The sequence below is a fragment of the Cydia fagiglandana genome, chromosome 17 (assembly GCF_963556715.1).
Source record: "Cydia fagiglandana chromosome 17, ilCydFagi1.1, whole genome shotgun sequence".
In the NCBI taxonomy this organism is placed as follows: Eukaryota; Metazoa; Arthropoda; class Insecta; order Lepidoptera; family Tortricidae; genus Cydia; species Cydia fagiglandana.
Window position 1 is genome coordinate 16,413,442 of NC_085948.1, and position 288,358 is coordinate 16,701,799.

Consider the following 288,358-nt stretch of genomic DNA (forward strand, 5'->3'; position numbering starts at 1 on the left):
GTGCACTGCGTGGGCTATCAAATCCGCTGCAGACTTTTCTTGGTCTGACTCTATTACCCCGCTTCCGAAGGTAACTCAAATTCGAAGTTACACAAGAAGGCACAAGGGTGAGTTAAAAAAAAATACAAAAATATTGTTGGTACTGGTTTATTTAAACATTTTCATGCAAGAAAAAAACGTGGTCAATCTTGTAATGGGGCATCTGAATAATGTTAATTTTAAGTCAGATTGAATTTAATTGTTTAATTTAATTTAATTTGTACTTGACAAATAATTGTTTTCTTTTTTAATTTACAAATCAATTTTGCGAGTTCATTTTCAAAATATGCAGTAGCTAAACCAAATCACATAGTGGCAACGCCGCACCCAAAAAGGCGTTTATGAGTGAGAGTGAATGACACAATTTTATTTAGGTAATTGTAACTCATGTCATGATTGCATAATTCAAAGGTAATTTTAAAAGCATCTAGGCGCAAATTAATTCGAAAGCACTTTAGTACTCAATAAGATAGAGTTAGTTGGCCACTTTCGTCCAGTGTCTCTATATATAAAGTAATTTGGCACACAACAGTATTTTGAGCATGTAAATGATTTTCTAGATAAACATTTATTTTTTAATTAAATTCAATCTGACAAAACGACGAAAACGGTAACATTAGAAAAATATACTAGATCCTATGAAAATTACAATCGTTAGTAAACACCAATATTACTAACCAATGATTGGGGACATTCCACAAAAAGTTTTACTTTTTCAGGGACGTGACGCGTATGGCAGCTACCTTAATAACCTGCAAAAATCTTATTAGGGCGACCGCTAGGTGGCGCGGGTGCACGGAGCGGGCGCACGCACGCGGGTGCTATTATATAGGCCCCGTGCATGAACTATAGGGGGCAGCATAGGAGCCGTCAGATTTTCGGCGCGAGGCATAAATGTGTCCTTTATGCTTCCGATGTAGCCCACAACATGGCAGAACCTACTGTGCACAAGGAAACGCACCTACGAGAACAGTAGACGGTAGCACTTGCTTTGGCAATGTCCATGTGCACATATGTTTCCGATTCAGGCCACAAGATGGCAGACCCTCCAACGCGCACGGTGCCTATTGTAGGTAATAAATATCCGTTGCACGCAATGCACGCGTCCGCACCAGTTAGCGTCGCTCATACTATTTTTTATTAACCCGCTTGCCCGTGCCGTGCAACCGCATCAGATAGCGAATGCCCTTAATATATACTGATGAATTTAAAGCTAAAGTTATTAAACATTATCATGTCAAAAAGCAGCTTCTTAGCTTTATCAGAGCAGTTACAAAATAGCGTCACGTGCGCAACACCTTTCTGGAATTCCCCATTGGAGCATCATCGTATAATTATTATTCTATAATTTAGGAATATTAAAGATTAAGGCTGGTGTACACTAGAGCTGTATAGCGTTGATGCTATAAATATTGTAGACTTATTTCTATTAGTACAATTTATAGAATAAAAACCGTCTACACGTATTAGCTGGTAGCGTAGCCTTTATTACACGTCTCAGGGATTAGTTGTAAATATTTTATTCAAAGCGTTTTTGTCCTCAAAAGTAAGAGCAAATAAATAGGTATCTTTGTAATACCATTCAATGATATTTTACCATATGATATTATTTAGCACACGTCATAAAGCTCTAGGGTAAACGCAGCGTAAAGAACAGCCATCTCCGGGCCCGAGCCCTCTACCCTAACAACCTACTTACATAATTACATCGCTTGGCACATTCGTGTGAACCTTACATTTACCCTCTTCGACTTAGGCGTAACATAGACGATCGATTTTAATTCTCCATATAATGATTGGTCTATAATTTTGAATTAACTGCGCACACGCGAGTTTACAAAGTATATAGTCCTCCTCATCGATTTCGATGACGGTGACCTCAGCAATTACGGATGGGCCTGAATGTGGCTGGCCAGGCCGAACTTGGCCTTTAAGACTCTTCTGCTGTTGTTACAATAGAGTTGGCCAGACTCGTTATACGTATACGCGTAAGAGGGCTTCGGTCTCTTTTTACGTTGTTGGCGTTTGGCATCTAAGATGTTGAGGCGGTTTTCCTCAAACAATTTGATGCGGCGAAAGATGGTCTTTTTCTTAGAAATTTTACTGTTTTAGTGTGATGTGAAAAGTTGGTTACCAAAATTGGTTACTTTTACAGTCGTTCTCACAACTATTCTAAAATACAAGTTCGGTCTAATTCGAACTTTAACTAAAACGTTAAATATTAGGTCCAGATACGATACGGATCGGATATGTGCCTATGTCAGTGTCAATAGTGACATTTTGTTTGAAAAACACGTCACTTTTGACACTCACGTATCCGATCCATATCGTGTCTAGACCAAATATTTGACGTATATTAAAGTTCGAATGAATCAGGCCGGTAGTTGTTGAAATACTTCAAGTGTAGTTTTATTTTCACCTCATGTTCATGGATATACCGACACCGTTTACTTGCCTTTTATGCTTTACGAATTAGAAAAAGATCTTTTATTTGTAGAGCACAAGATATTCTCATTTTAGCAAAAAGGAAAATTGCTTAGGTAATTGTTATTTTAATCACTATTCTAAAAAAAAGTTCGATCATTATAGGATATATTAAAACCGAACCTCTACGTCAACCTTTGAAACAATACCATAATTGTAGTACGAGTAAGATTGAATAAGTAAGTACATATTAACAATTTGTACAATCACGGGGTAAAACTCATGAAACTTCATTTTCCATCTATATTTGGCACAAAAAACGGGAAAATAATAAAAGTTCGCTTTTGATCTTGAACTCTTACAAAGAAAACTTCTAAGAAAGAAAATAATTGTTCTTCGACAAAAATAACATTTCATGAGCTATACCTACTCATTATTTTAATACTTCTGAAACAACTTAATGACATCTACTGATTTTTAGAACACTCCTATTTACATTTATTTTATTGGAATAAAAAGCCATTCCTTTTATTTAAGAAAGTATACATAATTATGTAACATGTAACAATGACAAAGGTAAAAAAAAACAATCTTTATTTCAATAAAGGCAGGGATTGCCTCAAACTATGCAACTATTTGTAAAGTATACAATTTGTAGAGATTAGACACTGAAAAGGTTAGGTTTTATGGATTTATACCTAAACTTATTAGGTACCTATTAAAAAGGCCAAGCGGTCCCAGGGGAAGCAATTATTAAACAGATTTATAATAGAAAATATTTGGCAAGAGTCAAAGTCAAGATTACAAGCAATCACTGTATCGTCTTTCATTTACAAAATATACAAATATTGGTTACAAATAATATGCATCACCAAAACGACATACGTTTGTATCATCATTTTAGACAGCTATAGAAAAGTGTCTGTTTTCATAAATAAAGATAAAAATGCAAATTTACGTTAAAATAAATATTTTACTAGAATATTTTTGTTGAAATTGTACAATGCACAACTATGTTCATATTTTAAAAGACTGATCTACAAATATAGGTTTTGGTAACACAAACTATATGTAAACCAACATATAACTACATGGACTTGGTCGAGATACTTTCAAGATTTCCAACTTTAACTTTACAATTTTAATAAGAGAATTAATTTGAAAAACCTACATTATTTCTAATGGGAGACTTTAAAAACTTGGGGTTTTAATTTTAGTACATTTACCACCGATCTATAAACTATAATCGTATCAATAAGAATTGTTATTAGGACTATCATCATTTGAACTGCTCACTACACTAGTTTCAATAGTTTTGGCATCAATTACATTTGAGTTAATTTCATCTTTGCTATAAGAATTATCAGTAACATCACTAACATCATTATCTAATGTATAATTTTCACAATCTACTTTAACGCTATCCTGTGTACTATCTAAATTTTTACATTCATCTTTAGAGGAACTGTCTGGGGTTGATTCTTTGGTTTCTCTGTCGGGTGGTCGAACAGTGGACAACGTGCTGGTGAGAAATGAAGATTGCAGGTTGTAGCCTGGTAGTAGTTTTGGTTGCAATGGTAGCATGAGGTCTAGGGCTCCCGTGGTTGCGGGTCGCGGTTGCAGGGGTGGGGCCGTCATCAGGGGTGGTTGCAGTGATGCAAGGGATATGGCGCCGGCTTGTGTGTTCACGATTGGACTCTCAACTGTAAGAGAAATTCGTTGAGCGTTTTTTTTATTGTATTCAACATTTCTTACTATAATATTCTTAACTTTATTCAAGCAGTAAAATTAGATCATATCTTATTTCATCTAAAGAATTAAATACGTTTATAATTAGTGTTATTTCAATATAGTAACATAATGAGTAAAATCTTTGATATTGGAAAATTTATCAGGGAGAGTGCCAGGATCATTCTTTTAGGGAAAGATTTGTCGAATATGGATGCTTGAGTGGATAAGTAAACGTCAAAATTTGACTATATCTAATAGTACTTTAAAATGCTATCAAAATTTAGTTTTCCTCCTGTATCTTTACAAAATGAACTGAATTTCTAATTTGCACACTTTTACGAATTATGTATTCTGTTGGCGTCTGTTGTAACTTTTATAAACAAAGTCAACATAATTAAAAGCATGCTTGTTTTTCGTCAAAATCTTGTCAAATAACAAATGAATTGGAAACACTTCAGGAAATAACCCTCAAAAATTTTGCATTCTGCTCTATCTTTGCTACATAGGTATACCGCTGGCCCAATATTACTAGATACAGGGTTAGTTCTATGTTTCACATTTATCGAACTGAAATTTGAACATTGTCATAGTGACATTACGTCGAATTTCAACTATCTTGAAAGTGTAACATAGAACCCTGTAATTGGGCCAGCGATACGTTATGGAGGTTTACACTAAAGGAGCACTATAGTAGGACGACTCTGCCTTTTATCAAGAGTGGGGGGTGGTTCAATGATCAGGACGGTCGGTTTACCAATAGGAGCTCGGGCTTGCAGCGGCTGCGCCGACGCTGTTGATGGTCGCGTCAGGATGTTCGGCGGGCCCTGCAGCGCCAGGCTGATCATGTTCATCCCATTCACTCCTGGGAATGAAGGGCATGTTAACGATGTTTTATCTCTCTCAAGTTATGTAGACAATTTTACACTGTGTTATAATGTGCTAACTAGGGAGTGCTCCCCGCACTGGTCTTCTAATACAAATACAGTACCGGAACCGGGGATTCCCGGTTCTCGCCATACAAATTCAGCACCGGGAGCATTCCCTAGTGCTAACTCATACAAAACTATAGGTGTATTTTTGATATGACAACACGATATTCTAAGGCCTTACAGTAACAACCTTTACATAAAAACTTAAAAATGCGCCTTTTCCCGGAGATAAGACCTAGGTATCTATCGATTTTCGCCCCCGAAAACCCCATATAGCAAATTTCATCGAAATCTTTAGAGCCGTTTTTGAGATCCTCGAAATATTCATATAAATAAACAAGAATTGCTCGATTAATGGTATTACATAGATTCAGCACAGTTATACTTTGTTTTTATTCAAAAAGTCGCACTTACAAGGGATGACTAATTATGTACCTAGGTACGCAATTATTGCCGCTCGAAAATTTAATAGCGCCCTGTTCATCATCATCATCATTTCAGCCTATTTCCGTCCCACTGCTGAGCACAGGCCTCCTCTCATGCGCGAGAGGGCTTGGGCTATAGTCCCCACGCTAGCCCAATGCGGATTGGGGACTACACATACACCTATGAATTTCTTCGCAGATGTATGCAGGTTTCCTCACGATGTTTTCCTTCACCGAAAAGCTAGTGGTAAATATCAAATGATATTTCATACATAAGTTCCGAAAAACTCATTGGTACGAGCCAGGATTTGAACCCGCGACCTCCGGATTGAAAGTCAGACGTCATATCCACTCGGCCACCACTGCTTCTTCGCCCTGTTAGTTAGCGCTATATTCCGAATTCCTTATTAATTTGCTTCATACCACTGAAACCAACGCCGAGTTTCAATTTGCGTTTATATTAAAATACATGCTGTATTAACTCGTCATCAGTATGTAGGTAATATACTTCGGCGAATATAACTAAAACTTGTAGTCACGTACGAACGTATTCTTCTATCGTAAAACCTCACATTACGCAATTTTATTGCAAGTACCACCATCTTTCCAGCAAATAAAAGCGATCGCTCACAAATTATACGGCATGCGAGCATTGAATTCATGAATAATGCTTTCAGTTGATTAACCTACGACTAGCGCCCTCTATTTCCTTACACGTGTAACACTGATACGCTAACTTGACTAAAATATTAAGCGCCATCTGTTCAAACACTTAAGTAACTACTAATCACTTGGCTATCTCAAACTTCCCTACCTTTACGAAACAGTATTTTTCTCATCATCATCACCAAATAATTTAAAATTTTCTTAGACGAGATGTCGTTCAAATAATTTAGTTAATATTCACCAAGTAAGTATAATAATCATAATCATAAGGCGCAACGTTTAATTCCACTTCATTGACTCTTGCTAGGTGCTAGGTTTTAAGTTGAACCCTTAACAACTCACGTATTTTTACGATAATATTTGATTATGAAAGTTAACGAAACATCATATTTTTTAACTTTGACGACGTACGTATATACACGTCGATTCGTCAGTGGTTAAGAATTAAAAATCTGAATAACTACCGCCATCTATCGTCAACCGTACTCACCAAACTTGTTCCCGCCGGGAGATAATTCCTTCAACACGACGGGGTGTTTCACCGCGTTCACCCGCCGGTTCGACGCCGTGACGTCGCGTTTCCTCCTTGGCTGCTCCACAGGTAGCACTCGACGCCGCTTCTTGGGAAGTTTTGATCGCGCCTGCGGACAGATGGCGTTGTTATCAAATTTAAGTTTTGTGAAGGTTGCGGGGTCAAGGATTATTTTGCAGATGTGGAGTTCAAGGACTTCTTCATTTAATAGAGAAGATAAGTGCTTTGTTTCAGAATAAGAAGGAAATGGCTTTAGTTTACAATAAAAGTTTATTGTTTGAATAACTAAGTTGTATAAAATAGAATAACTAAGTTGTATATATTAAATTCGCGCTTTGGCCTTCTTTAAGGGAGCGCTATGTCCAGCAGTGTACTAATATAGCCTGATGATGATGATGATATATTAAATTATATCAAGCGGTCAAATTTATAAAAATTGTTATGGCTTGTTGTTATACTTTGACGATCATCTGGGTGATTGGCGCGCATCAGAGGGCCTACCGCGAACTACGTTCGACGTGTTGCCTCCCTGTCACACTTGCGTACTAATTTATAAGTACAATAGAGAGGCAACATGTCGAACTTCACGGTAGGCCCTCAGAATCTCACGCACGACTTCATTTCGCATGCGCCAATCAGCGTGAGCGATTTTCAAAGTTCTATCAAACGAATATCAAAACCGTAACAAGTTGATAATCTGAATCAGCCTCCTCACATTTGTCCATTTTCATAATTATAATTGACGCGCAGCCATTTTCCAGCAAATTCCATTACTCATGCCCGCGGGCCTAAAAAAACAGTTATTTTCACCATATAAAATTGAACATCACGTACCAGTAATCAAGCGTTATGAATCAAGCTCGGCAGAAAAGGTCAACGAAAAAAAAACCAAAAAAAAACTTCGACGAAAAAAACTGCGCGGAAATTTGGGAGAATCTCTCTACGGCAATAAAAATTCTAGTGCACACGTTTGGTCGTGCCATACCCGCCGGGTACACACCTACTTAATGTGTCGTAATTTCATAAATGTTAGCCCAAAATATATCACATTAAAAACAAAAAAACGGGCAAGTGTGAGTTAGATTCGCCCACCGAGGGTTCCGTACTTTTTAGTATTTGTTATAGCGGCATCAGAAATACATATGTGTGTAGATAAAACAGTAGGTATATTTAAATGTACAACTTAAGTATTAAAACACTCTTGTGATGTTTTATAAACCCATAGGTAGGTAATCGTATTTTAATGCCTTTTATTATGTTGTTTACATAAATTACTAATAATTTTATTTTAACGCAAAAGAGTCACTTTTAAAACGCACAGCCGTTTACATTCAACTGCAACAGAAATGATACGTCTACCCATCTCGCTCTTACGTATTCATAAGTTTTGAGACTGAGGGAGAACGTAACACGACCCTAAAAGCACCATTTTAACCCAAATACCTCATAAAGCGCGCCCATTAAAACCGAAACAAGAATTTTGTAGCATTTTGATTATTTTCTAAGGGCGTTAAAGAATTGATGTTTAAGAGTCCAAGTGATGGGTATTTCACTTTTATTCATCACAACATTCACAAGAGCTTAAAAAGTTTAGACATCGTTTTGAGTAGCATGATTAGGTATATTATACACTTGGTTGGTTCTTTTTAGGGTTCCGTACCCAAAAGGTAAAACGGGACCCTATCCGTCCGTCCGTCCGTCCGTCTGTCTGTCACCAGGCTGTATCTCACGAACCGTGATAGCTAGACAGTTGAAATTTTCACAGATGATGTATTTCTGTTGCCGCTATAACAACAAATACTAAAAACAGAATAAAATAAAGATTTAAATGGAGCTCCCATACAACAAACGTGATTTTTGACCAAAGTTAAGCAACGTCGGGCGTGGTCAGTACTTGGATGGGTGACCGTTTTTTTTTGCATTTTTTTTCCGTTTTTTTTCATTATGGTATGGAACCCTTCGTGCGCGAGTCCGACTCGCACTTGCCCGGTTTTTTTTATTGATTTCAAAACCCGTACAAAACTATAAATAGTAGGTAATTTAATTATGACGTCATGCTAGTGTTTCAAATAAATTCTATAGTAGAAAAATCGTTTTGACAGTTCGATAAAAGAAACCGATTTGACTAGTAGTCAAATACCCTGTATGACATCTATTTCAGTTTATAAGCATGCTGTTCGTACAGTTAACCAATAGTAATTTGTGTTACAGGGGATCAAAATTATTTTCCACCAAGGGCGTACATTGAATCCCGAATGAAGCGATGGAATTTATCATCAGAATGACGACCGTAGTCAGTGATTTTAAAGAAGAATCTTGAGCGTAATGAGGGACTCAAGTGTTAACGCCCAAGAATTTGATACCGTGTGACACATACTGCTTTTCACATCAACTATGAGGAAATTGTTATGTTCCAAAATATGTATTATTTGACCAAAATAAAATAGTAAGCAAGAAAGAAAAATCGTGTCCTAAAACAGAAAAGTACAACTTTGATCGCTCCTAGTAGGGAAGAAAAGTGCCACTTTGATCTCTCCTAGCGGGGATAAAAAAGCTCTTTTACGAATAGGTGACGATAACGTGAAAAAGTGCATTGCAGTAGTAGGTGTGGACCCTCATGGTCGACGATGGATTTATATATTTTCCACCTTTTAGCCAGAACTGAATTTAGAACGGCAACAACTCTACGCTCCACCGTTTTGAATCCTGATGGGGGCTGCATATTTTTAACTCTTTTTCTAAATTCTGTTGCACAGATTAAAAAATATCGTGAGTTTATCCGCTTATCCAATTTTATTCTCACCACCTGACTTCAGCTACCTAGTTTTTTCCCCTTCCCATACTACGGAATAGATTTATAGATGACGGGTACACATATACACATATACAATACAATACAATACAATACTCTTTATTGCACACCTCACATACACGTAGTATATATTTATATTAATAGAATGTAGAAAAGCTTTTAATTAATGTAAGTTTATAAAATATGACAGCTTTTTATCATCTGAACGTGCCTTTCACTTTTCGCAGTTTTCTTTCGTCTGCAGTCTAGTAACGTAGTGATTAAGTATATTGTCTATGGTCTATATACTCTAGTCTATATCCATACCTACAAAGTGTAGTATAAACAAATCACTAAAATTGTCACCCTGCGAGTACTTACACTCAATATCGATAAAACTTATCACAAGGACGTGTTTTCCTCGCATGGTAAATAGACCGTGACAAACACTTTTATTAGGTGACAAAACGGATGAGAAGTGACAGCGTGCCAAGATAAATATTTAATACGGAAACGTAGGTCACCTTGGGGGCGGAAAATACTTATTTAAGGGTGTATTGTTTTAACGTTTCAGGAAATTATGATGTGCATGATATGGGTAATTTGTTATTCGAACAAGGAAAATGGGTAAAGCTGGGCTAAAGAAAGGCACGGATTTTTTTTTGGTTTCTATATTTTAAAACAATCTATACTACTGATAACCACGTAGATTACAACGAAAAAAACATTTTAGAACTTGAATCAAGTCCTATAACTAATCAATTTACAAATATAAAAGCTTTAAATTTACTTTTATCACATTTTGTCACATAAACAGGTTTCTGCATCAGTTATTTCTGTTACATACGAGCACTGCAAATATTTAATTAAATATACCTACGAATATTATTTGTGGAAAATAACTAGCTATTTTCAAAGCCTGCACTGCGGTACGGTTTAGTAATTATTTAAAAATAAATCACAACCTTCCTTTCAAATCGAGCAATTGAAAACAAAAAGCAATCTCAAAACCAAACCACTCAAATATGTATCTTGACACTTCGTCGTTAAAGTTTCAAAGAAAAGTGATCCTTATTGACTCCAAGTTTGCTCCGTAACGTCTCCAATTTCCCATAAAATAATTTTACAGCCATTTTACAAATTCACAGCGTAAAACCTCCGCATTTTCATCGTTAGCAAAAGGCTGATTCTGTTTTAATAATTTAATATGAAGCTTCATTCAGATTTAACAATTTGTTACGGTTTTGATTTTATTTGGACACTTCAACATTGAAATACAAGCAAAAATAATAACAATAAGTAAAACTAACTGCAACTAAAAACTAGCAATTCAAACTACTGTTTTTTTACAATTACTTGTATTACAATTTACAAGCTTTTGAGAAACGGGAATACAAGTGGAAGTCACTTTCTAACAAAAGCTATCAAAAAGGGATTTCCACTTGTATTCCAAGTTACAAGCTTTTGAGAAACGGGCCCCAGATATGATTGGCACCAATGAGTGTGAGGACATATCAAAGGTCATATCAAAATAATATGAAAACCATATAAAATTAATCAGACAGAATTGACTTCCATGCTCAAGATGGTATAAGTTAACTTCATACATAATTTTCGACATAACGAGTGCCTACGAAATTTGAAGAATTCTGGACGTCTTGGAAAACATGTTAGTTACCTATCTTGGGGAATATGAGCGGTATTTTTCTGGAATTTTAAAGCTGTTTGCCGGGAGGAAATTGGTCTTGCTTCGCGTCTCGAGGGTCATTAAACACATACAAAGCGTTGATGTAACGTTTTGTGTGTGTTTAATGTAGCTATTTGTATTGGTAATATTACGGTGTCACATAAGGTAAGGTGGGGTGAAACTAACATAGTTTATTTTGCTCGGGGCAACACAAACAGTATGAGGATTCCATACAAGTGATAGTCTTATCCCGGTGATAGTCTTACCCCACCTTACCTACCTTATTAATGACTAATGAGTAATGACCTATGTACTTACTTATATACCTACTTATCAATTACTCGTATAAGATCAAATTTATTAGATTTTAAAACCAAGCATATTGAAACTCTAATGAAATCACTTTTTAAATATTGATCAATCCCGTCCGCCCCGTCAACGTATCAAGAATAAATTAATTAAATAACCCAACCACAAACAATTAATCCTAATTAATTAGTGAGACGAAGAAGCAATTGTATTTTATACAAAAGATCTCTAAAATAAAAACGCTTTAAAATATTAAACAAATTTAAGAAGATACGACCTTAAAGATATACACAATGTCTTAAACGGCGTAAGTCTAGTTAATTTTAGTATGAAGTTCGACTGTTTTAATATTGTTTGGACTCCGTTCGTAATTTACTGACGTTAACACGAAGGAAATTGAAATATTATTGGGGTAACTTAAATTAATTTTAACTGTTTTAAGAGATGTTGCTTAATTATTTGCGAGTCATATTTTGTTGTTGAATAATTTCAGGAATTTTCTGACAAGACAGGAAAGGAGTTATGAGCTTGAAATAGGAAGGGTTTTATTAAATATTATTATAAGCACCTACAGCCTTAGAAAACGCAACCATAAATTTTATTTTATATTATGGTGCACCGGATAAAATTTCAATTAGTCGCTAAAAGTGTACTTATTGGCTTTATAATTATTTTAATTTTAATAAAATATTTAATGAAAAGTTATAACGAGAAATGGGGCTGAAGAAATTTTGATGTTTAAGCACGATAGTTATAAACACTACAACTGAAAAATGCGGAAAAACAAATGTTAAATTTAATATATATTTTTTAATTTTCGTTATAAAATGTACTTTTTCACGTATATTGCAGCAATTCACTACTGCTGGACCAGTAATGCTGGCGTAGTCTAAATCCGAACTGTACCTTAAGTGTACTTACTACTCAAGGGTAGTAGTAGCTATACATAACGGGCACAAAATAATTTCCATATTTATTTCAAAGAAATATGTTATTTTTGATTATTTTTCACATTTCATTCTAATCATCTTCGTCTAAAGGCAACTTGTACAATTTGTCACAAGGTAAGCGCTTCAATTTTGGAACACCTATAGGTACAGTCATCAGCAATAGTATCTTACACAACTAGGGCCGCAAAAATATATGACGCGCTCATATTGCGCTCCAAATAAGAACGTGTCACATAATTTTGCGGCCCTAGTTGTGTAAGATACTATTGCTGATGACTGTACATATCTTGAGTTATAATAAGCAATTGTTTAACAGCATTACTAATGCTGATGTGGGGCAAATGATATTGCGTATAATTTTTCAATAAATAAATATTTTTCGTTACAAATGTTCCTCTTTCAACAGTAATTAACCTTCAATACCTCAAAACCATCCAATTACTTTAAACAATATTCGGAAATATCAAAACAAAGCTCTTTCCTTATTTCTGAAGGCAGGGGAATCAAGTCACTGATTTAAACTTTAACATTATGAAACTACACAACGCCATTTCTACAGTAGAAAAGTGCGAGAAGCGATTGAAATCAAAAAAGCATTGCAATTTTAATCGGGACGAGGGTTTTAAGATCTCATCCACATGGAATCCAGTCATTAGTAAATGTAAGCGGAAAAGAATATCGACAGTCGATAAATCAAATATCGTTAGTGTTGTGTGTCGACAGAGTGACATCCCTAATAGTGCGCAAAACGTTCAAACTGATAAACAAGACCAAGTGCGGGTAGTTCGAAAAACTCGCGCGGCTAGAAGATGTTGATGTCAACTTAAGCCAGTCTTCTCCGAGACCACGGGGACAACGCCGTCCTCGAAACGTCGGAGGTAAATCTTAAAACTTAAATACGCGATTAAGTCCCGTTGTGTAGTTTCATAGGGGAATCAAGTATTAAACAAAGTTATACCAAGATGAAATTAATCGGCAGATTGTTTTTGTTTTGACTTCAGCCCAATCGATTTGATTTACTTTTTTATACATACACAATGTATTTGATGAATGTAATAGTAATTGACGATACAAGTACGAAAACTAGGAATTACCTTTTCGCACGTGTATTGTAGTACAACTTTTTACAGTAAATTAGCACGTACTGTAAAGATTCATAAATATTCACAAGAGGCGCTGCTATTATTTTTACAGTATTAGTCAAAACAACATTAATAGGTAAATACTTTTTAGTAGAGAAATGTCTTTTACAAAATGGTTTGAAAAATTAAACCAACAATCAATACAAAAACTTTTATGAAAATTATCAACGATATGGTTCATATAGTATTCCATATCGTACGTGCTATATATTTTGTTAACGTGTATTTGGCCACCCTGTATTAAAAAAAATATTTTTTTACAATCTGAAAAGTGAAAAATAAAGCCAAGCTAAAATAACCTGACTATTGATTCGACAAAAGTTATTTTCCGCCATTTTTTGTAATTAATCTACTTACGTCCATTACAGACGATTTCATTGTACCTAAGTAAAACCTTACAAATGAAACTGACAACCGGACAATGAATGAAAAACTGCTTTATCACCGGCGTCCTGGGACTTACTCATTGTAAGAAAAAGGCCAAGAAATGAGAAGGAAATCATTAGTTAAAGACATCAGGTCAAAGTGATGGGTGGTAGCGGGAAAATAGTCTTAGGACCAGTTGCACCATCCTAATAACCCGGGGCACAGAATAAATAATAGTACTAGGTACAGAAGACTCACTCTCTAACAAAACGCGTCTGTCACGATCAGCACAGATATGGCCGCTAGGTGGCGACAGCGCTACGCGCGGCTATGGCAAACCCCAAAATTTGCTTTGCCAGCAACATGCTGAGTTGTGACCCTTTTATGGCATTTTTCACTAAATGTTATACATTGTATATTTGTCAACATGTTTTTGTCATCTGTGTTTGTTTGTCATAAATAAATGTATTTCTATTCTATTCTATTCTGTTCAAAATTGGGGTCGAACGGATGGACTTTTAGCTACCTGTAGCAAAGCGACGAAATCGCGGAGTGAGCCACGCCTGCCCGGGGTTAACCCGTTAAACCATTAACCAGGTAAACCCGTTTAACCGGTTAGCCCCGGGTTAGCGAGATGGTGCAAGAGGCGCTTAGTCACGCACATTACAAAACGTTGGCAATCGTTACAAAACTGACGGTCAATGTCAAATCCCATACATTTTGTCAGAAATGTAACTGTTCTTTAGACGTTACTGAAACACGGCTTAAGTCACGCTTTAAAGTACAAGTTAAAATGAAAATGCCCAGGTACACGTTGCAGGGGGTTAATTTATTTTTCACCACACCAGCTGTGAAAGGCTTACTTTGCACAAAAACTGATAGCAAAGTTGCATTTTATTCACATCTACGTCATCGGCGTCTATATTTCCGTGTTCTTATAACCCAGCAACCTTCAAATCAAGAGTGAACAGGGCCGCTAGCCAAGGTTACAATCGCTATCGCTTCGACAACGAAAAGCTTAATGTCTCTCTGTCACTCTTCTGTATAAGTGCGACAGTGACAGTTGCGTTTCGATCGCTACGGAGCGTTAGCGATTGGCAGGTTGGCTACGCGGTCAGGCACCTTCTGGGCGAGCTCGCTACATCGTAGGCCACGTCGACGCCTCGGCTAGTCTGTGGCCATGAGTAAGCCCATTCATAAAAAAAAAAAAAAAAAACATATGAGGCAAAGTAATCAAATGCAAATTTTGAGTTGTTTTCTTATCTTTGCTGGTAGAATTGACTTTTAAATGATGATTTTGGATGATAAATATTTAATAACATTCATTTGGATTTGATTTGGTTTGATTTGGTTTGATATTTTACATTTAATAATTGCTTCGGGTTGGTGTGGTGAAAAATTTTGGGTTTCACTCGGGGGCAAATTTTGTTTAACCTTCGTGCTTTGAAACCCTCGCAACGCTCAAGATTCCATTTTTCGAACCACTCGCTACGCTCGTGGTTCAATTTTGAAATCTTTCGCTTGCTCGGGTATCAATATTAGCACGAGCGGTTAAACGACAACTTTATCCCCTTGTATAACAAATAACCATTTCTTTGGTTATTCTCATTGCAAAATAGTTATTTGTACTAGAGGGCAAAGTTGTTGTTTAATCCCTAATGCTAAAATTGATACCCAAGCAAGCGAAAAATTTCAAAATTCAATACGTTTGTAGTTCGAATTGTGGAATCTTGAGGTATGCGAGGGTTTGCAGTCACGTCAAAATATTCTCCACTGGCTTTGTATTATGTCGGCGGCCGATCGTAAGATCAGGCAGATCGTAATGTTCTTGTGTAATGTTTTGACAATAGTCACGTTAATCCAATATAGGTTCGTTTAGGTTGCTTCAGATGACCGAAGAGCAAACTGCCCAGAAATAGGCGCTCCGTCGGCTCAGGGAACGAGTCAAAGATTTTCACGTTTCACGATATGCCTAGGAATTTCACGATATGCCTGATCTTACGATCGGCCGCCGACAGATATACAAACACAAACGTTTGTTAAAATCATCAACAATACGATTAAGCCACAGTAAGAATCTTTACCTGCCCGTGATGACATACGGAGCCGAAACGTGGACACTCACGGTAGGACTGGTTCATAAATTCAAAGTCGCTCAGCGAGCTATGGAAAGGGCTATGCTCGGAGTCTCTCTGAGGGATCGTATTCGAAATGAAGTCATCCGTCAGAGAACTAAAGTCGTCGACATAGCCCACCGGATTAGCAAGCTGAAGTGGCAGTGGGCCGGTCATATTAGCCGTAGAACCGATAACCGTTGGGGTAGACGAGTTCTCGAGTGGAGACCGCGCATCGGCAAGCGTAGCGTAGGACGCCCTCAGACTAGATGGAGCGATGACCTTCGCAAGGCGGCTGGCAAGAGCTGGATCAGAGTTGCCGCAAATCGTGCTCAATGGCGTGCAATAGGAGAGGCCTATGTCCAGCAGTGGACGAGAGTAGGCTGATGATGATGATGATGATGATGATGAAGAATCTTTATAACATATTTGAAACAAAAATGATTGAATTTCAAACAAAAGTGACTTGAGTCAGACCAAGAAAAGTCTGCAGAGATTTTGACAGCACACGCAGTGCAGGTGTTATTTTAAACGTCAAACTTCTATTAAATTATGACGTATAAATAACACTTGTACTGCGCGTGTGTGTTTTCTTTGTCTAACTCTACATCCGCAAACTCTTGTAACTTGTAAACTGTGTCACGCGTACGTGACAAGGAGGGGACTTTTTTGTCACGACAAGAAAGTGACGTGCCTGTTAAGTGACGTCTAGTAATGACAAACTGCCAGCGCAATTTGGTCCTTACGGCGTTTTACATAAACGCGAAGAGAATAAGTAGAACCAATCATGGTGATTTGTTTGCTCTGAATTTGCAAGTTTAGCGAAAGTGTTGATAAATATTGGTTTTACTAAATTGCGATTTATATTTTGCAAATGCTGACGTCAAGAATTTTAGAAAGTTGTAGTTAAGTAGAGTTCTGTTATCGAATGGTTGTTTACGTAATTATAAGAAGTGGTAGCCAAAAATCATCATCATTCGCTTGCCCTTTTCCCATCCACTTGGGGTCGGCGGAGTATTTTTTCTTCTATCTAAGACCCGTCATCATTCACTTGCGTTTGTTTCATATCATCTCTCACATTCCATCCACCTTTTCCTCAATTTTCCTTTCCTCTTACCATATTCATTATCTCCTCCTCCTCTTTTCTCCACATTCATTCGTAATACCTTTCTCGTCACATCACATGCCACCACCACCACCACCACGCTAGGCGATTCTCCCTCACTTTTTCTCTTTTTCTTTTTTAGGGTTCCGTACCCAAAGGGTAAAACGGGACCCTATTACTAAGACTTCGCTGTCCGTCCGTCCGTCCGTCCGTCCGTCCGTCTGTCACCAGGCTGTATCTCATGAACCGTGATAGCTAGACAGTTGAAATTTTCACAGATGATGTATTTCTGTTGCCGCTATAACAACAAATACTAAAAACAGAATAAAATAAAGATTTAAATGGGGCTCCCATACAACAAACGTGATTTTTGACCAAAGTTAAGCAACGTCGGGAGGGGTCAGTACTTGGATGGGTGACCGTTTTTTTTTTGCTTTTTTTTGGTTTTTTTTTTTTGCATTATGGTACGGAACCCTTCGTGCGCGAGTCCGACTCGCACTTGCCCGGTTTTTTTTTCTCTTTTCTAAGAACTTCTCAAGATATATCGTCCAGTATTTCGTTTCTCATGACTGAAGCTAGGTCCACACTAGATCCTTAGTCACCTTACGTCACATATTGCCCCATTGTAAGCTGAATGAGCCTCACAAATCACTGTAAGCAGGTGACTTCAATCTCGGCGACAGATTGCCGCTTAATTTATCGCCTGATGTATGAAGGAACGGACCTGCCACTTGCTAGACATCGGACTTTTGGGGGCCAATTCACATGTCAGGTAAGGAGTTCCTATATCGATAAATATAACTATCATTGCTACTTTCATATATTATACAGTATATATCAGAACGAAAGGCAAAGCTTTCAACACACTCAAAGCAGAATAAAGATACACTTCTACTCAATTATTGAGAAAAAATACTTAACGGCGAATCAATTCCCGGAGCCCCATTCAGATTTAATAAAACGGTTACGGTTCGATCTTATTTTTGATACGATCTTAAGATGACTCACGCTGATTGCATGCGAAATGAAGTGAAAGTCGTAAACTTACTTACATAAAAGTGGAGTCTGCCCTTATTTACTTAGACATCTACTGTAATTTACATTTATCACACGCTCCAATCACCAAGTCCGTCGTCAAGTGTGGCTACCACCGAGTTTGGCAATGACATAAACGCTATCACAAAATAAATAATAGTTGTACGGTCCGTACAAAGGTTAACATTTCGCCCGTCAGCACTTTCCGTCACATAGCATATACTTATTACCTATTTTAAGACAGTACATGCCCGACCGCCGCGGAGTGTATTCATTAAGCCGCTTATTGTATCAATTTATCATATTATCAATAAATCGTTATTTCGGTGGAAACTGCAGTGTTATCATTATCAACTGTCATCTCAAGACTGTACGAGGCGCATCCCGTACATCTTTTTGGTCCAATATAACACTTTAAACTCTCGCGTTTTGTACACATATTCAATTACACAAACGGGTCTACGGGAATTAAAGGTAAAAACAATGAAATTATATCGCGGTAGACCCGTTTGTGTAATTGAATATGTCTTTTTGGTCCTTCGAAAATTTGGATCAGTGCACAACCCTATACCTGGACCACGCCACGTGTCTACCGCATATCGTACAGAAATGACACTTCCTACAAAACCGAAGTTTGACAGCGATTCAGGGCCGAATCATGTTAAGTGGTGCCAACCCTAATAGGTAAATGCTTGGAGCAATGCTGCGCCGAATGGAGCCAAGTTTGCCCGAAAAGAGGAGTGTTTCCCCACTGACGCTATCGAGAACGTAACTTATCTCCTTTCTATGCATCTAAATATACCGTAAATATATCTGTAAATATACCGTAGTTTATTTTTGTATACGTGTTAGTAGTTAGCGGCAACTTCACTGGTTCATATGTTGAATAATATTAATATCTGTAAGCATTATTGTACCGTTTGTGCCCAAATGAACATTAAAACATCTCGCTCGTGCTCGCATATTAGTGCGAGCGAGATATATAGAAAGTAAATTACGTAGACGTTAGCGTACATGTTAGTTTTAACACTGTAAGAGACTCAATAGTACGAAAAAAAAAGTCGCATCAAAACCGTAACAAGTTGTTAAATCAGGATCGTTCCTTAGCCGCGCGTGAATTTGAGTGTGATAAATGTAAAGGAAGTGAGACACATATACCATTTCTTCTATTTCGCGTAGGGCTGTCATTCTTACTGAGCACGGGAGAGTTCAAAGCCATACCTATACCAGTATACCATGATTTTGATACTGACATATTCGCTAACGTCTGCGTAACTTACTTTCCACCAGTACGAGTGAAATGCATAGAAAGAAAGTTACGCACACGCTAGCGAATTTGTCAGTGTAAAACTCGTGGTAGGGCTACTAATACTTACTTAACTTAGTCGATTTATTAGATGAGCGAGAAGACGTGACGCATGCGAGATAGTTGCAAAAAGATAATTTTACGATAGCCAATGTCATTGTCAATTGTCTTTGACAAAATAAGTAGGTAATGTACGCGTGGATTTTTGTTTGAACTTCAAAATGGCGAAGTCGATAACGGGGTATTGATTATAACAAGATGAAAACTTTACTGCCTCCCTGTCACACTTATGTACGAATTTACAAGCGCGACAGAGAGGCAACACATCGAAGTGGTTCGCGGTAGACCCTTAGAACACCGCAGAATGTTTATACTTGCCGCAATACCAACTGGCGACTGAGAACATAATGTTATCTCCTTTAACCTTGTTAAGACCCACCAAGAGTGAAAGAGATGGCATTATGACCTGACATGCCACTTAGTTTGTGGCAAGTATAGTCGGTAGCAGCCCTAACCTGTTTGCTCGGCAAACACCGTGTAACAGGAGATGTGTAAATTTGCTCCAACCGTGTTATACGGACTTTATTTAACTTACGGCGCGATTCGGGAAATGTATTAGAGATTAACTAGCTACGATATAGTAAAGATATATGACGTCCCACGAAAAAAGGTACCTTATGGAGGTTGGCGCTTACGCTATTATTAACGCCGCTCCAAAATTATTGCGGCACTATGCGACGTATACGCCGGCCGCCATAAGGTACCTTTTTTCGTGGCACGTCACATATCTTCACTATTTCATATCTAGTGATTTTCTAATTCATTTCCCGAATCGCGGCGCCAGCCGCCATAAGGTACCTTTTGCAGTGGAACGTCACATATCTTTACTATTTCATATCTAGTGAGTCTCTAATTCATTTCCCGAATCGAGCTGTTGGTGGCAAGTATAGTCGGTAGCAGCCCTAACCTGTTTGCTCGGCAAACACCGTGTAACAGAAGATGTGTAAATTTGCTCCACCCGTGTTATACGGACTTTATTTAACTTACACCGTACTTGAGCAGCGCTGGTTATTTATAATACAGTAAATATGTATTTTACATGAAGGAAACAATAGAAATTTATAGGAGTCTCATCTGTCAACACAACCTATGTGTTTTTGGTTTGGTAGAAGAATTAATGTATAATTGAGCAGTAAGCACGATTCGTGAACAAACGTTTTATTTTAAAATGATTTTTTTATTTACATAATAGATATATACATAGGTATTACTGCAACTGTACAAATAATAAAGTAATAACTAGATTAAATCTAAAATAGGTCCTTAAGGCATTGTACAGTCAGCGTCATATAAGTAGGTAGCATCCAAATTATTCAAATAGTTCGGTGCTACTCAAATTATTCAAATAGTTCGGTAGTACACTATACCTATATGTGATTTGTACGAACTATTTGAATACTTTGGATGCTACGTAGGTACTATACACGGTGTAACATGAGGAAACCGAATAATTTTAACCACGCATTTCTGAGGTCAAAAGAAGTAAAAAATGTAATATGAGTTTAGGTCAACTTCGCCAAAAAAAAAAATTTTTTTTGTTTTGTTTTTTAAATTTTTTGGATGTATTTGTACATAAAAAATAAATGTTATTGGTAAACTTGTCAATTAAAATTGATTTTTACAGTATTTTTTTCGTAGAACCAACTTTTTGCAAAATCTTATTTGTTACTTTTTGACATCTATCAATAAGGATATTTAGACTACGTCCCATAGCAGCAACATCACCATCAAAAAGGCCTTTTACACTATGTAACAATAAAAACTTGTTTTTTTTTTAATTAATAATATCTCTGAAACTAGGCGTATTTCAAAAAAGTTTATAGGACATTTTTGTCTCTAAATATGATCAGGAATACGCTGTTAAAATTATTCGGTTTACTCATGTTACACCTTGATGACGCTGACTGTACCAAGGATGCTGGCGGTATTTTCTCGTTGCACCGCACAGTGTTTCGTCTAGAACAAGCTAGGTGGACAAAATTATTTTTTTGTGTTTTTGGGTAGTATTATGGTTAGTATTGCTTAATTAAATATAATTTACTAAAAATTTTAAAATACCATGAAAAAAAGTAAAAAAATTAAAATAAAATATATATTTAAATTAATTATATATTTTTTTGCAAATAAATTATTAACACAATAATAAACAAAATTTTACAGTTCATTAGATACATTATTTTCATAGTATTTACTTTAAAATATACAAAAAAAATAAAAATGTAATATAGAAAATTAATTAAAACTTAACTTATTATTAATAATTAATCTGTTAATTATTAATAACTTATAATCTGTTCTTACTCATGTATTATATCAGAATAATAATTGTTTTCCTTGTTTTGCGTAAGTTTTTTAAAGTTCTTCTGAAGGATATAACACGCTTGTACCTTTTGCATTGGGCAAATAATGATATAATGAATATTTATGATAATCACCCTTCATTGACCACATTTTAGTCTGCTTGTAAGTTTGTATTTGTCGATTTTGACTCAATATAATATGCTAATGCCTCATTAACACTTAGCTGCCTAGAATTCATTGAAGTACCTACTGCTGTCGTAAGAACAAGACTACGTTGGCTTAAGTGGACTTTCTCTAATATTTTTTAACATTTTTGCCGTGTTCTATTTTCTGTCGATCACGAATCAATCGGGATTTCGGCAGCAGTTAAAATATAGGTACATAATTGTACCAGATCTTTAACTCAGCGTTTTTTCCGTTTCAAAAGGGGAACTTTTGAAGTTTAATTTGGGTCTTCCTGCAGGATTAACATTTTCAGACGACGTTGATGCACTTGGTCTAGTTATGTACACTCGTAATTCTATATTTTGGCCATCCATACCACTTTTAAACTTTTCCACAAATTGCTTCTTTAAATCTTGACGCACTATTCCACTTGGTATTCAGTTTTGATGAATAACTGGTTAAAATATTTTTTAACCGTCTCTCAGACTCTTCTTTGAAATCTCGTAACTCATATTTTACCAATATAAACTGATAAAGGTGGAAATTTTCGTCGTTTTTCCCCTTATTTGTCCATTCTTCAAAAACCCCTTCCTTAAAATAGAGAAAACGTGTTCTGCAAAAAAAATGAAAAAAAAATGTTATGCAAATTTCTGCAAAATGAAATATACACCATCATAAAATAGAATTATGCAAGTAAATAATATCAAAAATCTAGACCGGTGTCAAGCGGTGTCAAGTATTTGCTAGTCTATCAAAGTTATAAAATGAAGAAAAAATCATCACGTTTTTAAGTGCATATTTATTGCTCTATACGAGCATTATTACAACTGATATGAACATGTTTTTATGAAAAATATAAAGTGCTTACCTTCAGTTATAAGATCTATTACCAAACCTTTTCATAAAATAACGTTTTACTTGTAAGAGATGTCGTTGAACGCATCACAAAATTGCAACTGATTAAATTGTGCAATTGCACTTACCTCATTAGCTGACTTCTGCACCCTATGGCTCATAAAATTAGAAAGTTAGACATAATCTATTAATGGGTTTGGGGGTTTCAACATGTTGTTTATCATATCTAATGACTCATTAGAGATAATTTGATAACGACTTTTGTCCACCTAGCTTGTTCTAGACGAAACACTGTGCACCGCTATCAAACGCTGATACGTTGTGCGAAGAAGCCGCCATCTTTAATGAAACTCATTTTAACAAGATAAGTTGTAGCGCAAACGCTCATTTCGTTAAAATCTTAATCCTTTATTGAAAAACCTGATCATAAAGGCTTACTAATGAAACCGTTATTTCCGGGCGATCTCATCAATTAGGCGCCAGCACCACAAATTGTTACGTTCTTATTCCTAGGAAAATGTTTAGTACGAATATTCCTTCGTTTTCCATTAATAACAACGAACTATCGTATAACGAAATAAAAAATGTATTGACAGCTGCGACTATACATCATACATCACTGGCTCAGTGACCCAAAGAGGATCTTGGCCTCTGACACAAGAGAGCGCCATTCTGCCCTATTCTGCGCCACTTCACGCCAGTTGGGTATTCCGAGGGCGGACAGGTCTTTTTGGGCTTCGTCACTCCAGCGGTATCTGGGACGCCCAGACGGACGTTTTCCGCCCGGGTGCCCCACATACGCTCTTCTCACAGCACGATCCTCCCCCATCCTCTCCAGGTGACCAAGCCAGCGGAGTCGTGTTGCTTTGATCTCGCCAATTATATTAGGCATCGCAACCAGCTCCTCTAACTGACTATTTTTTCTACGCCTCCAAGTTCCATCCTCCTCTCTGATAGGCCCCAGAATCTACGACAGAAAGCCAGAAGCTGCGGCTATAGGTACAATATATTACCTATGCCGTAGCCTTTCTTGACAATGACCAATTTGCCAAAACATATCATTTTAACAAGATAAATTGCAGCACAAATGCTCATTTAGAGGGCCTAACGGCGCGATTCGGGAAATGAATTAGAGATTCACTAGATATGAAATAGTAAAAATATGTGACTTTCCACGGCAAAAGGTTATGGGGGTGCGCCAAAGTTCATATAAAATTGCAAATTCGATTATTGAAACTCCGAAAATGTATCTCATATAATTTTACATCCTAATGATCATTGTACATTTTCATTTTAAACAATACTCATTGGAACTTCGAATTTATTATATTCATAATGTCATTCTACATAAATATCTCTATTACTAAAATTTATGCATATATTATTACTCGACATGTCGATTTTGACATATTTGATTTTATTTATAACAGAATGCACCTGTAGGTCAAGTCAGGTTAAAATCCTGCCAGAAAGGTGGGTTAGGTTAGAACTGCGACCCTCACAGAACCGAAATGCTCCCAGAAAGGTGGGTTAGGTTAGGTTAGAACTGCGACCCTCACAGAATCGAAATGCTGCCAGAAAGGTGGGTTAGGTTAGGTTAGAACTGCGACCCTCACAGAACCGAAATGCTGCCAGAAGGGTGGGTTAGGTTAGGTTAGAACTGTAACCCTCACAGAACCGAAATGCTGCCAGACAGGTGGGTTAGGTTAGGTTAGAACTGCGACCCTCACAGAACCGAAATGCTGCCAGAAAGGTGGGTTAGGTTAGGTTAGAACTGTGACCCCCACAGAACCGAAATGCTGCCAGACAGGTGGGTTAGGTTAGAACTGCGACCCTCACAGAACCGAAATGCTGCCAGAATGGTGGGTTAGGTTAGGTTAGAACTGCGACCCCCACAGAACCGAAATGCTGCCAGAAAGGTGGGTTAGGTTAAGTTAGAACTGCGACCCTCACAGAACCGAAATGCTGCCAGAATGGTGGGTTAGGTTAGGTTAGAACTGCGACCCTCACAGAACCGAAATGCTGCCGGAAAGGTGGGTTAGGTTAGGTTAGAACTGCGACCCTCACAGAACCGAAATGCTGTCAGAATGGTGGGTTAGGTTAGGTAAGAACCTCACAGAACCGAAATCCTGTGACCCTCACAGTGAGCGAGCGTAGCGAGAGCAAATGCTCGCCTTAGTCTTCGAGAAATTCTTACAAATAACGTTATGGGCACAGATACATTCTCAGTGACAATATTATGAGTAAAAAAAACGTATTATTTAATCGTTATGAATAATGTAGGTAGTAGCACAAAAAACTATTAAAAAAATATATGAGTAACAAGTTTCGGAGAAACGATGATTATGACTACAAAGCGGTATTATTAGAAATATTCGAATAATGAATTGTATATGAGCCAATATGGATCCGGTTATGGCGGCTGGCGCTTACGCCGCTCCAATATTATTGCGGCGCTATGCGACGTAAGCGCCAGCCACCATAAGGTACCTTTTGACGTGGAACGTCACGTATCTTTACTATTTCATATCTAGTGAATCTCTAATATTTCCCGAATCGCGCCGTTAATACTTTATTGAAAAACCTAGCAATAAAGGCTTACTAATGAAACCAGTATTTTCCGGCGATCTCATCAATTAGGCGCCACAATATGTTACGTCGTTAGGCGGTTACGTTCTCACTTATTATATTAAGCTTTGTTGAAAAGGGATGTATGAGCAATAAGGGTGGTATTGATTTGTAGCCAATGAGAGAAAGGATCAATCCTTGCTGGGAAGCATTTAATTTCGCAAAACTGAAGTTGTCACATGAAGAATTAACGGCTCGATTCTGAAAATGTATTAGATCTCTACTAGACCTCAACAAGTTACGATATGGAAAATTTAAAGATATTTGTAAGATAGATATGTCAAATTTGACGTTTCCGCGATTCTTGAACGATTTCGACAAGTTATGACTTAGATATCCAAGTCACATCTAGTCGATATCTAATGTAAATCTAGTTGATCTCTATATCGTTTCTAGATCTTGTGATTATCTCGTTTCCCGAATACGCGTGTAAGTGTACACATTTGGTTTTCTAAATTTCACACATGTATGCTATAGCATTGCGTTTGGAACAGCGATTCTGAGTGGAAAGGACACCAAAACAATGAAAAAAATTATCAGTTTTTAGGGTTCTGTAGTCAAACCCTTACAATTTTGCAATGTGCGTCCGTCCGTCCGCGGATTTGCTAAAAATGTGCAATTTGGGTTAATGCTAAAAAGCTGAATTCGGCATGGATATTTTTTTATAAGATCTCACTTAGCCAAATGAATTAAGTTACGATTCCTCGTCTTCCGCATACTCTGACTACTTCTCTCTCTTTAAGATACGTCTAGATACGATAGGAATTAGTTGTGTCAGTGTCAAAAGTGCCGTTTTTGTTTGTAGAGACGTCACTTTTAACACTGACATAACTAATCGTAATATTTGACCTAAAGTCAATGTGCCTAATTCCGTCATAGGGGCTATTCCGTCCACTAGCATTTTTCTCGAACAACGAAAAACATCGATAGTTTCGTCGACAAACCAGCGATTGATTTTAGTTTCAGCCATCAAAAGCAAATAATTTTGTCCTACGATTGAAAATAAAAGAAATATACGCTCGTGAACGGAATTAATACTATGACTGAATTAGGCACTTTGACCTTATCTTAATGCTTGTATCGGATCGTAAGTCGGGTCTTAAAAGCATTATTTTGTAGTTTTGTATCCCTTAACTTGAAGTAAATACTTTAGGGACCGCGACCCAATTTGCTGGGTCGTTAGGCGTTTACGATCTCTTAACCGACTGACGATTAATCAGGCACTATTGATTAGTTGCTACTGACGCAATATTCCGTCGGATGGTTAATAGGAGACGGCAAATGTGTCTGAGGTTCGCAAAAAAACCGGCCAAGTGCGAGTCGGACTAGCGCACGAAGCATTCCGACTATGGAGTACGTAGTATGTAGCTAATTATTAGTAATATGTGCCTTATTGCCAATTTAAAATAAATAAATATGTGCTGCTGACAGCAAAGCAGTGTAAGCCTTTTTACGGCAAATTTATAATTTTTGACGTGATACATAACGTCTTATAAATCGATGAACACCGGTAGCATGCACGAAAAAGTGTCACGTTGTGGACAAATCTCCATGTAACGTTTTCTCTTGACGTTATCACGCAAAATTATCGTCCGTAAACCAACTTTACAGACAACCATTTTTTTTAAGCAGAACAAATAGAAAAATACAATAAGTATCAAGTACAAACACGCAGTTCAGCTATACTACGGGCTTGAAACAACATAACATAACAAATGTTCGTCATCCGTCACCACCGATGTGCGGTGCTTGACAAGCGAAAACATTGCCGCGTTTTGTTTATGTTTCCGTTAAAATTTTCGTTTTGGATACTCTTGAACGGGTTTGGAAATTGTTTATTGTTTTTGTATAACTTTGTGAAACTCTAAGTTTTATGTGTGTTGCGATGTGGTAAGAGTATCGTTATGCACGTCTCCAAATAACGTTAGAGCGTGTTCACATTGTCCGATCGGATATCGGCTGTCGGAGGGAAGTAATTGTAACATACATGTGTTTATCTGTATTTATTTTAGCTTTTAATAAACCATTATTACTAAAAAACGATAAATAACGCAAAAAATGCGCACTTAATGCTAATGGCACTCTCCTACAGCTGTTTTTGTCATAGGCGCCTTCCGACATCCGATTTCCGATCGTACAATATGAAAACGCTCTTAATCTTACTAATACTGGTACGAAACAATACTTAATCGTTTACTTCATGTTGACCCGGCTTACGTGTCGTCACCCTACAGCCCTCCAGAGACCAAGATCCAAGATCACAATCGTATATTGACAAACGCCATATGTAACGGGATGGCATACGACGAAATGTGACGAGATCATTTCCATATATTACATGTCCCCAGGTGCGCATAACGCTGCGTCTTACGTAAGCGAACAACTCGCGAACGCGGCGCGGCGGGCCCAAGGCGTTCGCGTTCGCAACGAGATCGCCCACATAGGACACTTCTATAGGTATCAAAGGATTGATTCACCCCGTGCCGCATCGCTTCGCGTTCGCGTGTTGTTCGCCTACGTACTGCGTAAGAGTCCCAGCAACCTCGGCCGAATTTCACTTTCCCATACAAACGGAGTTTCGTTCTCACTTTGAAACTTCATATTAGGTTGTAATGAAACTATGCACATATAACGACATGAGGTACAGTTAGCAATGTACAAATTGCAGAACATTCCCAAAAAGCGGAAACGTTCTCGAGAATGTTCTCAGAACATTCCTGCAACATGGAAATTATTGTTTAAACAAGAGAATATACTCGAAATAAAGTTTAAATAGGCATAACTTAAAACTAAATGTTATTATGCATATATTATTGTCTATTACAGTTAGCTATTTTGTTGATGTGATAAATTTACCAATAAGTTGCTTAAATTCTCACTGTATATCAGAGAACATTTCGACTTTCGACAATTTTTTCCAAAGCTTTTTTTTTTGTTTCATTAGAATCTAGAGGCCTCTATCTCCCGCCATGCCAAATCTCAGCGCGCTCGGACCAACTTGAAAAAATTAAAAAAAAAAGTCGGCCATTTTGATTTTTTTTAATGCAGTTTGTTTTGTCTCGGGGCCCTCTATGACATTTGGTCGAGCACCCCCCACCTATCACGCACCGTTTAAAAGTTGCCATACAAAATAAAAGTAGCCAGTTTTCCCGCAATTGTAGCATTTTTCAAAAAAAAAATATTCATAGGTATCTAGGGGACCCCGAGATTCCGTGACCAAAATTTCAGCGCGCTAGGACAAAATTAAAAAAGTTAAAAAAAAACGTCGGCAATATTGAAAAAAAATGGCGGCGTCAAAAACTGCCAGGGTCCCTCTATGACATTTGGTCGAGCACCCCCCACCTAAGTCTGACCGTTTGGCCGGGCCGTCATACATTTTTCTGACCGGAAGCGGACGACCAAAAGTCTGAATTTTCTGGGGGTAAGGACTACACCTAAACAATCGTGAATATTCATGGTATAAACTACGATAAATAAATAAATTCTCGTTCTCGAGAACATTCTCAGAAGTTACCGAGAATTTCTCATGTGGAAAGTTTCGCAACTTTGGAAACTTCTCGTGCGTGCATTGCTAGGTACAGTCCTGTAATTAGTTTATGTAGCTCCAGTTTATAAAACAAACGAAATAGAGCAAAAGCAGGTTTTGTATGAAAAACTTAAATTCGCTGTATTTTTTTAACTACGGTATCTGAAGCAATATAAACTAATTACATGAATAGATACGAGCATGCCCCATCTTATTGTACGTACAAAGTTTCAGAGCATTCTAGCTAGTTGTTTTAAAATGAGAGCGTTACTACGTTTGTATGGAGAACTGAGCTTAGTTGGGACTTTAACTTTTAAAATATGAAATGATATTTCTCGTTACACGTGCTATTTGTCTAGTTTCTCGTAACAACACGTTTGTTGTGTAACTTGTGTAACATGTGTAACTTATGTAACAAGACGGACTTCAGCCGACATCAAAGGGAAACTTCGCGCGAGATATCGTGACGTCATAATATACGCGCGTGTGAATTATAATTGTTGAAAAGTTCTAGGGGCCCATTCGACTGTGACAAGGAGAACAATTCAAACATACACATTCCATTGCATATCATATTTATATTACTACTTATTTTTGGCCCCAGAGTAAATGCTGAATTCGACACGATGGACCTAACCTTAGGTTAGGTTAGGTACCTAACTAAATAATAATGGAGTAAATAATATAGTGTCAAAATTTTGATAAATAACCTAATTATTAGTTTTCTTGGTTTGCGAGCAAAATTGGAACATAAATATTATTAAATATTATAAATTTCCGGTCATATATTATAAATATATGTCCGGTGTTCTATTAAGGGTTAAACACCTAACGGCTCGATACGGGAAATGAATTAGAGACTCACTAGATATGAAATAGTAAAGATATGTGACGTTCCACTGCAAAAGGTACCTTATGGCGGCTGGTGCCGCTATTCGGGAAATGAATTAGAGATTCACTAGATATGAAATAGTGAAGATATGTGACGTTCCACGGAAAAAGGTACCTTATCGTGGCTGGCGCTTACATCACATAGCGCCGCAATAATATTAGAGCGACCTTAATATGTAATAGCGTAAGCACCAACCGCCATAAGGTACCTTTACCCGTGGGACGTCACATATCTTTACTATATCGTATCTAGTTAATCTCTAATTCATTTCCCGAATCGCGCCGTAAGTTAAATTTTGAGTAATATTAACGACCTGTCTGGTCTAGTGGCTATGAAACCGGTGGTCACGGGTGTAATCCTGGTTCGAGTTTAAATTCACATTAATTCTTGTGATGAGCATGGATATTTGTTCCTGAGTCATGGGTGTTTTCTGTTTTTAAATATTTATTTATTATTACTTAAGCTGTTGTCTAAAGTACTTACTCACAACACAAGCCTTGCTGTGGATTTTTTTGTAAGAATATCTTGTAATATACTCGTAATATTAATTTATTTATTATTAAACTATAAAACCTTTTGAAAGCACCTCAAGCTATTTCAATATTAACGAATCTTGTAAACGAGTTGGCTAAAACGAGGTTTGTTTACCATTTCTGTATTCTCTTGGACACGTTCGAACAAGCTTTGAATATTCATCCCCGATTATAATAATCGACGTCCGCCCTCTAAAGGGGGTTGGTGGTGAAAATAGCCTTTTACGGCGCAGACTAGGTAAACAATATTTTTTATCACACTAAATAACAAGTCTGTAGGGTATGAGAAGCTGGTTGGTTTTTTCTCATCTGTCATTATCTCTGTCACGTTCTAACAAGTATGCAAGTACGAAAGTGACGTATGACATGACAAGTGATAAATATGCGAACATGATACCGCCGTTGCACGATTTTGTATAAAATGTGCCAAAAAAATAATTAACTATAGTTTGTCAAAGGAACTGTCTCATTTCAATCATTGACAGAGAGAATCATACTATCTTTGTCCTACACTAGTACTAGCACCCAAAAGAAAAGGATGAGTATAGTTTTCCTGGTTCTTACTGACTGAGAAATTGGTTTGCCCATCTCTAAGAAACACACCAAGTTCTAGCAATTTTGAGTGTCATTTCACAAAAGATTATCGTAAAAATTTTAAGTTCGAAAAACGGGTAATTAGGTATCTTAGTGGCTAGTTGGCTACCACGAAAACCGAAATTCGCTAATAGCGGGGATCTTTCTCTTTTTGAAATTGAATGAAGGCGTAATTAGAGTGACAGAGAAAAATGCCCGCAATTTGCGAACATCGATGTTCGCGGTTATAGGCCTTATCACAACATTGCTATCAACATTTTGACGTTACCATCGTAATTAAATCTATCAATCTATGACGTCACAAAATTCGAATTTACCTCTACATATTAATTTTCATTTTCCAATTTCCTTTAAAAAGCGGATACCAAACGACGGAAAATGTAACTATCACATATTTATTAGAATTACGTTGGTTTTACTTCAAAATTATAAATTAGAACGTGAATTTCATATCCAAAATACAGCAAAATCTTTTGCATATGAAATTTATATTTCTATCCAGGAAAACCTCGGTATTTCTACATTTTAAGCCTCAAACGAGCTCTACTAGTAGTTCTCAAATAACTTTCATATATTTGAGGCCAGGAATAGGAAACCGCGCTATGATGGTTGGTCAAGCAAACATTTACTTTGTGGAGCGCTCCGGGAAATTGTGGGATTAGCATGTCATTTACGGCTAACCTTAAACCGCAAATATTTAGCGTGAAGTGGTTAACTCCTGTTCTATAATATGTTAGTTAAATCAAAGAGTTAAATCAAAATATAGTAAGAACAGAATGCTCACTCCATACATCAGTTTTGCTACGATTATTATTTTCGCAGTTGACATCTAGCATCGAGTAGCGGAATCTGTTCTCCACATTGACATTACATAATTTAATTTTGGTAGTATAAACGCATTATCATTCAATCTTATTACTTGAAAACGTTCAAAGCTTCAGCTTAGTTTTAAATAACCCAGTTACCAACTTGGCAAAAGTAACGCCCTATCACAAACAAGGCCAACTACAACACTTTAATTCACAACTTCCAAGGAATGTTATTCTATTTAAGTACTAAAATAATACGCCTCTAAAAACCAGTGTCGCAGCAGCCGATTGAGATTAACGGTTTGTTACAGTTTTGATCTCGTTTTAACCGCTAGCCGCCCATACGTCGAACCTTGCCAAGCAAAATGAAACTTTGATGTAGTCAACACAAAGTTTAAATTAGAATGGAACAGGAGACCTTTTTATAGGTCTCTGGGCGGCTAGAGGTTAATACAAAATACAACATAGGCAATCGCTCACGTTGATTGGTTTCCTGCAGCGGTATCATAGTCGCGTTTTTATTACCTGTCACGTCATACGTCACTTTCGCACTTACATACTTGTTAGAGCGTGACAGGCATGGTGACAAATGATAAAAGCCGGCCATCTTAGGCCTTCTGCTGCGTAATTGGTGCGTAAACGTCTTTTATGTGACTGATCGTTAACTTATGTCCAATAGTTCTTAGCTACCGTAAAATGGGGTGAGTTGGGTGAAATTTGATTTTCAAGCCTCGATAAAATTTTATTCTTACACGTGAAAACTGAATGGTGTATATAATAAGTGGTTCGGACGTTTGTATTTTATTTTGGGTAGTTCTATTTCATAACTTTGACGATAAACAGGAAAACCCACCTCACCCCGTAGTGCCTCGTATTTGGGGTGAGAGGGTTTTTCATACAAAGGTGATTTTGAAAGATTGTTGGTTCGATTTTTTTTTATTATGCGTATTACTATAGCCCCATTTTAAATTGGAATACATTATTTTTGTAGCAGTAGCCTTAAAATCCCTTCTCACCCCCCTCTCAAACCTTCTCTCCCCATTCATAACCCAACTCTCCCCGCGAAACCTATTCACCCCGTTTTACGGTAACAATCTATTAGAAATGTAGATAAGGTTAAGTCTGTCTGTGAAATTTGTAATTTATATTATAAATAAACCGTGCAGGCAGGATTAGAACTGGTGTTTTCGGCTTATACAGCAGAGCTAACGGTCTGGACCTCTAGACTATCAAATATTTCGAGTAATAATTATGCAATCTTTTAAAGACTTGGCGTCTTTGACCAACTAATCGCTAGATGATTGGAATACCCACAGTTCCAACTAGCCTAAAAGATCGCCACCAGTTTCAACCGCTTCGAATATCAAGCAACTTTCGTAAGATCTTGCCAAATGTTATGCAAAATACAGTCTTGCTCAATTCAAAACAAAGTCGAAAGTGCAATGAGAAAAGTTGCAAGAGTGGTAGTCTCTAGATATTTACAAATAGGAAGGGAAGTAGCCAAGTTTTGTGAAGTTTTATAAGCAGTTTCGCGAAGTATGATGAGGTTGCTATAGAAGTGTAAATAAGATTTTGGGCCATATTCGAATTTTGAAATAGACATCTATTAGATATCTTTTAGAGATCACCAAGATACGATAACGATATGTTTAAGATCTAACCTGTCAAATTTAACATTTACGCGACTCTGGAGATACTTTTGAACGATTTCCACAGGATATGACTTAGAGATCCAAATCACATCTAATAGATATCTTACTCTATCTAACGTAAAAGTGACATTGGTTGCCCGAATTGCACTGCAAAAGAGAACTAGTTGATATCTAAACTATAACGTATCTAGAATGGATCTAGTACGTGTCGTCACTTGTGAATATCTTGAAGTTCGAATACGGCAGTTTATCTTCCTGCGTAGTCAGCGAGCTTAAACTAAACACGTAAAATCCAGAGGGTCTACCAAACCACGATCAATGTGTTGCCTCCCTATCACACTTATGTACAAATTTACAAGTGCGACAGAGAGGCAACACGTCGAATGTAGTTCTCGGTAGGCGCTCAGTACCATAGGTAACTATGGTCTACAAGTTGAATGCGTTCATTAAGGATAAGTACCAATCTTATTTCATTTATGAACATGTTTTAGTAGTCAGTAAATAGTAGTAATTTCTTTATTGTACAAAAATACATATTAAAAATAACATAAATTTAGTAAGAAGTGTTTTGCCTTAGAAATGCAACATTCAAATAACGATTAAAATACTTCTGAACGATTAAAATAAATAAATAAATATTTGGGGACAGTTTAGCACAGATCGACCTAGCCCCAAACTAACGCTACGTCTTACGTAGGCGAACAACGCGCGAACGCGGCGCGGCGCGGCGCGGCGAAAGCGGCCGCCGCCGCGCCGCGCCGCGCCGCGCCGCCTGACATTCGCGTGCAAATCGCGCCGCACCGCGTTCGCAACGAGATCGCTTACGTAGGACACTTCTATGGGCATCAAAGGATTGATTTCGCCGCGCCGCGCCGCGCCGCGTTCGCGCGTTGTTCGCCTACGTAAGACGTAGCGTTAGACAATCTTGTACTATGGGTATTAGGTGACGATATACATACGTATATAGATAAATGCATACATACTTATATACATAATATTATATAGAAATTACATTCTGTGCTTTGTGAATGCTGCCTTTAACCTGCGGCGGTAGCACGGTCGCATTTTTATCGTTTCTCACCATGCCCGTCACGTTCTAACACATATGTAAGTGCGAAAGTGACGGGCATAGTACCAGCGATAAAAATGGAAGCATGCTGCGCCAGCTGAAACAACTTGTGTTTTAGCTCCGAGCTGGAAAGTCTAACTTTTCCGCCTATCTTGCGGGACACGTAAATAATTTCATATCAGCAGCTTAAAATGCAAGTTTGCTGTATTTTATTAACCCACATAAGTTTTACCAGACACAAGGAAATAATAAAGACTGAAATTTTGTTACTTTGAATGAATGAATGAATGTTTATTTGCATCAAACAAGCGTTTATATACCGGGTGTTTCCTGTAACAGGAGCAATAAATTAAACAGTGAGTTGTACTCCTCAAACTGACCAACATTTGTTCAACGACTTTTAAAAATAACTTGTGGTTTGATTTTTAATACACTTTAAAGTTTATTCTAAGACGCAATGTATTGCGAATTTTGTTATCTTTAAGACGTGACAAGTAACGTCAATCACAATGATATGGCGTGGCGATAATATTTATTTTCTATGAAAAATAGGGTGTCTAAATACTTCATAATTTTTAAAACTTGTTGAACAAAAGTGTCACCATTTGAGGAGTACAATCTATGTTTTAATTATTTGCTCGTGTTACAGGCCACAACCTGTATATAAATGTGACATTTTTGTTTTTGAACGATCCTTGTTTGTGTGTTATTTTGTTGTTGTGTGTTGTGTTTGTCTGCTTTTTGTGAATTTTGTTTTGTTAAGAATGTTTGTTAATCTTTTGATAGCACCATCGTAGTCCTTAAGGGGCCTACAGATTACCAGTCCACCGGGCGATATTAGCCTGTCAGATGTTCGAAACTGTCAACTTTTGCGTTTAACTGACAGGCCGATATATCGTCCGGCGGACTGGTAATCAGTGGGCCCCCTTACAGGCCGATTCAAACGTATGTAAGTATACACTGTGATTAGAATAACATCTAACTGGTGTCATTCAGTTATCGTGCATTTCGCTCGTACTTGTGCTTATTCAAATATGATTCTAATGTCAGAGTGTACGTTTAAATTGGTCTGTTATTTTGACAGCGTCCGCGTCAAGTACCCGTACCATGTCACTAACAGTGCCAAAACTGATATTATACACTAACATCTACTTAATTTACTATACATCTCGCTTGCACTAATGCTGCTCGTTGCGAATACAAGCGAGATGCATAAAACATAAGGTACGTTTTCGATAGCGTATATGTCAGTGCTTAACTTGGATATTTATACAGTCTATAATTTACTCGTCTCTGGATTTGCTAAGAAGTAAAGTTTGTAAGTGAGTTCGGAGGCGGTAGTGTTATTTACACTTTACTTACTTACTTAGTAGCTGAGGGCCTACCGCGAAGCACATTCGACGTGTTGCCTCTCTGTCGCACTTGTAAATTAGTACGTAAGTGTGACAGGGAGGCAACACGTCGAACGTGTGCGTTAGAAAGTTCACTTGTGTGTGTGTATATCTTGCAAATACGTGTGACACAAATCTAGTAGTTTGATAGCGAAGTCTCGACCAACACCTAGAGACTCGCTGGGTGGTTGGATCAAAGGTCAGATGCAGAAGGCGGTAATTTTGGACACGGCGCGTATAGTACGTCGATTCCTCTCTCTGCGGCCCTGACCACCGACAGCTTGGGCCCTGCCTCGCTGCCGGCGGCACCCTAGATTAGGGTTTTAAATGTATTTATTTGTATTTTATATTGTTTTGTAAGTGTTTTTACATTACTTTTGTATTCATATTATAAATGACGAGTACCTAGGTACTACCTAGCCTAGGAAGAAGGAAAATAAATAAAGATGATTATTCAGCCTATATACGTCCCACTGCTGGGCACAACTCTCAAGGTCTCAACTCATGTGTGAAAGGGCTTCTTTCAAATATCCATTAAAAATAAGAAGCTGATTTATCGATGTACCTATTAAAAGCCGCCGTGCAAATAACCCATTCACTGACAAAAGCTCGAGTGCCAGTTACATAAGTCGTGAATTTAGCGCTTGGAAAAACACCTCCGGTTGGGAAATGAATTTGCGCCCTGAGACAGTAGACAATATGAAAACAGTATGAAAAAGTTTAAACCAGTAACCGCTGAGAACAGCTAAATGCGTGAAAGGTACTGGTAATTTGTCGGGAGAATAAGCGAATCGATAAACAGCATTGTTAAGGCAATATACCCAATATACCTGTGCGACCTGCTACTGTATGAGTAACTTTTAGGCTGTACTTATTTATTGCTTATTTGTTTTGATTATTTATTTAAGTAAAAAAATCCAACTACTTATTGATTCCACGCTCCATTTTGCCTTGTATCAATACCTATCGATTAAACATAAACAGCTAATTTATCAATAAATTTCATAACTTTGACTATTTTGTATAAATTAGGCAATCTTAGGTGATCTTTAGGCAATTTAAGTTTATGAGGAACGAATCTATCAAAAAAACAAAACTGACTTTTTTGTTCCCTTGTGCTCTATTTTTGGTTGTATCTTGGCTTAAACCTCTTCTGCCCTAATTTTGGCATGTATCAGAATTATGGGCAATGTTTCACTAATGGTCTTAACTGTAAGTATTTATTAAGTAATAATTGTATGGAATACTGTTTTTAAGGAGTTTACTGTGGCTTAGTGAGAATTAGGGTCGTGCCTCGTTAGTTATTCCAATTAGTGCTCAGTAAATTTTAATTGGGATTTTTATATTAAACATGAAAAATACGGAGTGGGAATATTTCATTCGTTAAAAATAGGGTTAAAAACTGCGAAAATAAAAAAACCCCTAAACCACTATATAATCATATGCCTTGAATGTAGGTTGAGACTTACTTACCTATTGCATAGTAATTTAAACATAATTATGTTCCAAAACACTATAAGTATTATAATTTTCTTTTGATTAACATTTCCAATACATACAACGCAATTGAATACGTTATTTTCTCCTAAACATATTACGTCTGCAAATACGAGAAATGATTTTCACTTGCGTAAGTCACAAGCGGCCGCGAATAACATTGGGATTATCCATTTGGTCTACAAACTGATGTTACTATAGGCCCTTATCTCACTGCTTCGAACTTCCGAACGACGTTTGTTGATCAGATTTTTAATTGTGTAATTACTATAGAATGTCGATTTGTATGCAAAAACTGCATGATATAACATATTGGCCCCGACTCTCAATACGAAGGTGCGAATCGCACGACGATTCGTGCTTTCGGACGGAGATACGGTGCGCGCCGCAGGGTATGCTACTACACCGAGCTCCATAATTATTATGGAGCTCGGTGTAGTAGCATACGAAATCCGTACCATACATAAAAATCCGTACGGTATTATACCGTACGGATTTTTGTATGTAGACGCGATTCGTCGTGCATCGCAAGATACAAGCTGTAAAACTGTGTTTCAGGGATCAGATACCGGTATTTTTTGTATGGGAACGAAAACGGTATTTTTTCTTTCTATGTTACCTAATTATTTCATTTCTAATTGGGCAATCTAATAATACGAAGTAGTTACCTAAAACACAACTGAGTCTTACATTTGGAGTGTAAAATAATTCGATAAATATGGTCATTTCTAAGTTTTTGCAAAAAACCGGTTCCGATCCCTGCTGTGTTAATTATTTTCAAGGTCACTTGACCGCTACCTCTTATGACTTGCTGTCAACACATTACGTATCGAAGACGCACAAATACATGAAACCCTTCCATTGCGGCGACCCACTCACTGAATTACATGGCGATGTTAGAGCCGTCACTTTAAATAAATAGGGTCGCTTGTTGATTATCTGTCAATAGGTACTCATGCGTACCGATGGGTTCTCTATTGTTTCCCAAATAGTTTTAAGTCATAATATATTGTTTGTTCGAATTTTCGTTAGTCATAATTGGTTTATCTCAGAAACGCGTAACTTTTTAGAATTGCCATAAACCTAACCTAACGGTTTCAGTTTTATGACTAACGATAATATGACAAACAATAAGTACTTACATTATGACTTAAAACTAGAGATGCCACGAATATTTGGCAACTATTCGGTATTCGGTCTATTCGGCCACTTTGTCGAATATTCGGTATTCGGCCGAATGTTGTCTACTATTCGGCCGAATACCGAATATCTGTTGCGCCTACTTAAAAAGAAAAATACACAAAAAATTACCAAAAACTAGGTATGTTTAATATTTAAAATGTATTTTTGGAAAGTAGTTAAATACCTACGAAGGCATATGTTTTAGAGCATTATTTGTTGTAAAATATTTTATTTTTATCATGGGTCTGATTTGATTGACTCTAAGTACATTCATTAATTCAGTTAAACATAAAAATATAATATATCTTAGCAAACGTTGTGCTTTGTTGGCGAACAGTTTTCATAATAATTGTGATTAAAAATGTTCGCAAGTCATGCCGAATATTCGGTATTCGGCCGAGAGGGGGGGGGGGGCGGAATATTCGGTATTCGGCCAAATGCACTATTCGGGGCATCTCTACTTAAAACTTTATGGGAAACAAAGGGACCCCGTACCTATGTCGTGAACAATTATTTTCCATCGTATTTTCACGGAAATTTACGAATGTGTCTTGCTATTTCAGTCATACAAAAAATACTGATATTGACTGAACTAGCGTGATAAATTCAAACACAAACGTTTCCGAGAAAATACAATGGAAAATAACTATGCACGACATCTGTACGCAAGAGTTATACTATTTATCGAGTTTACTTACTGCCGTATTCGAACTTCAATATATTCACAAGAGACGACCCGTACTAGATCCATTCTAGATACGTTATAGTTTAGATATCGACTAGTTCTCTTTTACAGTGCAATTCGAGCAACCAATGTCACTTTTACGTTAGATAGAGTAAGATATCTATTAGATGTGAATTGGATCTCTAAGTCATATTCTGTGGAAATCGTTCAGAGTATCTCCAGAATCGCGCAAATGTCAAATTTGACACGTTAGATCTTAAACATATCGTTATCGTATCTTGGTGATGTCTAAAAAATATCTAATAGATGTCTATTTCAAAATTCTAATCGGGCCCTCAGTAGGTAGGTGTCACTGTCAAATCAATCCAAGGTTGTTCGCCATATCAAATGTCCGGCAAACAATTCCCACTGTGATTGCAGCATAGCATAATTATATCATCCGTACTCATTCTGAAAAAGCCAATTCACGTAAAACAATTAAAACAGACACCTCTTTAATCGTGTGATAAATTGATTCCGATGTTCTATTTCCATCACACACACACTAATGAAATTATCCCGATCCATTAGGGCCGTCGCGTGTCAAGTTGCAACCAATCGAGCTCGCTCTTTGATCTCGTGTGTCAACCCTAGTTCGCTTTTTACGTTGTCAAGTTTACCTATATTAAAACGACGTAAGTGACGTAGACGTTGACTGGTATACGACGTTTTTCGCAGCATAAGAAGCCTTTAGTTCATTAGAGTTGACTGTGGGATCGCTTGTTGAGTACCGTAACGAGGATAGTTGCCAATTGCCTGATTGTCTTGCCTGAGAGTTTTTGTGTTTTGGAATTGGAAACTAGAGAGGTTTCGAATTAAACGGAAAACAAAATCGTTCTCCTGTTAGTTTTGAATTTGAGACCTCTCTCTGATTCCCTTGTGAAAACTTGTGTGTGAAAAGTATTCGATTTTTTGTTATATTTATTACTCGTAACTACATGTTATAAATTGTAGACCTGTTGATTTAAAATGATGAAGGTTCTATTTTCTCTGGGGTCTTTTTTTCTAAAAAAATAATTTAGAGACTAGAGTGAGATTTATTGATAAAATGTGTATTATTACTGATAGGCAATAATAGCATAAATCGTAATAATATCTACTCTATAGTTAAGTATTCCCTATGAAGACATAAAATGATAAACAAAACAAATACTTGGCGCAGTCCGGTAGGATAACATTCCAGAATTCTAAAATAAAATACACATTAAACACATGTTCTGGGTCCAGGGTGTAAAAAACTAATTCTTTCTCATAGGCGCGGAAGCGAACCTTTGTGGCCGTGGAATACTTTTTTGCCTTTTTGTGGGTTTGAGTACCGCTGGCCTATTTAGCGATGTCAGTGAAGTAAAATGCGAATACAAAATGCTAGTGTTTTTTTTAAACCAAATGGCAAAACTGGAATTTGGTTCACAAGAGACGACACGTACTAGATCCATTCTAGATACGTTATAGTTTAGATATCAACTAGTTCTCTTTTGCAGCGCAATTGGGGCAACCAATGCCACTTTTACGTTAGATAGAGTAAGATATCTATTAGATGTGAATTGGATCTCTAAGTCATATCCTGTGGAAATCGTTCAAGAGTATCTCCAGAATCGCGTAAATGTCAAATTTGACAGGTTAGATCTTAAACATATCGTTATCGTATCTTGGTGATGTCTAAAAGATATCTAATAGATGTCTATTTCAAAATCCGAATCGGGCCCAAAGATGACTGAAATTAGGGGCATTTCATATGAAGCGGACAGGAAAAAAAAAGTGAGGTTCCCGAATTTGTTTATATTTGGTTTAGTTCTTCTTCTAGTAGGTATAAAACCGGACGCCAAATATTTTTTTATATATGACGTTTATTTTTAAAGTTATGAGCTTTTCAAAAATTACCGTAATTGAAATTCCGATTTTTTTAAACTCGAATATCGAATCATTAAAATATATAACTTATTATTAAACCAAGCGTTTTGTATAGAATTTTTAATGATATTTTCAGCAAAGAAATCAATCGATGTAATAATCCGTTTCGTTTAGTAAATCATCGAAAGACCAAAAATTAAAAAAAAGTTTCTGTGCTTAGTGCAAAAGTGGGGCTGTCCACCAAATGTGTATGTGTGTGCATCTTGTAGGAAACGATTTTTAAATGAATCACCTCCAGTGCCTCTTTCGATGATAAACGAAACGGATTATTACATCGATATCCGTACGGAGCCATAATTAAATTGTTAAGTGTCGTAAAATGTGCACAATTCACAGCAAGGTCACAGTAAAAACTAAAACAATAACGGAAAATCAAAATGGCGTTGCGTCATACTGCCATCTCTTTCTTGCATACGTAACTAGTTCTTCTCACTGCTAAAAGATGGCAGACGAGACGTCTTAACTTCATATATCGCCTAACAGCTGCTATATACCAGTACGGTACGTCGCACTCAGGGTGACACGTATGTACATTTATTGACCTATTGTCTTAACCAATGGAGATCCCATTCTGCAACTTCTAGTGTATTTTGTACATACTTAGGGATATATTTTGAGATTAAAAAAAATAAAAAAAAACTGGTCAAAGTTTTCGAAAAATGGTTTCGAAAAGTTTACTTCCGGTTTTAACCAATATTTTTTTTCTATTATTCAAAATTGATTTCTTTGCTGAAAAGATCATTAAAAATTCTATACAAAACGCTTGGTTTAATAATAAGTTATATATTTTAATTATTCGATAGTTGAGTTTAAAAAAATCGGAATTTCAATTACGGTAATTTTTGAAAAGCTCATAATTTTAAAAATAAACGTCATATATAAAAAATATTTGGCGTCCGGTTTTATACCTACTAGAAGAAGAACTAAACCAAATATAAACAAATTCGGGAACCTCACTTTTTTTTTCCTGTCCGCTTCATATGAAATGCCCCATTATCTTATGAAATATTTGTGTATAGAACTAGTGCTTCCTTGTTAGCCTGCTTTAAACCAACATTTCCCCATAGCTAGTATTTTTATTCATAATCATATGATTATCTTTTAGACATCACCAAGATACGATAACGATATGTTTAAGATCTAACCTGTCAAATTTGACATTTACGCGATTCTGGAGATACTCTTGAACGATTTCCACAGGATATGACTTAGAGATCCAAATCACATCTAATAGATATCTTACTCTATCTAACGTAAAAGTGACATTGGTTGTCCGAATTGCGCTGCAAAAGAGAACTAGTTGATATCTAAACTATAACGTATCTAGAATGGATCTAGTACGTGTCGTCTCTTGTGAACCAAATTCCAGTTTTGCCATTTGGCAACACATTATTATATAATAATAATATACATAATTATACGATACTTAGGTAAGTGAGGCATATAAGGCCCACCTTAATTTAAAATGAAACATCCTTTAAAATAATCAGTAAGTATATTATGTACACGTACCACAAAAATAGACTTTAGACATTTACATACTCGTACCATAAACTCAGGATTTCAGGAATATCTTGTCCCCTCGACATCTAAACGTAAAGGTGGCCACTGACGTGCCTTCCAACAGTCCAAATAGCGTGGCTGCAATCCAAAATCTGTCCGTGAATGTCAAAAACGTACAATGTTTAATACTTATTAGGATGCCGTCCATTTGGATGAATCCATTGTAACGGCATCCATTTGGAAGGCTCGTCAGTGGCCTGCTTAACAACGAGCGACACTAAAAAGTTTATTCACCCCAGTAATGTCATAGCAAAAAAATCGATATACAATCAAATCTAATATACCCACACAAATGGGTATTGCCGTTAGGGAAATTTAATTTAATTAACTAAATCCGTAAATTCCGATATTTGCTCCGATATTTCAAAGGAAAGTGCATCACAAACACAAAGCCGAACGGACCGAGATGTAATTAAAAACTCCAAGATGAGATAAAACAGGTCAGGATCCTTTAATTTTGGACGAAATAATTGCCTGTTACAGTTTGAAATGAGTTTGTGCTTTTTATCTGTTGGAAAGTTTTATAAGGTGCGATTATATTCAGAAAATATCTGTAAGTATTATTGTACCGTTTTTGCCCAAATAAACATTGAAACAAAACAGATCTTACGATTTTAATTACTGTAAAAACCAAATTTTACAAACCGGGTTAACATAAAAAATAACTTAAATTATAATTCTGTGTTAGACCAGAAACCCAAATGAACAAGGATGTCAATTCGAACTTACATTTTAATGTCAAAATTATATAATTCTTCAATATTCAATTTTATTCAGTTTCAAGTATTTGGAACAACAAAATATGAAAGTATATCCACAGTCAGCTCACACCATTGCCTTGAAAACCTCTGCAAACACCTCAAAGACAAAACCTTTACATTGAATTACAATTTGCGAGGCTGAGACAGTTCATTGACCCTCAGGGTTGTCTTGTGGAACGCGGGAATGATCAAACAAATTACTCGTAAAAATACAACGCTGCCGTTCTCACAAATTCAGTAGTTTGGGTGAGTGTGGGTTACCAGTTGTAGCAGGAACAGCTTATCAGATTAAAACAATATTTATTTTGAATTTTTTAGATTTTATTGTTATTAATTAAACAAATGACACGCAAGCAGTAAATGACAAGCAGTAAACTTACTAAAGAGCTGAACTGCATAGAGGGCAGCACCGACACAATCGGCGTGATTCGGGAAATAAATTTGAGATTCACTAGATATGAAACAGTAAAGATATGTGACGTCCCACGGGTAAAAGTACCGTATGGCGGTTGGCGCTTACGCTATTATGAACGCCGCTCCAATATTATTGCGGCGCTATGCAACGTAATCGCCAGCCGCCATAAGGCACCTTTTGCCGTGGAAAGTCACATACCTTTACTATTTCATATCTAGTGTAGTGAATCTCTAATTCTCTTAAACTGAAATAACTCGCTAAAAGTGAAGTCCCGCCCTGGGCCTGAGGGGCTATCGCGAAAACCGAAATTCGCAAATTGCGGGGATCGTTCTCTTTTACTCCAATGAAGGCGTAATAAGAGTGACAGAGAAAGATGCCCGCAATTTGAGGACTTCGATTTTCGCTGTTATAGCCCTGTTGGCCGCCCACCAAAGCGTCCGCCATTATCGTTTGTACCCCGATAAATAAAAGCCGATAGTAACGTGCCTTAATGAGAGATATTAGGGACAATTATTATATTTATTTCTCCCTCAGGGATATGATGTGTGGTTTTCGACGCAAAAGTAATAATAGTAACACTGAACGATACTTCCCAAGCATGGAAAAAGCTTATAAAAATGAGAAAATTGTTATTAATTATTGCGGGGTCTTATTAGGGTCCCGTTTCGTATAAAAAATGTTCTTAGAATTAGGATTTGTATACGAACTAATACGGAGGGAGTCAGGATTTGGACTGGTAGGTACACGCAAACAGAATTTGAGATATAGTGTAGTAAACGAAGCAAGTTGTTGTATGGAGACCCATGCATTAATTCCTCAGTCGATGAAATTTTGCTTGGTTATTGTATAGTATGAACCGAAACTAACATTATAAATATCCAAAAAAAAACCGGCCAAGTGCGAGTCTGACTCGCGTTTCTAGGGTTCCGTACATAATTCTGACTCACGCTTGACTGCACATTTCTAATAGGTTTTTCTGTCATCTATAGGTAGAGAACTATTTTGTGTATTTATTTCAAAATTTTAGACCCAGTAGTTTCGGAGATACAGGGGGAATAATCATTTTTAGGCTATTTGTATTTTCTTAAATAACTTCGAACCTATGTGTTTTAAAATTATAAAAAAAATGTGTCCATCTTTGGGTTACTAATTTACATATGTGTACCAAATTTCAACTTAATTGGTCCAGTAGTTTCCGAGAAAATAGACTGTGACAAACAGGCAGACAGACGCACGAGTGATCCTATAAGGGTTCCGTTTTTTCGTTTTGAGGTACGGAACCCTAAACACACTCCTAAGTTAGGTATTTATACGTAAAAATACGAATCTGTTTATATATTTAACCGAGTAATTCCTCCGTCCAAATTTTTTTTACCAAATATGTTATAAATTATGAATATTTCCGGTGAAGACGAAAGTTTGAAAGGAGCATTATTTTGTAAAAAGATATTAACGATTTAAGACTTTAGGTATTTACTTTAATTCTATTATTATTATTCTTTGGATATTTATACAATACTTATTATTTATTGATACTTTATCATACTGTAAAGTTTTTTCTGACTGAGGAATTACTGCGGGGTCCACTACCTTTATTTACTACACTAATAGAGAGATTTTATCATGATAAATTTAATTATGTAGCTACAGTAAATTTACTGATGAATGCAGTTTTGTTTCTTTTTAAAAATAAAGGAATGTCTCCTTTAAGTAAAATAAGCCAGCTTAAAGATTTAAGGTACCGTAGAGTTTCGTATCTTTGCCTGCGCTACCTATTTTCGCCTAGTTTGACATAAGTTGCCATTAACAAAATGTTTCTAATGTAAGCCTTACATAAAACTGCTAAATACAAAGTATTTTTTACGGGTGTCAAGATTCTTCGAACATTCTGCGGCTAACTTCACACAGTTGACCTTTAGTGAGGTTTTTTCGCGACGCCGACCACACGTTTTTTTAAACCAGTGTTTTAACTTCAGTTTTAAACGGTGTTACGGACCCGGTAATGTTAAACTTTTTACATGTTTATATCCTATAACTATTTCTTTTTCATATGAAACTATTACTTAATGGCTATGCTTACGTTTAGAAGTCACAATTGGATAAAACATTGGTGAGGGTACTTTGCGTCCATTTTGTTGCCAAATTTCGCCTACCCCTAGGGTTGACAAATTTTTTGTACCACATTCATTGGTGGATGACATTACTTGTTCCCAAATTTAAATATTTTCTTATGTTTGGTTATTTTAGTTTACGCTATATGCAAATGTTTATTTCTACTCTTACCGATTTTGATTAGGTACCAAATAGATATTTTTAAGTCTCACTTTGTGCAAACAAGGTTGATTTGATGTCAATTACGATAATAACAACAATTTTGAGACAATGAAACAATTTTGTTAAAAGTAATTATTTTTTTAACTTATAAACCATTACTCCCCTTTATTTGGCATGTTGGTAAATTTTTGGCAGCCCTAGCTTCATTATAGAAAATGTATGAAAACAACATCAAACCGTTACCAAACTTCGCCTACTACCCCGTTTTTTAAATATATGCCTCATCTGGTGTAGTTAAGGTTCATAGTATATTAGCACATTCCAAGGACATACGACTTAACATGTGTAAGTCACAGAAAAGTAAGTATTAGCGGCAAGGCATGCCATAGGCGAAGATTGGGAAAAATACCCAAACATCGCCTATTGCCTTTGGGGCCATTTATTACCAACTTAACCAATGAAATTAAAAGTTTTAGTGGTATATACTGATAGTTAGGAACACTAAAAAACGTTTTTTTCGCCTTAACGGATTAAAATGCTTTCAAATTTGAGAGATTTTTTGGGAAAAGTGTCAAAACCCAGGTGAAGATACGAAACTCTACGGTAGTTTCCCTCCAGGGGGCCGATTTTTGAAATTCGATCGCTCGATTTCGTTACTCGAAAATTGGTGGAAAACGGCGAAATGCTAATTTTTGAAATACGAGCGATCAAAATTTGGAATCTAGTAGTTATTGACCACTCGATTTCAATTCTATTAGTAGCATTTAAAGGCCTAGTAGTGGAGATATCATTTAACGAAATACACAAAATCGAGTAGTGGAATTTCAAAAATCGGCCCCCAGGGCCCGACTTATTTTTCCACACTGTATAATAAAAGGATTCAGTCGCGTTTTCTTTAGTATATGACATTTATTTCAGTTTATATGTACACAAATTATAAACATATCAGTTTAAATGTCGTTCGTCTCTCGAAAAAACATAGCAAAAATAATCTGCGCAAAATTTCGTACTGTAGCAAAATTGAAAGCACGTTTAAAAAACTCCTAATAAAACTTCGCACGAGTAACTAACTTGATTTTCCTTAAGAATCACGACTTTTTCTCCATGTCTAAAACGTCGCTTTTACCGTAAATGTTCTACTTAAATACACTTTTAAGTTTAAGAATACGTTATGACGTTGTTAGGAACCATTTGTAGCGCTTCATGAGTTGACTTGTTTAATATGCTGTTATAAGGAGCTATATTAATATTATGTAAAAGTGAGGAAATTCTAAACGTTATTTCGTGTAAAAACTTTGTCTAGATAAAAATAATAATATACAAGTGGCCTGTAACACGATTAAATAATACTTATTGTGCTGTTCAAACGATATAACTTTTTGAAATTATGAAAACAATTTGGTAAAAGCTATAGATATTATTATCCGTATAAATTTGTCCGTCCAGCTTATTATGGATGGCTTTATCCATCTTCATCCACGTGATAAAATAACTGTCATTTTTTAACACCGTGAGATAGAAAGTGACGGACACCGTTTTATCACGCTGTCACTTAGACAAGAATGACCATCATATCCGTACAGATCTATTTAGCATATGGCGTCTGCTAAATAGAATTAAAATCGTATTATATTTTATCTGAAATCACGAACATTAATTTTATATCTTATCAAACGGAAGCTGTAAATCAAAACTTTGATAATAACTTATAATTAGAACATTATCCCTTGTAACAAGTTAACTTGATAATAATTAAAGCCCAACATCAAATGGTTTTGATTGAGTGAAATAATCTGCTTTCCCGTTAACCCTTATCTTGGCATCGTAACACCCGTGATACATGGAACTTAAAAAAAATTAGCAGATTCACTGTAGTACCTAACAAAATAATTCTGCCCTCAATAAGTCGAGGCACCCTCCTTACTTATAGAAAAAAATAATGGACACAAGTGTCATTGTAAATTAGTTAGTAATAATCAACATGGCGCCACAGAAACAACAGATTTCGGTTCGCACTGGATGTTTTGCATTTATTTCTTAGATTAGTATATATTTTTCCATAATCTACATTTTGATGCATTTACTATCATAACAGTGCATAAATATTTACAATGCTTTCGAATTTAAAAACATTTAATACACAGGACCTGACATAAAACTGTTATGTATTATATTTGATACATTGCCAAGAACTTAGAAATGTACATATCGAAAGAATTGTATTACATTTAATACATTGCCAAGTTGTCGTCAAAATAGTTTTACAGGTTTTTATTATTTTTTTATATTTGTGGGGATACAAAACATGTTTCAAGTATTTAATATTAGTTGTCGTATTATTTAGTCATTGAACTTTGATTTTTTTAAGTACTAGATGTTATTTAACTGTATATTCGTACGCTGTAGCATAATTGCTACGCCATAGCCCGTAGCACGGAAAAATCCGTGCATGGCAAAAATGCCCCAAATATGAAAAAAAAATTTTTTTTTTTACTTTTAAATTATTTGTTTACTTTTCATATTTTACTCAACTTTTTGCTGACGGATTTTTTGCAACTTTACGGGATCAAATTTTCCGCCCATGTGATCAGGTATTCGTAGATATAATTTATTTTTACAGGTGTAATAGTTATCTAATGCTTTGGATTGGGTTTAATTAGCAATAAATGATAATTTCTGTTGTATTACATGTTTTATTTTTATTAAAATCCGCATTTTTCTTCTAAAAAGTAGGTAACTATTTTGTCGACGGATTGGCACTGTATCAAATATGATACATATGATTTTCCGAAATTGGAATATCCTGGATTTTTTTCCTTATTTTTTAATAGTCTAGTATGCTCAATAGGTGACGAAAAACTAAAAAAATGTTTATATTTAAGATATTTTGAGCCTTGCCAAGATAAGGGTTAAGTTACTCCGTCAAAGGAGTTCGGATAACTGTTTCATTAAGTTAAGGAATTATGGAGAAGGTAATTAACTTTGTAATAGGTATATAAAGTTTTGACAGGTGTTGAAGAACGCCTTAAGAATAACGCCTGACAAAACCCTCATCGCAAATCCATCGCCCCTCCGGCGCGAATAATTATTAGACTAGGATATATTAGTTTTAAGCACTTACTCTTAAGCTTTTGTACCGACTGGTAATAAATTAGTCATGTAGTAAAATATATTACGCTAGTTTCCATTTTCCTCCTAAAGACCTAAACATGGTCCTTCGAACCGGATGGAAGACACCAGTGACTAAAAATAATACGGTCAAGAGGAATTGTGGAATTACTGGAGAGTTACCTATCAATTGGCATCGGGTGGCACCATCATCTCGAACAAAGAAGAGACAAAGGATCGTCGAAAGTGGTCGAGATTTGATATATTACAAGACTTTAGTAAAGAAAAGTTGTAATCCAGTGCTAATTGTGTGTATTAAATTTAATCCAGCACTCTACAGGTATTATTTAAGCGTAATTTAACTCTGTGACAAAGGTTAGTACACACGTGTCAAGCTTTGTTCTTTAACTTTAGATTTAATTTAAGTGTACCGGTCTGATTTAGTTACAACTTATTAATTTAATAAAAATACTAGTTTAAAAAATAAGTAATTTAATAAACATACAAAATCAGAACGCTTAATATTCACACTTAAACGCTTAAAGCTTACACTGCACTTGCCATCAAGATTAATTTTAATTAGTTATAAATCAAATGTACAATTAACATTATCCTTAAATTCATTTCAAGTGCTTTTACGTGAATATCGTACACCTATAATTGTAGACTGCTAAGATTATTTAACCTTAAAATTGTAACTTTAACTTTTGCTTGCTTATTGCTAGGGCACTTTCATTGATTGTTATTTCTCCTTCTCAAATTTGTAACATAAATATTCCAGGTTGACTACACTCGCTTCCCAAAAATGACTGAAGAAAAGGAGCTAATTGCCAGGCGGGCCAGCTATAAAGGCCGACTAACCATATTTGAGAAATATATGGATGATTTGGACGTTGCTTCACTGACATCGGCTGAGGTAAATGAATTGCAGTTGCGTATGGGCAAAATTGAGTCGTTGTATGGCCGTTATGATGAGATTCAATTGGAACTTGAGTGCAGTTCGAGTAACTCTGACACTCAGTTAGCTGAGCGAGCAGAGTTTGAAAGTAGGTATTTTAAATTACTTTCCAAGGCGCAAGACATATTGGCCAAACACGCCAAACAGCAAGAATCGAGTTTCAACTCAGCCGCAAGCGACCAATCATCGCGTAAAGGAAATAATAAGCTTGTTCGGTTACCGACTATTCAATTGCCAAAATACAATGGTTCCTATGAAAATTGGTTAGGCTTTCGCGACACCTTTACTAGCCTCATTCACTCCAACGACGGCATTGACGACATAAATAAATTTCACTACCTTAGGACTTCCCTGGAGGCATCCGCAGCAGTCGTCATACAGTCGGTGGAATTCTCGTCTGACAACTACGCGTTGGCTTGGAGACTTCTATGTGATCGCTTCAACAACAAGCGCCAGTTGCTGCATAATCATGTATCGGCCTTGTTCAATATTGAACCGATTGCACGAGAATCTTCCAGCCACATTAAAAGGGTCATAGATCAGGTTAACAAAAACCTTCGTTCGTTAGAAACACTAGGCGAGCCCGTCAAAGAATGGTCAACACTTCTCATTCACTTAATTTCACAGAAGTTAGACACAAAATCATTTCGTGAGTGGGAAGAGTTCAAAGGCGGTTTAGATAAAAACAAATCAGTTACTTTCGAGGAATTCTTAACTTTCTTACAAAACCGTGCTGATTTACTCGAAACACTCGAATTATCATCGAATCAGTCACTTCAACACACTAAAAGTGCCACTAAAATAAAAACTATGATAGCAGTGCATGATAAAATAGGTAATAATAACAACAAAACTCAGCCGCCGGCGACAAAGCCGTGCCCGAGATGTAAGGGCGATCATTGCTTATCAAACTGTGCGCAATTCCTTGCGTTAAGTAATGCGGCTCGGTTGCAATCATTACCTAATTATAAGGTTTGTTTTAACTGTTTTAGAGGTGGTCATTATTCCAATCACTGTAAAAAACCTGGTTGCAAGATATGCAAACGCAAACACCATACGCTAATTCACGTATCTGAGGGCATACCTAGACCGACATTAAACAGTGATAATAGCACGGGCGTTATCAGCGGTGTCGACCAGCAGACTGCGCCCGCGCTCCCGTCCCCCGCCGGCGTCGAGTCGGCCCAGGTTGCATTGTCAGCAAATGTCTTGCCGAGTACCTCGTCTTCATACTGACATAAGGAACAAGACGTACTGCTATCCACTGCACTTATAAAAATATACGATGCTAACAAACAGGAGCACATCGCTCGCTGCGTTTTAGACAATGGCAGTATGTCTTGTCTCATGTCTCAAAAAATGTATAATAGGCTAAACCTGGCAACTGATTTTGTTAATAAAAGCCTTATAGGTGTAAACAAAAAGTCGTCGCCTTTATCAGAAAGGTGTCGAGTCGAAATTAAATCGCTCAATGAGAAGTTCGCAACAGATTTAAACTGTTATATTTTGTCTTCAATTACAGACGCTATTCCTTCTCGTCGAGTTGACGTGTCCAAATTAAATATCCCCTCAAACATATGCTTAGCGGACCCGTATTTTTACAAACCGGCTGACGTCGATATGATAATAGGGGCCGAACTATTCTGGGATTTGTTAGGATGTCAAAAAATTAAACTGGGTCACGGTTTGCCGATCCTTTGGGAAACTCAACTCGGATGGTTGGTTTCTGGTCCTATTTTTAGACGCAACGAATCGAAAATGCCATCATCATCATCCATAAAGTGTAATTTCGTGACAGTTAATTCAGGCAACGCTCTCTCAACCGTTGATGACGATCTACAAAACCAATTAGCGCGTTTTTGGCAACTGGAGGAAGTTAGCCATCAGTCGTCTCAATATTCTCACGAAGAGAAATTATGTGAGGAGCATTTTCAGGCTAACACTGTCCGTTTGAAGGACGGAAGTTTTTGTGTTAGGTTGCCTTTAAAGCAGAGTCCTAAGTTGTTAGGCGAATCATTTCAAAGAGCTAAACACTGCTTCTTATCGTTAGAGCGTAAGTGGAAAAATAGACCATCATTTAGGAAGCTATACGTCGAGTTTATGTCGGAGTATCACGCTTTAGGTCACATGTCCGAGTATGTACCTACCGATTCGGGTACGGGTACCTATTTTATACCCCACCACGGGATTTTACGGGATAGCACAACTACCAAGTTAAGGACAGTTTTTAATGCTAGTAGCCCCACTTCTTCCGGTGTTTCGCTTAACGACTTGCAAATGGTAGGACCAACTGTCCAAGATGACCTGCTGTCCATACTCATACGTTTTCGACAGCATAAATACGTAATATCTGCAGATATTGAGAAAATGTATAGGACCGTATTTCTTCATCCTGACGATCGAAAGTTACAGCTGATCCTATGGCGCGAAAATGAGTCTGACGTTTTAAAGACCTATCAGCTAAATACCGTAAGTTATGGGACGGCTAGCGCAGCATTTTTAGCATGTCGATGTCTAAAACAAATAGGTTTAGATTGCCAAGATAAACCTTTATCTGACATAATAATTCACGATTTTTACGTCGATGATTTACTAACCGGAGGAGATGATTTCAACGAGGTAGTTAGATTTCGGCAAGGAGTCACTGATGCCTTAGCTGCCGCGCGCATGCATTTAAGAAAGTGGAAATCTAACGACCCACGCTTAATCAACTCGTTCTCTCGTGAATCAAAAAATCTAAACATAGGAACATCCGAGTCAAGCAAGACATTAGGTCTGGGTTGGCATCCAGACGCGGACCAGTTACATTTTCCAATCGGAATCTCGGCTCCTAAGGGAACCACTAAAAGGGATATATTATCAACCATTGCTCAGATTTTCGATCCCTTAGGACTTTTAAGTCCTTGTGTTATTAAAATGAAAATACTCATGCAAAGATTATGGTTGCACAAACTTTCTTGGAACCAGGAGCTTCCTCCTGAAGCTTTAAAACAATGGGCTGATATAGTCTCAAGCCTGCATCTTCTTAACAATATCCGCATTCCGCGACGAGTTTTGTGCGACTCCTACACGAGTCTGGAGCTGCACATTTTCACTGACTCCTCAGAGCGAGCCTACGGTGCTTGTGTTTACGCCCGTAGCATCAACGATGCAGGAGAGGTTCTCTTGCGACTGCTTATAGCCAAAAGTCGAGTTGCTCCTATAAAGCCTTTAACCATTCCCAGACTTGAACTCTGCGGCGCGCTAGTCGGTGCTCGGCTGTATCAAAAGGTCATTAATTCACTTCGAGCCCAAGTTAGCAGCGCAACGTTCTGGAGCGACTCAACCATAGTTCTCGCGTGGCTCAAAACATTACCAAGCAAATTGCAGCCATTTGTTCGCAACCGTACAGCCGAAATTCTCGAAATATCAGGCAATAGTTCCTGGCGACACGTTCCGACTGACGAGAATCCTGCTGATCACGTATCTCGCGGTGTTAGTTTCGAGGAATTAAATTCCCTTGATTTATGGTGGTCTGGTCCTAGTTTCCTTAAGCGTGATGCTTCGACGTGGCCACAAAACCCGTGTACAGAAGTCTCCAACTTACCAGAGGTTCGAACCGAAATAACCTTGTCCGCTTTCATTCAAGACGAGACTTTCATAGACTTTGAACGGTTTTCAAATTTCTTACGGTTAAAACGCTCTGTAGCGTACATTTTGCGTTTCATATCGATTTGTAAAGGCATGCCAGTAACTACTCAATATTTAAACGATTTAGAATTGAAAACCGCATTAAACCTACTGATCAAAATATCACAAGCTGAATCATTGCCAGAGTATAAGTTACTGTTAAACTCTCAAATTTTACCTAAGGGCAGTCCACTGTTAAAGTTAAATCCATTTCTGGACGAAAACTCAATAATGCGCGTTGGTGGTCGCCTTGCTAACTCGGAATTTCCATATGAGAAAAGGCATCCAATCATCTTACAGTCCACTCACAAATTCACTAAGTTGCTTTTTCATTTCGAGCACAAGCATTTATTGCACGCACCACCACAGCTTTTGCTAGCCACCATCAAAGAACGATACTGGCCGATAGGAGGACGCAATTTGGCTAAGTTATGTTACAGACAGTGCGTCAAATGCATTCGAATGAAGGGACGCCTACTTAGCCCTTTAATGGGTAATTTACCTAAAACTCGGTTGTCCCCCGAAGGCCACGTCTTCGTCAATGTAGGCGTAGATTACGCCGGTCCTATCAACTCGGCTAGTCGTCAGGGAAGAGGTTGTAGGATAGTAAAGGTGTACATCGCCATATTCATATGCTTTACAACGAAGGCCATACATTTAGAGTTGGTTGGTGACCTAACAAGCAATAATTACCTGATGGCTTTGAATAGATTTATGTCGCGCAGAGGAAAGCCCGCTAATATCTACTCAGATAACGGAACCTCATTTGTTGGCGCCTACAACGAATTGTCAAGGTTCCTCAAATCCAACTGCAATTCTATTGCCGAAAGTGCGTCCAATGAAGAAACGAACTTTCATTTTTTGCCAGCTTACGCGCCACACTTTGGCGGTCTCTGGGAAGCGGGTGTGAAGTCAACAAAGCATCACTTAACCAGAGTGCTGGGCAATTCCAATCTCACTTACGAACAACTTAATACTACACTAGTTAGGATCGAGGCAATTCTAAACTCTCGGCCACTCACCGCTCTGTCTACGGAACCCGACGACCTGATGCCACTAACTCCTGGACACTTCCTCATCGGCCGTCCGCTGACCGCGCTGCCAGCTCCTGATTACCGAAATCACTCCTTCAACTATTTATCGCGCTACCAGCGGGTAGAACAGCTGCGCCAGCACTTTTGGACCCGTTGGAGTAAAGAATATATCTCAGATCTGCAGCAAAGGGTCAAATGGCAAGCGGCCGGAGACTCTTTAGCCCAGAACACTCTGGTTCTTCTCAAAGAAGATAATCTTCCCCCTTTGAAGTGGAGGCTGGGCCGCATCATTTCAGTTTTCCCGGGACAAGATGGAATCAATCGCGTCGCCGATGTGCGCACTGCCAATGGAGTCGTCAGAAGGGCATTCTCCAAGATTTGTCCGTTGCTGAATGCTGATGTTACCCCGTAAACGGCCAGCTTTCAGCGCGCGGGGGCATGTTGAAGAACGCCTTAAGAATAACGCCTGACAAAACCCTCATCGCAAATCCATCGCCCCTCCGGCGCGAATAATTATTAGACTAGGATATATTAGTTTTAAGCACTTACTCTTAAGCTTTTGTACCGACTGGTAATAAATTAGTCATGTAGTAAAATATATTACGCTAGTTTCCATTTTCCTCCTAAAGACCTAAACTTTCACTTCTTCACTTCACTTTCACTTTCACTTTTGTTAAGAGCGGTTACAGACTAGCGTATTTTTATGCGCTTATATAAAGAATCACAAAAGAAGAAGTGTTAAAAAATTAATTAAATAATTAAAAACACGACTGCTGCATTTTAAATCGAACTGAAAAGCTAAAAATAATGTTAATATGTTAGTCACATAATTTTATGAATCTAAATTGGAATGTAAATATACACTCACGGTCATTCACAGTAAGTACAAAGGGCTATGTACATTAATGACCGTGACTGTAGGTATACGTGTACATTTAATTTCAATTGCAGTCGGGGGACCTTTTGATTGAGATGCACTTAGGTACATCAAGGTCCCCCGACTGTAATTGAAATTAAATGTACACGTACCTACAGTCACGGACATAAATGTGCATAGCTCTTTGTATTTACTGTGAATGACCGTGAGTGTATATTTACATTCCAATTTAGATTCATAAAATTATGTGACTAACATATTAACATTATTTTTAGCTTTTCAGTTCGATTTAAAATGCAGCAGTCGTGTTTTTAATTTTTTAATTAATTTTTTTTTTAAACATTTTAGTGAAAAAACTAAGTGAAACTACCATTTATAAGGATTTCCCCCGGCCATTTAGTTTGTCAACAAAGTTCTTTTTATGTGGATAGGTATTTAGCTCCTAGGACTGGGACCTTCTAAAGGCAGAGACACACTTATTACGGGCGTCTTTTCTGTGGATAATATGTGAATGTGTTCACAATTTGGGACATTTGATATTTGATATTAAATATAGCTTCTTAACTTCTTAAAAAGAAGTGGAATTTTGAATTATAATGGGCATGAGGGTTTGAAGGTCCACAATAAAGACTCATAATTTTAACTGTCACTAAAAAAGTTTTTGATCCAATTATCTTCGTCGCAACTTCAGCACGATGACGCACACATGGCCTTTGGCAAAATAGCACCAATTCAAAGATCAATAATGACAGACTGTATGTAAAAGGGCCTATTCGATAAATATCTTTAAGTGTTAGTACCTACCAGTGGCGGCGCGTCAAACATATCCATAGGCAAGCCGGGGCTAATTAGGCTTACATATTTCCTATACAACTCTGCTCAAACGTCCAAAAACAGGCAAGCTGGTGGGAATCGGCTTTTATGGACGCGCCGCCACTGGTACCTACCTCCATTCAAATGATGAACTTCCAAATAAAAGTAGGTAGCCCTGACAGACTAGATGGCTGAATGCCGAGCTCTGCGTAGGGCCGAACACCCAAAGCGTCCAAGAGAAGCGAGTTTCTACGCGAGGCTGAAGGCTAAGCTGCGGGACGTTAGCGGTGAAACACAAAACCACTGTAGGTACATGTGTTAAAATACATAAGCTGAAGACCGACCTCCGCGTAAGTTGAAGGGCTAGGGATTCTAGCAATTCCTGCAATTTCTTCAAATATCTGACCAAGTTCCGCGAGCACTAACCTCCCGCAGCTCGGTCTTCAGCCTTGCGTGGAATTGCGACTTCTCAATTATGATACTAGGAGAAATTGTAGAAAGCGCGTACCTGTCGGACGCTCCGGGCCTTCGGCTTTACGCGGAGTTCGATCTACGGGCTTCGCATTTAAACACTGGCAATGCCCGACTCTTTTTGTACGAGGGCGCCGTAGGCGCCCGACTTTGGAACGCGTGCATCGCGCCACATACGTCGGGCTAAGCCCCACGCTTTAAGTATGAGGGCGCCAAAGGCACCCGGATATGGTAAGCGTACAGCATGTCACGTACGTCGGGCTACGCCCCACTCTCTTAGTATGAGGGCGCCACGACTTTGGAATGCGTACAGCGCGCCATATACGTCGGGCTAAGCCCGACGCTTTGAGTACCTACAGCGTGTGACGTACGTCAGGCTACGCCCGACTCTTTCAGTATGAGGGCGCCGAAGGCGCCCGGTTTTGGAACGCATACAGCGCGCCACGTACGTCGGGCTGCTTTGAGTATGAGGACGCCGACGGCGCCCGGCTTTGGTAAGCGTAAAACGTGTCACAACGTCGGGCTACGCCCGACTCTTTTAGTATGAGAAGGTCGAAGGCGCCTGGTTTTGGACCACGTGCAGCGCGCCACGTATGTCGTGCTATGCCCGACTCATTTAGTATTATTCAAACCCTATCGCTTAAATCGAATTTCACACGTTTAGATTTCAATAGGGCGATTTAGTTCCTAAAATTACTTTATAAAAATATACCTATACAAGTCATATGGATGATTTGTATATATTTTTATGATCAGCGGTAAATACCCTTTTATTTGATAGCTCACTAAATAAGATAGAAGAATTTATTTTTCTTAGCACATTTTGTAAATCCTTATTTAACCAAAATAAGATTTAAGCGCGTATGTTGCATATATATTTTAAATCGCCTTTCAAAGCTCTTCATTTTGAGACCCCACTCGATAGGTTTGCAAAATTTTTTTTTCTAAACGTCACGCAATATTGTGTATTACGTCCGCCATATTGTTTTTATAATGACGTCATATAGCCTATGTCACCCGGGATGACGTAAGGATTCTAATGACATATCATACATCTAAATCGGTTAAGGCATTCAGAAGTTATGGTGGAATAAAGAAACTCACATACATACAAACATGAACGCTGAACACAATACACTCTTTTTGTTTGGGCAGTCGTGTAAAAAGAGTAGGAGAGAAAAGGCAACTGTTAAGGACAATAGAGAGTAGGAGAGGGAAAATGATTGGTCATCTTATACGACATGACGCTTTTATAAATAACATAATAGAAGGAAAGATTGCAGGCAAGAGAGGAAGAGGAAGGCCGAGGATAAGCTACATAACACAAATAAAAGAAAAAGTAGCTGTAATGTCGTATAAGGAAATCAAGGAGGCGGCCCTGGATAGAGTCAAATGGAGAGAGCTACACCGAAAAGAACTTTTAAATTTACGACGATATATTATCTCTTTTTACACCATTGCCAAAATTGCACGTAGAACCAAGCCTTTAGGGCGGAAAGGTTCTCGAATGGCGACCACGTACCGGAAGGCGCAGCAGTAGACCCCCTACAAGGTGGACTGATGACCTGGTAAAGGTCGCGGGAGTCCGCTGGATGCGGGTCGCGCAAGACCGGTCATCGTGGCACTCTTTGGGGGAGGCCTAAGTATGTCCAGCAGTGGACGTACTCTGGCTGATATGATGATGATAATATGTATCTCTTTTTAGAATTTTTACCCTTTAACCCTTTTCAAAGAAAATATTAGCATACAGCGAGTTGACTAGGACATAATCCGGACAAACAACGTTCTAGGCCGGATTACGGGATTATCCTTCCGTCCTCCGTCAGGATTTGTATGTAGTTACATGACGTGCCGAGTCAAGATCAGACGTCTCGCGTCTCAGCCGTACGGTACTACATAATAGACAAATTTTCATTTATGATATCAATCGATCAGGTTTGTTTTTAGGATCAAATGACTATACCTATACCCCTTTATCTATATGCCTTTGTACCTTTATTTCTGTAAATATTAATATTATGTAAACCTGTGTTGTGTGCAATAAAGTGATTACTACTACTACTACTACTATATGGGACCCATTGCATTAAAGCAATACAAAAGTCAGAAATGATTGTCAAAGTTCGACAGTCGTAAGTACTTTACTCGCGAAAGGCCTCTAACAAAACGATAAGTGAACGTGACGTCAAGGTCACTGAGAGTCCATCTTGAAGTGTGGGCAAAACAAGTAAATTGCCTTTTTGTCGGTGAAATATTGCGTTTATGTATATAGTTGCTATACAATATTTTTTTGGATAAAATGTAAGGAATTGAATGGTATCCTTATTACTTATAACACTTTAAACTCTCGCGTTTTGTACACATATTTAATTACACAAACGGGTCTACCGCACACACACACACACCATGCACAAGCACACACAGCACACACACTGAAACTCAACTCTGCAACTCAGCTGAAACGTCGGAATTAAAGGTAAAAACAATGAAATTATATCGCGGTAGACCCGTTTGTGTAATTAAATATCCTTATTACTTACTTCCTTTTTGGAAGTTAAGAAAAAAAAAATAGAACTTTCAGGTCCTGTATTTTTGTATTATTTCCATATATTATTTTAATATCCAAATTACTGTGATAAATTGCTTATTTGCTATTTATTTTACTAGATTTTGTTATAAAATTCAACATGTGTCATCATCCCTATTAGACAGGGGTGGGTACCTACCAGTGGAGGCGTGTCCATAAAACCCAATTCCCACCGGCTTGCCTGTTTTTGGACGTTTGACCAGAGTCGTAAAGGAAATATGTGACCCGAATGAGCCCCGGCTTGCCTATGGATTCGTTTGACGCGCCGCCACTGGTACCTACACTGGGTACTGGGTACTCAAATGTCTAGATTTGCTCAGCTATATTATTGTATAAGCTGAAATGATTAGGGTACCTAATAGGAACGTAATATTGTGTACGTATAAAATTAATGAGATTACATTTAATTCAAAAACCCAACTTCATTTGTTTTCTTCACATCTGCTACAGAATACTTGAATAAATTATTTAACTAAGTAACATAACGAATTACTTAGACTAATGCTTAGAGAGCTTTGGGTCTGGCAGTAGAGCGAATTAAAGCTTAAATAATTAAAATATCATCCAGCATTATGTAGTAAAATGTAAGGCTACGCCACGAAATAAGAAGAGAGATATAAATCAAAGATAATATTAGGTGGCTTGAGTTGTGGAGCGACACATCTTGAGTGCAGAGATTAAAAAAAACGGGTTGCACTCCGGGAGTGCCGGCAGAAGTGAAAACTCAACGACATTGTAACTCAAAATATTAATAACAGCGCCATCTAGTGCAAAATGTCTGCAGCACTATGTATAATTGAGGTTAACGCCATCTAGCGTTATTTCGTCGCATGACTTGAAACCCAAACCCATCATTACGTCATATTTAATTTAAAAAAAATGATTTAGGAGCCAAACGAACAGACGAATCGCCTTATGACTAGCGATCACTGTTACTCATAGACACCCGCAACACCAGAGGGATTGTAAGTGCATTTGCCGGCCTTTAAGATGAGAGTAGTAGAGAAGCTCTTTTCTGAAGGAAGAAGGAAGGAAGGATCTGAAGGTCGTATCGGTCCGGAAATACCGCGAATAAATTTCCGCTCTCTTCTGGCCACAACCTAACCTCAAGATGCATTCAGAGCATGCTACGCTTGGCCGCGCCCTTTGGCAAGGCATTCCACCCTATGTACCTACACATTCCGTACAATATGTATTATATGTATGTACAGTCGCTATCAATCTGATTCATATATATCGGAGCGGCTAAGGCGCTCACCATATCCGAACACGCCTCTATTATCAAGGCGTTAGAGTACTAATTCAGATATTGTGAACACCTTGGCCGCTTCGATATATCTGATACTGTATATGTTCTTTGTCATATCAGTTCTAATCACTGCTGTAATTATGCATATTGCTTCATATGATCTCCAATTTAGAGACAGCTTTGAGTTGGAGCTCGATTAGCTCGCATTACTTAACTTAATGAAAGTGTATTAGAGCGATTAAAATGGAACTTGAAATTGCAATTAGCATGACTTAGGGCTGAGTGGAATAAATTAATAGAAACGACCAAGCGTTATTAGATTACAAATAATTTGGGAATAGCGCTGGATCGTTTTGCTTTTTTTGACATTTTTGTTTTTTAAGGCGCTATAGCCCCTGAAATGGCCATCAAAAATGGCTTCAAAGATGGCCAAAATGGCTTAATTGACTACGCAATGAGAGGCGTAGTATTCAAAACTGATATCAATTAGCCAAAAAAGCAAAACGCTCCGACACAGATAATTTCATAAATAATCATTTAGATTAGTTTAGATTTCCAAGTTTGGTTAGGATTGGTTAAGTTTTGGAGGAGGAAACAGTCGAGTACGAAACCTCGATTTTTGAAATTTTTACGCAGGATTTTTTGCCTTATCCTTATCGCACTAGTTTTTGGAGCCGCTTCCGTTAGCGAGACGGGTATATTTACCTAAAATATTTAAAACTCAGCTCCTGTTTCGTCTTAAAGGGCCCACAGATTACCAGTTCGTCGGACGATATCTGCCTGTCAGTTGTTCGGAACTGTCACATTTTGCGTTCAACTGACAGGCCGCTAGAAGTCGTTATTCCTTCTTAAAGTAAGGTAAGATATTGTCATTTTAATAGCATATAATTATTGTGAAGCCTTGATTAATAGGCTTCATTCATGGGCTATAATTTTAGTACAGCGTAAATAAATACAAGAAAATAAATATTAATTTTCACGCAGCTAATCGAAATACTCAATACCTCCAAAGGAATTATCAACCGTATACTTATTAACTTAAGAATGAATTTGTATTACATGTCGCATTTAGTTACGTCGTTTTAAAACGAATGTGGCGAACACTCATTTGTATCTCTGTTTATCTTGAACCCAAGTGTAATCAACGTTTTTTGCGAAGCATCAATTATAAAGCAAAACCGCTGAATAATTATTTAAAAAGTGAGCCTAAATTCGCCGGCAATAAATAACGACGTCAATTCTATTAATCCTAGAGATGGGCACGTGCTAATGAGAATGAGTATGAATATCGACGCACTGTCGATAGGAAATTCTGAGAATAGGGTCCCATTTCTCGAACGATATTAGTCTAATATTATTCGTGTTGTCATGGCAACCCATACGATTTGACAGTTCGTGGACTAAAATATTAGTCTGAAGGCCCCTGTACATGGCATAATAATATACTCCGCCTGGTACTCTCTTCCCGTCTTTTCGTGGTCACGTGACTGACACAAGCCTACGTCGTCATGCGACAGCGCTATATGATAACATGCGATAGCGCTATATATAGCGGCCATGTTACTGTGACGTAGGCTTGTGTCACTCTGGGAAGAGAAGACCATGTTTTATTAAACTATGCCCCTGTACATATTAGGCCAACGCAGGCCAGCCCAAGGAACGCAACCATGCGGTAGAATGATATAGCAATATCACTTGCTCCCTCTAACGCATAAATGTGTTACAAAAACGCTATTAAGAAAAAGTAAACAAGTAAAAAAAAAATGCAATCGCATTCAGTTTCCTTAAATGTACCATCACGCTCCGTTATTATTGCACCATATAAGGTCCAAGGCTAAATTGGTTGTTCAATGCTTACGCTATAGAATTTCCAATTTAGCAAGAACCCTAAATGGCATAACAACCGTGTGGTGACTGTACTTACCCATACCCCGAAGTTAATGGAGTTTAAAAAAACACCGTGTATGTTAAGGCCTACTCTATGTCCAAGAGCTGTTTAAAATTTCCCTTTGGCCTGTTAATCTCATAAAAAATTCCATGTTTATAAATTATTCCATACTCATATAGTCCCATCACTAGTACCTAACCCCGTTCGTTCAGTTTACATTTTAATGTAAGGCATTAGCCTAATAGCACTGCTAACGACTGCTCTTTTTTTCTGTTTGTTCTTTTGTAAAAATAATGCCTAAAGATTATAATTTTGAGAGTTTTTAAGAATTAAAATGCAACTTTCATGCACAAAAACAATAATATTTTTTTTTACCTATTGAATATTGAATGATTGCCATCTTATTTACATTTCTAAATTCTAGGCCCAAGGCCCAATATTACAGGGTTCTATGTCACATTTTTAGATAGTTGAAATTTCACTTAATGTCACTGTCACTATGATAATGTTTAAATTTCAGTTCGACAAAGTGAAAGGCTCCTTAAAATTTCGACATAGGGACGTAAAGTGCTAATTACCGTGCCTAAGTAGCCCCGTATGTACTGTAATAACTCTAGGAGCACAATTACCCAGAAGGGAGCAAAGTAGGCACATTGGGCCCGATTCGGATTTTGAAATAGACATCTATTAGATATCTTTTAGACATCACCAAGATACGATAACGATATGTTTTACGATCTAATCTGTCAAATTTGACATTTACGCGATTCTGGAGATTTCCACAAGATATGACTTAGAGATCCAATGCACATCTAATAGATATCTTACTCTATCTAACGTAAAAGTGACATTGGTTGCCCGAATTGCGCTGCAAAAGAGAACTAGCTGATATCTAAAATAACGTATCTAGAATGGATCTAGTAGGGTAAGACCACCAGTGAATGAACACTTAAGCAATTATCCAAGTTTAAAAAATCATTGCTCAGCATTCATTAATAATTGGAATAATTATCTGCAATTTAATCAATCCACATTTAATAAATAAGAAAGTAATTTCTGCGATTTTTAATTACTTTCATAGTTTTTGAGTTATACCAGAATTTACCAAAAACTACCCTAAAACCTAATGAATGAACATAAAAACTAGTGAATGAACGCCGAAAAACCCAGTGAATGAACATTATTTAACTCTTTTTAATTAGCATAATAAAATCATTTTTATCACAAACACCGTTTCCGGCTCTATTTTAATAGGTATAGCGATAGCGTTTATATCTTTTTATCCCTCCATATTCACTTCGAATCGATTATAATGTAATAAAATGATGGTTATTCACCAATAACATACAAACCCGTTACATATTAAAAGGAAAAAATAAAATCAACCATTAAAACAAGAACCAACGTGCATATTTTGATGAAAAGGGGTCATGCTCACAAAATAATGCTTAAAATAATAAACTTGCCACTGCATTGTTCGTGGTTACACTGTTCATACATAGAATCAGTAGAAATCCAATAAATGAACAAGCCAAATTTTGTATTGTTCATACATAGGCATGACAAATCTAGTAAATGGACTATAGAAATTTGGTTTGTTCCAATACTGGCTAAATGAAGCAGAATCGTTTTCTATGCAGAATCACAAAAAACAAGCTCAATACGATTGCGTTTACATATACATTTGGGAAAAAAATGAAATCTACGCGACACCAGTAAATGAACACACTGTTCATTTACTGGTTTCAGAACATTTGATGAGCCAGTAATGGAACTATAAAAAATAAAGACTTAATCGCATAAAACGCCGACAAAGTGTACATAAATAGAAGGTTCAACTCTTAATCTACCAAATAACTAAACTTTGTACTGGTAAAGATTAAATAAGCACTTCATATGTTGCTCCAAACGTACACTGTTCTTATCTGGGATCTAATATTTCCATACAAAACTTCAAATCCAGAAATACGTAAACTTCAAACGCCAGTCACATCCTAACTGGTCGAAAATAAATTTATTATGGGTTGTCATTTCATAGGAAATAGAGTTGTTAATAAGAAAAAAAATAAGACAAGTGGAAGAAATTGCTATATTTCTTATTTTAGACAAAAAACGTGATTTTGTTCATTCACTGGGGGGTGTTCATTCACTGGAGGGTTTACCCTACGTGTCGTCACTTGTGAATATCTTGAAGTTCGAATACGGCAGATTTTATTGTAGCCAATACCAAAGAGAATAGATACTATAGAGGGCTATTGCCAAAGTAAATTTTGTAGTCACGGTACATTTACTGCCATCTATAGACACACGATTAAAACTTAAAATAAAATTGAAAATTTATAAATTAATCAAAATATGTTTACGGATAAATGATTTTTAATTTTTATTGTTCCATACTGACCCATGTTCTTTCACTGATATGTGTTAAAATTATTAAATATCAAACGGTGTCGTCAACGCCATCTAGCCGAGAATAGGCCAAAGGTGTGTGTGCCATCTATTCGAGAATGACTTTTTCTTGATTTCCAAGGCACGTTTTTTTCTTAGACTGCATACATCTTGTACATTTCGTCGTGTACATTTATCTTGTACGAAGTTACATATATCTTTGCCAATACCTAGCCTTGCACTTTATTCTTCTGCTAATCCCACACTTCTAAAACCCTACCTTTGCAGACATCTGTATCAATATGCAAAGCAATCATAGCGGGATCTTTGTAAAAGGAAAGAAGTAAGGTAAACACAGCCGAGACTTGAACCCTTCGGAGAGCCCTCATCTGGCTCGAGGGCCATTGTTTCCTCTGTTTGAGAAAAAGTAACCTTTTTTTTGTCTTTGTAATGTACTGGGACTTCGTTCTAATGAGAAGCGTTTTTGGAAAACTTGCGAAATGTTGTAAAAAATAGTTTCAAACATAAATACCGTAAAACGGGGTGAAAAGACACAATTTCCAACTTCAAGGACGATTTTCACCAATAATCCAAATGATAAAAGTAAAAATGTAGACATCATTTTATGAGTCTTGGTTAGTTCTTCAATTTTGCATTTGTGAAATCAATTTTGACCCACCCAATTCAGAGAATATCAAAGAAAACTGCCTGTTTTCTCCATATCCTTAAAACGGGGTCGATAGACACACGAAAGGGGTGAATATAAATATGAAGTTTTAGTTGTCATAGGCATCGAATTTGGTCATTATTATGTTGATACTCTATTGGCAAATAGTATATATATCTGTTAAACAATTATTTGATACAAAAATATTTTTTAGTGTCTTTTAACCCCCAAGGCGTGTTCTTTCACCCCTTTGTGGTATCTAATCACCCCCAATGACGTAACTATTCACCCCATATGCGTGTCCACTGACCCTTTTTTCGCGTAAAATTGCCTGTTGATAGTTTTTTGCAAAAACATGCTTCATTATAGAGAAATTAGGTAATATTATTTATTATTTAGGTACTACAGATACTATATTACCAGGTTAGCTAACTTTAACTACGTTAATGTGGCTATATTTAACGCTAGAACGAAGTTCAGACAGGCTTCATTTCTTCCGTCGGTGAGGCCTTCCTTTAGAGCTAAAAAAATCTAACTTTTAGGCAGTTTGATTAACTTCTTTTGGTATCAATGTAGAGAATAAATAGTCTACTATATACGTATTCCAAAAAATCTGATTTTAGAGATGTACGTTTTTAAATATAACAACTTGAAAGAAAAAGTTCAAAATTTCTCTATTCACCCCGCGATTTCTGTTGACCCCGTTTTACGGTACCGTATACTATTATATAACACCCAAAATATTTAGCGGCAACATTAATAGCATCAACTACCCTTATTTCTTTCTTTCTCGCACTAGGCCAATTTAAACATTTAACTTCTTCTTTACTCTTAACTTTTTCTTAATATATCCTCATGTTTTAGTTATGTTTTATGGCGGTAGGCCTCAACACATCTGTTATCTTTTAGTTTAGTTATATTTATTTTCTCCTGTATGTGTTGTCAATTTAATTTTCTCCTTATAAGTTTTAAGTTAGTGGTAAGTAAGTTAGGTCCCCACCGAAAATCAGCGCTGCGGCTTACCATCGTAGCATTACGCTGAGTGGGGGGTCCTATTTAACGTCTATGTGTCGATATAAAATTTGTTATTTAACTGGTTGGTTGGTATCGTCTTGGGTCGTACCATTCGTTTTTTGTCAAGTTCTTAAATTAGTTCTATTCTGCTTTCGTCACTCATTCTACATCGAAAGCCACCGACGATTGTGACGAATGTAGAATGAGTGACGAAAGCAGAATAGGACTAATTTTAGGTTGGTTGACGTAAATAAATGTATTTTCTTTCTTTCTTTCTTAAAATTATGAAAACTTTACTGTAATACTAGCGACCCGTCCCGGCTTCGCACTGGTTACACAAAACCTTAACAAATTATACACTTAACCTTAGTATCGTATCGCTGTGACGTCTTATAAGCATTTTTGGAATCGGGCCGTCTATAATGAGTATTTTCGCCTAATATAATCTTATCATTAATCACCGTTAATTATTGTGTAAGTATTAAATATTGCTTGTTAGCGGTCGCACCGCCTACTGGTTTAATTACTTTTAACTCGACGCTATTTCGTTATGATTTTCATTTTGGTTAACAAGTTAGATATCAACTTATCTTATCTTATTCCTTATTTACTGAATATTACTGTATTTTTTTTAAATGATATATTTATTCATTTTAAAACATAATAAAAACACTAAAATCTTATAAATAATAAATTTGACCTAAGCGTAGTTGTTCGGTAGGTAGGGTATAAGCTAATATTTGTACGTCCTTTTCTCCTTTCAGCTTTAAGTGGAAACTGTTTTGGCTTATGTTCTAACTATTTATTTCAACATATTGTAATATTATCTGATGTATGTTGCCCAAATAAATAAATAAATAAATAAATTATTGTTAGTTCCTTCCAACCAAAAGGGTACACTTGGTAATCCAAAAATGTATATTGGAAGCCTTATTCCTTCATCGCGTGGTACCTATAGTAGTACGAAGCCTGAAAATTCCGCTTCTGTGGCTCTTGAATATAAAGTAAACAAACAGCCTACATTACCCTGGTAACCTTCGTTCACAGACTACTAGTTGTGAAGAAGATTCACTTGTAACATTTAAAACTTTCGCGTTTTGTGGAATTTAACTTTTTCCATTTCAATTGTATGTAAGTCAACAATCGAACTTTTCTTTCTTCTTTTATTGTTTAAAAGTGCTAAACTTTACTTCACTTTAACCACCATCTAGTCCATTTCTTTATTTGTATAGATGTAAATAGCATGTGTTGCACCATCTTAAAATCAGTATTAGATAAAAAAATTAGAAAATTTGTCACTCTGGTTATCATTCATTATTTATTCACCAAAACTGAGGCAACTATCAAATAATAAGATAGGTAAGCCTTATGCAGAAACAAGTTTTCATTTTATTTTATTAAGCCTGAGATATTTGAAAAAAAAAAATTGCTAAAACATACGAGTAAGGCCCACCAGGATGATATTAAACTGAAAATATGTTATAATCCCATCAAAAACATTACATGTAAAAAGGTGCAAGTCTCGCAACACTTCTACTACAAAAAAGTTTTGGGATGTAATGTGAAACCAAGTCGGTTATTTTAATCAGTGCCAGGGGGTGTTAAAACATTATCAATAAGATATCTTTAATTTGTAATACATATAATGACCTGGCAATCGCACGGCTGCATAATGACATAAGGATCATCGTCACCTATTAAAAATAATTCTAATTGAACATAACGCTAGCGCTAATTGCAGTTTGAGCATTACACATATTTACGAATATTACGGTACGAGTAAAGCATTATGTGCGAATGCCAAGTCATTATATGTATTACAAATTAAAGATATCTTACTGATACTGTTTTAACACCCCCTGGCACTGATTAAAATAACCGACTTGGTTTCACATTACATCTCAAAACTTTTTTGTAGTAGAAGTGTTGCGAGACTTGCACCTTTTTACATGTAATGTTTTTGATGGGATTTCATCTCTTTTTGTAGGCAGTCCTTGTTTTCGGGTACTTACACCCATACTATGAATACATATATCATAACTAAACACATCTTCATTCATACTCACATCGTACATCGTAGTGTACCTTTACTTTACATACTATTTGTAGGAACTGCAACAGTAACTTTGTAATAGCATACATTTATATGGAATTACAATCTTACTCATGCAGTTCTTAGATCTTTAAAACGTGACTGATATTGCAATATTTTTAGGTTTTCTATGGCTTAATATGATGAAAACTACCTATGTTTAAAATTTGAAGCTTGTGGGTATGCTAGAAGTACCTTAGAATTATGATGATCGGTGAGTATGTCAGTGTCGAAATTAAGGAACTTTGACGTAAAATATTTTTTAAACTACAAGTTCAAATTGAATGTTTTTGAGATTATATGTAAAGCATGTTAAGCCCTATATGTCACTGAAAATTCAGGGTTCTAGAGCTTTAGCCAGCACAAAATTACAGGACGTCGAAAATGGCCTGAATCGCTTCGAGAAAAGGATGGTACGGCCGTGCCTCTTTGTTTTGATCGACTTGGCGGGGGCACTCCCGTGCCCCCAGATATGAAATACGCATTGAGATGTCGCCATTAAACGTAAGTTTGGCGAACCTAATAGGTATATCTAAATTTAAAATATACCTACCATACTATTCTAAAAAAAAGAAATTATTTATTAGGTACTATAGAGAAGCCAAACAATGAATTTGTCACAATCGCAACCTGTACCACGCAAACAAAACGTCGTAAGAGCCGTGAAATACATGGCGCTTACGCGTTTAGGTCGCGAGACTCACGCTCCGCTTCTATGGTTTGTTGTCAAAGCAACATCATGGCAGGTGTGTCTCACTCCGCGATTTCGTCGCTTTGCTACAGGTAGCTAAAAGTTTATCCGTTTGGCCCCAATTTTAGGGGTTTGCCATAAGCCGCGCGTGGCGCTGTCGTCACCGTCAGCGGCCATATCTGTGCTGACCGTAACAGACGCGTTTTGTTAGAGTCAGTCTTCTGTACTTAGTACGGTATCGTCTTGGGTCGTCCCATTCGTTTTTCGTCAAATTCTTAAATTAGTCCTATTCTGCTTTCGTCACCCATTCTACATTCGTCACAATCGTCGGTGGCTTTCAATGTAGAATGAGTGACGAAAGCAGAATAGGACTAATTTAAGAACTTGACGAAAAACTAATGGGATGACCCAAGAAACGAATGGGATACCCTTAATACTATTATTTATTCTGTGATCATGGCGCAAAATGGGTCTGTGTGCCTTTAAGTACGTTAGTTATAATAGTTCAATGGAAATATGTTATTTTATTACGTAATCGGATTCTCTATCCCAATTTAATCTGTTTCTATCCTGGCATACACAATACACGCAGCACAATGGGCTCAGAATATCGAGTCCTGAATTTTTCCGAGACTGTTGTTGTAATTTTCTAAAGCTTATTGTGCAAAACAAGGAACGGGAGCATATTCAAGTAATCTTTATTTTGAGGTCAATTTAACAGATGTAAGAGACAGAGGGGAATTTTTTTACTCATATCTAAAGCACAAAATATTGGTACAATAGATGTTTATTTGCAATCTGAAAAAACCGGGCCAGTGCGAGTCGGACTCGCGCACGAAGGGTTCCGTACCATAATGCAAAAAAAGGCAAAAAAAACGGTCACCCATCCAAGTACTGACCCGGCCCGACGTTGCTTAACTTCCGTCAAAAATCACGTTTGTTGTATGGGAGCCCCACTTAAATCTTTATTTTATTCTGTGTTTAGTATTTTTTGTTATTGCGGCAACAGAATTACATCATCTGTGAAAATTTAAACTGTCTAGCTATCACGGTTCGTGAGATACAGCCTGGTGACAGACGGATGGACGGACGGACGGACGGACGGACGGACGGACGGACAGCAGAGTCTTAGTAATAGGGTCCCCGTTTTACCCTTTGGGTACGGAACCTTAAAAATAATCTTCAAGATCACCGAAGACGGCAGGGCTTGCTTGCTCCTCGCCCAACGGATCGGCATAACCATTCAAAGGGGGAACGCAGCCAGTCTTATGGGAGACCTTCCACAGATTGGACCTGGGTAATCTAGAGTTCCGTACATTGCAAAATTTTTAACTTTTTTATGGTTTTATGTGGAACGTGAATGAAATGTCTTTAAAAAACCCGTAGAGGTCAAATCAAACACTAAGTAATTAAGTCCGACTCACGCTTGACTGCACATTTCTAATAGGTTGTCCTGTCATCTATAGGTAAAGATTAGATTGGAAAGTATTTTGTGTATTTTTTTTGTCCCAGTAGTTTCGGACATAAAGGGGGGTGGGGGGGTGATGCTCGGACAGACATACAGACAGACGTACGAGTGATCCTATAAGGCTTTCTTGTCCTCTTGGCTAGACCCCTTCGTCTGTCCTTGCGTTCGACTCTGCTACCTTCTGTTATGGCTCCTCTACACGATGGGCCAACGCCGGCCACCCCAAGGGAGGCATTTATGCGTTAGATGGAGCAAGTGATATTGCTATCTCATTCTACCGCATGGCTGCGTCCCTTGGAGTGGCCGGCGTTGGCCCATCGTGTATAGGAGCCATTAGCAGTAGAAACAACGCCACAGGACGGTGGTAGTTAGGAATTTACTTTGTTCAAGCGGCTGACAAAGGAAATATGGAATCTAGTAATGAACATCCCACCAAAAACATTCTGTAAAAAACTAGCCAAGTCTCGATGGAGCTGCTTGTTTATCTCTAAAAAGTAATGAAATCTAGACAAAGTCGTGCCAAGTCTAAGGTTCCTTACTGCGATTTCTTTATTATTATAGTTAATGTTGTGTGACTTGGCCGTTGAAGGGTACACAAGGGTACAAAACCAGGTGCTCCATGACACCATTGCACCAATCTGTCGCCAGAACCGCTACCCATTGACGATGGAAGATTGCCACTTGGAAGACGTTGATTCAATAACCAGTCAATTGTAGGCTTGATAAAGCTGCGTATTTCAATAATACTTATGTATGGGCGAGCCTGAAACAAACCCTTCTTTTTGGTGCAATGGCAGATTGGTGCAATGGTGTCATGGAGCACCTGGTTTTGTACCCTTGTGTACCCTTCAACGGCCAAGTCACACAACATTAACTATAATAATAAAGAAATCGCAGTAAGGAACCTTAGACTTGGCACGACTTTGTCTAGATTTCATTACTTTTTAGAGATAAACAAGCAGCTCCATCGAGACTTGGCTAGTTTTTTACAGAATGTTTTTGGTGGGATTTCACTTCTTTTTGTAGTGAAAGCGTTGCGAGACTTGCACCTTTTTACATGTAATGTTTTTGATGGGATCTCATCTCTTTTTGTAGGCAGTCCTTCTTTTCGGGTACTCATACCCATACTATGTATACACATATCATAACTAAACATATCTTCATTCATACTCACATCGTACATCGTAGTGTACCTTTACTTTACCTACTATTTGTAAGAACTGCAACAGTAACTTTGTAATATCATATATTTATATGGGATTACAAACTTACTTATGCAGTTCTTAGATCTTTAAAACGTGACTGATATTGCAATATTTTTAGGTTTTCCCTTTATGTGGCCATTAAACCCTAACTCTGTACCAAATTTCAGCTCTCTGAGTTTATGGGAAGTACTAGTTCTATTCTGATGATCATGAGTGAGTTTCATAAATGCGAAACTTTGCTTTCGCTTAACTTCGGAACTAAATGACCTACAGACTTGAAATTTTGGATTTTAAGTATGTGATTATAGCTTACTGGATGACCAAAATTTCTGCGTTCTGGTCTTATCCAGAGGTTCTCAAATAGGGGCCTGAAAATGCGGCGAAATGGTTCCAGTAAAGGATGGTACGGCAGTGCTTGCTTCGCGCTCGACTTGGCGGGGGCACTGCCGTGCCCCCCGATTTCCGCGCTTTAAGGGAATAAGCAAACGGAATAGAGTAACAGGTTCCTAACAATGTTTTTTGTATTTTCCATTTGATGGACTCGTAGCACAATGCGGCAAAGAGTCCTTTTGAGGGGCCCACAGATTACCCGCGCGCCGGACGATACCGCGTTTTCGGAACTGTCACCTTTCGCGTTTAACTGACTGGATGATATCGTCCTGAAATGCAAAGTGTGGTGTAGCGGCGCAATTCGGGAAATGAATTAGAGATGCATTCGATATGAAATAGTAAAGATATGAGACGTTCCACGGCAAAAGGTACCTTATGGCAGCTGGCGCTTACACTGTTATTAACGCCGCTCCAATATTCAGCCAGGGCAATGGTACCTTTTGCCGTGGAACGTCACATATCTTTACTATTTCATATCTAGTGCATCTCTAATTCATTTCCCGAATCGCGCCGTAGGTATCTGATACCTGTTCGAATAACTGTGTAGAAACTTAAGTTATTACCTTAATAGGTGGTATAAATTCATATTCTGTTCTGTTTCTTTACTCATTCGCCTAAGAGCGCCATCAATAACTCAGTTGAAATGATTGAATTTTAAACTGAAGAACTTTCAACGGAATCTATTTTTTATCGGGAGTAATTTGCGCTATGTATAACCCTAGGTGCAAAAAGAGGATGTTAAAAGTTTAACGGCTATGTGTGTGTCTGTCTGTGGCCCCTCTTAAACGGATAAACCGATTTGAATGCAGTTTTCACTTGAAAGCATAGTTATTAGATATTGTATGCCTAATAAAAATAGATTCCATGCGGGTTTTTTATAAACGGTAAGTTTTGCTTTATTTTAGAAGTACATATTATGTTTATGTACTTGGATAAAAACATAAGTAAATATTCAAAGCTTGTATGAAGACATAGGTAATCTCAAATATTAACTGAATTATACTGAGCAAAGTTAGCAAAATAAATTATCAAAGCCAACCATCATCCCTAAGGCGGAAAGAATGAACGCAGAGATATTTAAAGCGATATGTCCGTTCTGCGTGAGGAGAATATCTTGCTTTTATTAAAACGTAGGCTATATCATGTTGATTTATTTTTATCTAATCTAAAAATTGCTAAAAATACCGATAAACGTACTCATATTAATACAGAAAATGAACTAAACCGTCCATAATTGTTTATTTATTTAAACTTTATTGCATAATACATCAAAATAATGTACAAATGGCGGACTGAATGCCTCATAGCATTCTCTACCAGTCAACCATCAAAATGGTGCAAGGAGAACAGACGAATTCATTAAAACAATGGAAAACAACTGAACAACTAATCATTCTGATAAACTACAATAGAATACACAAATAAAAATACTAGAATATAATATAATTAATATACTAGTACAATATTAATGTATAGATATATTCAAAGTGTAACTTAATATCAATGTAAATTGATTCCTATGACTGATACCATTAAAATCGCTAGTAGATAATGTTATAAATGCAATAGTAACTCTGTCTGCCTGTCTGTCAGTCCGTTACATCTTCACGCTTAAACTGCTAATCTGGATATAGGATGATGGATAGTTTTTAAGGTTCCGTACCCAAAGGGTAAAAACGGGACCTGTTACTAAGACTCCACTGTCTATCTGTATGTATGTCACCTGGCTGTATTTCATGAACCGTGATAGCCTAACACGGCTCTCTTTTAAGTTCTCAGTACAAAATATCAATTGAAATAACTAGAGCATTACATGAAATTGTTTCTTTTATATAATTTTGCAAGAAACTAGTGCAGATGTTGAGTGGATGGGATGAGACGCTTAAGTTTTATATTGGCTTAGCTGGCTCAGAGGTCCACGGGTCAGATTTGCTAGATGTGGCATTTTCAGCTTCGGCAAAAATGTTTATTTTTTGGTAATATACAAGTGCGAGTCGGACTCGCCCACCGAGGTTGTTATAACGGCAACAGAAATACATCATCGGTGAAAATTTCAACTGCCTAGCTATCACGGTCCATGAGATACAGCCTGGTGCCAGACAGACGGACAGCGGATGAGTCTTAGCAATAGGGCCCCATTTTTACCCTTTGCGACGGAACCCTAAAATTTGGTTAACAAAATTCTGCTAAAGCGATAAAAGAAAACTCAGCCGATTTAATGAACCCTGTTGTTTAACGTTAACGGGGTAACCTGCTCGATTCCTCTGAATCAACATGTATTATAAACAATATTTCTTCGGGTGACAAGCAAAAGTCACTAAGCACTATCAAAAATTTATACTAACAATGCACTTTATTACACTTGTAACACGGTTTATTGTCCAATAATTTAAATGGTGTTAGTTAGTGACATTTGCTTGTCACCCGACGATTTGAAAGGGTAATTAACTTTGGCACTTCTAGAGCAAAGTATTGATATCTATGGTAAATGGATTTGGCAGGACGGCAATGGGCGGATTCCTTTATACAAAAGAGGAATACTGAGCACCTACTCAGCCGAGATTTTTAAAAGCTCTCATTCTCTGCGGGACCGCGAATTCAAAGAGTTTGGTATAATTATATGAAATATGGTATCTATGCTTGCTTGAATTCGAAACACGTTAATTTTAGGGTTAAACCGAAGTTTGGAGGTTTTTATTTTATGTATTTTATTAATAAATTTTGATATTATCCTACGAGTAAGGTTGACTGGTAGAGAATGCCTTATGGCATTAAGTCCGCCTTTTGTACTATAAGATTTTTCTTTTGTGCAATAAAGATTAAATAAATAAATAAATAAGTAGGTATTATTGTCCTGTTTTAGAGGCATTCCTCTTTAGAACTCTTTTTCCTATAAAGTTACAAGTTAAATACTAAAATGAGAGAGAGAGAGGGAAAAGCGATACAATATTATTTAGGAAATTTGACTGTATTATTAACAGACTACAATTACAAATAAATGTTTGACAAACCCGTTAAATATTCAAATACCCCCATCAGTCAATCAAGCATTTGACAGCCGCCACTAAAATAACATTTCAATCCCCCTAAATTCACAACAATAATTAATCTTCCAAAAACTTCCTGAACGTCCCTAATTGGTGAAGACAAATTGTCGGAATTCCTGGAAGGAATCCGGCAAAAATGTTCCAACTTTCATTGTTGTCGAGTTTCGAACCCTTTGAATAATGTGCTCAAAATACTTTGGAGGTCGTTTATACTTTTAAAGTTAGATAATAGGTATGGGCGGGGGAGTGACATTTTGATTTTTGGAGAGAATGTACTGTCCGATCCGAACTTTAAGATACGTCAAATATTACGTCTAGATACGATATGGATTAAATGTCAGTGTCAGTCTAGATACGATATAAATTAGATAATATGTCAGTCTCATAAGTGCCTTTTTTGTTTGTAGCAACGTCACTTTGACAATGACATATCTAATCTATATCGTATCTAGACGTAATATTTGACATATTTTACAATTCGAATCGCGTAGGACTGCAACAGTATTGAAGTGCGACATTGCCGCAGACTGCAAATGTACTGTCTTTTTAGGGTTCCGTAGCCAAATGGCAAAAAACGGAACCCTTATGGATTCCTCATGTCTGTCTGTCTGTCCGTCCGTATGTCACAGCCACTTTTATCCGAAACTAAAAGAACTATACTGTTGAAACCTGTGACCGTGAAATTCTGTGAACCGCATCAAGATTTTCACACAAAAATAGAAAAAAAAAACAATAATTTTGGGGGTCCCCCATACTTGCAACTGAAGCTCAAAATGTTTTTTTTTTTTCATCAAACCCATACCTATGGGGTATCTATGGATAGCTCTTTAAAAATGATATAGGGGTTTCTAATATCATTATAAACTGAATAGTTTGCGCAAGAGACACTTCCAAAGTGGTAAAATGTATGTCCCCCCCCCGTAACTTCTAAAATAAGAGAATGATAGTAAAAAAACTTAATGATGTACATTACCATGCAAACTTCCACCGAAAATTGGTTTGAACGAGATCTAGTACCTAAGTAGTTTTTTTAATACGTCATAAATAGTAAACCGCAATTTTATTATAAATTACATCTACGGAACCCTTCATGGGCGAGTCCGACTTGCACTTGGCCGCTTTTTTTTATTTAGGTAAGTACAAATTTTGTTTTAGCTCCATACTTTGCGACAAAATTGTATTATTTTGACATAATACAACATAACAGGGGGATTTAAGATGGTTTACGTGGTGGTGAGATAATAAAACGCACTATAAGGCTTCTGTTGCTTTTATGAGCTTTTTATGTTTCTTGTTAATGGTAGTTTGGGCTATTATGAAAATCTTAACGACATTACATTTTAGCGTGATTGTAAAAATAATATTGGTATATTATATCCACCAGTAGTGGAGGGTTTTCTTAGCAACATTTGTGAGTGTTGAGCAACGGGGTTTGTGATGCGAGAATGATTTTGTGACTTTGTTTATTGTAATATAGTTATCAATAATCAAACCATGAATTAAAAAATAGGAAGTAGGCTCCAAATGTGCTTAAAAATGTTCAAATAGTAAGGTAAATGTACGCTTCACCGAATGCTTAAGCCCTAGACTTACGTTTAATTTTTTTATTCGTTCTGATATTTTCTTACGAATATGTTCAATACTAAAATAGAAACATAGATAAATTTGTCCTCATTTAAACATACCTATAAATTACTGAATTGATTGGACGTGTATTAAAAACATTTTTAAAGTCATTTCTTCCAATTTCCTTGTTTGTACCGTTTACCGAACTAAGAAACGTGATTTGCACATTATACCGAATAGGGAGCCCGCATTACCGAACTAGGAAATAATTGTATGAAAATATGGTGTTGAGTGGTGCTCAAACTTCAGTAGTTCACTATTAAATCCCTACTATGCTTCGTTTTTTAGCATTATAAAGATGGTAAGCGATCTTGACGTGTCTTTTTTATTGAAATAATTCTTTTGAAGAATAAGTCAGTAAGTAAGGTACGCAACAATTATAAAACATGTACGCATATGTATAAAATAATTTGGCTGTTTCATAAATTTTGGCTGGTCCATTTTCTATGGAAGGGTAAATTTTTTTTCACGATTTCGGAGTTGGTCCCATAGTAAAAGTTGCTCAGTATAATCCCAAAACCTCCCTGGGAATGGGAATGTAGTTAATTTTTAGCCACCCTGTATGTGAACCCCGGAATTTCATAACAAAAGATAAAAGTTTAAAAAATCACAATCGCCCACGACGAGAGAAATCTAAAAAAATTTTTGAACATCATGCTTCATTATTTTTATTATCCTATTCAGTTTTTTTGTCCACGTTCCAAGACTATTATCAGGCGTCCAATAAGTATGTCTAAAGTTTGAAAAGCGCTGGCATTGAAATAATGGTCACAAAAAATAAACATATAAATATCGACCTAGCCGTTATCGTAATAAGGATGATATTCTCATGAACGTCGAATAGAAACATGGCCAACGCAAACATGAGTTCGGTAGCAGAGACCATGGGTACCATTCACCGAACGGCCGTTCGGTGAACGAAACATGGAAAATATGTGGAACCTATTTCGCGAACGGATTTTGAAAATAGTATTTTAATCGTAATCAATGTGGTATAACTACAAATCTATCATTAAATTTAATACTTGAATCCATTACAAAACCGTACATGTATAAAGTTCTTGTTAATACTGACGTAAAATATCTAAAATTATTGTTTGATAATAGTCTTGCCAAAAACCTTATTTTGATGCCAAAAAGTCGTAAAACATGAACATTTCAAACGCAGTTTTATAATAATCTATATAGGTTATTGTTGTTCGGCAATTGCTCATAAAATTACAAATACATTAAGTTATTTGTGAAATTAGGTAGTTAATCTAAATAGTTCGTAATCAACCATTAAAAAAATAATTTCAAAAGCATACGCTTTCCCTGATTTCGGACGCTGTTCGATAATACCTTCCAATCAAATTGTCAGTGTACTCATCACCGAACTCACATTAAGCTTAATTTCTCATAATATGACTGCACTAAATTAATTAAATTGACTAAAATACACAAACTAATTAAGTAGTCACACTGAAAAACCATACTTTGAAACACAGAAATAAATTTAAAAGGTTTTATGACCTTAAGAAATATACGCAACTTCTTACCGATTTCTTTAAGGTTGCCCATACAAAGTGGCAATCGGGAGCAACGATCCGTTTCGATCAGTTGCCACGTCCCAACTGCGGGACAAATTGGCCGACTCTGAGGCATAGTTGAAGGGATAGGTATTTAACTCGTGGAAAAAAAATACGCAAGTAAATATCAGCTGTAAATAATCGACTTATAGCCTAAAATAGAAGAAATTCGGTGATACGGACGGATATTGAGCGTTCGGTGGAGCGTACTTTTACCTTATTGGTTTTTACTTGTTTTTTGGCTAGTGTAACATTCCCGCACCAAAAACCCCAATTGTTATTTGTTACAAGGGGGCAAAGTTGTTGTTTAACCGCTCGTGCTAATATTGATACCCGAGCAGGCGAAAGATTCCATAATTAAACCACGAGCGTAGCGAGTGGTTCGAGAAATGGAATCTTAAGCGTTGCGAGGGTTTCAAAGCACGAGGGTTATACAAAATTTGCCCCCGAGTGAAACACAAAATATTTCACCACACCAACCCGAAGCAAATTTTAAATGTAAAATATGAAACACAATCAAACAAAATCAAATCCAAATGAATGTTATTAAATATTTATCATCCCAATTCATCATTTAAAAGTCAATTCAACCAGGAAACATAAGATAACAACTCAAAATTTGCATTTGATTACTTTGCCTCACACTTGAATAAAATGCAACTTTGCTATCAGTTTTTGAAGCGCAGAGTAAGCCTTTCCGAGCTGGTGTGGTGAAAAGTATGTTGATATATTCCCACCGTGTGGCCTGCGAGGGGCAAGCGACAGGATAAGTGAGGCGATCAATCGATCATCTATCACATCGATTAAACCCCTCTGTAAGGCATTCTATTTTATTTATTCCGTACATAACCGGGGAGATATTTACTTACACAAACGGGTCTACCGCGATATAACTAGCGCAACATAGCGCGATATAGCTGGTGCAACTCAGCTGAAACGTCGGAATTAAAGGTAAAAACAATGAAATTATATCGCGGGAGACCCGTTTGTGTAATTAAATATGTGTATAAAACGCGAGAGTTTAAAGTGTTATATAACAGGGGAGTGCATGCGTGGTAGGGTCTCCCTTATTTGACGATTTTCAGTAATAAATAACGCATACCCCTAAATCAGTTTCTTTTATCCCAAAACACTCTGTAAACATCTTCAGGTCATTCCTGTAACTGCAATCCGTGCTGACTTTCATGAGATTTTCCCATACAATGTACGAAAAACACATTTTTTTTTCATATCGACACATGCGAACACAAAACCAATGAAAAATTATCAAATTAGTGTATGGTCTAGCTCCATAGTAATTTGTATGGGAATTTCAGTTGTAAGTCGGCACGGGATTCTTGTTACTGGAATATCCTGAAAAAAAAATCAGGGTGTTTTGGAATAGTATAACGATACTATTTCAAAACACCCTGATTTATAGGGTATTGATATTTAGGGGGTATGCGTTGGTAATTTAAAAAATCGCAAAATAAGGGACACCCTAATGCTTGGTCAATCTTTCCTTGATATATTTCCCATCGTGTGGTCAGCTATCTTAGACAAACGTCAAAAATATGTTTACACTTTTGCACCTTACTCCTTTGTAATAAGGCGAAAAATGTAAACATATCTTTGACGTCGACTGGACAAGCGACAGGCTGAGCAATCACCAATCACATTGATTTCACGGCCCATTGTCTCCGTATTTGTTTTGGAAGAGCGCTGACCACAGTCACTGTGGTAGTAACAGTACGAACGTTTTTTTTTTTGCTGTGGCAAACAAGCATACACTCTGATGATAAGTGGTCACCGTAGACTATGAAAACCTGTAACTCTAGGGGTTTCTTTTAAAAACATGTGTACACTCCTTTTTTTTATGACTCGGTATTGTAGCCCTTCCCCGCCCTTACCCGCCTGCCAAGTGTGGCGATTACGGCATTCACCCCCCAAAAATGGGGGAGGCCTATGTTCAGCAGTGGACGTCTTATTATGGCTGAGATGATGATGATGATGATGATTGTAGCCCTTCAAGAAAACCGAGCGTATTTTTTTTAAATAAAATGACAATTAAAACATACAGATTGTTCTGATGTCTCATGGGTACCGAAAACTATTAACATGTGACATATTTATAAATGTACAGTGAAATTTTCAAGGAATTTCATTAAACTTAGAATAAATTAAAAAGTAGAAAAAATACTGTCTTGGGTGAGACTTGAACTCATGGCATCTGGATCGACACTCCAGCGCTCTGCCATCTGAGCCACCAAGACCTCATCCATATCCAGCAAATATTTTCACCATATGGGTCTAGGGGACCCTAGCGACATCTACCGTAAGAGCGTTACACTTCTTAACACCGTTAGCGTTTTTGAATTTAATTTACTTTTCATAGAAATCGTTGTTCTTATATCACATGAATGTTGTTGAGTTATGGATGTTTTCTATGCATATAAGTATTATATAGACCTATTTATTATATATATCGTCGTCTAGTACCCACAACACAAGCCTTATTGAGCTTACTGTGGGACTAGGTCGATCTGTGTAAAATTGTCCTGTAATATTTATATATTTATTTATTTTATTTATCATATTGTTCAGAATCGTCTGCTGTGGCCACCGGAAAGGCCCTTTAGTCTCCACCCCCTTCAAACATGTCCTGACGTGCTGCCCCGATACATACATTGTCTGTGAATGACAGCTGTCAGTGTTTCTGACAGACGAGGGTTTGTAGAAGCTCAAGTGAATTAGGGCTCTAAGACTTACAGACCCTAGGGCATATTAGGTAACCTTCAATATCCTGGTACTAGAGCCACGCCGTCATATTTAAAATGGTGATAATATATATTTATGCACCATAATATGTCTTATGTCTTTATTTATTTATTTTTACCTTTATTAATTATGTTTACACTCATATGTATCTTATAAGATCGTATACTTCCTTCAATATTGGGTATTATTCTTTTTTTTCTATTCAATTCTACTTACACCATAGGGACTAGCAATTATTCTGTCCCAATTCTAATACATGTAGTTTACGCTGATAGGTACATATTTAACATAACTCTAAGCCATATCGTTTACGATTAACAGCGAGCAAGGGATAATGTATCAAGGGTCTGCCTGAAAACCAGCGTTGTAGTTAATACAGTGCAACATTATGCTGAGGCAAGCTCCTACTTAACACTCATAAATATTTCTCCCTTAGATGTGCAACTCAATTTCTTAGTTTTTAAGTCTTAATTTAAGATTTATCTGTAAAAATGTGTTACACTATTTGTTAACTCTGTCATTTCATGTGATGTTTAATAAAATTGTTCTATGTAGATTCCATGTCTATGTCTATGTCAATATGGTTGGCAGCATTATTGTCAAGGGTTTGTCTATTCTCATATCCATAACAAATCCAGATCAAATTCAAAACCTGTAATCTTAATCAGAATACGCCGTCCAGCTTTTAATTACAGAACGTCTGCAACGATGCAATTAAGCTACTCCTTATAACAAGCGCCATGTTTCCGCCGAGATTCCTTTTAAAATATCTTTGTTATTTAGAAATTATATTTCCTGGGTACACTTCGCAAGTTTTTATTTAATTACTTTGGCTTTCAATTTGAGTTTTCAGCAACAACCTGCCCCTGAAAGTTATAACGCACAAGTATAACTTTGTATAAGTTATAACGTACAAGTATAATTTTGTATAAGTTGTAACGTACAAGTATAACTTTGTATAAGTTATAACGTACAAGTATAGCTTTGTATAAGTTGTAACGTACAAATATTTTACTCAAAAGCATTTATTACGAGAATCATAAGTAATACATAGGCAAAGGGTTAGGTTAAGACATATGTAGGTAGGGTAGAAAAGGGGTTTCAGTCGATGTGTGGAAGGGCGGCACCGTCGTCGAACCCAAGCCACCTGGCGGTGGACTTAAACCGGTGGCGTGTGCCTCGGATGCACATGCTGGTGGCGCGTATGACGGCGATACTGATCCTACATCTCAGCTAGCCCAGTATGGTGCTTAGAGAACGTTGAGATATGGTTTCTGCCATATGTTTTATAAAGGAGGACATTTGGGGTGCATAGACGCTGTCAACAGATGTTACAAGTGGTGTGAAAGTTGCATGTCGCATTTCAGTATAACTTTGTATAAGTTGTAACGTACAAGTATAACTTTGTAATTATTTGAGTACGTAATAAGCGAAGGAAAGAGCATATTGAGGAAACTCTAAAAATGCTATGTAATGGATGCGGTACCAATAATGGAAGACGTTTCATTAATTTCGCTCTCTACTAGAAGACGAAAACATACGAGAAAAATGAGTATGTACCTACATCCAATTTCGATCGCGGCCGAAATTTCATAGGTATAAAGGGGCCCATTGATTAACAGTCCGCCGGACGGTATCGGCCTGTTAGTTGTTCGGAACTGTCAAAATTTTGTTCTAACTGACAGGCCGATACATTTTCTATTAAACGTTTCATGATCGTCCGTCTGTCTGTCTGTCACCAGGCTGTATCTCATGAACCGTGATAGCCTAGACAGTTGTATTGTTACGGAACCCTCGTTGGGTGGTTTTTTTATGAAATAATATTGTGTGATCGTTTGCCTCCTATGTCATAAATTAATAAACATTGCAAGAGTGAAACTAACAACATACATAAAATTGTATTTCTCACCATTATGGAATCGTGTTTACATAAATTTCAACTATTAATCGAATTCACAAACAAACCGATATTTTAACGTGGTTTCCTTTGTTCTCCGCAATATCACGAACTTAAAACAAAGAGATATCGACGCTCGAATACAGATCGTATACAGAACAATAAAAACCTTTGTATGTTGAATAGTTTAAATACCGATCGCTACCAGAGGCATATTCGGGTATTGCTATTATTTTTATAATAAGTACATATATGTATAGATAAGGTTATTTATTTTATGAAAGAAAATTAATGAAAAGTAGTGGTGGACATCACAAACTAGCAAAAAAAACAACGGGTTGCACTCCGGGAGTGCCGGCAGAAGTGAAAACTTAATGACATTGTAACAGTTATTCGATCAGGTCACGTGTCCGTTTTACGAAGCGTCTTACGTCTGACGCTCTCGCGAGTTTAACATTTTTTCCCCATCACAAAAAGTACACAGCGCCGCTACAGAAGTTTTCACTTCAAAAAACTTTCCCATATGATATTTGGAAGATAATACATCCATAGAAATTAGCACAGGAGGAGCGACATTCATTTTAAAACATGCGCCTAAGTATGTACTCGTATATATTATGTATATTGAAAGTCCCTGATCCCAGTCGAAGAGTTTAAAAACGCGCGTCCACGAAGTAAGTAAATAGTGTGCCCTGTCAGCCGGACATTGGAAAAACAATATCGTAAATCCATTATATTTCGCTTTTGACAAATATTTTTCGATGGCAACTCGCACGGCAACCGTTATGAATTATTTAATGTCCAAATAGTTTGTTAAGGCAAAAAATGGCCGCCTAAAATGATAGATTGGCTAGTTTTTGTGGCTACTCATAAATCGTAGATTAGAAAAAAAATATATAGGTGAATTATTATTCAAATGATTTATTACTTTGTTTTTTGGTCGTTCCACTTGACTGATTGCTTACGGAAGATATTCCACTACTTTCAGTTTTTTAGGAAACCATGACTTTCTATCTTTGTAATGACTTTGTTACACAAATTAAATTGTTTTAATGAATATATTTTTTCCAAAATCACGATATTTCGATGCGCAGTCTGTTATGTCATAGCTAGCAGCTGCGCCAGAATGCACGCAAAACATGTTGGTATCGTCTTGGGTCGGTCGTCCCATTAGTTTTTCGTCAAGTTCTTAAATTAGTCCTATTCTGCTTTCGTCACTCATTCTACATTCGTCACAATCGTCGGTGGCTTTCAATGTAGAATGAGTGACGAAAGCAGAATAGGACTAATTTAAGAACTTGACTAAAAACGAATGGGACGACCCAAGACGATACCAACATGGGATATGATATGATTGTAAGTATATCATAACCCTCCTTTTGCGTTGCCGTAGTCGAGTAACAATAAGTAGGTATTAAATAAAAATAAACCTCTACGCTAGGTATTTGCCAAAAAAACAATTTTATGCCAAATAATCCATTACATTATTTTGGAAAAGAGCTGATGCTCTATAAATTAGTGGATCGATTACTATCATACACATCTAAGAACCTCCGCAAGAAAAATCGTTTTCACGTGAAAAAACCGCATCGTAATCGGTTCATCCGTTGGAGAGCTACAATGCCACAGACAGACAGAGATTCGCGTGAAACATAACACTCCACCTTTTACATCGGGGGTTAAAAACTTTACCTTTGTGCGTTAAAAAGAATAAGCCATAATTTGTGCCATTTGGCAATAATAGCTGTAAGGCGCAAATTCTAATTTACAAGAAAACTTAATAAACATGTTAATAATTATGTCATGTTCATAACAGTAACAAAACCGGTCAAGTGCGAGTCGGATTCGCTCACTGAGGGTTCCGTACTTTTTAGTAGTTATTTGTTGTTATACCGGCAACAGAAATAGATCATTCGTCAAAATTTCAACTGTGTAGCTATGACGGTTCGTGAGCCTAGCCTGGTGACACACAGACAAACAGTGAAGTCTAAGTAATAGTTTAGTTTAGATTAGTTTGGTTTATTGATCTCTCGATACAATTTTAATAGTTAATGTAAAAGAATACAGAAGCAATTACTTATCGTATAGCGATCGTCAATATACAATAGGGTCCCGTTTTTACCCTTAGGGCACGGAACCCTAAAAAGGGGACACCTGTAAAATAAGCCACTTACCGAACTAGTGACCTATTCGGGCGTCTGGTTTATAATGGGAAGCGGGTCAAACAGCCAAGACCTAATTTTTATCTAGGCTAGCTCTGAAGCGGGAATTAAGTTAAATGAAATACGGTTATATTCTGTAAGTCTTGGGTAAAATTTATAGCGAAAAAGGGATGTTTTAGAGTACGGATTTTTTATTTATTTATTTATTTAAACTTTATTGCACAAAGTATATACAAAAATGTACAAATGGCGGACTTAATGCCAAATGGCATTCTCTACCAGTCAACCATAGGGCCAAACAGACATCTACAATTGGTGCAGAGATTTTTTATTATTTTTTGACATTTACTTTTCCTGGTTAACCCTTATCTTGGCATCGTAACACCCGTGATACATGGAACTTAAAAAAATCTAGCAGGTTCACTGTATTACCTAACAAAATAATTCTGCCATCCATATGTCGAGCTACCCTCCTTACTTATAGAAAAAAATAATGGACACGAGTGTCATTGTAAATTAATTAGTAATAATCAACATGGCGCCGCGGAAACAATAGATTTCGGTTCGTACTGGAAGTTTTGCATTTATTTATTATGTTAGTATAATATTTTTCCATAATCTACATTTTGATGTCTTTACTGTCTCTTAGTGCATACATATTTACAATGCCTTTGAATTTCAAAACATTTAATACACAGAACCTTACATGAAACTGTTATGTATTATATTTGATACTATGCCAAGAACTAAGAAATGTTCATATCGAAAGGATTGTATTACATTTAATACATTGCCAAGTTATCGTCAAAATAGTTTTACATGATTTTTTTTTTTGCGGGGTTACAAAACATGCTTCAGTTATTTAATATTAGTTGTCGTATTATTTAGTTATTAAACTTTGATTTTTTTAAGAACTAGATGTTATTTAACTATATATTCGTACGCTGTAGCATTATTGCTACGCCGTAGCCCGTAGCACGGAAAAATATGTGTTTGGCAAAAAACGGTACTAAAGTTAAAAAAAAATATTTTATTTTACTTTTAATTATTTGTTTACTTTTCATATATTTACTCATCTTTTTGCCGACTACTTTTTTGAAACTTTTCGGGATCAAATTTTCCGCCCATGTGATCAGGTATTCGTAGATATAATTTATATTTACAGGTTTAATAGTCATCTGATGCTTTAGATTTCGTTTAATTAGCAGTAAATGCTAATTTCTGTAGCATTACATGTTTTATTTTTATTAAAATCTATATTTTTCTTCTAAAAAGTAGGTAACTATTTTGTCGAGTTATTGGCAATGTATCAAATATGATACATATGATTTTCCGAAACTGGAAAATCCTGGATTTTTTTCCTTATTTTTTAATAGTCTAGTATGCTCAATAGGTGACAAAACACTAAAAAAATGTTTATATTTAAGATATTTTGAGCCTTGCCAAGATAAGGGTTAAGAGCATTTGTCTGTTTATATTATATTAAGTATATGGATGTTTTTACGTATGTAGGTACGTAATATACAGGGTGATTTCTGGGTCGTGATCCAGAACCACTTTTTCTGACTCTGTAAATGATCCACATTATCATAGGTATGGTAGTATTTGATTCAAAGATAATTACTTTATTATAGTAGTAGTAGTAGTAAACTCTTTATTGTACAAAAAGACATATATATTCTTATTATTATATATTGATATTATTCTTATTTTTCAAGTAAAATTAATGTTATACTAAGTAATTATGGTCACCCTATGACTTTTGAGATACGCAGTATGGAAAGCGACAAGACGTCATATTGAGTAGGGTCACCAAATTGTATGCAAAAATGTTTTTTCCTACTTGTCATCTGGAAAATAATCATCATTATTCGTGATAAACAATAATTAACAACATCAATAGGCTCATCTTTGGATTCTGTATGATGTCTGGCTCTCTTGCTCCACGACCCCGAAATCATCCTGTATAATTATTTGTCTGTTATTTATGTGTATACTGCATTTGGTACCCACAACACACGTCATATTGACCTTACTGTTGGACTAGATCAGTTTGTATGTTTGTCCCATATTTATGTGTCCAAAAAATATATTATTCTATGTTTTAGTAATGAAGACAGATTAGCAACAAAAAACATAGACATGTCTATATTTTTTGTCGATTTCGTGGCGCTGTTTTATAAATCGCGCATCATTATGTATAAATAAGTTTTTGGCAAAAATTTCATTTTTGGCACAAGCTTTTATCGCTGACTGTACTTTTCTTTCCACAGGTAACTAATACTCATCGAGACAATTCTAAAAACCCCAAACACAATTAGGTTTCGTTGTTTTATCACCGAGTTCCTATGGCCACCTCCGGTCTCCATCATCAGATCGGCTCGATGATACCATAATATTGCATTGTCACCCGACTTACGTATGTATGCAAAATTTCAGTTCAATCGGAAACCGGGCAGTGGATCAAATTTAACTTGCAAGATTTGATTACAGACAGACAATGGTCAGGTGAAAGTAAATAAAAGCTTGTAATATAAAGTAGGGATTTTTTTTGTTGTTAGGTGTCCAAACTTATTTAAATAAAGTAAAAGGTCACGTAATATTGTATTTCAAATGTATTGGGTTTGAACTCCATCAAATTATTAAGGCACGCAATGCTATTTGAGTAATTAATCATCGTGACAGCAATACCATAAATAAATTATCACTCAAATATTAACTCATTAAAAACCATCAACGCATCATCAATACGGATGATTTCAAAATAAGCATGCATTAATATTGCGCCGCTAGTACCTCATTGATTAACAATATTGAATCAAGCGTCCAATAACACTAGTGATGTGACAATTATAATAGTTACCTCAGTTAGTAATAGTTAGTTAGTTAGTTACGCATAATACAGGGTGTTTGGTACATCGTTTGCCAAATTAAAACGGCAGATAGGTTGAGTCATTTGCTATCTTCTCATGCCTAGAAATTTTTAATTTGGTGCAAATGACAGACATACTATGACAGTTTTTCGTAAATTTCTAATTTTTACTTGCGTAGTAGTAAAAAAAACCATGGCCATTTTTGTTTTTCTAGGCATGAGAACATAGCAAATGACTGAAGCTATCTGCCGTTTTAATTTGGCAAACGATGTACCAAACATCCTGTATAATGCAGTCGCTGTGGCCGAAATCGGCCAGGAGAAGAGAGAGAGATACCTCATGTAAACTTTTCCCCCTTAATTCATAAAACATTACGGGCCTGGTTTAGTTAAATTATTTTTTTTCCCTTTCTTACAAATACATAATTCAAAATGACAGATAAAGACAAACGATATATAGCTAGTTCAGGCCGCGTTTATGAATAACGCCATTCATATCTTAAACTACAAATATGGAACTGTCGACAGCGTTGATTTAGAAGTCAAGAGGCACGCAAATAAAAAAGGAATTAAATAATATAACATCAACAATATTATGGCTATAACATATAGCAATCTGCACAAAGCAAAGTATTGTCGCAATCAGATATATCGGAGCGGTCATAGTGCTCAAAAATATATAAACACGCACTCAAACAACTTGACAATAGAGGTGTGTTCAAATATTTGTGATAGCTTTGGTCGCTCCTATATATTATTATATCAGGGAATAAACCACTTTCTACTAATATAGCATTTTTTTAGTCACCAAGCTGGGCCAATGCGGGTTCAGGGCTTTTCGCAAATATATGCAGGTTTCCTCACGATGTTTTCCTTCACCGAAAAGCTACTGGTAAGTTTCAATATATACTTCGTACATAAATTCCAAAGAAGAGCCAGAATTTAAGCCCGTGACCGCAAATTTGAAAGTTAGGATGTCAGATCCATTCGGTTACCACCGCTTCAAAGCTGACATAAAAGGCCTTTAACATAATTACCATCGCGTTAGCCGTTGAAAATTGTTTTTAATGACGTCTGCAAAAGAAATTACCCAAATGAGGTTAACCAACCTGAAATCCTTTTCCCATCCCTTACTTCTCCGGTCCGTATAAATTTGCCCGAAATCCAATAAAGTTCTTCGGAAATAAACCTGTCCCGACGCGTTAGCATTAAAATTATTTATAGTTTAGGTCGCCCGTAAACGAGACAGACATTTGGGGCATAACTGCAATGTTCTGCCGCCAGAGTGCAGCACTAATGCCTATCGTAAACCATAGATAGAGTAACTTACACAGGTAAGGTAGTACTAGGTACAGAAGACTCACTCTCTAACAAAACGCGTCTATCACGATCAGCACAGATATTATGGCCGCTAGGTGGCGACAGCGCGACGCGCGGCTTATGTCTTTCCCCTAAATTGGTGTGGAACGGATGTACTTTTAGCTACCTGTAGCAAAGCGATGAAATCGCGGAGTAAGCCACGCCTGACATAACTGTTTTGCCGTACGGCCCGATCCTAAGTTTAAGATACGTCAATTAATAGATCTAGAAACGATATGGATTAGATATGTCAGTCTGAAATGTGACGTTTCTTCAAACAAAAAACAAATTTTTTGTTGATACGTACTCGTACCTATCATAAAGTTCGAATCTCGCAGAGTTTCGCGTAATATGGATATTCCAATACCGTGAAACCACTACCCTCAAGTGGGATAACTGGAGACACGAGTCGAGGACATTAGTCAAAGGAAATATTTCCCAATTATATGAATGTGACTGACAGCAGTATATTTTTTACAATCTTTGAATCAGGATTTACCAGTCAGATTTATGGTCAATTTTTAACTTGCTAGGTTAATTCATAGTCCAAAAATACTGTTTAAAGTTACCCCATCTATACCATGTTACCCCACTACTAATATGGTCCACAAGTTTTATCCGTAATTAAGTAGGTATATATTATCGTATCGTAAAATCCGGCAGATCGTAAAGTTACTGTGTAATGTTTTGACGGTAGTCATATTGAACCAATAGATAGGTAGGATATACCTACTCGTAGTTTCGTTAAAGTGACATTCCATTTCCAACTGCAGCTGCAATACTGTTCATTTTACTATGGAAATTGACAATGACAGCGACGCGTTTCCATAGTAAAATGAACAGTATTGCAGCTGCAGTTGGAAATGGAATGTCACTCTTAGGCTGCTTCAGATGCCCGAAAGGCATTGACCAGAAATAGGAGCCCTAGCGCTCCGTCGGCTCAGGGAACGAGAAAATACTTTTCATGATTCACGATATGCCTAGGAATTTCATGATCTGCCTTATTATACGATTCTTTTTGGTTTTATGTTTTAAACAAATTTAAAACTTATTAATAAAACTTTTTACTATACCTCCCATACAAATTATTATTTATTAAGTAATAAAACTTATTGGAGTGATTACTCTAAGCTTAATTAACTATTTATCTATTCCAGAACTGACTCTAAATATTCAAACAATATTATTAAATGGAATAGTCTACGATAAATAAATAATAGTCTGCAGCAGAACTTTTAATACCCATATCCTCGCTGAATATACCCAATTGCTAATTTAAACCTAAAACAGTATTGAATTGACGCAATTCCATATCGTCATAGACTCATATCGTTAATGTTAACATTTGCTTTGTGAATTTGTAACTATCGGAGCTCGGTGAATAGATTATTCATAATGTTATCATAGGAATATGTCTGTTCGATATGCGTTGAAAGCCCTATGGCGATTATAGTATCATATTTGGTTGTCAAATGTGACTCCGGGTGTTAGGTAAAATGGATTTAGAGTACAGTCAGCAGCAGAAGTTGCTAAGCGGGTCAAGTTTTCAAAATTACCTTGACGCGACTTTATTGTTAAGAGAATAAGAGCGTGTCGAGGTATTTTTGAACACCTTGCCCGCTTAGCAACTTTTGCTGCTGACTGTACTAAAGCAACAAGAAGGTGTAGAAGGAAATGCTTGGAACTAAATTTTTGACTAATACTTACTTAATTGTATCTATCTATATCTATAATACTTAATTGTATCTATAAATATGTTACTTGAATGTTTTCTACTTTCATATTACTTATTTCACAACGTCATTTTAAAGAACGCGTAACTTCAATTGTACAGCGGCGGCTAAAAGATGACTTACGCTAGACCAGGCCGGGGCTACCGGCGCCTCGTTTTCTATGGAAAGTACCATGTGATCACCAGTCAGCCGTCATAGAAAATGACGTCGGACGCCTCGACCCGGACACGGCGCGGTCTAGCGTGTCATCCTTAAGTTTGCGTATCTCTAATGAATTTACTTTTTCTTGGAGTCGGTAAAGATATAATTAAAACTAAACATCACCTTGAAAAATTATTGCAAGAAAAAAACGTTAACAAAACTTTTTATCAGTATTTTCTATTAAACGCCGAGAATACAGCTATGTACTAAACGATATTTGGAACGGCGCCTCGGGTTTTAGAGTAAATGAAGCGAAAGAGCCGACGGAGCGGTAGATTCTACAGGCCGTGTACTATACCGTAATATGTGTACATTTATAGTCTAATATACACTTTAGACACAGAATAAATAATAGTACTACGTACAGAAGACTCACTCTCTAACAAAACGCGACGATCAGGACAGATATGGCCGCTAGGTGGCTATAGCGCCACGCGCGGCTTATGGCTAGCCACCAAAATTGGTGTGGAACGGATGTACTTTTAGCTATACCTGTAGGAAAGTGACAAAATCGCGGAGTGACGTCTGCTTTAGACCTAACTCGAACTCGACTGGAACTCTTAGCCGAACCTAATATAATGGGTGAGACCAAAGTACAGTCAACAACAGAGCTATGAATACAGGCAAAGTGTCAAAAATATGTATACAATACTTTATTGCCTGTACATTAAGGTCGTGTATACATATTTTTGGCACTTTGCCTGTATTCATAGCTCTGTTGTTAACTGTACATGTATCGTCTCCGTCGGCTGGGCCACCTCGAAAGAATGGGTGAAGATCGTGGTGTAAAGAGAGCATGCTTGGGTCGACCGACTAGACGCCGTCCTGTAGGTCGTCCTATTATACTCCTATTTATTTATTTATTTATTTATTTATTTATTAGTCAAATAAGTAACACAGCATTACAGTAAAACCAAGGCACTGTGAAACTACAAAATAAAATACAATAAGTACAAAGAAACTACAAATAAAAACCAAAGACAAATTAAACATTAGATTTATATATCGATCTATTATATATCGGTGGGCGGATCGAGTGGAGGCAGAGGGCCTACTGCGAACCACGTTCGATGTGTAGCCTCCCTGTCACACGTACGTACAAATCTACAAGTGCGACAGGGAGGCAACACGTTGAACGTGGTTCGCGGTAGGCGCTCAGATCTCCGGGAGCTCGGCGTCAGTGAAAACTGGCGTGAATCCGCGCAGGACCAAGTAAAATGGCGTGCTCTTGTGTTGGAGGACAAGACTCATTTTGGATCATCGCGCCAAACTAGTACTTATATAAGTAAATATAGGTACACTTTAGACGGAGACATAAGGCTAGATGATAATTTTTAGGTTTCCGTACCCAAAGGGTAAAACGGTACCCTATTACTAAGACTTCGCTGTCTGTCCGTCCGTCCGTCCGTCTGTCCGTCCGTCCGTCCGTCCGTCCGTCTGTCATCAGGCTGTATCTCACGAACCGTGATAGCTAGACAGTTGAAATTTTCACAGAGGATGTATTTCCGTTGCCGCTACAACAACAAATACTAAGAACAGAATAAAATAAAAAATTAAGTGGGGCTCCCATACAACAAACGTGATTTTTGACCAAAGTTAGCAACGTTGGGCAGGGTCAGTACTTGGATGGGTGATCGTTTTTTGCATTATGGTACGGAACCCTTCGTGCGCGAGTCCGACTCGCACTTACCCGGTTTTTTAGGTTTCCGTACCCAAAGGGTAAAGACGGGACGGTGTTCAAAACGCGAAAGTTCTAAATATTATATAACACATTTCTTGTCAATGAAAATAATTATGATTATTGCGTAATAATAACATCAAATACGATTTCACAATGAAAAAATAACCGAAAAACAAAAGATTTAAGAAAATTAGATTTGATCTCAATTTAAATTCAGTCGTCCTATCTTGACATCAAAAGGTCAAAGGGAAAAGTTTCGCAGATGGGAGTTGAAAGGTCAAATGCCAATTAATTTTAGACCAATTACATTAATTATTGTTTGGCTATAGTAACAGTAGCTTACTGTCACGGTCACACTAATATGGAAGAGTGATAGAGAGACACAAAGCGATTCGATGGCGAAGCGCAAGCGATTGTCACCTTGGCTAGGCCGCCTTGCGGCGTCGTTATCGTTGTCGCTGTATGTCATTTTCCAAACACACTCTTTAGGAAAATAGATAAGTAACAGGTAAGTAATACGCAGGTAGTAATAGGTAAGTAATAGGTAAGTAATAGGTAAGTAATAGGTAAGTAAGTAGTAAGTAACTGCCAAGGAATGGAATTCCTTGCCGGCGTCTATATTTCCGTGTTCTTATAACCCGGCTACCTTCAAATCAAGAGTGAACAGGCACCTTCTGGGCGAGCACGCTCCATCGTAGGCCACGTCTACGCCTCGGCTAGTCTGTGGCCATGAGTAAGCCCAATCATAATAAAAAAAAAGCACCTATGTCTCAAGAACAATAATATTTAACTGTTGCATGTATGTTTCAATGCATACTGTTGAGATTTTTCATTGTTACATACGCTGCCATTGATTCCAACTGTACATACCTATCTAACTATAGTGCTACATCCTAAAATTGGAGGCCAAAAGTCCATTGTGTTGTTATTGTTTCGGACACGCAATTTCACACCAGATTCTCTCCTAACTTCAATTCAAAACTTTTTAGGTAGGTACATATTCAGGACGGCATTCAAGCTTTACATATTGATTTTATTTAGACAAAAATCGCAGTGTTTTCACTTGTACAGTCGACGTCAAAGATATGTTTACACTTTTGCACCTTAATCCTTTGTAATATGGCGAAATATGACATATGTTTGACGTCGACTGTAGATACATTGGTGCAAGCGAGATGCTTTACAAGCAAAGTCTAAATTTGATCATATTGAAAAATTTTTTTTGTTCGAATGCCGCTCCCGAACTCTTATATCCTTACTTAAGTTTCTCACTTCTTTACGCTTCACAGTTTTGAAGAAAAAAGTTTAAATTGACCGAGAAACGGGCGCCTGCAGCGAAATGTTAATACATTCTACCAACTTACACATGCGTTTCGTATCGGCGCTTTAGTTGAGGTGTTACTTATACTTTGAACGTGGAAATCTCAGTGACATATTTTGCCGAGTGCAGCAGTAAGTTTGTGTTTCTAAATTGCTTGCTAGGCTGGGTTTTGACAGGTGATGGAGACAAACATTTGGCTCAAGTTACGTTTAAATAAGTTCTTTTGTAGCACGTTGATAAAAACACTGGTGGTGTTGACGTAAATAGGTACATACTTTGAAAAACCATAATTTACGGCTACGGAAACTGTTATCCATGTTTGTTTATCATATATAGTTTAGCAAGGCATTTCCGTCAGTAGAAAAAGGCGGCAAATTTTATAGAAACTTTGAATTTCGCGCCTTTTCCATCGCGCCAGATCCACGGATGTACAGTTAACAATGTGGGCGATGTTACGAAGACGTATAGTTCGTTTTTTTTAGCATTAAAAATAAGGTAAACAATCTTGATGTGTCTTTCAATTGAAAAACACATTTTAAAAATAAGATACGACAGATATGTAACAATTATGAACCTAATACGATCATTTATATTCTTCTGCTTTCATAAGTAATACTTAGTTTTTGTCTTTTAAAAAGCGTTTTTCAATTAAAATACATGTCAAGATCGCTTACCTTCTTGCAAGTTCTTTCTAATGCTAAAAAAAAACGAACTATAATATGATGCCTCAAAAATATTCGACCATGATTTAAACAGAACACACGCCCATAATTTCGCACAGCTGTGTTTAAAGTCCATATAGCTCTCATGATAGCCGACCTCCGATACGAGATGGAACTGGAAAAAGGGTTTAGAAGTAAAAAAAATAGATCAAGACCGATCGGACGTCCCAGGTATCGCTGGGGCGATGCGGTTGAAGCGGACTTGCGCGATCTCCATGCCGATAACGGGCGGGAGATGGCACAGGATCAAGGCAACTGGCGTGTACTCGTGTCGGAGGCCAAGCCTCATTTTGGGTCGCTGCGCCATTAAAAAGGAGAGAGAGAGAGAGTAAATAGTATTCAGCAAGCTTCGTTGCCTAAACACGGTACAAGACTGGAAAGCTCTGTATTATATCACTATTGTATGCAATTTTCTACAAGTCAACAAAAATAACACTTTAAACTAGTAGAATCATACATACAAACCAAATTAAAAATATACAGTGAACTGTGAAGATACGCGACCAGCCGCGATACCTTCGTACTGGTACGCGACCCGGCCGCCGTGCCCCGGGCCCCACGGCGGGTTGGTCAACGACACCTTCTCGTAACTCATGAGGCCCTGGTACTTGCTCCGCGCTAAATTCAATTTTTAAACAGTTTTTTTCTCGATTTTAGCCACCGTAGCCTTTGGAGACTAACAAGTAACGTTAAGCTGTTTTCGTAGTCTATGGGTGTTCCTATATTAAGGGTGCCACATGTGCGTTTCTGACTTATGAAGCAATTGTTCCTACAATACAACCTAAAATAAATAATTGATTTGAGCTATGGTTTTGTTTCGTCCTTTTGACTGCGGCGAGCTGTGATTGGTCAATTTCATTATAGTTGACTAAACTGTATCGAAATGAATATTATAGTTGAGTTGAGAGCCCATACATTAAAAGTACCCAAAGAAGTTTGGTACATACGAAATCTTAATTCAAGTATTAAAGTCGACGAGTAGAAAAAGTAACTTATAACTAAACTGACCTGCGTATGCGAGTAAAACATGGAGAAATTGGAGACTATCACAGGAACTGGGAGCGCGATGGTCAGCACACCAGCTAACGCGCACAGCGCCCCAACAAACATGCCCAGGTAGGTCTTTGGGGCCATGTCTCCGTAGCCCACCGTCGTCATGGTAACGATGGCCCACCAGAGGCCCAGGGGGATGGACTTGAACTGGTTCTCCGGATTATCCTGGAACATGGTGTACTGATTTAACAATTAGAATTAATTTGGTGTGAGTATATGTGTTAGAATTAGCTAATCATGGTAAACATGGTGTAAAGCAGGCCACTGACGAGCCTTCCAAATGGATGCCGTTACCATGGATTCATCCAAATGGACGGCATCCTAATATTAAACATTGTACGTTTTTGATATTCACGGACCGATTTTGGATTGCGGCCACGCAATTTGGACTGTTGGAAGGCTCGTCAGTGGCCACCTTAAGATTTATTATTTTCAGCTTGCCATTTTAAAATAAAAGGGGTTAAGGGGGAAGTTTAATCTTCGGATATGTGTACAGGAGATATAAGAAACCATGTTCCTGACCTATATTTTTTATCTTTAGATATTTCAATAAAAGTAAACAAACAATTTTTATATGTTCGGGTAGTTATAACATTTATTGGTTAACTAACCAAAAACAAAACCTACTGGATCTGTCACTGAACGACCTGACTTTAACCTACATTATTTGATCGTGTAATGTTTTCATCTACCCTCAACCACAGAATAAATAATAGTACTAAGTACAGAAGACTCACTCTCTAACAAAACGCGTCTGTTACGGTCAGCACAGATATGGCCGCTAGGTGGCGACAGCGCCACGCGCGGCTTATGGTAAACCCCAAAATTGTGGTCGAACCGATGTATTTTTAGCTACCTGTAGCAAAGCGACGAAATCGCGGAGTGAGACACGCCTGCCTCAACTAGCTTTAGGAGCCATTTGAGGGTAGATTTTGTTTACTTTTATTTAAATACCTAAAGATATATTATATATATGGTATAAATGCCTACAAAGGACATACATACTACTTATTTATTTATTTATTTAAACTTTATTGCACAAAATATATACAGCAATGTACAAATGGCGGACTTAATGCCAAATGGCATTCTCTACCAGTCAACCATAGGGCCAAACAAAGATATCTACAATTGGTGCAGAGAGAGAAATATAACTCTTCTTCCTGGCGTTATCCCGGCATTTTGCCACGGCTCATGGGAGCCTGGGGTCCGCTTGACAACTAATCCCATGATTTGACGTAGGCACTAGTTTTTACGAAAGCGACTGCCATCTGACCTTCCAACCCAGAGGGGAAACTAGGCCTTATTGGGATTAGTCCGGTTTCCTCACGATGTTTTCCTTCACCTTCCTTCAGAGAAATATAACTATTGAGTAAATTAAAAAAAGCAGACCATATAAGAAGCAGGTTATATTGTTGCAGATTGTAAATAAGTAGTATGTATTTGAATAATCTTGTTTGATTACTTCGTGTACCTAACAACTTAAGGTTTTACGTTAAATTCAAGAAACGCCTCAATAAAAAAATATCAATTTTAATTAGGTATTTACAAACAAAACACTGTGCGACTTGAAATGCCCATAAACCCGAAAAGATTAATATTAAGATTTAATTAATCTTTTACAACTAGATAAGCAACTATTATTTCTCCGAATTACATTTTCATTAATACTTATTACACTCTAATCCTAAAGGATTAAATCTCATAATGGATTGTACTGGAGCACAATGCTTGCTTATGAGAAGCGACAACGCCTCCGACGAAGTTTCTAGAAGTTTCTTCAAGGCCGATTCTATTTTTATATAAAAGAGTTTGTTATAGTTTAGAGCTTGTTATGATACGACCGTAATATTAGCCACCGGACTAAAATACACCTGGTCCGCACCCTTGTCTTCTCCATTGCTCTATACAGTACAGAGACGTGGACATTCAAAGCCGCTGATAGACAGAGAATCGACGCTTTTGAGATGTGGTGCTGGCGACGTATGCTAAGAATACTATGGACGGCCCGCCAACATATCTATTCTAAAACAATTAAAAATAGAAAAGACTCAACGTCTATCCACAGCCTGTTTGCAACGAATATTGCGGTACTTTGGCCATGTTGCACGCAGGGATACCAGCAATTTGGAACGCCTTATCGTGACCGGTAAAATAGAGGGAAAAAAGGCCTAGGGGTAGAAGTCCCAAACGATGGTCGGACCAAATAGCGGAGGAACTAAAAATAGGTACCTGTCAGCGACGCACTCCACCAAGCTACAGAACGGGACCGATGGAGACAACTAGTTGAAGGAATCAAACGGAGTCACGATCCTCAGCAATGAGGGACCGATTGAAGAGAGAGATGATACGACCGGGTCGCAGGACTATAAGCAAGCGTCGAGTGGCAAATCATGGCCGTTCAAATACTTGGTCGATGCAATATCCGTACACAGCGGGAAGAAGTTGACTCCAGATATTTTATTGAAGAAATTTGAACTTAAAATAAAATTACATAAAGTTCAAATTTCTTCAATTTTTTCCCGCCGTGTACGGATATATGAATGGGTTTGCTGCTCACCGCTTGAGAGTCAAATCCGTGACCTAATGTACGATTTCCACCAAACGGACGGACCCATATTCAATGTGCCAAAAAAACTGTTTATTTAAAAAAAAGAATTAAAATTCCATTAATAGCTTAGAACTAATCTTACATTTTTAAGATTATTTGAACTAAGGGACATGGGGAGCAACCCCTATCATATACGTTATGTATGGCAGAAGCGATGGAATCCGTCCAGAGCCGACCACGTCTACGAGCAACCGACCGGTTTGCGGCCATACAAATGTGAAAATGCGCTCCGACTCCGCCCGTTCTCGTACATAAGGGCGAGCAAAATGCATAATGACTAATGACACGACTATACTATAGGGTCTGTCATCTTGTGGCCTGAAACAGAAACATAATATGTGCACATGTAGATACATTACCAAAGCAAGTGCTACCATCTACCGTTCTTGTCGGTATGTTTCTTCATAGTACGTTCTGCCATCTTGTGGGCTACATCGGAAGTATACACGACACACTTACGCCTCGCGCCAAAAACCTGACGGCTCCTATGCTGCCCCCTATAGTTCATGCACGGGGCCTGATGCGCGCGGGAACCAATACGTAAGGGATTCCCAAGGTCGCATCAAAACAAGATCAAAACCTGTACAAATTGTTAAGTTGGAATCAGCGTCCCGAAGTTGCCCTAACGTATTATTCCGAAGTTTTGTGACAACACGAGGAAGTTGTATTAAGCCGGCAACGCGGACCAATATAAAAGTTGCATTTTTCTTGAGTTTCTTGTAGTGTATTGCAGTCTGGGAAGTTGATAGCTTTGACATCTTCAATTACTTATTAACTAAAGCTATAAATAGGGGGCAGCTAGGAGCCGTCAGATTTTTGTCGCAAGGCGTAAATGTGTCATTTATGCTTCCGATGTAGCCCCCAAGTTGGCAGAACCTACTATGCACAAGAAAACGTACTGACGAGAATGGTAACACTTGCTTGGCAATGTTTTCGATTCAGGCCACAATATGGCAGACCCTCCAACGCGCACGGTCCCTATACGCTTATGATATCAGACTTTTAAATTTTAAGAACCACTATTTATATTTGTAGCTATTTTCTGTCCCACTGCTGGGAAAAGGCCACTCTTTTATTCCGCCACTTATTACGATTTGGTGCAAGCTCCCGCCAGTCGTTGCAAAATGCGTCCAGGCCGTCCCGCCACCTCTTTTTGGTCTGCCTCTACTGGCTAACTTGCGGTGTCTATTTGGCAGACGTATCCTGCCTAATCTCTCCTGCCAGCGTGTTATGAATAGCTTTATCCATCTTTATCCACGTGATAAAATAACTGTCACTGTTTAAGACTGCATCGAGCAAAATCAGCGAAAAAGGCAGTCACCGTTTAGTAGCTAGCGTTCACATCTCTTGATAAAAAAAATTATAATAAATGTCATTATTATCCCAAAGAGTGTGTTTACAACGAATCACCCTTGAAAATCTGAAATATTTTACAATATAATAAATACACTTATGCAAAGTTGTACCTAAAACGAGATGAATGAGTGTCAGCGTTTAGTAAAATTTGTATAAAAAAATCGATGCTCATGCTATAAAATCGAGTGATTTCGAAAGCCAGATAACTAGACTACAACGAATCAGGCTTTTCCTATTTTTCCTCTTAAAGGCTACAGAGAAATTCAATCGTAAACGTAAACTTTCGTAAAATTTCCATACATCCGCCATATCTGTCAAATTCTCCTTTCAATCAGATGCCCGCTGGGCTTGGTTCGAAGCGGACGCGTACCAGGATCTCCCAGTTTGACATTTCGTTTTAGAATATATATTGACAGAAATTCATATCCGTATACGAATGATGATACCAGTGAAAAACTGTGTTCAAAATAAATAGGGTAAATAAATAACGTCACACGGAGATCTAGAGTCATTAAAATTTCGATTTCTTTTTATTCACAAGTCATAATACTTAAAAAATATAACAAATTATTTTATAAAATATATGAATACAACCAAATCAGTGTAATTAGCTTCTTCCTAATTCACTTAAAATGAAAAAAGTTTGAAGATTTGTTATTTCTTATTGGAATAAATTTTCATTGCGCTGGTATTCATGTTACGTCATTTCAAAACATATATGACATAATGTCAATATACTAGATAAAGAATTTGTCAACAAAATTCTTCACATTTTAGCCTAAGCAATATAAATTATTAAAATTTTATTTATGAAGACGGAGCAATGTTGTTCACATAATTTTAGCAATAAAATTCTTAGTTTCAACTAGTTCTGTTGCTATTCTAAGAGCTATCACGAGCTCTGAAGCAATGCTCACGGGCAATGATATATCATCAAGAAATTGAAATCAAGACTCGACCTGCAGTCTCAGCGAGTTTTTGTGGCTATATTATCAGTTGAAAGAACGATATTTAAAGCCAATACCAGCAGTTTTCTGGTTTACGAGTACCTATATTGGTTTCATGTGACGATGTTTATATAAATGTATCTATCAAACAACAACGTGCTTTTATTTCATTGATATTCGGTGCAAAACGATAACTCAGTAACGAAATAAAATTATGAGAAATGCCTTTGTTTTTTTTCAGTGAACGTTTATATTTATGAGGTCGTTTATAAGGTCTTATGTCTTATCAGCGTGGCTTTGGCCTTTGGACATTTTTGTAATGCTTTGTAATAAGATAGGTGAGGTATCTTCTTATATCCCTAATTGTTATAACCTTTTTTGAAATGAATTACAATTTAATTATTTAAATAAAAAAGTGGTCCACAAAAATATACATCCGCTCGGTCCGCTAAAATAATATAAGTGCCCTTCATAATATTAAGTAGGTATATTTAAGATTAACAATCAGTAAACATCATTAATTACGCTCAAATGCTTATGTTTCAGTACAAATTGGGTGAGATATTTGGGTCAAACAGATCACTGTGTTACGTTCTTTCCTGTGGACATACACAAAGTTAAGGGCTATAAAGGTTAATTTTCTTATTTAACCCTTATCCACGTAAAAAGGTCCTCCTTTTATTTACAGAACTATGATAAAATCATTACTTACATGCCCACAAGCTGTTAACTATTGCCCACAGGAGAGAAAACTAGCGTGTTCGCGCGAACTGTACATTTTTCTCCCCTGTGGGCAATAGTTAACAGCTTGTGGGCATGTAAGTAATGATTTTATCATAGTTCTGTAAATAAAAGGAGGACCTTTTTACGTGGGTTAGGGTTAAATAAGAAAATTAACCTTTATAGCCCTTAACTTTGTGTGTGTCCACAGGAAAGAACGTAACACAGTGATCTGTTTGACCCATTTCCGACATAAAACCTAAAGGTAAAAGTACAATTTGCTAAGTAAACTGTCAATCTACATTAATTATTATAATAGATAGACTCTTAGAGGTCAGCTTACTGAAGATTATGAACAACATATAGGTACTTTCTAAATAAAATACAATTTTTTTTCCATGACTCATGTAGGCCTTACTTTACTAGACCATTTAAATTGAAGATGAAATTAATTCATGATAAAAGGTAATAAGGCCCGGTAATATTCTCTGTTATTCTTGAACTTGTACTATGACTAAGAAGGGCCACTGACAGTGCAAGTAACAAGGCCCGGTTCCGAACCAACATGGTATGGTTTTTTTATAAAACGTTTATTTTTCAAAAGCGCCGGAATATTTTTATAACTATTTTGTTATATGAAGAAACATGAACAAATGAGAAATCTATATTGAATTGAATTGGTAATAATATCCTGATTATTTATAAAACTATTTCAGTTAAAATAAAGGTGGGCCTTATATGCCTCACCTAATCCTATTCGTTCACATTTAGATCCTATAGCTATATTTGGTCACTTTGGCCGTCACTATCTATTTGATACCGATTGTGCTAACAATTAAAAGTACAGCTCATATGTACTTTTTCCTGTACTGAAACTTATAAGGTATGCCCGCCAAATACGCTCATAAGAACGATATATTCTATAGATATAGGCTATGAACTATCTAATGATATACAGGGTGTAATCGTTAAGTGTAGCCAGGCTATAATTCCGTAAATATAACAGATATCAGAAAACTTCAAATTGATATCGAAAGTGCGTTACCCAATGAGTAAAATTACATTAATAACTTTTTTTTAAATAAAAACAGAAATATCCCAGACATTAACTCTACTCTAAGACATTAACTTACAAACCCTCCCATACATTTAGTACGACGACTCACCCTTCAAAGAACGTTGGTGTCGTAAGAGATAAAACTGCTTGAGATTCATTATTTGCGATGATAAACTGTAATAAAATAATAAAACTACCGTTATTACAGTTAGTTTTATTATTTTATTACAGTGAGGGGTGAGTCGTCGTACTAAATGTATGGGAGGGTTTGAAGTTAATGTTTGGTATATTTCTGCTTTTATTTAAAAAAGTTATTAGGAATCATCCATTAATTACGTCACATGAATTTCTAGGTTTTTTGACCCCTCCCCCCTCCTTGTCACACTTGGTCACATTTTGCAACTCCCTCCCCACCTGGTGTGACGTCACATTTTAGGTAATTTTGTTTTCAACGAAATCGGCAGTACTAACTCGGCATTATTTAAAAAAAAATATTTTTGCTAAAATAAATATATATAATTATATAACACAAAACCAATTAGGAACGAAAATTACCTATAAACTTCCAAAACCCCATTATTTAAATGTACTGCGAATAAAAAAATATAAATTAATTTTCGGTTACTGAGGAATAGTGATGAAGTTAAAGTGACGTCACAGTGTTTGTGACTCCCCCTCCCCATGTCACAACATGTCACATTTTCTTGACCCCCTCCCCCCCCAAACGTGTGACGTAATTAATGGATGACCCCTTAATGTAATTTTACTCATTGGGTAACGCACTTTCGATAACAATTTGAAGTTTTCTGATATCTGTTATATTTACGAAATTATAGCCTGGCTACACTTAACGATTACGCCCTGTATAAGTTACTTCGGGACGCGTCATGGTCATGGCCCAGAACCCATACTATCCGGGACACAGTTCTTTAATATTATGTGGGGCTAAAAAGGCCCTCTGTCAGTGCAGGTGACAAGGCCCGGTCCCGGGCCTTATTGAACGTATGAGATGGAATAGTAAATTTAAATATTTTAATATAGGTAATTATGAGTTTTTGATTTCCCGATAAGTTTTAAGTAAGCATCACTTACTGACTTACAAAAGTATAAGCGTAGTACCTGATTTCTATTAGATGTTTTTAAAGCCTTATTATCAATAGAGCTTTAAAAATTAAGTTATAAGTAAAATATAATAAGCGTGTTTAGTTGTAAAAAATATGTAACAAGACCTATATATAAGTAATGAAGGGATAATTATAGATATAAGTAGTTCACTTCGAGTAGGTAAAATAGACGATTTCTTATATCTTTAATAATAAAACTCCTAGTTTTAATTTGGTCCATGTCTAAAAACCGCATACCTACCATCGCACACCACCACACTGTTAACTGACAGTTCGTAAACCTTATTACAAAAGGCATAAGGTCTACCGATGGACAGTTAAGAGCGTCGCCGTTTGTACCTATCTTAATACAAAAGTCAACAACGAAAATAAATAATTACCTAATACGTCACATACCTATGACATGACATGAACAAACAAGGAAAGCTATATATAAAAAAGTGTTTTTTCTCTGTCTTCTCACAAAGGAAAGTTTGACAGTTTTAATTCCTCAAAGGAGGTCAGTAGTTTACACAAAACTCGAAACAGCACCTTTAAAAAAACATTAGGGGTCACTGACCTGTCCCAGTAAATTGAGGTAGTGTGCGTGAGCTGCGTTTGTGCGTGAAATGGGGTAATTTGACAGAATCTGAAAATTTACCCTCCTCTACGCCCTCTTAACACCGTGGGATAGAAAGTGACGGACACCGTTATATCACGCTGTCACGTAGACAAGAGCGACCATCATATCCGTACTGAGTTACTATAAATGTACAATTATGAAACCCCGACCAAATTAAAAGGACACCATCTAGTGAGTTAGAACTTTATTCCTGTCATAAATCAATTACAAAAAATCGCATCTAAGTAGGTCGATCCTTTCTGAAGATAAATATTAACATGCATTTGTCCGCACAACAGTGCTCCAGTCAAGGGTAAAAAGAGAATAACAATAATAACATGGAGTTTATTAAAATAGAAGTAAAATAAATGTTGACATTTTATATATGAAAGCTGCTCTTTCAGTAAATAAGAGGAAAAAGAAACTAAGCCCGTATTATCAATCCTACAGATGGTTACAATAAGGCATTGTAGAGATTACGTATCCATTACACCAAATATTTATTAGAATATAACATTTATGGCGTTATTAATAAACGCGTTATATAACTGAATTAGCTATGAATCGTTTGTCTTTATCTGTCATTTTGACTTATGTATTTGTAAGATAGGGATAAAACGCAATTTAACTAAATCAGGCCTTTGGTTTATTTTTTTGTAATTTTTCCGACTCAGTCAAAACATACCTAGTACAAACGAATTTTCACAACTAAGCAAATCTCTTAAATCTTTTAAGTCTATTGAAGCTACGAGTAAGATATCAGTTTTACATGTTGAAACGGTTTTTACCGTGACATATTGCCCGATTCGAACTTTAAGATACGTCAAATATTGCGACAAGATACGATATGGATTACTACTACTACTGTAGAAATTCTTTATTGATAGAAACAAAGAAATAAATTAACAAACATAATAAAACTTACAAAAACTATAGATAAAAAATTTGCCCCAGATCGCCGTCAACGGGCAAGGTGCCCAGAAGGCTGGCCGTATTTCCCCGCTGTATAGCGATGCTAATACGCTGGGCGAAATAGTGGCCAGCCCTCTGGTCACCAGAAGCCCCTATTAAGCGCGCCGACAAGTCTTTGTACAGTGGACGCGCACTTGGCCCCCACGGCCCCAAAGTTTCGACACCAAACGCCGCAAATATGTAGCTGCTTCCCAGAGCGGCATATTTGCGGCGCTTGAGGCTTTCGGCTGAGGAAGCCGCAGCGCCAGCAGAATCCTTGGTGCTTGGGAACTGTAACTGTTACTTACTGTAGTAAGTAGTACGATATGGATTAGATAACTATGTCACTGTCAAAAGTGACGTTTCTTCAAACAAAAACGCCAGTTTTGACAGTGACATTCGATATCGTATCTTGTAAAATTTGACGTACCTACTCGTATCTTAAATAAAAGTAAGAATCGGGCGGATAGTGGAAACGTGTCAGATATAAACTGCCTCAGCTGCCTCCAGACGCCCAAGAGACCTTTATAATGTCACGTAGTGTATTACACCGAGTGTTAAAGTAAACTAGCGTGCCTTTTTTCGTGGCCGTATGTAGTTATGTACATATGCATTCTTATATCAATAGCATTAAAGTCCATTTTTGAAAGATTTAACTGGAACTGGTATAAATATTTTTGTATAAGTTATTGGCTTGAAATATTTATTGGAACCTTCGGGCTTTCTTTTGCCCTTTTTTGGGACATACGTTTTTATTTTTGTTGGAAACATCGAAAAGTATGGAAATTAGAGAACAGTTTATATTCAATTTTTATTGCTACGTTTTTCTATATTTAATAAAATATTTTATTCTAACAAATTACTTATTCAAAATGATTGAACGTAATACCAAAGATCAAAGAGAACAACAAGATCTCAACTCAAACGATAACTTATTGCTGCTGACGTTCCCTTTGTACAAGCATACATTATCTGCAATACTTCATGCAATTATAAACCCTATTCTAGAAGTTCAAGGTGTAATATCGGATGTAGCTAAGAATTGTAGTTACTCCACTTTGATATTAAAAGACTTTATTATCCGTATTCACAAGCAGTGGCCTGAAACAGCTTTTCAATCATTTCCCCGACTCATATCTCATTAAAATGCAATTTAAACCGTAATACCTTTGCATACAGTTTAATTTGGAAAAGCGCTAGGGAAATAGAGTTTAATTTTGATTTTCAGAATAGTACAGTCGAAGCAGAATTGACAGGCAATTATGTGCAGTCGAAAAACGTGTTACTACTCGTATAACGAGAAGTATTGGAAGCAATAAACGTTGTAAGAATAACAACAAGACAGAAGGAAATGACACCAATTATTTTAGAACAATTTGATAAACCCGGTTTTGGGGTTATCCGCAGATGGTCTAGAACGCAAAATGACTAGTATGTTGTTTTGCCTAAATCGCAATTAGTCTACATCGCAAACGGTCTACAACGCAAAATGCCCACTTTTTATACCACCACATTTTACATAGGTAGGTTAGGTTCGTTAGATATCTTCAAACGGCCGAATGCCAAACAGCACGGAAGCGGTGCTCCGTCGACATCGCTATAAAAATAAAGATAAAACGGAAAAAATAATTCGGGCATTTTGCGTTGTAGACCGTTTGCGATGTAGACTAATTGCGACTTAGGCAAAACAACATACTAGTCATTTTGCGTTCTAGACCATCTGCGGATAACCCGGGTTTTGATGTTATTGTAATACGACCTTGACTCATGTCACAACTCGAATAGTCTGTGCGGAAAGAGAAGATTAGAATGTATGGGCTCCCTTACATTCCACGACCCTCTCTCTTTCCCCACAGACTCCACCAACAAGTGTGAGCAAGATGCCTTATGAGACGAATCTTTGTAGCATTTCGTGAGAACCAATAGTGTTATGCGCTCACTACAATCAACCGTAAAATCTTAAATCCGAAAAAAATAGTTATATGTAGTAGGTTACATTCCACATTATTTTTTATTTTATTTATTCAGAACACATACAGTCATACAAGATACATAAGTCATAAGTTTGTTATATCATTTAGGTAATTATTTCGCCACTAAACATTAATTACGTCCAAAATACAGTATTACACGATATAAAGTTAAAAAAGTCAGAGGTGCGTATATAATACGCACATAAATCTTTTTACTGAAAAAATCTTAGACTGCTGATAATAAGCGAGTAAATAAATTACACATTTACCTACGGACAGCAGAAGTAAAGTTTTCCTAAATTACTCTGGTTGTTCCAAAAGGGAGTACATACATATTGGGGTCAACTTTATGTGTCCCTGGCCACTCGGGGGTCATAAGGCGAACGATCATAACATGGCTGGTATTCCTAACGCAAAACGATGATAACACGGCTCTTATTCCTAAAGCAAACCTCCGCAAACAAAACAACGGCAAGTACCTGTAAAAGTGACATTCCATTTCCAACTGCAGCTGCAATACTGTTCATTTTACTATGGAAACGCGTCGCTGTCACTGTCAATTTCCATAGTAAAATGAACAGTATTGCAGCTGCAGTTGGAAATGGAATGTCACTCTAACCTTACTTTAATAGGACTTGCTAAAAGTACTTGAAAACAGTAATGTACTTAACATTTAGTATTTATATCTCTCGAAATGATTTTCGTTGCTAGAGTCGGACTAAGAAAAGTCTGCAGCGGATTTGATAGCCCACGCAGTGCTCGTGTTATTTATACGTCGTAATGTCATTGAAGTCTGACGTTTAAAATGACACTTGCACTGCGTGGGCTATCAAATCTGCTGCAGACTTTTCTTGGTCTGACTCTAAAAATTATTATGCAAAGAAAACAGAGCAAGTGAAACTTTAATAATACGTAAAACTTGAATGTGCGTATAAAATTGAAGGATTGTTTGCAAAAACAACATAACTAACTACACTGGTTGACATCTGAAACGATTAACAAATGTTCTTAAAAAAGTGTCAACCGCTCTAAGCAGTTATGTTGTTTTTGTAAACATGCCTTCAATTGCTTGTTATGTCAGGATATCGTTTTGAAATAGAGTGTAAACTTGTTTGAATGGCGGCGGTTAAGTTCGTGTGTAATTTTAGTACCCACTGATGCTTATTTTGTGACCAGAAATAAATGGGCCCGATAAAGATATTCACAAGAGACGACACGTACTAGATCCATTACATATACGTTATAGTTTAGATATCAACTAGTTCTCTTTTGCAGCGCAATTCGGGCAACCAATGTCACATTTACGTTAGATATAGTAAGATATCTATTAGATGTGAATTGGATCTCTACGTCATATCCTGTGGAAATCGTTCAAGAGTATCTCCAGAATCGCGCAAATGTCAAATTTGACAGGTTAAATCTTTAACATATCGTTATCGTATCTTGGTGATGTCTAAAAGATATCTAATAGATATCTATTTCAAAATCCGTATCGGGCCCAAAGAGTCGGCTAGTTACTACAGGGCCTAGGGCGGCCAACATCGCAAATCCGCCACTGTCTGACGCGGTTGCATGGAGCGGGTGAACGGGTTAATGAAAAATTGTATATGCAACGCTAACTGGCGCGGTCGCATGCGACGGATTTTGCCTCCGATGGCACCCGAATGCGTGTGCCCGCTAAGGCCCACTTGCACCATCCCACTAACCCGGGGTTAAGCGGTTAAACCTTAACCTAGAGTCAAATTGTACTGGTAACCATGCCAACTCCAGGTTTAACCGGTTAACCCCGGGTTAGTGGAATGGTGCCTTAGTGCAGCTAGTGGATGCCTTTAATGTATTATTAATAATTTTAAAGTCCAACTTATGCTAGCTTGCTTGAAACAAAGCTTTGCAAATACACATAAGTGAATGGACTACAAGACCAGTTTGACCCAGTTTTGGGCCGTTATCTTTGCGAACTTTACGTATTCGGACCTGCGTTACGACTGCAGACAAAAGATAGGCGGGAAAAGGGCTCAAGAGGTCATAATCGGCTTACATATGGAAAACTGGGAGATTGCTCAACATATAATGGATTGAGACACCAAACCATGACCCGCCAGGATATAAACCAAGTCAGGTTTGCGTAATAAAACATTTTATAAAAACTACTATAACAAAATGTAAACAAAAAATAACACTCCTTACCAATACTTTCAAATGAAAACACCGGGTTAAGGTGACAGTCCATTTCTAACGACAGCAGCACTATCATTCATTTTACTATGGAAATTGACAATAACCCCGGGTCTATATTAATTCGCATAACGTAGTTCTCCTAATTCAATTTGGCATAACGTATGTTACGCATAATTTCTAAATCGCATAACGTTATTCCGCATAACTGAGTACGCATAATGTTAATGCGCATAACATACATTGTCATAACGATGACTTGGGATAAATATAATAAGCATTAAGCTATTTTCCATAATTATTGAATAGTATAAATATAAAAGGCAAATAAATAAAAATATAGACAGAGCGGCTCGAATTAATGTTCAGTAGGTTTAGAGAACGAAGTTTTAATTAAATGTAGCGCTTTTTTAGATCTCCATGCCAAAAATTTAATCAGCAACCTTGCGGTCTTTCTCTAGGGACTTCAGCGATTCAAATCCTGAGTTTATGACTTTTGCTCGATAAAAAAAAAACTAAAATAGGCCTAAATTGCACTTTAAAAAAATCCCAAAAAATCAAAATATGATAATTATTTCTAAAACCTAAAAAGAAAACAAAAATTACTAAAAAAAACACGAACTTACTACAGTTACTACGCCTTAATAATTTTTTACAGCAAAAAGATTATTATTTGTTAGAAAAGCTTCGCTTTGTTTCGCTCGATCCTGCCTTAGCCTTGTGAACCTGACCTAACCGAGTTGGTTTTGCCCTGATCCATTTAATTCTCTTGCTTTATTAAATTAGGCTAATTCAGTTTGTGCCAAATAATGTTATAGTTAATAATGTTATGCATATTTAAATTATGCGGATTCATTATTATGCGCAATAAGTGTTATGCTTTTTTAATATTATGCCTGTTCAATGTTATGCACAATTATGTTATGCCAAAACTGTTATACGAATTCATATTATGCCAATTAATATTAGGCGTACGAGTATTAAGGGGCACCCAATAACACCGACGCGTTAGTACTAGTAGCTGCGGTCAGAAATGGAATGTTACCCTTATGCAAAACCTACTATACGTGCCGTGCACCACATACATTGCAAGAAGCCAGAAGGCTGTCACAAGCGCTCTCCGCGTGCGTCCCACAGACGGATTTTTTTTAATGAACAATTTTATTTTAATTTTATTTTATTTATTTTTTTAATTTTATGCAGGTCATGTTGAAACAATATGAAGCTGGGATGAACTTAAGTTGAGGAGTGTCTTGTTATATTGAACTTGTACTTGTATTTGTAACTTATACTAGCATCTAAAAATAGTTTAAATAACTAAATTAAGTAAATTAGCCTAAAAACAGTATGTAAAGAGAGGAGCCTATTTCTGCCAACAAACTGTTATACAGTTTGGCGGAGGTTGTACCTAGGATGTAAAAATATGCTGTTCCGTGAATAAATGGTTGTTTTAAATAGTGTCATTTCATGCAAAACATAAATTTTTAGTTATCGGTTTCCGTTAACGAATATATTTTGTACACATAATTAAGGTCATCAACGGGTCCAACCCGATTAAATTTAATTATTTTACCCAGACTCGTTAATGTCATTAATTCTCAACGAATGTTACACTTTTGGTAGGATGTAACAAAAATAAGTGTTCCGTGAACAAAGTTTGTACGGAACACTAATAAACTACTAACCTGAGACTTCTCCGCATAGTAGACGAGACTGGCGAAGATGACGATGCCCAGCACGAGGAAGAACACCAGAAGGGTCAGCTCCTTGGCTGACGCTTTGAAGGTGTGCACCAGAATCTTGAGCCCAGGGCTGTGCCTGGTTAACTTGAAGAGCCTGGTGACAATGAAACAAAATATGAAAGAAATAAGTTTTTGGCAAAAATTTCATTTTTGGTACAAGCTTTTATTGCTGACTGTACTTTTCTTTCCATAGGCAATTTGACGGCAATCCACAGGTTTTATCACATAGTTCCTATGGCCACCTCTGGTCTCCATCATCAGATCAGCTCGATGACACCATAATATTGTATTGTCACCCGAGTTACGTATGTATGAATCTGCTCAATCGGAAACCGGGGAGTGGATCAAATTTAACTTGCAAGATTTGATTACACACAGACAGACAGACAGAAAACGGTCAGGTGAAACTAAATAAAAGCTTGTAAAAAGGAAGATGTATTTACTGCCACAACAGCGAATACAGAACACACAATATTAAAAATATATATGTATGCAAGTATTATCCTCGTAAGCCCTAACCTCTAGCCGCCCATACGTCAAACCTTGCCAAGCAAAATTAAATTTTATTTTGTCAACACAAAGTTCAAATTAGAATGGAACAGGAGACCTTTTTATAGGTCTCTGGGCGGCTACAGGATATGCCAAGTTTTGCTCTTTTAAACTTGGAACTTTCTTTTGTTTCTTTAAGAGTGCATAACTCGAATTTATTTTATACAAGTATGCGGGGAATTACGATACGGAACGATTTGTAGTTTTTGTATTGACTTTTTACAGACTTTAATCAAATCAAATCAAAAATCACAGAACAGATGAGAAAAAGGAAGCACACGGAAACTTGAACGGACGAAACGGGAATTCCCGGTTCCAGAACTGAGTTTGTATGTTTGTTTTCTTTTAAATTAAGAAATTATGGTGTTTCAAATGAATTTGAAGATGACATTCAAATGTCATCTGCAACTCATTTTATTTTTATTTTTATTACATACATGGAAAACCAACAGCTATAAACATTTCCAAAAACTAAAATAGATTCACAGAGCCAATTACAGGTTCTCACTTATAAAAATTAAGTAGGTAAATAAAGAACAAATATAATCACAAATCAGTTACACACACAAGATAAGCAACAGCACAAGCCAAGGTTCCTGTGTACAACTAGCTGCAAAACTGCATAGGCACATTAGGAATGGAAAACATTCATAAAGTGGCCATGCACTTCCACCGCCGACTGCACAAAACTTCAAGAAAAAACCGAAATACAGAAAATACAAATATATATATACGGGTTGGGTTGGAGGCCTGCTCGTGGCGCCTCAAGCGTTTTTTTTTTAAAGACGTAAACCAGGCATAGTCGTGCTTGGATTGGCCACTGGCCATCATGATCAACACGTTTCAAACTACAATAATCTTTCAGTCATAACATAAGATAGTTTTAAAACAATAATTGTCACTCATGGTGAACAGATTTAATTTCAATAATGTTACCTAATCATATGAATGATAATTAAAAATGTAAATTGGCTTTATGAATAAATGAGTATGAGTATGAGAGTATGAGTATAATTATGAAAATGTCGCTTCCGAAATGTCATTCTCCTGGAACTAATGAGAAAGCAAACTAAAAACTAGAATATTTCATGATTTTACTGATTGGCAGTTCATTCGCGAATTTGATTGAGGTAGCTGCTATACATAAGCACCATTATCAAGCGTAAAAGCGACATTCTCGTGTAAGGCACTATTGCACTAGGTATGAATTGATTTTAGATTATTATATAAAGAAACAGAGGTTTCTGAATATACTCAATGGCCGTCACGTGTGGCACACGCGCCAGTTGTGTGTGAAGAGAAAATTGCAACTGCAACTAGTTATGTGCTAAGTGGCCAGTTGTGATTGGTTCTTGATTATACTACCAATAATAACTGGAGTGATACTTGGGAAGTCGAACTAATTCAAGGCAAAAGAGTCTAATATGGGAAACAAAATAAAATGTGTTAGTAACTAGGTACCTAATAGACTACAAATAAAGAAATTTAATCTAGTTTTTAATGTAAGTATAATACACTAGTGGCTCTGTGAGCTGTAGACCTCGCAAGCAGAGCTTAAAACTGAGTAAATTAAATAAAAAATAAAATAAAAACAACAATTGATATGAAATTTAAGTGTAAAAAAATACAAAAAGTAATATCCCAGCATATAATTACTGGGGATCGAACCCAGATCTTCCGTGCAAACAAAAAAGCGAACGTTTGCAAAATACACCATGATAGTTCTTACATGAGATGACGAAATTTAGCTACTCATTCTCAAGTAAAAACTAAATATATTATTACCTCCAAAACCAGCGAAATAAAATTTCTGAATTTTTGGCCATTTAATCTGTAAACATGTCTTAAAAAGAATACACTTTTATGATGCCCATACGACTATTTGTTTAAGCGCGAGCTATCACAACTCTTCTATTTTGAAAAATTTCCAAAAACCGTCTCGACAAAAAAAAATTATTGAGTCATAGAATTCGGTTACAAATTTTCACGAGAATCGGTTAAGAATTGCGACCTGTAGAGGAGAACATCCGGACATACAAAACTAAATATCTTAATACCTCCAAAACCAGCGAAATAAATTTTCTGAATTTTTTGACATTTAATCTGTAAACATGTTTCAAAAATAATACTTTCTTATGATACCGATACGACTATTTGTATAAGCGCGAGCTATCACAACTTTTCGATTTTGAAAAATTTTCAAAAAATGGCTCGACAAAAAAAAAATATTGGATCATAGAATTCGGTTACAAAATTTCAAGAGAATCGGTTAAGAATTGCGCCCTGTAGAGGAGAACATCCGGACATACAACAGCAAAACGCCCGAGTCAAAACGTAGACCTTCGCTTCGCTTCGGTCAATTACAAATTTTAATTTTTAACAAGGAGAAACATCTGCGTACCATGCTATTAAGCTGAGAATAAATTTCAAAGTAGAAAATTACTGTCTTGGGTGAGACTTGAACTCACGGCTTCTGGATCGATACTCCAGCGCCACCTGAGAAATCAAAACCTCATCCATAGCCAGCATTTACACCATATGATGGCTCAGATGGCAGAGCGCTAGAGTATCGATCCAGAGGCCATGGTTCAAGTCTTACCAAAGACAGTAATTTTTCCACTTTTAAATTTATTCTAAGCTTAATAATACATTAGGTTGCATTGTGCCTGTGACCATGGCCTGTAAGTGACGTTTTTGTTTATGAAATAAAGCGTCCAAAGGGTTAAACTTACCTAAGAATTTTAATAATAGATATGAACTCCAATATATCGGCCCGGTCCACGTTTTTCCTAATAACTGCTAGTTCCACCACCACGTCCATGTAGAAACTCAACGTGGCCAGGAAATCCACCAGGTTTACTGGGGATTTGATGAACTCGATTATGTTTGGGGCTACCTGTAACAATAGAAATAAGTTTTAACACATTCATTGCCACTAAGTACTACGGGTTACGCTCGTAGCGCGTAGCCACGTAAGATCATTCCTATAAAATCTCATTCCCCTGGCCAAACTTATTTACTAGAAGATTTCGCTTTATTAGCATCTCGTTTTTGGTGACTGTCGGCCCGATTCGAACTTTAACATACGTCAAATATTACGGCTAGATACGATATGGATTAGATGTGTCAGTGTCAAGAGTGACTTTTCTTAAAACAAAAACGTCACTTTTGACATTGACATATCTAATCTATATCGTATCTTGCGTAATATTTGACGTATCTAGTTCGAATTGGGCCGTGTGTAACCCGAGCCAAGTTCCATCTACAGCCAAAACTGCTTACAGTCCGACCGCTTAAATGAGTCCTCGCCTGCGCGGTACGGGGGCGACGGGGTAGGACGACTAAGGATCGGTTGCACCAAACCGTCCGTCACCGTTAAAGCGTTCGCTAAATTTATTTGTATGGGAAATTTCATACTTCACTGCTGTTTGATGTTAATCAGTCTGTTAAATGTGGTTGGTGCAACTGGGCCTAAGGGTGGCGGGGAAGGTAAGGGCGGCAGGCGTACGGTGCCCGCGAGGACTCATTTAAGCGGTCGGTCTATAGTGGAATCTCCTGGGGATTCGCGAATAGGTAAAGCCAGGGGAATGATATTGTTGAGGAATGATCCTTTAATGAACATGTTTTTTTTTTATATCACGTCAATTTTTACACGGTTCCAAATAAGCATCAGCTTCATGGTAAGCGGTCACCGTAGCCTATGAACGCCTGCAACTCCAGGGGTGCTACATGCGCGTTACCGACCCTTTAAAAACCTTAGAACAGGTATCTTCTGGTGTCTATTAAATATGTATTTTTTTTAGCTTATTGATTTAATTTAAATATTTGAATTTTTAAAATTGTAATGTTTAATAGTTTGTTATTTTATGTATTAGTGGTACTTTATTTTTTATTTTTTTTGATCTGTATACTTTTGAATTATATTGCATTAGTATTTGCTCAGCTGATATGTAATTTTTGGAACAAATGAAGAACGAATTTTACTTCCGTCACTATGATTTGTTAATTTTCATTTTCATCTATTTTAAAATGCATTATTTCTTAAAGTTATCAGTCAGCTGCAGAGAAAATTGACCCCCCGCATGAAAGTTTGTATGAGATAACTATTTCTGTAACTATAGTTCGTTTTTTTAGCATTAGGAATAAGGTAAACAAATAAGTTACGGCAAATATGTAACAAGTATGAACTAATACGATCATTTATGTTCTTCTGCTTTCATAAGTAATAGTTTTTGATTTTTAAAAAAGCGTTTTTCAATTAAAAGACATGTCAAGATCGCGTACCTTCTTGCAAGTTCTTTCTAATGCTAAAAAAAACGAACTATACATTTACATACAGAATCTAAATACATAGTAAACTTTAAATAAAGACTGACAGTAAACTAAGAGCGGGTTAACTGCTGTATTATGCAGGCCGCCATACGGGGATATTGTGACATTTAATAATGTAAACTGTATAGTGAAGATCCAGAATTAGCATTTGCGACCGCTGTTGACTGCTTTCAATTAGAATCTGGTAAATGATTATTGCTAGCTCAACTAAACTCGGCTGGAAAGAGCTGGAAGTAGCCGCCAGGGGTCGGAAACCGGTATTTTCTCCATACAAAAATACCGGTATTATTACGTTCCCTTTCGTTCTTTGGTTTATTATTTATGTTAAATGGGACAATTAAATAATACGAAGCTGTTACCTAAATAATAATTCAATCCTACGTAAAGAAGGTGAAATAATTCAAAATATTGGGCTGTTTCGGGGTTTTAAAAAAATACCGGTTCCGAGCCCTGGTAGCCACTCAGGATCGCGACAAATAGAGGATTCTTCTGCGAGCCCTATGTTCCTAATGAGGGATAACAGGATTGAGGGGCATCAATCAATCAAATTATTATTGAGTTCAGATAACACTTAAAATGTTTGAAATGGTGGCTGATTACCAGTCCGCCGGACGATATCAGCCTGTCAGTTAAGCAAAAGGCGACAGATCCGAACTAATGACAGGCTGATATTGTTCGGCGGACTGGTAATTAGTGGGCCCCTTAATGGTTATAGTTGCAATTATCTGAGGTATTTTTTCGACTCAAACCCTAATCTCACATAAGGCATTGTTTCTTTTATGCAGCGCGGTTAGCTACTGAATCTCTCACAGTGAAAAGAATGAGCCAGTTTAAATAGCAACGTTAAGTACTTTTTTTTCTAGCCTACTTTGGTGTCCCACTGCTATCCTACTTATATGATTCAAAATCATGTAACAGCTCATTCGGTGATATCTCCGATTTTTTACCTGAATGTGGGCGATCAATTGTACCTACCACATTACTTAAATTACCATCTTAAAATACAATAACACTTTGCAAACTAAGAACTTTTGAATTAAAATCTAAATATATAGGTATATCTAGTTTTATTTCACATATACCTAAATATATTAATAACAGTGTTGCATCGAAATATAAATACATTAATTTTATACTAATAAAATAAACCATCTTCATTTTGTGTGGACTTTTTCAACCACGAAATTTAGTTTACATACATATTTGCATGCTTTGCTCACTATAGTAAGGTGGTCTATATAAGCAACAATTCCATAAAATAAAAGCCTATATATTTCTGTAACAAAATTTCAGATACCAGGTTCTGATCCACCGCTAAGCTGACCCGGTCGCAGCATGAATATTTATCCGGAAACCGAATTAAATTAACCGGCGAATTTTTAATGGGTTTGTCCGTAAAATTGTTGATAGCTTCATATGGAAATGTGGACGGAAGCGACAAAAATGAAGAAGGAACATATATACGTAATAAAAATTAAAAAGATGTGAACATCCTTTTATTATTTTTCAGCAAAATGCGTTTAAAAACGATTTATCCTTATTTGACGATGAGTGATATATGGATATAAAATTTTTGTTAAATCGGAAATCGGAAATAAAAATGAAATGGTAGGAAATACAATTTCACCCACACTGACATACTCACTTACTAGAGATAGACAAAGAAAAGTCTGCAGTGACTTTGATAGCCTACGTAAAAGTGTTATTTTAAACGTCAAACCTCTATGAAATTATGACGTATAAACAATAGGTGAACTGCGTGCGCTATCAAAATCGCTGCAGACTTTTTTGGTCTAACTCTAACAGGGTAAATTAAATAAAAGCGTGTAAACAAATAATTGGTGGATTAAACATTCTAACCATGACACTAAATTAATGAGACAACGTCATGACTCATGAGTCAAACAGGACACTACACTCATTCGCACTAAACTAAATCATATTTCACTTGAACCTCATTCACTAAGAACTCATTAATAACCGAGCGGTCTTTTCATTCGAGTGCTAATCGAGTTTCAGCTCAGTCCAATTGCTCCCATTCACACAAATCATTCGAACTGAAGACCGATTCCGAACAAACAAATCAGAATTAGGTTTTAATTTTGTTTACTGGTACTTAAGTTAACTCGATTAATTGGGTATTTTTAAAATCGCTATTTTTAATTTTTAGAAGCCTATGCAAAACCTCAATTGTAATACGTTTGTATGAAATGTAGTTTGCTATGAATAAATGAAATTATTCTTATTCTTATTCAATTACGGTAACCGTTTGCGGTCCCTGCTGCCAATCAACTAAGCGGTGAAGATGGAAATCATCATCATCAAATAAAGAAAATGGAAATATTATGCAAGTACAGCGATGGCAAATAAAAAGCGGTAGAAATGAACCCGAACAAATCCTCAGAATGTACCTGTTATATTTACATGTGACAGAAAATGCAGAAATGTAATAAAAAGTCATGTCTTTAGACATCTCGCTCGCACTTTTTGGTATACATGAGACAACTATTAAAATAACTTAGGGTCGTATCAAAATAAACTAAAAACTATATCAAATTACCAAAACAGGATCGGGCTCCAGAATTTTAAAGGAAATTATTCGACCTTTGGCCAATCCAAATTGGTTTTGATGTAATTTAACTCGGTAATTTGTTTTGAATTTTGTATAATATGAAAGTCAATGGTATGGAAAATGAGCTGGAAAGAAAATTAGACACTTTTCACCAGGATTAAACTAATTGTTCTTAAGGTAGGTACCGGTAAAATACCTACTATGAAACGCAGGGAAATATTAATCATCAAAAAACTATAAGGAATTGGTATCTGAACGCTTTCGCATCATGTATTAAGTTGCCAACCACATCGTACAATTTTCAGAAATCAACTCCTTAGTCTCAAAAAGCACTCTAAGGTTTGAACGCTTTGAACCCACAATTTTGACCACCACACACCAATAGAGTCTGTTCGGAAAGAGAAGAGTCGTGGAATGTACTGGCCGCCATACATTTCACGTCTCTTCTCTATCCACACAGACTCTACATATGAAATGTAAAGTGAGTAAAGTGACATACTGCCTTTTTGGAACATCAATATATTCACCCTGGACCCATTCATCAATATATGGACCCGGGCATGTCCTTAAACTACGTCCAGGACCCGGGTATGTCCTTAAACCACGTCCAAGACTACCGGTGGACGGGCAGCAGCGTCCTTCAAATTCGGTGTACTCGACTGCGATCGCCAACCCGCCTGCCAAGCATGGCGATTATGGCATTCACCCCCCAAAAAAGGGGGAGCCCTATGTTCAGCAGTGGACGTCTTATGGCTGGGATGATGAATATATTCACAAGAGACCACACGTACTATATCCATTCTAGATACGTTATAGTTTAGATATCAACTATACTGCAAAAAGTAATTCAAGACCAAAAAAAGTAAGAAATGTTGCCACTTTTTTACTATCGCGACTTGTATTTATGTACAAATAATTAAATAAAAGTACTTTTTTAAATAGTAGGAGTAAAATTATAGCGTGATTATTTATCAAAAGGAATTTATAATTTTAAAAACAAATTATTGCAGTGGCAACATTGTCTTACTTTTTTTGGTCTTGAATTACGTTTTGCAGTTTAGTTCTCTTCTGCAGCGCAATTCGGGCAACCAATGTCACTTTTACGTTAGATAGAGTAAGATATCTATTAAATGTGAATTGGATCTCTAAGTCATATCCTGTGGAAATCGTTCAAGAGTATCTCCAGAATCGCGCAAATGTCAAATTTGACAGGTTAGATAAACATATCGTTATCGTATCTTGGTGATGTCTAAAAGATATCTAATAGATGTCTATTTCAAAATCCGAGTCGGGCCCTATGCGCCGAAACTCAAACATCATCGCAAATCGCCACGACCCGCATACGCCACGCAAACCCAGTGGTCGCTCAAAATGACTAACGGGCTGACAGATTGAAAAACAAAACCGAGCAGCCCAGAGGCTTGCCAAAATGCCTGCTTCATTGAATTTCGAACCCAGCCGGGCCTTTTGGCTCTGGTCCAAGTGAAGCCTACTTTCAATCTTTTAGATTGAACTTTGACTAACGTTCCATTTATTTTATATACTTACATAAATAAAATAAATTTTATGCAACCGTTGTTTACGTAGGTCAAAAAAGGCGAGTGGCGTGAGTAACAATTTCAGGCGAAGCCGAAAGTAATTAATGAAGACGCCATCGCCACGAGTATTTTTTGACTCAGTTAAACAACGTTGCATACAATAGTTTTTCTACGACAAATTTTGTCGTTTTCTACACTTACTTTGAAATAAAATTATAAATGTTACGAATATTTTTCATTCAAGAAATAGCAAAGAAGTTAGGGAAAAGAATGAATGAAATAAAAAAAACATATCTATGGTTCACTGATCTGTCAAAATGACAATTAAAATTAGGTTGGCAACAATGTATTTCATACAATATTTTTTAAGTGGTGATTTCACGAAGTATCGTAAAAGTGCCAAAAAGATACTGCGTGTATGCACAAATACTTTTTTTGGGAATACACTAAAGACTGTCTTGACAACTATTTATAAGATAGGGGTTTAAAGGTGTGTGCACAACCCTTTAAATGACAAATAAAAGTACGGGAGTAGAAAAGGCTCATTTTTATTCTATCGCTACGAAAATTCACGTGACTAGTTCTATCATCACTACACCTTACAAAACAAAGTCCCACGCCGCGTGTCTGTTTGTGTGTATGTTATATGTTCGCGATGAACTCGAAAAGTACTGAAAGGATTTTTACGCGGTTTTCATTTATCAATAAAGTGATTCTTGAGGAAGGTTTAGGTGTATAATTTGTTAAGATTCTGTGTAACCCGTGCGAAGCCGGGGCAGGGGGGGCGGGTTGCTAGTATATCTTTAAAGTTTAAATTGCCGTTATTTTTTAGATTAATATGGTAGGGTTTGTATTTTATTTTAAATCAAATAGGTACTTATTGTGCTTTGCGTGTAATTTATTGGGGCATGAATTATATTAACTGAAAATGTTAACATTCAGTTACGTTCACAAAGTGTGCTTTTATATGAACAAAGAAGATATAATAATTCATACGTTGCTCACAATACTTTTGATCTACTTTATAAACATTGTTTTCTGGAATCATAATATTAATATTATGATCAAGTTTCGAGTTTGGTCTCGGTTTCGCATACAATTGGAAGTAAATATTGAATGTATGTTGATTCTGTACAGTAATTCAACAGTAGACATAAGAATAACAGTAAGTAGTTTTATACACACATGTTTACAATTTCACTGTTCTCTGCTTTATTTATTTGTGCTACTAAAACTTGTAGGTAATAATTTTATTAATGCTTGAGAATTTAAAAAAAATTATGAACTCGATCTTATCCCGAACCCGAACTTTATTATTTAAAGTTTTGTAGACTACAACATACTAAAAAATAAATTACACTGTAGTGTCATTCTATGGAACTTGCTAACTATGTAAACAAGCCGCCATACTGAAATCATCATTTAGTGACAGTTTCAATATGGCGGTTTGTTTACATATTAGTTAGCCAGTTCTATAGAATGACATTTTAGTTCAGACAATCATGATTATAATATATTATGAGTTAATACGGCTTCATAAATAAAACGGTTATATAATGGAAGAAGAAATACCACCGGTTCGTTCCCAACGGTTTATTTTGTTTAAGTTTTTTTTATTCACACACTTAACACGTATTCGTCATGTTTCTTTTTTACTCACTGATTGAGCGAGCGTGAAGATCGAGCGTGGTTCTGTTTTAGCGTTAATATAAATGCTTTGGTATGTCTATGTCCGACTACACTTCTATATAAATCGCATTTTTTGATTGTAAAATTTTGTGTATTTTTTGCGATTCAATTAAACGTTTGAGTTCGTTTTTCTTACTGTTTCTTATCTCTCCATTGCAGTAAACATACCCCATCCATTGAATAATTCATGGACATTCGACTCAGATTCCGCATACGGCGCTACATTGATATTAATGGGTACTAAGTGTACTTAATGCGAGGAAAACCTCGTTTTATACACAATTAGACTTGTTATAATGGAAGTAAACAGGTATAACATACATCGTCTATTAAGGGCCATTTGCACCATTCCACTAACCCAAGGCTAACCGGCTAAACCATGGAGCTACCATGGTTACCTGTACAACTGTGTTGACACTGAGTTAACGGTTTAACCGCTTAACCCCGGGTTAGTGAGATGGTACAAGTGGCCCTAAGGCTTCTATCCCAATCTTGGCAGGCAGGATTGAAAAAACAAGAGAAGAAGGGAAACCTACATAGAATTATTTATTTCAGCCAAATAAAAAATTATGTGTATGATGAAACTAGCTGTTGCCCGCGACTTCGTCCGCGTGGAATCTTATCTTCAACATTTTACATCTTTAGTACCTACCTATAATTTTCATATCCAAGCAATGTTGAAATTAAGTACTTTTCTTTTTTAGCAAGTTGTATGAAGTTTTAAGTCAAGTGGATTAATTTTGATGTTGGTTGCTGAAATTACTTTTCTTGTATTCTCATAATAGGTACCTCTATGCCCTTATACAAAGATTCAAGTTCCGCACTCACAAAATATCTGATCTCCATACAAACTTTCAACCCCTTTCTCACCACCTTTGGTGATGATTTTCAAAAATTGTTGAATTAGTTTTCATGTTTTTTAATTTAATACCTTTTTTTGCAAAAAGTTCAAGTTCCTAGCTTAAAATTAAATTTATACCCCAAGACGAACTTTTATCTCCTTTTTAACCCCCTTAGGGGTTGAATTTCCAAAAACGTTGCAATTACTTTTTTTTGTAATGGGCTATTATGTTTTCAAAGCATTTGTAATGGATTCAAACTTTGAACCCCATTTTAGCCCTGTTAGGGGATGAATTTAATTAAAAATTTAATACCAATGACATCAAAACATCAAAGTTAAACAATTTTTTATCTAGTTTTAATTTAGCACAAATAATAACAGAGCCAACACACTTCACTAATACCAGCCAGACATTAATTGACGTGGTTTGCACCGATTTAAATGCCAAAAAAATTAATACTGAGCTTGTAGGGTCGCTCTTTGGGCATTGCATTATTATGTGCGAATTCGCATTTAAACGGGACAAACCTAAGCCGTACACTATACTGCACAGGCCCATTAATAACATTAATCTCTCACTTATTGATACCGATTTGCGTAGTGTGAGGTGGGATCTGATGTCTGTATTGCCGAATGTTAATGAAAAGGTAGAAGCATTAAGCAGGCAAATAGTTTATGTATTTGACTTGCATGCACCCATGAAAATATCTACAATAAAGGGCCCGTCATATCCTTGGATCACTGATACAGTAAAACTAATGATGCGTATGCGTGATCAGGCTGCCGCAGAGTATCATAAAACCGGTTCTGAGAATAAAAGACTGTATTATAAGGACCTAAAGTCAATTGTAAATGTAGCTATATATAATGAAAAGTCGGCTTTTTTTAAATACAATATAAATAACAAAATTAAGGAGCCGAAATCCCTTTGGAAAAATCTAAAAACTACTATTCTGCCTCAAAATAGTATAGATTTGCCAGCTACTCTCAGCGACCCTAATATTATAAATAATCATTTTTTAGACTTACCTATTGTATCACAAGTATCAATTTCTCAGCTGACTTACTTCGAGTTCCACAGGTACGACAAGTCTATGTTTCATATTGAGCCAGTTACCCCCGATAAATTGCTAAAAATTGTTTCAAAACTCAAATCGAATGCGGAAGGGCATGATCTAATTAATTTAAAAATGCTTATTATGACATTTCCATATACCATAGATTTAATAACTGATGTGGTAAATACTTCCATTCTAACCTCTACTTTTCCCGACATCTGGAAAACCGCCATTGTGCGCCCACTGCCTAAAATCTCTAACCCTTCCGAATTAAAGGACCTGAGGCCCATCAGCATATTACCGTGTATGTCTAAGATTCTAGAAAAGATTGTATGCACACAATTAAATGACTACATTGAGAGCAACGGTATCTTGCCCGATGTACAATCAGGTTTCAGGAAGGGACGCAGTACAGTGACAGCCCTGCTTGATGTCACAGATAACATACTCTGCGCACAGGATAGAGGCATGTGTACACTGCTTGTACTGCTTGATTTCTCTAGGGCATTTGACTGTATCCATATAGACCTATTACTGTCAAAGCTAAGCTATTATGGTTTCGATACCAGTGCACTGCGCTGGTTTCACAGTTATCTCACTGAGCGGCACCAGTATGTAAAACTGTGCTCAAATGATGGAATAACTAAAATCTCAGCAAACAAGGCCCTCTCACAAGGCGTACCTCAGGGATCGATACTCGGCCCAATCCTGTTTATTTTATATACAGCAGACATCAGAACTCGCATTACACACTGCAAATATCATATTTATGCAGATGATATTCAGATATATATTGCTTGTAAACCATCAGAAATTGATAGTGCTATAGAAAAACTAAATATGGACCTTGCAAATATAGCGTCTTGGGCATTCGACAATAATTTAATGCTAAACCCATCTAAAACAAAATACCTTATCTTTGGCACCAAAACCCAGTTAAACAATATCAGACCCACTAGGGATGTAATGTTATCCGGTGAACCAATAGAAAGAGTATATGAGGCTCGAAATCTAGGCTTAATCATGGACAGCCAACTAAGATTTGAGAAGCATGTTGCTCAAACTGTTAGTAACTGTTTCTATAGACTTAAACTACTCTATAATATACGACCATTTATTAATGAAACCTTGCGCATTCAATTAATTGAAACACTTGTTCTGTCCAAACTAAACTACATGGATTTGGTGTATGGCCCACGTCTCCTATCAAAAACAAAACGACTCATACAGAGGGTGCAAAATGCTTGTGCTCGGTACTGCTTCAATATCCCGCCACGAGCCCATGTTACTCCATATTTAAATAAACACAATATCCTTAAAATGCTGCACCGACGCAAGCTTCATCTGGCAGGTCTCCTTTTTGGCGTAGTAAAATACAAATCCCCATCATATCTCTTCGAGAAGTTGTCATGGATGTCCACTCGCAGGTCACTTGGGGCTCGTAATTGCAGTGTACAATTGATGACACCTCGTCATGCGTCGGCGGCTTTCCGTGGGAGCTTTAGGTATGTCGCAACCAAGTGCTGGAACATTATTCCCCCCCCTCTCAGGAACCTAAAAAGTGTAACAAGTTTCAAAACCAAACTCAAAATACTTATACTTCAACACCAGCAGTCACAGGAGGCATTACGGCATGATACGAGTTGCTTTTAATATAATTTAATTTTTTTTTTTTTTTTTTGTTGTTTAGCCGAAAATGTTACATGTTTTACAAACAAATAGTCAACTCAATAATAATGTATACCTGCTTTTTCTGTCCTTTCCTCACGATCACACAATGCGTCTGTACTTGATCTGTACTCTGTATGTATATAGTGCTTGTTGTAATTTATTTCTTCGCTTCGTCCCACATTACAATTGCGCGTGTGGTTATCTTTTTTGTCTTTATGTAGCTATCTTATGTTATTTAATTTAATTCCCTTAGTGTACAGTATAAACTTTCAATTGTGTAAACTTGGCATGATCTCCATGGTCAACTGAGGAACTTTCACATTGACAAAATAAACTTCACCTCTTTAGTTATGTTGTATCAAAGTTGTATTTGAATTTATCACTTTTGCTGTATATATGTTGTCACCGGATATATGTAGTTATAAAAGTTATTTTCATATGAATGAAAGGTAAAAAAAAAATATATATATATTTATCGCGTTGTACGGCATGGCCATTTTTGTTATTGTCTTGTCAATGTCAAATGTCATTTTCAGCTACTGCCATAGACAGTAGTCAAGATGGCGCCGGTCGCTGCTGCAAAGGCTGCGTTCAGCTTATGATAGGGCCGTGTCGTACGGCTGCGTTCGTGGCCCACAAATGGTCTCGCCGGAAGATCAGCGCTGGCCCTCGGGTCAGTATTATGCTGAGGCGAGCCCATTTCGTGGTAAACTTTAACGCTTTCCAACTTTATTAATATTTGTAGTTTTTAGTTATACTCTTGTATGTAATCTTAGTTTTAAGTTTATCACGAATAAAATGCTTGATTCTGATTCTGATTCTGATTCTGAATTTTACAAATCGCTGAAATCACTTTTATTGTCATCTAATAATATCCCCAAATACAAAGATTCAAGTCCCGCGCTCGAAAAAATGTTTGATATCCATACAAACTTTCAACCACTTTTTCACCACCTTAGGGGATGAATTTTCAAAAACGCTGAAATCAGTTGTATTTTAATTTAAAACGTTTTTACAAAGTTTCAAGTTCCTTGCTTAAAATAAAATTTGCACCCGCAGACGAACTTTCATCCCCCTTTTAACCCCCTTAGGGATTGAAATTCCAAAAACATTGCAATTACTTTTTTTTGTAATCGGCTATTATGCCTTTCTAAAAAGTTTCAAAGCTATTTGTAATGGATTCAAACTTTCAACCTCTTCTTAACCCTGTTAGGGGATGAATTTTACAAAACGCTGAAATTACTTTTCCTGTCTTCTAATAATATCCCTAAATACAAAGATTCACATCCCACACTCGAAAAAATGTTTGATATCCATACAAACTTTCAACCCCTTTTTCACCACCTTAAGGGATGAATTTTCAAAAACGCTGAAATAATTTTTCTTGTATTTTAATTATATATCTTTTAACGAAGTTTCAAATTCCTAGCTCAAAAGAAAACTTTAACCCCATACAAACTTTCATCCCCTTTTTAACCCTGTTAGGGGATGAATTTTACAAAACGCTGAAATTACTTTTATTGCCTTCTAATAATAACCCCAAATACAAAGATTCAAGTCCCGCGCTCGAAAAAAATTTTGATATCCATACAAACTTTCAACCCCTTTTTCACCATCTTGGGGGATGAATTTTCTAAAACGCTGAAATTAGTTTTCTTGTATTTGAATCTGATACTTTTTTACAAAGTTTCAAGTTCCTAGCTTACAATAAAATTTGCACCCGAAGACGAAATTTCATCCCCTTTTTAACCCCCTTAGGGGTTGAATTTCCAAAAACGTTGAAATTATTTATTTTTGTTATCGACTATTATGCTTTTCTAAGAAGTTTCAGAGCATTTGTAATGGATTAAAATTTTCAACCCCTTTTTAACCCTGTTAGGGGATGAATTTTACAAAACGCTGAAATTACTTTTCCTGTCTTCTAATAATATCCCTAAATATAAAGATTCAACTCCACCACTCGAAAAAATTTTTGATATCCATACAAATTTTCAACCCCTTTTTCACCACCTTAGGGGATGAATTTTCAAAAACGCTGAAATTGGTTTTCTTCTATTTTAATAATATATCTTTTTACGAAGTTTTAAATTCCTAGCTTAAAAAAAAACTTTAACCCCATACAAACTTTCATCCCCTTTTTAACCCCCTTAGGGGTTGAATTTCTCAAAATCGCTTCTTATCTCTTGTACACTTTATAAATTCAATCTGGTGTGCAAATTTCAACTTTCTGGCTTTTGTAGTTTTGGCTCTGCGTTGATGAATCAGTCAGTCAGTCAGTCAGTCAGTCAGGACACTTGCATTTATATATACATATATAGATAGATTAAAATACTGGCACAAGAAAGAAATTATTGGCGATTACTCCACTGACAAGAGCAAAGCTCTTAAGTTATGATGATGATGATGATCCCAATCTTGAGCGTAGTAGAAGATTTAAAAGCAAGAGATATAGGTACAGTCAACTGTGAAAATATGGGTGAACAAATCATTTTTAAAAAATATGTCCCATAAATCTTGTCAGTGAATTAAGAACTATTATGGGACATATTTTTAAGCAGGTTGTCTACACTTATATTTTTATAGTTGACTGAACATAAATAACGTTGATCCAATTTCTTTATTAAGCAGGGCTTAGGTGAATATTAAATTTTATTTCAAGTTGAACCGTTACTTCTTCAATGATCATTTCTTTCTTCATTTACCTTTTAAATAATATTAATCTTTTTCCAAAAAAGGGTCGTTTGAATCTGTCACATTTATTTAAATTAAAACATTTATCTTTGGAAAGGTGTCCGAGGGTGCCTTAATCGCAATCCTGTGAAAACACCCGACACCAGAGCTGTAAATTAATTAGAATCACTAAAAACGCCCTTTTTCGGGTGAAATGGCGCCCTTAAGAGAAATTGGAACAGTAGGTGAATTTTTTTATTTATATGCATGTTCCTCAATTACTCGAAGAGGCTTGAATTAGGTGCAAGAATTAACGATTGTCTGGAAGAGATCGCTTTTTTTCGATAAGACCGCCTGTTGATAAGCTTGTTTTTCGCTAAATATGTATTTTTTAACTTTATGGTGCACAATAAAGAATATTTACTTAGCCGCCAATTTGAAATATATATATATACTTAGGTACATATAATATATTTCAAACTATAGTTGTCAATTTCGATAGTGTGTTTTATGGTCTATGAAACAGAAAAAAAGTCGAAACTTAACCTGCATGAAAAGACAACAGGAAATCGATACGTTTTATTTGTGGAATTGTCACCAAAAAACTACCTGCACTGCTAACAAAACGCAACTGGGCGTAGTTAACGGGATTCCGTTCACAAAAAGAACCATTGCGAATCCAACCTGTATGTAACGACTTTTTGTTGAAAATGTTTTTTAAAGTTCATCAGGTCCACTGTGAACTGCGTCAAAAACTTTTCTAATACCAGTGAAAATTGGGGTGGAATTGACTGTGAGATTGAGACATGGATGCTAATTCTATGCAAACAAAGTCATGGGGAGAAGTTAATGTTTATATTAATTCTACTCAATTATCTTGCCTCGAAAAACAAGTTCGACCTACTGTCGGTGCTGTAAAATGCTACAGCAAAGACTCGGCCACTCAAACCCCGGAGGGGAAAGTTAACGAGACCCACAATTATCCATTCTGTTTGCTCCTCGACCTAATTCGGCCATCTTTGATTTTGAAGCGGAAGGTATAGTCTGTATCTTTACGTATTTAAATAAAAGTAAACAAACAATTTGTACATATTCGGGTAGTTATAACATTTGATGGTTAACCGACCAATTACAAAACCGCCTGGATCAGTCACTGAATGACCTGACTGCTAAGTATATTATTTGATCATGTAATGTTTTCATCTACCCTCAACTGGCTTAACGAGCTATTTGAGGGTAGATTTTGTTGACTTTTATTTAAATACCTGAAGGTACAGAGTATTTGTAATTTAGATTTCGGTAATGGAAACAAAATTTGGCTTGTGTGATTGTGAAAGGAGGAAATAGGAGTATCGATTGCAAAGGTGATCTTGTTCGCTTTCTCGGTATTTCTGAATTTTTCCAGATTTCATTTTACGTATTATTCCATAAATCAACATAAGCCATAATTTGTCATCTCTTCTAATCTTTCCTTCTTTCTTTATTTTTTTAGGGTTTTGAACCCAAAGGAGGGTAATAACGGAACCCTATTACATACTAAGACTCCGCTGTCCGTCTGTCTGTCTTTCACCAGGCTGTATCTCAAGAACCGTGATAGTTTATGTATTCCTGTTGCCGCTATAACAACAAATAAATACTAAAATCAGAATAAAATAAATATTTAAGTGTGGCTCCCATACAACAAACGTAATTTCATTGCCGTTTTTTGCGTAACGGTACGGTTCGTGCGCGAGTCCGACTCGCACTTGGCCGGTTTTTTATACTACATATGTGGCAAACAAGCATACCGCCTGATGCTAAGCAGTCTCCGTAGCCTATGTTCTTTATGACGTGCCTTTTCATACCCAGCTTTTCATTATCCTCTAGCCGCCCAGAGACCTATAAAAAGGTCTCCTGTTCCATTCTAATTTGAACTTTGTGTTGACTAAATAAAATTTCATTTTGCTTGGCAAGGTTTGACGTATGGGCATTTTGTATACAAGTAATTATGTAAGTAACCAGTAACCCGAAATAATGGGATCTAACGAGCTCCAGCATTATTTATTTGTCATTAGGACACAGGGAAACATTTGCATCTTTAATGTGTGATTACGGGATAGAAACAAGCATTTTTGTACCTTATTGAATTTGTGATAAGACACAAAGTTAAGCGTCACCATTTTGTCGACTATATATTTTTTGGTTAGTGATTTGTGTTCTTGTACTTTAGACATAATTAATGATTATAAATTACGTTTGTTTTATGGTAGCCCCATTTAAATACATATTTATTTTATTTTGTTTTCAGTATTTGTTGTAATAGCGGCAACAGAATTACATTATCTGTGAAAATTTCAATTGTCTAGCTATCACGGTTCTAGAGTTACAGCCTGGTAACACACAGACGGACGGACAGACGGACAGACGGACAGACGGACAGACGGACAGACGGACGGACGGACAGACGGACAGACGGACAGCGGAGTCTTAGGGTACGGAATCCTAAAAAAATGAATAACAAATGGAAATCAAAGATGGCGCTTATTCCGAATTCCGTTTCAAGCTAGAATATTGACTTACTTAATATTTAAAAAGCACTTTGCTACATCATTATTGTATAAGTAGCTGTCCAAAGTATCTTTTGAGATCTTCCTGTAACTTGACACCATAATGGCATGGCTTACGGCACAGAATAATTAATAATATTTACCTACTACCGTACAGAAAGGAAACTTCCTACTAAACCGAAGTTTGACAGCGGTTCAGGGTCGAATCATGCTGTCCCTTCCTAATATATGGCAATATCTCTTTCGGCTATTTAGGGTTGTCAAAATTGAAACCATTATCTTATCTGTGGTACACGCAAAGGGACGTCAAGTTGTGTCAACCCTAATAATTGCTCAGATCAGAGCAATGCTGAGCCGAACGGAGCCGATTGTCCGAAGGGAGAAGTTTCGCACCCCTGCTTATGGTTTATTATTCTTACGTACTTATTTTAGGGTTCCACATGAAGTGTGTCAAATTTTTTTTGGTGTAAGTAAAGTTTTATAGATGACTGTAAAATAAGAAGGCACTGGATTTTCAATGGTAAAACAAAATGTAATGTGTCAGTAATAAAAAGACAAAAGGTATCAAAAAACATAGACAATAAAACGTAAAAAAAGGTAAATTTATATAAAAAAGGTTGTGAGTTGCACATTCTCCCCTTTTTTAGAGAGAGACGAGGACCTTCGCTAGTTTTCTTAGGGGTCTGCGCAACACGCCAACAGCGGTAACAACATCCGCCACTCTTGTTATCCCGTCTCTACCAGGGTAAAGGGCGGTAACGCGACCCTTGGGCCACGAGCCTCTTGGTAGGTTAGGATCGCACACTATCACGATATCACCTACTGCGACATTAGGCGGCGACCCTCCCCCCGCACGTGGTGCCAAGTAGGGCAGGTATTCCTTTACCCAGCGCTGCCAGAAATGGTCAGCCAGTCTCACCACCCTGCGCCACTTGCTTGGACTATGGAGATCCGCCTCGGTCAGGGTAGCGGGTATGGGGCGGCCAGATGGAGATGTGAGTATGAAGTGGGCCGGTGTTAGAGCCGCATCAGCTTCGGGATCAAGCGACACATGCGTAAGCGGACGCGTGTTTACCAGGACTTCAGCCTCCGCCAATAGTGTGCTTAAAACTTCATCTGAGGGTGCCTGTTCTCTGAGGGTCACTTTTAAAGCTTCTTTAACACTGCGAACTAACCGCTCCCACGCTCCACCCATAAAAGGTGCTGCGGGAGGAATGAACCGCCAATTAGGATTGTTCATTTTTTTTAGACCCCCATTTTTATTTTATTTTCTGAAAATATAGGTTAATTTAAGATACTAATTTGAATGATTTAGTAATTCGTGGCTCGGTTGAATATTTATAATTTATTGAAAATATGAGATACGACTTCTCGTAAATTACATGTCGTCGGCTGATTAGGATAATGCACAAGCAACAACAAGCATTAAAAAAATAGTTGACATTGTCAATTGATTGTAATGTCACCTGTCGACAATGTCAGTGTCACGTGTTTCTATAAATAACAATCGTCTGGAATGGAAAACTCGTTTATTTTGAATCATTAATTTCAAAATACCTACGCTATAAATTTGAGAAAGCTGATTCCAGAAATCTGCCTAAGTTATATAATATAACTTAGTTTTATTGGAGTATGTATCCATATAACATCCAACTCCAACCATAACTTGGCTGAAATCAAGGGAGCAAAAATACAAATGTAAGTTACCTACATCATATATATTTTAACTGATTCGATTTGTAAGAAGATTGGATTCATAAAATCGTTACAAGCGTCCATTGCTAAAGGTAGCTTAGCACCCGGTGGGTGCTTTCTACCGACTTGTCACCATTGTTTGGATATTGTACTACATACTTATACTACTATATTAGGAACATGCCAATTTTGCTAATTATATCCTATTATTTCAGGTCATCGTGATTCCTATTTAGATACAGCTGTGAGATATGTAACTGCACTTGGGCCCAGAACAAAGTTGAGCATTTTGTATTGGAACGAACGTCATATTAATTATTAATCGTCTTAATACTTTACGACCGTAAATAATGCCTGGGAACAGAGTAAATAACAAACCATACACTTCTCTTCTGGATGGTCAACAAGAAGCCATCATTGTCACATGCTCGTGCAGAACATGATAAACATACATTTAATGTAAAGTTACTATTTTTTTTGGAAACATATATAACATATTTCCCCAATTAATAAAAAAGTAGGTAAACAAAAACATGTTTTATTATTCACAACTCTTTATTAAGTCTTGTCCACCATGATATCAGCAGCTTGAACTGCAACATGTACCTGGAAATTAGAAATTATATCTTTTTAAAGCAGTTTCAGGCTGAATTTTGAGTATGGCTATGTATTCTTGTATATTCCTTCTTTCTAGTAGGCACCATCTCTGTTTAACGGTTTGCCTTTAGATACTCTGGCTACATTACCACAGAAAATAAATAGATACCACGACCCTACCAATAAAGTGAGCTTTTAAATACTTAATTGTAGTAAATTAATATTAATTTTATACTTACATCGACGTGATTCTCACAGCAATACTGTGTGTAACACGTGAAGTAGGTAGGTATTCCAAGTTTAATTCACGGCACCATCTTTCACGTCGTAGGTCTTCGTGGATTCGAACTATTATTTTTGTGAATCATTCCCACACATAGGAACAAGGTTTTTGATATATTATTAAGCAATGAAATCTACTGTTTAGGTACTAATTATAAATCAAATTGTAACAAACAAGCGCAGCGGTTTAACTGAAAAATTTTGTTATGACAATCGATGACAATGATAACTTTGACAATACGTGAGTGACGGATTTATTTACTATGGTTCGATAACTTTTATTATATATTCCGGATATTCCGGATCATGTCGACGTTAGCTGCTTGTTGAAGGAAATCGTGGCCCTTAAAACAAGTCTAGCAGATGTCATTTTGAGGTTTGATGCGGCCCAGGTCACTATAACCGAGTTACGCAACGAAGTCATCAATTTGCGAAACAGTGCCCTTACTCGGTCGGCGGCGTCGAATTTCAAGTGCGATGACCGGCAAGCCACGAGCGCCGAGTCAGTCAGTTTGCATGTTGCTGACACTGTAAAATGTGTCGCATCAGCTGTGTTGCCGCCCGCGTGCCTCCCGCGCGCGCGCCCTCCCCCCGCCTCCTCCAAATCACGTCATCGTGTTTACGCGGATGTCGTCGCCGGTCCGAAAGTCGCATCGAACCGGGTTAGTGTACCTGTAAAGGGTACTGATCGAGCGGCTCCCAAGGAGAAGCTCCCTGTTGCCAGTATGGATGAGGAGGATTTCACACTGGTATCAAGAAAGAAGAAGGCGCGCACGGCGCCTCGTAAGACTCAGTGTGGTACCGCCGAACCGGCTAATTCTGGCTTGCGGATTGCTACACCGAGTAAGGCGCTGTACGTATCGCGCTTGCATTACACCGCCACGGCTGCTGAAGTGGTGGAGTATGTACACCAGAAGACCGGCTACACGCTGAGGGTGTTCCAGCTTCGATCGCGCCACTACGTGCACTTCAACTCTTTTGTGGTGCGCGTGCCGCGACCACTGCAGGGGACCATCGAGTGCGCCGACTTCTGGCCGAAAGGTGTCGTGTTTCGGAGGTTCCGGGGCAAACTGCCGAATCCGACACAAGAGCAGCCGATGCAACGGAGCCACGCCGTTTTGTCGACTAAATAGTGTTTAGTTTTAAGTTTATAAAATACATTATGTATGTTAGTCTGTAAGGTATTTGTAATATGGGCCTTGTTGCCTGAATTAAATTTCTAAATAAATAAATAAAATAAATTATGCAATGACTTTACATTCAGCCCAGGAGAAGGTCAAACTAAGGTCATAAGTATATTTGTTGAAATATCTTCAATCCTCAATTATTATATCGCAGCAAATGTCGGAAACTGTTTAAAAACCTTATATCTCGAAATGGTTTTCGAAATAGAACATTTGAAAAAAAATGAACAATCCTAATTGATTGATTCGTTGGCGGCAAAATCTTCACAACCTACCGAAAGCCAACCGGAGGCCGGTTCGAAGGACCAATTTTATAGATGACTGTAAAATAAGAAGGCACTGGATTTTCAATGGTAAAACAAAATGTAATGTGTCAGTAATAAAAAAGACAAAAGGTATCAAAAAACATAGACAATAAAACGTAAAAAAGGTAAATTTATATAAAAAAGCTTGTGTGTTGATCAAAATTTTTTTTGGTGTAAGTTAAGGTAATGCGATTTTCTTGTAGACATCACAAAAAACGGTATTTTTAAAGACATCGGTTTTCCCAAACGTTTTGACCCACAAAGTAAGGTAGCATCGGACAATTTAAACCGAAAAGCTGTAAATTGTTATTTAAAAGTACATCAAAATTGTTTTCTTCATGCAGTCCCTAAACTCAGAGCGACTTATGTCAATGTAGACCGTGACATTTTTAGCGTTCCGTAGGTACCCAAAGGGTAAAAATGGGTCCTGTTTTTATTACTAAGACTCCACTGTTCGTCAGTCTGTCTGTCTGTCCGTCCGTCTGTCTGTCACCGGGCTGTATCTCATGAACCGTGATAGCTAGACAGTTGAAATTTTCACAGATGATGTATTTATGTTACACAACAACAACAAATACTATAAACAAAATGAAATAAGTAGGGCTATACAACAAACGTGATTTTTGCAGTTTTTTGCGTGAACCCGACTCAAACTTGGCCGGTTTTTGAAATTTATCAGCCTTCAAAGTTACGTATAAGCTTCACTAGGTATCTAAACTAGATGTAATGGAAGCCCTTTGTTCCAAATGACCAGTCCATCAGGAATTCAAACGAAGGCCGCGAGCTGTTAGGAATGCTATTAGGAGCGCCTTTGACACCGTTGTTGCGACATACGGGCTTGTAATGTCACGGTGCCAGGCAGAGTGATGGCATTGATGGCAAATGGGCCAAAATGTTACGGTCTGGCCACGACATTAGTCTTAGGCAGCGTATTACGTAGTAGAACAACACGCGAACGCGAAGCGAAGCGATGCGGCGCGGGGTGAATCAATCCTTTGATACCTACAGAAGTGTCCCACATGGGCGATGTCGTTGCGAACGCGAACGGCTTGGGCACGCCGCGCCACGGCCCGCCGCGTCGCGTCGCGTTCGCGAGTTGTTCGCTTACTTAAGCAGCGTAAGGCGATCGACGGCGGTAAGTCGCAGAAACAATAACCCGGCGACGAATAACGGTATGGTGGCCGCTTTCAGACGAAAGGATTGCCTGGCGTCAGTGGTGTCTGATGGCTCGTTGGGTGGACGACATTTGGAAGATTACGGGTCACTTCTGGATGATATTGGCTCAGGACCGGGATAAGTGGAGTACTCAAAGAGAGGCTCAGCAGTGGCCGATAAAAGCCTGATGATGATGAATGTCATTATTTTTGGATGTTTGTCTGATACATTTTTGTAGCGCCAATAGAAATGGAAAACTAAACTACGAGTAGGTAATGAGAATTCTATGCGAGTGTTTTGTTTCTGTTTGTTTTCATTTATATTTCATAGTTTCATCAATATCTTATTTCTCGGTTGTAGTGTAAAAATAAAGGATTATTTTCTCAACCGCCGCGAACATGCCCCCGTATGTATCCACGCCTTTTGTACTGCACTCTACAGTAACACTCGGTACAAACAGCAACACTCCGAACTGTACATCGGTGGACCTTATTACGAAAGGCATAAGGTCTATCAATGCACAATTAACAGTGTGGGCGATGGTACATAAAAGGCATCATTCCGAACGCCCACTGAGTTGAGCAAGCGTTTGTATCGGGCGATTCAAGCGGAATCTATTAAGAGCCAACAGGAGTGGTCATTTCTCCATACAAACGTAGTCCTCGTTTTCCTCCGTGGTTTTTGAAGCTAGAGCAATGATTTTTTCAACACAGATTAATATTGTCAATATCTGTGTCGGACCGTTTTGCTTTTTTTGATATTTTTGTTTTTTAAGGCGCTAGAGCCCTTCAAAAATGGCCAAAATGGTCTAATTGACTATGCCGCAATGAGAGGAGTGGTATTCAAAACTGATATCAATTAGCCAAAAAAGCAAAACGGTCCGACACAGAAAATTTCATAATCATTTAGATTTCCAAATTTGGTTACGATTAGTTAAGTTTTGGAGGAGGAAAAAGAGGAGTACGAAACCTCGATTTTTGTCATTTTTACGCAGGATTTTTCGCCTCAGCTGCAGTTGTCCCTATCGCACTAATTTTAGGGGCGGAGTCAAGTTTCTAAATACGTACACAGCCAGAAAAGTGATGGGCAATAGTCGACATTTAATGTCGATAATCTAGTGATGTAAGAAGTTATCGATAAACCGTCTTGTGTGAAAATATCTAGATCCTCCTAAGACACAAGGGGTTTTGCGTTGAGAGGGAACGCATTTTTGTAGTTACATAGGTACAATCTATTTTGAACTTTTTGATTCTAATATTTTAAATTAGAAATCAAAATCAAAAATATTTTATTGCATGGTTATGGGTTTACAAAATTTTTAGGTACAGTCACGCTCCGTAATTGTCGAGCAATTTAAGGTCCTAGCTAGGGAATGCAATCTCGCACCAAGATTGGCGATTCGAGATCTCGCACGAGAAATCCGAATCGAGATTGGGTGTTTCGAGATCTCGACAGTCAGATTTTCTGGATCGAGATTAATATCTCGACGAGATCGAATTTGACAAAGTAACTAAAAATGTGTTATTTTAATCAATAATCTTTAAGAATTCCATAGATATAGACATCGTAAAATCGGGCGTATCGAGATATTCCTAAGAATATAATGAAACGCCGACATTTCATGATCTGCCTAGCGAACACCAGCCATTTTGCGCAAACCTCAAGGTGTGATATTCTGATATTCCTATAGTCTATAGGCAAATTAAACAAAAGTCGTCTCCTTCACGATTTTCGTCGACATCTCTTCTAAATACCTAAAACTGGTATGGACGTGTTCCTCGTGGTCTCCAGAATATGAATAAACCCGTTTTTATTATATGGAGGGGGGGGGGGACGTGTCGAAAAAAATGAAGGAAAAAGTGGGCCGCCGACCAGCATTGATATTTGTTCACGTCTTTAGTCCTATGGGACCGATCGGTTCGTGTGAGATGTCGTTTGAAAGAGTATTAAACGTGCAATTATTGTTTTATAATAACCGTAGTCATGACTGTAGTCATTTACAAAATATTTAAAATATATGAATTTTTACCGTGCATGGATGGCATAAGTACTGACAAAACATGCGTCTAACTCAATAAATTATAACTTTACCGCAATTGATGTTATTATGAAATATACGAAAAATTTCATTAGCTTTCCAAAAACATAAGTTTTATTGATGTATGATATTATACATATAACAAAGTAATGATGAATTTTGTTCCGTCATGTAAGTGGCGGGCGACCGACCTCAACTGATCATTATTTCTCGGGTTCTATTTTACTGATCAATTGGTGATGCATACCATTAGAAAGAATATTAAACATACTATAATTGGTTTCTAATAACCGTAGTCATAACTGTAGTCATTTACAAAATCATTGAAAATATGTATATGATTTCTCGATCAATTATTTTACAATGCGCCTGCTATGAAGCTAGGAATATCAAAGAATGCATTGCTCTGATGGATCTGCCGTCTCTTTCATAAGGAAGATCGTGATATGCCTGGGTTAATATTAGATCAGGAAATGGTGGCGTTTCATGATACGCCAAGGATTACGATTTTACGATATGCCGCCGACATACTACTTATTTAAGGTACCTCATGTTATATTTTGAAAATAACAACAACAAATTAAATATTTAACATAAAATCAATTTTAATTTTTACTTTACTTCTATGAAATGCTATCGATGTTAAACCACTATTTACCTACACTTAGAAACTGAGTAACAATAATAGAGCTAAAGCCGGACTCATAATAGCACTGCCTGAACAACATGAATCTAAGGTCATATATTACTTAAAACAAAGTATTTCACTTTCAGTCTTGTTCGAGATCTCGAATATATTAATCGAGATCTCGACCGAGATTGCATATATCGAGATTTCCTGTCAACTAGGTTAAATTTCGAAAATACGTGCGAGATCTAGCGAGATCTCGAAATTGCGAGATCTAGATAGCATTCCCTAGTCCTAGCTGAATTGGTTGTTTCATACACTTACTCTTACTCTATAGAATGTCCAATCCTGCCTTACAAAGACGTTAATATTTATATTTGTCATGTCTATACTTCGTTTCTGAGCATTATTGAAAAAAAAAATACTTGATACTAGTATTAACCACTAAGTACATAAATAGGGTAATTCGCCAGTAACAGGCCACTATTAGTAACTGGCCACGCCAAACCAAAAATGAATTCTATTCACCTATAAATAGAATTCATTTTAGTATAAGGTGGCCAGTTATTGAAACCTTATACCTACTAAAATGAATTCTGTATAGAGGTGAATAGAATTCATTTTTAGTTTAGGGCGGCCAGTTACTGGCGAATTACCCTATTCGATATCGAGTTCCGTAAACGTAAGCCGGGTAAGTAAAAAAGTTCAATCGCAATAGGGTAATTCGTCAGTGGCCACCCCAAACCAAAAATGAATTATATTCACCTATAAATAGAATTAATTTTAGTATAAAGTGGCCAGTTATTGAAGTTATTGAAACCTTATACTAAAATGAATTCTGTTTATAGGTGAATAGGATTCATTTTTAGTTTAGGGCGGCCAGTTATTAAAAGTGGCCAGTTACTGGCGAATTACCCTACTTAGTAGTAGCAGTAACAAAAAGTGGCAATGCAAATTGCAATCAGTGAGGTGCGCGCCAGCGCGAGTACGGTCGCACCGCACGCGTCTGTGTGCGTGCATTACACATACAAATACAGTCTCTCACGCCGCGGTTACGCCCCGTCAGAGCGACGGGTATATTCAGCTTGAAATCTCAAAATTGACTTTTAGCTCAGCTCCCGTTTCGTCTTAAGCATAAAGAGATACTCAAATAATATTATACCGGGTGTGGCCTGTAACATGACCAAATAATTAAAACATGGACGCCATCACCACGCCATATCATTGTGATTGACGTTGCTTGTCAAGCCTTAAACATAACAAAATTCGCAATACATTGCGTCTTTGAATAACCTTTAAAGTGTATTAATAATCAAACTACAAGTTATTTTTTAAAGTCGCTGAACAAATGTTGATCAGTAAGTATGAGGCCACACCCCGTATCAAATAATTTGATTTGCTACCTATTTGGATAGATGGCAGCACCATCTCTCTCGCTATACCGTAATCCAGGAAAGGATTCGTACAGGAGATGCAAGCACACATTGCTTGCCCTTATAGTTGGTCAAAGGCGCCTTGCCTTTAAAAAATAGCATACACCAGAGAATTTGGGACGGGTACCGTCATGGCCGGGTGGTCTAGTGGTCAGGACGCTAGCCGCGTAAGTTGAAGACGCGGGTTCGATTCCCGCCTCGGCACCCAGTGGACTTGGTCACTTTTTCTTTAGTGTATGATATCTATTTACCAAATCGGCAGGCTTAAGTGCTTTTTAGGCCTGCCGACTTTGTTAATCTCAGCGGAAACGATAAAGTGGTCAATAAAAAATGAGAATATGGGGCGACGAAATGGGCCAGAAATTATGACAAAATGTGAACGCTCACCTATTCATACCAAGCTTTAACAATACAGAAGCAGTACAAAGGACTCCACAGAGCTTGTACTGAATTGATAAAGGCGTTTTAAGCATACGAATTACCTGGCACTTACGCCATTTTGAACTGTCGCCATTTTGTGCAATGTGCAATGTCGACTTAGTGGAATGACCATTCGTGTACCTTCTGTCCAAGCGATAAGGTATACTATTAGAGTGTTAATTTTAGTACTGTGAAATGGCGTTTATGTGTCCAGTTTCGTTTATTTAGCAGACAGAAAGATGGTGTGACAGTGCTTTTAGCGTAAAGAAAGACTTGTTATAAAACGCCGTGTCCAATACAGGCAGAATCAAGCAACAAAGCGTAACTAAAAATAACTTTTTTATGGGGTAATAGAAGTGTTTGCAAGTCATTTTGAACAGGTGAGGACCTGCAGTCGTTCTTATAAAATAAGTTGTTGGCAAAAATTTCATTTTTGGTACAAGCTTTTATCGCTGACTCTACTTTTCTTACGACAGACAACTAATACTCATCGAAACAATTCACAAAATTCCTAACACAATTAGGTTGCGTTGTTTCATCACAGAGTTCCTATGGCTATCTCCTGTCTCCATCATCAGATCAGCTCGATGGTACCATTATATTGCATTGATATCCGATTTATACATGCGTACAAAATTTCAGCTCAATCGGAAACCGGGAAGTGGATCAAATTTAACTTGCAAGATTTGATTCATCCGATTTATACATGCGTACAAAATTTCAGCTCAATCGGAAGCCGGGAAGTGGATCAAATATAACTTGCAAGATTTGATTACAGACAGACAGAGAGACAGATAACGGTCAGGTGAAACTAAATAAAAGCTTTTAAAAATAGGAAATAGATACAGTAATAGAAAATTACTGTTTTATCAAGTTTACTTCGACATTCGGCCTGATTCGAACTTTAAGTTACGTCAAAAATTTGTTAAAGATACGACGTCAAAGGTGACGTTTCTGTCACTTTTGACACTGACATATCCGATCCGATACCTACCGTATCTTTAGCAAATTTTTGACGTATCTTAAACTTCGAATAAGACCGATTATCCTCCTTCATTTATTTCGTGGCAGGATCTATATTCGCTATATGTATGTTTCGCTTTCGAGATTACCTCTAAGACGGCCTGGCCCCTGTTTCACCAACGTGACAGGTGCGACGAATTGTAAAATCACTGTTGCTGACGTCACAGGCATCCATGGGCAACGGTTACCGCTTACCATCGGGCGGGCCGTATTCCTGTTTGCCACCATCATTGTATTATTAAAAAAAACTTTATGATATCGGAAAAAAACAGATATTTCTCTTGCGACGTTTATGACAATTGTCACAAGAAACACTACAATTGTCACGAAATTCCGACATATAACTCATTACCTGTCAAGAATTACCTACAATTCTTCTAAATCTTTGACAATTGTCAGAAACTTCGCAGGAGAAATATCTGTTTTTTTCCGATATAATAAAGTTTTTTTTAAATAATACAATGATGGTGGCAAACAGGAATACGGCCCGCCCGACGGTAAGTGGTAATCGTAGCCCATGGATGCCTGTGACGTCAGCAACAGTGATTTTACAATTCGCCGCACCTGTCACCGATGTGAAATTGGGGCCTGGCCGCTTCAACAACAAAAACAGTCTGTATAAAACAAACAAAGGCGCAGATGTTACGTCACGCTTCTTTCCCATCACTTTCTATCAACATTCTATCCCTTCACAAAAACCTATCTCAATAACTTGTACAAGATGGCAAAGACCTTCTGGTTATGAACGAGTATTATTACACGTCTAGTGAAAATCCTTTTACAAAGGCTAAGCGAAATTGTACCTTATACAATAGTTATTAAGGCTGACTATAGAAAGCCTGTGTCACTGGATCTACCTTTGGCACATGAGGAAAATGGCACACATTTGAAAAAGCTGTGTCAGAAACGTTAGCGGTGTTACTCCAACCAAATAGTCATTGCTAGAATCCTGACTAGTTTTCGGGTACGTATATTTGATTTGACAGTACATCGGTGCTCCATCACGACACCCTGTGCTATAATGAGCATTACGTAACAACGTCGAAAATTTAAAGGGCCATATGTAAAACGTTGTGCGATACACGTGCGAATAGGTAATTCGCGCTTGTATCGTAAATAACTATTATGGTATTAAGTGATTGTCCATAACGGCTGGAAGTTCCAGGGTCGAATAATTCGAATTTCATTAAGGGTATTTACATTTATGTACCTATTCTAATTTTGAAGAAACCTAATTAGGTAGATAGTATAGGTATTTGCAAACAGAATAGATAGTATAGAGGGATCCTGTCATGAATGACTTTTTCTTGATTTCCGAGGCACGTTTTTTTCTTATACTTTATTCATCTTATACGAAGTTACATACGTCTTTGGTATTTGTAAGAAACATACGACGGAAGCGAATTAACAAAAAGGAGGCAAATCGTTTCATTGCTTATACATGAAAGATGGAAAAAGGATATTAGATATTTTCTTTTACTGCATCAATACCCGGACAAATGGAATTAAGTAACTACCTACTAAATTAAAAATTATATGATCGTAACTGTTTTTAGCCTCTATTTTTAATTAATTGTATTCTAAAATTGCTTTAAAGTATGCAACACGACAGAGTAATATAATCTACATAACTAACAAATATCACATAATACAAAGAAAAGTACCAATATTTCAATATGTTTCTCTACCTCCTACTGAAAACACGCAAACGAATATACCTAATATTGTCCTTTTCACTGACAACCAAAACCAATTTCATGCGTTTTATACCAAGATCCCTAAACAACTATTCGACAAGGCTCAATATTCCCATTTCTGTAAGAGTAAACGAGTCGAAGTCTCATGGAAACCAACGCGAACTTGACCTTTATAAGACCTGACCTGACCTCTTATAGATTCGTAACCAGTGACAAACGAACAGCGGTGCGGTCGGTAGGGTGTGCTGCGTGCGCTGAGGCCACTAATGGTAACATTCCATTTCTAACCGCAGTTGCACTACCGGTACTGAACGCGTCGCTGTCATTGTCAATTTCCATAGTAATATTGACAGTAGTGCAGCTGTCGTTGGAAATGGAATGTTACCCTTAGGCCCGGCACCCACTATCAGCACAGAATAAATAATAGTACTAATACATTGTTACAGAATGTTTACTCTGTAACAAGACGCTTTTATTTCGACAGATAATATGTCCGCAAGGTGGCACAAGCGCGAGCAGGCGTCCGTTTCGTAGCGGTGCGCAGCAACCACCACTGCTAAACACCAAAATTGGTGTGGGCCGCATGTACTTGTAGCGGCGCGACGAAATTGCAGAGTGAGCCACGCCCACTATCAGCATGACACGGCAAGGGAACCTCTAATGATAGCGTAGCCAACACGCCAATCGCTTGCGCTCCGCAACGAACGAAACGCAACTATCACTGATGCACTAATATGATAGAGTGATAGAGAGACACAAAGTGTTTCGTTGTCATAGCGCAAGCGATTGTCACCTTGGCAAGGCCGGCTGAGCTTAGGGATTCAAATGCTTGGTCTCTATATACTCGTCTGGAGTCAGTAATACCGTTCAGGGAAACGAGTTTATGTGCCACAGTAACAAATGACACTGCCAGGACACATCAGAAATAAATCCCTGAATTTATGGCGACGTTTGCAGTAAAGATAAAGAACATACTCACTGAAGATCCTGATGTCAACTCAATTCACACGAGAAATGATTTGTTTACAATGTTTTGAGATGTTTCAAAGTTTTTAGTAATTAGAAGAATAATTTATGCTATAAGCAAAAAAAAAAATACATCTATTTACCAAGTTTCAACAGAATAGTTCTTATAGTTTCGGAAAAAAGTGGCTGTGACATACACAGAAGGACAGACAGACGGACAGACAGACGGACAGACAGATGGACAGACATGACGAATCCGTAAGGGTTCCGTTTTTTGCCATTTGGCTACGGAACCCTAAAAATAGATGCTGGAGGGTGATTATGTTTATGTGATAGTCAGCAAACGAGCTGATGGGAAGCGGTCATCGTCGTCCATGGACGCAACAATTATGAGCAACATCGGAGTAGCCAGTTACCAATCAGAACTTTGAATATCCGCTTCTTGAAGAACCCCATATATTATCGTAACGCAAAAAATACCTCACGACTCTTTTTATAATAACATCGACATATACAGTGAGAATATAGTAGTTACATATACATTTTTACTAAAAACTAAATATACTCACACATCAAACTGTACTGTAATACACAGTATTAAGCATGACTCCCGATAGACCGGGCCGTGTCCGGGCCGGAGCTTCCGGGGCTTACTTTTCTATGACATGACACGTGATACTTTCTATAGAAAACGATGCGCCAGAAGCTCCGGCCCGGACACTTTGCTTTTGATTTATTGCTATATCTCTAATGTAGCAATAAATCAAAAATTATTAGGGGTCTTATTGCTTACTGATAAAAAGATCCTTTTACAAACCATATCATTACAAAAACTCCTGACAAATCTAGAGCTCTCAGATGATCAAGTTTTTGTTAGATCATCGACAGTATAGTTCATATTTCTCGTAAATCTATGGACTATAGCCGTAGATCCATTATCACTAGATACCGTATAAAATCACTCGCTTCCACCATGCGTTTGCACTCACATAGGTACCTAATAGAACGCGAGTGCAACTTGTGCACATGACGCACAGAAATTAGATTAATAATCTGACCAAAAGTTGCTGGATGCAACTGAATAGTACAAGTTACTGAGTATGCGTGCCAATGGTCTCAGAAAAATAATTGCCGATGACCGTGCTAAGAGTTTCGGACACCTGATTCTAGGCTGCAAAGTAGCTAAGCAGTACGCACGGACTGGCAAGCGCAGCGTAGGACGTCCACCCACAAGATGGACGGACGACCTTGTTAAGGCCGCCGGAAGACGCTGGATGCGGGTCGCTTCCAACCGGTACGCATGGAGGTCCAAGGGGGAGGCCTATGTTCAGCAGTGGACGTCTTATGGCTGAGATGATGAGGTAGTACAATAATTGTGTGTGTGGTGGTCACGAGTAATGTTTTCATTTCAATGCGGTGTCATTTCAATGCGGCGGAGGTATTCTACAATTGTTCTAGATAACAAAAAGGTCGTCTGGCGTTTGATAAATTGCGCACATTCCGCCTGGAAAGGAATATGACTAATAGTTCCAGATTCAGTACTCAAAGCAAATGGCTTTGATAATAAATATGTCTTTCTGTTTTGTTTTTCTAACTACAGCCATAATAATTGGAGCTCTAAGGTTGACTGACGCTAGACCGGGCCGAGGCCGGGCCAGAGCTTCCGGCGCTTTCGTTTTCTATGGAAAGCACCACATGATCACCGATCAGCCGTCATAGAAAATGACATGTTGGACTCGTCGGCCCGGGCACGGCCCGGTCTAGCGTGAGTCCTCGTTTAAAAAAAATGTTTTATTGCCACAACTAGCAAAAAACCGGGCAAGTGCGAGTCGGACTCGCGCACAAAGGGTTCGGTACCATAAAGCAAAAAAAAACGGAAAAAAATGCAAAAAGAAAACGGTCACCCATCCAAGTACTGACCACGCCCGACGTTGCTTAACTTTGGTCAAAAATCACGTTTGCTGTATGGGAGCCCCACTTCAATCTTTATTTTATTCTGTTTTTAGTATTTGTTGTTATAGCGGCAACAGAAATACATCATCTGTGAAAATTTTAACTGTCTAGCTATCACGGTTCGTGAGATACAGCCTGGTGACAGACAGACGGACAGACGGACGGACAGCGAAGTCTTAGTAATAGGGTCCCGTTTTACCCTTTGGGTACGGAACCCTAAAAAGATAATATACGAGAGAAAAATAGGTTAAGCCCCAAGAACACCGGATACACTCGATATTATACCAATTACAATTATTTTACTATGAATATAATGTCGATTCTAAATCAAATGAAATCGAAATTTTTAAAATTAAATTGTATCTCCTGCATGTGCGTCTCGTAAATCGTTTTCTATGGAAAGCATCACGTGATCGCCTGTCATGTCGTAGTAAAGTAAGCACCGGAAGGTCCAGTCCAGACTCGGGGCCCGATTCAGATTTTGAAATAGACATCTATTAGATATCTTTTAGACATCACCAAGATACGATAACGATATGTTTAAGATCTAACCTGCCAAATTTGACATTTGCGCGATTCTGGAGATACTCTTGAACGATTTCTTCAGGATATGACTTAGAGATCCAATTCACATCTAATAGATATCTTACGATATCTAACGTAAAATTGACATTGGTACGTAAAAGAGAACTAGTTGATATCTAAACTATAACGCATCTAGAATGGATCTAGTACGTGTCGTCTCTTGTGAATATCTTGAAGTTCGAATACGGCAGTCGGCCCTGTCTAACGTGTATAATCCTTTATGGATGGTTTTATCCACATGATATAATCATCACTTGCCATCAGCGATGTCATAAATATTTACAATTTCTACAAATTTAGAACATAACACTTTGTAACAGTTTTACGAGGCACACTTCAGACGTTTCGGCGCGTTTCACCGCATATCTCATTTAGGAAAATAACCTCAACTATTTCACCCTGGTAGTCTTTACGACTTTCCTGAGTGACTTTGGTATTGAAAAAAGGTGTTTTATGTATTTATAGGTAGGTATTCGATAAATATACATGTAGAAGAGAAACTTAAATTGTTTATATTGCCTTGTCAAATATTTTATTAACGATATTGTATTACATAATTATCTCTTAAGCAAATTTCGGATTCTGTATGTTTAGACAAGTATCATAATTTATCTAATTTACCCGAATGGTGACAGTTGGATGGTGAATACTATTTAAGTATCACTAAGTTTGCCTATGATAATGAAAACAATTTAGGTACCCACAGAACTGCAACGTTAATAAATGTTAAAAAATCTGTACTGATATTGCAGACAATAATATTTTGAATATTTACAGAAAAATATAAAAAGTCACATTTAAAAGGTTTCAAAAAATATTTTTTTCATTACAAAAGGTTTCATTTTAACACTGGGCGGTTAGTAATATATTACCCCACATAACTCAGCCCCACACCTCAGGGTTCGGTGCGTGAGCGTGGTCCGCATACAGTATTCGTTTCATCTGGTCGAGGTTATCGGGGTAAGATCGCATCCAGCGGGCGCAGCACGGTTCCATTTTTATCGACTATCACTATGCGCGTCCCTTTCGCACTTACATACTTGTTAGAACGTGACAGGCATGGTGACAAGCGATAAAAAGGCTACCGTGCTAAGCCGCCTGGTCATTACTGTCATTAGGAACGAAATAGAAAATATTTTGTTGAATGCAATTAGTATATTTGAGAAAAAATCTCATAGTTTTGGCGCGTTGTCCAGCTAATGGAGGTAAATGAAAATATGAATGCATAATACCTATAGCAAATCGTGTTATAGCAGTCATATTAAAACTTGTCCATATGAATTTCCTATAATTTCATTACCAGTCTTGCGAACCCTCTCTAAATAGGACGCCGCTCCCATATTATAATAGTTATGGTAACATTCCATTTCTAACGGCAGCTGCACTACCGGCACTGAACGCGTCGCTGTCATTGTCAATTTCCATAGTAAAATTGACAGTAATACAGCTGCGGTTAGAAATGGAATGTTACCCATACGCTCTCATTCTAAAATTATATGCATTGACTTATATCTTATATTAGTATGTTTCACTTGTTCTCGCAGTCAAAGTAAAAATCGCAGCCGTCAAACCTAGGCATGATAATTATCGGAGTCCATTTTCTGAATTATCCGAATACACCTAACCTATAACTAGTCAGGCCACGTAGCCAAAATGCCAATCGCTTACGCTCCGTAGCGATCGAAACGCAACTGTCACTGTCGCGCTAATATGGAAGAGTGATAGAGAGACATAATGCTTTTCGTTATCAAAGCGATAGCGATTGTAACCTTGGCTAGGCCGGCTGTGCGGTTAGAGAAAAGTCGTAGGATGTATACATTCCACGACTCTTCTCTTTCTGCACAGACTCTAATACACTGATGGGTGTCATTCTGAATCCCTAACAACGTTTGTCCTAATAGTCACTTGCCCTAACTGGTTTGTCCTAATGGGCACATGCCTTAACGATCCATTGTCATAACAATAATTTTCCATAATGTAAGGTTCTGAAAAATGGTTAGGTTTAGAACTAGCTGCCACAAAAGTGGGTTAAGTTAGAAATTAAAATTATAATGTTAACTTCATAAATCTAGATATCTTCTCATTGTCTTTCGGTAAATATAGTAGTGGTCTGCGGAGCCAAATATTTCCATAACAGTGTAATGTTATTACATACTTAGTAAAAAAAAAAGTCATAGTTTTACAGTCTTATGCAATGTATGTACTTACATCTGTAAGCATGATCGATACTTGGTACTTTATGAGTTGTGTATCCAATTGTTACTTCTGTGCATCTTCCTATTTAAAGGCAGAACCGAACTAGCCCTGTTTCTACTTATTATCAATATCATTATTTTATATTTAATGGAACTATAGGTCTTATTGTATATCTGCAAGCTTAAACATATTTGTATGCGACTGTTTGTTTCCTAAAAAAAAAAAAGTTAGGGTTACAACCGTTGCGACCCTCGCAAAAAAGCAAATATGGTCTATAACATTAGGATAAATAATCAATAATTAGGGGAACCAAAATCAAGTTTTTTAGTGTTAGGACATCTGATCAATATTCTGACAAACAATATTAGGGAATGCAAATATAGGAGAAAAGACTTTAGGGATTCAGATATAGATCCTACACTGATAACAGTAACACAGGCTGTTAATATGAGCAATCATCGGCTGCCATTTCCCGGAACACATCAAAGTAACCAAATTACCAGTCTCATCTCTAACAGCCAGTGAAACGCGTCAATCAATCCACGCTTGCCGGAAATTCTCAATATTGGCATTTCTCAATATTTATTGTATCTTATTTGAACAAAAATGATTCATATCAAATCAAATATAACATCCACCATATTTACAAAATTATAGCTAGGGAAGTATGAATCCAATTATATTTTTGATTGGGATGAATTTAATTTGTTGGAAAATTTTATGAAACAAAAGAAATGCTGTTCTTTGTTTTTATACAAATTGATAGCAGAGAGTAGCAATTGTATTATGTTGAATATCCATACAAAGTGGACATCCCATTGTACGTTATGTTCGTTTTTTTAGGCATTAGAAAAAAGGTAAACAATCTTGATGTGTCTTTTAATTGAAAAACACGTTTTAAAATAAGTGTCGGCAAATGGATTACTAATATGTTGCATAAAATTTATTGTCATATTTTACTTTCGCATAGCAACCCTTGGCAGAATCATCATTTCGCAGAATTACTTTTTGCATAAGTTTCATGGCATACTGTTGTTTCGCACAATTTTGTAAAGCAGAATAATGCAATGGCATAATCTCAATTTGAAGAATAATACTATAATCGAATAATTGTTTTGCCGAAAATTGCGTCGCATAATATGTACTTGGCATACTGTCTTTTCGCACAATTTCCTTAGGCAGAATAATTCATTGGCATACTGTTGATGAGAATAATATTTTGATGGATAGTTAGTTTCTCTACCCTACCCTACTACACCAATGAATACCTACTCCAACAGTACCTATTGAGCAGGGGTCGCAGTTCTAACCTAACCTAACCTACAGTTCTGGAAGCAGTTTCTTTTGAGTAGGGGTCGCAGATCTAACCTAACCTAACCTACACTTCTGGAAGCAGTTTCTTTTGAGTAGGGGTCGCAGTTCTAACCTAACCTAACCTACACTTCTGAAAGCAGTTTCTTTTGAGTAGGGGTCGCAGTTCTAACCTAACCTAACCTACAATTCTGGAAGCAGTTTCTTTTGAGTAGGGGTCGCAGTTCTAACCTAACCTAACCTACAGTTCTGGAAGCAGTTTCTTTTGAGTAGGGGTCGCAGTTCTAACCTAACCTAACCTACACTTCTGGAAGCAGTTTCTTTTGAGTAGGGGTCGCAGTTCTAACCTAACCTAACCTACAGTTCTGGAAGCAGTTTCTTTTGAGTAGAGGTCGCAGTTCTAACCTAACCTAACCTACAGTTCTGGAAGCAGTTTCTTTTGAGTAGGGGTCGCAGTTCTAACCTAACCTAACCTATAGTTCTGGTAGCAGTTTCTTTTGAGGGGTGTGTAATGATCCGTATAACAATTTTTGATATATTTTCAAAATATATAACAACTTTTGATATCATTTCATGGTGTATAATCACTTAAGCGGTATAATGAACTTTTGATATAACAACAAAATAACTATTTTCATGGGATATAATGTTTAATCGATATAAAAGCTATTCGATATAACGTTTACTGAATATAATGAATATTTGTTATAAGTATTTATGGTATAATGTATTCAAATGTATAATAATAAGTTGAGGTTATAATAAAAAAAGTCGGTTCTGGCGCTTCGCCGGCCGCTACCGCGGCACGCTCGCTTCGCTCGCTCGGCTCGCGCGCTGTAGGGTCGCAGTTCTACCTAACACTCCTCCTCGCTTCGCTCGTCGTCGTACCTAACTGAGACCTGCCTTAAGTTGGAATACGTAGGTTGTTATAATAGTAGTAAATATTACAAATTATACCAGTACTACATTATGCCAACTGAGCGTTATATCGAACTTAATTATATACGCTGTTAATGTTAGATTAGAAGTTGTTATATTACAAGTTCATTATTCTTGACGATAGTTAGACTCCTTAAGAATATACCATGTATTGTTATAGCAAAAGTGCATTATGTCCCTCAATCGTTATATCGACTAAAAATATATCAAAAGTTGTTATATGGACCGTTACGCACCCTCTTTTGAGTAGGGGTCGCAGTTCTAACCTAACCTAACCTACAGTTCTGGCAACAATTTCTTTTGTGTAGGGGTCGCAATTGTAACCTAACCTAACCTATAGTTCTGGCAGCAATTCCTTTTATGTAGGGGTCGCAGTTCTAACCTAACTTAACCTGTAGTTCTGGCAGCAATTCCTTTTGTGTAGGTTCAGTCAGCGACATGAGTATTATGCGGTAACAATTTCGGCAGAACTTTTATTCTGCTGCATAACATTCTGCGAAATTCAAGTCTACAATATGAGCAATATGCCATAAGAAATTCGGTGGAATGTAATTTATGCTACATACAATTCTGCGTATGTAAAATCGACGATAGTAGTATTCTGCTATTCAAAATTCTGCCAAATGAATGTTATGCGACATGACAGTTATGCTAATTATACAATTATGCAAAAGTATCATTCGGTTAAAAATGTTTCTGCGAAACCTGCTATGCGAAGTGTATTTCGGACAATCGATATTATGCAAGATAAAGGGAAGCCGTCGGCAAATATGTATTTAACAATGCGACACGAGGTTATTTTTTGAATTTTAATTAGATTATACCAATTGCAAATCGTGTGTCATAGCAATCAGCTTACAACTTGTCCATTTTGATTTCCTAGGGCTTTTGACCGAGCGTTAGCAAAGGCCTCAGATTCATCTTGATCAAAAATCATTTCATATCATCAGATTGAGGGAAGAAGAGGCAGAGGCTACCCGCACGCTGGTTTGATGCCATTGAGGAAGTCACACGCGTCAGGTTTAAGGAATGCAAATCGGTTATTTTTTGTATGGAAATAACCGCGGTTTCGGTTAAAAACCGATTATTTCCATACAAAAAATAACCGGTTTGCATTCCCTAGTCAGGTTCCAAGGCTCTATGCGGAAGGCAGAAGATCGCCCAGGTTGGAGAGCAAGTTAGCAGAGTCCTTTTTAAATTCTGCTGATTAAATTCAACAAGCCATTAGCAACTTTCTGTACTTTTTATAGTACAAACGGCAACGCTCTTAATTGTAGACCTTATGCCTTTTGTAATAAGGTCCACCGACGGACAATGTGGGGTGTGGGCTATGGTACGCCCTGAATACTCAAGTTAAATTGTAATTAAATTACAAAGCTAGAATTGGTTTACTACAAGCTTCCATTTAGCAAAGAATTAAATTACTAGTTAAGTCTTTGTAAGATGAAACCTTTGTTTCTCAGTAATTAATAATTAATTAAGCAAGTTTCATTCCCGTCTCCAATAGCCATTGTGCTTTCAAGATAAAGTTTGGTATTGTCAAGTCGCATTCCGAGTTTTAGAATTTTAACTTGATTTATTTTAATGAGATCATAATGCTATCTCATTTATTCTTGTTAAGACCAACCAAGAGTGAAAGAGATGGCATTATGACGACCACTCGCCACTTAGTTTTGCGGCAAGTATAGTCAAAGTGACAATCGCTATCGCTACGACAATGAAACGCTTTGTGTCTTTAGTGCGACAATCGGCGCGATTCGGGTAATGAATTAGAGATGCATTAGATATGAAATAGTAAAGATATGTGACGTTCCACGGCAAAAGGTACCATTGCCTCGGCTGAATATTGTAGCGGTGTTAATAATGGCGTAAGCGCCGAATGCCATAAGGTGTCTTTTGCCGTGGAACGTCACATTTCTTTACTATTTGATATCTAGTGCATCTCTAATTCATTTCCCGAATCGCGCCGAATGACAGTCGCGATTCTGGACCCGATTCGGATTATGAAATAGCCATAGCTATTAGACATCTTTTAGACATCACCAAGATACGATAACGATATGTTCAAGATCTAACTTGTCAAATTTGACATTTGCGCGATTCTGGAGATACTCTTGAACGATTTCCACAGGATATGACTTAGAGATCTAATTCACATCTAATAGATATCTTACTCTATCTAACGTAAAAGTGACATTAGTTACCCGAATTGCGCTGCAAAAGAGAACTAGTTGATATCTAAACTATAACGTATCTAGAATGGATCTAGAACGTGTCGTCTCTTGTGAATATCTTGAAGTTCGAATACGGCAGTCTATCGCTACGGAGGGTAAGCTATTGGCATGGTGGCTACGCGGCCTAAGCATCTTGACCTTAGATCATTTAGTAACTGGAGTCGCCTTTAAGAGCTTACCCCTCTGCCGAAAAACTTGCACAATTGTGCAAAGTTCTGTATGAACTGACATGGCTATTTGTACGTTACGTACAAATCATGTAGAAAGTAATACATTTGACGTCCCCTCCCCCGCAAAAATCGGCAGACTGTTTCATACAGAAAATAACAGCCATGACGTCTCCAGTAACTAAATGCTTTAAGTATCTGACTAATTAGTATCTTCTTTTACTAAAATCTAACATAACTTAAAGCCAGCTTAAACCGAAGTTCAGGCACATAGACTAGGAATCCTCTAGACCGAGTTCAGAGCAATTATTTCATGCAACCGACGATGCCAAAAATGCGGGGGTGCGCGGGACGAGGTGAGCGAAGTCCCGTGCCGTCAAAGACACGGACGTCACACAAACACTTTCGACTCGAACATGGAGTAAAATTACCGTATGCGTCACACAAACACTTTCGACTCGAACATGGAGTAACATTACCGTATGCGTGGCAGAGGGGGTAGCGCGACTATGCTCAGTCTGGAGGATGTTTTGTCTGTGTTCAGGCATAAGCTACAACATTGCTTCAACTTGCTAACTTCGAGAATTTGCATTATTCATACATTAAGATACGTAGAGGAACTAAGGAAGTAAGAACAGATTAATTTTGAATTTCAAATTTCAAGTGCTAAGTACAGATAAATTGAAATAGATTGGCGCGATTCGGGAAATGAATTAGAGAGTCACTAGATATGAAATAGTAAAGATATGTGACGTTCCACTGCAAGAGATACCTTATGGCGGCCGGCGCTGCGATTCGGGAAATGAATTAGAGATTCACTAGATATGAAATAGTAAAGATATGTGACGTTCCACAGAAAAAGGTACCTTATGGCTGTTGGCGCTTACGCTATTATTAACGCCGCTCCAATATTATTGCGGCCGCCATAAGGTACCTTTTGCCGTGGAACGTCACATATCTTTACTATTTCATACCTAGTAAATCTCTTATTCATTTCCCGAATCGCGCCGTGGGTATAATTTTGTCATTAAACTTGCGAGTCGCATTATGACGTGCTCTACTTAATATTTAAAGGACAAATCACACTGCACATGCGTAAAGGATGACTCACGCTAGACCGGGCCGTGTCCGGGCCGGAGCTTACGGCGCTTACTTTTGTATGACAAGTGAGGAAGCTCCGGCCCGGACACGGCCCGGTCTAACGTGAGTCATCCTTAAACGTGAGCGATTTTCTAGGTGGAACAAAAAAAAACACAGTGATCTCTTTCATTGAAAAACTTACACACATAAAATAAAAAATAAAAATAAAAATAGCCTTTATTCCGCCATATTTTTTTTTTTACGTTTAATACTTTGCATGCATAATTACATTTTTAGTTGCATAATTATATTATTTCATTTTGTTGTATTTAAAATATAGAATTGTATAAGATACTAGTAGTATAGGTATTATTCATAAAATATAAAAGATTCAATTTGACATACAATTTCGATTCCATTTCCATCACAGTTTCACACACAGTCCATTTTTATCACAGTATGTCTGTGACTGTGACACACATACATTATATATTTGCATATTGCTAAGTACCTAGAGTTAGACTAAGAAAAGTTTGCAGCGATTTTGGTAGCCCACGCAGTGCGAGTGTTATTTACGTTATAATTTCATAGATGTTTGACGTTTAAAATGACACTTGCTTTTAGACCTCAACAAGTTACGATATGGATAATTTAAAGATATTTGTAAGATAGATATGTCAAATTTGACGTTTCCGCGATTCTGGAGATCCTCTTGAACAATTTCGACAAGTTATGACTATATCTAATCCAAGTCACATCTAGTCGATATCTAATGTAAATCTAGTTAGTCTAGATCTTGTGATTATCTCGTTTCCGGAATACGCTTGTTACTCTAGGTACATTCTCCATCGTAAACCATAAATTTGCATTGCATGTTATTGGCACTTGGCTGACTGGCGCCTTTAGGGACCTATAAATTATTCGCCAGTATTATTGGACTGTCAAGTCGTATTGTGAAAACGCTCATGTTAGTTTTTCAGGGATTATTTTTAGTTACCAGTATATATTACGTGAAAAGAATTCAACAATTATTATTTTATTTAAAAGTATAACACTTTAAACTCTCGCGTTTTGTACACATATTACCCGCGGTAGACCCGTTTGTGTAATTAAATATATTTAAAAGTAACTATGTATAAGAAACACAAGGCCAAAGTTAAATTGTGAACTAATTCCAGAATTTTTGAAGTGAAAACTTCTTTAGCGGCGCTGAGCATTTTTGGGTGCGGAAAAATGATAAACTCGATTCAGCGTAACGCGTAACGTAACGCTGACGTCATGTGTCACGGACAATGTTATTCACCAAAGAACTTTAGTCATAACCAGTTTTAAATAATTGCCCTGATATCATAATCAGGACTTTTATATTAAGCAATAAAGCTCTATGTTCTAATCTTTTACGGGCTGAAATACGAGGATCTCACAGTTACATTCTAACTTTATATCACTCAAATATAATTCAATAAAGCTACATCTCGATGAAATCGCTAATAAAAGTGAACTCTAGTACTGGTGAATAAAACTCAAAATATCATGACCAAATATACGAGTATTTAGATGCGAGGTCTGCAAGGTAACTTTATAATTTCTATTCGAATTTTTAACAATTAACGCTACAAATTTAAGCTCATTGGCCAGCAATTTCGGAACTAAAGTCTTGGAGCTGCAGACATTTTGGACTGAGTTCATTGAGTTTTCACTTCTGTCGGCACTCCCGGAGTGCAACCCGTTGTTTTTTTTTACATATTGTGGCAGTACTGGCAGTAATGCGGCAAGGAATATGACTCATTTTGTCAAGAAAATTGACAGACACAGCGCTTGCGTCTAGTCTACAGGCGTATGTAATTCAGCTGCAGTTGGCCGAAAGTTATCTTTATAAGACTGACGTACAGCGAAAGCCTATTCAAATCCTTCTGACACGGAATCCTAAAAACATAAAACCGTCTTTCAAACTACATACAGGAATGTTTGAAGCTCGGATACCTAACAACTATGCCAGGCTTGAAGTTCTAGCTACACAGTTTAGTTAACTTTGTGCTCTACATTAAAATACAAACATTAAAGTTTTAATAACAAAACTTCCGTGAGACACAGACATATTAAATATATTAAGAACGGGTCACTCACGTATTTTGTGTGGACGAACCATTAGCGAATGACGTAGTGAGTGTTGTGTGCAACCCATCATTTGACAATAATGCCATAAACGAGGGTAGTTTCTCGCTCCCCCTGCCGCCACCGGCGCCTGCGCCGAGTCATCGGGCGCGGAGAGCTGCGGCCCGCAGTCTGCGCCGGTCCGTCACCGTAAACGCAAGCTCCTGATGACACTCCTCGGTACGGAGTGAAACATGTCGAGCGTTTTTCGACTTAAAATACGTGAGTGACCCGTTCTTAATATATTAAAGTTTTAAGCAAAACTTCACGTGCACGTTACGGTAACATTCCATTTATGACCGCAGCTGCACTACCGGTACTGAACGCGTCGCTGTCATTGTCAATTTCCATAGTAAAAATTAAATTAACAGTAGTGCAGCTGTCGTTGGAAATGGACTGTCACCTTTAGTTGCACTACCTACTAAAGTAATGTCAAATCAAGTAGAGATTTTTGGTAGGTCCAACAAAATAGCACAGAATTGAAAAATCGGACAACAGCGAGTCGGACTCGCCCACTGAGGGTTCCGTACTAATTAGTATTTGTTGTTATAGCGGCTACAGAAATACATAATTTGTGAAAATTTCAACTGTCTCTAAGCTATCACGGTTCATGAGATACAGCCTGGTGCAGACAGACGGTCAGACAGACAGACGGACAGACGTCTTATTAATAGGGTCCCGTTTTTACCCTTTGGGTACGGAACCTTAAAAATTAAGCTTGTAGGCCCGATTCGGATTTTGAAATAGACATCTATTAGATATCTTTTAGACATCACCAAGATACGATCTAGACACGCGGCAGCGTGTCAAGCCAAGTTCAAGCAAAGGAACTGGCTAGCCAGCGCCAAGTGTAATATTACACGAACCACTTGGTGCCACTTTTGACCCTTCTATAACTCAAAACATCTTTAACGTAAACACATAAAACTACGTGTGTTTAATTATATCCATAAGGACATCTAGAAGCCCAAATTTCATGAAGCTAGCTCAAACGGTTATAAAGATATGAAGGTCAAAAAGTCGTAAATTTTAAGACTGACTGACAGACTTATAGTACCTAAACCTAACCTACTTCCAGATGACTTAGAAGGATGAAATTTGGAATCCAGCTCAGTTATTGTGTGAAAGCGTAGGAAAAAATCTAAAAATAAAAAAAAAGTTATAAAATAGGGGGGGTCCCCATACAAAAAAACCATTTTTTATTGTGACTGACATATAAGTACCTAAACCTAACCTACTTCCAGATGACCTAGAAGGATGAAATTTGTAATCCAGCTCAGTTATTGTGTGAAAACGTAGGAAAAAATCTAAAAATAAAAAAAAGTTATAAAATAGGGGGGTCCCCATACAAAAAAAACATTTTTTATTGTGACTGACATATAAGTACCTAAACCTAACCTACTTCCAGATGACCTAGAAGGATGAAATTTGGAATCCAGCTCGGTTATTGTGTGTAAGCGTAGGAAAAAATCTAAAAACAAAAAAAAGTTAATAAATAGGGGGGGTCCCCATACAAATTTCTTTTTTATTGTGACTAACATATAGTACCTAAACCTAACCTACTTCCAGATGACCTAGAAGGATGAAATTTGGAATCCAGCTCGGTAATTGTGTGTAAGCGTAGGAAAAAATCTAAAAATAAAAAAAGTTAAAAAATAGAAGGGGGTCCCCATACAAAAAACCTGTAATACGCGCTAAACAACATGCCAACGGTGTGTCGTTGGCGGCGCGCGGCACCACATAATTAATACAAAGAACAGAAGTAAAAAACATGCAGCGGAAACACAAGAAAAAACATTAAATCTCAATACCTGCCTAGTTTTCTTTACAAAAAGTATTGATATCCCATCAAAAACATAAATGTAAAAAAGGAGAGCCAAGTTCAATACAAAAATTATGCTCGGCTGTGGGGTTCGCCGCAAAAAGAATGGAGATCTAAATGAGTGCCAAGTTCTATGCAAAATCCAAATATGTATTTATAGGAACAAAATAACATTATAAACAAGTATTAAACTCTATTTCTTTGCTTTATTGGATACCTATAACAATTGCTGTTATTTAAAAAAAATGAGAGATCTTTAAGTAGGTTAGATTTGGCTTGGCCAGTTTTTATCAGAATTACAAAATATATATGTTGAATAACTTTATAAAATTACTGATGTAATGAAAACTGGCCAAGTCAAATCTAACCTGCTTTAAGATCTCACATTTTTTTTAAATAACAGCAATTGTTATAGGTATCCAATAAAGCAAAGAAATAGAGTTTAATACTTGTTTATAATGTTATTTTGTTCCTATAAATACATATTTGGATTTTGCATAGAACATGGCACTCATTTAGATCTCCATTGTTTTTGCGGCGAACCCCACAGCCAAGCATAATTTTTGTATTGAACTTGGCTCTCCTTTTTTACATTTATGTTTTTGATGGGATATGTTTATGCTCTAACCAGTGAAATTTGACATTTATGCGATTCTGGAGATACTCTTGAACGATTTCCACAGGATATGACTTAGAGATCCAATTCACATCTAATAGATATCTTACTCTATCGAACGTAAAATTAAGTGACATTGGTTGCCCGAATTGCGCTGCAAAAGAGAACTAGCTGATATCTAAACCATAACTTATCTAGAATGGATCCTAAAAACATAAAACCGTCTTTCAAACTACATACAGGAATGTTTGAAGCTCGGATACCTAACAACTATGCCAGGCTTGAAGTTCTAGCTACACAGTTTAGTTAACTTTGTGCTCTACATTAAAATACAAACATTAAAGTTTTAATAACAAAACTTCCGTGAGACACAGACATATTAAATATATTAAGAACGGGTCACTCACGTATTTTGTGTGGACGAACCATTAGCGAATGACGTAGTGAGTGTTGTGTGCAACCCATCATTTGACAATAATGCCATAAACGAGGGTAGTTTCTCGCTCCCCCTGCCGCCACCGGCGCCTGCGCCGAGTCATCGGGCGCGGAGAGCTGCGGCCCGCAGTCTGCGCCGGTCCGTCACCGTAAACGCAAGCTCCTGATGACACTCCTCGGTACGGAGTGAAACATGTCGAGCGTTTTTCGACTTAAAATACGTGAGTGACCCGTTCTTAATATATTAAAGTTTTAAGCAAAACTTCACGTGCACGTTACGGTAACATTCCATTTATGACCGCAGCTGCACTACCGGTACTGAACGCGTCGCTGTCATTGTCAATTTCCATAGTAAAAATTAAATTAACAGTAGTGCAGCTGTCGTTGGAAATGGACTGTCACCTTTAGTTGCACTACCTACTAAAGTAATGTCAAATCAAGTAGAGATTTTTGGTAGGTCCAACAAAATAGCACAGAATTGAAAAATCGGACAACAGCGAGTCGGACTCGCCCACTGAGGGTTCCGTACTAATTAGTATTTGTTGTTATAGCGGCTACAGAAATACATAATTTGTGAAAATTTCAACTGTCTCTAAGCTATCACGGTTCATGAGATACAGCCTGGTGCAGACAGACGGTCAGACAGACAGACGGACAGACGTCTTATTAATAGGGTCCCGTTTTTACCCTTTGGGTACGGAACCTTAAAAATTAAGCTTGTAGGCCCGATTCGGATTTTGAAATAGACATCTATTAGATATCTTTTAGACATCACCAAGATACGATCTAGACACGCGGCAGCGTGTCAAGCCAAGTTCAAGCAAAGGAACTGGCTAGCCAGCGCCAAGTGTAATATTACACGAACCACTTGGTGCCACTTTTGACCCTTCTATAACTCAAAACATCTTTAACGTAAACACATAAAACTACGTGTGTTTAATTATATCCATAAGGACATCTAGAAGCCCAAATTTCATGAAGCTAGCTCAAACGGTTATAAAGATATGAAGGTCAAAAAGTCGTAAATTTTAAGACTGACTGACAGACTTATAGTACCTAAACCTAACCTACTTCCAGATGACTTAGAAGGATGAAATTTGGAATCCAGCTCAGTTATTGTGTGAAAGCGTAGGAAAAAATCTAAAAATAAAAAAAAAGTTATAAAATAGGGGGGGTCCCCATACAAAAAAACCATTTTTTATTGTGACTGACATATAAGTACCTAAACCTAACCTACTTCCAGATGACCTAGAAGGATGAAATTTGGAATCCAGCTCAGTTATTGTGTGAAAACGTAGGAAAAAATCTAAAAATAAAAAAAAGTTATAAAATAGGGGGGTCCCCATACAAAAAAAAACATTTTTTATTGTGACTGACATATAAGTACCTAAACCTAACCTACTTCCAGATGACCTAGAAGGATGAAATTTGGAATCCAGCTCGGTTATTGTGTGTAAGCGTAGGAAAAAATCTAAAAACAAAAAAAAGTTAATAAATAGGGGGGGTCCCCATACAAATTTCTTTTTTATTGTGACTAACATATAGTACCTAAACCTAACCTACTTCCAGATGACCTAGAAGGATGAAATTTGGAATCCAGCTCGGTAATTGTGTGTAAGCGTAGGAAAAAATCTAAAAATAAAAAAAGTTAAAAAATAGAAGGGGGTCCCCATACAAAAAACCTGTAATACGCGCTAAACAACATGCCAACGGTGTGTCGTTGGCGGCGCGCGGCACCACATAATTAATACAAAGAACAGAAGTAAAAAACATGCAGCGGAAACACAAGAAAAAACATTAAATCTCAATACCTGCCTAGTTTTCTTTACAAAAAGTATTGATATCCCATCAAAAACATAAATGTAAAAAAGGAGAGCCAAGTTCAATACAAAAATTATGCTCGGCTGTGGGGTTCGCCGCAAAAAGAATGGAGATCTAAATGAGTGCCAAGTTCTATGCAAAATCCAAATATGTATTTATAGGAACAAAATAACATTATAAACAAGTATTAAACTCTATTTCTTTGCTTTATTGGATACCTATAACAATTGCTGTTATTTAAAAAAAATGAGAGATCTTTAAGTAGGTTAGATTTGGCTTGGCCAGTTTTTATCAGAATTACAAAATATATATGTTGAATAACTTTATAAAATTACTGATGTAATGAAAACTGGCCAAGTCAAATCTAACCTGCTTTAAGATCTCACATTTTTTTTAAATAACAGCAATTGTTATAGGTATCCAATAAAGCAAAGAAATAGAGTTTAATACTTGTTTATAATGTTATTTTGTTCCTATAAATACATATTTGGATTTTGCATAGAACATGGCACTCATTTAGATCTCCATTGTTTTTGCGGCGAACCCCACAGCCAAGCATAATTTTTGTATTGAACTTGGCTCTCCTTTTTTACATTTATGTTTTTGATGGGATATGTTTATGCTCTAACCAGTGAAATTTGACATTTATGCGATTCTGGAGATACTCTTGAACGATTTCCACAGGATATGACTTAGAGATCCAATTCACATCTAATAGATATCTTACTCTATCGAACGTAAAATTAAGTGACATTGGTTGCCCGAATTGCGCTGCAAAAGAGAACTAGCTGATATCTAAACCATAACTTATCTAGAATGGATCTAGTATGTGTCGTCTCTTGTGAATATCTTGAAGTTCGAATACGGCAGTGTGTAGGTAATGGTCAATAACACTTTGACTAACTGCGTTTGGCTAATCCTTAAAGAGCTCCTTTGTTTAAGACAAGAGGGTGTTAGGCGATGAACGGCAAAGCCGCGGCGTGAAATTTTGTACCACGGTGTTGGTCATACGCCCAAGCCCTGGCCACGACATTGTGCGACTGGCTTCGGCTACGGCGACAACCATAAATCGGAGGGATCAGAAATCAAAGCCTAGTTCATATATTATAATATACCAATAAAATCAATCACCAACAGTTCCCAAAGGTTCCGTAACTCATCTAAAGTTCCAATGCGTTCGTTAAGACGATAGATGTTAATAGACCAGTAAAAATACAAACTGCATTCGGTATTCAAAGCGATACTTGGCTTGAGTGGAAACTATAACTGTCATATATCCTGTTTTACAATTACATGTGATAGTTTAGCAATGTAATGAATATTACTACTTATTAGACATGTGTCGTTCACGAGCGAGTGATTTAAATGAACTATATCATATGACTGAACTCACTCACTCTTCAACTCAGTGCAGATTTAACTTGCTCATTTCGCTCACTCATCTGTCTCAGTGTTCCTTGCTCGCCCTTTCCCACTCATGATTCGAATGAGCCGACCAAGCGTGAGGAGCGAGTGCGCGAGTGAGTCTATGCGAATAGGTTTCGGAGCGGCTTGGAAAAATTCAGAGCGTGTCGGGAAAACATGGCGGGATCGTATCGCGTGATTCGCCATATTGGTCGCACTATGGCTGTGTGTGTTTGATTGATTGATATCTCTCTCTACTCACTCGTGAACAATATAATCTACAGATCCACTGAGCGAAATGAGCAAAATTAGTGATATATATGACCGCGACCGAAATATATGAATCAATCTTTTCAACTCAGTGAGGCATTTTGCGCATCTCTAATACACTGGAATTATTTATTTCCATAACTGTGTGTATTCTCCGCTGAATAAAAAAATTTATGTCCTTTCTCTATTAGATTGACTCTACCTTTATTGTAGACTAAAGCATCTTTATGAGTGATTAGCAGTCTTTTTATGATCTGATCTCTTCTAAAAGCAAGTAAATCAGGATATCACTAACTAGCCGAGAGTTGTCTAACTGGGCCCCCGGGAAGCTGGAGAGATTAGTTGGGCAAACAAGGGGCATTGCACAGAGCCTTGTAACGTGCTTGTGACACGTGCAAAAAGTTAGCTAAACTGTGGTAAGCAGGTAAGTATTCTAAGCTAAAATAATAGTACATTATTGTCGAGGCTCGGAAGTAGCTACTTGCAGGCTGAGGATTCGTTTTAAACGGACGACCTTGGGAGTGGGAAGCGAAGCAAGTAGCCTTCCAGCCGAGTATAATATAAATATCATAGAAATAATTTACAAAAGCAACGTTCTTACGTATATATTTTCACAGAAAAAAGCCCTTGCCGCCTTTTTATTTTTTTAATAAAAAAATAGAAGTGTATTTGTCTGCCGAAAATACGCCAACCTATTTGAGACACCTAAATAGTCGCGGTACTAATCATCTGTTTGGCTGTTTAATGGGCCTGTGCCTTCATTTGATATGGCCATTTCAACTTTTAAAAAATTTGGAACTCGACAAATAATGGAATTTGTATGCAACATTGCAGTCCCAAAATCGAGACTGCAATGTTTTTAACTTTTTAATTTTTGACTGACCATAAACTACGCGCTTCGCGACTTATTTTTTAGACGGCAACGTCGACTTTGCCGTCCATTTTTGAGAAAATCTATTTTAATGTCCTTTTACTCACACATATTTCATGTGAGTGAATTGCAAACAATTTGTACATAGCTAAGCACCTGTTAGGCCCACTTGCACCATCTCAATAACCCGAGGTTAAGCGGTTAAACCGTTAACCCAGTGTCTAATTGTACTGGTGATCATGGTAACTCCAGGTTTAACCGGTTAACCCCAGGTTAGTGGAATGGTGCAATAAGTGGGCATTATTAGTCTTGATTCCATTGTGTTACCATAGTTAAGCCATTTTTATTTAAGTTAGATGCATGAAAGTGTGTTAGCGTATGCTATAGACTTATATGTGTACGAATTAAGTACCTGCAATAAATACAATACAATACAATTTACATAGTTAATTTTTGTAACACAAATTAATCAATTAAGTTAAGACTAATCACAGCATCTTAACTGCGCTTATTTATGTAATTTTTTTTGCAATTCACTCATATTCAAATATGAAAATCGATTCTTAAGGAGTAAACTCCAATAATTGAGATTTATTATCTAAATAATCATGTTCTAAAACTGAATTAAGTGTTTACCTATCTTTCATATTCACTCAAATTGTTCATTTACTATCCCTTTTCAGCTATATACTTAAATAGTAAAAATTTGACTACTTAAGCCATTTATATTCATTAGGATTACGTGAGCCATTTAAATAATGAAACAGCTTAGTTAAATATCTGTTATGTAAGTTTCCCCAAAAACCAAGCCTAATTAGTCTTCTTACTTAACGGCATCAAGTAGTTAATTCTAAAGATGTGTAGAATGTACGTGAATATAATGTCACAAAGACGAGATGTCATTATGCGCATCATTAAGATCTTTGAGCCAACACCTCAAAGATATTAAGTTACGCTATGTAACGAGAATGACAACTAAAAGTCTAACGCAAATCACCTAAATAACTTCCAAAATTCCTTGTCATGCTTCTATAATTACACTAACTTTAAACCTTAATCCTATGAATGTAAGGTTGGTTTTAAATGACGCTTTCACAGAGATAAGAGCTTTCTATTTTAAATCTTCACTTAGTCCCTGGAGTAACATTGGGTAATTAATCACGTACCATTTGACTAACTTAAGCTTGCGGCTTCCCAAATTAATGTCAACCTGAATTCGCTACTAATAGCCTTAAGTTAAACTCTAATGGGAGTTTCGACGGCCGCAAATTTAAGTTGGTTATCGTGAGTTAAGCTATTTGTAATTAAGACCTATGTCGTAGTCAGATCGTATAATCCGCCGTATTACATTACGGCTAGCCGTTTTCAAAAACAGGGGCGTTTTGAAATGCGGCGGTTCGACGATTAGCCGGATTATCACTGCGATACGTTCTTCAATAAGGCGGACCACGTTTAGCCGCATCGTACATTGTAGAGTGACCAGTTCTTTCGGTCGCCTACGTAACCGGAATTTGACAATGTTTGCAATTTAATTTATTTCTACCATGGTCCCACCGCACTACATGTGTTACTTTTCCAAAACATTTCCTCCACAACTTAAATAGACGGAGCCCCGCAAGCGGGGCTCCTATTTCTGGGCGGTTTGCCCTTCGGGCATCTGAAGTTACCTAACGAACCTAACCTAATTATCTACCTACGCTTTTTTCCCCAAAGTGTAATGTTTTCACGGACGTCTCACTTAATCAATAGGTAGGTAGGTTAGGTTCGTTAGGTAGCTTCAGATGCCCGAAGGGCAAACCGCTCAGAAATAGGAGCCCCGCGAAGCGGGGCTCCGTCTAGTTAAGTTGCGAAGGAAATTTTTTTTTGAAAAGAAAAAGTCCGACAAACTCCAGATTTGATGGACACCCCAGCGTTTGTCAGGCAGCGCCACGAGTGTTAAAAATGGGAACTAAAAACTGTCAAAGCGGCGGCTAATGACTCGCTGTATTACATTACGGCTAGCCGTGTTGAAGAACGTATGGCGCCGAATACATTCCGGCGGATTCTCATTCAGCCGCATTCAATACGGCTAATCGTTAAACCGCCGCATTTCAAAACGCCCCTGTTTTTGAAAACGGCTAGCCGTAATGTAATACGGCGGATTATACGATCCGACTGCGACACCTACAATACGTATCTGTGGACTGTAATCTGTTACATTAATTGGCAATGATATATTGTATGAAAGTTTGGTACGTTTTGATGAGGCTCAAAGTTATTGTAAATGTTGATGTACACAGTCTGCATACATCGTATTCCATCGTATTTTCTCGGAAACGTTCGTCTTTGTCATGCTACTTCAGTCAATGTCAGTACTTTTTGTACAGAGACTGGCTGAAATAGCAAGACACGTTCGTACGTCTCCGTGAAAATACTACCTACATCTGTAATTTCCTACTTGTACCGGGTGTGGCCTGTAATATGAGCAAAAATTTAAACTGTAGAGGCTGTACCTCATACCGACCAACAATTGTTCAGCGACTTGTATTGTATTGTATTGTAGCTCGGGCGATTTTCCGCAACTCGACGTCTTGCGCCTATTTTGTTCAGCGACTTAAAAATAACTTGTAGTTTGATTTTTAATACACTTTAAAGTTTATTCTAAGTCTAAGACGCAATGTATTGCGAATTTTTTTACGTTTAAAGCGTGACAAGCAACGTTAATCACAATGATATGGTGGCGTGGCGATGGCGTCCATTGAAGATAATATTTATTTTGTATGAAAAATAGGGACTCTAAATACTTACTTTATAATTTTTTAAAGTTGTTGGACAAAAGTGTCACCATTTGAGGAGTACAATCTATGTTTTAATTATTTGCTCGTGTTACAGGCCACACCCGGTATTCATTAGATATATTTATTCTCACACCTAAATTATTACGCCCCAGAAATAGGCAAATATTACAAAGAAATATTCCTGCCCATTATTATCCTCTAACAATCCAAGTTCCAAAGAAATAATGAGATGACAGGCCTCTTATTATCCGCGAAAAACTTCCACTTCGCATGTTCAGAGCACCTTATTAAACGGCCTTTTGTCAATAACCATCCTATGGAAAGTGAGCATTTTGCAGTTGAACCCGCTTAATAAGTAGTATCCTGACGTACAGTTTACTGCGGGTACGATTTTTTTCCGGGTCCAGTTTTCTGTAGTATGCATGCAGGATCCCGCAAACAGAATCCTACGTGTGAAAGTTACTATATTAGTACCTACCTAGTAGTATGGGTAGTGACCCTGCCTATGAAGCCGCTGGTCCCGGGTTCGAATCCTGGTAAGGGCATATATTTGTATGATGATACAGATATTTGTTCCTGAGTCATGGTTGTTTTCTATGTATTTAAGTATTTATATATTGCATATTATATCGTTGTCTGAGTACCCACAACACAAGCCTTCTTGAGCTTACCGTGGGGCTTAGTCAATTTGTGTAAAAATGTCCTATAATATATATTTATTTATTTATTTACCTATACAACTAAAAAGGTATTCTGCAAGAAACCGTACCCGCAAAATACTGGACGTCAGTGGAAAACAGCTCTTACCAAAGCTCTTTTAATGGCTCCTCTAAACGATGAGCCAGCGCCGCCGGCCACTCCAAGGGACGCATTTATGCGTTAGAGAGAGCAAATGATATTACTATATCATTCTACCGCATGGCTGTGTCCCTTGGAGTGGCTGGCGCTGGCCCATCGTATAGAGGAGCCATAAGGTATAGAACCGGCGCAGAGAACCAGTATTTTGCGCCATGAGTTGATGCTGTTTTGACATCAAACTATGAAGCGGAGCGTGAATGTAGCGACTTTATGGCGCTTACGACGTTTTGTTTGGGTACCTACTGGATGTACCTACGGTATTGCTTCTCTTTAGCAAAAAGAATAGATAGTATAGAGGGGTCCTGTCATAGTAAATGTTGTAGTCATTGTAAATTTACTGCCATCTATCGACACACGACTGTATCTCAGAATAAACACGTATAAAATTATCAAAAAAATTAATATATATGGATAAATGATTTAATTACTTTTATATCATTTTGACCCATGTTCATTCACTGATATCTATGTGTTAAAATTGTTAAATATGAAACGGTGTCGTCACGCCATCTAGCCGAGGATAGGCCAAAGGTGTGTGCGCCATCTATGCGAGAATGACTTTTTCTTGATTTCCGCGGCACTTTTTTTTCTTAGACTTTATTCATCTTATACGAAGTTACATTATATTATGTCTTTGTCTATAGTAATAATAAGTGTAAGTAATACAAACGGCCTCAAACGTTACATGGCGACATTTTGTTAGAAGCGTTTCGTCAGTAAAGTGCGGGTGCCAGACATTCACCTCTTCTTCTTCCTGGCGTTATCCCGGCATTCTTACCACGGCTCATGGGAGCCTGGGGTCCGCTTGACAACTAATCCCATGATTTGACGTAGGTACTAGTTTTTACAAAAGCGACTGCCATCTGACCTTCCAACCCAGAGGGGAAACTAGGTATTATTGGGATTAGTCCGGTTTCCTCACGATGTTTTCCTTCACCGAAAAGCGACTGGCAAATATCATGGCTTCTCTATAGTAATAATAAGTGTAAGTAATACATCGAAACGGCCTCAAATGTTACATGGTGACATTTTGTTAGAAGCGTTTCGTCAGTAAAGTGCGGGTGCCAGACATTAACCATCATTCCACTTTTGCATTGCTTTTAGACAATGGGTCCCATACAGATATTTGATCCTCAAAACAAACCTGATCGATTGATACCATTCATAAAAAAATGTCAAATACCCTATAGTGCCGTCAACCCGTCACGATAATATGGACCCCTATTCGACAAGCGACGTTTGACGTATCGTGTTGATCTCCCGTTGATGTGGGAAAAATCATAAGTTCTCGAATACGTACAATGTCAAAATTTGACATTAACAATCCACAGTTAGGGTGACAAGCAAAACAAACCGAACCACCCTTAGTTTAGAGTTGAGTTTTGGTTGTACCAAATGATATTATCCACCGTCGATGGAATCAACACTCAGTATGCAATAAAATCAACTGTTGATTTGACGTGGATGCCAAATCTGACAGATATATATGTCGAATTTGGCCCATGACGTCGAGTTGCGGAAACCAAGCCCGCGAGAACCTATAACCTATAGACAGCTATATTCTTCGTTGCATCGCGTTAAAAACGGCAACCATTTCCTTTACTGAATAGTTTAATTTATGAGGGTTTGAGCGGGTAATATTTTACGCCAGTTAGCGCAGAGCCTTGACCTATTTTAAGAATACTTTTATTTCAATCGAAGGATGTTCTTTACAGAAAACTCATTAATAACGAAATACTTACAAGTAAAATACGCTTAAAATTTCAAAGGAAGCACGTTTTAAACGCATCTCAATCGGGAAAGCGCATTAATTTTGAAACAAGATTTTGAAAACAATGTGTGGGACAAATGTAAAATGGTGTACAGATGTAGTGCATTATTATTTTCCATCGTATTTTCACGGAAACGTACGAACGTGTCTTGCTATTTCAGTCAGTATCGATACAAAAAGTACTGAGGTTGACTGAAGTAGCATGAAAAATACGAACGATTCCGAGAAGATACGATGAATAACAAGTATGTACTACATCTGCGCCCTTCAATGGCGTCCTAACGCTAATGTCAATAATGACCTTTAAAATAGCCCCTAGGGTCGTCCTTCCGGTCAATTAAGTCTCACAAAAAGCAGCCGTACCATGAGTTGAGACTTGTCGTTTACGTTAGTGTCTGACCCCCTTAATCATAAAACTTTACGGGCCTGCCGGCGTATTATGGATTGCTTTATCCAATGCATCTTTATCCACGTGATAAAACAACTGTCACTTTTTAACACCGTGGGATAGAAAGTGACGGACACCGTTTTATCACACTGTCACGTAGACAAGAACGACCATCATATCCGTACTGATATACCTAGTTAATTCATGTTTTATCCCTACAACTGCCTACAATCATTTTTTTTATTCGTCTTTTCAATTTTTACTTGTAGTGCATCGCAGTTATTTTAACTACCTTAATCCAGTTTCTCTTTCGCACAAATCGAGAGAATTCCATTGAAATTCGATTAAAAGACTTGAAATTTTGTTGCATACACGAACTGTGTAGGTACTGTCAGTAATAATAAAAGCACCGAGTTCAGTATTTAAGGCTTCGTCGAGTAATAATCCAGCGGACCGGAAATTCCTGCCATTTATATTGTTCATAAAATGTCAGCATACAGACGAGTACATAAAAAGACTGTAAAAGGCTTACAGAATATGCACAGGAATTATTGGACCATTTTATTATACCTTCCTCCCCCAGTCATATATCAGCACTACTTTGACAAAAACTTCTATCTTGTTCTGTCAAACATTAGAAAAATGTGGTGTCTATGTATGGGATGCATACAGAGTAACTGCCTTTCAACTTTGAGTAGCAGTGTGAGTTACGAGATTTTTTCAAAGTAGTGACGATGTGTATAACAATCATTGACTTATATAATAAAGACGAGCCCTTACGTGCACTAAGAATGGTGCTAATTCAGCGGTATTTCTCACGAATTCGAGCCAATCGTACAGCGAGCGATTTCATTCCTTTTTTTTGTCTTTTGCTATTTGTCTTGTCGTCATTTTATACCGGGTGTGGCCTATAACATAAGCAAATACTTAAAACATAAATTGTACTCCTCAAACGGTAACACTTTTGTTCAACAACTTTAAGAAATTATGGAGGAAGACTCCCTACTTTTCATACAAAATAAATATTATCTTCAATGGACGCCATCGTCACGCCATATCATTGTGATTGACGTTGCTTGTCACGCCTTAAACATAACAAAATTCGCAATACATTGCGTCTTAGAATAAACTTTAAAGTGTATTAAAAATCAAACCACAAGTTATTTTTAAAAGTTGCTGAACAAATGTTGGTCAGTATGAGGAGTACAGCCTACAGTTTAATTTTTTGCTCGTATTACAGGCCACACCCGGTATACAACCCGCTAAGGAGTGGATTACAATAGGATACAGATTTATTTCAAGGAGGAGTATGATAAGTAAGATGTTGTAATGTTGTAACTTTGACCTGTAACGTCTATGTCAGACAATTCGTTACAATGTCCGCATGAGTACAGTTTTGTAGAGGGATTTAATTTACCGGATTTATTACTACTGCTTAAGATTGTAAAAGTATTTGAGAATTTTAATAACGAAACTTTCGTGAGACTCACGTATTTTAAGTCGAAATTTGCTCGACATGTTTCGACATTAAGGTATGGAGTGAAACATGTTGAGCAAGTTTTAGCCACTCAACCGTCCGGCCCGCGAGACTGTTTTCCTGTCAACCGTCCGGGTTTTTTTAGCGACGCACGCCCCGCGCAGAGTTTTCACATCTTTCTACAAAAATTATAACTACACTGCCATCTAATTTTTTTTAGAGCTAACTATTTAGTTAGGCTACGTTGTCGCATCAAGAGAATTAGTAAACAATGCCGAAATATTCCGTTAGATGGCTCTGAAATCAATTCTTTCTTCCACCCCTTTGGATAGTATGGTTCCCGCGGACGGTTAAGAGCATATTTTTTTCGGATACTATGCTATCGTCGGACGGTCAAGTGGATAACATATCTCAAAAAATTAAAACACGTTTGACGATGTTAATCGAAGGTCAAAACGTTGATAAAAATATGCAACTGCGTTCTCCCAAACACTTCATCTACTCGTACGAGAAACGAGGACCATAAAGTATAAAGACTGTCTTTCTACTTGGTCTCTGGCGGTCGTAAAATAAGAATGAAACTGCAATATTCAGCATTAATATTAAATATCCTCTCTGATATGCACGGTCATAATTGTTTTACTTATTCATATAAAACCGACGAATATTCGATTTACACAAGCGAGTTTCGTATATTTTCGAAACTATTGTTGCGCTGAAGTTGTATTTCAATATATAAATGTCTCTTACATTTTTGATTGTAAAATTGAATTGAAAGCTCGTCGGTAGTATTTATATTTTATCTGTCTCTAGCGTTAAATTATGTATATTTCTGATAAAACAAAATGCGGATAGGATTAACAAATTTAAGTATAAAAAACATCTTAACCCTTTATAAGGCATACGCGTGTCAGAAATTATGCAAAATTGAACTCTATCGCTATTAAATATAGTTCAAAATCATGTGGGTAAATGTGACATTCAGATTGTGACCGCAACTCAACGTACATAATTTTGACGCTAATACTTATACCAAAGACATATGTAACTTCGTATAAGATGAATAAAGTCTAAGGGAAAAACGTGCCTCGGAAATCAAGAAAAAGTCATTCTCGGATAGATGCCGCACACACCTTTAGCCTATATTCGGCTAGATGGCGTGACGACACCGTTTCGTATTTAACAATTTTAACACATATCAGTGAAATGACATGGGTCAGTATGGAACAATAAAAATTAAAAATCATTTATCCGTAAACATATTATGATTAATTTATACATTTTCAATTTTATTTTAAGTTTTAATCGTGTGTCGATAGATGGCAGTAAATGTACCGTGACTACAAAATTTACTTTGTCAATAGCCCTCTATACTATCTATTCTCTTTGCTTATACCTTGCATAAACTGAGTGAGAGATTAAACGTTGAATGCAATTTATTAAGGAAAATGTAAGTGAAGTCTCCCATTTCTGTCGCTACTTTGCACCGGCATTGCACCACCAACTTTACTGCAGTAGTTGTCCGAATGTCACTTAAAACTAAAATAAATTCAGAACCTCAAAAGTTCATTTCGTTCCAACGAAAAGTTCAATGGATAAAAATCGAACTTTAAATTAAAGTGGGAAATTGAAAAAGTACTCGCCTCAAGCTACCTAACAGATGTTCTTTATAACCGAATAGGAATAGCTGTGTTGAAATAAAGGTTTTTTTTACAACAAAAGTAAGTTACTAGTTATTTTCAGCGACGAAAATGTTTAATGTATTGGATCTTACGCGCTTAAAAAATACAAAAAGACTTACTTTCTAAACATGAAAAAATACTCGTTCCTTGGTCTGATTCTTTTGAGCAATGGCATATTTGATTTTTGAGAGTAGCGTCTACAAACTAACAAAAGATCCTTTTGCTCGAAGAAAGTAAATTAGCCCCTGTCCAGGTTCATACAAGCCGGGGTGCTACGGACAGGAAACCTCCCAGAGCGCCAGGTCCCTTCTCATTCCTCTTGATCTAATTGATCCGGGGGTAAGGGAAGGGTTCTTGGACGGTGCACCCCGGGGGCAACGGTAAATAATCTCTTGATTTTCAAGTGATTTCTTACCGGTGCTGCCAATGTCCTGTCGTGGGGGGGTTGAGGGGGTTCCGCACAGGGTGTCCTCTCAATTAGGGAGAGTTCACCCGAGTGTGTGCTGGAGGGGGCCTTCGGGCCGGGCGGCTACGGTCGCGGATGGGGCCTTCGGGCCGGGCGCCTTTGGGCGCGTGAGGGCACAGGAATGCCGCTGACCTGTATAAAACTGCGGTCCCCGTAACCGTCTAGGCAGAGGGCCTATGATGACGGCCGGGGGGGTTGCCAGTGCTGGCCGGCGCCGGCATGGTGGCCACGAGGATGACCACCTCTATAAAAAATCGCTAAGACAACCTGAGGAGGTGGAACCCGGGGTTTTTCCATCTCCTCCCGGCGTGGAGGTTGTCATGAGGGATCAGTGTGTGGTGTCGCCCTGCATACTACCTTCGAGAGGGGGAGCTTCGGCTCCAGGGCCTTCGGGTCCAAGGAGGGGACAGCCTCGGCTGTCGGCAGCAGGCGGTGTTCGCGGTAGAATGCTCTGCGATTCCGTGTTCACCGTCACTATTGCTGCGAGACGGGCATACCGTGGAGGGTTTAGTCGGTATTTGGCCCCTTGGCCACGAGTCCGACATATCCGTCCTAGTTCCCCGGCTAGGCGGAATGCCTAAATGCATTACTCCACGTAAAAAAAAAAAAAAAAAAAAAAAAAAAAAAAAAAAAAAAAAAAAAAAAAAAAAAAAAAAAAAAAAAAAAAAGGTTCATACAAGCCAAAAACTTCGACCTTGACTTAGATTTAGTATTGAATTTGGATTCTTATTCCTGCAGAAGCAACGCGACAGTAACTCGCCCGCGAGAATGTCTATACTCATCCCTTTCTAATTAATACCGTTAGTAAAGGAAGTGTAGTCTATCTAGCAGGTGAGATGCCATGGCGATTCTGCTATGGTGTGTCTGAAACTGTTAATTTACTTAATGGCAGGCTCAGCAGCAGACACTGCCGCCAAAAACAAGCGACAAAAATAATCTGCCTCGGGAGCCACTTACGACTTCGTGCCCGTCGCTGTCGAGACAGCAGGGCCCTGGGGACGGGAGGCACGAGAGCTCTTCAGAGAGCTTGGCAAGCGCCTCAGGGAGAAGGGGAATGACCCCCTCTTGACCTGACTCTGAGTCATGGCTTGTCCAACTGGTCTCCATCGCAATACAGCGGGGTAACGCTGCTAGTGTGATGGGGACCTTTGGACCCGGCATGGCTCAGAATCCGTTCTAGTTTCTTAAGATTTGACCATATTGTTAAATATATCCTTTATGTATCCTAATTACTTAATTACTTACCACAGATCGAACCAGAAGCTCGACAGTAAACCACACATTGCACACCAGCTCGATGTAGAAGAAAGCCACATGCGGCTGCCCGTGATTCAGCCAAGGCTGACTCTCCACCATCGCCGTCTCAGAGCTGTTCTCCACTGGCAAGACCAAAGCCACTCGAAGGTCGGGGTGGGTCTTGAGGCAGAAGCAGAGGACTGATACGCAGATGAAGAAGACTGAAAGGGCGGATATCACCTGGAACAAGAGAAGACAGGGACTTAAATTTATTCCAACCGGGTTATTTGCACCACCTATTGTATATTCTAATTTTACTGTCTCCGCTACCTAAAGGTTTTCTGGAAGAGAGACACACAGTGCGAGTGTTATTTTAAACGTCAATCTTCTATGAAATTATGACGTAAACTAACAATTACCCTGCATATGCTAAATCGTTGCAGACGTAACTTGGTCTAACTCTAGCAGTCATTTAATTGATAAATAGAAGTGCTGTCCGGCTATTATTTTGATATTCGGCCGGATACCGGATAGTGACCTACTTTCCGGCCGGATACTACTATTACTACTACTTAATGGCGCAACGACCCAAAATGAGTCTTGGCCTCCGACACGAGTACACGCCACTTGTCTCGATCCTGTGCCATCTCCGGCCGGATACCAGATAGTTATTTTTCACCACACCAGCTCGGAAAGAATTACTTTGCACTTCAAAAACGAATAGCAAAGTTGCATTTTATCCACATGTGAGGCAAAGTAATCAAATGCAAATTTTGAGTTGTTTTCTTATGTTTGCTGGTAGAATTGACTTTTAAATGATGATTTTGGATGATAAATATTTAATAACATTTTTTTTTGATATTTTACATTTAAAATTTGCTTCGGGTTGGTGTGGTGAAAAATTTTGTGTTTCACTCGGGGGCAAATTTTGTTTAACCCTCGTGCTTTGAAACCCTCGCAACGCTCAAGATTCCATTTTTCGAACCACTCGCTACGCTCGTGGTTCAATTTTGGAATCTTTCGCTTGCTCGGGTATCAATATTAGCACGAGCGGTTAAACAACAACTTTGCCCCCTTGTAAAACAAATAACTATTGCTTGGCAAAATAAACAAAAGCAACGATAACTAAATAAATATATCAATGACATATTAATAAATCAATAGAAAAACGTTCGGCCCAAACAATAATAGGTCCAATTGTGTTTGTTCATATAATTCAGTTGCCGCAAAGCAAATAGTGGGCAGAGAAAAATGAAGTTTATTGTTTGAAGAGGCTCTTATTTACTGTGTGTAAAGGCTTTTTATTAAAAACATATTTCGGCGAATCGCGTTTTCGTAGGTTTTTATGGTACTTTCAAAACACAGACTTGTTTATATTAAGTCTACTTGTTTCTTAATTTTGGATTTCACGGGGATATAAATCCCGGTCTTTTGAAAGGCTTGCGTAGGGATATAAATAAAACAGGTAGAGGCACTTTCATCATCATCATTATCGTCATATCAGCTAGAGAACATCCACTGCTGGACATAGACCTCCCCCAAAGAGTCCCACAAAGACCGGTCTTGCGCCACCCGTATCCAGCGGACTTCCGCGATCTTTACCAGATCGTCAGTCCACCTTGAGCACTTTGGAGAGCTTTAATGTGTTGTAGAACGCCTGCTGGAACCCGTTCACAGGCGCAACAATAGACACCCATGAACCGGTCTGAGCAGGCATTTGTACTAAGTATTGTAGAAAAAGTGAACAGTATACCGGTCTATGGATTGAAGTTTGGGTGGAAAATGAGACTGGGTTATTGCAAAGACGTCCGGATACCTGCCATTACCACACGTAGGCATTTAATATTTACGTTAGCAAATGCGTGTACTCGATCGCATATCGTCTCTATCGCCCCATTCGCGCCAATGCTTCAATGCGAGCGAGATGGACTGCCGTCGAGTTTACGAAGTCGTTAATGTAAACGTCAAATGTCAACTACCTACGGCTACTGTAATAGTCGTAGTAGACTCTTTATCGTACAAAAAGGTATATGTATTACATACAATAAAGTAAGTAGTACAAAGACGAACTTGTCCATTTGAGGATCTCTTCGAGTAATAATACCCCTCCGTCAAAATAACGACACCATTATTTTCGTCACGTTTAACGTTTAATACTCGTACGAAATAGACGAATAAAGTTGACATATTATATTACTTTATTACTATTTCTCGAATCTTTTCATGCTTAATTACTGTAACTCATAAATATTTTCTTATCTTAAATAAATATATCACTTTGATAATTTCACAGATACTTAATAAATAAACATGATTAAACACCGTTATCTTGTACAGTCGCCATCAGATATATCGGAACGGCCGAGGTGTTCATAATATCTGAACAAGCACTCTAACGCCTTGAAAATAAAGGCGTGTTCAGATATTTGTGAGCGCCTTGACCGCTCCGATATATCTGATGGCGACTGTACACTCCAACCGCTCGGAGCAAATCCGCTTAATTGATCATCTCCGCCCGCTGATTGCTCCTTAAGAACCTTTCCAAATACCAAATCGTTCCAATCTGATACGTTTTCTATTCAGAATATATTTCTGTATATGATTGCGGGGTTGGGTATATTACCTATATGCCTATATGCCCCTATATGCGGCATTGTTGCGACCGGCATGTTTTAAAATAATATTTGTTGTGTTGTGCGTAGTATTTAGAATAGTGTATGTTAATGTTATTTATTTTGTTTAATGTAATTTTAATTTAATTGTATATTATTGTGATTATGAGTCCTCGTTACTCGAAATAAATGGATTTTAATTTTAATTTAATTACTCTGAACGCCTAGTGTAAATTTTATTCGATAACGTGACGAGCGTTCGCGTTTGCGTTACGTCTGGAAACGTTCGCGTTTGCGGGACGTTTTGGAAACTCCAAATCCCATACAAAATGACACTTAACAATACTTATTAGGTATCATAAGTATTGTTCTTCTCCTTTCTTTCTTGAATAGTAGCTCAATTTCTTTCTTCCTCGCATTATCCCGGCATTTCGCCACGGCTCATGAGAGCCTGGGGTCCGCTTGATAACTAATCCCATGATTTGACGTAGGCACTAGTTTTTACGAAAGCGACTGCCATCTGACCTTCCAACCCAGAGGATAAGCTAGGCCTTATTGGAATTAGTAAATATCAAATGATATTTCGTACATAAGTACCGAAAACTTCATTGGTACGAGCCGGGGTTTGAACCCGCGAACTCCAGATTGCAAGTCGCACGCTTTCACCGCTAGGCCACCAGCGCTTGAATAGTAGCTCAATGAACGTACATAAGTGGCGCAGTCAGTAGGATATCTTCACTCTCAAGCAGATTTCTACTTTTGGTTGTTTTGGTTGTACAGTATGAGGATTAATTGAATTTAATATTTATTGTATTCTCCATTGCAAATGAGAAAGACAAACCTAAATTTCCATACCTTTATCCCTGTAGACCAAATAACACGTTATTATTTAGCGAAAAAAGAAACACTCTTCATACCCATAATATCACAATTTCATGGAAACCTTATATTATCTCTGAATATCAGATAGGCTTCATTTTCTTAACACGCCTACTAATAAATAAGATAATATTTTATTTATGGAAATCGGCTACGGGTTTGGCGCGGCCTCGACTGAATATTTGCACGTCATCTTATTACTTTGACATTTATACCGGTGTTTTTGGTCTAAAATATGAAAGATTTAATCAATATCTAGTACCTATTTCTTAAAATTGGTCAGTGTAAAGCATGCATGGCTTATTTTCATCGTATCGTGTCGTCTCATTTCCCTCATATCATGGGTATTTGTGGTATTCATCATTGGCCTTTACGTCTAATGCAGACGATTTATGGTGTAACATACATTACACCGCCTGGGACGGAATTAAGGAAACGCAGGGATGCCCAGCACCTGCATTACCCTCTCGGCTTCACTGTCTTATGCCACAGGAAAGGCGAGCCAATACGTGTGGAGACAGGTCAGCTGCAGGAATCTGCCGCATATTTCAGGTTGGACCCTACTCGCGCCTTACGGAAACTCCATTCCGGGTTTTATTTTGGAGTATCCTTCTCCTAGATGGATTGCAAAACAATGCTAAGAGGACCATCTCCCCTGTGACGAAATAGCTTCTTACTTCGTTTGTGGACTTAGTCGCCTCGTACGACACCCTATCCTATGTGAAGGTTGGCGCTATTCTAAAGCCGGCCACCACACGGCATATTTTGTGGTATTACTAACATTGTTTTTATGGTAAACGGACGGTAAGACTCATTTACGGATATAGGTACCTACTTGGTTCGTATGAATGAGTGACATAATTTAAAAAAAGATATAACTCACTCGTGAGTAATTGCTTTTTTTCTGAATTTTTAACTGTCATCATCAATACACCTGCATGAAATAAGATCTTTTTCGAGTAAGTGTGATGAAAAAAGATGAAGAAGTTGATTATAGTCGCACCAATAAAAGTTTGCAGCGGATTTGATAGCCCACGCAGTGTAAGTGTTATTTATACGTCAACATTTCATAGAAGTTTGACGTTTAAAATTACACTTGCACTGCGTGGGCTATCAAAATCATCGCTGCAGACTTTTTACGGTCTAACTCTACACGCACGCATACATAGAGGTACCGATATTTAACCTTTTCCGAAAACAAACATACTAACATTAACGCCCACGCTCTTCTCTTGAACCCAAAAACCACGCCATAATGCGATGATTGATGTAACAGCTCTCTGACCAAGAATTATGTTCTATAGAATACCCGTTAAGTATTGTGAGAAATTCAGAAGAATTCTATAGAAAAGTTAATACCTTTCACGGCTGGGTTGGCTTGGGATTTGCCTTTGAAATGCTTTAAGTTTTCTTCATTGGAATTATAATGGCATTAGACTTACTTATCTTAGTATTTTTTACACTTCTTACACACGTATAATAAGATGTTTTATTCAATGAAATAAAATAAAAATAAGACTTATAGAAAATTTACCGGCGAAATGAAATGCGAAAGCTCATCAGCTCATCTGATAGCGACAAAAATTTTCGCCACCTAACGGCAAACTCAAATTCAAAAATTGAACATTTAACAGCAAATAGGCTTCTTAAATCGTAAATAAGAACATTTTGGACATAATGCGGTTTTTGTATGACACTCGTAGTCATTTTAATAATAACATTTTGTAAAATTTGTGTAGAGTCTGATCGTGAAAAGTTTTTAAACGTCAAACTTCTATGAAATTATGACTTATAAATAACACACTGCGTGGGCTATCAAATCCGCTGCAGACTTTTCTTGGTGCGACTCTATAAAAAAAAATTGTCAACGTAATTTTGTGCCCACCTGTACTTATCATTAATAATTAATTTCTTATTCTAAATACGGTTTCATCTAATTTCAAACCTATATAATATTCCGACCGTTTGCTACTTAACTTTTCTTTGAGTACATCTCAAACCGGTTTAGAGGAAGACCAAAAAAAGTCTGCAGCTGATTTGAGAGCCCACGCAGTGCAAGTGTCATTTATACGTCATAATTTCATAGAAGTTTGACGTTTAAAATAACACTTTCACTTCGTGGGCTATCAAATCCGCTGCAGACTATTCTTGTTCTGACTTTATTTATATTGGGTAATAACTCGATTGTGCTGGCAACATATCCAATAATAGGAAACGTTCGCCTTATTTATCGTATATCATATTTTATTATTCCGTGATTCCTCTTCGTCTCATATCTATAAGGAAATTGCTTTATATGTTATAGACTTGATGGCAAACTTCGCGACTCTATTATATATGTCGGAGCGTGACTCAAGAAGGACGTATTGCAGCTAGCAGCGAAGTAACTGCCGTATTCGAATTCACATTCGATATTCACAAGAGACGACACGTACTAGATCCATTCTAGATACGTTATAGTTTAGATATCAACTAGTTGTCTTTTGCAGCGCAATTCGGGCAACCAAATTCACTTTTACGATAGATAGAGTAAGATATCTATTAGATGTGAATTGGATCGCTAAGTCATATCCTGTGGAAATCGTTTAGGAGTATCTCCAGAATCGCGCAAAAGTCAAATTTGACAGGTTAGATCTTAAACATATCGTTATCGTATCTTGGTGATGTCTAAAAGATATCTAATAGATGTCCATTTCAAAATCCGAATCGGGCCCTAATACATTGAGATACTACACCCACATTATTATATTCATCATATATTAATAAAATTTTTCTCCAATAACATAATAAGTTTTTGTCAAAAATTTAATTTTTCATACAATTTTCTATCGCTAACTGTACTTTTCTTCCAACTGGCAATTCGTACTCAGAGAAAATTCTATTAAACCCAAACACAACTTCGTAACCTACGTTGTGTTGTTTTATCACAGAGTTATTATCGTCACCTCCGGTCACCATCATCATATAAGCTAGATGTGTTCGAGATCCTGAAAACGGTGAAAAATAAAGATGATACTCCTAAAAATACGTGTGATACCTCATTAGAGTCGTCATGATGCCTAGAAAAATGTATCCGAAGCGTGTATTAGCACACAAAAAATATCAAAAGTTATAAGCAAAAAAGGGGGGAAAGTAGATATCTTTTATTTCCCCAATAAAAAAAAGTATTTATATTTAAGACACGAAAATTTATATGATATTTATATTAAAATTAATATGATAATATAAGCGCCGCAACAAACATCTACAACAGATGATGTGGCCGATGATGATGATGATGAGGTACCATAATGTTGCATGTCACCCAACTGTTAAGGAAATAAGTGAATGTCCTTAGTGTGTCTCTGTAAACTTATCTCCTGCTCACCTATTTCTGTTTGCTTTCCATAAATAAAATAAAATACACTTACAGTATGTGGAGTTTCAACTCAATTCAAAGCCTGCTTAAGGTTCAAACTGTCTTCTTTAAGACCCCCGGCTCAAGTTTCGAAATTCGTTACAAATATAAAGTCAGCATGTTTTTTAAATTACCAGTCACGTCATTACTGGCAGCGTTCCAACGGTGGTGGGGGGAGGGGGGTGGTTTCCAGTTAGGGGCGAGTTGGTAATGTCCTAAAATACAGGGCGGAGTAAAATGGACTTAAGTGAAGAGGTTTATAATGTGACTAACTTGATTATCGTTAAGTAAGTGAACATTATGATGCTCAATGAAATTTTGCGGGCCGAAAGTACTTACACATCTGCCGCATAACCCTCGGCAGTGAAATATGTAAGAACGACTGCCATATTCGAACTTCGAGATATTCACAAGAGACGACACGTACTAGATCCATTCTAGATACGTTATAGTTTAGATATCAACTAGTTCTCTTTTGCAGAGCAATTCGGGCAACCAATGTCACTTTTACGTTAGATAGAGTAAGATATCTATTAGATGTGAATTGGATCTCTAAGTCATATCCTGTGGAAATCGTTCAAGAATATCTCCAGAATCGCGCAAATGTTAAATTTGACAGGTTAGGTCTTAAACATATCGTTATCGTATCTTGGTGATGTCTAAAAGATATCTATTAGATGTCTATTTCAAAATCCGAATCGGGCCCCGAATCTACAGTTGACCGTGAGTCAGATTCAGGTTTGATGATTTGTTACAATTTTGATATTATTTTGACACAACCTTTAAGAACCCCTAAAGATTGGTGCATGCGAAATAAAGTATAAGTCATGAGTTGCCCGCCAATCACCAAGACTAATTGCTCAAAGGTTAACTGGAAGAGATCTCTGAAAGGGATAAGTTCGCCTTTGTACTAATGATGTGTGTTTTTCCATGTTTTATGTTTCAAGTAAGTACAATAAAATGTTTTCAAAAATAAATTCAAAATACATTTATTTCAGATAACTAATAAGATCCATACATGATAAATTTTAATAAAATTACACTTTTACTACTACTACTACTATTATTACTATTGTCAGTGTCGTGTCAAAACTAGTTCAAAACCATAACAAAATTAGAATCTACCTCCGTACCCGAATTAGCAATACGGTACCTCCATATTGCCTATAATCATAGTCCGTTTATTCAATGCAAAGATCCCAATATTCAAGAGTAGGTACGATTCTCCCCCATATTGGGGCCCAGCTGTCCTTTATGTGAGCGTAAACTACACTGATTGCATATATTACTTGGCGTAATACCTACAATGCTGCGTATAATAAATATTGGTCTAGACTCTAGAGTTTAGGATATCATTGTATTATTCATAAATAAACAAATTGAACATGAATCCGGCTGTGGAATGAGCTATGCCGATGTTTTCCCGAGGATCTACAGTATGGGGTTCTTTAGAAAAACCGACCAAGTGCGAGTCGGACTCTCGTTTCTAGGGTTCCGTACATATAAGTCCGATTCACGCTTGACTGCACATTTGTAATAGGTTTTCCTGTCATCTATAGGTAAAGAACTATTTCCTGTATTTTTTTTTTAAATTATAGACCCAGTAGTTTCGGAGATAAAGGACGTTTAAGTTATTACGCTTTTACTGAACTGTGACGCGGTGGGCAAAGTTATGTTAAAGGGCAAAGTTTTATAATTTTACGGTACAGTATGGGAAATACGTAGCGTTGGTTAGGACATATAAGTAGTATAAGTACAAATCGACGACGTCTTACCAATTTATATAAAAAAAACTTACAAAGCAAGTAGGTAAAAATTTCTCATTTGCCTCAGCCACAATATTATGCCTTTTATTTTGTTCGTAAAGTCTGAATATAATTAACGCCAAAACTGGAGAAAAAAGTAGGTTTTCTCTAAAGGAATAAAACAAATACGGATTACATTTGTGAAAGTTTCGAAGGTGTTTCATTATTAAGTATTTTATTTACGAAGGAATTGGGATGGTTTAGAAATATCGATTTTGGATAAAATGTATTAGAACAGTTGTTTCTATTTTTAATTAGTTAAAGTTTAATTTATTTAGAGTTAGACCAAATCAAGTCTGCAGCGGTTCTGATAGCCTACGCAGTGCAAGTGTAATTTTAAACGTCAAACTTCTATGAAATTATGACGTATAAATAACACTCGCACTGCGCGGATCACACCAAAGTGTGTTCAACACACTAATATACGTGATTACTGACTAATTTTATAATTTTTTTATAATTCGTTGATAAATAATTTTTGGAACATTTTCTCCTTTACACTTTTTGAAGTGAAAACTTCTTTAGCGGAGCTGTGCACTTTTTATGATGGGAAAAAATGTTAAACTCACGACAGGTCACGTGACCGTAAGATTCGTAAGACGTAAGACGGACACGTGACCTGATCGAAAAACTGTTACAATGTCGTTGAGTTTTCACTTCTGCCGGCACTCCCGGAGTGCAACCCGTTGTTTTTTTTACAAGATATCGTTAAAACTTAAAACTACAATCATTCATCTAAAACAAAACATATCTATGATTATTTTAATAAAATGTCAATCTATTTTTCGGCCACCCTGTAGTTCAGCATTTAGTAACTAAAATGATAGTTATATTTCACAGTGCGATAAAGTTTATGCTCCCGCCATCTTGTTTTCTGCAGCTGACGAAAGCTTTTAGGAATTTACTAACCTCTTTGCGCCGCTTTTGTATGTAAGTATAATTCAAACAGTTGGCTAGTGTTAAATTTATAATACATACTAGTTTACGTATACTCGTACAGTCGCCATCAGATATATCGGAGCGGCCAAGGTGTTCACAATATCTGAACACGCACTCTAACGCCCTGACAATAGAGGCGTGTTCATATATTTGTGAGCACCCTGGCCGCTCCGATATATCTGATGGCGAGTGTAGTGTGTGTTGGGATCCTGAGGTCCGCTTAGCAACTAATCCTAAGAATTGGCAATTAGTTTTGTTTGGCGTAGGCACTTAATTTTTATAAAAACCTCTGCCATCTGACCTTCCAATCCAGACGGGAAAGTAAGCCTCACATTTTTTCTTTCACCGAAAAGCGACTAATATATTTCTAATGATATTTCCTAGACAGGTACATACGTTTCAAAAAACTCATTGGTACGGTGAGACGGGGTTTGAACCTGCGACCACCGGATAGATAGTCACTCGCTTTTACCGCTAGGCTACCAGCGCTTTTCACTTAATTTTAATTTCATTTACCTATATTTTTTATTGTATACCTACTCGTATGATAAGCACGCCAACAAATAAATATCGCTACATTGCTAATCAACGCAAAACTAAAATATTAAACCTTCATCACCTTACTACCTACACAGTTACTAATTGTCCACCAAATTACGAAAGTACCATTCCTAAATCATTCTACTGCAAATTATATTACATCCACATACAAATATCAACCATAAATCATTATAACTGAGTTCATATTCCCTTGCACTTTTAAAGGTCGCTCGGAAAGTAGACATTTCGGTTGTCAAGAACATAATTATAGGTTGCCTAGCTAGCGACCGCTTTGGACCTCAATCTTACTTCCAAAAGATCGTATATCTTTATGATACTCGTATTGAGATACGGCTTCTTGAGTTTAGCAAGTTGAAATGTATTTCGGAGCGTCACTACTAAATTTAAAGTGGACTTTTCGCTTCGTGTTTCTTCGAGATGGTATTGTAATGTGGAAGAGAATAAAATTCATGTCGGGACAAAGTTTACGATATGAAATGGGAGTAGTTTCTGAATTCAGTGTTTTCCGTGTCTTAATTGGCTTTTGAATGTGAGTGGCAATTAAGGGGTGGTTGCGTCAGGGGGAGGGGATGAGACACTAGTGTGCGTAAAGCACTATACCCAAAGATGTCGTACCTACTACATTCATTGAATGCTTGCTATAATATGTTTGTCTTCCCCATACATTAGAACATAACTTCACCGAATCAACGCTTCCAAAGCAGAATTTACACGGATGTTTTCCCAACGATGGTAAACATTTCATGTTTTGAGTCCTTTACACCACAAACAGACGATGTATTAACAAACATGCCAAGCGAAATGACCAAGTGATATTTGTAGAAATAGCTTCAAAACTGACCGCCTACAAAGCAAGAGAGATCCCAGATTCGAATCCTGGTAAGGGCATTTGTTTGTAAACTAGTGTCTTTTTTTTCTAAGTCGGTGGCAAATAAGCAGCGGCCCGCCTGATGGAAAGCTGTCACCGTAGCCTATAGTAGCCTTCAGTCTACGGTGACCGAAGTTTCAACTTTAGAGGTTAGGTACATGCGCGTTGCCGACCCTACCACCCCGCACCCTCGATGAGCTCTGGCAACCCTACTCACCGGCAGAAACACAAGACTATGAGTAGAGTCTAGGTTATTTGGCTGCAGTTTTCTGAAAAGTGGAGGTAGTTCCCCAGTTGGGCTCTGCTCTAGATCTGCGCCAATGTATTGGGGTTCGGTACCCTAAACGAATCCCGAGCTCAAATTAAGGATGACTCACGCTAGATCGGGTCGGGCCCGGACCGAGGCTTCCGACGTGTCATTTTCTATGACGTCTCATCGGTGATCACGTGGTGCATTCCATAGAAAACGAAGCCACGAAAGCTCCGGCCCGGCCCTGGCCGGGTCTAGCGCGAGTCATCCGTTAAGGCGCAACCGAAAAAACTCAAAAATGAAGAATTAATTTTTTCTTCAATACCAAGGCATCACATTATAAAAGATAAGATTTAGGTATGCATTAGAAATTTTTTGATATTTATGAGGGTTCCTCTCATCTCATCAAAATTTCAGAAGCAATTCCTAGAAAAAATAAACGGAATTACCGTTAATAAGAAACGTACCTATACTTTTATTGCTCAGTAAATGACCCTTAACACGTTTTTTTAGTAATTACAAAGGAAAAATCCAATTTAGCAAAGGTAAAACCCCCACATCTCGAGTCGGCTTCGCGGTAAATGAAGAACCTGATATATTGCCTACCTCCCTTTTTATACGGCGATTACGAAGACGATTTCTATCACGCACCGCAGCGGAGAACGGTCGAATCTTTTGTAGCCAAACACTAAAGGCTACCTGATAGATAGATAGATAGATTTCTTAATTTTAAGATTAAAATTACACTATAAATTTGCTACATTCGTCAATTTTATGTTTATCTCAACATCTTCTAGCCGCGCGAGTTTTTCGAACTATCGGCACTTGGTCTTGTTTATACGAATATCGACAGTCGATAAATCGAATATCGTTAGTGTTGTGTGTCGACAGACTAACATCCCTAGTGCAAAAAACGTTCAAACTGATAAACAAGACCATGTGCGGCCATAAACTCGCGTGCCTGTACCCCGTTCGAAAAACCCCGTATGTACGTCGGGCTTGGACAAATGGGAAAACAATATTTTAAACTTTCGCGTTTTGAACACATATTAACCCACATTATAGGCGTCTTACGCGAATTTTATTCAATTACCTTGATTTACCGACGTTTCGACACAGGTTTCACTGATCATGGTCGCGGCTGACTGATGTCCCAGCAAAATGTCAAAACAGAGATTTGTGCATCTACCCGACGAAAAGTGTATGGAAAAGTTTGGGATAGACATCACATTCTCAAATACCCACCACACATAATGTTAATTGTCAATAGTCCGACACGCAACACTCACAATATCCACGCACCCGTCCGAAGATAGATCCTTTGGCTTTAACTTCTGTATCACTGGTTCCCAAGTTGGCGATAAGTTGAAACCATCCTCCCTATTAAAATTCCTGGGGTGTTTCTTGATTTCAATTGCTTCTCGCACAACTCGAGGATAATAATGGCGTTCAGTGGAGACAACTTTTGGTCTATGCAACTCAATCCAGTGATTTGTGCCAGATGTAACAAGATGTTCGGCTATTGCGGATTTGTCAAGGTAATTGAATAAAATTCGCGTTAGACCCGTCTATAATGTGAGTTAAAATGGGAATATACCCAAAATACTGGAGCACGAAACACAGCGGTGCGCGACACCTTACTGCTCCGTGTGTGTTCTTTCAGGGCACGACATGAAATAATTTGTAGCCCATTCGCAGTGCATATTACGACTTTAAAAAGAACATTCTGGTTGACATTTGCTCTGGTTTCTTGTGTTTTAACGCGTTTATTTAGTGGCAGATAGCAATGTGCAAGTTGCAGAAAATTCACTAAAATATACGTTCATTCTCGCAAATTTTTGGAAACTTACATGAGATCCAGTCAGTAAATTCTTGTGTGAATTTTTCAATAAAATATTTTTTTAATGATATATTTTCATTGTTTCATTGTTGTCGGTGAAGGAAAACATCGTGAGGAAACCGGATCCCAATAAGGCCTAGTTTCCCCTCTGGGTTGGAAGGTCAGATGGCAGTCGCTTTCGTAAAAACTAGTGCCTACGTCAAATCATGGGATTAGTTGTCAAGCGGACCCCAGCAGGCTCCCATGGGCCGTGGCAGAAATGCCGGAATAACGCCAGGAAGTAGAAGATATTTTCATTGTTTGCTATTTTTTTATAGAAATTCGGTAAGTTTGGAAATTTCTCACTTATCAGCAAGCAGCAGCAGCAGCAGCATATTAGCAAATATCTGGTGGCAAATGAAGTTACACGGCGACAGAACACTTTACAAACCACAAATTAAATGTGTCGTACCGTACCTAAAGGGTCCTTCTCGGATCCTAATGCTCCATGAGGATTTCTCTGATGGAAAGCCACAAATTGTTACCAGATAGATAGGCAAACAGTACCTAACAAATGAATAATATCTTAGTTGTGTTTGCTCAGAGCATAAAAAGTTCAACCACGGCATTGCATGAACAAGAGATTTCCTTTGGCAGGATTGGTCCTTAGGACCCAAGGATGGAATTAAGAAGTCTTGTTCATGCAACGCCGTATGTTAGCTCCAGCACCATCCGCTATCTGGGAGACCGAGCGAGAAAAATGCGCGTTTTCCCAGAGATGATCTAGATAGATCGATTTTTCGCCCCCGAAAACCCCCATACAGCATACAGCAAGTTTCACCAAAAGAACCGTTTCCGAGATCCCCAATATATATGTCGGCGGCAGATCGTAATGTTCCTGCGTATTGTTTTGACGATAGTCACATTAAACCAATATATAGGTAGGATAAGTTCATTGGGTTGCTTCAGATGCCCAAAGGGCAAACTGCTCAGAAATAGGAGCCCCGCGTAGCAGGGCTCCGTCGACTCAGAGAACGGGTTAAAGATTTTCACGTTTCACGATATGCCTAGGAATTTCACGATATGCCTGATCTTACGATCGGCCGCCGACATATAGATATAAGCCTGCCTTAATAAAAGGTATCAGTGAATTCGTTTGTACTCCCCTTGCACATATTTTCAATTTAAGTTTACGCTCGGGCTCATTCCCTGAGGCCTGGAAGAGGTCTGCGGTATCTCCTATCTTCAAATCTGGCCAGAAAAATAATCCCGACCACTACCGTCCGATATCTCTTCTCTGCATTTTTTCTAAATTGCTCGAAAAAGTAGTCAACAAACGCCTCACAAATTTCTTGGAAAATTTTAACCTTCTATCTAACAGACAATTTGGGTTTAGACGGGGTAGGTCTACCGAAAATGCCGTCACACTATTGTCTGACCTAATTGCAAAGCAGCTCGATCAGGGAAGACACTGTATTGGGGTCTTTCTTGATCTGGCCAAAGCCTTCGATACCGTCTCAGCGCCGATTCTCCTTAAAAAACTTGAACACATTGGCATAAGAGGTTCGGCGCTGGGATGGTTCAAAAGCTACCTCACAAATCGCAGGCAGCACATCAGAATTAGCGATACAATAAGTAGCGAGTTGCCCATCAATTTCGGTGTCCCACAGGGAAGCATCCTTGGGCCAACGCTCTTTCTTATATATATGAATGACATTCTTTCAATTCAGCTGCAAAACACAGAGTTGATATGTTATGCTGACGATACTGTGGTCCTCTTCAGTGGGCGTTCGTGGCCTGAGGTAACCTCTATGGCAGAAACTGGTATGTCATGTGTAGTGGACTGGCTGGATAAAAATTTACTCACCTTGAATACTAAAAAAACAAAATTTTTAACTTTTTATAAAACACTTTCGTCAGCACCTCTCTCTTGTAACACTTTGGCATTGTCATCCAGTCACGGTTTATGCGACTCCATTGAACGCGCTGAGACGGTCAAGTATCTCGGAGTGGTGATTGACCAAAAGCTGTCCTTTAGACAACACATCAAAATACTATCTGGTAGGGTGAGAAAAGTTATTTATGTTATGAAGCTTCTAAGGGGTGGGGCATCCCGGGATATTTTAAAGCTTGTGTATTTTGCACTCTGCCAATCTATTATTCAGTACTGTATTGCGGCCTGGGGTGGCGCCGCCAAATGTGCAATGATAGAGGTAGAAAGGGCGCAGCGAGCTGTGCTGAAGGTAATGCTGAGGAAACCTTTCCGCTATCCTACCAACGAGTTGTACGGAGAAACGTCAGTTCTTAGAGTTCGTCAACTTTTCGTAGTAAAAGCTGTTACTGAATCTCATCGAACTGCTGTAGCTTCTGTAGACCACGTCAGACGTCGTCAAAAACGTCTTAATCACCTGACTGTCTGTTGTCCTCGAGTTAACACTGCTTTCGCCAAACGCTTTCCATTCTTCCTGCACCCCATAGTCTACAATAGGGTTTCTAAATTATGTAAATTTGATGACTTCTCTTGCTCTGTATTAAAATCGAAAACTAAGAAATGGCTTCTTACACAGTCTTACGATCAGACAGAAGAAATTATTCGTACTTAGGTAGCGTATACACACACACACACACACACACACACACACACACACACACACAATTCACTCCTTAAATTTAAATCCACTTACGCTGCATGGTTTATTTCTGAAATATATACAAACAAAAAGCACAAGATATTCCTGCATGCATTTTTTGTACTTAAATTAAATTTATATTAGATAGTTCTTAAAAAAAAAAACGGCCATCATATTCAGTTTTGTGAAAGTCTCTCAGTAAATTCTATTTTTCCGGTTCCCGAGATACAGGCTGCGCCTAGTTTGGGGCCGATGGATATTAAGTTTAATTGTAAAATCAAATTTTCTGCTAAGTTCAATCTGTGATGTCAATTGTAAAAATATTTGGTCAATAAACGATTTGTATTTGTATTTGTAAAAAAAATATAATATATACAAGAATTGCTCGTTCCTAACTAGGTATAATTTGCTTACAGAAACGCGGATATTTTTGTGCCCAGCTGTGATTTGAAAACATAAAGCCAAGTTGGAGTTAAATTCAGAGACCAACTTTTAATGAATAAAGTTTACGAATCAAACGCTTCTGTTAATTTTGTAGCATTTGCTAAAGATTAAAATCAACTGCTTAGTAAAATAGGAAAATAAATCTCGCCTAATCCTTACTTTCCTACTTAATATTATAAATGCGAAAATATGTCTGTCTGTCTATCGGGCTGTTAACTCTTCACACTTACCTAAACCGCTGAACCAGTTTTGACGAAATTTGGCATATCCGTAATTTTGGAAGCCCTATTATTGTTACCATCATCATCAACACAAAGGGTACGTATTGTCGATTGTCAATACGACGCTATTTCCATGAAGCTTCAATTTGAAATCAACCTTATCGGCAACCGAAAATATGGTACCTTTTAGTTGAAAACGTTACATATGATATAATCCTTTTATAAAAACCCTATAAACCCATAATGTTTCTATCTTCCGTCCCTTTCGCTTAATCCCGAATTTCCGTACAATTCCGGGTTTGCCCATTAGTGGGAACGAATGGAACTTAACCTTTTTTTATCAGGAAACGGAGGTCGACGGTATACGCAATTGGTCACAGACATACAACTGATTAGATCTTGCATGTTATGTTTTAAGAATAACAAGTAGGTAGGCTGTTTTGTATGACTTTAAAGTCTCTAAGATCATCTGACTCTAAGGTCAGAAATGTCGAATTTTCAATTTGTTTTTCTATCGAGTAAACTATAATGTATGTGATCGCTTACCAAAAAAAACCGGCCAAGTGCGAATTGGACTCGCGTTACAAGGATTCCGCACATTACACAATTTTTAACAATGTATTTTTTTATGTGAAAAGTGAGTGAAACGTCTTTAAAAAATCCGTAGGGGTCGGTCCAAAAACTAAGTAATTAAGTCCGACTCACGCTTGACTGTAGATTTCTAATAGGTTTTCCTGTTATCTATAGGTATAGGCCTATTTTATGTATTTTTTTCAAAATTTCAGACCCAGTAGTTTCGGAGATAAATGGGGGAATGGTTATTTTTTGCCTATTTTATTGAATTACTTCTAAACTGTTGATACGAAAATTATAAAAAATATATATTTGAGATCCTTACAATAAGCTCTTTCATTTGATATGTAACACAATATAGTTTGAAAAACTTGATTTATTAATTTTCTCATTTACCCCCCAAAAGTGGGCCCCGATGTTTAAAATTCATTTGTTTACGTTGCATGTCCGTCTTTGGGTCACAAACTTACATATAAGTACCAAATTTCAACTTAGTTGGTTCAGTAGTTCCGGAGAAAATCGGCTGTGATAGACGGACAGACAGACAGACGCACGAGTGATCCTATAAGGGTTCTGTTTTTTTCCTTTTGAGGTACGGAACCCTAAAAAAGTAGTCAGTCAATTTTTTAACGTTTGAATAAAACATTTACCTAATTAATATTTAGGACAGGGTGCGAAGCCAAGATGCCAATCGTTAACAAAGCTCAACTCTGTTGCACTAATATGGAAGCACTGATAGAGAGAGATTACCGTATCGTTCGCTACGGAGTGATGTCATCTCGATACCTAGATACATCTTTTGATTTTGTTTGCCGTTTGTCGATGTAAATACGGTTGTCATCTTGGCTAGACCCCTACCCAGTCGGTACTCGATTTGTCGTTTTGTGTGAATTTCTTAGATATGTCTTTCGGCGCTGCCTTATAGCCTTTATAGTCAGAAAGCAACATTTGTATGCGCGAGGCTCAAACGCTCTGATGTTCTTTTGTTATACTGTCCCGCTCGCACACAAAGAGCTTAAATGCCTGTTCTTTTCATTAAAAGAAAGTTCTTTTTAAAATGAAGCTAGATTGAGGTTAACTTGGTTAAGTTTTGTTTATTTGTTAGTTCAGTCTTTGATCAATGTGTTTGTGTTACTTATGTTATAATAAAAAAAACCGGGCAAGTGCGAGTCGGACTCGCGCACGAAGGGTTCCGTACCATAATGCAAAAAAAAACAAAAAAAAGCAAAAACAAAAACGGTCACCCATCCAAATACTGACCTCTCCCGACGTTGCTTAACTTTGGTCAAAAATCACGTTTGTTGTATGGGAGCCCCATTTAAATCTTTATTTTATTCTGTTTTTAGTATTTGTTGTTATAGCGGCAACAGAAATACATCATCTGTGAAAATTTCAACTGTCTAGCTATCACGGTTCGTGAGATACAGCCTGGTGACAGACGGACGGACGGACGGACGGACGGACGGACAGCGAAGTCTTAGTAATAGGGTCCCGTTTTACCCTTTGGGTACGGAACCCTAAAAATAAAAATATTACGTCATCTTATACATTATTTTCGTTTTATGTAATCTCCTAGGAGGCTTATTCGAAAAACTTCAAATTTTGATTTGATTTATCATTATTATAAATGGTGAAAGAGTAATATAAAGTTGAGATGTTTAAAATTCGAGTAAATGGCCTTTAATTTTACAGGTTAATTTAAATAGGTACATATATACAACAGATACGTTTACACAACACTCTATTGATCCTATTATGAAAACTCACTTCGTTCGTTTCATAAACCCGCACTCGTATTTTAATGCCATTAATTATGTAGCACTCACATTACCTACTTTTAAAAGACTACCCTAAGGAACTTTTAGTTAGATTCTTCCACGATTCCGCTCTGAGCGGCTACCGCGAAAACCTAAATTCGCAAATTGCGGGGATCTTTCTCTTTTACTCCAATGAAGCCGTAATTAGAGTGACAGAGAAAAATCCCCGCAATTTGCAAACTTCGATTTTCGCGGTTATAGCCCTGAGACCAGGTTAAACTTAAACCACAAATTAAGTGGAGGCTCGACAGTCTAGTCCAATCCCAAGTCAGCCAGATGGAGAGGGGGTTTAAAGGGGGGGGGAGGTGAAGTCCGCAACGAGCCAATTAGGCGATAGAACCAAAGTCTCTCGACACAGCTTAACGGATTAGTAAGCTCAAGTAACTCAAGTAGGCTAGCCTAACCTTCCACAAAAATAATGTGTAGGTACTGTGTGTCACATGCAGTTGGTTAATTAAAAAGTTTAAGTTTGATTTGAACACACGCCTTAAGGACACCGTACCACTTTTTTTCTTAAGTACGACTCACGCTTGGCCAATTGGCCATGTTTTATTAAAGTCCGGTATGAAAGTCTAAAAAACTTCTAAAAAAAGGATAAGGACATAGATTTTTATTCTGTATGTCACCGACAAAATTGTCGGACTACCTATCATGTTGTGATTAAGTGGGTTTGCCAAACATATTTATCATGCTGAAATTCAATTGAAAACTTCTAAGAGTCTAAAAAACTTAAATTAAGAAATAAAATATAAATATCACACCTTAAAAAAGAAACTCATTCGTCTGAAGAACTCAATTTCACCTCAAGCTAAATTAGACATTTATGAAATAAAAACAGTTCAAGACTTAATAAACTCATAAGACGTAAGTAAGTGGACAACCGTGCTAAGAAAACGAAGAAAAACACATCAATATTACTATGTTACGGAGTTTCGTAGCTAGAAAATTCTAGAAAAATATCTAAAATTGAAACAAATAAAATTTTTAGAAGTAAATCGTGAAATACAACGGTTCTAGTTTTGTTCACGTGCAGAACTGTAAACAAGATCATAAGGTATTTCAAGCTAACAGGCCAATTCGAACGTACACTGATATGAGAATGATATTCCAATCATGTCATTTAGTTATCGTAAGTTTCGCCTGCGCCAATAGAATAGAATAGATCTTCTTCCTCGCGTTATCCCGGCATTTTGCCACGGCTCATGGGAGCCTGCAGTCCGCTTGACAACTAATCCCATGATTTGACGTAGGCACTAATAGTCTTTCCGAAAGCGACTGCCATCAGACCTTCCAACCCAGAGGGTAAACTAGACATTATTGGGATTAGTCCGGTTACCTCACGATGTTTTCCTTCACAGAAAAGCAACTGGTAAATATCAAATGACATTTTGTACATAAACCGAAACCGTTCGGTGCGAGCCGGGGTTTGAACCCGTGACCTCCGGATTGAAAGACGCACGCTCTTACCGCTACGCCACCAGCGTTTTTTTACCTGTCTGCCAATTAGATATATAAACAGAAACGAGCGAAATGCTCGATAACTAAGTAACTTGATTCAAATATCGTTCTGATGTCAGGGTATGTTCGAATTGACCTGTAAGACGATATAAGTTTATTGTTTCAGTTTTCCATTTGTATGGCAAAAATCGTAGAAGCATTCTAAAGTAATGCGGATATAACCGTAAGAAAACCCATATCTATTTATTTAAAGGAGCATTCCATGAATGCTACGATTGTCTACCGTTGTCCTGTACGAACGCGAATTTTCTGAAGATTTGCAGGTATGAGAGTTTCGTTTTCTATGACAGTCTTCTTCCTCGCGTTATCCCGGCATTTTGCCACGGCTCGGCTCACATAGGAGCCTGGGGTCCGCTTGACAACTAATCCCATGATTTGACGTAGGCACTAGTTTTTACGAAACCGATTGCCATCTGACCTTCCAACCCAGAGGAGAAACTAGGTCTTATTGGGATTAGTCCGGTTTCCTCACGATGTTTTCCTTCAACGAAAAGCGACTAGTAAATATCAAATGATATTTCGTACCTAAGGTCAGAAAAACTCATTGGTACGAGCCGGGGTTTGAACCCGCGACCTCCGGATTGCAAGTCGCACGCTCTTACCGCTAGGCCACCAACGTTTCGTTTCGTTTCGTTTTCTATGACTAATTGTCAAAAATATGCACAGGAAAATAATCGCCTGCTTTAAGGCTCCTCTACACGTTGGCCCAACCTATTGGTCCAATATGTATTGGTGTCGGTTGGCTTTTGGCGCGCGGGATGGCGATGAGTTGGCCGCGGTGTCGGTTTTTCGGCCGCACATCAAAGGGATTGGCCAAGCGATTGCGGTACGCATCTACACGTGGCCCAATCGGCAGTGCGTGCTCGGACGCGGTCGAGGGTGGACGTTCATGCTTTTTGTGTTTTTTAAAATAAATAATGACGAATCCACATTTTAAAATTAAAAATGACGTGGCCACGTGTAGTAACGTTCCGACCAAGGCACGGCCAACTCATGGGCCAAGCGTTGGCGGAGCGTTTGGCCAACGTGTAGAGGAGCCATTAAATTTGTAACATGGCAAACCTGCATAATGCAGTCACCGCGCGCACTGGCCGGTAATAAATAAAATATGCCTTTTTGCTCGTCTTTTGTTTTACTTAATCGGGCCCCGCTCTTCATGACCTAACTTAACCCTTCGGAGACGCCATGTCTATAATTTTCGGTACAAAATAGTCTGCCATTTTTTGCGGGGGAGGGGCACATCAAATGTATAGGTACGTCATGTCAGATAAACGTCAGTCCATACATTTGGTTGACATGTGGTTGACCATTTGCCGCCTAATTTCGACAGAGGGGAACGCCTGTTAATGGCCACTCCGTTTGGTTATATTCTCTAAGACTTAACCTGTTTATAAAGCTATATTCTCCCGTTTCCCTTGAAATATGCTTCCATATATTCGAACAAAAGCTTCCGAAATGCTTTAAATTCCAACAGATGAACTACTTTAAGCCCTTAATGACACTTTTGCACAGGTCCCTGAATCGATCATCTCAGCTTTCATAAAAAGCTTATCGCTATAAGAAAATCTACTTTTTCCCATCGTTTTGCGAATAAAACTAGAATTCACCCTACTTCTATTGGAATGCGCGAATTAAATTTCGATTTAGATTTGAGATAAATCGAGTTGAATTTTAATGAAAATATTTTCGGCCGAATCGAATCCGGGGGTCTACCGCGAACCACGTTCGACGTGTTGCCTCTCTGTCGCACTTGTGCATTAATACGTAAGTGTGACAGGGAGACATCACGTCAAACGAGGTTCGGGATAGGCCCTCTGACTTTATCCGTAGCTCAAACATTACTTTGTGTAAATTTTAGGCTTATAGGCTTATCTAACTGGTTGGTTTTGTTTGTAGGATTATCCTGTCATTGATTTCGTTTTGAAATGTTTTGGTTGGGATAAAAACAATTACAAAACGATTAGCTACTCGTAATGTATTACCTAATACCTAATGTATCAACGCGGCAACGCAGCGAGCGTGTTGGGCACCTTTGCGTTGGAAGCAGCCCGGGACGAGCTTCAGTAGGTAGCTTATTTTATACATATTTCGTTTATATTTAAGTTTAGTTTTTACTACACTTCGCTTACACCAATAAACGTTAGCGAACTCCAAGCTCGTATCAAAATAGGATCATAACTGTATCAAATTATTAAATTAGAATTGGCCGGTCCACTGCCCACACCTGTGCGTGCGCCCTAAAATTAAAAGCAATCAGTCTCGTAAATTTTGTAATTACTCTTTCTGAAATGATAATAAATGGTAATAATAAATCTCTGCTGTGAAATTGGATGTTATAAGTCATAATTAACAATGTTATTTGTGTTAACTTGATTAAAAAGATTTCATCTATATTAGCATCTACTATGCGTGAATATATGTAGTTTAGGCACGTTAAAAAATAATAATTAATAATCAGGCAGGGCAGCTTGTGGCGAGCTGTTGGGGAGTAACGACCCCACGGACCCGAGTGCTCCCGAGAGTCGGTCAGGGTCTCCGTCTCCGGCGTGTCTTCGTCGGTCAGAGTGGAGCCCAAGGAGACCCGCAGGACTCTCAGCTCTGGCTTGCCTTCATTGGCCGTCCAGAGAGGAGTCGCTAGAGCTATATGCTCCAGGGGTGGAAGTGAAAGATGCATAAGACGCGAATTGGCACAGTGGCTGGTAACAGCCACTGGGTAGAAAGCGGCGCACACCTCTCGACACACCTGAGCCGCTCACACCGATGTTGCTCCTGGTTGTCTTCGCGACAGCAGTTTCAGGGGCCCATCTAGTCAGCGGCAAGTCACCGCCTGCCTCGATAACTTGTGAAAACATTGTTATGGCAGGTGTCCGTACGTCTTTGTAATAACCCAGTCTCATAGTCCACCGAAACTTCAATCCATAGACCGGTATACTGTTCTCTTTTTCTACAATAGTCCCAATGCCTGCTGCGACCGGTTCATGGGTCTATTGTTGCACCTATGAACGGGTCCCAGCAGGCGTTCTACATGACATAAAAGCTCTCCAAGGGACCTATACGTGTTGGATCTGTGTCCCCACGCAAGCCTATCAAAAAACCGGGATCATAGGCCCGTGATATCCAAGGAGATACAAATAATAATAATTAAATAATTTAGTTTTTCTAAAACTGTGCAAATCCACTAATTAAACAAATTTGACTTATTTTATATACCTACCAAGTTACCAACGTTGAGAATATTGTTTTGACAGTCACCTTCATAACTAATGGACACAATTATTTGTCAAATCTAACAAACAGTTAATATTCTTTGTCCCTATCCGTCATATTGACACTAAGGATGACTCACGCTAGACCGGGCCGGGGCCGGCCGGAGCTTCGTTTTCTATGGAAAGCACCACGTGATCACCGGCAGGGGTGCGAAACTCCTGACTTCGGTCACACTCGGCTCAGCATTGCTCCGAGCAATTATTAGGGTTGGCACCACTTGACTTCCTTTTGCGAGCACGACCACAGATAAGATAATAATCACTTGAATTTTGACAACCCTAAATAGCCGAAAGGGATAGTACCATATATTAGAAAGGGACAACATTGTCGACCCTGAACCGCTGTCAAACTTCGTTTTTGTAGGAAGTTTCCTTTCTGTACGGTAGTACTATTAATTATTCTGTGTCACCGTTCAGCCGTCATAGAAGAATGACGTGTCGGACGCCTCGGCCCGCGCTCGGATCGGTCCAGCCAGCGTCACCCTTAATACTTTGAATCGTGTCACGAGACATTAAAATAATACTAAAACTTTAATGAGTTTTAAAATCCGAATACGTATCACGAGCAACTCTAATGTCCAAAAAGTCCTCTATCTCTGACCTTCTTTGGATCCGTGTGTCCTGCCTTGGATCCGTAATTAAAGTGAAATTGTATAGGTATATTTACTTTTCCTAAGAGACTCACGAGATGACTAACGTTGGCAGGTCAATAATTCAGGTGGGCGAGTCACGTGCCTAATTGCCACGGCCTTAGCGGACGCTAAGCGCTCCTACTATTGACTACGACTAGTGGACTCCGTGTCATAAATAGGCGATTTTAATAGGGGATATTACTGCAATGTTCTGCCGACAGAGTGCAGCACTACCGACTCAGTAAATTCATAGACTAACTTATACATACTGTGCCTTAACTGTTTTTGGACAAGTTTTCACAGACAATAAAATATGACATAGATGTATCAAGGCGGTTTGTTAACAAGGGCCTACGTAAACGCGAAAATCGAAATTTAGTTATCTGCCTCTTTATCGCTTGAATATGCAGAGTGATAGAGAGATTAGATAACGAAATTTCGATTTTCTTGTTTCGCTGTAGACCATGTGTCAATGTGGTTTGTTTACTGTATGTGCACTCAGGTGCCACCTACGCAGAGCTTTGCCTAATATTCCCTATTGTTGAAAAATATGCTGAGAGCCAACCCTATCACTTGCATTCTACACTATTTTAAAGTATTAAAAATCGTCACCTACTAATCTCTACCATAGAGGAATATAGTAATACAAGAGTGCTCACTCCATACATCAGTTTTGGTCCAAAAATATTATTATTTCCATAGCAACTTTCATAGTCGACATCTAGCATCGAGTAGCGGAATTAACAGTACTTTAAGTAGTAGTAGTAGTAATGTCAAGTGACAATATATGTAGAACCAACCGGAAATGCTATGGAAAAGCGAATATTTTGGAACCAAAACTGATGTATGGAGTGAGCACTCTTGTCTTACTTACTATATATCTCTACTATCCCTACAATTATTTTAATACCTATTATTAGATAGAAAAGTAACTCTGTCTAGACAGATCGAACCGGCCGTTGAACCGATTTAAAAGAAATTTAGTATGGAGAGATAGTTTAAGACCCGAGAGTGGACATGGGATAGTTTTCATCAATTATCATTATCACTCGCAGTACGCTGGTATGACATACCTAGTTATGTTGGCTTTTTCTTCTACTTACATGAACCATGTTCGCTATCACTCGTTTCCCTGATGTCTTGTATATTTCATCTAAATTACTAGTAAGTGGTCTGTGTCTGACGGATATATGGGCCGCTTCTACAGGGATTAGTGAACATGAACAAGGGTTAGGGAATGGGGTTAATGTGGTATTACTTTTACAACTGGCTTAGAAAGTGGCCAGTGCCTTAAATCCGCCAAGCTATTTTTTATATAAGGTATTAATTTATTAGTTGCAGATATTTTATTTTACTTTAAAACAATTAACTTTAAACAGAAATTAAGAATTTTTTTTTTGTTTGTTTCCAGTTACCGAGCAAAAAAATTACGCTTTAGTCCGTAGCGGCAACATACTTGCCATACATAAAACAAAAACGCATCTCTACATTAAGAATTACGGTTCGAAAATTAAATCGAATGACTAGAAAGGAATGTCAAATGGTTTTATAATTTCTTCTAAAAATAATCACCATGTGCATTTAAATGACAAGACGTTTAACACTATCTGTCATGTCACTAATGTCAAATTTTTTTTTGTCTTAAATGTTATTGTGGTTCGAAGTGAAGTGAAAGTGAAGTGACAAGACAGTTAAGTGTTAGGTAAAAGAGGTACTATTATTTCATACTTAAATATACTCCAGGAACCGAGTACTATCAACTGTAAAAATACCTGCAGCTAATAAGTTAGCACCTTATATATAAAATATTGGGCCATTTGGGCCTATTCAGATACCAAGAACACCTTAAATCGTCAGAAATATTGCAGAGCGCTAAATGAAATTACAGATGTAGTGAATAGTTATTTTTCATCGTATTTTCACGGAAACTTACGAACGTGTCTTGCTGTTTCAGTTAGTCTCGGTACAAAAAGTAACCTTTTTACTTATAAATTTAAGTTGTGTAGGTACTTAGGTACTCCTTGGTTTAACATTTTTGAAATTATTCTTTCCAATTCTGTTTGTTCCCGTTTTATTTACATCATCTTTTCGGCTTTCAATAACAACGCACAGAAAGAGGATTTTTGCAAAGAGGATTAAATAAGTAGGTAACGAATGACTTTGTTTGGAACTTTGTCATAAGTCGGATTGTTTCTCAGTCGGTCGATAACATTTTACCTAACGTTTCACGTCAAAAAATAATTTTATATAAGGTATTTATTAGTTGCAGATATTTTATTTTACTTTAAAACAATTAACTTTAAACAGAAATTAAGAATTTTTTTTTGTTTGTTTCCAGTTACCGAGCAAAAAAATTACGCTTTAGTCCGTAGCGGCAACATACTTGCCATACATAAAACAAAAACGCATCTCTACATTAAGAATTACGGTTCGAAAATTAAATCGAATGACTAGAAAGGAATGTCAAATGGTTTTATAATTTCTTCTAAAAATAATCACCATGTGCATTTAAATGACAAGACGTTTAACACTATCTGTCATGTCACTAATGTCAAATTTTTTTTTGTCTTAAATGTTATTGTGGTTCGAAGTGAAGTGAAAGTGAAGTGACAAGACAGTCAAGTGTTAGGTAAAAGAGGTACTATTATTTCATACTTAAATATACTCCAGGAACCGAGTACTATCAACTGTAAAAATATCTGCAGCTAATAAGTTAGCACCTTATATATAAAATATTGGGCCATTTGGGCCTATTCAGATACCAAGAACACCTTAAATCGTCAGAAATATTGCAGAGCGCTAAATGAAATTACAGATGTAGTGAATAGGCTATTTTTCATCGTATTTTCACGGAAACTTACGAACGTGTCTTGCTGTTTCAGTTAGTCTCGGTACAAAAAGTAACCTTTTTACTTATAAATTTATTTTGCGTAGGTACTACTCCTTGGTTTAACATTTTTGAAATTATTCTTTCCAATTCTGTTTGTTCCCGTTTTATTTACATCACCTTTTCGGCTTTCAATAACAACGCACAGAAAGAGGATTTTTGCAAAGAGGATTAAATAAGTAGGTAACGAATGACTTTGTTTGGAACTTTGTCATAAGTCGGATTGTTTCTCAGAGTCGGTCGATAAGATTTTACCTAACGTTTTACGTCAAAAAATAATTTTTATTTAAATTGTATTTTCTAACTTCTGGGGCGCCAAATTTCAAAATACGCCCCTGGTCTTACCTTAGCGGGCGGTGAGCTAGAAGGCTCATCAAACAGAGCCCACACCTTCGGCTTGAGCCTCTGCCAGGCCCCGAGCTCCCCCGCGAAGTAAGCTTCTTCGTAACCGAAGAGTCGAGCGATTTCCTCTTCTGAAGGCTTTTCGCTGTCGATGTCCAACTTGTCCAGGATTGCCAGGGTGTTCTGTGAAAGAATGGTTCAGTTATAAACGTGTATTTTCGATATACTCGTAAAAACTTAAACTCTCGCGTTTTGTACACATAATATTAAATTTAATAACACAAACGGGTCTACCGCGATGTATAAATTCCGACGTTTCAGCTGAGTTACACCAGTTGTGGTCACGGAAAGACTGATGTCCTAGCAAATGTCAACGGGGATATCAACAAAACACCACTGAACTACCCGAAATTTATTAATAAAAATGTTCGGCGTAGACAAAGAAATTGCAGCTGGCGTTAAAGTTTAATATTTACCCAAACCCGTACCCGGACGGTAGACCCGTTTGTGTAATTAAATATGTGTATTTTCGATGTAAGTAAAGATAATCAGGAGCTTGAAATGGCAATAGGCTGGGAATGTATGCGGAAAGGACGCAAACAGATGAGCCAGAAGAATAACTGACTGAGGACCACAAAAATATTGGTCAGAATGTTACGTGAAATAGGTGGTCCAATTTGGAGAAGACTTTTAGAAGACCTTTAGTATACCTTTAAATGAGCAATTCTTGTCTTGGCGCTGGCTAGCCAGTTCCTTTGCTTGAACTTGGCTTGACACGCTACCGCGTGTCTAGATATTTCGGGGATCTCGGAAACGGCTCTAACGATTCCGAAATTTGCTATATGGGGGTGCTGGGACGAGAAATCGATCTAGCTAGTTCTTATATCTAGGAAAACGTGCATTTTTGAGTAGTTTTTATATGTTTTCCGAGCAATACTGGTCTCCCAGATATTAATAGTTTATTACCATAAATTTTTTTACATTATGATTTATGAATCTCATAAAAACTCACTATAACGATCTCAGATTTTACTTTGTATTAGCAACCACTAAATAGTGCTCATTGTTAATGCCTAGACTAACGTAGATCTAATCTAGATACCTATAGGCACCTAGTCTGCAGGTTATTTCAGGGAACAACCCCTAGCAGAGCGTGGGTAATTTTGCGAGGGAAGCTACACTCAGTACTAAAACAGCACATGTCACAGGAAATATCTATTTACTTACTACATTTAGTATCAAAGTGATAGACGGCATTTACGGTAAAACTGTGTTATACTGATAAAGTTGCCTGCGGCTGGACGTTGGCTGAAATGTGTTTGGGTGAAAATTTGATGTTTAATTATTTACAATGTGTATATGTCTTTAAAACTATCATTAAAGTTGCTAAGAGCGTTTTCAGCAACATTACATTTGGGAATAAACTTAGGTAGGTAGGTAGGTAGCTCTATTTTACACTTCATTGGGTAAATATATTCTGGAAAACCATATATGTCCATAAACAAAGAGATGATTATCTCCGTCCGTGTTTGAAATCAAATACGGCCCGATTCGAACAATGTTTATAAGAAACCACAGCGGTATGATACCGACCAGTCGGTGTCAAAAGAGACATTTCTTTAACCGAAAGTTACTTTTTACACTGACAGATAGGTATAAACCGCTGTGGCTTCTTATAAGCATTTTTCGAATAGGGCCGACAGTCCCTGGCCAAAATATATTGAATAGAGTCAGACGTCCAAGAAAAGTCTGCAGCGGATTTGATAGCCTACGCAGGGCAAGTGTTATTTTAAACGCCAAACTTCTATGAAATTATGGACGTATAAATAACACTTGGACTGCGTGGGCTTTCAAATCCGCTACAGACTTTTCTTGGTCCAACTTTAACCAGAAGCGGTATCATGGTCTCATTTTTATCACCTGTCATGCCATGCGTCACTTTCGCACTTACATATTTTTTTAGAACGTGACAGGCATGGTGACAAATGATAAAGAGCCGACCATCTTAGGCCTACAGATTAGCTTGCGTCTAGTCCGTACTAAACCCTGCGTACAACCAAGCCTGTTGTAGCCTGCAGATAAATTGAAACACCGTATTTACGACCGCCGTAAACCCGACCAAAACGGTTTGGCGTGCTTCCACTGTTTATGGGTGTGGGTTCGGCGCTGGTTTTATTGTCACTTTGTCTGGCGGAAGAGTTAAGGATAACTCAGATTAGACCGGGCCGTGTCCGGGCCGGAGCTCCCAGCGCTTTTCTATGACACGACAGGCGATCACGTGATGCTTTCCTTAGAAAACGATGCGCCGGAAGCTCCGGGTCAGACACGGCCCGGTCTAACGTGAGTCATCCTTTACATTTTTAGATATTAGAGATTTACAGATGTAGCGCATAATTATTTCCCATCGTGTTTTCACGGAAACGTTCGAACGTGTAGTGCTATTTCAGTCAGTCTCCGTATAAAAAGTAACGTAGTCGCGTCAAAACCGTAACAAGTTGTGAAAGCTAAATCACGCTCCTGATTATTAGGATAAGGCAACGGAAAAGTAATATGAGGTAAATCTTACAAGATTCTGTAAGCAATATAGAAATGTTTGTGGAAAAGAAAATGAAGTTCTGAATGCTTTATATACAGTCGCCATCAGATATACCGGAGCAGCCAAGGTGATCAAAAATGTCTGAACACGCACTCTAACGCCTTGACAATAGAGGCGTGTTCAGATATTTGTGAGCTTGTTGACCGATCCGATATTTCTGATAGCGACTGTATCTGATTTTGATTGAAATAAGGCACAGATGATATGGTAAAAAATTGCGTTTATATTTTAGTTTATTTCAATTTTCTACATTGTAATGGTGAGTGGGAGCCCCACGAGTCTAACCGGGGACCCGGCAGGCCTCGTCGGCGATGGCGGGATAACTTGGACTCCTTGAGAGGCTGGCCAGATATTGCACTAAATAGAGACGAGTGGAGGAAGAGGGGGGAGGCCTTTGCTCAGCAGTGGGACACAGTGGGCTCTGAATGACAATAATAAAAATGTAATGGTGTGCTCTATGTTTGGGATTCTATTATAGAATCCTTCGCTTGGTCTAGGGTCCAATGTATCGCCGTAAATATCTCATTTTGCCTCCTTGTTACACAATCTACTATATCTTCGGTCACGTCATTAGTTTCAATTTTAACTTCATTTTAAATTCCATCCAACTTACAGAGACAAAGGAGCAAAATCAATTTTAATTAAAACTCGTAGCAGTAAGTAACTTGCTGAGTAGGCAGAAATCGCCCATAAAATTTGCAACGTCATCGAATTTTTTGCGTATGGCCAGTCATTTTCATAAACCCAACGAATTTTAAAATAAAAAGGTTTAGTCGATGAGTGGATTTTTAACCTACTAAGTCCCAGCATACAATTTTTGTACATATTCCAAAATCTATTTTGAACTTTAACTGTGTAACTAAGGATTCCAATTTGAAAAATGAAACAATTGCTTCTGGGTCTCAGAAGGTTTTAAGAGGGTCATTCTCTGAGAATAATATGTCTGCGGTTGCGTTTTGCATCTAATTTCTCTTGCATCTAAGACTCTTTTCATACATTTTATACAGGGTGGCCAAAAAATAAGTGCATTTTGGGATTATATTGAGCCACTTTTACTATTGGGACCAACCCCGAAATTGCGAAAAAAATTTGGCTGTTTCATACATTTTGGCTGGTCTATTTTCTTTGAAGAAATTTTCATGCCAAACATAACTACTTATACCGGGTGTGGCCTGTAACATGAGCAAATAATTAAAACATAGATTGTACTCCTCAAACGGTGACACTTTTGTTCAACAAGTTTTAAAAATTATGAAGTATTTAGACTCCCTATTTTTCATACAAAATAAATATTATCTTCAATGGACGCCATCGCCACGCCATATCATTGTGATTGACGTTGCTTGTCACGCTTTAAACATAACAAAATTCGCAATACATTGCGTCTTAGAATAAACTTTAACGTGTATTAAAAATCAAACCACAAGTTATTATTAAAAGTCGCTGATCAACATTTGTTGATCAGTATGAGGAGTACAGCCTACAGTTTAATTTTTTGCTCATATTACAGGCCACATCCGGTATATATGTTCTGGTGCATGAAAAGACGAGACAATTTATTTATTGATTTTGGCAATGTCCACCCTCGATATTTATAAATAAAATGTAATTATTTTCACATTTGGTACCTATCAGTTTCACTTTTACCCTACCGAATTTCCTCAATTTCCGCACGAAAACCCATCAGTCCCATCACTCACACAATTAATTTTTCCCACACACCCAATACTTCATTAATTCCCGGCCGTCACTAGCAGCTATAATCAAATAAGCCCGATTTATTCTTCCCGGGGATTCCCGGCGGGATAATAAGCGGCGTGTCCGAATCTCTCGGTCCCGGGTAATCCCGGATAATGGAATGGTGATCCTTTGTTTATGTTGCGGTAACTTGCGTGAGAGAGAGGGCAGACCTTTCAGTGTATATTCGCTTTTTATGTGCTCTGGTTTTTTAGGGTTCCGTACCCAAAGGGTAAAACGGGACCCTATTACTAATACTTCGCTGTCCGTCCGTCCGTCTGTCTGTCACCAGGCTGTATCTCACGAACCGTGATAGCTAGACAGTTGAAATTTTCACAGATGATGTATTTCTGTTGCCGCTATAACAACAAATACTAAAAACAGAATGAAATAAAGATTTAAGTGGGGCTGCCATACAGCAAACGTGATTTTTGACCAAAGTTAAGCAACGTCGGGCGTGGTCAGTACTTGGATGGGTGACCGTTTTCTTTTTGCATTTTTTTCCGTTTTTTTTTTTGCTTTATAGTACGGAACCCTTCGTGCGCGAGTCCGACTCGCACTTGCCCGGTTTTTTTTTACTGGGTCGAGGACACTTGTTTTCTCGCATTAGGATGGAAACGAGCACGTAAAATTCTAAGTGGTGATAGTATGAAAATATCTAATTCTGACACAAAAGTTGTGAGTACAGTCAGCAGCAGAAGATGCTTAGAAGGTGAGGTGTTAAAAATTACTTAGAAATAAACTCGCTCGCTTACCAGCTTCTGCTTCTGACTGTACAACTTTAAAAAGAAATGCTCCATTATGAAAATCGGGCTTGATTTATCCCAAACATAAATGGTAAAATAAAATACATACGTTACATTCACCTGACAGCGACTAATACCAGGCGTGTCTCACTCCGCGATTTCGTCGCTTTGCTACAGGTAGCTAAAATTACATCCGTTCGACCCCAATTTTGGGGTTTGCCATAAGCTGCGCGTGGCGCTGTCGCCACCTAGCGGCCATATCTGTGCTGATCGTGACAGACGCGTTTTGTTAGAGAGTGAGTCTTCTGTACTTAGTACTATTATTTATTCTGTGCTTATACATATAGCAATCATTCATCAAGGCCACATACATCCTTTTCATTCTACTGTATGCATGCGTTCTGTAGGTTTGCTGTTTATCACCGGCATTTAAATATAACATAATATTAAAATAACATTTCAAAATATAAACTGCAAGTTTGTTTTTTGAGCCATCCTGTAAAAACAAAAATAATAAGAAAGAGAACTAAGTGAATATTCTGTTCTCTCTGACATCACGTTGTCACAACGGTTAGTACTATCAACAAAAACAAACTGTTTACAAGAAACTATAGCACGAAGAAATCTCGACCCTCACCCATAAGAACAAGGTCGAAAATCAAATGAGACCCACGTATCAAAAATTAAGGTGTAGCTGGGTGAAAGTTAGTAGTCTTGTGTATGAGATATTTTGATGAATTTGAGAATTGCAAGTTTAGAAGGAAATTGGTTTTGATAAATCGCTGGCACAATATAACGGCTCGGCCACGACATCGAGCGTTGGAGCGTGACACAGCGATCGGACCTTTCGCTCCAACCTATGGTTATCGCTCCCGCCGTCGCAAGTCGCTCGATGTCGTGGCCGAGCCGTTACAGGGTTCTATGTTTCACTTTTATGGAACTGAAATTTGAAAATTGTCAGATTGACATTAAGTTGAATCTCAACTATCTTGCAAACATAGAACCCTGTAATATTGGGGCAGCGAAATATCTATAGCAAACAGTTTCGCTGACGTGCTGTCTGTGTACTATTTTAAAACCGGCCAAGTGCGAGTCAGACTCGCACACGAAAGGTTCCGTACCATTACGCAAAAAACGGTTCATCCTATTCAAGAAAATCACATTTCTTGTATAGGAGCCCCATCACTTAAATATTTATTTTATTCTGTTTTTAGTATTTGTTATAGCGGCAATAGAAAGCCTGGGTAACAGACAGACAGACAGACAGACAGACAGACAGACAGACAGACAGACAGACAGACAGACAGACAGACAGACAGACAGACAGACAGACAGACAGACAGACAGACAGACAGACAGACAGACAGACAGACAGACAGACAGACAGACAGACAGACAGACAGACAGACAGACAGACAGAGAGACAGACAGACGGACAGACAGTGGAGTCTTAGTAATAGAGTCCCGCCTTTACCCTTTGGGTACGGAACCCTAATAAATGACAATAATTTATCTTCAAGTCTGTCTAAGGTCTAAGGTATCTTTGCGTCGACTTTTCAGTCAGATTTACTAAGATTTTGCGGCCCTTAAAGAACTTTCAGTGTGTGGACTTCAGTGGAAACTTAATGGAAACCTATCTTCATCTAAGATGTTGTTAGTTCAAATATTTAAAGACCTAAACAAGACTTGTCTATCCCTTAATTACGGTGTTGCCTTGCCACGTTTGGGAAATTTAGAACTTTTGCTTTATAATTAATTCAATCTAGGTCTTAGATGAGTTTTAGAAGAAAATTGGTACTAGGGACTAAGTTTTGACTTGGTTAGAATTTTGTTTAGTGAAGAAATTAAAGTTAACAAGGCACTGACTACAGTATATTGAGTTATATTATTAGTTTTAGGTGTTTTTGAATTATAGTTAGTCAAACCAAATTTGTCAGTAAATAAGAACAAAAAACTATACTCATCCTTTTCTTTTGGGTGATAGTACGATTGTAAGATAAAGATCACAAAAATGATGATAGACAAGTATGAGCCGAGAGAGCTCGATTCGGAAAATGAATTAGATTTCTACTAGACTTCAACAAGTTACGATATGGATAATTTAAAGATATTTGTAAGATAGATATGTCAAATTTGACGTTTCCGCGATTCTGGAGGTCCTCTTGAACGTTTAAGACAAGTTATGACTTAGATATCCAAGTCACATCTAGTCGATATCTAATGTAGATCTAGTTGATCTCTAGATCGTCTCTAGATCTTGTGATTATCTCGAAATCCGAATACAGGCATCTGTCTATGTTTGAAGTGACAGTCCTTTGACAAACTATATTTCTTTCTATAAAAGACGAACAATACCGTTGAAGAATGACATGAATTTAAAAAAAGCTGCAGTCGGGTATTTTCGAAAAGTTCAAAATGTCGAGTAATTCCAAAAATGGTCTCTAACATGACAGAATTATAAGATTTATAAGTGATTATCGGAATCATTCGAATACACCTTATTACAATCAATATCAAATAGATGATATCAGTCTCAGTGGCTAGCCCCCCCTGAAACTTTAGTCATCATAAAGAAAATAATAAAGGAGGACTCACGTTAGACCGGGCCGTGTTCGGGCCGGAGCTTCCGGAGCTTTTCTATGATATGACAGGCGATCACGTGATGCTTTCCATGCGCAAACTATGCGCCGGAAGCTCCGGCCCGGACACGGCCCGGTCTCTAACGTGAGTCATCCTTAAGGCATGTGCACACCGGCTGCGTGTGCGCGACGTGCACGTGCGCGTGCGGCGTTGTAGTATACAGATCCTTATGAGAGATGGCACACCGCTTGCGTGACGTATGCGTGTGCGGCTCCAACATTTTAGCGCACGCACACGCGCACGTCACGCACACGCAAGCCGGTGTGGCTCGGCCTTTAATTGTACAAAATAGAAACCATTTCTTTGTCCTCTGCCCTTCGATTTACCGCTCTAATAAACTACTAAATACTTGCCCCCATAAATATGCCCATTAGCAAGGAATCAGTTTCATGCCAAAGCCTTCTTATGAAGTTCAAGGGATAAACTGTAGCGGATTTCTTCATAAATGTGACGTTTGGATGCCAACTGCAGCTAATGGGTCATTCTATGGAACTTGCTAACTATGTAAACAATTATCAAACTGCACAACGGGACTTAATCGCGTATTTAAGTTTTAAGATTTACCTCCGACGTTTCGAGGACGGCGTTGTCCCCGTGGCGTGACTCGCGCGGCTAGAAGATGTTGATGTCAACTTGAGCCAGTCTTCTCCGAGACCACGGGGACAACGCCGTCCTCGAAACGTCGGAGGTAAATCTTAAAACTTAAATACGCGATTAAGTCCCGTTGTGCAGTTTGATAATGTTTAATAATCGTGAAAGTTTAAATCAGTGTTATGTAAACAAACTAGTAAATTCATCAATCAGAGACAATTTCAATATGGCGGTTTGTTTACATGGTTAGCAAGTTCCTTAGAATGACACTTTAGCTGCAGTTGATATCCGACGTCATACGGCGTCGTCATCAGTTTGTCAATTCCACTGTCACTACACCTTATAAAACAAAGTCCCCCGCCGCGTCTGTCTGTTTGTGTGTATTGTATGTTCGCGATAAACTCAAACACTACTGAACGGATTTTAATGAGGTTTTCACCTATCAATAGATTAATTTTTGAGGAAAGTATAGCTGTAACCCGTGGCGGGTCGCTAGTTCTTGATGGAATGTGTAACATTCGCCGTCGCTTTACATTTCTTCCCACATTCATTTTATCAAGGAAATTGACAGATACAGCGGCGGCAACGACGTCGCATTAAATGTGCGAGGCGTGAGCGTCGAAGGAATCCACTCAAATCGTTTTACATGAGTTTCAAAATAAGCTTTAAAAAGAAACGCGAACCACGTTCGACGTTCTGCCTCCTTGTCACGCTTACGTACGAATTTACAAGTGCAACAGAGTGGCAACACGTCGATCTTGGTTCGCGGTAGGCCCTCAGTACCCCGCCGGAGAGCTTACGATCGTCGTTCTCACTAGCCAGTACATGCTCAGTCACCGAGGCCGAAACCGGCCAGGCCCCGTAGACAAGACGCCAATCGCTTACGCTCCGTAGCGATCGAAACGCAACTGTCACTGTCGCACTAATATGGAAGCGTGATAGAGAGACGTAAAGCTTTTCGTTGTCGAAGCGATAGCGATTGTAACCTTGGCTAGGCCGGCAGGACAGGATAATGATGATGACGTCACAGAAAATTGCTGCCTCTTATCGCTAGCCGCTTATGACATACACACCGGCGTCTAAACAGAAAGCAACAGATGGCTGAACAAAGGGAACTTTCACCCATATTTGATTAATATTTTTGCCTTCAGCCAAACAGAAAAGTTTCCTTTGGCCCTTTGCTATGGAGATTTAGCTGTGTCATTCTACCGCGATATATTAGGAAGAGAAACGTTTGAATAATATATATTGGGAGGGTAAAAAGCTTTTTGTATTGTTTTTTGTTGTTTTTAGTCTTTCCCATCACGGAACAATGGTGTTCCGGAACTTTGGGAGACATGCGCGGAGCTGAAGCCAACACGTAGAGGTCCTTTTGGCACTTTAATGGAATATCAGGGGTAAGTTTTATTATTACATAATTATTTTTGTTCTATCTTTATTTTTTGATACAATTTTTTTTATCATCACTAATAATTATAAATGCAAAAGTAACTTTGTCTGAATGTCGTATGTCTGTCTGTCTATCACCTCTTTATTCTTTCACCGCTAAACCGATTTAGATGAAATTTGATACGGATATAGTTTCGAGACCCGGAGAAGGATATAGAGTAGTGTTTATCAGTAAATATTAATAATCATATTTCCTTTATAGGATATCACATATTTTTTTATTATAAAACACAACATACTATGATAATTTTCACTGTGTTTAATTGTTGATTAGATTTTGCTCGCTCCCAGACATAAACGGATAGACGAACGGACGGGGCGTTGTTATTACAACACTAATTGGTTCATACAGAGCTGGAAGGCCTGAGCGGCTACCCCGAAAACCGAAATTCTCAAATTACGGGGATCTTTCTCTTTTACTCCAATGAAGGTGTAATTAGAGTGACAGAGAAAAATCCCCGCAATTTGCGAACTTCGATTTTCGCGGTTGTAGCCCTGGGCTTGAATCCGGGTAAGAGCATTTATTTATGTATATACATTTAATATTTTTAGTATTAAAATAGAAGTGAAACTTCTATTAGTTTGTATTTACTCTTGGATTCTGTTTAGTACCTTTTATGTACAAAACCTTAAGGGGATCCTATGCCCCAATGACATTCGACCTTAATCCCTTAATTTACTAATATTTTTTGTAGCTTAATTATCATATTACCAACAACGGCTTTAAGCAATATATGTGACGTCCCACGGGTAAAGGTACCTTATGGCGGTTGGCGCTTACGCTATTATTAACGCCGCTTCAATATTATTGCGGCGCTATGCGACGTAAGCGCCAGCCGCCATAAGGTACCTTTTTTCGTAGAACGTCACATATTATCCCATATTTATTTACTTCAAAGTTCATTGTCTTCGAGATATTTGGCATCAAAGTTGAACAATTTTTGCCCAAAAAACTTTCTTTTTCTGGCCGTAACTTTTGTGTTAATTAGTTTAAAATTAAAACCTTAAACACTTTTACAGAGACGTCAAAAACGAAGCCGAATATGTAGATTTCGTATATGTTAGATCTTTCACAGCAATCAAGATACGAAAAAATGTTTTTTTACACAATATTTAAAAAAAAAAGTACTCATTCATTTCGTTCAAAATCCGGTAAACAAAAATGGAGATAAAAGATTGAGGAACCGTTTGCCTTTCTATTCTATCTGTAGTGCAAAAGTAGGAGATACGATTCAAAACTTGTCAAAAATCGATGAAAACCTTGGGTAGCCCCTTAAGAATTACGGCAAAATATCACATTTAAGAACTAAACCACAAGATGCCAAACACTGCTGTCCAAAAAACATCATCTGCACCATACCGCTTCTAATGGAGCACCGTCACGTTCAATAGCACCAGACATGCCACCAGTTTATCTAGACCTCCCATGTAACTACGAACCAGTGAATAAGCGAGTCGTTACGAAGGTCATACCCAAATGGACATGATAAATGTGTTAGGCACATTCGCTTCATTTTATGTCCCACCGCTAAAAGGATTGGATAGCTATTTGGCATACTAGATATTTTTCTCGGAGAGTTTGTGTGAATACTATTTTTTTGTTTCCTTTTTAGAGGTCCGTAGCCAAATGGCAAAAAACGGAACCCTTATGGATTCGTCATGTCTGTCTTTCTGTCTGTCTGTCCGTCCGTATGTGACAGCCACTTTTTTCCGAAACTATAAGAACTATACTGTTGAAACTTGGTAAGTATATGTATTATGTGAATCACATTAAGATTTTTACATAAAAATAGAAAAGAAAACAATAAATTTTGGGGGTTCAGCATACTTATTACAACTGAAACTCAATTTTTTTTTCATCAAACCCATACGTGTGTGGTATCTATGGATAGGTCTTCAAAAATGATATTGAGATTTCATTTTTATATAAATATCATTTTTTTCTAAACTGAATAGTTTGCGCGAGAGACACTTCCAAAGTGGTAAAATGTGTGCCCCCCCCCCCTGTAACTTTTAAAATAAGAGAATGATAAAACTAAAAAAAATATATTATGATGTACATTACCATGCAAACTTCCACCGAAAATTGGTTTGAACGAGATCTAGTAAGTATTTTTTTTTTATACGTCATAAATTGTAAACCGCAATTTTATTATGTTACTTGCTGCTACGGAACCCTTCATGGGCGAGTCCGACTCGCACTTGGCCGCTTTTAATTGTGCTAATGAGCTGCTTGTCTTATTCTGACAAGATTTCCTACTTTTAAGATATGTATAAGTGAGACCTTACTTTACAGATATGAGTCTAACTAATAAAAGGAATTAGTTAGGCGGATGTCTAAGTAAGAAAAGCAAATAAAGATACAAAACCGTTCAAAGAAAATTCTTTACCTAAGTTCGAAATGGTTTTTAATTGAAACGATTTTGATCATGTGTTATTTAAATGCAAAATGTATTGTATTTCTTTGTGTTCTTATGTTGTTGTGTGGTTTTATTAGCCGATGGTGATCCACAAATAAATAAATAAAATACAACTACGGCCTAAAACAAAATAATGTTTGTTAAGATGTTTAAGTAAAGCGACGTCAATCTGAAGATTATTTTCCATAGATACCTCACGTAGGTAGGTACTAATAATATACCTATCAAATGGGCCCCTGGAGGCACTCATTCGAAATGACAGCGATGTCACGTCTTAGTATCTACGTTAACATACACCCACACTCAGATTTCTATATTTAGAACTGATCCTAAAATATCTACGCACATTACTTCCCTCAAGGGAGTACCAGTTTTTGAACTCTGTAGGTAGAGAAAAATACAGGTGTTATTTTTGGTCCGAAAAATACGATTAAGAGGCAGAAAGATCACCGTAGCATTTAAAATATAAATATCTGGGAGACCGAGCTTTGCTCTGAAAACATATAAATATAAAAACTCACGTTAGAGCCATTTCCGAGATCCCCGAAATATATAAATAAACAAGAATTGCTAGTTTAAAGGTATTTATATTAGATAAACACAGTTTATTCCGAGAAAGGACATATGTGGCGTTCTACGAAAAAGGTACCTTACGGCGGCTGGCGCTTACGTCGCATAGCACCGCAATAATATTAGAGCGGCGATAATAATAGCGTAAGCGCCAACCGCCATAAAATGCTGTTGTGGGTGTGTGTCGTGTAGTGTTTGTTGATAACAAATACTATTATTAACTTAACCTCTAGAGGTTAAGGCTAGCCGCCCATACGTCAAACCTTGCCAAGCAGTGGGACGCAAAATGAAATTATATTTTTTCAACACAAAGTTCAAATTAGAATGGAACAGGAGACCTTTTTATAGGTCTCTGGGCGGCTAAAGGTTAAACCACCTATGACATGTTCGTTTACTATAAGATATACGTCTCAAGCCTCAACACTGTTCGTGTGGAGTTATTAATGTTAATTTTCTAAGGTAATATTGAGACACATCAGTCCCGAGTTCTCGCTACATTTCCCGTTCCTAATGGAACTTGTTATGTTGCTTTTAGTACCAGACACGTGTTGTCCAGTTATGTACACATAGGTACGTGAGGTTTCCTGGCAGCAAGTACTTTGTAGTTAACGATAAAGTTACCTTTTACATGAAAAAGGAACATGAAATGTTTACTACTCGTCTTCATCTCCTTCCTCGCGTTATCCCGGCTTTTTGCCACGGCTCAAGGGACCCTAAGGTCCGCTTGGCAACTAATCCCAAGAATTGGCGTAGGCACTAGATTTTACGAAAGCGACTGCCATCTGACTTTAACCCAAAGGGTAAACCAGAACTTATTGGGATTAGTCCGGTTTCCTCACGATGTTTTCCTTCACCGAAAAACGACTGGTAAATATCAAATGATACCCATGATCGAAATGGATTGTGCTTAATAATTTCAGCCTATATACGTCCCACTGCTGGGCACGGGCCTCCTCGCATGCGCGAGAGGGCTTGGGCTATAGTCCCCACGTTAGCCCAATGCGGATTGGGGACATCACATACACCTTTGAATTTCTTCGCAGATGTACGCAGGTTTCCTCACGATGTTTTCCTTCACCGAAAAGCTAGTGGTAATATCAAATGATATTTCGTACAAGTTCCGAAAAACTCATTGGTACGAGCCAGGATTTGAACCCGCGACCTCCTGATCGAAAGTCGGACGACATATCCACTTGGCCACCACCGCTTTTCAGATTGTGCTTAAATTATGTAAATATAAAGTACCTAAGTAAATTGGGTGAGATATGATAAACGCCTCTCTTTACATCTGACACGCGACAAATTGCCTGCCATTTCTGTATCACGGCTGTTACATGTCATATACACAGACATATATTTAAATATTTGAAGTATCCCTCAATTTATCATAATAATGCTACGTTACGTTATTTGAGAATTACCTACGCTTCTTCGAATGTTATTAACCCTTAAATTGGCATTGTGCATCACAGTGTACGTTAGTTAGTAAAAATTCCTGTCGTAAACATATCTAATTTCCTAAGCTTTTATTAACAGAAACTACTTAATAATGATGTTATCAATAGTAATTAAATATGTGATATGGCATAAAATTAAAATTAACGTCGCTATCAAAAAATCTGTTCGAAGCGGCGACGCTCGCCAGTACATCTAATAAGTTTTATTAAATTTTAACAACTTTTCTGTAGGCAAGTTATGATTATTATGTTTTGTGTTTCATAAGAAAATGGTAAAGTATATGAATAATTGGTCATTTTGTGTGCATAAGGCATAATAATAAAGATAATCACTGGTAAATTGGAATGTACACCACGGTTACCGTTGACAAGTTTGTAAAGATGTAACTACGGTAACCACCGTGTACGTTGCCAACCTATCTGTACTTAACTTTTGTTTTGAATCTATCGATTTTACGTGTCCTTGTTTATTTAAAATATTTTTAAACAGAATGGTTTCCTTTCTTAGTCTGTAGTATTTAACACTATGTAGATCGCATAAGATTTTAGCTTTAATTCACGTAATAAATGTATGTTCTGATTATGAATAAGATTCCGATGAGGAACCAACGCGCATTCAAACAATACTATTCTGACGATAGCCCTGATCCACCTTCTTTAAATTCTTCTTTGGAGCGATTAAATTTGCTAGACAGCTTGTCGGACGAGGATGAGGTCGATAAATATAATCAAGCACGATTTAATTCCGAAAGCACGTTGATTCTCTTTCGAGCGTATTAGAGTTCTGTAATCTCCACCTACAGTTATTTATGATTTATTGATATTATTTGCCTACACTACACTTGAACACTCATCGCCATTAACTACATACTAGGGCAACAAGAGGTTCATATAAACACGTGAAATGTACCAGCCTGAAAAAAAACAGAATTAGATACAGCTTTAGCCCTAATAGCATTTTCTTGTAGGGATTTTGTTGGGCCTTTGTTTACGTATTAGTTGGGCAACCGTTATATTTGGCCGTACGATTTGCTGGAGGGCCCTCGACAAAGGCCCTCCCGAAGATTCCCAACAGAGGGCCATTAGAGTAATTTTTTCGTTGGGCCTATTTAAATAAATCATACAATTATTCAACGGTGGTGGTTTTGGTTGGGCCGTGGTTGGGCCTATACACATTTGTTTGATGGTTGGTTAATTGTTACATTTGGCCGTACGATTTGCTGGAGGGCCCTCGACGAAGGCCCTCCCAAAGATTCCCAACAGAGGGCCATTAGAGTAATTTTTTCGTTGGGCCTATTTAAATAAATCATACAATTATTCAACGGGGGTGGTTTTGGTTGGGCCGTGGTTGGGCCTAAACTCATTTGTTTGATGGTTGGTTAATTGTTACATTTGGCCGTATGGCTTGCTGTAGGGCCAACTGCAAAAAAATAAAAAAGGGCAATTTCTTCGTTGTGCTTCTGTTTGCAAATTCAACAATTACTCATCGGCAAGTCAGGTAGGTCGGTAGGTAGTCGTGCACCAGGTTGAAGGCCCAACACAGCTTGTCCCACAAAGGGCCAACATTGTAACTTTAACGTTGGGCCTTGTGTAGGATTCTTACAATATTACCGTAGGTAAATAGTTGTGTAATTTATAGTGGGCCTACAGTCTTAATTATGTAATGGGCTTTTGTTGACGAGTCCTACAGTTACCCTACGTTAGGTAAGTGGTTGTGTAATAATAATGGGCCTTTGCTGATAAATATTACAATTACACTACGGTAGGCATTGGTTGTATCCACATGAAGGCCCTAGGCAGCAGTTGTTGTTAATCTTCTCTGTATCGTTCCAATTTTAGTATATGTACTGCCGAAGCAAGTACACTTACTATACACTCTAATTTGTATATATACTAACCGCACTTCGAAACTTCGTAAGCGAGATTTATGTTTTTTGAGATTTAAATTGAGAAAATGTTGGTAAAATACAATTTTTTAAATTTATGTATAAATTTTATAGTTATAGCTATTAGATTTATAAGTTACTTTAAAAAAATATTATGATTATATCCGGAATAACGAGAAAATAACTATAACTTCGATGTTTGGAGACAGTAACGCCATCTAGTGACGCCACAAGCAAACTCAACTGGTATTGTTGGGCATCAGTACCACAGCCAATGTTGGTAAATGCGATATTTGTGCTCACTGGGCCAACGAATGTTATCGTTGTTTAGCCACCGGTACCAAAATACACAAAGGCCCATTGTTAGGCGTCAGTGCCACAGCCAATGTTGGTAAATACGATATTTGTCATCATTGGGCCATCGGATGATATCTTTGACTAGCCAACGTTACCAAAATACACAAAGGCCCATTGTTGGGCATCCGTGCCACAGCCAATGTTGGTAAATGCGGTATTCGTCACCATTGGGCCAACGAATGTTATCGTTGTTTAGCGAACGGTAGCAAAATACACGAAGGCCCATTTCTGGGCCTCAATGCTACAGCCAATGTTGGTAAATGCGATATTTGTCATCATTGGGCCATCGGATGATATCGTTGACTAGCCAACGTTACCAAAATACACAAAGGCCCATTGTTGGGCATCAATGCTACAGCCAATGTTGGTAAATGCAATATTTGTCGTCATTGGGCCATCGGATGATATCGTTGATTAGCCAACGTTACCAAAATAAACAAAGGCCCATTGTTGGGCATCAGTGCCACAGCCAATGTTGGTAAATGCGATATTTGTCATCATTGGGCCATCGGATGATATCGTTGATTAGCCAACGTTACCAAAATACACAAAGGCCCATTGTTGGCCATCAATGCTACAGTCAATGTTGGTAAATGTGATATTTGTCGTCATTGGGCCATCGGATGATATCGTTGATTAGCCAACGTTACCAAAATAAACAAAGCCCCGTTGTTGGGCATCAATGCTACAGCGAATGTTGGTAAATGCGATATTTGTCGTCATTGGGCCATCGGATGATATCGTTGATTAGCCAACGTTACCAAAATAAACAAAGGCCCATTGTTGGGCATCAGTGCCACAGCCAATGTTGGTAAATGCGATTTTTGTCATCATTGGGCCATCGGATGATATCGTTGACTAGCCAACGTTACCAAAATACACAAAGGCCCATTTTTGGGCATCCGTGCCACAGCCAATGTTGGTAAATGCGGTATTCGTCACCATTGGGCCAACGAATGTTATCGTTGTTTAGCGAACGGTAGCAAAATACACAAAGGCCCATTGTTGGGCATCACTGCCACTGCCAATGTTGGTAAATGCGATATATGTCATCATTGGGCCAACGAATATTATCGTTGTTTAGCCAACGGTACCAAAATACACAAAGGCCCATCGTTGGGCATCTATGCCACAGCGAATGTTGGTAAGTGCGATGGTGGGCCAATACAAAATTAACGTTGGCTACAGAACGAACCTCATCCCAACGTTTTCCCTACCGTTGGCACCGTGGGCCCCAACGAAAATGCTACTAGGGAGGTTACTTTTAGAACTTCCGGTTTGAGCTATTCGAAGGACATTGTAAAGCGACGAAGATTGGTAGCCGATGAAATGAAAGTTGAGAAACTGTGCCATAAGAAAAAAAACAAAAGGCTCTGAAATAGCGTCCTAGAGTTACAGACTTTCTTTGGTTTAACAACATGGGGCATTTTCCTGAGAGTGGACCGTAAAATGTACACAACTACAGGGATAGACAAAATTTTATAGCGTCAAATGCAATATGCTCCTTTGTTTAATTGTCGGAGAAACAAAAAAACTAAATTGCTTTTAACAATTTCACACTAAATTATGTTTTTTCATAATAATTTACGTTAATTTTTATATAATATTTTACTGGCTTCTTGGCAGCGGTAACCAGCGTGTACATAGAACAATGTTACTTTTCTTGTTATAAAATTGGCAACGTGCATGGTGATGTACATAGATTTTCTGAAAAACCGATAATACTGGATTTTTTCAAACATTTTTCTGTAGACCCCCAGACGGTATTAAATAAAGGTATGCTACTATATTACTTGTTTTTACAAATTTTTACTCTTGCCAATTTAAGGGTTAATGTAACATTTTGGTAATTTAGGTATTTAGTATATAAAATAATCTTCACTGATGACGATTCTCTTATTTGAGACGATTTTAGGATCAGTTTATAAATTTTTGCGTGTTATTTTTCTGATATTTGATTTAATAATACTTTGCCTGCCATTACAATAGAAATAAAAATAAATTATTTAAAAATAATATCTCAGACACGAAATAACCAACTATCACTCAACAGTCGATACAAATTTTCGTAACCGCCGCAGCACATGGGATGTCTACTGGCATAAATGTCTGTGCATTCATCCCATGTTGCGCCTTTTAGCGGAAGCAGTTATAAAGTTGACCCAAAAATTTTTTATTAAGCTATGAGCTTCATCACATATGTTCCTTGAGTAATTCTAAGCATTTCAAGCCTGGGAGGCAATAAGAAATGTGTGTCTACTCGGATTTGTAATGGATTCAAACTTTCAACCCCTTTTTAACCCTGTTAGGGGATGAATTTTACAAAACGCTGAAATTACTTTTCCTGTCTTTTAATAATATCCCCAAATACAAAGATTCAAGTCCCGCGTTCGAAAATTTTTTTGATATCCATACAAACTTTCAACTCCTTTTTCACCACCTTAGGGGATGAATTTTCAAAAACGCTGAAATTAGTTTTCTTGTATTTTAATAATATATCGTTTTACGAAGTTTCAAATTCCTAGCTTAAAATAAAACTTGAACCCCATACAAACTTTCATCCCCTTTTTAACCCCCTTAGGGGTTGAATTTCTCAAAATCGCTTCTTATCTCTTGTACACTTTATAAATGTAATCTAGTGTGCAAATTTCAACTTTCTATCTTTTGTAGTTTCGGCTCCGCGTAGCAAAAATCTCCAACCAAATTTTTCACCTTTTTACGTTTTTCTTGTAAAATTACTATGAAATTGAAAAAACAAATATCAGCAATGAATTCTACGTCTTTGGTTTATACGAAAATGATACCAAACTTGCCCTAGTACCCACCAGGATCAGAGTAGATTTTTTTTAAAGATGACGGATGGCGGCCGTCTTTGTACCCCACCCTCCCCCCCACTTCAGGCTAGAAATGCTTAGAATTACTCAAATATCAGATGTGATGAAGCTCATAGCTTAATAAAAATTTTTTGGGTCATGTATGGCAGCGTTACATAACTGACTCCAGTATTTGGCACTTGATGCGTTCGTGCGTCTAATACGGCCCCGACACTATCATGGATACTGACATTACTTTGACGGAATGACGTTTTTAGTGATAGTGTAGGGAGTGTCATGAAGGAATGGCGGCAAGTAATGAAGTTTATTTTAATAATTTCCGTCAGTATTGGAGTTATGTCAAAGTAATGATACTAGAAATGACATTATACTGACAGTGAATTGATTAGAATGATGAAATCAGAAATGACAGAAAGAATGATGGACGATAATGAAGTTATTAAACATATTTAATATTTTTGAAGAAATGTCAAAATAATGACATTATACTGATAGTGAGTGGAGCGCATCACTCTAATCCCTCATTCCGTCATTTAAAGTACTTTAGAAGAAGGTTTTATACTAACAGGAGTCATTACTGGCATTTAAATCAATAAGTGAAGTATACCTACTCTATTATCATTGCTCTAAAGTTTATTTTCACTTGACTCTCAAAAAAAAGGAAAACATGCAGAATACGATGCACAAAGAAAATCTCTGTCCCTTTCTAAAAATTTTCCATACATGAAATAAAAATTAAAAACCTTTTATTTTAAGTTGTTTACAACAATTTAATTATATTTTTACCGGGAAACGCGAAAATCGAAATTAAGTTATCTGCCTCTTTATCGTTCGAATATGCAAAAGTGAGGATGATGATGATGATGAAAAGTGATAGAGAGGTTAGATAACGAAATTTCGTGTTTCGTGGTAGACCCCCAGATTATGATGGATTGTGGTAGTGGCGCCCCCTACGCAGAGTTCCGAGTAATATTCCCTATTCAGGGAAATAGAATAATATTAAGCAATACTCTGCGTAGGGGGCGCCTCTAGCACATACTGAGGGCTTACCGCGTAATTTCGTTTTCTGCCTCTTTATCACTCTTGCGTATTCGAGCGTTAGAGATTGATAACGAAATTTCGATTTTCGCATTTCGAAGTAGACCCTCTGAATTTGCTAGTGGACCCTACGCCGCGCCGACTTTTGCGTAATATTCCCTTTTGCGTTTTATTTCGTGCATGGAGTTCAATATATTTTTTAAAATATGGTCAACATCCCTATTTCGTATATTCTGTATATGGCCTTATATAATAACATGTTGTAAGTATGCACCTATCCTATAAGTAAACTCTCTGGTTTATGGCATTATTCATAAACGCGTTACTGGCCTGAATTAGCTATGAATAGTTTTGATCTTCTCGTTTTAGTCTTTATCTCTCATTTTGACTTGTGTATTTGTAAGAAAGGGATAAAACATATTAACTAAATCAGGCCTGTAAAGCTTAAAAAGTTTTATGACTAATTGAGAATGAATAGTTAGTGTTTATGGTTGAATGTTCCATATAAGACTATCCCGTTTGAACTTGCTTTATGACGGACTCTTTTTTTATACCTCCTTACTTCGAACCTCCACAGATATTGTTTTTACTAAACGTCAGGTCAACCGCAGAAACCCCGACTAGTTTTAATCAGCAAAATCCTAACCACTTTTTTAATAATTATGTACAAGTATTAGTATTTCGGATACCCCAAAAACCTGTGTCTTGAAGGTCCTTCCCTCAGCATAATATATAGAATGCGACAGAAAAATGCGGTACTAAAGACTTTTTCATAAGGATCTGAACCGAAAAGAGATACTCAGATAAAGTTCGAAGGAACACAATATAGATCTTTAAGACGAAATAAATTATGTATATTCAATTTTCTTCAACACATCTATTAAATTTCTGCCATAGCCGTTTTTATTTTACTAACCAAATAAAAACAAAGTATTTTTACTATAGGTAGGTTAACAAAGATTCTTCTTTTGTGTAACTGCCTATTATTTTTATAATAGGTAGTTACATAAAAGAAGAATCCAGGTACAGTCAGCGTAAGAACAAGTTCGAAGGAACACAATATAGATCTTTAAGACGAAATAAATTGCATTCAGTTTTCTTAAAAACATCAATTAAATTTCTGCCATAGCCGTTTTTATTTTACTAACCAAATAAAAACAAAGTATTTTTATTCTAGATTATAGGTAAGTTAACTAGGTTACATATCAGGTACCTTTTTTCTTAACCAAATACGTATACATTCTTACATAAACGAAGAAGCCAGTAGGTACAGTCAGCGTCGTATAGTAGGTAGCATCCAAAGTATTCAAATAGTTCGGTACACCATATAATAATAGGTATGTATGACGTACCGAATTATTTGGATAGGTACCTACTTTGGATGCTACCTACTATATGATGCTGATCGTACTTTAAGAATAGTTTGATTCCCGGTTCGTGGTAAGAATATAAATAAAAAATTGTATACATTTTTTAACTACCAATCTTTCACACAGTCATGACGCACGCACGCACGAAAAGGTTGAAACAAATAAATATTCTTTTTAGTTACCTATTTCTTTTTCTGCATTTTTCTGGCTCATCGGGTATAGAGTTGCCACAGTACATAGTATAGTTACGACAGGTTAGAAATATTTGAATCGATGCTTGAATAATGTCTTGGTTTTGTGTTCTTCAAAACGTACACTACAACATAACTAACAATGGTTAGGAAAATGTTAACTTAAAATTCCCCGTGACAAGTAATGATGAAAATACTGATAGAAATACTGATAAGTGTGTGGGGAGATTTAAGAATGTCATGACCTGACTGGACCAAACGCTGGAGCGTCATGAAATTTTATGTCATTGCTAATGATAGTGTCGGGGCCGTATAAAGGAGCTACATCTTCTCATGTATTATTCGTAGCTTATTAAATATGAATGCTTTAATGCTATTATTCATATTAAAGCAAGGACGTTGATGTATACAGTGTGTTTTCTGTAACAGGAGCAATAAATTAAACTGTAGGCTGTACTCCTCAAACTGACCAACATATGTTCAGCAACTTTTGAAAATAACTCATGGTTTGATTTTTATTACACTTTAAAGTTTATTCTAAGACGCAATGTATTGCAAATTTTATTATGTTTAAGGCGTGACAAGCAACGTCAGTCACAATGATAATGGCGTGGCGATGGCGTCCATTGAAGATAATATTTATTTTGTACGAAAAATAGGGAGTCTAAATACTTCATAATTTTAGAAGTTGTTGAACAAAAGTGTCACCGTTTGAGAAGTACAATCTATGTTTTAATTATTTGCTTGGTTTCAGGCCACACCCGGTATGTAGACCGATGGTCGTCGGGGCAGAAAGATTCTGCCGATAACCGGAGAACGTAGTTCCGATAAGGTGGACCGACGATTGTGAGGGTTCTTAGGACAGGGTTTTATTAAGATAATTCTCAAATGTTTTGATTACGAAGGAAAATAAGAAACGAAAGAAAAACTACCGGTTTACTCGTAGAAGAAAATTCTCATTGTTCCGTTTTTACTAATTTTTTTTTACTTTAGTAAAATTATTAGTGACTCCATTCCATATTAACTTACTACAAAAAAAACTGAAATTGAAATTTGAAATTTTAGTAGGTAAGTATTTATATAGGATAATAGCATTTTATTCCAAGTATTAAATTGAAGGTTGACTGGTAGAGAATTCCTGATAGCATTAAGTCCTTTTGTACGATTGTATTTTCTTTACCGCAATAAATATTAAATAAAAGAATAAAATTAAATAAATAAATAAATGAATAAAAATTGCCTATGTATGTCATGTTATTACATACAATAACTTTAATGATTTTATAAAATACATAATAATTCTTCTTCTTCTTCCTCTCGTTATCCCGGCATTTTGCTACTGAAAAGACTAATAAAATAATAATGATTTGACTAATTGGAATAAATATAAACAGCTTTTTATATTATTCGTCTTAGGTGTTGTGCACAAATCACGCGAGTTGTTTTCGGCTACTTTTTGACCCCCCTCCCCCTTGGAGATATTTGATGAGGTTATTGGCTACCTCCCCTCCCCCCACACCTTACGTGTATTTTTTTGAAATTTTTTCATTCGTCCTCATTTTAAGATAAATAATATTGTCCAAGTCATAACTTTAAATACACATAGCGTGTTGGTCGGTTTCCAAATGCACCGAGAGATGGCGCTGTCACCTGTGCAAACTAGCTAACGACTGTTTGTCTTAGAATCTTAAGTGTGTAATTTTATATTTTGTATGTGAGACTTGTTTGGGAGATTATTATAGTTGTTTATATAGTACAAACGGCTTTAATTTCGAAAAGACCTAAAGTACAACCTTGTTCATGGTCCTTTACGAGCCGGATTTGGTGTTAGTAGTTCAGTGCGTGTGAGCAGGGCTACTCTTCGCATCGATCCCATAGTAGCAGTGGATTGCTGTTCGGAGGGATCGATTTGGCTGGCAGCAACAGCGACGGTGGCGCCATCTAGCGGGAGCCAAGCTGAAGACACTAGGAAGTGTGTTGCCAGGAGAGGACAGCGGAGAGGGCGCAAGCAGCGCGTTACATCAGATCAAGGTGGAAAGTTGGTTTAAGTGAAAAGTGCAAACCGTGAGTACATTTATATTATTTGGTACGCGAAAGTCAACCTTATTTCAAAGAAGTTCAAAACTTTAAAATCAGTGGAAGTTCATCAAGAAAGTTAGACATTTTCAACCTTATAATCAAGGAGTTCGGGACTTTGTGCAGAATTAGACTAAAAAATTAACTTGTAATATTTAGCTTCATTAGTTTTAGGACTTAGAATAATTAGTGAAAAAACGAAGGTACGGGGAATCCATGCCGGATTTAGGCTAAGTCCCAGAATTTCAAACACTTGTAATTTTTTACGAATTTTACCTCGAAAATTTTCTAAGTGTCAAGTTTACACTTGTGTAAAATTAGTTGAGTTTGTTTATGAACTAGTTGTTGCAACTACAATTTAGAAACGTTGGAGATTTTAAAGATCTGTTAAGTTTGTTGTTTCAACATGGAATCTTTGGTGAATTTTCAAATTGATTTGTCAAATCGTATAACTAAGGCGAGAAGTAATTTTAAAAAGTCCCCTAAGGAGCGTATAACTGAATATTATGTTGAAAGTAAGCTTGAGGTATTGGAACAGCTGTGGAATGATTTTAGGCAGGGTCATAAAGAGCTACTGCAAACAGCTGATTCTACGGTCATAAAGTCTTTCAAATATACAACCGATGATGTGTACGAATTAACAGAAGAGCAGTATATGACATACAAATGTGATTTGAAACGCATGTTAACTGAGTTTCAGGCTAATGTAAGTAAAATAAATATGAGTACAAATGAAAATGTAAATAAAAGGTCTTCTTTGGTCAAATTGCCTAAGATTAGCATTCCCACATTTTCAGGGAAATACACAGAGTGGCCGACTTTTCGTGATTTGTTTGTGTCAATGATACACAAAAACGCGGAGTTAGATAATGTACAAAGGCTGCAATATCTTAAGAGTTATTTGGCCGGGGAAGCTGAGCAATTGATTCGGCACACACCTGTGTCGGACGCAAATTACGCTCAATGTTGGAAACAATTGGAGGAACGCTATAGCAATAAAAAATATATTTCAAATTGCATTTTGAAACGTCTGCTTAGTCAACGGAATATTACTACTGAGTCAGCAGGCTGCTTAAAAGAGTTGATGGATACTTCCTCCGATTGTTTAAATGCATTACAAAATTTGGGTATCGATGTTTCGTCTTGGGACCTAATTGTGATCCATTTACTTTCACTTAAATTGGATGCCGAATCCAGAAAGCAGTGGGAGCTGAATGTTGCAACTAATGTGTCGTCGGATGCGTTGCCGACGTTTAAAGAATTTCAAACGTTTTTAACCAATAGATATCGAGCTTTGGAATTCATTGAACCGAAAAATGTATACAAAGCAACACCGGTCAGTTCAAAGGCTCCCAGTAATAAAGGTCACGCAAAGGTGTTGCATGCGACAACCATAGTAAAATTAAGTTGTGAATTTTGTGGTGAGGATCACAAATTATGCTTTTGTAAGAAATTTGCTAACCAGGATTATGAAAAGAGGCATGAGTTCGTAACCAATAATAGAATTTGTTATAACTGCTTAGGTAGTAATCACGGTGTTAGATTTTGCCAAAAAGCCACCAGTTGCAGAGTATGTCAGAAAAAACACCATTCCTTACTTCATCCAAAGGGTGTTCCAACAGGTAATTCAGGTGGTTCAGATCAATCGGTTGGAAGGGCAACTAACGGGCCGTCAGAGGGAAGTTCCAGCCAGGCTTCCAATGAGACTACACCGGTAGTGACTTGTTTTGCGAAAGGTCAGGTAGAAAACCGAGTTTTGTTACCCACGGCAATCGTGAACGTTAAGTCCAAAACAGGTCAGTATCGGCCATTCAGAGCTTTGTTAGATCAGTGTTCACAGGCCTCGTTTGTAACAGAGGCCACAGTACAATTGTTGGGATTGCAGAAAACATCTGCCAATCCTACAATTTCGGGATTAGGAGATGCTCCGAGGTCAGTGAGGTCAAAAGCAACAGTAACGTTAAAGCTCCAGTCATTAACGGATCCGAACTTTAAGATGGAAGTAAAGTGTTTTGTGTTGACAAAAATTACTTCTTTACTTCCCGAGAGGCAAGTGTCGGTTCCGGATTGGATACAATTAAAGGACTTGTGTTTGGCGGATAAAAACTTTGATACACCCAATAAAATAGATCTTTTACTGAGTGCAGAAGTTTATGGCCAGATTTTAAGGGAAGGTTTATTGAAAGGACCAGCCGGGTCCCCGGTAGCTCAGTGCACCGCCTTCGGCTGGATAGTGTCTGGATCTGTGCGCGCCGCAGGAACAGATAATCAAATATCCGTTTTCCATACACAAGTGGAGGACAATGAAATAATAAAAAGATTTTGGGAATTGGAAAATGAGCCTTTATTGAGTACACAGATTTTAACTAAAGAAGAACAGAGGTGTGAAGACTTGTTCTCAGCCACGACGCGTAGAGATGAAGAGGGTAGATACGTCGTGAAGTTGCCGTTTCGCGATGAAGAGTTGACCTGCAACAACGGGAATTCTCGTGAAATAGCAATAAAAAGGTTAAAGGCACTAGAAAGAAAGTTCACAAAAGATAAGGTACTAAAAGAGAGATATACGGAAGTAATCAATGAATACTTACAGTTAGGTCATATGGTGCCTGTACCAAATCAAGAGATTAGTAAAGAAAGATCAGCTTATCTACCACATCATGCAGTCGTCAGAGAGGATAAGATAACCACAAAGGTCAGGGTGGTCTTCGATGCATCCTGCAAAAATGAAGACGGCGTGTCATTGAATGACAACTTGATGGTTGGACCTACGTTACAGCCAGACCTGCGACATTTGATCATGAGTTGGAGGAAACATCCAGTATGTTTAATAGCTGACATCGTTAAGATGTACCGAATGGTGAGAGTGGCAGAAGAAGATTGCGATTTTCAACGTATAGTGTGGAGAAGTTCGCCGGATAATGATATACGGGACTACAAGCTACTCACTGTCACTTTCGGCACGGCTTCAGCGCCTTATTTAGCAGTCAGAAGTTTAAATCAAGTTGCCACAGATCATAAAGAAGAGTACCCATTGGCCTCAGAGAAAGTCGGAAGGGAGTTTTATATGGATGATCTGATGACGGGATGCCAGACCATAGAGGAGGGTATAAGATTATATCAGGAGATGAACGCACTATTAAAGAAAGGTGGATTCATTCTGCAAAAGTGGTCAAGCAATAAAGATGAATTACTACTGATAATAGATGAATCAGGAAATGAAGAACATAACAAGCAGGACAAAGCGTTAGAATTTAAACAGGACAATATAGTAAAGATATTAGGACTCACCTGGAATAGAAGTCGCGATGAATTTCAATACTCGGTGAAGCTGCCTCCGTTGTCTGCACCTGTAACAAAAAGGAAAATTATATCCGACGTTTCGCGGTTATTCGACCCCCTGGGGTGGATAGCTCCATGCGTAATAAAAGCTAAGATATTCATACAGCGATTGTGGATAGCAGGGACAGGATGGGATGAGGAACCACCATCAAGCATCTTAGAAGATTGGTATACTTACCGCAATGAACTGGCTCAACTTACCAACTTCAGTATTCCGCGGTGGATGTTCACAAGGGCAGATGACGTCGTCACTGAATTGCATGGCTTCTCGGATGCATCCAATGTTGCCTACTCTGCTGTTGTTTATATGCGCGTCATAAACGCAAATTCAGATGTCCATGTCGTCCTAGTTAGCGCTAAGACCAGAGTGTCACCCGTTCGGCAAGTCAGCATTCCACGCTTGGAACTTTGTGGTGCTGCCCTGCTGACTAAACTGTTGGTTGAGGTAGCTGGTGTTTTGAATATTCCCAGGAACGATATAAGAGCTTGGACTGATTCCTCAGTGGTATTAGCATGGCTAAATAAACATCCAAGTAATTGGAAAACGTTCGTGGCGAACCGAATTTCTGAAATCCATTCCAAATTGGAATCCTCGCAGTGGTTTCATGTCTCCACGAAGGACAATCCAGCTGATTGTGCTTCGCGAGGAGTGCAACCATCAGAGCTTGCAGAGTTAGAGCTGTGGAAGTTCGGTCCGAAGTTTCTATGGAACAAAGACATAGCATACAACAGGTTAAAGAACAACGAGACCAATCAAGAACAATCCTTAAGAGTTCATATTGCTACGAGTGAGCTAGAAGTACCGATATTGGACAAATATTCTTCGCTGCAAAGACTGATTAGAGTAATAGCATTTTGCAGAAGGTTTGTCACGAAAAAAGAAATAATCAATAAAGGTCAAGAGCTTAAGCATTTAAATAAATGGGAACTCGATGAAGCGTTAGTGACTTGTATTAAATTAAGTCAAGTTACTGAATTTCAAGCCGAAATAAAAGAAATACATACATACGGACAAATCACCTCCAAATCGTCCAAGCTACTCAGCTTAAATCCTTTCATCGATGAGCAGGGATTACTTAGAGTGAATGGACGAATCACTCATTCACAAGAACCTCAAAGCGTTAAGGAACCCATAATTTTGCCACACAGATCACACCTTTCTGACTTGATAGTGGACGACGCTCACAGGAAAACGTTACACGGTGACGCAAAATTGATGCTAAACTTTATCCGATCCGCGTACTGGATTATCGGAGTCAAAAATCTGGTGAAATGTCGTGTTCGCAAATGTGTGGTTTGTGTGCGGCACAAGGCTAAACTGCAGAATCAACTTATGGGCACTCTGCCGGCCGTTAGAGTTACACCCGCCAGAGCGTTTTTAAATAGTGGTGTAGACTATGCGGGGCCCATAATGCTGAGAACCTCTAAAGGCAGGGGTCATAAGGCATTCAAAGGTTATATAAGTTTATTCGTATGTATGGTTACAAAAGCCGTACATATTGAAGCGGTAAGTGATCTTACCTCCAGAGGTTTTTTAGAAGCGTTTAAACGTTTCGTTGCTAGACGCGGTCACTGTGCCAACCTGTATAGTGACAACGGAACTAATTTTATAGGCGCTTCCAAGGAGCTCAAAGAATTGTTCAATGCGGAGAAGTCAACAATGACCAAAGAAGTGGCAGACAGTCTGGCTGTCCGTGGCACTAATTGGCATTTTATCCCTCCCCGCGCACCCAATTTTGGTGGCCTATGGGAGGCAGGCATAAAATCGGTCAAATATCACGTCAAACGCGTAATTGGCGAAGCCACTCTGACATATGAAGAGATGAGCACTGTGCTTAGTCAAATAGAGGCGTGTCTGAACTCGCGCCCCTTGTCCATGGTGAGCAATGATCCAACAGAGGCCGCTCCTTTAACCCCAGGTCACTTCTTAATAGGAGAACCACTTGTGACGATCCCTGAGGCCAATTATGAGAACAGTAATTTGAGTACTTTAAAAAGATGGCAGATCACTCAAGAGATGTTACAGAATTTCTGGAGACGATGGTCGAATGAATATCTAACCCATCTCATGCATCGTTACAAGTGGGCCTTCAAGACCCCTGAACCGGAAATCGGGAACATAGTTTTGGTGAAGGAAGACGATTTACCTCCTAGTAAGTGGCTTTTTGGTAAAATCCTCACCAAATATCCTGGCTCAGATGGATTAACGAGAGTGGTATCTTTGAAATGTAAGAACTCAGTGATAAAACGCCCCACTTCTAAAATTTGTGTGTTACCAGTAAGTGAATAAAGGCAACGCAATAATAATACTGTTTCAAAAATAAACTAATTTACCATAGATGTAATAGCTGCTAGTTGTGTCTAACAGTGAATCTGTTGTTCATTAATATAAGTGTATAGTGGCTAATGTTGCAATGGTGAACAGTCAGAAAGGACATTCGGTCCTTGGTGGGCGGTATGTCCAAGTCATAACTTTAAATACACATAGCGTGTTGGTCGGTTTCCAAATGCACCGAGAGATGGCGCTGTCACCTGTGCAAACTAGCTAACGACTGTTTGTCTTAGAATCTTAAGTGTGTAATTTTATATTTTGTATGTGAGACTTGTTTGGGAGATTATTATAGTTGTTTATATAGTACAAACGGCTTTAATTTCGAAAAGACCTAAAGTACAACCTTGTTCAAATATTGTATATAGAAAATCTTGTTTATTTTTCTATTTTCATTAAATAGACTCTCTATTTTGAAGTGCAGAGTGAAGATTTATGTTTAAAAAGTATCTACTCATGTGGTAGGTTTTTTTTCTTAGTTTCGTTCACTGTAGAAAAATACACGTGAGGTTTCCTTATCCCCCCCTCCCCCAACGTTATCTTTCGTGATTTTTTCGTGACCCCCCCTCCTCCTATCGAACCTCGCGTGATTTGTGCATAAGCCCTTATCAGGAATCAACTCTCAAGAGACAAAATACTACTTATAAATACGTCACCAAAAATAAGGCCATCCTAAATTACATTATTTCTGCAAAACAAACATGGTGCGAAACACACAATTCCCCAGAGTGTAAGCTAAGAAAGCATTATTTTATAGCGACCAACTTATCACATCAACACCTAACTAAAACACACACAATTTTCAACCCTTTGTCATTGTCTTAAGAGTTATCAACTGTTTAGAAGACAGCATTATGGTCTTGGTTATTGTATAGTAGTGTTGCAATGAAATGGTTCATAGTTTATAGTCTCTGCCCCAATTATTACAGGGTTCTATGTTTCACTTTATTGGAACTGAAATTTGAACGTTGTCATAGTGACACAAAGTCGAATTTCAGTTATCTTGAAAATGTTACATAGAACCCTGTAATATTGGATCAGCGTAGTGTAGGCAGAGTTATTTGTATTGCAGAATTGGTAATTTGAGTGTTGACTCTAATTTCATAAATTGCAAATGCTTTTCTGTTATGTTCTGTTCTGTTCTGAATTCAATTTCATTCCTTGAACAGTATTTATTTATTTAAACTTTATTGTATAAAATACGAAGGGGTTGGCCTATGTAATAGGGAGGCCTATGTTCAGCAGTGGACGTCTTATGGCTGAGATGATGATGATGATGATGATGATGATGTATAAAATATATCCCATCAAAAACATAACATGTAAAAAGATGGAAGTCAAAAAGGTCATGCAAAGATGTAATGTGACACCAAGTCGCTTATTTTAGTTAGTGTCAGGTGGTATTAAAACCATAACAACCATTTTTATTAAATAACATAAATAAAATAAAATAAAAATCATTTATTTCAGAAGACAGGTTCCATAATATATTTAATAAGTTAATAACACAAACGGGTCTACCGCGATATAATTTACTACCTGTTGCCCGCGACTTCGTCCGCGTGGAATCTTATCTTCAACATTTTACATCTTTAGTACCTATAATTTTCATATCCAAGCAATGTTGAAATTAAGTACTTTACTTTTTTAGCAAGTTGTATGAAGTTTTAAGTCATTGGATTTTGATGTTGGTTGCTGAAATTACTTTTCTTGTATTCTCATAATTAGGTACCTATGCCCTTATACAAAGATTCAAGTTCCGCACTCACAAAATATCTGATCTCCATACAAACTTTCAACCCCTTTCTCACCACCTTGGGGGATGATTTTCAAAAATCTTGAATTAGTTTTCAGGTTTTTTAATTTAATACCTATTTTTGCAAAAAGTTCAAGTTCCTAGCTTAAAATTAAATTTACACCCAAAGACGAACTTTCATCCCCTTTTTAACCCCCTTAGGGGTTGAATTTCCAAAAACGTAGCAATTACTTTTTTTTGTAATCGGCTATTATGTCTTTCTAAGAAGTTTCAAAGCTTTTGTAATGGGTTCAAACTTTGAACCCCGTTTTAACCCTGTTAGGGGATGAATTTTACAAATCGCTGAAATCGCTTTCAACCCCGTTTTCACATTTTCAAAAACGCTGAAATTAGTTTTCTTGTATTTTAATTTAATACCTTTTTACAAAGTTTCATGTTCCTAGCTTCAAATAAAATGTGCACCTGAAGACGAAATTTCATCCCCTTTTTACCCACTTAGGGGTTGAATTTCCAAGAACGTTGCAATTACTTTTTTTTGTAATCGGCTATTATGCCTTTCTAAGAATTTTCAAAGCATTAGTAATGGATTCAAACTTTGAAACCCATTTTAACCCTGTTAGGGGATGAATTTTACAAAACGCTGAAATTACTTTTATTGTCTTCTAATAATATCTCCAAATACAAAGATTCAAGTTCCGCAATAGAAAAAAAATTTCATATCCACACAAACTTTCAACCCCTTTTGCACCACCTTGGGGGATGAATTTTCTAAAACGCTGAAATTAGTTTTCTTGTATTTGAATTTGATACTTTTTCACAAAGTTTCAAGTTCCTAGCTTAAAATAAAATTTGCACCCGAAGACGAACTTTCATCCCCCTTTTAACCCCCTTAGGGGTTGAATTTCCAAAAACGTTGCAATAACTTTTTTTTGTAATGGGTGTTATGCCTTTCTAAGAAGTTTCAAAGCATTTATAATGGATTAAAATTTTCAACCCCTTTTTAACCCTGTTAGGGGATGAATTTTACAAAACACTGAAATTACTTTTCTCGTATTCTAATAATATCCCTAAATACAAAGATTCAACTCAACCACTCGAAAAAATTTTTGATTTCCATACAAACTTTCAACCCCTTTTTCACCACCTTAGGGGATGAATTTTCAAAAACGCTGAAATTAGTTTTCTTTTATTTTAACAATATATCTTTTAACGAAGTTTCAAATTCCTAGCTTAAAAGAAAACTTTAACCCCATACAAACTTTCATCCCCTTTTTAACCCCCTTAGGGGTTGAATTTCTCAAAATCGCTTCTTATCTCTTGTACACTTTATAAATGCAATCTGGTGTGCAAATTTCAACTTTCTGGCTTTTGTAGTTTCGGCTCTGCGTTGATAAATCAGTCAGTCAGTCAGTCAGGACACTTGCATTTATATATACAGGGTGATCAATCCAAATGGGTCAGTATGGAGAAGTCAGAAACTATAAGAGATAGCGAAATCTGTTCTTAGGAACCATGGCTTCGATTTTAGATTTAATAATAATGGCATTCAATTTTTTTTTTAATCTGTCATACATAACCGGGATTCGAACCTGGTCAATATTCTTGTTGTTTGTTTGTATGGCAACTTTTAAACGATGTGTGATAGGTGGGGGGTGCTCGACCAAATATCATAGAGGGCCCCGAGACAAAACAAACTACATTAAAAAAATTCAAAATGGCCGACTTTTTTTTAATTTTTTCAAGTTGGTCCGAGCGCGCTGAGATTTGGCATACGGCGAGCCTGGGGGCCCAAAATTACCATGCCAAAAATTTTTTTGGAAAAATCCAAAATAGCGGCGGACACGGGCAAAGTCAAATTTACAAGTAGGTTAAGCGAGCCCGAAGAGCGAGCTTCAGGCCGGGAGGCCAAAGGCTGACCCTGGCGGAGGGCCGAAGGCCCGGAGTTTCCACCCCGACTCCCAAAACGCGACTCCCAATAGGAAAAGTGTTGGGTCGTGTTTAAGCTCCAACTTCCCCCTCTCGTGTGACGCTTCGGGCCTTCGGCCCTGCGCGGAACTCGGCCTTCGGCCTTCGCAAGCCTGGACGCTTCGCTCATCAAGACAGTTGACTTGGTATGGTAGAACGCTTGGAAGCACCCCATTCACGCAGCTCGGCCTTCAGCCTCGCGTTTTGAGAGTCGGGGTGGAAGCTCCGGGCCTTCGGCATTCCGCTGGGGTCGGCCTTCGGTCTCCCGGCCTGAAACTCGCCCTTCGGGTTCGCTTAACCTACTTGGAAATTTGTGTCCGCCGCCATTTTAGATTTTTTCAAAAAATTTTTTTGACATGGTAATCTTGGGCCTTTAGGCTCACCGCATGCCAAATCTCAGTGCGCTCGGACTAACTTGAAAAATTAAAAAAAAAGTCGGCCATTTTGTTTTTTTTTAATGTAGTTTGTTTTGTCTCGGGGCTCTCTATGATATTTGGTCGAGCACCCCCCACCTATCACGCGTCTTTTAAAAGTTGCCATACAAACAAACAACAAGAATATTGACCAATGTTCGAATCCCGGTTATGTATGATAGATTAAAAAAAAATTTAATGCCATTATTATTAAATCTAAAATCGAAGCCATGGTTCCTAAGAACAGATTTCGCTATCTCTCATAGTTTCTGACTTCCCCATACTGACCCATTTGGATTGATCACCCTGTATAGATTAAAATCGATTTTATTTGATGTGTACAAAACGCGAGAGTTTAAAGTGGCGTTCTACGAAAAAGGTACCTTACGGCGGCTGGCGCTTACGTCGCATAGCACCGCAAAAATATTGGAGCGACGTTAATAATAGCGTAAGCGCCAACCGCCTTAAGGTACCTTTAGCCGTGGGATGTCACAATTATGTTTAGTAACTCTTAACTAACTATGTTATACTATTATTAAAAGGAAATGAGAGAAAAAGAAAACACATTAAATTAAATAAATTTAAAAATAAACATATTACTTATAATTACTAAAGATATCTACTTTTGAACTGGCAAACATTAACACAATTAAAATGGCTCCAATATGCACAGATATTTATGGTCCCATAGATAATGGACCGGTCCATTTACACATGATTGGGTCTTAATGGTACTCTATCAATTGCCAATTCTGAGGGGACAAGTGCCAAGTCTTTGTGAAACGTTACTTGGACAAGGTTGTATTTTACTTAGTTCGCAAATGAAAATGGACTTTATGGCTTTGATTTTAAGGTAACATTAACTTTGAGGTTATAGTTAGACACGTTGGTAAAGAAATATGGACTTCATAGGCTTGGATTTAAGGTAATATTTAGCATGAAAGAATCAGTGCCCATTCATAACGGAAATAGTAAGGACGTATCAAGACAAAGCGATATGGATAATATCTTAGTATCAATAATTAATACTTATCAGTAATTAATGTAAATTATTACGTAAAGACTAAGAGAAGGACGATCAATAAAGGAATATCAAGGAAAATTCTACTCTGTTGTATCTAAATGGAGCGTCTCAACTATGAACTGTCGCCCGCCTTATTTCTGGACCGATACGACCAAAAAGCTTTATCCTTTTAAACGCCGGAAACGCGGTGTAAAATTTGTAACACTAGTGGAGACTAGTGTTACAAATTTTGACACAAAATCCTTTCTCCTGTAAAATTACAAAAATGGCACTAACAGTGTTAAGAATGACTCAAGTCAAACCGGGCCGTGCCCGGGCGCTTACTTTTCTATGACATGACAGCGCCGGAAGCTCCGGCCCAGACACGGCCCGGTCTAAGATGAGTCATACTATGCCTCACAGGTACGAAAATACTGAACAAAACGTACCTACTCATGCATGAATATAATAATAAATAAACGCCAAGCAAACATTTTTCAAGTACTATTGAACTTTTAGATATTGACAATAAATCGTAAAATCCCGAACATAACCTGCAATGTACGATAAAAAGACCGCGCAGACATTTTCAAGATTTGTTGTTCGATACATTTAAATTTAACGACAGCATTCGATTTTATTATCTGTCGAAGAGCTAAATCATTGGCTTTCGTCTACAAATAAATGGAACGTAAATAAATACGATGTTTTCCTAAGATCGAACCTTGGCGTTAAATCCGAGATGGAAGATTACCAAACAGTTACATAAACTTTGTATTTTCGTTAGATACCGCGAGCAGAATAAGGACGTCATTCCGATTTCAAATTTAGAACAAAAATGGGGACCAATGAGGACGCGTGAATTTAAAGAAACAGTGCTGATTGGTTGTTTCACGTGTGTTTCAACACTTATTCTGACTATAAATTGTTACAAACTACTTCTTAATGCGCTATTTTTTTAGTCTTAATACTGACGTGTAGAAGATAGCCTATAAGCTGAGCTAACATAATAATATACTTGTATCGATTACATTTCATTAAAGAGTCAAAAGGCCCTCTACGTGTAGACTTCGGCTCCGCGCACGCCTCCCAAAGGTCCGGAACACCCTTGTTCCGCGATGGGAACGACATACTTAATTAGTTTTATCTTAAAATAATTCCTAAGAGCGTACTTAAGAGGTGAAAGCTAGCAAAGTGAGTGCTTAACGACATCTACGCAAACGTGACAAGATTCGAACTTTAAAATACATCAAAAATTTGCTAAAGATACGATATGGATTTGATATGTCCGTATCAAAAATTACGTTTTTGTTTGAAGAAACGTCACTTTTGACACTGATATATCCGAATTCCGAGCCATATAGTATCTTTTGCAAATTCTTGACGTATTTTAAAGTTCGAATCAGGCCGATAGTCGTAGAGAGAGGAGAGTCGCCATACTATGTGTCTGAGCGGACAAGGTGTTCACAAATATCTAAACGAGTATCAATTCATTTTGTACTAAACAGAAACGTTTTCAAACGATACCGCAATGCCCCACTAAGGCGCATAATAAAGGATATGGTATCCCGGAGCTGCGAGTTCATATATCTACATCAGAAACAGGGATTTACTAACTTTTCCTTTATTTCTAGCTAAGTCTCAATTGACTATCAATACGTTAAAATGTATGTGCAGATATATTTAAGCATCTTTGCCGCTACGATATATCTGAACCACTAGTGTAAATTTCATTCGCTAGCGTGACGTGCGTGCGTTCTATTTTTGTATGGGATTTTGAACAGCGCGCCTTGGAAACTCAAAATTCCATACAAAATGGTGGTGGGCAAACTTTCTTCATGGGGGGCCAGAAAGTTTAGAAAATTTAAGTGGAGGGCGAGAATTGTAGCCTTAATTTATTTTGGTTTGAGATAATCGTGGGCCAAATCCATATACCTAGGTACTAATTATTTCATAGGACCGGCGGCGGGCCGGATAAAATCCATTGGCGGGAGATGGCCCGCGGGCCGTACTTTGCTCACCACTGCTTAACGCCAACGTCACGTCACGCTATCGAATGAAATTTACATTAAGGGTACTGATGGCGAAGTACATTACAAACTCAAGCCTGTTAACGACTTTTCAGTACAGTTATGTTCATGTTAACCCGATAATCAGTTTTACCGCCATTTTATGTGTTCCGCGCAGTAATAACAGTTAAAACAGTATTTCGTAACGGATTAAATTATGTAATAACCGTTATTTTGTTGACTCTTCATTTTATGAATAACAAACAGTGAATTTGTAATTGTTGTTGATATTGGAAATTGTAAATATTTGCAGTTTAGGTATTATTTAATTTTGCGTACCTACATATTATTGACACAGCCCTGTTTATATTGATTATGAAGTGGTATATTTAGGATTTGGTTATATTTCTGCGTGCAGGTGTAAGATAAGCATTGTATCATATACATAAAAGGTTAAAATAAATATTTTTTATTATATTTTTTATTTTACACAGATTGACTAAGTCTCAGAGTAAGGTTTGTGTTGTGGGCACTTGATGTAATAGATGCCTACTTCGCAGGCAGGGCCGCTACCGACTAGGCTAGGAGGCCGTCAATATACCTATAATATTCTAGGACAAAATAAAATTTATTTATAAACGAAACGAAAACGAAATGTATTAATGAACGAAATAATAAAACTTTTGAGATGTCTGCAACGTCCACAATCAAAGGAAATACTTACAACTGTATTATTATTTCTTATAAAAATATTGCCATAATATCGTGTTAAAAAGGTTTTGCATTCGATATACGAGTAAGAAATACGAGAAATTCTCTCGCGCCCCGACATTCGATGTGCTTCAAATAGGAATCCCTATTCGTATGGCGCATTATATTCGATGCCAAATGCCAAAACCACATGATGAGTCAAATATAAATATCGTAATTATTCTAATTTTTTTATACAAATATAAGTACGTTACCTTACCACCAAATAAGGGAAAGTTATAATAATTATACCTGTATTATTTTTTTAATTCATTCTATATATAGTTTTTGATACTCATGCTTTTATCGCTGACTGTACTTTCATAGGCAACTAATACTCATCATGACTATTGTAACAAACCCAAACACAATAAAGTTGTGTTTATCACAGAGTTCCTTCGGCAATCTCGCGTGGCGATCATGAGATCAACTCGATAGTAAGGTACAATAATATTGCAATGCCACCCAACTTACATAATATACCTAGGCAAAGTATGTGAAGTTTCATTTATTCGAAATAAAAAACCGGACAAGTGCGAGTCGGACTCGCCCACCGAGGGTTCTGTACTTTTTAGTATCTGTTGTTAAAGTGGCAACAGAAATACATCAACTATCACCGTTCATGAGATAGAGCCTGATGACAGACAAACGGACAGACAGACGGACAGCGGAGTCTGCAAAAAAAAGCTTGAAAGATTTGACCCGAACAAACATATTACAAACTAACATTGCAAGTTAAATAAAAGCTTGTAAAATTAAATGTTTCGGACGAGACTTGAACTTGAAGTAAATTAGTATTTCTTTGTGAAATATAACCGGCGCGATTCGGGAAATGAATTAGAGATGCACTAGATATGAAATAATAAAGATATGTGACGTTCCACGGCAAAAGATACCATTGCCCCGGCTGAATATTGGAGCGGCGTCAATAATAGCGTAAGCGCCAGCTGCCATAAGGTACCTTTTGCCGTGGAACGTCACATATCTTTACTATTTCATATCTAGTGCATGTCTAATTCATTTCCTGAATCGCGCCGAATCTTGCTTCCCACTTTCTCAGACAGGAAAGTACAATTTTCTGGCCGCATGGCTGTTGCAGATGGCAAAATAAACGTGTCAAACCTTTTCGCTCGAGTAAATCATTTTCCACGTATCTGTGCCCTAAATGTTGTTTTGAGTGAGTTTATATTCTACTTTTTGCCATATGAGAAGGGTTATGATTTTTAGTGTTGCAAAGACATGCATTGACTACCTCTCAAGCACTACCCATATAACCATTCCAGTCGCAGAATCATCAAAGTGGTAACTAAATGTCAGATGTGTCGTAACAGAGTCCACACAATGTGTCTAGAATTGTTTCGAAACAAAGTGTCGTCGCCGTGTCTACACTTTTCCGTAACAAGGTGTCGACACATTTGTGTGCACTTTGCGTGCGGTTTGCGACTAAATCTGACAGCAAATTTGTGACAGCAAATGTCAATATAAAATACCTCTTGAAAACCAAGGTTTGTCAAACTACTATTAGTGTCTCGTGTGCTCGTAAGTAATTCTTGTAAGTCTTCATGGGCGATGCAAATGATAATAATCGACCATAACCATATAAACACCCAACACCCGTCAACATTTTACAGAAAAGTTTTTAAAGAAATGCAATAAGCTACTTAGGTCAGCCAACGAATGCTCCAAAAAGTTGTAGAGGGAAATGCTCGGAACACAATTTTTGACTCTGTAACTTGGTTTGGACAAGTTAGGAGGTGAACATATCAAAAGTCCCCGGCCGTAGCCCTTGAGCGGGGGGAAGAGAGGGGGCTTTGAAGGTCCCATTTTCCGGTTTTTCGATTATATCTCGGAAACTATGCATTTTAGCGACATGGCCACTTATACAAAATGAAAGTTAATTTAATTTTTTACAAGTTTATTCAGTAAATTTTTTCGATATGTTGAATAGTTTTTGAGATATCCGCTCTTGAAAGTTTATTTGTTTATTTAGGGCTCTCAATTTTATCTTGATATATCTACATCAGTGAAGGTGCTAGGCCGTGTATGGTATCGTTTTCGTATAAATCTGGGTTGCTGAATCCATTTAAGGTATCACATTGACACCATTCCACAAAATTAAATTAAATCTTTCTCAAAAAACGGAATCCTTATAGGATCACTCGTGCGTCTGTATGTCTGTCCGTCTGAATACACAAAATAGTTCTTTACCTATAGATGACAGGAAAACCTATTAGAAATGTGCAGTCAAGCGCGAGTCGGACTTAATGTACGGAACCCTTAATACGCGAGTCCGACTCGCACTTGGCCGGTTTTTTTTAAACTCCTCTTGACGCTTAACCGCTGAACCGATTTCGTTGAAATTTGGTATAGAAATAGTTTGCGTCCCGGAACAGGACATAGGATAGATCTTATAACCAAAATCATCTTTTGAAGGTGTGAAAAGTGGCGTGGAAATTTGTACGGGAAATCAATAACCGCTGAACCGATTTATATTAAATTTGGGATCTACATCTTTGATTTAGTTAAAAATTATAAAAAAAAACATGACTTCGAACCTAAACTTAAACAGTATTAACTTCAAGAAGTCAATTCTGAATTCCCCCCTACACCTCATTTCACACCTTTAAAGGATGATTTTTGAGATAACTTATTATGTCCTGTCTCGGGACTCAAAATATATGTGTACTAAATTTACATTAAAACTGTTCAGCAGTTTAAGCGTGAAGAGGAGTTTAAAAGAAAGTAAGTTTATATGTTTTTACTTTGGAATGGTGTCAATGTGATACCATAACTAAATTTGGTACTGCGAATTTATACGAAAACGATACCAAACATGGCCTCGTAGCTTTACTGTTGTAGAAGTCAAAATAAAATTGAGAGCCCTAAATTCTTATTACTTGACCAAACTTGTGTAGAAGGAAAAGGAAAAATAAAAGTCTTCGGCAGGAATATAAGACACAAATATATATTTTTTTTTTGCGTTACTATTTCAATCATCAAATATAAAAATACCTTGATTATATTATTCTAGTGAGATCCTCATAGATAAACAATAGTTATTTGTTTTACAAGGGGGCGAAGTTGTTGTTTAACCGCTCGTGCTAATATTGATACCCGAGCAAGTGAAAGATTCCAAAATTGAACCACAAGCGTAGCGAGTAGTTCTAAAAATGGAATCTTGAGCGTTGCGAGGGTTTCAAAGCACGAGGATTAAACAAAATTTGCCCCCGAGTGAAACACAACATTTTTCACCACACCAACCCGAAGCAAATATTAAATGTAAAATATCAAACCAAATCAAATCCAAGTGAATGTTATTAAATATGTATCATCCAAAATCATCATTTAAAAGTCAATTCTACCACCAAACTAATAAGAAAACAACTCAAAATTTGCATTTGATTACTTTGCCTCACGAATAAAATGCAACTTTGCTATCAGTTTTTGAAGTGCAAAGTAAGCCTTTCGGAGCTGGTGTGGTGAAAAAACATTTACTTAAAAAATTACAAGGTCGAAATGTCACGGAACTTGTGAGAGTAATATGTGAAAAATAAAAACTTTTATGACAAAAAAATCTGGACACAATATAAGAAGCATCCAATTGCGTCGAGGCATCATCTGTATTTTTGCTTGTTTCATTACCTCCTCGCTTCTTTTTTTGTACTTTGTATTCTGTAGCAATTTGTTAGGTCTGAAAATAAAGATAAGTTGCGTCGTCACGGATGTCGATTTATAGGTTTTAGGGAGTGCAGAATTCGAAAACGATGATCATTTTATAATCCAAGATGGCGGCTACGTATTTTGTCATAAAAGTCGTCAATGAATATCGTTTTATAGGTTTTAGGAAGTGCCGATTTCGAAAATGATGACCAGTTTGGAGTCCAAGATGTGATAAAAGTCGTCATGGATATCGTTTTATAGGTTTTAGGGAGTGCAGAATTCGAAAATGATGACCATTTTGGATTCCAAGATGTCTGCGGTGCACTTTGTCATATAAGCCGTCATAGATGTTGATTTATAAGTGTTAGGAAGAGCAGATTTCGAAAATGATGACCATGACCAACAAAACGACATCCATGTCGACTTTTAACATAGTGCATGGCCGCCATCTTGGATTCCAAAATAGTTATAATTTTCAAAATCTGCGCTCCCTAAAACCTATAAAACGACAGCCATGACGACTTTTATGACATAGTGCATGGCCACCATTTTGTAATCCAAAATGGTCATCATTTTCTAAATCTGCGCCCCCCAAAACCTATAAAACGACACCCATGACGACTTTTATGACATAGTGCATGGCCGCCATTTTGGATTCCAAAATGGCCATCATTTTCGAAATCTGCGTCCCCTAAAACCTATAAAACGACATCCATGACGACTTTTATGACATAGTGCATGGCCGCCATTTTGGAATCCAAAATGGTCATCGTTTTCGAAATCTGCGCCCCCTAAAACCTATAAAACGACACCCATGACGACTTTTATGACATAGTGCATGGCCGCCTACTTGGAATCCAAAATGGTCATCGTTTTCGAAATCTGCGCCCCCTAAAACCTATAAAACGACACCCATGACGACTTTTATGACATAGTGCATGGCCACCATTTTGTAATCCAAAATGGTCATCATTTTCTAAATCTGCGCCCCCCAAAACCTATAAAACGACACCCATGACGACTTTTATGACATAGTGCATGGCCGCCATTTTGGATTTCAAAATGGTCATTATTTTCTAAATCGGGGCCCCCTAAAACCTATAAAACGACATCCATGACGACTTTTATGGCATAGTGCATGGCCGCCATTTTGGATTCCAAAATGGTCATCATTTTCAAAATTGGGGCCCCCTAAAACGTATAAAACGACATCCATGACGACTTTTATGACACAGTGCATGGCCGCCATTTTGGATTCCAAAATGGTCATCATTTTCGAAATCGGCACTCCCTAAAACCTATAAATCGACACCCATCTCGACTTTTATGACAAAGTGTTTGGCTACCATCTGCATGCAAGACATTTCTTTTATTTTTACGTACAAAAAAGGCCCCCTGTCAACTTCCAACCGAGATTTAATCGATAATTTATTCAATTAATGTTCAGATTAATTCAATTTCAATCTATGTTAGGTCGACTAAAGTAATCGTGATTAAAATTTGAGGATTAACTTTTTTTATTCCATTAATTAGTCGAATAAACAGTTAATCTATTAAGTCCCATCTCTGACCACGGCATTTTTACACTTTGAGAATATCTGAAAACAAATGAACACAAGGAGCCATTTTGCAAATCCAGTAACTTTGTTATTAATTTTGACAGCGCGTGTCATGTGTCTACACAGAGTCGACACAAAGTCGAAACATTTGCGACTACTTTGTGACTGCAATATTTCTCAGCCTTAAACCATATTTATACATCATAATTAACAAGTTTCGTAGTATGTAAAGCGTTATTTCTGTTATTTAAGTATAGTATACGCATCGAAGTAATAAAAATGCACCAAATAATATATTTATGAACACAGGCACTGAGAAGTAAACAATTTCATTTCCGGCTAAACTAAAACAATGTGGTGGCGCGTTGATTATATTACACTTAGTTTATCAAATCACTCGAGCAGTTTAATTCCCCATAATAATTTAAGTCCTATTGTAATATAAATGCAAACAATATATAATTACGTCTTGTAATCCGTTTTAGAGGTGGCGTATTAATGTCACTTATTTTTATTTAAGCATTTTTCCATCTGACAGGAACAAAATGAACGAATGAACGAATGATTTTGGCATAAAGTAGTCGCAAACCCGAAACAATGTGTGCACACGGCGACCACACTTTATGTCACTTTGTGTCATGTGTCGACCCTTCCCCATTTCTGGTAACTGTGTCGACACGGCGACGACTCTGCGACTGGAATTGTGACCGAAACAGACGGTGTCGACACAAGATGTGTCAACACCGCGTCGTAACGGCGACTAGAAATGGTTGTATGGGTAATTTGTTTAATAATTAGCTATAATTATATCCATGATATCCATCGCTTAACTCAGCGGCTGTTCAGAAGTTATTATATACTCGTACATAGGTACCGGGTGTGGCCTGTAACACGAGCAAATAATTAAACCATAGATTGTACTCCTCAAACGGTGACACTTTTGTTCAACAACTTTTAAAAATTATGAAGCATATGTATAGAGTCCCTAATTTTCATACAAAATAAATATTATCTTCAATGGACGCCATCGCCACGCCATATCATTGTGATTGACGTTGCTTGTCACGCCTTAAACATAACAAAATTCGCAATACATTGCTTCTTAAATAGAATAAACTTTAAAGTGTATTAAAAATCAAATCACAAGTTATTTTTAAAAGTTGCTGAACAAATGTTGGTCAGTATGAGGAGGTCAGTATGGGCATTCACCCCCCAAAAAAGGGGGAGGCCTATGTTCAGCAGTGGACGTCTTATGGCTGAGATGATGATGATGAGGAGTATAGCCCACAGTTTAATTTTTTGCTCGTATTACAGGCCACACCCGGTATAACTCCTTTACAGTTAAATATTTATTTGCCAGAGTGAAAATGATTTGTACGATTTAACATTTTTAGGGTTCCGTACCCAAAGGGTAAAACGGGACCCTATTACTAAGACTTCGCTGTCCGTCCGTCCGTCCGTCCGTCTGTCACCAGGCTGTATCTCACGAACCGTGATAGCTAGACAGTTGAAATTTTCACAGATGATGTATTTCTGTTGCCGCTAACTATAACAACAAATACTAAAAACAGAATAAAATAAAGATTTAAATGGGGCTCCCATACAACAAACGTGATTTTTGACCAAAGTTAAGCAACGTCGGGAGGGGTCAGTACTTGGATGGGTGACCGTTTTCTTTTTGCTTTTTTTTGATTTTTTTTTGCATTATGGTACGGAACCCTTGGTGCGCGAGTCCGACTCGCACTTGCCCGGTTTTTTATCAATGGCGATAAATAGAAGCCACGATAAACATATCATGTAAAATTTGCAGTCAAGACACGTAATCTTACGAAAAGCCAAGCCCGAGTCGGTCTCGCCCACCGAGGGTTCCGTACTTTTTAGTATTTGTTGTTAAAGCGGCAACAGAAATACGTCATCTGTGAAAATTTCAAATTTCTATCACGGTTCGTGAGTTACAGCCTGGCGGACGGACGGACAGCGGAGTCTTAGTAATAGAATAGAATAGAATAGAATAGAATATCATTTATTTCAGTATAAGTACACAGTTATACAATACATACACAGAAAGAAAGGAAAATAAAAAATAACACTTATAACTAACTTGTACACTGTAACTATACCTACACTGAAAAAGGTGAACACTCAGCATAATGCCGGGTCCTACTGAAGTAGTACCTGACGCTGGTCTTCCGTGAACACCTGTAGGGAGCGTAGTTGGGCGCAGCTACCGGCTACAGTAGAGTTATTAAGATAAAACTATAGGTAACTAATAATTACGACAATAAATAGCGAAGCGACAATGAAGCAGTTGACATCAAGGGATAGTATGACTAGCATGGCCTACAAAGTGTTTCTTATATACATAATACAAATAAATAATATATACTCATCCTTTTCTTTTGGGTGCTAGTACTAGTGTAAGACAAAGATAGTATGATTCTCTCTGTCTATGATTGAAATGAAACAGACCTTTGACAAACTATAAATAGTAACAGTACCTACCTAAAATTCGAAATTACTTGTCTTGTTTACTCTGACACTACTCAGAGGCGTAACTAGGGGGGGGTTGGAGGGGGCAAGTGCCCCGGGCGCCGTCCAAGGGGGGGGCGCCAAAATGGGCAAAAGACTACCTCTCATCCTGGTAATCTGGCCCACAGCTCAGAAAAGCAAAGAGAAAGCCGATCTTTTAGGTACTCTTTTTTGCCTAGAACTCGACCTTAAAAGACGACGGTAGCGCCCTACCGCCCACCATCCTTCAGTGCGAATACTCTATGCCAGAAACTTCTATCAAGCAGAGGGATATTCGGTAGGAGTTGCTATGCTTTCATTTTATAAGGCGAGCGGGCCGAGTGCTTCAGAGAGTTCAGAGCTGTGTTCCGTGTTAGCGCGTCTTTTCCCTCAGGGGTCTCCTGTCGGGAAGTTACCATTTTATGGACAGTCCAAGAGACTACCTATGCAAATGGATCCCTAGCCCTTTGTCCGGCAGGCGCATATATACACCGTGAAATTTTAGTGGTTGTTTTCCCGCAACGAAATGATTCTGCTATCGATATACAGTCGATGTGTAATCTTTTTTTTAAATAAAGTTAAGAAATGCCAGATTTATAAATGTGTCGAACGAAACTCGAAAGTGACCTAACACCAGTAGTAGCACTGCAGTAGTACCTACCTAATTCTTTTGAGTGAATGAAACAAAATAACCTAAAAAGTAGTTCCATTTATTTTTCCTTCACACATTTTACGTGCAGTTAGTTTGCAGATCCTTAAAAGTAAACATAACAAGTTAAGATCAAGCTTTTAATGATCAAAAACTTACACAAACACTTAAACTTCCCGATACCGCAATAATTGTTCGAACTGCAATCCGCCACTTTCAATACACAATCACCTCTGCCCTGTGCATGTGCTAGCGTTTGAAACTGCCCGTGGTTAAGCAGCCGCTGTGTTGCGGCGACAATTGTTCGTCCGTGTGGAACTTGGGGGTTTAAAATCCCCCGAAGACGCAGCGACTGTAAATGGTCCGGTTCCGCGTACAGTCGCCGGGCGGCGTGGGAGTCGTAGTTAGCCCTAGCGTACAGCTGCACCATCGCGACGTACTCTAAATTAGAATATTCGTAATGTCGATCCATTTTACTAGAAATAGCAGTGATGACATTGACAGGATCTGTTATCACATTAGTTTAATAAGCGAAGAGGATGTAATTATTCGATTTACCAAAGTTGACACAACGTAATGGCAATCATCAAACTAATAAAAAGGTTTTAAGGAACAGTCTAAGTAAATTTTAATTTCAGTTGTCAAACAGTAAAGCACTCTAGCCTGTTACACAGTTTAAAACAGTAACATGTGCTTGTTTATTTGTTTATCTGTTTACAATATCGGGAACTGTCGTCGACTTGCAGTTTTAGTGTGTTACTATTGTTTTTCGCTTGTTCGAGTTTAGGTTATTTTTTTGTATTTTTTTTTTTGGAAAACAGTTTATTTATAAGTTTGTCTATCATAATTCGAAAGTACTACCGATAGCAAATCGCCCTGCCGCGGGAAAACAACCACTAAAATTTCACGGTGTATGAGCCGTAGTAGACGGAACCTACTCCAATAGCTGCTGCTGCATATCTGTGACATGTTGTCTATCGGACGACAGTAGGTACGGGGATTCCTATATAGGCTGGTTAAAAATAACTACATTCCCGTTGCCAGGGAGGTTTTGGGATTATACTGAGCAACTTTTACTACGGGACCAACCCCGAAATCTCAAAAAAAAAGTTTACCCTCCCATAGAAAATGGACCAACCAAAATGTATGAACCAGCCAAATTTTTTTTTCGCGACTGAGGGGTTGGTCCCATAGTAAAAGTTGCTCATTATAATCCCAGAACCTCCCTGGCAACGGGAATACAGTTATTTTTTAGCCACCCTGTATACAGGATGTTCTCTACCGCTCGTAGGTAAGTACAATGAGCTGTTGTCTGAAGAATTGTTTGACATGCTGCCTAGTTGCCAACGGTGACAGCTTGCCATCACTGCACCGCTCGCCGTATTAGGATAGGCAGAGTGTTTATCCTCACACCCTAGAGGCCTAGAACCTAAATGGTCGCGTACTGTGCGGTTTAAGAGGAATTCCTTCCACAGTGGTCGGGAGGAAATTTGTCGAAAAAAGGGAGCTCATTCCACAATAAATTGATTAAGTTCCTTTTTCTCGAGAGGCTACAGTATGGAGATCTCCAAAAAAGTGCATAAGGTTTAAAATGGTCGGCAACGCGCTTGTAACTCTTTTGGAGTGTAGACGTCCATATGATGCGGTGACCACTTACCATCAGGTGGGTCGTAAACATGTTACCCACCGATGTCACAGAATAAATAATAGTACTAGGTACAGAAGACTCACTCTCTAACAAAACGCGTCTGTCACGATCAGCGCAGATATGGCCGCTAGGTGGCGACAGCGCCACGCGCGGCTTATGGCAAACCCCAAAATTGGGGTCGAACGGATGGACTTTTAACTGCCTGTAGCAAAGCGACAACATCGCGGAGTGAGCCACGCCTGCCGATGTATTAAAAAAACACATATACACTGTATTGTCTAAATTAAAAGTAAATTTTAGTTAAAAAAAAAGTAACCCTTTTGTAGTTCATTTCGTTTGTGTGGGGGGGGGGGGGCGCAAATTTGGTGCCTGCCCCTGGCGCCATATCCTCTAGCTACGCCTCTGACACTACTTTCTGCTTAGATAGAAGATAACTTTTTAGTTTTACTTTAAAAGCTTGCAAGGAAGTTAATTGCTTGAAAGGTGGCGGTAGGTTGTTCCAGCATTTTGTGGCGGTGTACTTAAAACTGCCACGAAATGCTGCAGTTTTGTGTTTGGGACACATGAGAAGTGTAGATAACCTTTGGCGCTGCAAAAACCGGAGTTTCTCATGCAGGTATCGAGGTGCTTGAGATTTCACAATCCCGAACAGTAGGCAAGCAAAGTGGAGAGAGCGCCTAGATTCCATGTTCATGAGATCACTTCGGTTAAGATATGGAGTTATGTGAGTTCTTGGTGGAATTATAAAACAGTAACGTGCACAGGCATTTTGGACTCTCTGAATCACTTTCTTTGTGTGAGATAAGAGGCAGGGACCTACAACTGTGTCAGCATAGTTAAGTTTTGATAATATCAGTGATTCGCATAGAGTAATTCTGAGGTCTATGGATAAGTAATTCCGAACTTGGTACAGAATCTTGAGCCTATAGAAGCAGTTTTTAGCAACATCGCAAACATGATTGTGGAATCTTAAGTTTTCATCCATGATCACTCCCAGATTTTTAGCTTCTGTAACTTGTTCAATATTATTATCTCTTATTTTCAATTGTGGTACAAACTCATTAATTTTTTGCCTTTGTTTATTAGTGCCAATAACCATAAATTTAGATTTATTTGGATTTAAAACTAGGTTATTACGTAAGCACCAATCGGCTATGCGATTCAGGTCCCGATTAATGGCGTCTACCGCAACTAAGGTTTCACTGGGTTGACATGGCAAATATACTTGTAGATCGTCGGCGTAGATATGATAGCTACAATTCTTTAAACAGTGTACTATATCCGCGCTATACAGAATGAATAATATTGGCCCTAATATTGAGCCTTGTGGAACTCCCCGAGGAACAGGTGAGGCCACAGAACAGCTATAGGTACCACTTTCACTGCACAGTTCCACCTTTTGAGAACGGTCTTCTAAATAACTGGAAAACCATTTCAGGGCCACAGAGTCGAATCCATAGTAAGCAAGCTTGGATATAAGTAGGTTGTGATTAATTGTATCAAATGCACGCGAAAAGTCCAGTAAAGCCAATAAAGTTCCGTTTCCAAGGTCTGCCTCAGACAAAATGTCGTCGACGACATCTAAAAGTGCTGTCGCTGTACTACGACCTGCTCTAAACCCGGATTGTTTTTCAGGCAAGATCCCATTAGCATTAAGATACTCCGTTACTTGTTGACAAACGATTTTTTCAACTACTTTGGACAGAAATGGTAAAATGCTGATCGGTCTGAGATCCTTGTAATCAGCCGGGTTATTATTTTTAGGAATTGGTTTGATTCGTGCTTCCTTCCACATATCCGGAAAAACTCCAGTTTGGATAGACTTATTGACTAAAGCTGTAATAATTTTCAGGGTATGTGGTAGTGTCAGTATGATCATGTCACGTGATATTCCATCTGCACCTTGGGCATTTGACTTGATTTTCATGATAATTTTGGAAACAATAGTTTCATTCACCGGTTTTAGGCTAAATGAAGACGCGCCGAAGCGGTTAAATTCATAAAAGGTAAGTTCAGAGATCGCGACACTATCATTTCCTGGGAGAGTAAGGAAATGAGCATTGATTAAATTTGGGTCATTTAAATTGGGAGGAAGATTATACTGTTTTGAATTGAAGCTAACAATATCACGTTTAATATTTTTCCATAGTTGCCGAGGATTTTTTGAACTATTATTAATATTATGTTGGAAGTATGCCCTTTTTTCAGACCACAAAGCCTCATTTACGACACCTTTTAGTTGCTTGTAATACAGTTTATGGGAATCTAGTTTAGACGTGCGAAATTTAGAGTGGGCTTCATCTCTCAGTTTCATCATTTCCCTTACTGTAGGTGTTATCCATGGGTATCCTTGTTTTTTAATTAGGGATTTTCTAATTGGAGCATATGTGTCATAGATGTACAGTATGTATGCATTAAAAGCTTGGACAGAGTCGTTGATATTGTCGTTTAAAAGTCGATCCCAATTGACAGATTGAGTAAAAGCATTAAATTCATTCAAGGCGATATCTTTCAAAGGTCTGTACACTATAAACTTAGGCAACGGCTTGGGTTTTCTAACGCATAAGTTACAAGAGATAAATGCATGGCTGCTAAGATCTGGGACGTGATCAACCTTCAAGTTCGTAACGCTACAATTGCTACATATAAGATCTAAAATTGTCTCAGAGTGATCTGTGAAGTGAGTTGGGCTAGTAACATATTGATTGAGGCTCATATTGTGTAAAAAGCTTACCATTTTCTTAGTATTCGTTTCGTCAGTCGAGCTCATATTGATATTAAAATCACCCATGAGAACAGTATGATCAAATGTGGAGAAAGCACAAACGGATTCGGTCAATGCGTCTATAAAGGTATCTATATTTAACCACGGGGGGCGGTAAGCGGTACCGATCGCAAATTTCAGGCCGTTCAGCTTGATACTGATCCACATTTGTTCCACTAGCGGTGACTCTGGTGGATGTAGTTGTCGCGCGTAGATGCCAGAACGCAGGTAGAACCCGACGCCGCCGCCTCGTGTCCTGTCACCCGCGGGACGCGGTATGTGACGTAAGCGGTAACCCACCGGCATCGGCGCCCGGCCCCCCTCTCCCTGTCGCAACCAGGTTTCATTTATTGCCAGGATATCCACTCCGTGCCGCTCAAAAGCTACCATAAATTCCTCATGACGCGTTCCTAGTGAGCAAGGATTCAAAAGACCTACTTTCAAAAACTTATTAATTGCAAATTGTATAATATAAGAGTGTGAGATTTGTACGTACTTTAAATTTATCAGAAACCTTTTTAGAATAGTTACGTGCCGCAAATTGGTAAATATACGTACATTAATATTTTTAAGATATTGTATGCCATGATAATAACAAAAATACTCGAATTGATGTTTAAAATAGGACAAAGGCATAATTAAGTAACTTGCTTCATTTTCGCTCGTTGCTATATACTTGATTTTACATGAGTTTAGCGTTAAAAGACATTCATTGAACGTTTTAAAAAGAGGTATCAAATAGGAAAATATTGCAAGTAAATATACGTTATATAAAGCAATTGTAATTTTATTTACATGCGTGAGGTGCAATGAGTAGTAATAGTAATACGCATCGTTATATATATAGGGTCCATATAGTAATAAACCATTGAAATGATAAATTAGACATTGCTTTTCAAGGTAAATACATAATACGAGTACAGTAATTACATTCCAATTTTTAGGTCTCAAATATGTAAGTATTGCAAGAAAGTATAAAGACATTGTAATTGTATTCACATGCGTCAGATGCAATGAGTAGTAATAGCAAATCGCATCGTTATATTTATAAGGTCTATATAGTAATAATAAACCATTAAAATGACATTGCCTTTCGAGATAAATACATACGCGTTCAGTAATTACATTCCAATTTTCATGTAGGTGGTTACATACTTCACTTTGTCGAATTAAATCGGAGCTATTTCCTATCGGAGGCAGTAGGGACCACACCGAAAACACGTTGAATATCTTGCTCGGATTTGATATTAACAGCTTTGGTGTCAGTGTTGTCAGAGCGTTTCGCATAGATACGCCCCTCTCTCGTCCATACGAATTTCCAGTCAGAGGCTCTTCCCGCTTGTCGTGACATCCAGAAAAGTCTACGGTTACTTTTTGTTAACCGCTCATTGATGTAGATTGGCTGCGGAGTGTGCTCAGGCAGTCCTATATTTTGAGAGTCAATTCCGCGGCGTACTTTGGCGTTCCGGAGCATCTCGTCTCGAAGTGCGCGCCGAGCCAGCCGCACGGCCAGCGGCCGGGAGCGCGGCCGGGCGTCGGCCGCGGCCACGGCGCCGGCGCCAGGGGCTCGCGCGGGACCCACACGCTCTACACCGACAATATCCTGGGGCTCCAACTTTACGCCCAATTTTTGAGCTACGGTCTGGACTACGTGCGTAGTTGATTCTCCTGTATATTCAGGCACTCCCGAAATTTCTATATCGTTGAGAAGTAACGCCTGGTCCCTATCATTGATGTCTACTAGCAATTGATCGAGTCGGCACTGTATTTCTGATGTGTTAGGCTGACTTTTTTGGTTACTTTTTATAATATGTAACTCGGTGCTCAGGCGCTGGTTTTCAGATTCGAGTTCTTTCACTTTTTTATCGATTGTACGTATATCTAATCGGAAGCTTTTCAATTGTTCCTCCAAAAAATCCGTGGTTTCAGTGAATTCTTCTTTAATGTCTTTAATGGCGAGTTCAAATTCTTTTTTCATTTCACTGAAAATGTCTTGCTTAGTTGAGCTTAGTTTTGCATCTATTATACTTAAATCCTGTTTTACAGTAGCGAGTTTTGAGTCTAGCATGATGGAAAATGACTCCATAATATTCTTCATCGGGTACTCCATGGTAATGGTAGACCTATGATGATTATGCAATAGTAGGTCATCGACTGAGCTTACGTCTTGCTGAGATGCATCGCACATCGATATATCGGCGCCGGTCTGCGCAGGCGGCGATTGTTGATAGTGGCTGCGTACAGGAGTGTTGTCGCCCTTACGTCCACGCCCGAGCGTAATATTATTACACCGAGGACAGTGCCATTTGTGATCTCTTTCTTGCATTTTAGTTTTGTAATATTCTATAGGAATATTCAGACAATAGTAGTGGTACTGGTCTTTACACAGAGCGCACAACAATATCGTGTCTTCAGCGATTACCTCGTTACACGCTATACATGCCATTTTTATGTATCACTTGTATTCACAGTTTAAAATAAAGAATTCCAAATGCAATTCGCACGTCAAGCCACAGCTGCTCGTCCTTGACCGCGCACTTGTCAGCGTAAACCGTTCGGCGCGGTAGGCAGATTCACCACAAGATTAAAGCAATTGATTATCCTTGAATCACAGTTTGGTCTTAATAGACTATATTATATTCAGATCACAATTAGATTTGTCTCACTTTTGTCACAAATATTCGGTCGTTTTACAGTTTTTTCACAATATTATCGTAAAAAGTTAGCAGGAGCTCAATATAGTTAATGTTTACACCGCTAACGCCACATCTACCCTCCCACCTCCCCTCCCTACCCTCCCTAATAGGTCCCGTTTTACCATTTGGGTACGGAACCCTAAAAAATCTACTGTCTTTTAATGCTGCAAAGCTTACTTCACACCTTTAGATATAACTCATGTATTTTTCACATAAACATTTCACCAAATGGCTATGATTCAATATTTATTAGCATCACGAATAAACTAAGGTTATTCGGAAATAGATTCCTTTGATCTGACATGCCGATCAAATCTGTCCGACTGAGGTTTACTTTCCTTTACATTTGTGTTAATCAACAACCAACCTTATATTCTTTGCAATGTGATCTTTTATATTCGCACGTATAACTTTGCAGTTTACTTGCGTATACTTGCAGATCAATTCGAGTTTTATTTATTCGATTTGTTGCCGATATGATACTGATTTATCTGTGTCAAAAGATAGATCAGTACCATATCAGGAACAGTTCGAATACTTAATTAAAACTCGAATTGACCTGCTATATTTGATTTATGCGATATTAACTTAATGTTTCTAGTTTTAAAGGTGCAAAATGTTGAAAAGCGCTTTGGAATATTTTAGTACGTTTCGCATATATTTTAAGGTGTTAAATAGATTCTTTATACCTATGTATTTACTTTGCTAATTTTTACATAATGGATAAAGTAAATATTTGGCGAGTAGGAATACGATTTTAATGTTTCCTTGTGTCCTTGAACTGTTTTTATGTAGGTCAATTCGATCGCTGCTTTTAATGTCTATAATGTTATATTTATATCTTGATGTTTACATTATTTACAAACTTTGACCGACTTCAATAATATTGCAAGGAGGTAGAAAAAAACCGGACAAGTGCGAGTCGGACTCACCCACCGAGGATTCCGTACTTTTTAGTATTTGCTGTTATAGCGACAACAGAAATACATCGTCCGTGATAATTTCAACTGTCTAGCTATCACGGTTCATGAGATACACAGCGGTATTCGAACAATGAGATACGTCAAATACTAGATATTGAAACGATATGGATTAGATATGTCAGTGTCAAAATTGACATTTCTTCAAACAAAAACGTCACTTTTGGCACTTGTTTGACACTGACATATCTATTCCATATCGTTTCAATATCTAGTATTTGACGTATCTCATTGTTCGAATACGGCTGACAGCCTGGTGACAGACAGACGGACATGAGTCTTAGCAATAGGGTCCCGTTTTTACCCTTTGGATCTCTTCTTCTGAACTTCTTTGTCGTTATACTCTTTGCAGAGTGTCGTGGTCAACTGCTGATATTGCTTGTCATATGTCTTCTCGCCATTTTCCGCAGTTGGAGGTCATTCTGGCAAATGCGTACTATTGGGTACGGAACCCTAAAAACAGTATAAAAACCACAGTACCGTAAAATGGGGAATTAAATTGGAATACATTATTTTTGTAGCAGTAGCCTTATAATCCCTTCTCACCCCCCTCTCAAACCTTCTCTCCCCATTCATAACCCACCTCTCCCCGCGAAACCTACTCACCCCGTTTTACCGTACAAGATTTACCGCAAACTTTAATCTCGTTTACTTATACTAGTTACTCGTAAAGCCTTCTAGAGCCACTAAGGTCGTACAAATACGGCTGATTTGTAGCAAGTAATTCAATAGGAACGTAGCGACTGTAAAACCCTCCCAAAACTATCAAAGGAGACATTTGGATTTAAACACAGCCAACAGAGTCAGCCAAATCACTATGATAGTGCATATGATGCTACTTCACCGTACTGGTACTGGTACTATGATTTTTACATTCAATAAAATTTAATTTCTCTTCAAATGTAAATAATTACAAATAAATGCATTGTATATTATTTGAATATTAAGTAAAAAGATCAAGAGTATGTTTTTGTTATTAATTAGTATAATTTATTATTCCATTACACATTTCAAAGATCTTCATTATTTGATTTGTTTGTACCTACAAAATAGAGAAGTAGTTTCTATCACCTACGCTACAGAAATATTTAGCTACTACTTTTTGTGCAAAAAAAGACCTTTTTTGTTACAGCAAAGTAGCAGTACTGTAGGTAGTAAACTAACAGAAAATCGTAGCAGAATATATGTTAGTATTTTTAAGTATATCTACAGTAAGTTGTTTTCCTAAGCTCACCTGGACTATAACTGCGAAAATCGAAGTTCGCAAATTGCGGGCATCTTTCTATGCCACTCTAATTACGCCTTCATTGGAGTAAAACAGAAAGATCCCCGCAATTTTCAAACACCGGTTTTCGCGGTAGCCCCTCTGTGAAATGCAGTGATGTAGCTGATTTCCTGTCTGTGAAACTAAGAAATCGTAGCTGAATACTTAAAGCTCCTGAGTCACCGGATTCAACTTCATTTGATGCCTAAATGTTTTTTAAGAGGAAATTATTGCCGACGCGTCCTTTGAAGCCTAGGTTAGGTCTTAGGTATTTGACTTCGTTTCTTTTCGTCTCTATCGAGCTATTTGACATGGAAGAATAATAGAGACAATAGCGTCGTTTCGTTTTCTGCAAACGATTATTGATTCAGCTTGGCCATCGTCCGAGGCACACGCCACCGCTTAATGGCTCCTCTACACGATGGGCCAGCGCCGGCCACTCCAAGGGACGCATTTATGCGTTAGAGGGAAAGTGATATTGCTATCTCATTCTACCGCATGGCTGCGTCCCTTGGAGTGGCCGGCGCTGGCCCATCGTATAGAGGAGCCATTAAGTCCACTGCCATGCAGGTGGCTTGGCCCATGGTTCGACGACGGTGCCGCCCTTGGAAACACATCGATTGAAATCCCTTTTCTACCCTAAATTTTTCAATGTATATTCGCCTATGTATATCATTATACTTATGTTAAATGTTACAAATTATCACTTTATAGGTCCTCTGAGCCATAAGTACTCTCACGTAGACCAACATAGTGTGATTTCCAGTCACGAATTAATAAAATCTGATACTATTAGCCATCGGGCTCTATTTGAAAGCTACACACTATACCTATCTCGAAATGGCATCCTCTACCACTAACCACGAACAAAACTTTCAGTCCTGAATATAGTCTCCTTTTCTATACCTTTTCCTTCAGATACTTGATGTAGGTATTAAATAATAGAACTGTGAATCATTATTCTTTTATCTCAAAAAAATATACGCGACTCAGGCATTAAATTTTGCATATCTAAAGGTAGATTAGGGCCTCGAGTGATATAAGGTACTCGATTCTGAAAATAGACGATCGGGTCGTGAGGTTTTATCTGTGCAAACGGCTGGAGTGGGTCGTGGAATATTTGTGGATAAGTGGGTTTTTTGTTGTAGAAACGTGAACACTTCAATTGTGTAACGTTTTTTAGGGTTCCGTACACAAAGGGTAAAAATGGGACCCTATTACTAAGACTCCAATGTCCGTTTTTCTGTCACCAGGCTGTATACTCATGAATCGTGATAGCAAGACAGTTGAAATTTTCACAGATGATGTATTTCATAAAACAAAAGCGATTTTTAGCCGTTTTTGCGTAAGGCACTGGTCCCACCGCGAGCTAGTAAGCTATGAGCTATCGGCTATAAACACGAACAAAAGATAAGCACTCCCGTGTAAATAAAAGAGACACGGCGATATTTATAGCTCACCGCTGGACGAGTAACTATAAATATCGCCGTGTCTCTTTTATTTACACGGTAGTGCTTATATCTTTTGTTCGTGTTTATAGCCGATAGCTCATAGCTTACTAGCTCGCGGTGGGACCAGTGCCTAATGGTATGGAACCGTTCGTGCACGAGTCCGACTCACACTTGGCCGGTTTTTTTATGATAAATGAAGCAAACAAGCAGGATAATTTCATGGTACGAGTACCTAAGCAGTTACCGTCGTCCATGGATACCTGCAATACCAGTTGCAAGTGCGTTGCCGGCCTTTAGGATGGGAGTGCGCTCTTCTATTGAAGGGTTGAAAGTTATAGGCTGATCCGCAACCTTAGATATGAAACTTAGTTAAAACGAAAAAGAAATTTTAAAATGATGAAATATCTGTGGTGGGTCTGTGGCGAGTCATATTGTCAGACCTCTTGAAATATAATATAGTATATGATTATACCATTTATCTACGCGGCATTTATGAAAACTGCGCACATTTTGCCAAATATATCTTATAACAAATCCAAGTAAATGAAAAGAAATCAGTAAACACTTACGGCATTAAAGAGAGGCTGTTAACGCGGCGCCATTTGCATGAAAATAGATGCAGCCATTTTGAATCGCGACTGCGACGTCATAAAATGGCGCTGATGAAATTTTCTTTAGATGGACAGTTTGCGAGATTGCTAAGAAAGATATTGCCGTAATGAGTTTCAGTGTTTTTAAAAGATTATTCTCGTTAGTTAAAAAGGTTTAAGAGCTAAGTATATTGTTGAACATTCATCAAAAATACTTTAGTTCGATTGTGTTAAAACAGGTTTTTTTTCCGCTGATACCTACGTGCTATCATTTTTTTTAATAACACGGTGGTGGTGGGAAACAAGCATGCCGCCCGCCTGATAGTAAGTAAAGGGGTTGCGTTACAGTATACAGCATAACTGTAAAGGTATCCAATGGATGATAATAATTATCATAACACAAACCTTTAGAGTAAGTACAGTCAAGTGTAAAAATATGGATGCACGCATCATACTCAAAAACATGGTCCATAGCTCTCATGTCAGCGAATTAAGAACTATGTGACATATTTTTGAGTAAGTTATATGCACCCATATTTTTACGCTTCAATGTACCTACATACTGTAGGTAGGTACAGTCAGCAGCAAAGATTACTGACCCCCCCTGCATATAAATTTGTTTGCAGAAGGAGTCAGCTATATCTGCAGCTGACTGTACCTTTAGATAGGTGTACCCTTTTAGTATTATGCTGATAGCGGGCATATTTACTACCATCACACAAGTAAATCTAACAACAAACCCAAGAAACAAAAAGTAAATTAGTAGCCATTTACGGTAATAAAGAGACGTTAATGCGCCGCCATTTGCATGGAAGATGCAGCCATTTTGAATCGCTACTGTGACGTCATAAAATGGCGCTGGTAGGATGACAGAGGCCATTTTATTTTTAAGCCAAGAGAGTTTGTTGGGGTGCTTAATAGTGACAGGAAAAATAGGTTCAAATTATTCAAAGCGGAATTTATGAATAAAAAATAATATCTTATTATTGTAAGATATTATCTCTACTATTTCATATCTAGTTAATCTCTAATTCATTTCTCGAAACGCGCCGATTATTTGATATTCTATTAGTAAAATCGCGTTAAAAAAAGCAGTGTGTATCGTCTTCTATTCCTGACCCGAGTAACATTTGCATTCATATAAAAAACCTTTTTTTCTGCTCTTGGCAGTTAAAATGGCTGGCACAGATTTTCCTGGTGTAAATTTATCGTTTAACTTATTTCTTTGTGCATTGCAAATTGGGTTGAGATTGTACACCATACTTTTCTGCGTGAATTATCAAGATTTGAATAAATATAAAAACTTTTCCATTTTTTTTATGAAATAATTTTTGTCCCAGGTCTTCTTCGTGTTTTCTCAGTCTTAAAGGTTGGCTTTATATTCATGCCCTTTTTAATAATATCACGTCGGTGGCAAACAAGCATACGACTCGCCTGATAGTAAACAGTCACACCTATAGATGTCTGCAACTCCAGAGGTGTTACATGCGCTTTGCCTTTTACTTTAAAAACCTGTACACTTCTTTTTAGGGTTCCATACCCCATAGGGTAAAAACGGGACCTTATTACTAAGACTCCACTGTCCGTCTGTCTGTCACCAGGCTGTATCTCATAAACCGTGATAGACAGTTGAAATTTTCACAGATGATGTATTTCTCTTGCCACTTAGGACAACAAATACAAAAACTAAAAAAGTCTGTCATGGTCCATAAGATACAGCCTGGAGACAGATAGACGGGCAGTGGAGTCTTAGTAATAGGGCCCCGTTTTTACTGTTTGGGTACGGAACCCTAAAAACAAAAACAAATTGCAGCAGCCTTTAAACAAATTGGTCACGCGGCACCTGCTAGCGAAATGGATGGGATCATACTCGACTGTGACAGCTCATCCATATTGAAATGCTATACGGCGCAGTCAGTCGTTTTAGTATTGATACGTTCGTGTTTCTATATCTTCTGTGCGTTATCCCGGCATTTTGCCACGGTTCATGGGAGCCTGGGGTCCGCTTAACGAGTAATCCCAAAAATTTACATAGACTCTACGAGTAGCTTCCAACCCAGAGGAAAGGAAACCGGACTAATCCCAACAAAGCCTAGTTTCCTGACTTCGTTGGGATTAGTCCGGTTTCCTCACGACGTTTTTCTTTACCGAAAAGCAACTGGTAAATATCAAATGATATTTCGTACATAAGTTCCGAAAAACTCACTGGTACGAGCCGGGGTTTGAACCCGCGACCTCCGGATTGAAAGTCGCTACCGCTAGGCCACCAGCGTTTGTGTTTATATATCCACAAGAACATTCCATAATATTTTATTATTATGATTTATGTTTGCGTTGAATTATAATCAAGAAAGACATACCTACGCATTTATTGAATACATAGGTATTATAAATATGTGTACTTATATAATTATTGTTTTAAAATACAGTACCATGTTTACAAAGCTTCACAAAGATGTAAAACCTCAGGTTACAATAATGAATAAATAATTTCTCTCAGAAGTCGTAAACATTTCAGAACTTTCCAAAGAAACATCATGCAAACTCGTTAAAAGTGTGTTTTGTAGCAATCATGAAAAGTTAAGGAAGCCTGAATATGGACAAACAAATGTTTGATATACTTAGGCGGGACACAGTTTGAAATGAGAAAACAAGACCTCGTTCTTTTTGCTTTTTGTAATTAAAATGTTTATGTACATATGTATATTGTACAATATGCATTGAATATTATAGCCGGCATTGTAGTATGCTTGTTTGCCACCGACTTAGTATATCACTACACCAAAACAGAGTCCATGTAAGTTATGTAAGGTACCAGGAAAGCAGGATTCGTCAGGTGGCGACTAAATCAAATCAGCAACATGCTTCGTTCCAAACATATCAATAAATTATTGATGGATTGATCAATGATGAGGCTTTTAATAATAATTCTACATGACATTAAAAGCTATCCAAGGGGCCTCTACGTGTTGCATCTATATCCCCACGCAAGCCTATCAAACGATCGGGATTAAGAGGCTCGTGAATTTCAAAATTTAAGTTAAATAAAATAAACGTCACGAGATAATATTTTAATATCCTAAAATTAAGCCTACTTAAATTTTACTATCGTTAAAAAATTAATGAATTGTTTCCCTTTAAGTTAGGTTTAACTTAAAAATAAACTATATAAATTAATTCTTATTTCTACCTTTCAAATTTCTGACTTCAAAGTGATTTCAGAAAACCATTTATTTTACGAAGGCCCCGACTAAATCACACTTAAATCAATTTAATTACAGAAACATTACATCAAAATCTCGTTAGCTAAAACAGCGGAGCAATATCCAAATCTATTATCGATTGATTAAGGTCTAAAATTGAATATCAGTCGCTTTACATGCAAATCGACTTCAGTTATTACAAAAGCTTAGCGAACGCAAGCGAGGATCAGATGAGGTCTATTTACGGATATTGGACGATCTTTTTCGGTAAAGTTAAATCCAAATTTAAGAGTGGTTATATACCGGGTGTGGCTTGTAATATGAGCGAAAAATTTAACTGTAGGCTGTATTCCTCATACACATCAACATTTGTTCAGCGACTTTTAAAAATAACTTGTGGTTTGTTTTTTAATACACTTTAAAGTTTATTCTAAAAACGCAATGTATTGCGAATTTTGTTATGTTTAAGGCTTGACAAGCAACGTCAATCACAATGATATGGCGTGGCGATGGCGTCCATTGAAGATAATATTTATCTTGTATGAAAAATAGGGAGACTAATTAATAATTTTTAAAAGTTGTTGAACAAAAAAAAAAGTTGTTGTCACCGTTTGAGGAGTACAATCTATGTTTTAATTATTTGCTCATGTTACAGGCCACACCCGGTATTTATTGTGCAAACTTAACGTTCAAACGTCAGTATTTATGACACGATCAACTTAAGACAAGGTTTCAGGATAACCGTGGACACTTTACAATTACAAGCTTTTACTTAACTTGCTTAACTTAACTTAAGGGGGAGGCCTATGTTCAGCAGTGGACGTCTTATGGCTGAGATGATGATGATGATGATGACTTAACTTGCATTGTATGTACCTAAGTGTATGTTTGTAGGTACGGGTTTTAAAAGGAGTTATAGCTTTTTTTTATTATCATAATCATCATCATCCTGGCGTCAATCCCGGCTGTGCCCCCGCTCAGGGCGCGAGGACCCGGGGTCCGCCTTATTTTTTTTATTATGTCACAAATTAATACGAACCATGTAGGTTATAAGTAAAATACTTTGTTTAAAATCAAGGAATAGAGGATATTTACTTTTAAAATACCGACGTTTGTCATTTAATATTTTTGTTTATGCTTAAATATTATTTCACTTAGTTTTTTCTTCGCACGTGTGATGAAATAGTACATTTCGATGCTAGTGCGGAAGGTATGTCATTACTTCACGAGTACCGAGATGGCAAGACTCGGGACGAGTGAAGAATGACATTTCCGCACGTGTATCGAACGACGTTTTTTAATACAGTTGCGAAAAAATAAGAAAAACATTGTTAATCGTACACTAAACAAAAGTGGTAACAGTGACAGCTCGGTTAGACGTCGTCTTTAAGTATATTATATCTATGGGCGTTTGGCAGCTATTCCGTTCCATTCAGTCAACTTATTAAGAACGGAATTTTCAATATTGAATATTAAAAAATAAACGTGTTATAATGATGAAGAGGTAAGTAATTAAATATGAAATATGTAATATTTTTCGTATTCTTACATTAACGGTAGGTTTTTATGCTATTACGACGTTTAAAGGAAACTAATATTAACACTCATCAATAAGTAGTCGTGAATTGGAACAAGTATAAATTTAAAAAAATTGGAAAAGTAAAAAGCACTAGTTCGAGATAACCAACTTTCCGCACGCTAAACAGCTACGTAAAGTAGCACTTTTTGAGCAACTGTATTAAAAAATATATTGTGTAACACCGGGGGTAAGAATATTGTTTCTCGAATCTTTAAATCATATAATAGACTCTCGTACAGTTTTCCACTTACCCCCCCACGTTGCACAATGTACTACTTTTGAACAATTTTACGGTTTAGACTCACTTGTTTTTAGGGTTCCGTACCCAAAGGGCTATTACTAAGACTTCGCTGTCCGTCCGTCCGTCCGTCCGTCCGTCTGTCTGTCACCAGGCTGTATCTCACGAACCGTGATAGCTAGACAGTTGAAATTTTCGCAGATGATGTATTTCTGTTGCCGCTATAACAACAAATACTAAAAACAGAATAAAATAAAGATTTAAGTGGGGCTCCCATACAGCAAACGTGATTTTTGACCAAATTAGCAACGTCGGGCGTGGTCAGTACTTGGATGGGTGACCGTTTTCTTTTTGCATTTTTTTCAGTTTTTTTTTTTTGCTTTATAGTACGGAACCCTTCGTGCGCGAGTCCGACTCGCACTTGCCCGGTTTTTTAGTCACTCGCGCGACATGTTTCGGAGAGCCTAGGTCATGTCGCGCGAATGACTAAAAACAAGTGAGTCTAAACCGTAAAATTATTCAATGTTAGTATGTCTCACAACAGCTTAAATTCGATTAATGCACTATTTATTTAGTTACAAAATACGCTCTCTAATCTCGTGTACGTATACAGACTTTAATGAACATATTATGAAACAGGTGAAAATTCCGTCATCTCCGCGGCATAAACATAAACATAAACTTTACTCCCAAGAGAACTCAGATTTCCAGTTCGACTTCATTACCCGGGCCCGCAATCCGGAATATAATCCTTGCGTGTGCGTACAATGTATAATTAATAAACTTCAGAGGAAGGGAAACTGGTACTGTCTCGAAATATACTGCCTAAAGAGGGAAGTATAGCACGTGTTTGTCCATATACTTATGTAAAAAGAGAAAACGTTTTTCCACTTCTAAATATTTTCCATTCTCCGTGATTTTTTAATAATATAATGTTATTGATAAAATTTAAAACTAGGTTTATAGTTTTTCCTTTTTTCAAAATTTGCTATACAAAAGTTTTTTTTAAGCGAAACCTATAAACCTAGGACAAAGAATAAATCATGCTGAAGCGATCGACATGAAAATCAAAGTGATATGTTAAGATTTAGTTAGTGGAAAACGGGAAATGGTATGAAAAAGTCACTTTTTTCAGTAGTTGTACTTCCCTCTTAACACATTCATTGCCACTAAGTGCTACGGGTTACGCTCGTAGCGCGTAGCCACGTCTTTGCCGTATGGAGCGCGTAGTCGCTACGAACAGTGTACCCGACAGTCGGGTTATTGGCCCTGAATGTGTCAAATACGTAATATGCTCATGAAATAGGTATACAGTCACGTTTTTCGTTGTTAAGAGTCCGCAGCAAACTGGGTTCCCCATACAAACGTAGTTACGCTCTCATTTTAAAACGACTAGCTAATCGATCGCTCTGAACTTACGATAGGTAGGACTTTGTACTTAAGTGCGACAGGATGTAGCTTCAGATTCCATAGTTAAAAAAATACAGCGAATTTAAGTTTTTCATAAAAAACTTATATTTGCTCTATTTTGTATAAACTAATCACCTCATGTCCTTGTATGTGCAAAGTTTCATTACAATCCAACACGTACGGCGCGATTCGAACTTTAAGATATCGCGCCGTTAGACATTCACTAGATAAGAAATAGTAAAGATATGTGACGTTCCACGGCAAAAGGTACCTTATGGCAGCTGGCGCTTATGCTTATTATTAACGCCGCTCCAATATTCAGTCGGGGTAATGGTACCTTTCGCCGTGGAACGTCACATATCTTTACTATATCTTATCTAGTTCATCTCTAATTCATTTCCCGAATCGCGCCGCTAGTTTTAAAATGAGAACGAAACTACGTTTATATGGGAAGGTGAAATTCGGCCGAGCTTGCTGGGGACTCTTAAGCTCCGTTTTAGTTTAAGTACAAATCATTAAAATCGACGTCAGATTACAGAAGTTATATATTATATTTGCAAACTTTAGATAAGTACCTACTTGTTACAGTTGTTACGTGCTCAAGAATAACCACATTTAAAAAACTTAAGACTCAATCATTTTAAATCAACGCATTCCATTTTGAACTTTACCACATGAAATGAGAGTCCAGAATTCAACAGCAATGCGAGCGCATTTAATACTATTTATAACTTAAGTAACGAGGAAAAGAATATGCCTCAACTCTAAGACTCAATGCATTCGAATTTGAACTTTACCACGCCTACAGAGAGTACATATTTGACTACCAATGATTGCATTGATACTCTTTTGTCCTAAAGAAACTTATATCAAGACAACGCATTAAACACCAAACTCAATGCATTCCGTTTTGCACTCTACTCCATTCGGATAAAGTTGAGATTTGAATAGTAATGCTTAGGGATTTAATACGTTTTAGTCCCATCGAGGAGAGGTCAAGACTTGAAAGGGACCAATTAGCTGAACCTATAGCGGTTGGTTGCGTATTCAGATGAAAGCTTTTCATGGAAGATGCTTTAGTTACAAAGAGATTCATACTCATGTTAAATTTACGGAGATTTTCCTCGATTTAAAGGTACCTAATGTTTCATGACTATACCGGGTGTGGCCTGTAATATGAGCAAAAAATTTAACTGCAGGCTGTACTCCTCATACTGATCAACATTTGTTCAGCGACTTTTGAAAATAACTTGTATTTTGATGTTTAATACACTTTAAAGGTTATTCAAAGACACAATGTATTGCGAATTTTGTTATGTTTGAGGCTTGACAAGCAACGTCAATCACAATAATATGGCGCGTGGCGTGGCGATGGCGTCCATTGAAGATAATATTTATTTTGTATGAAAAATAAGGAGTCTAAATACTTCATAATTTTTAAAAGTTGTTGAACAAAGGTGTCACCGTTTGAGGAGTACAATCTATGTTTTAATTATTTGCTCATGTTACACCGGTGTGTCATGGTATACCGGGTTTGGCCACACCTTAAAAGTCGCTAAACGAATGTTGGTCAGTATAAGGAGTACAACCTACAGTTTAATTTTTTGCTCATATTACAGGCCACACCCGGTATATTTTGTTTGTTAGTACATAATACCTACTATAATTTAAGTTTCACTCGTAACTTTTTAACAACGAAATCTAGTACGACGTTTACGTATATTGCGTAAACTTTCATTGCAAGTTTTATGTACTTCATTTAGGCATGTTGTTCGATTTGATTCGATTGTTCGGGAGCGGCTTTTTGGCGGTGGGTTCTTTCCTTCTGACTCTCAAAGAAGCTTTCAACTCGAAAATAGCAGATCCATTTTTTTTCAAAAGAGCTGAGTTCATGTTTTTTTAAAATACCGATTCATCTCAAAAGTAATTACTAGTATCTTGAACTCCACCATAATAATAGTTCCGTTAAATATTGAGATCATATTTCAGACCCGAAGACTGCACTGCAACCCACGGTGAATGTGTGCATATTTGTGGCCACAAAACGAGCGATCAGTTCAAATTAAAAACCGGTCAAGTGCGAGTCGGACTCGCGTTCCAAGTGTTCCGTACATAAGTCCGACTCACGCTTGACTGCACATTTCTAATAGGTTTTCCTGTCGTAGGTAAAGTACTAAATTGTGTATTTTTTTAAATTTTTTAGGCCCTGTAGTTTCAGAGACAAAGGGGGAGGGGATAGTCGGACAGACAGACAGACGCACGAGTGATCCTACGAGGATTCCGTTTTTTCCTCTTGAGGTACGGAACCCTAATTATATTAATACTATGAGTCCCTGACAGTGTCAACACTCACCACTGACATCTACGCCAATGTCTACCTAACTTACTTTCTATCTCTACATCTCGCACAAATATGGGTCCGATTCGGATTTTGAAAAATACATCTATTAGACATCTTTTAGACATCACCACGATACGATAACGATGTTTAAGATCTAACCTGTCAAATTTGACATTTGCGCGATTCTGGAGATACTCTTGAACGATTTCCACAGGATATTACTTTGAGCTCCAATTCACATCTAATAGATATCTTACTCTATCTAACGTAAAAGTGACATTGGTTGCCCGAATTGCGCTGCAAAAGAGAACTAGTTGATATCTAAACTATAACGTATCTAGAATGGATCTAGTACGTGCCGTCTCTTGTGAATATCTTGAAGTTCGAATACGGCAGTATCTCTACATCTCGCACAAATATGTCAGTAAGATAAGAGCGGGATGCATAGAAGATAAGTTACGTTCACGCTAGCGTTTATGTCAGTAAACTGGTGTAGTGGTATGGGCGTTTTCACTAATCTGAGCGGCCACCGCGAAAACCGAAATTCGCAAATTGCGGGGATCTTTCTCTTTAACTCCAATGAAGGCGTAATTAGAGTGACAGAGAAAAATCCCCGCAATTTGCGAACATCGATTTTTGCGGTTATAACCCTGCGTACTATTAACGGCCAGCTAGCTATCTTCACAGAACTGACGGTCAGTGTCAAATATAGACTAGAAATCCTCTAGACGGAGCTTAGATCAATTGGGTACTTTCCTATACTTAAAATAAATTATTTCACACCGTGCACGAAATAAACCACCAGATAATGATTACAAAAACATAGATAGCAGTTATTTTTAAACATAACTTATAATTAATAAATCGGATGGAAGTATAAAAAGAAGGTGAGTTGACTGTGACGTCACTACACAAGTTTTCATATAAATTCCATATTAGCAAATCGTTTTGACAGTTCTAAAAAAGAAGCTGATTTGACTAGTAGGAAAGTAGCCAATTATTTCAAGAAACCGATGCTGCCAAAATTACAGGGATGCGGGGGACGAGATGAGCCGTGATTGGTCCGTTTAAAGACACGGGCGTCACACAAAGACACTTGACTCTAAAATGGAGTAAAACTACGGTATATTTGTGGCAGAGGGGGTAGCACTACTATGCTCAGTCTGGAGGATGTCTTGCCTGTGGTGTCAAACCTCTTTTCTCGGTTTGAGAGGGCGGTGAGAAGGGATTTTAAGGTCGGTAAAAACTAGGATTTACCGGTAAAACCTAGGTTTTGCCGCACTTCGGGCTTTTACAGTTACATATACACCATTCAGTTTTCATATGTTAAAAAAATGTTGTCGAGGTTTGAATTTAAGTTTTGACCCTACTCACCCCATTTTACGGTACATTGGAAAATGCCTGTAGATGCGAATAAACAGTATGCCAAACAAGCATCAATGGAAATCGTACAATTCTACACTTTGCTCCATTAGGAATATTGAAGGTTCATATTTCAAAACTAAAATGATTTGCGGCGAACGGAGGTGCATTGGTGGAGCCTCTAAACAAGCGATTGACAACATAAAATAATGCTTTGTTTTAGTATTTATGTGACTTACGACATGGTATAAAACTATTTATGGCATTCTATTGCTCCTCTACACGATGGGCCAACGCCGGCCACTCCAAGGGACGCAGCCATGCGGTAGAATGAGATAGCATTATCACTAGCGCATAAATGCATCCCTTGGAGTGTCCGGCGTTGGCCCATCGTGTAGAGGACCCATTACACTAGTGAAATTGGGCGAAAAAATTGTGTTTTTAGGGTTCCGTACCCAAAGGGTAAAACGGGACCCTATTACTAAGACTTCGCTGTCCGTCCGTCCGTCCGTCCGTCCGTCTGTCACCAGGCTGTATCTCACGAACCGTGATAGCTAGACAGTTGAAATTTTCACAGATGATGTATTTCTGTTGCCACTATAACAACAAATACTAAAAACAGAATAAAATAAAGATTTAAATGGGGCTCCCATACAACAAACGTGATTTTTGACCAAAGTTAAGCAACGTCGGGAGTGGTCAGTACTTGGATGGGTGACCGTTTTTTTTTGCTTTTTTTTGTTTTTTTTTGCTTTGTGGTACGGAACCCTTCGTGCGCGAGTCCGACTCGCCCTTGCCCGGTTTTTTTAAATTCTGCAGGTAAAGATAGAAAGGTTCTTATGTTAGAGGGCCTTTATGACCTCATGTCACCCCACACTAGCGTCTTTTGAGCGTCGGCGTCTACAACTCTATGGCCGCTGCTCGACGCAACGTCGACGCAACTGCGCAGCGACGTCATTTTCCATAGCGCTGACCAGACGCCGACGCTCGAAAGACGCTAGATGTGGGGGGGGGGTCCTATGGAAAATCAGTTGCGCCAACGTTGCGTCAAGCAGCAGCCATAACATAACGTTGACTAGAGATCCAATAACAGCGTAATTAGAGTGACAAAAAAAAATGCCCGCAATTTGAGATCTTCAATTTTCGCGGTTTTATACGTGCTAGTGCTCGACATGCTAATGCCCAATAGATTATGACATCTTGCTGTCACATCTATTGAGAATGACTTAAGTTTCAAGATGACATGTAGGACCGCGTCGAGCACCATTACGTTTACCTTATAGTCCTGATCTGCTTTGATTAACTGACGGCTGCCGAGCAAAAACAGGGAATATAAAAGAAATCCGCTGTTTTTATGGCCGCTAAAGCGTCATGCGACTGCATGCGGCTCGTCCAATATCGCAGGCAAATAAACAAGAATCCCCCTGTATAGAGGAACGCGCTGTTCAAGCATCCCCCTGTATAGCGCAACGCTTTTCAAGCCGTTTGCTGAATGCATAAGCGAATGACAACAGTATCGAGTGTCCAAAAGAGCGTTTAGGGCATTCCAGAAAAGTGTCGGGTACGGGATATATTTAGGGTTCCGTACCCAAAGGGTAAAAACGGGGCCCTATTACTAAGACTTCGCTGTCCGTCTGTCTGTCTATCACCAGGCTATCTCATGAACCGTGATAGCTATAGACAGTTGACATTTTCACAGATGATGTATTTCTGTTGCCGCTATCACAACAAATACTAAAATATACATACATACATACATATAATCACGCCTATTTCCCGGAGGGGTAGGCAGAGACCACGGATTTCCATGGTCCAAAACATAATAAAATAAATATTAAGGCATAAGGGTGCCAGAAATTATGCAAAATTGAACCCTATTACTTTGAAATAAAGTGCAAAATCAGGTGGGAAATATATTCCCTCTACCTTATAAAGGCTTAAGTGGGGCTACAACAAACGTAATTTTTTGTCATTTTTTGTTTGCGTAATGGTACCGGACCCTTCGTGCGCGAGTCCGACTCGCACTTGACCGGTTTTTTAATACTTCTGGTAAACATTTGGCATCACAAAAATTGGATACATTTCATTCGATAGCGTGACGTGACGTAATAAGTGTTAAGTGTCATTTTGTATGGGATTTTAAGTTTCTAAAACGTCCCGCTTGGCGCGCTGTTCAATATCCCATACACAAATAGATATAACGCGCAAACGCGAACTCTCGTCACGTTATCGAATGAAATTTTCACTAGGGGTTCAGATTTTAAACATACGATACCGTTCGGTATTAATCTCAGTTCATCCCTCTCTTACCAATATACATATGTTCGGCATAATCGGCATATTTTTCAATGTTCGTATTCGGCGGAATAGTTCACAAAATGCCGAACATTTACCTCCGCTAGCTAACGCGTGTGTGCTTCGCGGTCAGGCATGAGACGGTTCCATTTCTTTTCACAAACATTCCCGGCCGGTCCAGAGCGGAAAGGTCAAAAACACGTGCGGAGTGCAGATCTCGGATCTGTATGAACTTGCTTTTAGCGTGTTAGCCCAGCTGAACAGCTGAGTATTCGGCAAAGTCCATATTTGACCCATCTCTAATAGTTAGTTAAGAGAATACTATAAAGATGAAATAAAGCGCCCAGTGGCAAAATGTTGGCAAAATGATTTATGGGGCCTGATTCGGATTTTGAAATAGACATCTATTAGATATATTTTAGACATCACCAAGATACGATAACGATATGTTTAAGATCTAACCTGTCAACTTTGACATTTGCGCGATTCTGGAGATACTCTTGAACGATTTCCACAGGATATGACTTAGAGATCCAATTCACATCTAATAGATATCTTACTCTATCTAACGTAAAAGTGACATTGGTTCTCCGAATTGCGGTGCAAAAGAGAACTAGGTGATATCTAAACTATAACGTATCTAGAATGGATCTAGTACGTGTCGTCTCTTGTGAATATCTTGAAGTTCGAATACGGCAGGGAATCCTGTTTTAAGACGAAAGCGCCCAATGGCAAAATGTTGGCGAAATGATTTATGGTATTCGTGGCTTACGCTGGAGGTTCATATAATATATTCAATAGACGTAAGGGTATTTTCATAGGGTGCTAAATGAGTCATACAAGCCATATTGAAGCAAAGTCAGCAACATCCAGCGGGGTTACCGCGAAGTACATTCGACGTGGTGCCTCTCTGGCGCACTGCAGACAGGGACAGGGAGACAACATGTCGAAAGTGGTTCGCGGTCGGTAGACCCTCAGTTCAGTTGAAGTAGATATTGCCGAGTTTGTTTATATGTATATGTCTCAGTTGGATAATAAGTAACTTGTTAAAGCCAGCAAGGCTACTATATACGTATAGATTAGGTAAGCATTTACGGCAAGCTGCAAAATGCACGGTCACCTTGGACATTTTTCGAATAAGATTGGTCGGAGTGTCCTCTATGTTACATTTTATTTCCTATTAGCTCAGGATTTTATCACTAGAGGGTCAGAGAAGTTAAACAGACGCAATAAACCCAAAGTCGCACTTGCAATCACCCCGATCGAACTTATCCATTTTATGAATTAATTTCAATAATAATGTGGGTATGCACTGGTGCAGCTGTGTTTACAATAAATAGGCCTGATGACAAGTTATTGTTAATTCAGTCGACCAGATTTGTTTTGGGGATCAAATATATTTAAAACAATACAAAAATTAGAAATAATAGTCAAAGTTTGACAGTAGTACTCGACCCTATAAGACTTTGATTAAATAAGCAGTTGGGTTGAAACCCGAAGTAAATTTTATTTTATTACCTTAAACTTAGTTTAATTTATCTTTGACACCACTATTCCAATTACTACTGTTTTTAAGATATCCAATAATTAATTTAATTTGGATCCAGGCTTAGGCACTGGTCCCACCGCGAGCTAGTAAGCTATGAGCTATCGGCTATAAACACGAACAAAAGATAAGCACTCCCTTGTAAATAAAAGAGACACGGCGATATTTATAGTTACTCGCCCAGCGGTGAGCTATAAATATCGCCGTGTCGGGAAGGGTTAGGGAAGGTATTTATTTAGTCTCGATTTTCCCCTCAGTCGTTAATATTTATTAAGCAGTGATAGTTTGCCAGATTTGGGTAAGTTCGTTAATAATAATTAAAGGATTGAGTAAAATCTACCTATCTAGAATCTAGATGTATCATCAAGGTAAAGTTTCCACGTAACAAATTTGAAAACTTATTCAATTGTGTACCATATTTTTGTGCAAACAGGTCCAAATTAAAACTACTTGTACCTCTTTCTCTCTACTACTTCTTTTTCTTGTGGTTGTTACTTAACACAGTTTCACTGGGGTCAGAAAAAATAATTGCTCTTCGATATTTAAATAACAAATACTAAACAGAGACGAGTGGAAAAAGAGGCGGGAGGCCGGAGTTTCGGCGCATCGATTTCCATGGAAAGTATCACGTGATCGCCTGTCATGTCATAGAAAAGTAAGCACCGGAAGCTCCGGCCCGGATACGGCCCGGTCTAACGTAAGTCATCGTTAAAGGTCGCGAGAGTCCGCTGGATGCGGGCGGTGCAAGACCGGTCATTGTGGGACTCTTTAGGGGACGCCTATCTATGTCCAGCAGTGGACGTCTCCAGGCTGATATGATATGATGATGATAACTGAACTGTGTATGCTGTAGGTGGACCAGCAGCAGGGCTCCACCTGGTTGGAGTCCAGCCCCCAGAACTCCAGATTTTCCTCAAACAGCGGCCCTCAGACATTTGTGGGGTAGTGAAGATTTCCAGGCCTGGTCGCATAGCCTTCTCCCCTCCACAACACGCTTATTGTGCCATCCATCACGATCTTCAGCTAAGACTTCCCAGGCATGGTGGTCGATTTCAAATGCAGACATATCTCGCTTAACACAGTCTTTAAAGCGCAGCATCGGTCTTCCAACGTTGAAATAAATAAAAGGGGTCAGGGTACGATAACTGACCTGTGTGTCCCTGTGTATGCTGTAGGTAGACCAGCAGCAGGGCTCCACCTGGTTGGAGTCCAGCCCCCAGAACTCCAGCTCCTCCTCGAACAGCGGCCCGCAGACATTTGTAGGGTAGTGGAGTTTCCCAGTCCTGGACAAAAAAGAACATATTTCAATTAAGCGAGATCACTTTGAATTTTTTTGGGTTTATTGGTGTTAAAAACCGAAAACTCTGTTTCATCATCGTCTGATCCACAAAACCTTCCCGGTGGTTGGATGGTTGGTGGTGGTTGATGATGATGATGATGGGTGCCTTTTACATTGAGTGGTTTGGCAATCCAAGGAAGAATTTAACTCCCAAGGCTCCCAAAATTTATGTAAACCTCCTGAGATTAAAGAAACTCGGATTTCGAGCATTCAGGACCAAATTAAGGTATTAAAATAATTTCCAGCTTGCTGGGAATTAATTCCTCACATCTTTTTGGATCTAATTTGATTGGCCTATATCTCTTTTCCCGTTCGGGTTTTAACCCCTATAAACAACACATGATACGTTCCTAAACCTACTTTTCGCATGTAATGTAATTATAAATCATAACTTTGAAACTAAATTTAAAAGGGTGTAACGCAATCATATAATGAATCAACTTAAGCTCTTTTTCAACTAGTATTCCTCAATTGTACGAAAAATTTACACACAGTAGGGAATTTTGCCCCTCAACAATTTCCTACTTAATTAGGAGGACTATACCTTTCCTCATAACAGTTTTGTTAATTATTCAATATGACTGTACACGTACAGTTTCATTGTGGATTCTATTGACAAACAACACGTACCTAGTTTGAACTTTGGCAAATTTTGGCTGTCTGTCCTTGATATAATATATTATTAATTTCGTTTAGTAGTACCACTGTATATATATGTGACGTTTCACGGCAAAAGGTACCTTATGGCGACCGGCGCTTACGTTGCATAGCACCGCAATCATATTGGAGCGGCGTTAATAATAGCGTAAGCGCCAACCGCCATAAGGTACCTTTACCCGTGGGACGTCACATATTGTATGTAAATGAATGATTTAAAAATATATCTTGTAGCTAGAACTAGAGTTGTTTCAAATTATGTAGTTACACTAGTTACTTAAAAATTGATGCATTTTGACTCGACTCATCCTTTTGTATGCAAAATATTTTTTATGACCGTTAAACATATCTTGCAAGTTGAATATATAATGGTCATTCTTATTAATCTATACCTACTACTAATATATACGGCCAACCTCAAAATGGCGAAAGAACCACGCAGTTTTGTACCTTTCTAAAGGCTCCTCTTCACGTTGGGCCAACACCAACGCCAACGAGGGACGCATTTATGCGTTAGAGGGAGCAAGTGATATTGCTATCTCATTCTACCGCATGGCTGCGTCCCTCGTTGGCGTTGGCGTTGGCCCAACGTGAAGAGGAGCCTTAAGGCCCACCATACAATAAAAGTTAAGTTAAAGATATGATAATATAGATAGTATGAAAAATAAAATAGCCAGATGAATTGAAAATCAATATTGAAGGAAGGAAATATGGTTGTGTTTCTTTGTTTTACCTTCACGATTTTTACACATTATTTAAGTTTTAAGATTTACCTCCGACGTTTCGAGGACGGCGTTGTCCCCGTGGTCCCGGAGAAACGAAAGGTCGGAGGTAAATCTTAAAACTTAAATACGCGATAGTCCCATTTTGTAAGCAAACGAAACAATTGAATTGAAAATGGCTAAAATTACATTGAAGCACAGTCAGCGTGAAAATGTAACTGACCATTATTTAATAATTTAACAAAAAGAATTATTCAGTACATATTTACGGCCGACGTTTGTTTCCATGTAACAATATTTAGATGAAAATTTTCTAACAGAAAGATAAACAGAAATAACATTCATATTCATACAAATATAATTCTCCCGACTTATATTTCCGCTTACAGTATAAACATCGACATTTCGCTGAAATAAATACACAGTGTAATAAATCGTATACAAACATACGGTTTTGTAAACAATATTTTATTTTGTTCTGTTTGACGTATTTCCTTTCGTTTTGTTGGTATTGCGATAAAAAAACGTAGCCTTGATGTAATATAAATTTAATAAAGTAACGACGCTGAGGAAGTAGAATTTCGTACATTAACCCGCCTATTTTTTATTATTATTTCTACTCAGAACCACGACAAGTATTGATTAAAACAAATAAAAAAGTGTCCCCGTTTTTTCATATAAATTATGGGTGTCAGTTTTGTGACGGTTCTTACAAAAAAGTCGATAGTCTTCATGATTCTAAGTACAAATAACTCAATAGTTGATGGCCACTATTTACTACACTTTTTAGGGTTCCGTAGCCAAATAGCAAAAAACAGAACCCTTATGGATTCGTCATGTCTGTCTGTCTGTCCGTCCGTATGTCACAGCCACTTTTTTCCGAAACTATAAGAACTATACTGTTGAAACTTGGTAAGTAACTAGATGTATTATGTGAACCGCATTAAGATTTTACACAAAAATAGAAAAAAAAAACAATACATTTTGGGGGTTCTCTATGTATATTTAGAACTGAAACTCAAATTTTTTTTTCATATAACCCATACGTGTGGGGTATATAGATATGGGGATAGGTCTTCAAAAATTATATTGAGGTTTCTAATATCATTTTTTCTAAACTGAATAGTTTGCGCGAGAGACACTTCCAAAGTGTTAAAATGTGTGTCCCCCCTGTAATTTCAAAAATAAGAGAATGCTAAAACTAAAAAAAATATATGATGTACATTACCATGCAAACTTCCACCGAAAATTGGATTGAAGGAGATCTAGTAAGTAGTTTTTTTTTTAATACGTCATCCTAAACCGCAATTTTATTATGTTACTTGCTGCTACGGAACCCTTCATGGGCGAGTCCGCTCGCACTTGGCCGCTTTTATTTTTCTTGAAAATGCTACAAATAAGTAAGTACCTAACACTCAATTTATACAGGAATAAAAAAAGGAGTTTTATGAAACCCTAAAACGAAAAGCTCATGTTTGCAATCTTATTTCATTATCAAAAATCAGACTGACAGAAATGTCAAGTGATATTTTTTTCTATAAAGTACAACCAGTAGCGACAGCAAAGAATTTAATAACGCGCAATAAAATTTTCCTTTAATACGCACTGTGTCACAAAAACGCGGCGTTTACGATTTTGCTTAATATCGTATCGAAAAAAGGGTCGAAGTTTAGAAATTAGAGCAACCAATGATAGGCCCTTTATTCCTATTTTGACTTTACCGCCTTTTTGTGGCGGAAATGATAGATGTATAATTTTATAGTAATAAACCATCCCATCTTAAAGGCCGGCAACATAATTGCAAACACTATAATGTTGTCGGTATCATAAAAAAAAATTTGAAGCTTGTGGGTATGCTAGAAGTACCTTAGAATTATTATGATGATCGTGAGTGAGTGAGTGAGTGAGTGTGTCGAAACTAAGGAACTTTGACGTACAATAATTCTTAAACTACAAGTTCAAATTGAATGTTTTTGAGAATATATCTAAAGCATGTTAAGCCCTATATATCACTCAAAATTCAGGGTTCTAGCTTTAGCACAAAATTACAGGACGTCGAAAATCGGCTGAATCGCTTCGGGAAAAGGATGGTACGGCCGAGCGTCTTTGTTTTGCTCGACTTGGCGGGAGCACTATTGTGCCCCCAGACTATAGTTCATCTCCGTAAGTTCTTTATAATTAATCTACCACCACTCGCGAATGTATCCAGTTCAATAGTGCGCAAGCTTCAGTAGCTCAGCTCAGTAGGTTAACGTAATTGGACCGATATTTCGAAAGGCCTTGAGTTCAAATTTTTAAATGTTTCCATTTTTCCTTTATTATTGAAATTCGCAAAGATATATTATCTTCTTTATCATCGTATGTCATATATAAGTGTATAAATTTCAGTTTAAATTTGTAAAAGTTACATAACGCTATAAATAATCGCCGAGTTCCACAACCCAGTGCGTACCAGTCGCCTTCAATTATACAGGGTGTAACGAAGTGTGAGATCGGCGTCGAGCCAGCGAGCCGTCACGCCGCCGTCGCCGTCAAGTTTATGAGTATGGCGGTCTTGCGCTCCTTGAGAGTAGACTCAAAATACAAAATAACATCTGCTTACTCTACTCTACTTTACACAAGTCCAGATTCTCCCTGACGGTCACGAAATTGGAATCTCGACACAATGCCAGGCGTGGCTCACTCTGCAATTTCGTCGCTACAAGGAGGTACCTACGAGTACTACATGCCGCTCACGCCAATTTTGGTGTCTAGCCATAAGTAAGTACCTATTAGTAGTTGCCGCGCACTACGGATCGGACGCCTGCTCGCGTCATATCTGTCGTAATAGACGTGGTTAGTTAGAGAGTGAACTTTCTGTACCTAGCACAATTTTTATTCTGTGACAATGCGATTTTCAATTCTTTTGTGGTGAGCGTTCCAACTGAACACCTAGCGACATACCTACCACCAGAGATATATATAACTTCGTATAAGATAAATAAAGTCTAAGAAAAAAACGTGCCTCGGATGTGGAGAAAAAGTCATTCTCGAATAGATGGCGCCATTATAATTTATACCTTTGGCCTATTGTCGGCTAGATGGCGTTGACGACACCGTTTGATATTCAACAATTTTAACACATATCAGTGAAAGAACATGGGTCAGTATGGAACAATAAAAAATAAAAATAATTTATCCGTAAACATATTTTGATTAATTTATACATTTTCAATTTTATTTTAAGTTTTAATCGTGTGTCGATAGATGGCAGTAAATGTACCGTGACTACAAAATTGACAATGACAGGACCCCTCTATACTATCTATTCTTTTTGCTACCACCAAGCTGCCGTATTCGATTTTCAAGATATTCACAAGAGACGACACGTACTAGACCCATTCTAGATACGTTATAGTTTAGATATCAACTAGTTCGATTTTGCAGCGCAATTCGGGCAACCAATGTCACTTTTACGTTAGATAGAGTATATCAATTAGAGGTGAATTGGATCACTAAGTCATATCCTGTGGAAAACGTTCAAGAGTATCTCCAGAAACGCGCAAATGTCAAATTTGACAGGTTAGATCTTAAACATATCGTTATCGTATCTTGGTGATGACTAAAAGATATCTAATAGATGTCTATTTCAAAACCCGAATCGGGCCCAAGGAGTTTTTAGCCGAAGAGTGTCAAGTTTCGGCGGTTCCGGGGCCGGTTCCCTGACACAGCGAGGTTGCGAAATGCATCGAATGCATCGCAGTAATAGTATGTGTTTTAGTTTTTAAGATACTTTAATATACATATATATGGTATGGAATGCTGTATGCTAGTTTTCAGGTAGGTACATAATTATTTATTTATGGACCAATAACTGCCTAAAAAAAATATTTTTCATTACATTTATTGTAGATTTTAAGTACAAGTTACCAACGCCTAACGGCGCGATTCGGGAAATGATTTAGAGATTCAGTAGATATGAAATAGTAAAGATATGTGACGTTCCACGGCAAAAGGTACCTTATGGCGGCAGGCAAGGCGCTTACGCTATTTTTAACACCGCTCTAATATTCAGCCGGGGCTATTTCATATCTAGTGAATCTCTAATCCATTTCCCGAATAGAGCCGCAAGAGACCACTCCAAACAGGCAAGAAACTAGGGCCAGGATATAAATAAAATTATAGTTCACAATACCAAACCCCAGATAACAGGGGACAGATAATATTGTTAAGCACTTGTCAAAACTTTTCACTTGGCCAAGCGTTTTGGCCTAACTTTTGGACGTCAGATAATCTGACTTGTTCTCTATGTTTATGCGTTGCAAGCGAGGCGAACAGTCAAGTGTGACCTTAAAAATATAAGTAGATACGTAAGAAAAGGGTCATAGGTACTGAAACAGAAAAAAATGACCCTACTATAGGTACCTGACGATGAACACTGCAGCATAAGATTAGAGGAAAGGGGACGGCCGCATCTCCATGAAAAGACAATCTTTCTGTAGAGGCGGCCATGTGGATGTCTACCTTAAAAGGGAATTGTGTGTAGCCTCGTGCCGCTCAATGTACATTAGGATGTACACTCAGTTGCGATGGAATGTCAGCCTTAATTAAAAACAATGTAAGTATCATTTCATATGTCTCGTAAAATTTTCGAACAAATGAAATTCAACCCAATTGAAAATACAACAACTATAGACCGACCGCTTAAATGAGTCCTCGCCTGCGCGGTACGGGGGCGACGGGGTAGGACGACTAAAGGGTCGCGGGGAAGGTGCGGGCGCCAGGCGGACCGCGCAGGCGAGTCGAGGACTAATTTAAGCGGTCAAGATTGTAACTTCATTGGCTATAATTTTGTAAGGTGGGCGGCACGCGGCTAGGCTAGGCGCTCGACTCACAAGTCTGTATGATAGTAATAATAAGAACGACTAAACTTCTCTCCAACTTGTACAACTTGATCCCTGGCTCTTGCTAACTTTTGCTTGGTGTAGCGTTACTTACCACTTATTATAGGAATAGTAAAATGCAGTGCATCATTTGATATTTACTACTAACTTTTCGGTGAAGGAAAACATCGTGAGGAAACCTGCATACTCTGCGAAGAAATTCAAAGGTGTATGTGAAGTCCCCAATCCGCGGTCTGGGTGGCTCCACTTCTTAAATCCATCCTTGGCTCCTAAGGACCAATCCTGCCAAAGGAAATCTCTTGTTCATGCAACGCCGTGGTTGACTTTTTTATGCTCTGAGCACACTCAACTATAACTGGTATTTTCCAGTAGAAACTAGTTTTTCTAAAGTCGATAGTAGAAAACTAAATTTCTCTAACTACCTACTTAAAACTGACAGCCTAATTATAGTTTTAGTTATCCGATCTGTTTCCGATGTGATACTGATATGTAAGTGTCAAGTAACATTTCTTCAATCAAAAAGTCACTTTTGACACTGACCAATCAGTGTCATATCGAATAAAAACTCGAATTGGCCTATAATTTTCGATACAAAATAGTATGCCTTTTTTGCGGGGGAGGGGCACATCAAATGTAGGTATACGTTACATAAAAATAGCAATGTCAGATAAACGTCAGTCCATACATGTGGTTGACATGTGGTTGACCATTGGCCGCCTATTTTCGACAGAGGGGAACGCCTGTTAATGACCACTCCGTTTGGTTATATTCGCTAAATCAACACTAGTTAAAGATTGCATTCAGTAAATCGTGAGCAGAACTGCTACTAACAAAGTTTTCTATAAACCGTCACTCAACAGAAAAGCGTCCCATTTGACGCCCGACACGACAAAGTGTTATTTTCTTTGTAAATTCGATTTGACAATGTAAACGATAACTTTTCGGGTCCATTGTGATATTGTTACGTGACGTTTGAAAGGGTGACGTGGGACCGTCGACAACTTGTAAGTCAAGGAATTGAATATAATATGACACACACGGCAAATGCATAATTGAATATAATATGGCATTCGGGAAATGAATTAATGATTAACTAGATACGATATAGTAAAGATATGTGACGTCCCACGGGTAAAGATACTTTATGGCGGCTGGCGCTTACGCTATTAATTAACGCCGCTCCAATATAATTGCGGCGCTATGCGACGTAAGCGCCGGCCGCCATAAGGTACCTTTTGCAGTGGAACGTCACATATCTTCACTAATTCATATTTAATGAATCTCTAATTCATTTCCCGAATCGCGGCGCCAGCCGCCATTAGGTACCTTTTGCAGTGGAACGTCACATATCTTTACTATTTCATATCTAGTGAGTCTCTAATTCATTTCCCGAATCGAGCCGACAAACTACAAATTTAATGTAGTTATAAGCAATATTGTAACGCGACATTACTGCCGCAAATGTCAATCGTAACATCGATTTTGGCATTTGCGGCAGTAATGCAGTCGGCAGTAAAGTCACGTGTTTACCTACTATTAATATTATTATGCCTGTTCAATGTTATGAACAATTATTTTATGCCAAATCTTATGCGAATTCATATAATGTCAATTAATGTTAGGCGTACTAAGGGGCACCCGCTGCTGCAGTAATGCTGGTGATGTCTGAATCCGAATAGTACCTTAAGAGTAAACTTCGTTTTTAGAGGATTACAGAGCGCCGCTTGAAAGTTTTCGACCAGTTGGTACAGTTACGAAACTTCTAAAGCTGATAAAATGTACTAGGCATACATAACATCGCCCACACTGTGAACTGTACATCGGTAGACCTTATGCCATTTGTAATAAGGTCCACCGATGTACAGTTTAGGAGTTGCTGTGTGTTGCATGTCGTGAAGCTGAGATGACTTGTTGTTATAATGGAATAGAAAAAAAAATAGGTTTCTCGGCTGCAGCTGCGTAGAACATGTATATGGGTCGAATTCTAATGTGTTGGCAACTAATCCCAAGAATTGACGTAGGCACTAGTTTTTACGAAATCGACTGCCACTTCCAACCCAAAGGGGAAACTAGGTCTTATTGGGATTAGTCCGGTTTCCTCACGAAGTTTTCCTTCACCGAAAAGCGACTGGTTAATATAGATTCGACGGTCAAGCAAATCTTGTCAGTGGAAAAAGGCGCGAAATTCAAATTCAAATGAGACGATCTCCCTTCGCGCCTACATTTTTCAAATTTGCCGCCTTTTTCTACTGACAAGATCTGCTTGACCAAGTATATCAAACGATTTTTCGTACATAAGTTCCGAAAAACACATTGGTACGAACCGGGGCTTGAACCCGCGACCTGCGGATTGAAAGTCGCACGCTCTTACCGCTAGGCTACTAGCGCATATATCCTCATGTCTGCTAAGGCTCCTATATCATAAAAAAAATCCTGGAATACGCGAAGAAGATTTCCACTATTGCGTATACGAATACACGTTAGCAACGCGAGTTTGATTCGATTTATGTTCTCGTTAAATATTGATTCGCCATGAATCGGATATACCTACGATCGTTAAAGCAGCTTCATGGCTTTCGGCTTTTATTTACTTTAGCTTATGAATTTATGGACTTTGGTACTTTTGGTCGCGACTTTGTCCGAATCGAGAAAGACTTAGTCTGTGGCCATGAGTAAGCCCATTCATAATAAAAAAAAAAAGAATCGAAGCAAAATTTCAATTTTCGCGCCATGCGGCGTGCAGCCGTGGGCGGCAAGTTTTCAATAAGTACTAAAAAACCGGACAAGTGCGACGGACTCGTCCATCGAGGGTTCCGTACTTTTTAGTATTTACTGTTATAGCGGCAACAGAAATACATCATCTGTGAAAATTTCAACTGTCTAGTCTATTGCGGTTCATGATATACAGCCTGGTGACAGACAGACAGACGGACAATGGAGTCTTAGTAATAGGGTCCCGTTTTTGCCCTTTGGGTACGGAACCCTAAAAATTACGGCGGCCGCATGCGTGGTTGTCGGAGAGCGTCCTTTTCGTGGCATCTTTTATTTAAAGTTGCAAGTACAGTCAAAGAATTTAATTTCCGACCCATTTCGTACTTTGTCACAGTGACAATCAATATGAAAGCCGCTAGAGACCTCATACGGTTGTCACTGTGACAAAGTACAAAATGGGTAGTAAATTAAATTCTTTGACTGTACCTACGGACTTTAATTGTTGAGCCATTAAGATTGGACATTTCATACCATTAGTATTGACAACCTGCCGTATTCGAACTTCAAGATATTCACAAGAGACGACAACACGTACTAGATCCATTCTAGATACGTTATAGTTTAGATATCAACTAGTTCTCTTTTGCAGCGCAATTCGGGCAACCAATGTCACTTTTACGTTAGATAGCCTCGTAAGACCCAGGGCAATTTTGGCGCTTTTGAATTTGGAACTCTCTTTTATTTCTATGTGAGTTCAAAACTCGAATTTACTTTGTACTTGTACAAGTACACGGGGACTTACGAGGATAGGGTAAGTGAATTATGCGATCGACAACACAAACGCAATTCTTCCTATTCGCGATTCCCATACAATATGGATTCCACACAACTGCAGTTTACTACATTCGTGATTCCACACAGTTGCTTTTTTTACGCAATCGAGATTCTTCCCATTCTTTTCGCGATTCTACACAATATTGTTTCGACGCAATCGTATTTTACTACATTCGTGATTCCAAACAGGCGTTATTTTAACGCAATCGGAATTCTTCCTATTCGCGATTCTACACATTATTTTTTTAACGCAACCGCAGTTTACTACATTCGTAATTGCACTCAGTTGTTATTTTTACACAATAATATCTATAGCGTTTCATCTCAATAAATTCATATTTTTAACTCGGCCGCAATCAAGAGGCGATGGTAGGTGGGTAGGTAGTCTAGCGGTGGGAGCGGACAGGGCGACTTTTAACCCGGAGTCACGGGTTCAAACCCCCGGCTCGTACCAATGAGTTTTTAGGTACTTAAATATGTTTTTTTGATCTTTACCAGTCGCTTATTCGGTGAAGGAAAACATCGTGAGGAAACTGGACTAATCCCAATAAGTTCTAGTTTACCCGGGCATTTTCACTTAACTGCATGTGCACCTTTAACGGCCGGTTAGATGTGAATTTGATTTCTAAGTGTGGAAATCGTTCAATAGTATCTCCAGAATCGCGCAAATGTCAAATTTTTAACAGGTTAGATCTTAAACATATCGTTATCGTATCTTGGTGATGTCTAAAAGATGTCTAATAGATGTCTATTTCAAAATCCGAATCGAGCCCAACGTCACTGTAGTCTGTCTCTACCTTCAATCAATTATTTTTATAACTGTTTCTATTGCTATACACCCCGAAACTCGTCACAAACTGGCCACCCGCTGCGGTGACCGAACTGTCACAAGTCACAAGTTACGGAAAGCCGGCACAGATAATAAATCAATAGTTGCCCATGTGGGTTCAGAGCCAAATGGACTGGGCTTAGTCTGGCCGCGCGAACTGTGATTACTTGTACATATGAAATGTAACGAAAATGTTTCATTTGAAGTCTTTTATTTTAATTAAGACTATATTCATTGAATAATAATTCATGATGTGATGGCGCTTTATTTTCCCCGAGGTTAAGAGCCCGATTCGGATTTTGAAATAGACATCTATTAGATAACTTTTAGACATCACCAAGATACGATAACGATATGTTTAAGATCTAACCTGTCAAATTTGACATTTGCGCGATTCTGGAGATACTCTTGAACGATTTCCACAGGATATGACTTAGCGATCCAATTCACATCTAATAGATATTTTACTCTATCCAACGTAAAAGTGACATTGGTTGCCCAAATTGCGCTGCAAAAGAGAACTAGTTGATATCTAAACTATAACGTATCTCTAGAATGGATCTAGTACGTGTCGTCTCTTGTAAATATCTTGAAGTTCGAATACGGCAGTTAGTCTGGCCGCGCGAACTGTGATTACTTGTAGATTAAATGTAACGAAAATATTTCATTTGAAGTCTTTTATTTTAATTAAGACTGTATTTATTGAATAATAATTTGTACATATATCATAGTGATGGCGCTTTATTTATCCCGAGGTTAAGTATGGCGGTGTATGCCGGAAAAAGGGACGGGGGGAGGGATTTGAGAAAGTCTTTTATAAATCGTTTTAAGTCTTGTCTGTTTGAAATTAAAATTTTACATGTTATTGTTTACCTATACCGGGTGTTTCTTGTAACAAGACCGACAATAATTAATCACTCCTCAGACTAACCAACATGTTCAGCGACTTTTAAAAATAACTTAAGTATGTTTTGATTTTTATTATACTTTAAAGTTTATTAGAAGACGCAATGTATTGCAAAGTTTCAAACACACAGATGTCAGCGTACATTGAAGGCAATATTTATTTTGTATGGAAAAGAGGAAGCCTATTAAAGGATTCATAATTTTTTAAAAGTTTATTTGCTTCTGTTACAGGCAACACCCGGTATATGTGTATCTGTTGTTTGGGGCAACCCTGTTAGTTACCTTTGACGAGGGTTGTTTTTTCTATTAGGCCTGTTGGACAGGTTTAGGGTTATCACTCTCTGGCGGTTAGACACCTGTGATGAAACTTAAAATCGATTACCTATACTAAGTATTGTGAAATATACGCGTATATATGTATTTAAAGCAAATATTTTAGTAGTTACAGATGTTATTTATAATTTCATTGGAGCTTTGATAATCTAAGTACGAAACGCTATGAAAACATGATATCTTCATAATGTATATGCTCCTGATAAAAATAATTCAGGTATATTACAGGGTGGAACATGGCTGAGACTGCTGGACTGAGCTGAAAGGATAATGTTATCTAAGCGATCTACAATCGAGTTATTAAAATCGTAAAGCTGGATTAAAAAGTAAAACAAAATCATTAAAATTAAATATTTTTACATAAGTGACAACCCCATAAAGCTATTTAGATTTTAAATTGACACATGTCATGTCATTAATATAATCTTCATGCTAGGGTTCAAACATACAGATTTTGGCAATAATGTTTAAAAAACTGTATCTCGAAAACTGTTAGAATTACAAATATTAACGTGATTAATATTAAAAAATAAAGCACGTAGCCTAAACAACACCCCGTTTGCATTAAATTCCCTCGTTCTATTCCACCCGATATACCGGGTGTGGCCTGTAACATGAGCAAACAATTAAATCATAGATTGTACTCCTCAAACGGTGACACTTTTGTTCAACAACTTTTAAAAATTATTTAGAAAAAGTATTTAGACTCCCTATTTTTCATACAAAATCTTCATATATCTTCATATTTCATATATCTTCCATGGACGCCATCGCCACGCTATATCATTGTGATTGACGTTGCTTGTCACGCCTTAAACATAACAGAATTCGCAATACA

General features: G+C 37.7%; 2 protein-coding genes and 2 non-coding genes across 4 annotated transcripts; 1 reads left to right on the top strand and 3 right to left on the bottom strand.

Annotated features, from left to right (window-relative positions):
* Positions 1-3,543: 3,543 nt before the first annotated feature.
* On the bottom strand, positions 3,544-203,222 carry LOC134672591 (potassium voltage-gated channel protein egl-36-like). Its single transcript, XM_063530544.1, has 8 exons — positions 203,044-203,222; positions 175,590-175,820; positions 115,460-115,623; positions 112,122-112,272; positions 96,877-97,086; positions 6,705-6,855; positions 4,949-5,056; positions 3,544-4,166 (listed from the first exon to the last, which is right to left on the bottom strand). The coding sequence occupies exons 2-8, from the start codon at positions 175,698-175,700 to the stop codon at positions 3,715-3,717; spliced, it is 1,347 nt and encodes a 448-aa protein (XP_063386614.1). The 5' UTR covers positions 175,701-175,820; positions 203,044-203,222; the 3' UTR covers positions 3,544-3,714.
* Trnad-guc (transfer RNA aspartic acid (anticodon GUC)) lies at positions 81,343-81,415 on the bottom strand. The gene has a single exon. It is a non-coding gene; the product is annotated as a tRNA-Asp (tRNA).
* Positions 141,095-141,169, top strand: Trnat-cgu (transfer RNA threonine (anticodon CGU)). The gene has a single exon. It is a non-coding gene; the product is annotated as a tRNA-Thr (tRNA).
* A 51,308-nt stretch (positions 203,223-254,530) lies between the features above and the next one.
* On the bottom strand, positions 254,531-255,460 carry LOC134672904 (uncharacterized). Its single transcript, XM_063530854.1, has one exon. It carries the CDS (start codon positions 255,458-255,460, stop codon positions 254,531-254,533), a length of 930 nt encoding a protein of 309 aa, XP_063386924.1.
* Between the last annotated feature and the right edge of the window lie 32,898 nt (positions 255,461-288,358).

What these genes read in the sequence shown, in the direction of transcription:
- LOC134672904 (XM_063530854.1), bottom strand. Translation starts at nt 255,460, where the DNA reads ATGGAGTACCCGATGAAGAATATTATGGAGTCATTTTCCATCATGCTA.
- LOC134672591 (XM_063530544.1), bottom strand. Translation starts at nt 175,700, where the DNA reads ATGGTGGAGAGTCAGCCTTGGCTGAATCACGGGCAGCCGCATGTGGCT. An exon ending in ACTATGCGGAGAAGTCTCAG is followed by an intron (nt 97,087 to 112,121) that starts GTTAGTAGTTTA and finishes ACCATGTTCCAG; the next exon opens with GATAATCCGGAGAACCAGTT. An exon ending in GCAAGCCCGAGCTCCTATTG is followed by an intron (nt 4,167 to 4,948) that starts GTAAACCGACCG and finishes TTTCTCTTACAG; the next exon opens with TTGAGAGTCCAATCGTGAAC.